This window comes from Pseudophryne corroboree, chromosome 4 (genome assembly GCF_028390025.1).
Source record: "Pseudophryne corroboree isolate aPseCor3 chromosome 4, aPseCor3.hap2, whole genome shotgun sequence".
NCBI lineage: Eukaryota > Metazoa > Chordata > Amphibia > Anura > Myobatrachidae > Pseudophryne > Pseudophryne corroboree.
The window spans coordinates 175,711,328-175,999,685 of record NC_086447.1 but is presented as its reverse complement, the minus strand read 5'-3'; the positions used below and the strand labels follow the sequence as shown (position 1 = coordinate 175,999,685).

The 288,358-nt window shown below is 46.8% G+C and overlaps 2 protein-coding genes across 4 annotated transcripts; one reads left to right on the top strand and one right to left on the bottom strand.

Annotated features, from left to right (window-relative positions):
- Positions 1–84,556: 84,556 nt before the first annotated feature.
- Positions 84,557–193,259, bottom strand: PIGX (phosphatidylinositol glycan anchor biosynthesis class X). Its single transcript, XM_063919249.1, has 8 exons — positions 193,168–193,259; positions 192,543–192,615; positions 191,402–191,465; positions 175,953–176,094; positions 174,083–174,293; positions 86,153–86,212; positions 85,865–86,077; positions 84,557–85,245 (listed from the first exon to the last, which is right to left on the bottom strand). Exons 1-8 carry the CDS (start codon positions 193,183–193,185, stop codon positions 84,557–84,559), a joined length of 1,470 nt encoding a protein of 489 aa, XP_063775319.1. The 5' UTR covers positions 193,186–193,259.
- A 143-nt stretch (positions 193,260–193,402) lies between these two features.
- Positions 193,403–203,876, top strand: CEP19 (centrosomal protein 19). 3 transcript variants are annotated; one of them, XM_063915564.1, is made up of 3 exons: positions 193,403–193,664; positions 202,254–202,415; positions 202,720–203,876. In XM_063915564.1, exons 1-3 carry the CDS (start codon positions 193,559–193,561, stop codon positions 203,076–203,078), a joined length of 627 nt encoding a protein of 208 aa, XP_063771634.1. In that variant the 5' UTR covers positions 193,403–193,558; the 3' UTR covers positions 203,079–203,876. The 3 variants fall into 3 exon arrangements, with proteins under 3 accessions (XP_063771634.1, XP_063771635.1, XP_063771637.1); XM_063915565.1 differs by lacking the exon at positions 193,403–193,664 and adding an exon at positions 194,536–194,815; XM_063915567.1 differs by lacking the exon at positions 193,403–193,664 and adding an exon at positions 194,536–194,838.
- The last annotated feature ends 84,482 nt before the right edge of the window (positions 203,877–288,358 follow it).

Below are 288,358 nucleotides of genomic sequence, written 5' to 3'. Positions count from 1 at the left end.
CTCTGCCCTTCTCCCAGCTCCTATGGCACACTGTAACCCACCATCTCTCCTCACCCTCCAAGCTCCTATGGCACACTGTAACCCGCCGTCTCTCTCTTCACTCTCCCAGCTCCAATGGCACACTGTAACCCACCGTCTCTCTCTTCACCCTCCCAGCTCCAATGGCACACTGTAACCCACCGTCTCTCCTCACCCTCCAAGCTCCTATGGCACACTGTAACCCGCCGTCTCTCTCTTCACCCTCCCAGCTCCAATGGCACACTGTAACCCACCGTCTCTCTCTTCACCCTCCCAGCTCCAATGGCACACTGTAACCCACCGTCTCTCCTCACCCTCCAAGCTCCTATGGCACACTGTAACCCGCCGTCTCTCTCTTCACCCTCCCAGCTCCAATGGCACACTGTAACCCACCGTCTCTCTCTTCACCCTCCCAGCTCCAATGGCACACTGTAACCCACCGTCTCTCCTCACCCTCCAGCTCCTATGGCACACTGTAACCCGCCATCTCTCGCTCCTCTTCTGACCCAGCTTCTGTGGCACACTGTAACCCACTGTCTCTCGGTCCTCACCCTCCCAGCTCCTATGGCACACTGTAACCCGTCGTCTCTTGCTCCTCTTCTCCCCTAGCTCCAATGGCACACTGTAACTCACCTTCTCTTCTGACCCTTCCAACTCCCATGGCATACTGTAACCTGCCGTCTCTCCTCACCCTCCCAACTCCTATGGCACACTGTAATCCGCCGTCTCTCCTCACCCTCCCAACTCCTATGGCACACTGTAACCCAAAGTCTCTGCTCACCCTCCCAACTCCTATGGCACACTGTAACCCACTGTCTCTCCTCACCCTCCCAGCTCCTATGGGGCACACTGTAACCCGTCGTCTCTTGCTCCTCTTCTCCCCTAGCTCCTATGGCACACTGTAACCCACCGCTTCTCTTTTCACCGTCCCAGCTCCAATGGCACACTAACACGCCATCTTTCTCCTCAGCCTCCCCGCTCCTATGGCACACTGTAACCCACTGTCTCTGCCCTTCTCCCAGCTCCTATGGCACACTGTAACCCGCCGTCTTTTTCTCCTCACCCTCCCAGCTCTTATTTCACACTAACCCACCATCTCTCCTCACCCTCCAAGCTCCTATGGCACACTGTTACCCGCCGTCTCTCTCTTCACCCTCCCAGCTCCAATGGCACACTGTAACCCACCGTCTCTCTCTTCACCCTCCCAGCTCCAATGGCACACTGTAACCCACCGTCTCTCCTCACCCTCCAGCTCCCATGGCACACTGTAACCCGCCATCTTTCTCTCCTCACCCTCGCAGCTCCTATTGCACACTAACCCACCATCTCTCCTCACCCTCCAAGCTCCTATGGCACACTGTAACCCGCTGTCTCCTGACCCTCCCAGCTCTCATGGCACACTGTAACCCGCCGTCTTTCTCTCCTCACCCTCCCAGCTCCTATGGCATACTGTAACCCACCGTCTCTCCTCACCTTCCCAGCTCCTATGGCACACTGTAACCCACTGTCTCTCCTCACCTTCCCAGCTCCTATGGCACACTGTAACCCACAGTCTCTCCTCACCCTCCGAGCTCCTATGGCACACTGTAACCCACCGTCTCTCCTCACCCTCCCAGCTCCTATGGCACGCTGTAACACACCGTCTCTCCTCACCCTCCCAGCTCCTATGGCACACTGTAACCCGTCGTCTCTTGCTCCTCTTCTCCCCTAGCTCCTATGGCACACTGTAACCCGCTGTCTCTCTCTTCACCCTCCCAGCTCCAATGGCACACTAACCCACCATCTCTCCTCACCCTCCCAGCTCCTATGGCACACTGTAACCCGCCATCTTTCTCTCCTCACCCTCGCAGCTCCTATGGCACACTAACCCACCATCTCTCCTCACCCTCCCTGCTCCTATGGCACACTGTAACCCATGTCTTGCTCCTCTTCTCCCCTAGCTCCTATGGCACACTGTAACCCGCTGTCTCTCTCTTCACCCTCCCAGCTCCAATGACACCCTAACCCACCGTCTCTCCTCACCCTCCCAGCTCCTATGGCATACTGTAACCCGCCGTCTTTCTCTCCTCACCCTCCCAGCTCCTATGGCACACTGTAACCCACCGTCTCTCCTCACCCTCCCAGCTCCTATGGCACACTGTAACCCACCGTCTCTCCTCACCCTCCCAGCTTCTATGGCACACTGTAATCCACAGTCTCTCGCTCCTCTCCTCAACCAGCTCCTATAGCACACTGTAACCCGCCGCAATTACAAGTGTCATCAATGGTGTGGTACTGTTGGCCCAGTGTCTGAGAATTGTGCATGCAGAGCACTCAACCATCAACAGTTTTCTGCCAATGGTTTAAAGCCATTAACCATCGATGGTAGAGCCATTGATGGACATAACTAATCCAGCATCTCCTCCCTCCTATTGTACACTGCAATCTAGTAACTCCTCCATTCCTAGTGTTTCCTCCTTCCTCCCTTGAATGGCTGATATATCGGCCAGTGTGTACCCAGCTTTACTCCCCTCATCACCAATGGCACACTGGTTGCTTTTTTCCTCCCCTCCTCACCCAGCTCCAATGGCATAGTGTGATCCAACCTAGGGATGGCCAGTTGATAGTCTTGCTCGATAGGGAATCACTATATCTTAAGTGATACATTAAAAAAGACTCTTCAAATTAATATATTTAATATTGATATTTGTAATACCTATATTTCTGCAGCGGGGTACACTGGTATTCCACAGGGAATAACATCGGGGTGTAGAGTTGGATCTTGATCTGAGGCACCAACAGGCTAAAAGCTTTGTTCCCAGGATGCATAGCGCCGCCTCCTCTATCCCCGCCTCCAGGCACTTGAGCTCAGCTCAGTTTGTAAGTTGGTGCCTGCTGTGCAGGTAACAGTAGCTGCCCTGAATAGAGCTTTTTAGAAGACTTCAAGGGCCGCAGCACAGGCACTTAGAAGTGCTATATGTCAGTCTGACATATCGTGCTGCGGCACCCTCACCTCCCCCAGCGGCGCTGTATACTCCCACACCCTGGTTGCCGGGTACTTACAGCGGAGGGCTACGGTTACTTCAGTCACACACTTGCCGCTGCTCTCCTGGATCGTGTGGCCACAACTTCAGGAGGAGGTAAGAGGGTCCCCAAGACGGGACCCGCTGAAATCGCGATCTGGCGCAGTCTCCAGGAGACGTACCGCGCACTGGCATGGACACTGTGGCCGTACAGGGACCCCACTAGACCACCAGGGCAAGGGGCACAGGTCGGATTTCTTAAAATCCGTTTCAGTAGGCCCCGCAGTACCCGGTGGTGAAGTCCAGCAAAAAGGCTCTGACCTGTAGCCTCTCCCCCAGCCCCAGGCGCCATTTACTGCAAATGTTCCCGCCCTGGAGCTGCATCTATCTCCCTCACTCCCTGTCAGCGTTTGGGCGTCATTACACACAAGCTGAGCTGATTCTGGGACTGCTGGACAATGTCTCCTCTGTAAAGCCGCCTGCATCATCAGTGCTGTGCATTTACAGGACACTTAAGTATCCTACATGTCATTTAGACAGTGTTAGTTACGAACAAGTGCATAACTTCAGGGTTATTTAGTACAAGTACCCTGTGATTTACATCCAGTCTTTACTGTGCATTGTTATATCTGTATATTTACATAGCTTTACTTAGTAGTCCAGTTACTTAGTATTTCTAGTCCAGTGCAGTTTTATTGTTGTTTGTAATAATTTCTGCATTGTACATGTGACTGTGTGTGCCAATAGCTGGTGTGTGATCTATATTCTGTGTATCTCACACATATTGCTATCCCTATATTCTGTACCCTGAAGGGGGCTAAGTGCATCAGGGTTCTCATATGATATAGTGTCTCACAGGATATACTACTTTGGTATTTCTCATACGTCCTAGAGGATGCTGGGGTGACTTCAAGAACCATGGGGTATAGACGGGATCCGCAGGAGACATGGGCACTTTAAGACTTTCAAATGGTGTGACCTGGCTCCTCCCTCTATGCCCCTCCTCCAGACTCCAGTTTAGAATCTGTGCCCAGGCAGACTGGATGCACACTGAGGAGCTCTACTGAGTTTCTCGGAAAAGACTTTATGTTAGGTTTTTCTATTTTCAGGGAGGACTGCTGGCAACAGTCTCCCTGCTTCGTGGGACTTAGGGGAGAGAAGTCAGACCTACTTCTAGTAAGTTTAAAGGATCTGCTTCTTTGGCTACAGGACACCATTAGCTCCTGAGGGTTTGGAACACTAGGTACGCCTAGGGGTTCATTCCCAGAGCCTGCCGTCACCCCCCTTGCAGAGCCAGAAGACAGGTGAGTAGAAGAAGAAAAGAAGACTTCAGTGACTGCTTCTGAGGTACCGCACAGCGATCGCGCTGCGTGCCATGCTCCCACACACAGCGGCACTGTAGGGTGCAGGGCGCGGGGGGGGGGGGGCACCCTGGGCAGCATATAAATCCTCATATGTGACTGGAAAACAGTGGTATGAGTGCCTAGGCACTAAATCCTGACCCCCGCCAGTATAAATATAATAAAAAATAGCGGGGCTGAAGCGCGCCATTAAGGGGGCGGGGCTTAGCCCTCACAGCTCTCATCAGCACCATTTTCTCTCCACAGAGCTGTAGAGACGCTGGTCCTTCCCCACACTACTGTACACATAACAGAGTGAAAAACAGGGGGGGGGGGGGGGACACACAGTTGATGCAATATAAGTTAATTATAAGGTCTGAGGCATTATATAAGGGTTTCAGAACCGGGATTGAGCGCTGGGTTGTGAGCTGGCAAACTCCATCTGTGTCGTCCTGACAGACTTTACTGTGGGTCTGTCCCCTATATGCCCGGTGTGTCGGTGGGTGTTTGGTACACGTATGTCGGCATGTCTGAGGCTGAGTGCTATTCCCACAAACGGCTGTGGGAGTGACCCTGTCGGCACCGCCGACTCCTGATTGGTACATGTGTGTCAACATGTCGGTGGCTGAATGTTTTTTCCCAAGAGAAAGCTATAGTAGGGACACAGTCGTGTGTGGGTGGCCCTGTCAGCACCACCAATGTCTGACTGGGTAAAAATTTGCATGATAATGTCACAGACGTAGAAATATCATAGCTATATTTCCCTCAGACCCCTGGGGGTCGCAAAAAAAGGTTATTTTGCCCAGTTTTCTCTGACGTCCTAGTGGATGCTGGGACTCCGTAAGGACCATGGGGAATAGCGGCTCCGCAGGAGACAGGGCACAAAATAAAAGCTTAAGGATCAGGTGGTGTGCACTGGCTCCTCCCCCTATGACCCTCCTCCAAGCCTCAGTTAGATTTTTGTGCCCGGCCGAGAAGGGTGCAATCTAGGTGGCTCTCCTGAGCTGCTTAGAATAAAAGTTTAGTTTAGGATTTTTTATTTTCAGTGAGTCCTGCTGGCAACAGGCTCACTGCATCGTGGGACTAAGGGGAGAAGAAACGGACTCACCTGAGTGCAGAGTGGATCGGGTTTCTTAGGCTACTGGACATTAGCTCCAGAGGGACGATCACAGGTTCAGCCTGGATGGGTCACCGGAGCCGCGCCGCCGTCCCCCTTACAGAGCCAGAAGAGACGAAGAGGTCCGGTGAAATCGGCGGCAGAAGACGATCCTGTCTTCAGACTAAGGTAGCGCACAGCACCGCAGCTGTGCGCCATTGCTCTCAGCACACTTCACACTCCGGTCACTGAGGGTGCAGGGCGCTGGGGGGGGAGCGCCCTGAGACGCAATATTACAGTATATACCTTAGGTGGCTAAAAAGAATACATCACATATAGCTCCTGGGCTATATGGATGTATTTTACCCCTGCCATTTTACACAGAAAAAGCGGGAGATAAGGACGTCGTGAAGGGGCGGAGCCTATCTCCTCAGCACACAAGCGCCATTTTCCCTCACAGCTCCGCTGGAAGGACGGCTCCCTGACTCTCCCCTGCAGTCCTGCTTCAGAATCAGGGTAAAAAAGAGAAGGGGGGGCACGTTTGGCAGCAAATAAATATATTAACAGCAGCTATAAGGGAGTAACACTTATATAAGGTTATCCCTGTATATATATATAGCGCTGGGTGTGTGCTGGCAGACTCTCCCTCTGTCTCTCCAAAGGGCTAAGTGGGGTCCTGTCCTCTATCAGAGCATTCCCGGTGTGTGTGCTGTGTGTCGGTACGCGTGTGTCGACATGTATGAGGAGGAAAATGAGGTGGAAGCGGAGCAGTTGCCTGTGTTAGTGATGTCACCCCCTAGGGAGTCGACACCTGACTGGATGATTGTATTTAAACAATTAAGTGATAATGTCAGCAATTTGCAAAAAACTGTTGACGACATGAGACAGCCGGCAAATCAATTAGTGCCTGTCCAGGCGTCTCAGACACCGTCAGGGGCCCTAAAACGCCCGTTACCTCAGTGGGTCGACACAGACCCAGACACAGATACTGAGTCTAGTGTCGACGGTGACGAGACAAACGTGATGCCCAGCAGGGCCACACGTTACATGATCACAGCAATGAAAGAGGCATTGAACCTTTCTGACACTACAAGTACCACAAAGAAGGGTATTATGTGGGGGGTGAAAAAACTACCAATAGTTTTTCCTGAGTCAGATGAAATAAATGAGGTGTGTGATAAAGCGTGGGTTTTCCCCGATAAAAAACAGCTAATTTCTAATAAATTATTAGCACTATATCCTTTCCCGCCAGAGGTTAGGACGCGCTGGGAAACACCCCCTAGGGTAGATAAGGCGCTCACACGTTTATCTAAACAAGTAGCGTTACCGTCCCCTGATACGGCCACCCTCAAAGAACCGGCTGATAGAAGACTGGAAAATATCCTAAAGAGTATATACACACATACTGGTGTTATACTGCGACCAGCAATCGCCTCAGCCTGGATGTGTAGTGCTGGAGTCGCATGGTCGGATTCCCTGACTGAGAATATTGATACCCTGGATAGGGACAGTATTTTGTTAACTATAGAGCATTTAAAGGATGCATTGCTATATATGCGTGATGCACAGAGGGATATTTGCACCCTGGCATCAAGAGTCAGTGCTATGTCCATCTCTGCCAGAAGAGCGTTATGGACGCGACAGTGGTCAGGGGATGCAGATTCCAAACGGCACATGGAAGTATTGCCGTATAAAGGGGAGGAGTTATTTGGGGCTGGTCTATCGGACCTGGTGGCCACGGCAACGGCTGGAAAATCCACCTTTTTACCCCAGGTCACTTCACATCAACAGAAAAAGACACCGTCTTTTCAAACTCAGTCCTTTCGTTCCCATAAATACAAGCGAGCAAAAGGCCACTCTTTTCTGCCCCGGGGCAGAGGAAGGGGAAAAAGACTGCACCATGCAGCCGCTTCCCAGGAGCAGAAGCCCTCCTCTGCTTCTGCCAAGTCTTCAGCATGACGCTGGGGCTTTACAAGCAGAAATTTCAACGCGCAGTGGGCTCACTCGCAAGTGGATCCCTGGATTCTACAGGTAGTATCACAGGGGTACAAACTGGAATTCGAGGTGTTTCCCCCTCATCGGTTCCTGAAGTCTGCTTTACCAAAGTCTCCCTCCGACAGGGAGGCAGTTTTGGAAGCCATTCACAAGCTGTATTCCCAGCAGGTGATAATCAAGGTACCCCTCTTACAACAGGGAAAGGGGTATTATTCCACGCTGTTTGTGGTACCGAAGCCGGACGGCTCGGTGAGTCCAATCTTAAATCTGAAATCTTTGAACACTTACATAAAAAGGTTCAAATTCAAGATGGAGTCACTCAGAGCAGTGATAGCGAACCTGGAAGAAGGGGACTATATGGTGTCTCTGGACATCAAAGATGCTTATCTCCACGTCCCAATATACCCTTCTCACCAAGGGTACCTCAGGTTTGTAGTACAAAACTGTCATTATCAGTTTCAGACGCTGCCGTTTGGATTGTCCACGGCACCTCGGGTCTTTACCAAGGTAATGGCCGAAATGATGATTCTTCTACGAAGAAAAGGCATCTTAATTATCCCTTACTTGGACGATCTCCTGTTAAGGGCAAGAACCAGGGAACAGTTAGAAGTCGGAGTGGCACTATCTCAGGTAGTGTTACGTCAGCACGGGTGGATTCTAAATATTCCAAAATCGCAGCTGATTCCAACGACACGTCTACTGTTCCTAGGAATGATTCTGGACACAGTCCAGAAGAAGGTGTTTCTCCCGGAGGAGAAGGCCAGGGAGTTATCCGAGCTAGTCAGGAACCTCCTAAAACCAGGACAGGTCTCAGTACATCAGTGCACGAGGGTCCTGGGAAAAATGGTGGCTTCTTACGAAGCGATTCCATTCGGAAGATTCCATGCAAGAACGTTTCAGTGGGATCTACTGGACAAATGGTCCGGATCGCATCTTCAGATGCATCAGCGGATAACCCTGTCGCCAAGGACAAGGGTGTCTCTCCTGTGGTGGCTGCAGAGTGCTCATCTTCTAGAGGGCCGCAGATTTGGCATTCAGGATTGGATCCTGGTAACCACGGATGCCAGCCTGAGAGGCTGGGGAGCAGTCACACAGGGAAGGAATTTCCAGGGCTTGTGGTCAAGCATGGAAACATCTCTTCATATAAACATTCTGGAACTAAGGGCCATTTACAATGCCTTAAGTCAAGCAAAACCTCTGCTTCAGGGTCAGGCGGTGTTGATCCAATCGGACAACATCACGTCAGTCGCCCACGTAAACAGACAGGGCGGCACGAGAAGCAGGAGGGCAATGACAGAAGCTGCAAGGATTCTTCGCTGGGCGGAAAATCATGTGATAGCACTGTCAGCAGTGTTCATTCCGGGAGTGGACAACTGGGAAGCAGACTTCCTCAGCAGACACGACCTTCACCCGGGAGAGTGGGGACTTCACCCGGAAGTCTTCCACCTGATTGTAAACCGTTGGGAAAAACCAAAGGTGGACATGATGGCGTCACGTCTAAACAAAAAACTGGACAGATATTGCGCCAGGTCAAGGGACCCTCAGGCAATAGCAGTGGACGCTCTGGTAACGCCGTGGGTGTACCAGTCAGTGTATGTGTTCCCTCCTCTGCCTCTCATACCAAAAGTATTGAGAATCATAAGAAGGAGAGGAGTAAGAACTATACTCGTGGTTCCGGATTGGCCAAGAAGGACTTGGTACCCGGAACTTCAAGAGATGCTCACGGACGAACCGTGGCCTCTACCTCTAAGAAAGGACCTGCTACTGCAGGGGCCTTGTCTGTTCCAAGACTTACCGCGGCTGCGTTTGACGGCATGGCGGTTGAACGCCGGATCCTAAAGGAAAAGGGCATTCCAGAAGAAGTCATCCCTACTCTGGTCAAAGCCAGGAAGGAAGTAACCGCAAAACATTATCACCGCATTTGGCGTAAATATGTTGCGTGGTGTGAGGCCAAGAAGGCCCCTACAGAGGAATTTCAACTGGGTAGTTTCCTGCATTTCCTGCAAACAGGACTGTCTATGGGCCTAAAATTAGGGTCCATTAAGGTTCAAATTTCGGCCTTGTCGATTTTCTTCCAGAAAGAACTGGCTTCAGTACCTGAAGTTCAGACATTTGTGAAAGGGGTGCTGCACATACAGCCTCCTTTTGTGCCTCCAGTGGCACCTTGGGATCTCAATGTTGTATTGAGTTTTCTAAAATCACATTGGTTTGAACCACTTTCCACTGTGGACTTAAAATATCTCACGTGGAAGGTGTCGATGCTGTTAGCCTTGGCTTCAGCCAGGCGGGTGTCAGAATTGGCGGCTTTATCATATAAAAGCCCTTACTTAATTTTTCATTCTGACAGGGCGGAATTGAGGACTCGTCCTCAATTTCTACCTAAGGTGGTTTCTGCATTTCACATGAACCAACCTATTGTGGTGCCTGCGGCTACTAGGGACTTGGAGGACTCCAAGTTGCTAGACGTAGTCAGGGCCCTGAAAATATATGTTTCCAGGACGGCTGGAGTCAGGAAAACTGACTCGCTGTTTATCCTGTATGCACCCAACAAGCTGGGTGCTCCTGCTTCAAAGCAGACGATTGCTCGTTGGATTTGTAGTACAATTCAGCTTGCACATTCCGTGGCAGGATTGCCACAGCCAAAATCAGTAAAAGCCCATTCCACAAGGAAAGTGGGCTCATCTTGGGCGGCTGCCCGAGGGGTCTCGGCTTTACAACTTTGCCGAGCAGCTACTTGGTCAGGGGCAAACACGTTTGCTAAATTCTACAAATTTGATACCCTGGCTGAGGAGGACCTGGAGTTCTCTCATTCGGTGCTGCAGAGTCATCCGCACTCTCCCGCCCGTTTGGGAGCTTTGGTATAATCCCCATGGTCCTTACGGAGTCCCAGCATCCACTAGGACGTCAGAGAAAATAAGATTTTACTTACCGATAAATCTATTTCTCGTAGTCCGTAGTGGATGCTGGGCGCCCATCCCTAGTGCGGATTGTCTGCAATACTTGTATATAGTTATTGTTACAAAAATTCGGGTTATTATTGTTTGAGCCATCTTTTCAGAGGCTCCTTTGCATTTATCATACTGTTAACTGGGTTCAGATCACGAGTTGTACGGTGTGATTGGTGTGGCTGGTATGAGTCTTACCCGGGATTCAAGATCCTTCCTTATTATGTACGCTCGTCCGGGCACAGTATCCTAACTGAGGCTTGGAGGAGGGTCATAGGGGGAGGAGCCAGTGCACACCACCTGATCCTTAAGCTTTTATTTTGTGCCCTGTCTCCTGCGGAGCCGCTATTCCCCATGGTCCTTACGGAGTCCCAGCATCCACTACGGACTACGAGAAATAGATTTATCGGTAAGTAAAATCTTATTATTACTCCCTCATATCGACACGGATACGGGTTCCTATGTCGACCATAATGTTTCCTGATTAGATCCACACAAAAAAAAAAAGAGCATTCAGTACATGATTAGTGCACATTAAGGACGTATTAACGTCACTGAGGACCCAGCTGTTTTGACAAAAGGGTCTATATATGGGTGTGTATATAGATATATATATATATATATATATATATATATATATATATAAATTTATAATGAAAGCTGAGGTAACATTCCTCCATCTCATGTGCTGAGCGCTCTGTGTGAGAAAGTCTGGGTCAGCCCTGACAAGATGGTTTCAAATCCTTAAGTGGATTCCGATGGTTTATTCTTTTCCCGCCGCGGACAGAAAAAAGTGGGAGTCACCCCCTGTTCTGCACGGGGCCCTGTCACAAATCTAGTGGATAGTATGCAGGAAAATACGTTTTCTCTGACGTCCTAGTGGATGCTGGGAACTCCGAAAGGACCATGGGGAATAGCGGCTCCGCAGGAGACTGGGCACAACTAAAGAAAGCTTTCAGGTCACCTGGTGTGCACTGGCTCCTCCCACTATGACCCTCCTCCAAGCCTCAGTTAGATTTTGTGCCCGGCCGAGGTTGGATGCACACTAGGGGCTCTCCTGAGCTTCTAGAAAGAAAGTATATAATTAGGTTTTTTATTTTACAGTGAGACCTGCTGGCAACAGGCTCACTGCAGCGAGGGACTAAGGGGAGAAGAAGCGAACCTACCTGCTTGCAGCTAGCTTGGGCTTCTTAGGCTACTGGACACCATTAGCTCCAGAGGGATCGACCGCAGGACCCGTCCTTGGTGTTCGTTCCCGGAGCCGCGCCGCCGTCCCCCTTACAGAGCCAGAAGCATGAAGATGGTCCGGAAAATCGGCGGCAGAAGACTTCAGTCTTCACCAAGGTAGCGCACAGCACTGCAGCTGTGCGCCATTGCTCCTCATACACACTTCACACTCCGGTCACTGAGGGTGCAGGGCGCTGGGGGGGGGGCGCCCTGAGCAGCAATAAAAACACCTTGGCTGGCAAAATAATCACAATATATAGCCCCAGAGGCTATATATGTGATAATTACCCCTGCCAGAATCCATAAAAAAGCGGGAGAAAAGTCCGCGAAAAAGGGGCGGAGCTATCTCCCTCAGCACACTGGCGCCATTTCTCTTCACAGTGCAGCTGGAAGACAGCTCCCCAGGCTCTCCCCTGTAGTTTTCAGGCTCAGAGGGTTAAAAAGAGAGGGGGGGCACTAAATTTAGGGGCAATATTGTTTATACAAGCAGCTATTGGGGAAAATTCACTCAGTAATAGTGTTAATCCCTACATTATATAGCGCTCTGGTGTGTGCTGGCATACTCTCTCTCTGTCTCCCCAAAGGGCTATGTGGGGTCCTGTCCTCAGTCAGAGCATTCCCTGTGTGTGTGCGGTGTGTCGGTACGGCTGTGTCGACATGTTTGATGAGGAGACTTATGTGGAGGCGGAGCAGATGCTGATAAATGTGATGTCGCCCCCTGTGGGGCCGACACCAGAGTGGATGGATAGGTGGAAGGTATTAACCGACAGTGTCAACTCCTTACATAAAAGGCTGGATGACATAACAGCTGTGGGACAGCCGGCTTCTCAGCCCGCGCCTGCCCAGGCGTCTCAAAGGCCATCAGGGACTCAAAAAACGCCCGTTACCTCAGATGGCAGACACAAATGTCGACACGGAGTCTGACTCCAGTGTCGACGAGGTTGAGACATATACACAATCCACTATTAACATCCGTTACATGATCCCGGCAATAAAAAAATGTGTTACACATTTCTGACATTAACCCAAGTACCACTAAAAAAGGGTTTTATGTTTGGGGAGAAAAAGCAGGCAGTGTTTTGTTCCCCCATCAAATGAGTGAATGAAGTGTGAAAAAGCGTGGGTTCCCCCGATAAGAAACTGGTAATTTCTAAAAAGTTACTGATGGCGTACCCTTTCCCGCCAGAGGATAAGTTACGCTGGGAGATATCCCCTAGGGTGGATAAGGCGCTCACACGTTTGTCAAAAAAGGTGGCACTGCCGTCTTAGGATACGGCCACTTTGAAGGTACCTGCTGATAAAAAGCAGGAGGCTATCCTGAAGTCTGTATTTACACACTCAGGTACTAGACTGAGACCTGCAGATAGTGCTGCTGCAGCGTGGTCAGTAACCCTGTCAAACAGGGATACTATTTTGCGAACATAAGACGTCGTCTTATATATGAGGGATGCACAGAGGGATATTTTGCCGGCTGGCATCCAGAATTAATGCAATGTCCATTCGGTCAGGAGGTTATTAGAGACCCGACACTGGACAGGTGATGCTGACTTTAAAAGGCACATAGAGCCTTATAAGGGTGAGGAATTGTTTGGGGATGGTCTCTGGGACCTCGTATCCACAGCAGCAGCTGGGAAGAAAAATTTTTTACCTCAGGTTTCCTCACAGCCTCAGAAAGCACTGTATTATCAGGTACAGTCCTTTCGGCTTCAGAAATGCAAGCGTGTAAAACGAGGGAAGAGGGAAAAAGCTGCACCAGTCAGCCAGTTCCCAGAATCAAAATTCTTCCCCCGCTTCCTCTGAGTCCACCGCATGACGGGGGGGCTCCACAGGCGTAGCCAGGTACGGTGGGGAGCCGCCTCAAAAATTTCAGCGATCAGTGGGCTCGCTCACAGGTGGATCCCTAGATCCTTCAAGTAGTATCTTAGGGGTACAAGCTGGAATTCGAGGCGTCTCCCCCCCGCCGTTTCCTCAAATCTGCCTTACCGACAACTCCCTCAGGCAGGGAGACTGTGCTAGAGGCAATTCACAAGCTGTATTCCCAGCAGGTGATAGTCAAGGTGCCCCTACTTCAACAAGGACGGGGTTACTATTCCACACTGTTTGTGGTACCGAAACCGGACGGTTCGGTGAGACCCATTTTATATTTGAAATCCTTGAACACATACATAAAAAAATTCAAGTTCAAGATGGAATCGCTCAGGGCGATTATTGCAAGCCTGGAGGAGGGGGATTACATGGTATCCCTGGACATCAAGGAGGCTTACCTACATGTCCCCATTTACCATCCTCACCGGGAGTACCTCAGATTTGTGGTACAGGATTGCCATTACCAATTCCAAACACTGCCGTTTGGACTGTCCACGGCACCGAGGGTCTTTACCAAGGTAATGGCAGAAATGATTATACTCCTTCGAGAAAGGAAGTTTTAATTATCCCGTACTTGGACGATCTCCTTATAAAGGCGAGGTCCAAGGAGCAGTTGTTGGTCGGAGTAGCACTATCTCGGGAAGTGCTACAACAGCACGGATGGATTCTATACATTCCAAAGTCACAGCTGGTTCCTACCACACGCCTACTGTTCCTGGGGATGGTTCTGGACACAGAACAGAAAAAAGTGTTTCTCCCGCAGGAGAAAGCCAAGGGGCTGTCATCTCTAGTCAGAGACCTCCTGAAACCAAAACAGGTATCGGTGCATCACTGCACACGAGTCCTGGGTAAAATGGTAGCTTCTTACGAAGCAAAATTCCATTCGGCAGGTTCCATGCAAGAACCTTTCAGTGGGACCTCTTGGACAAGTGGTCGGGATCGCATCTTCAGATGCATCGGCTGATAACCCTGTCTCCAAGGACCAGGGTATCTCTACTGTGGTGGCTGCAGAGTGCTCATCTTCAAGAGGGCCGCAGATTCGGCATACAGGACTGGGTCCTGGTAACCACGGATGCCAGCTTTCGAGGCTGGGGGGCAGTCACACAGGGAAGAAATTTCCAAGGACTTTGGTCAAGTCAGGAGTCGTCCCTACACATAAATATTCTGGAACTGAGGGCCATTTACAATGCCCTAAGTCTGGCAAGGCCTCTGCTTAAAAACCAGCCGGTAATGATCCAATCAGATAACATCACGGCAGTCGCCCATGTAAACAGACAGGGCGGCACAAGAAGCAGGATGGCGATGGCAGAAGCCACAAGGATTCTTCGATGGGCGGAAAATCACGTCTTAGCACTGTCAGCAGTGTTCATTCCGGGAGTGGACAACTGGGAAGCAGACTTCCTCAGCGGACACGACCTACACCCGGGAGAGTGGGGACTTCATCCAGAAGTCTTCCAACTGTTGGTAAACCGTTGGGAAAGGCCACAGGTGGACATGATGGCGTCCCGCCTAGACAAAAAACTAGAGAGATATTGCGCCAGGTCAAGGGACCCTCAGGCGATAGCTGTGGACGCTCTAGTGACACCGTGGGTGTACCAGTCAGTTTATGTGTTCCCTCCTCTGCCTCTCATACCAAGGGTACTGAGAATAATAAGAAAACGAGGAGTAAGAACAATACTCGTGGTTCCGGATTGGCCAAGACGAGCGTGATACCCGGAACTTCAAGAGATGATCTCAGAGGACCCATGGCCTCTGCCGCTCAGACAGGACCTGCTGCAGCAGGGGCCCTGTCTATTCCAAGACTTACCGCGGCTGCGTTTGACGGCATGGCGGTTGAACGCCGGATCCTGAAGGAAAAGGGCATTCCGGAGGAAGTCAGTCCTACGCTGATTAAAGCCAGGAAAGATGTAACTGCAAAGCATTATCACCGCATATGGCGGATGTATGTTGCTTGGTGTGAGGCCAAAAAGGCCCCAACAGAGGAATTTCAACTGGGTCGATTTCTGCATTTCCTACAAGCAGGGGAGTGACTATGGGCCTGAAATTAGGCTCCATTAAGGTACAGATCTCGGCTCTGTCGATTTTCTTCCAGAAAGAACTAGCTTCACTACCTGAAGTTCAGACGTTTGTTAAGGGAGTGCTGCATATTCAGCCCCCCTTTTGTGCCTCCAGTGGCACCTTGGGATCTCAACGTGGTGTTGAGTTTCTTAAAATCACATTGGTTTGAGCCACTTAAATCCGTGGATCTAAAATATCTCACGTGGAAAGTGGTCATGTTATTGGCCTTGGCTTCAGCCAGGCGTGTGTCAGAATTGGCGGCTTTGTCATGTAAAAGCCCTTATCTGATTTTCCATATGGATAGGGCAGAATTGAGGACTCGTCCCCAGTTTCTCCCTAAGGTGGTATCAGCTTTTCACTTGAACCAACCTATTGTGGTGCCTGCGGCTACAAGGGACTTGGAGGATTCCAAGTTGCTGGACGTAGTCAGGGCCTTGAAAATTTATGTTTCCAGGACGGCTAGAGTCAGGAAAACTGACTCGCTATTTATCCTGTATGCACCCAACAAGCTGGGTGCTCCTGCTTCTAAGCAGACTATTGCTCGCTGGATTTGAAGCACAATTCAGCTGGCGCATTCTGCGGCTGGACTGCCGCATCCTAAATCAGTAAAAGCCCATTCCACAAGGAAAGTGGGCTCATCTTGGGCGGCTGCCCGAGGGGTCTCGGCTTTACAACTTTGCCGAGCTGCTACTTGGTCAGGGGCAAACACGTTTGCAAAATTCTACAAATTTGATACCCTGGCTGAGGAGGACCTTGAGTTCTCTCATTCGGTGCTGCAGAGTCATCCGCACTCTCCCGCCCGTTTGGGAGCTTTGGTATAATCCCCATGGTCCTTTCGGAGTTCCCAGCATCCACTAGGACGTCAGAGAAAATAAGATTTTACTCACCGGTAAATCTATTTCTCGTAGTCCGTAGTGGATGCTGGGCGCCCGTCCCAAGTGCGGATTGTCTGCAATACTTGTACATAGTTATTGTTAACTAAAGGGTTATTGTTGAGCCATCTGTTGAGAGGCTCAGTTGTTTTCATACTGTTAAACTGGGTATGGTATCACGAGTTATACGGTGTGATTGGTGTGGCTGGTAAGAGTCTTACCCGGGATTCAAAATCCTTCCTTATTATGTCAGCTCGTCCGGGCACAGTGTCCCAGAGGCTTGGAGGAGGGTCATAGTGGGAGGAGCCAGTGCACACCAGGTGACCTGAAAGCTTTCTTTAGTTGTGCCCAGTCTCCTGCGGAGCCGCTATTCCCCATGGTCCTTTCGGAGTTCCCAGCATCCACTACGGACTACGAGAAATAGATTTACCGGTGAGTAAAATCTTATTATTTTCTAGTTATGTGTCCACGCGTACGTTGGATAGACCTGCCATTACATGCGCAGGGGGGAGTAGTAGTATTCAAAAATGGTCGGGTGCCTTGTCATCCGATATAGATACCCTGGGGAGAGATGGGATACTCCTTACGTTGGGTCATATCAAAGGTACTGCAGCATACTTTCGTGCAACTGCAAGGGATATAGGACTATTGGGTTCTCAGGCCAATTCCAGGGCGGTCTCGGTTAGGGGGGCGTTGTGGATTCACCAATGCAATGCTGATGCTGACTCCAAGAAGAAATGGAGTCTCTGCCCTATGAAGGTGAAGCCTGGTTTGGTGACGGCCTAGTTAATTTGATCTTGACAGCTGCCGCTGGTAAGTCTACCTTCTTGCCCTATGTTCCCTCACAGCAGGTGATGACGCATCATTGTCGGATGCAGTCATTTCGGCCCAATGGATACTGATTCCCCTTTCTTTGCAGGTAGAGGAAGGAGAAAAGGGAAGAGGTCCGCAACCTCTTCATGATCACAGGAGCAGACATCATCCTCTGTTCTGCCACATCCACCGAATGACGCTGGGACTCTCTTGTGGGAGTCCACACCGGTGGGGCCACGTCTAAAAACTCTTCAGTCAGTCCTGGAACGGACCTGGACCCGTGGGTTTTACGAATAGTGTCCCAAGGGTACATACTGGAGTTTCCAGAAGTTTTTTCCCTCACCAGTTTTTCAAATTACCGATTCTCCTCCGGACGGGGAGGTAGTATGCGACACAAGACAAATGTATTAGGATCAGGTCATTGACCTGTTTTTCCCCTGTCACAACAGGGAGAAGGTTTTTATTCCAGCCTCTTTGTGGTCCTGAAACCAGACGGCTCGGTCAGACCAATCCTAAAGCTGAGATCCATAATTTTCTACTTAAAGAAATTCAAATCCAAGATGGAATCTCTCAGGGCAGTGATCTCCAATCTGGAAAAAGGAGTTTTTTCCATGGTCTCGGTAGACATAAAGAACCTCCGCATTAGGCTTGCCTGAGATTTGCAATTCAGGGGTGTCATTACCAATTTCAGACGTTGCCGTTGGTCTGTCCACGGCTCCAGGGATTTTCACCAGGGTGATGGTGGTAATGAGGGTTCTCCGTCGCTAGTAAGGAGTCACAGTTGTCCCGTACTGGGACGGTCCCCTCTTAACGGCGAGTTCAAGGAACCAGTTGGTGTAAAACATTGCACTCTCCCTGACAGTTCTTCAACAACAGGGTTAGCTCCTGAACTTGCCAGAATCACTGTTGGTCCCATCGACGCGGTTGTCTGTTTTGGGAATAATATTATGCACGGAACTACAAGGAGTTTTTTCTTCCAGTGGAAAAGGCTCTGGAGATCCAGAGTCTGGTCAAACAAATTCCGAGACCAGCAAGAGTGTCATTTCATCAACACATTCGGTTGCTGGAAAAGATGGTTGCGGCCTACGAGGCCACTCAATTTGGCAGGTTCCATGCCAGGGTGTTCCAGAGGGACCTGTTGGACAAGTGGTCCGGTTCCCACCTACACATACACCGGAGGATAATCCTGTCTTCTAAGACCAGAATCTCACTCCTGTGGTGGCTACGCAGTTCTCACCTCCTAGAGGGGTGCAGGTTCTGGATCCAGGACTGGATTCTAGTGACCACGGATGCAAGCCTTCGAGGCGGGGGGGCAGTCACTCAGGGGGAAAAACTTCCAAGGAAGATGGCCAAGTTAAGAAACTTGTCACCACATAAACGGTCTAGAGTTAAGGGCCGTTTACAACGATTTTCTACAACGAAAAGCAGAACAGCAATGGCAGAAGCCACAAGGATTTTCCGCTGGGCGGAAAAACATACAAGCGCTTTGTCAGCGATGTTCATTCCAGGAGTGGACGACTGGGAAGCAGACTTCCTCAGCAGACGATCTCCATCCAGGAGAGGGGAGACCACCTCCAAGTAGTCTTAGAAGGGGTGACATGTCGTTGGGATTTCCTCAAGTAGGAATGATGGCATCTCGTCTCAACAAGAAGCTTCGGAGTTCCAGGTCAAGGGACCCTAAAACAGGAACAGTGAAGGCACTGGGGACACCGTGGGTGTTTTCAGTCGGTATATGTATTCCCTCCGTTTTCTCTCGTTCCAAAGTTCTAGGTTCATAAAAAGGAAATTCGGACGAGCCTCATGGTCCCAGACTGGCCAAGGAGAGCTTGGTATCCAGATCTCAGGAATTACTCATAGGAGATCCCTGGCCTCTTCCTCTGAGGGAGGATCTGTTACAGCAGGCAGGGCCATCTTAACAGCAGTGTGGGCCCCTGGGCATAGCAATACACTGGGGCCCCTACCCATCCTCCATGAGTGGGGGTGCTATCAGCAGCAGCTTTGATGTCCCGCGGGCGGTAGGGGGTGTTCTATATTCAGCTCAGCATGTAGGACTTGGAGCAGTAATTTCTGCTAATTACTCCTTTACTGCACAGATAGGGTGGAAGGGAGAACACTAAACTGTACAAGGAGGCACTGGGCTGAATGAAGGGGCCCCAGTATATGACTTTCAGGGTGGTAGGGAGTGTTTAATACATAAGGAAGGGGTCGATAGTGGAGTGGGCTTAATTTTCATCATTTTCTGGTGAGAGAGTAGCTTGCTTGACTGCAGATATCTCAAGTTCCTGGAAAAAGATTTCTTAGCTGTGAATGGGATAAAAAATTAGAGTGTCTCACCTGTCAGGAGGAACTGGGGACTTGGGTATCAGAGTTCAGGAGCCAGAGCAATTAACCAACAAATATATAAAACTTGATATTAGACGTGTGGAGCTTGAGCAGGTACCAGCTGCTTGAAGGCTGATATCTTTGGTTCTGAGTATAGTAGAGACAAGCTGCTAGTGTCCACCGAAAATGGAGAGTCCCAGCTTTTGAAATATACCCTCAGAAAAACGCTAAGTCATACAGAGCCCGAGATATCTGGCTGGGAAGAGCAATTAACAGGCTTGGATGGGGAGCACTGCTTTGAAGTCGGATATCTCTGGTTCCCTAGGGCCGATTTTCAAAAATCTGGTAACCCTGGAAAGAGGGGACCCTCAGCTATCAGCCTGGGGCCCTTATTCTCCTGGGGCCCTTGGGCAAGAGCCCATTGAGCCCATACGAAAAGACGGCCCTGACAGCAGGGGCCTTGCGTGTTCCAAGACTTACCACGACTTCGTTTGACGGCTTGGAGGTTGAACGCCGGATCTTAGCCCGAAAAGGTATTCCCAAGGAAGTCATCCCCACTGTTATTCAGGCTAGGAAAGGAGTAACGTCTAAACATTACCACAGTATTTGGAGAAAATACGTGTCTTGGTGTGAATCCAAGAAGGCTCATACGGAAGAATTTCAGCTAGGACGTTTTCTCCATTTTCTACAAGCCGTTGTGGATGCGGGCCTAAAGTTGGGCTCCATTAAAGTACAGTTCCCACGGAAGTAGTTCCCACACTTATTCGGATTAGAACAGGGGTAACGTCTAAACATTACGACCGTTTTTGGAGAAAATACGTTTCTTGGAGTGAATCCAAGAAGACTCCTATGGCAGATTTTCAGCAATTAAAATCGGCCTTATCGGTTTTCTTTCAGAATCAATTGGACTCCCTTTCAGAAGTTCAGACTGTCGTGAAGGGAGTGTTGCACATCCAACCTCCTTTTGGGTCCCCTGTGGCACCAGGGGTTCTTAATGGGGTGTTGCAGTTCCTTCAGTCACATTGGTTTGAACCTTTACATAAGGCAGAGTGAAATTCTTCACTTGTAAGGTGGTCGTCAGGTTAGCCTTGGCATACGCAAGGCGAGTGTCTGAGTTGGCGGTCTGGTCTCACGAGAGGCCTTATTTGATCTTCCATAAAGATGGAGCAGAGTTGGAGACTCGTCAACATTTTCTTCCAAAGGTGTTTTCGTCTTTCCACATGTACCAACCTACTGTGGTGCCTGTGGCTACGGACGCCTTCGCTGAATCGAAGTCTCTGCATGTGGTCAGAGTTTTGAAAATTTATGTCGCCAGGACGGCTCCGTTTAGGAACATGGGCTCTGTTTGTCCTCTTTGCTCCCAGTAAGATTTGGTGTCCTTCTTCCAAGCAGACCGTTGCGTGCTGGATCTGTGGTACGATTCAGCATGTTCATCTCACGGCAGGGTTGTCGTTACCGAAATAGGTGAAGGCACATTCTACTAGAAAGGTGGGCTCGTCCGGGGCGGTTGACCGGGAAGTCTCGGCATTGCAACTTTGCCGAGCAGCTATTTAGCAAACAATTGGGCTAAGTTTTACACTTTTAATGCCTTGGCCGAGGTTGACCTCACGTTTGGTCATTCGGTACTGCAGTCGTCTGCACTCTCCCGCCCATTCTAGAGCTTTGGTATAACCCCATGGTTCTTGAAGTGACTCCAGCATCCTCTAGGACGCATGAGAAAATAGGATTTTAATACCTACCGGTAAATCCTTTTCTCTTAGTCCGTAGAGGATGCTGGGCGCCCGTCCCAGTGCGTACTGTATCTGCAGTTATTGGTTGTGGTTTCACACAGGTTGTGTTACGTTTTTTGTCGGCATATTGCTGCAAATTCTTCATGCTGTTGGCTTGTGTTCTGTTGAATGCCACGTTCTGCGGCATGCTTGAGGTGTGAGCTGGTAAGATGCTCACCGTGGTTTAACTATAAATCCTTTCCTCGAAATGTCCGTCTCCCTGGGCACAGTTCCTTAAACTGGAATCTGGAGGAGGGGCATAGAGGGAGGAGCCAGGTCACACCATTTTAAAGTCTTAAAGTGCCCATGTCTCCTGCAGATCCCGTCTATACCCCATGGTTCTTGAAGTGACCCCAGCATCCTCTATGGACTTAGAGAAAAGGATTTACCGGTAGGTATTAAAATCCTATTTTTTCTCTGTGTGTTTCAGTCACCATTTACCTCTTAAATTCTTTGTTGTGCTCTGTTTTGCAGTCACACTATAGAGGGGATTTCTGTCAGGTATTTCTCTTACATCCTAGAGGATGCTGGGGTTCACATTAGTACCATGGGGTATAGATGGGTCCACCAGGAGCCATTGGCACTTTAAGAGTTTGAGAGTGTGAGCTGGCTCCTCCCTCTATGCCCCTCCCACCAGACTCAGTTTAGAAAATGTGCCCGGAGGAGCCGGTCACAGCTAGGGGAGCTCTCCTGAGCTTTTCTAGTAAAGTTTTATTTTAGAGTTTATTTTTTTACATGAGGCTATTGGCAACAGCCTGCCTGCAGCGAGGGACTAAGGGGGGGAGCAGTGTCCGCCCTGCAGGGTCTGAGCCACTGACTCCACTGACTGGACACTGAGCTCCAGAGGGGTCTGATCGGTCTCAGCCACTGGTAAACTGCTCGCCCCAGCAGCTTGCCGCCAACCCCTTACAGAGCTGAAGAAGTGGTGAGTGAGTCACCGACCCCCCTAGGAAGCGGTGGGCCGGTGTGAAGATGGCAGTGGGGAGGGAGCGCAGTATTAACTGCGCTCCTGGAAGGTACCAGAGGCACATAGTGCGGCGCTGTGAGGAGCGCCCTGGGCCAGCGCTTACCCCCCACACTGGTCAGCAAGCCTGTCTGGGTCCGCGGATCTCAGCCAGCAAAAGTCCTCAGGCCAGTATAAGCATCTGAAGAGCGGGAAGACAGCACCATTAAGGGGGCGGAGCTTCTCAGAGCGGACCCAGCAGCGTACCAGCGCCATTTTCCTGCCTGCACAGCGCTGGATGGAAGAACAGGTCCCTCCACAGCAGCTCCAACTGTCAGTACACGGTACCAGGGGGTTGTAGAAGGGAGGGGAGGCTGTAAAATGACTGTGTCCCCTATTAAGGGACACAGTCTGCGCTGATAAGGGGTCTCCCTTTACTGAAGGCGCAGTGGTGTGGGTTGGCTCTGATCTCTGTGTCTCTCTTGCCATTCTTGGGGGGGAAACTCTGTCTGCCCCCACGTGTGTGTGTGTGTGTGTGTGTGTGTGTGTGTGTGTGTGTGTGTGTGTGTGTGTGTGTGTGGAGTATTTGGTGGTCCAGGGACACTGTGTCATATGCTGCAGAGAATTTATCCACCCAGGATGATCCCATTCCATGTAATCAGGATAGCACTGGTTTAGCACAGATACCAGCAAGGGAACCAGAGTGGTTTTCCTCTATCAAGACTTGGATTTCTCAGATTTCTGACAGGGTTGCTAGTAATGAATCTGCAACCCAGGTATTGCAGAGCTCTATGGCTGTATGGTCCATGTCTCCTACCTCAGGACACCCCACTATATACCCCCACAAACGTGCGCTTGTGCATGTCACACAAGATGACACGGATACCGTTTCTGATACTACAGATGGTGATGGGGATGTGTTGCAGGGGTCCGCATCTCTTGCAAGGGAGGTACAATTGTTGATAGAGGCTATCAGGGATGTGTTAAATGTTAATGATACCACACCTGAGCAGGTTGAGGAGGATTTTTTTCACTGAAAATAAGAAAGTCTTGCTAACCTTCCCTGCGTCAAAAGAGCTGAATGCTATATTTGAAAGAGCATGGGTTAACCCTAAAAAGAAGTTTCAGATCCCTAAGAGGGTTCTGGTGGCTTTTCCTTTCCCTGAAGAGGATAGGAAAAAGTGGGAAAACCCACCTATTGTTGACACATCTGTATCCAGACTCTCAAAAAGGGTGGTTTGACCTGTTCCGGGATCTACCGCCTTAAAGGAGCCGGCTGATAGAAAGTTTGATAACACACTTAAGTCAATGTATACTGCTTCAGGGGCCATATTACGTCCCACTATTGCTAATGCATAGATTGCAAAGGCAATAGTGAAGTGGTCGGCTACCTTGCTTGACGATTGGGATACGATGGATAGGGATGACGTTGCATTATTTTTACGCAACATACATGATTCTGCAGGTTTTATGGTAGAATCCATGAAAGACCAGGGTTCCATGGCTGCGGGAATTTCATCCATGTCTGTTTCAGCTCGTCGGGGACTGTGGCTGCGCCAGTGGTCAGCCGAAGCGGAATCCAGAGGAAGCGTGGAGTCGCTACCCTATACAGGTCAGGCTCTCTTTGGGGAAGCTCTTGACGCGTTGATATCCACCGCTACAGCGGGTAAGTCTCCGTTTCTTCCCTCAGCAGCACCGGCTCCGAAGAAATCCTTCTCAGCTGCGCAGCAGTTCTTTCGGCCTAACAAGCCTAGAAAGGCCAGATCATCCAATACCTTCTTTAGGTGAGGTAGGGTTAAGTCCAAGAAACCTGCCGCTGCAGGTTCCCAGGAACAAAAGCCTGCTTCAGGTACCCCAAAGTCCTCCACATGACGGTGGACCGCACAGCCCGGTGGTGGGGCCTGTGGGAGCGAGACTCAGACAGTTCAGTCATGTCTGGGTATCGTCCGGCCTGGATCCCTGGGTAGTAGATATTGTGTTGGAAATTGGTTATAAAGGGAACCGCACAGATTAAAAGAATTATAATAAGTCAATATTAGTAATGGTCTGAAAACAACTGATAATAATCAATGAAATTACTTCATAGTCAGGTAACCAAACACCTTAAGGCTTTCCTTCACTTATACGGTGTATATAGGTTAAACCTCAGTGGTGCTCCCCAGAGTCAAAAATGTATCAAAATAAATACCGAAGAAGCAGAAGAACAGTAGACTCTTGTTGGGGAGCACTCAGTTTCAAAAATTTGTCACACAAGATGACACGGATACCGTTTGTCACACAGTTTCAAAAATTTGTTATGAATAACTGTTAAGATCCTAATTTTTATTAGAGTAAGATTATTGTAGATATTGTGTCTCAGGGATATAGGCTGGAATTTCAAATTCTCCCTCATCGTTTTTTCAAGTTGGGCTTACCAACTCTGTTGGAGGACAGCGCAGTGCTTCAAGACGCTGTCCAAAAGCTGGTGGAGGCACAGGTCATTGTGCCAGTACCACCTCACATGCTGAACAGAGGTTACTATTCAAACCTTTTCGTGGTACCGAAACCAGATGGTTCGGTCAGGCCCATTCTGAACCTAAAATCATTGAACCTCTTTCTAAAGGATTTAAAGTTCAAGATGGAGTCTCTCAGGGCGGTGATATCAGGTCTGGAAGATGGGGAATTCCTGGTATCACTGGATATCAGGGATGCATACCTTCAGATTCCGATCTGGCTGCCGCATCAGGCTTATCTCCGCTTCGCATTGCTGGACTGTCATTTTCAGTTCCAGGCCCTGCCATTCGGCCTCTCCACAGCACAAAGTGTGTTTATCAAGGTGGTCGCGGAAATGATGATACTACTCCGCAAGCAGGGTGTAAACATCATTCCTTATCTGGACGATAAGGAGAAGCTGCCGCAGTCCATTGTTCTAACGACGCGACTGCTCCAGAGTCACGGTTGGATTCTGAATTTTCCAAAGTCACATTTGAAACCAACCCAGAGATTGTCATTTCTGGGAATGATCCTGGAAACGGAAGTGCAGAGGGTGTTTCTTCCGCGGGACAAGGCGTTGGTGAACCAATCCATGGTCCGGATGTCTTGAAGCCACCCCGGGTGTCTGTTCATCAATGCATTCGCCTTTTGGAAAAGATGGTGGCCTGTTACGAGGCTCTCCAGTACAGGAGGTTCCATGCTCGGACCTTCCAACTGGATCTCCTGGACAAGTGGTCGGGTTCTCACCTCCACATGCATTCTTTGAATTCGTCTGTCGCCAAGGGCAAGGATCTCACTCCTCTGGTGGCTCCAATTGCCTCACCTCCGGGAAGGCCGCAGGTTCGGAATTCAGGACTGGGTCCTGCTAACAACGGATGTGAGCCTCCGGGGCTGGGGAGCAGTCACTGAAGGGGTGACCTTTCAAGGACGGTGGTCAAGCCTGGAAGCTGGCCTGTCCATCAACATTCTGGAACTAAGAGCAGTCTACAACGGTCTTGTTCAGGCGGCCCCTCTTTTAAGAAACCGGGCCATTCAGGTTCAGTCGGACAACGTAACAACAGTGGCTTACATAAACCGACAGGGCGGAATGAAGAGCGGAGCGGTAATGTCAGAGGTGACAAGAAAACTCCTCTGGACAGAAAGGTACGCGTTGGCGCTGTCATCCATCTTCATCCCCGGAGTAGACAACTGGGAAGCAGACTTCCTCAGCAGACATGATCTCCATCCAGGAGAGTGGAGACACCATCCGGAGGTGTTCAAGGAAGTAACAGATCTTTGGGGTCAACCTTGTTCCAGGTTGAGGGACCCACAGGCAGTGGCAGTGGACGCCCTGGTGTCTCCGTGGATGTTCCAGTCAGTGTACGTGTTTCCACCACTCCCACTCATCCCAAGAATCCTAAAGCTCATAAGGAGAACAAGGGTTCAAGCGATTCTGAATCTACTGCAAGAAGAGCCGAGGCCTCTTCCGCTTCGGGAGGACCTGCTGCAGCAGAGGCCGTTCGCCTATCAAGACTTACCGCAGCTACGTTTGACGGCATGGAAGTTGAGCGCCTGATTCTTGCTCGGAAGGGCATTCCGAAGAAGGTTATTCCTACCCTCATACAGGCTAGGAAAGGGGTAACTTCTAAACATTACCATCGGATTTGGAAGAAATATGTCTCTTGTTGTGAGTCCAAGAAGTTTCCTACGGGGGAGTTTCAACTGGGACGTTTCCTCCTCTTCCTGCAAGCAGGAATGGATATGGGTCTGAGGTTGGGATCTGTGAAGGTCCAGATTTCAGCCCAATCCATTTTCTTTCAGAAACAATTGGCTGCCCTCCCTGATGTTCAGACCTTTTTGAAGGGAGTTCTGCATATCCAACCTCCCTTTGTACCGCCTACGGCGCCTTGGGACCTTAACGTGATGTTGCAGTTCCTCCAGTCGAATTGGTTTGAGCCTCTACAGGAGGTGGAGGTCAAACTTCTTACATGGAAGGCGGTCACTCTGTTGGCCATAGCTTCTGCTAGACACGTGTCCGAGCTGGGGGCTTTATCATGTAAAAGCCCTTACTTAATCTTCCATGAAGATAGAGCTGAGCTACGGACTTGTCAGCAGTTTCTTCCGAAGGTTGTGTCGGCATTCTGTTATGAACCACAGGTAGTGGTTCATTCCTATTTTATGTTTATAAGTTATCTTGCAGGCCAGGATTTCCCATTGCTCTGTTTAAGAATACTCTTGTTTGCTGCCGTTGGTGAGTCTGTGTAATTGCAGCTTGTTCCCATGTGTTCAGCCTCACCTGGCTGCTAATTGCATCTTGTCTGTTTGGAGTCATGCAACAGGGCAGCTGCATGACATAATTAATTAGGCCTCTCTGTTATATGCTGGCTGAGTGCAATTCACAGATGCTGGTGATATTTCTAGGTTTCCAGTCTTCCAGAGTGCTTGAGTTCTGAGCTTGTTCCTGCCAGTTCCTGAGCTCCTGTCTAGCAGTGTCTGTCTAGCTGCTTCCTGTGGCGATTCCTGTGTCAGTCCCTGTGTCGATTCCTGTGTCTGATCCCGTGTCCTGCCGTGAAGCGTTCCTGTCCAGTAGTCCTGTGGCTTTGCCTATGCCTGGTCGAGTTTCTGGCTTCTTGGTGTCCACCGGTCTGTCGTTTGGGATTCTGCCTGTCCTCCAGTTCTGAGAGTCTGTGTCGGCAGCGTTGGGGGTTCCTGTCCGTTTGCCAGTATTTGTACCGGTTCCGTGAGTAGCGGCTCTGCCGCTTCCGTCGGCCTAGGCAGCTGTATTCCTTGTTTATATCTGTCACTGGTGTTTTGCAGAGGGTTCTGCTTATGCTGTCACCGCCGATACACAAAAGTATTGTGTCGGCGTGTGGACAGCATTTCCTTTGTTGTTCTTTTCCTTTGGCGGCAAGCCGCACATACATTTAGTTTTAGGCTAGTCAGTAGCCCCTGGCTTTGGTTGTTTCAGTTAGAGGGCCCCTTGTTATTACCCTGTCTCAGTTCACTCTTTGTCTCTCCTTAAGACCTGAGGGGGCATCGGAGTTGGGCAGACTTAATCCACCCTTCAAACGCGGCTGCCATGGGCCCAAGAAACCATAGTCTCGCAAGAGTGAATTGACAGCACGGGTAAAACAACGGAGGTAGGGTGCCAGGGGCTATTCCCATTCCGTTTCCCTTTCCCAGCATTACGTCCTGGTGCTCTGGACTCTCTTTATAACATCTCCCTTGTTCTGAGCACCAGGAACCTAACACATTCCATATCAACCAACCTATTGTGGTGCCACTGGCTACTGACTCCTCAATTACTTCAAAGTCCTTAGATGTTGTAAGGGCTCTGAAAATATATGTGAAAAGAACTTCTCGTCACAGAAAGTCGGACTCTCTGTTTGTCCTATATGATCCCAAGAAAATTGGGTGTCCTGCTTCTAAGCAGACAATCTTTCACTGGATCAGGTTCACTATCCAGCACGCTTATTCTACGGCAGGACTGCCGTGTCCAAAATCTGTTAAGGCCCACTCTACTCGTAAGGTGGGGTCTTCCTGGGCGGCTGCCCGGGGTGTCTCAGCAGTGAAACTTTGCCGAGCTGCAACTTGGTCTGGGTCAAACACGTTTGCAAAGTTTTACAAGTTTGATACTTTGACTGAACTTCAGATCATCAGAGGCCAATCAGTTCTGCAGGAGCCTCCGCACTCTTCCTCCCGTTCTGGGAGCTTTGGTACATCCCCATGGTACTAATGTGGACCCCAGCATCCTCTAGGACGTAAGAGAAAATAGGATTTTGGTTACCTACCGGTAAATCCTTTTCTCGTAGTCCGTAGAGGATGCTGGGCGCCCGCCCAGCGCTTCGTTTTCCTGCAATTGTTATTTGGTTCAGTACAACTTTGTTTTAGTTGAGTACTGCATTGTTACTTGGTAAGTAATGTTTCAGCAGTTGCTGAGTAGTTCAAGCTAGTTGACTTGACGTGCTTTGTATGTGTGAGCTGGTATGAATCTCACCACTGTCTGTGAAATATCCTTCTCTCAAAGTATTTAGTCTCCTCGGGCACAGTTTCTAGACTGAGTCTGGTGGGAGGGGCATAGAGGGAGGAGCCAGACCACACTCTCAAACGCTTAAAGTGCCAATGGCTCCTGGTGGACCCATCTATACTCCATGGTACTAATGTGGACCCCAGCATCCTCTACAGACTACGAGAAAAGGATTTACCGGTAAGTACCGAAATCCTATTTTTGTCTGCTTTTATTGTACTATTTTGCGCTTACATATAATGTCTGCTAAACAGGGTGGTAGATCCATGGGTGATCCTGCACCATGCAGTGCTGACGCCACGGATTGCTCGGAGGAAAACATTGCAGCTGAGGGTTCAGGTACCGGGGTTCTATACCCCTCAGTCAGTCTGCTGCACCGGGGCACACCAAGACCCACCTTGGGCTGCTTTCCTTAATTTACTGAATACACTAGTAACTAGACTTGCGCCCCCTGTGGGACCTCCTGTGCCATTACAGCCACATATTGTCCCTGCAGTTAATCCGCCATGGGCAGATAATCTGTCCACTCAGTTACAGCAATTAAATCAGTCTTTGGCTAAACAAAAACCTAACCCTCGCCCTCCTAGGACCAAGGGGTCCTCTAAGTGGGCCATTACCTCCTCACAATCCACACGTTTTGGATACTTCATCCGATGAAGATGGCGCATATACTGACACCTCAGACACTGATACAAATGCTTCTGATGGGGAATCTATTACACAGGTGGATGTTCCTGACCCCTTGGATTGATTCTTCAAATTGATGATGAAGCAGAACCTCCAGAAACCTCAAAGAAACCTGATAAGTTCAAGCGTCCGAAGGTTACTAAATTTGTTTTACCCCATTCTGACCATTTGGTTGACATACGTCAGGAATCCTGGGAATATCCAGGAAATAAATTTTCCCTGTTTAAGAAGATGCTAGCTCGTTATCCCCTCGGTGCGGAGTTAAGTAAAATTTGTGAAATACCGCCGCCGGTGGACTCAGGCCGCACGTCTGGTGGTGTCATCTGCTCTGCCTGTCACTACCGTCACCTCTCTGAAGGAACCAATGGATAAGCGTGTGGAGGGTTGCTTGAAGTCTCTTTACACTCTTGCAGGAGCTGTGCATAAGCCCACTATTGCGGCTTCTTGGGCTGCAAAAGCTATTGAAGCCTGGGTTCAGGAAGTTGAAGTAGAACTACCGTCTAATTTTCCTGATAATGCTAGACAGCGTCTTTCATATATTGTTACAGCCTCTCATATTCAGGAGGCGGCATCTGATGCGGGTGTCCTGGCGGCCAAAGCGTCTACTACATCCATTCTGGCCCGCCGCATCCTCTGGTTGCGGTCCTGGTCTGTAGATCTGGACTCTAAAAAGACCTTGGAGGTGATCCTCTTTAAGGGAAACATCCTTTTTGGGGAAGATCTCAACAAGATTGTTGCTGACTTAGCATCCGCTAAGACTGCCTGTCTGCCTAGTACTAATCCTTCGGCTCCGAAGGCTAAAAGTACTTCCTTTCGCTCCTTTTGACCTCCAAGTAAAGCAAAGGGTCAGGCGTATTCGAAACAGGCTCGCACTTCCAAATCCACTAAGTGCAAACCTAAACGTTCCTGGGCTGCTGTCACGATCCGGGTATCTGGACGCCATTTCTTACCCATCAGATGCCTCCTAAGGCTGGCTCAGCGCTCCAGGACCGGATCCCATCTGTTATCCTGATGTGTACATTCCTGTATCCTCTCCTGTCACTCTGGGACGCTGTCACAGTAAACGCCATATTACACCTGGCATGGCGTCTCCCGCGGCCTCCGCCGCCGTCCCTGAACTTCTGCATGCAGAGTGTCTGAGTGGCGATTACGTCAGCCGCGGCCTCCGCTGTGTCCGCGTGGTTGGATGTGCATCTGTCAGCCTGGCGCCTCCTGTCTCCGGTGGCCGGCGCCGCCATTACTGTTTTCATTACCACATGGATTACAAACCAAACTTCCCTCCAAGTGTCTGCATGGGCGCAGCCATCTTGGATTCTGTCAGCTGATCATTTCCACCAATCTGTTCTCAGTATTGATAATCTGCATAATTGCCTAGCCAATCCCTTCCTTGCTGCAGGTATAAATACACTGTGCCTGAGCAAGGAAGGCGTCAGTGCTTTGGTTGTCAAACCTAGTTCCTGTTTGTCTCTCTCCTGTGATTGTCTTCCAGGTTCCAGCTCCTGTCTCAAGACTTCCACCATAGAGACCCGCACCAGCATTCCACCTGCGGTGTAGCCTGACTCTCCAATCCATTGTGGATTCATCTGTTTCCAGCTACAACATTACCTGCTTCCAGCTCAGCTTCCAGCAGAGTACAGCTTCCCTTAAAGGGCCGGTGTCCTTTCTACACTTTACCACTCTCCACCGGTATTATTATTTCTCCGCTCTCAAGTTCTACATTTCAGTTCATATTTCATCGCTCCCAAGTTCATTTATTATTTAACTGGTTCCAGCCAGTATCCACTCCGTGCTAACAACAGTCTGGTTCCAGCCAGTATCCACAGCAGCTGTTTTATCTTCAGCAACCCAGCTTTTCCTGGAACACCAGCTGGCACAATCCTGGGTTATCTCCATTGCTACAGTCGGGCCTGGTAAGGACTTTCCATCTAGAAGATCATAAGAACTATCTCACACTACCAGTGCCCTGTGGCTCCTGCCATCCTGTAGTACCCAGGAACTGTATTTATTCTTTGCTGACTTTTACGTTTTCTTTTACTGCTGCTGTGTTGCGGAGTTGTCATAATAAACATCATTGACTTTTATCCAAGTTGTCGTGGTCACGCCTTCGGGCAGTTATTATTCATGTTACTTACATGTCCAGGGGTCTGATACAACCTCCCAGGTTCCGGTACATCTCAGCCCCTACAACTGAGGCTGCCTCCCGTCAGCTCAGGCCCTCAGTTGTGACAGCTGCCCGTCAGCCTGCTTCCAAAACAGACAAGCCTGCTGCATGACAGGGCGGACCTCCTCCTGGGAGACCCCAGGGTGGGAGGCCGACTTCTGCAGTTTGCTCAGGTATGGTTTACAGACCACTTTAGACACCTGGGTAAAGGAAGTCGTTACTCACGGATACACCATCTCTTTCAAGAAACGTCCCCCTCACCAGTTTTGCTCAACAAACATCCCTTCGGATACGGTAAAACCAAAAACTCTGGACACAGGAGTGATAGTGACGGTGCCTCTGGCTCAGAAAGGCAGGGGGTACTATTCAACGTTGTTCCTAGTTCCAAAACCGAATGGGTCTTCACGGCCCATTCTCAACCTCTCAACTCTTTGCTGTATTGTTCATGCCTCGGAGCCCATGAACTATATGGTTTTCCTGGACATAAAGGATGCTTACCTGCATATACCTAATGCCATGTCGCATCAGCAATACCTGCGGTTTGCTATTGGCAACCTACATTTTCAATTCCAGGCCTTACCTTTTGGTCTGACCACAGCTCTGAGAATCTTCACCAAGGTTATGGGGGTCATGACGGCTATGCTCCGCCGTCAGGGTATCAGGATCCTGCCATATCTGGACAACTTGTTGATCCTGGCGAACTCTCCAGAGGTTCTCCTCCATCATCTGGAACTGACGGTCCAAATCCTGCAAGTCCACGGGTGGCTAATCAACTTGAAGAAATCCTCACTGGTCCCTGCTCAGAGCATGGTGCACCTGGGAACATTATTGGACACCCACAACCAATGGTTAATCTTGTCTCCGGAGAAAGTCCTGAAACTTCAGGACAAGTTAAGATGCTTCCTATCTTGCCCACGTGTGTCGATACACTCGGCGATGCAAGTACTAGGCCTCATGGTGTCGGCTTTCAACATGGTGGAGTACGCTCAATTTCATTCCCGCCCTCTGCAGAGGTTAATCCTTTCTAAATGGAACGGCCTGCCTCACCGGATCAGGACTCACGGGATCTCCTTGACTCCGGAGGTATGCCTGTCACTGACCTGGTGGCTACAGGACCAGCAATTGAGCAGGGGTCGTCCCTTCTGGATCTCCAACTGGGACCTTCTAACGACGGATATCAGTCTGCGAGTTGGGGCGTGGTGTTCGAGCAACACTCTCTTCAGGGTCGATGGACCAGGGAGGAATCTCTCCTCCCGATAAACATTCTGGAGTTGCGGGCAGTGTTCAATGCTTTGAAACTGGCCCTGCCTCTGGTACAGAACAGGCCTGTTCAAGTAGTCGGACAACTCCACCACGGTGGGGTACATAAATCATCAAGGTGGCACTCGAAGCTGCATGGCAATGATGGAAGTGTCAAAGATTCTTTTATGGGTGGAACGCCCCAGCCATATCGGCAGTGTTCATTCCGGGGGTCCTCAACTGGGAAGCGGACTTCCTCAGTTGTCAGGACGCACACGCCGGAGAGTGGACCGTGGACAAGTGGGGGCCTACCAGATGTAGACCTGATGGCGTCTAGACACAATCACAAGGTTCCAGTCTTCGGAGCAAGGACAAGGGATCCTCAAGCAGTGTTTGTGGACGCACTGGCAATTCCATGGAACTTTAGGCTGCCATACGTGTTCCCTCCAGTGTCTCTTCTGCCCAGGGTAATAAGGAAGTTCAAGCAAGAAGGAGGATTACTACTTCTAATCGCTCCAGCGTGGCCCAGACAGCATTGGTTCTTAGACCTGCAGGGTCTCTCGATAGTGTCCTCTTCTGCTTCCGCAACGCCCAGACCTCCTCGTTCAGGTCCCTTGTGTCTACCAGGATCTGGCCCGACTGGCTTTGATGGCGTGGCTCTTTAAGCTTCAGTTCTGAGGGCCAAGGGATTTTCTGAGGCGGTCATTCAAACTATGTTAAAAGTCCGTAAACCGGCTTCAGCTCTGATTTATTATAGGGTCTGGAACTCTTACTTCACCTGGTGTGCGGCTAAGAATTATGATGCGTACAAGTTCAGTACTGCCAAACTTTTGGCTTTTCTGCAACAGCTCCTGGACGTAGGCCTTCGTCTGACCTCCCTGAAGGTTCATATTTTGGCCTTGTCGGTGTGGTTTCAGAGAAAAATTGCGACATTCATACTTTCACTCAGGGTGTTTTACAGATTTAACCTCCCTATGTTCCTCCTGTGGCTCCTTGGGATTTGTCTTTTGTTCTGCCCAGCCAGAGAGTCTACAGAGTGCTGCCCAGCCAGAGAGTCTACAGAGTGCTGCCCAGCCAGAGAGTCTACAGAGTGCTGCCCAGCCCCGTGAAGTGGGGGCTCTTGCCTCAGCCCAGCCCCGTGAAGTGGGGGCTCTTGCCTCAGCCCAGCCCCGTGAGTGGGGGCTCTTGCTTCAGCCCAGCCCCGTGAAGTGGGGGCTCTTGCCTCAGCCCAGCCCCGTGAAGTGGGGGCTCTTGCCTCAGCCCAGCCCCGTGAAGTGGGGGCTCTTGCCTCAGCCCAGCCCCGTGAAGTGGGGGCTCTTGCCTCAGCCCAGCCCCGTGAAGTGGGGGCTCTTGCCTCAGCCCAGCCCCGTGAAGTGGTGGCTCCTGCCTCAGTTCAGCCCCGTGAAGAGGGGGCTCCTGCCTCAGCCCAGCCCCGTGAAGTGGGGGCTCTTGCCTCAGCCCAGCCCCGTGAAGTGGGGGCTCTTGCCTCAGCCCAGCCCCGTGAAGTGGGGGCTCTTGCCTCAGCCCAGCCCCGTGAAGAGGGGGCTCTTGCCTCAGTTCAGCACCGTGAAGAAAGGGCTCCTGCCGGTCCAGCAATATTCCAGGCTCCGCCTGGTCAGTCCGTTCCGGTTCCAGCTGGTCCAGCAATACTCCAGGACCAGCCTGGTCAGTCTCCTTTGGCTCCAGCCAATTCAAGTATCCTCGGATCCAATCCAGTCCTACTCGTCCAGCCAAAGATTTCTCCAGTTTCAGTCTGTTCAAACTCATCTGGACTCAAACCGATTCCAAGCATTGGTCCAAGTAAAGAACTTTTGTCAGTTGGTCCCAGTAAAGGACTTCCACCATCTAGTTCTAAAATTAGACTTCAGTCTGTTTCTGATTCTGTTTCCTTATCTTACAGCACTGAGTCCACAGCTTCTGTGGGGAATTCTAATACCTCTTCTCCTCGATGTCGGGATAATTCTGCTGTAGCATCTAAAGTCAAGAAAAATACCAAGGCTATTGACCTAATGTCTGAATGGGTACCTCAGTCTAATGTTTTTTCAGTGGCATCTGTTTCCTTGAGTCCAATTTCATCCTCCACTCAGTCTTCAGAACATTCAGCCAATGCTCCGTTTTCTGACCCATCGCTTTCTGAGCAAGATAATGCCTTGATGAACCAATACATTAGGAATTTCAGGAATGCCAAGAATTGGAAAACAGTACAAAGACAACAGCCTGTTGATTTAAGTGTTGGTTATGTTTCCATTGATTCCACTCCAAGTTCCTTGTGTTGTTCTGAACTTGTTAATGCAGCTTACAAAATGGATGTAGTTACTCCCAAAGAAGACTGGTATCTTCCAATAGACTCGGACTCTGAATTTGATCCAGTTCATGATGCTACTTCTTTCAGGGGAGGTCCCATGTTTTCTAAGGAAGTTTTTTCTTTACAGGAGATTCCGCTCTCCCTGGTCAAAACCAAATGTTCCCGTAAGAAGAAGAGGCATCAACGAAGGTCCTAAGTTCTTCTATATGAATTTCTCAAGTTCCTCAAAGATTCAAGATGGGTGTCCGGAGTCCACCCTTGAAGAGGGGGGTACTGTCACAATCCTGACTGTAGGTTTCATATTTGGTGACTTACCCCTGCCATCTGTGTCGGATCCTGTGTCTTTTTACTCACTGAGTTAAACAGCTTGTCAGCACTATGAGTTTTCCTGAGTTCTCTGCCTGAAAGGTAATAGTTCATTAGCTCCACCTGTGGTGATCTCCTGTGTGAGGCTGAATTCAGTAATCTGAAGTTTAGGCCTAAAAGCCAGCATTTTATGTTTTGCAGAAGTTCAGGCTTCAGTGTTCTGTCGGCCTGCTAGGCCTCATTCTACATCACAGCCTAGTCTAGAGTACTCACATGACAGTGACTGTTCACCTGACCCAGAGTTGTCCAATCCTCTGCCAGCCTGAGACTCTCTGCATCACCTAATCCTGCTCACCAATCACCAAGGACCAGGAAGTATAAGTTGGGAGACTGAGTTGGAAACTGGGCCAGTTCCTCGTGTCACACACAGCTGTATGTGAGCCTTAAAGCTGAGCTCCCTAAAGGTAACCTTTGTACTTTAGTTCCTGTGGAAACTCTGTTCCCTTGTTACCCCGTTTGGTTTACTTTTGTGTTGCCACTGATATTCACTATTTCCACGAGTCTCAATGTAAAGGCACAGCTGCAGTGGTTCATCTTAAAGGCACAGTACTGTATTCCATAGTCTCAACTGAAAACCACAGCTGCCGTGTTTCATCTTTACTGCTGTTGTAGTTGTGATCTCCAGAGCTCCCGTATCCCTGTCACTTCCGTGCCTCCAAGAACCTCCGTGTCTCAGCATCTCCGTGTCTCAGCATCTCCGTGCCTCAGCACCTCCGTGACTCAGCACCACCGTGCCTCAGCACCACCGTGCCTCAGCACCTCCATGCCTCAGCACCTCCGTGCCTCAGCATCTCTGTGCCTCCAAGCACCTCAGTGTCTCCAGGCACTTCTGCACCTACAAGCACCTCAGTGCCTCCAAGCACCCCAGTGCCTCCAAGCACCTCAGTGCCTCCAAACAGCTCAGTGCCTCCAGGCACTTCTGCACCTACAAGCACCTCAGTGCCTCCAAACACCTCAGTGCCTCCAAACACCCAGTGCTCACAAGCGTAGTTGGTGTCTCCAGCATCCGGTACTCTTTAATTCTTTCCTCAGCACCTTTTCAAGTTCTGTCTTTCAGGAGACCTCCAGTATCCATACGTGCTTCCTGTCTGCTGACCAAATCCTGCATGAGGAAAACCTAGATTCGGTCATCTCTGCTGCGGTTCCTCTTCCCGGTCACCGGAAGAAACTCCGAGCCCACAACACTCCCAAACCAGGTCAGTGAAAGTATTCACATAGTCCTCCAGTCGCCCGCACAGACTTCACTAACACCGGGTTCACAAAACCACAGTCATGACAAATTATGATTAAGGCGGAGGAATCTGCTCGCTGAGAGCAGGGCGAGAGGAGAGCGCTCTGCCTCCCTGCAGTATGCACACAACAGTGAAGCACAGAGGCATTATCAAAAGGGATGGTCACCATCAGTACATCCCCATCGATGGTTGGCATCCCACTATCAAATAGCTGAGCATGTGCAGAAGAAGCTTTACTGGAGAACGTCTCAGCGGGAAATATTTTCCTCTGCACATGTGCGGTGTAGCTCCCTCGGCGGCTGACTGCATTCACACAGGTCGTTATGAAGCGTTGTTATGGGAGGGGAAGTGGTATCGTGCACTGATATTTCTTCCAATATGTATTAAGGCGGTGATTAGTGCCCAGTGACGGGGGAGCTATGTGCCCAAGACGTTATCGGCGCTGCTATCTGAAAAAAAAATAGCACGCCAATATACAGGGCAATGTATGAGGAGTAGTGAGATCTCAAACATGCTCACTGGAGCCGTCCGGGGGATAGACACAGCACATCAGGCTGAGGCGTTGTGTGCTCTAGCAGCGATCACCAGAGGAGGATAGTTATCACTCCCCCACTTTGGCATCTGCTTCGCCTCAGTAAAGAGGCAAAGCAGGAATCGTTATTGTGTGGGTATAATACATTCCCGGAATACCGATTTACCGGTGGGCGGGACGCCGGCTGTCCATATCCTGACAGCAGCATCCCGTCCGCCAGAATGGCGGCAGTGGAGCAAATGCAGAGAGTCCTTTTGTGGTTGATTGCCATCCATGATAACAAGCCTATTTACTTTTTTGTTTTTGTTTACTTTTTCGTTAGTTACTGTTCCCACACCCCCAGTCAGGGGAACGGGGACACCAATGTCCGCTTTGTGTCCGTACTTCACGCAGCACAGCAAAAGACAGGACTTCTGGAGGAGTAGTTCCGACTGAGGCTGAACTCCCAGCTATGAAGTTGGAGGGAGCGAGGTGCGGCAGCTGACTGACTGCTGAGCTCAACCAGTTCTAAGTCCGCAAAGTGGACCAGGACGAAGCCCTGTCCCACACATCTCAGCACACTCTGACTGCTGCCAGCCAGGCCCTACAAGCACTAAAACAGAAAATCATCGAGTTGTGGCTATCATCGATGGTGTGAAACCATGTGGTTCTCTTCCATCATTGGTAAATCTATATGCCATGGGCTGCAGACCATCTATTATTTGTAATAATCGATGGTCGATGTCCAACCCTAATGTTACCATCTCTGTTGAAGAAGAAACTGATGGGAGCATCTCACTGATATGTAATGACCCCCGGTATCCCTGTGACTGTGACATTCACACTTTGAGGTAGAGAGACAGGATGGCCATGCGCGGTAGCTTCTGTGCGAGGGTGTGTCTGTATAGAGGTGGGCCATCCCATTCCCAGCAGAGTACGCTGTGTGTATGTATGAGCCAATGGTGGCCAGCTCTGTGCAGCACCGTGTAACTGTATAAAAAAAAAAAAAACAGTCCATGGCTACCATCGATGGTGAGAAACCATCTGGATCTCTAACATTGATGGTAAAATAATTTAACATCTGAAGTAGACCCAGTGCCATCAGACAGGCCAGCGGGACCTTAGCGCCATCATGCAGGCTAGAATGCCCCTAGCGCCATCACACAGTCTAGAGGGTCCCCAGCGCCAGCAGACAGTCCACCGGGTCCCTAGTGCCATCAGACAGGTGAGAGGGTCTAAAGCACCATCAGATAGCCGTCAGAAATCCCCAGCGCCATCAGAGAGGCCAGAGGGCCCGCAGCACCATCAGACAGGCCATAAGGCCCATAGCACCATCAGACAGGCCAGCGGGTCCCCGACGCCATCAGATGGGCCGAAGGCCCCCACCGCCATTGGAAAAGCCAGCTGGTGCCCAGCACCAACGGGCCCCTAATGCCATTGGACAGGCCAGAGGGCCATCAAACAGGCCAGTGGGCCCCCAGATCAGACTGTCCAGAGGGCCCCCAGCTCCATCAGACAGGCCAGAGGGCCCCCATCGCCATCAGACAGGCCAGAGGGCCCCCATCACCATCAGACAGGCTTGAGGGTCCCCAGTGCCATTAGACAGGCCAGAAGACCGCCAGTGCCATAAGACAGGCCTGAGGGCCCCCAGTGCCATCAAACAGGCCAGAGGGCCCCCAGTGCCATCAAACAGGCCAGAGGGCTCCCAGTGCCATCAAACAGGCCAGAGGGCCCCCTGTGCCATCAAACAGGCCATAGGGCCCCAGTGCCATCAGATAGGCCAGAGGGCCCCCAGCGCCATCAGATAGGCTAGAGGGCCCCCAGCACCATCAGACAGGCTAATGGGTCCCCAGCGCCATCTGACAGACCAGGTGGCCCCCAGCACCATCAGACAGGCCAGAAGGCTACCAGTGCCATCAGACAAGCCAGGAGGCCCCGAGCTCAGTCGGACAGGTCAGAAGAACCCCAGCACCATCAGACAGGCCAGTGGGGTCCCAAAGCTATTGGACAGGTCAGAGGGCCCCCAGCTCCATTGGACAGGCCAGAAGGCCCCCAGCACCATCAGACATGCCACCGTGCTCACAGCACCATCAAAGAGGCCAGCGGGCCCCCAGCTCGATCGGACAGGCCATTGAGCCCACAGCTCGATCGGACAGGCCATTGAGCCCACAGCTCGATCAGACAGGCCATTGAGCCCACAGCTCGATCGGACAGGCCATCGAGCCCACAGCTCGATCGGACAGGCCATCGGGCCCCTGTGCCATCTGACAGGCCATCCAGCCCCCAGTGCCATCTGACAAGTCAGCGGGCCCCCGGCGCCATCTGACAGGCCATCGGGCCCCCAGCGCCATCTGACTGGCCATCGGGCCCTCAGCGCCATCTGACAGGCCATCGGGCCCCCAGCACCATCTGACAGGCCAGCGGGCCCCCAGCACCATCTGACAGGCCAGCGGGCTCCCAGCACCATCAGACAGGCAAGCGGGCTCCCAATGTCATCAGGTAGGCTAGAAGGCCCCCATCTCCATCGGACAGGTTTGAAGGACCCCAGCATCATCAGACAAGCCAGAGGGCCCCAAGATCCATTGGACAAGCTAGAGGGCCCCAAGCTTCATTAGACAGGCCAGAAGGCCCCCAACGCCATCAGGCATACCACCGGACCCCCAGCAATATCAGACAGGCCAGAAGCACCATCAGACAGGTCATCGGCCCCCAGTGCCATCAGACAGGCCATCGGGCCCCCAGTGCCATCAGACAGGCCATCGGGCTTCCAATGCCATCAGGCAGGCCATCGGGCTTCCAATGCCATCAGGCAGACCAGAGGTCCCCCAGCTCCATCGGACAGGCCTGCGAGCCCCCAGTACCAGCAGGCAGGCCAGCAGGCTCCGCATGCCATCAGACGGGCCAGAGGGCCCCCAGCTCCATCGGACAGGCCCAGAAGGCCACCAGCACCATCAGACAGGCCACCAGGCCCCCAGCAATATCAGACTGGCCAGAAGGCTGACAGAAGGCCCCCTGCACCATCAGACAAGCTAGTATCCAATGTTATCTGACAGACCATCGGGCCTCCAGTGCCATTAGGCCACAGGACAACCAGTGCCATTAGACAGAGCAGCGGACTCCCAACACCATCAGGCAGGCCAGAAGGCCCCCAGCTCCATTGGACAGGCCAGAAGGACACCAGCACCATCAGAGAGGTCAGATGGCTTCTAATTGCATATGCGATAATGACCATTGGTTATTAATCACGATATCCAGCTGCTTTGATCGCCCTAAATCGCATCGGGGCTAATAGGATATTAAGGATAAGCCTCTGTGTTAATATTTTCAATTATACTATAGGTTGCATTATGTTAAGTGCCATTATCAAGAAGGGGTGGCCAAACTCAGGGGGTCATTCAGATCTGATCGCTGCTGTGTGTTTTCGCACATTGGGGGTCATTCCAAATTGTTCGCTCGTTATTTTTTTCTCGCAACGGAGCGATTAGTTGCTAATGCGCATGCGCAATGTCCGCAGTGCGACTGCGCCAAGTAAATTTGCTATGCAGTTAGGTATTTTACTCACGGCATTACAAGGTTTTTTCTTCGTTCTGGTGATCGTAATGTGATTGACAGGAAGTGGGTGTTTCTGGGCGGAAACTGGCCGTTTTATGGGAGTGTGTGAAAAAACGCTACAGTTTCTGGGAAAAACGCGGGAGTGGCCGGAGAAACGGAGGAGTGTCTGGGCGAACGCTGGGTGTGTTTGTGACGTCAAACCAGGAACGACAAGCACTGAACTGATCGCACTGGCAGAGTAAGTCTCGAGCTACTCAGAAACTGCACAGAGAAGTCTTTTCGCAATATTGCGAATCTTTCGTTCGCAATTTTGATAAGCTAAGATTCACTCCCAGTAGGCGGCGGTTTAGCGTGTGCAAAGCTGCTAAAAGCAGCTTGCGAGTGAACAACTCGGAATGACCCCCATTGGGCGATCAGGTCCTAACTGTGCGTGCGTATGCACCGCAATGCACACGCACGTCGAACAACAACAACGGCATCGTCAATCAGCGACAGGATGATGAGAAAAATCCGATCGCATGGGCGTTCGCAAGACGATTGACAGGAAGAGGCCGTTTGTGGGTGGAAACTGTCTGAATGCAGGACAGCAAAATTAGCAGCCCAGCAATCAGATCTGAATGACCCTCTCAGTCCTCAAGGACCCCTAACATTTCATGTTTTCTAAATCTCCTAACTGTTGCACAAGTGCATTAATTACTAAAGCTGGGCATACACTATACAATTATCTGTCAGATAATCTGTGGTTGGAGCAGTGGCGGAACTAGCGAGCGGTGGGCCCATGTGCGACAAAATGCTTTGGGCCCCCCCCCCCATCTAAGTCAACCGCCTCACCCCTGGAGAGGATCTGGTGAGGGGGACCTGCTCAGGGCCAGGGAAATGGATACCTAGCAACAGTGCCGTAATTAGTCATTTTAGTTCTGTGTGCAAGAAATGGCATCGGAGCCCCGCTCCTCTATGTAAAACAGGGGCAGTGCGCGCCTGCGGCATGCAAAAATATAGGGGTGTGGTTTCGTGGGGAAGGGGTGTGGCCACAAAATAATACCAATTCATATAACAGTGCACAGTAGTCTCCATTATTCAAATTACGCCGCACGGTACTACCACTACACCATGTAGAGACCCTTTTACACATTATGGCAGACAGCTTCCCCTTTTTACACATAACGGCAGACAGTGTCCCCCTTTTTACACATTACGGCAGACAGTGTCCCCTTTTTACACATTACGGCAGACAGCGTGCCCTTTTTACACATTACGACAGACAGCGTCCCATTTATTACACATTACGGCAGACAGCGTCCCATTTTTTGCACATTACGGCAGACAACGTCCCATTTATTACACATTACGGCAGACAGCGTCCAATTTTTTGCACATTACGGCAGACAGCGTCCCATTTTTTGCACATTACGGCAGACAGCGTCCCATTTTTTACACATTACGGCAGACAGCATCCCCTTTTTACACATTACGGCAGACAGCGTTCCTTTTTTACACATTACAGCAGACAGCGTCCCATTTTTACACATTACGGCAGACAGCGTTCCATTTTTTGCACATTACGGCAGACAGCGTCCCATTTTTTGCACATTACGGCAGACAGCGTCCCATTTTTTGCACATTACGGCAGACAGCGTACCATTTTTTGCACATTACGGCAGACAGCGTCCCATTTTTTGCACATTACGGCAGACAGCGTCCCATTTTTTGCACATTACGGCAGACAGCGTCCCATTTTTTGCACATTACGGCAGACAGCATCCCATTTTTTGCATATTACGGCAGACAGCATCCCATTTTTTGCATATTACGGCAGACAGCGCCCCATTTATTACACATTACGGCAGACAGCGTACCATTTTTTGCACATTACGGCAGACAACGTCCCATTTATTACACACTACGGCAGACAGCGTCCAATTTTTTGCACATTACGGCAGACAGCGTCCCATTTTTTGCACATTACGGCAGACAGCGTCCCCTTTTTACACATTACGGCAGACAGCGTTCCTTTTTTACACATTACGGCAGACAGCGTCCCATTTTTACACATTACGGCAGACAGCGTTCCATTTTTTGCACATTACGGCAGACAGCGTCCCATTTTTTGCACATTACGGCAGACAGCGTCCCATTTTTTGCACATTACGGCAGACAGCGTCCCATTTTTTGCACATTACGGCAGACAGCGTCCCATTTTTTGCACATTACTGCAGACAGCGTCCCATTTTTTGCATATTACGGCAGACAGCGTCCCTTTTTTTGCATATTACGGCAGACAGCGTCCCATTTATTACACATTACGGCAAACAGGATAGATAGATAGATAGATAGATAGATAGATAGATAGAATAGGTATACTTACCGTTTCCGCTGGCTCAGGCTCGTCTTGCAGCTTCTGGCAGGGGAGAAGAAGGAGGAGGGGGGGTGGAGGAGGGAGCCGCAGCAGCGCTATGTCATTGGTAGAAGCGCTGCTGCTGCTGGCCCTCTCCTTTACCATAGGCTGCCCTCCGCCGCTGTGAATGCTGGGATGCGCACTGCCTGCACTGGCGCTAGTTCCGCCTCTGGGTTGGAGTGAAAACCTTGTAATGGATGAGAGCAACTAACAATGGACCATTTGCTATCAAACACTGGAAAATGGACAAAACCTGTCATTTATAGAAATTAGTTAAATCCATACTTGCCTACCTGACCTTCTCCATGAGGGAGAAAATGCTCTGTTCCTGGACTTTCCTGGTAATGTATGATTGCCATCACCTGTGGTGAGCTAGGTAATTGATAAGAAAGGTGTTTCACCACAGGTGATGGCAATCATACATTACCAGGAAAGTCCAGGAACAGAGCATTTTCTCCCTCATGGAGAGGGTCAGGTAGGCAAGTGTGGTTAAATCACTTACAGGTATTGTCCATTATCCAGTGTTTGATAGCAAATGGTCCATTGTCAGTTGCTCTCATCCATTACCAGGTTTTCACTCCAACCACAGATTCTGACAGATAATTGTATAGTGTATGCCCAGCTTAACCGACACATTTTAAAAGATCCACAGTTGTTCTGGAAAATATACAGTGCATCCGGAGAGTATTCACAGCGCTTCACTTTTTCGACATTTTGTTATGTTAAAGCCTTATTCTAAATGGCAATAAATTAATTTTTTCCCCTTAAAATTCTACAAACGAAACACCATAATGACAATGTAAAAAAAAGTTTTTTGAGATTTTTGCAAATTTATTAAAAATTAAAAACTAAGAATTCACATGTACATAAGTATTCACAGCCTTTGCCATGAAGCTCAAAATTGAGCTCAGGTGCATCCTATTTCCACTGATCAACCTTGAAATGTTTCTACAGCTTAATTGGAGTCCACCTGTGGTAAATTCAGTTGATTGGACATGATTTGGAAAGGCACATACCTGTCTATGATAAGGTCTCACACTTGAAGGTGCATGTCTGCGCACAAACCAAGCATGCTACCCATATAGGCCCTACACACTGGCCGATCCGCCGCCGAGCTGCCCGATGGCGGATACGGGCGACCCGGTGGAGGGGGGGCAGTGACGGGGGGAGTGAAGGTACTTCACTCCCCGTCCCACGGCTCCATAGAACTGCAGGCAAATATGGATGAGATCGTCCATATTGGCCTGCATGCACAGCCGACGGGACACCAGCGATTAATGAGCGCGGGGCCGCGCATCGTTCATCGCTGGAGCCTCCACACTGCACGATATGAACGTTATCTCGTTCATTAATGAACAAGATCGTTCATATCGTGCAGTCATGTTGGCCAGTGTGTAGGGCCCAATAGAGTGGGAATAGAACCCCACAAGGGCCTTATTGCACTCGTCCCCCACCCTCCGCAGGCATTCTGCTGCCGGGATACCGGCATCGGTATGCTGACCGGTGGTCTCCTGACCACTAGGCACGCCCCGTTTTCATCATTTTGGGGGTGTGCCTAGTGCTCCCTGAGCAGCTGGACAGCCCCCAGTTAACCCTCACGCACCGTAAGATGCCATGCGCACGGCATCTATTCAGTGTTCACCAGCTGCTTTGCAGAAAAGAGCAGTGGTGATAACTGGCTCTCTCACCCTGCCCGCGGTACACTGCGACCCGCGGGAGGGACAGCGGGACAGTGTCCAATTAGCGGGACTGTCCCGCTGTATTCGGGATAGTTGGGAGGTATGCCTTGTGCACACCACTTCTTCCACACCTTATAAGGATGTGAGAATATTTCAAAACGACTATCTTATATATAATTTCTTCTTGTAGCTAAGTACGCCAAATTGATTTCTCACAAATATTTAAAATGCCTGCTCTTATATATATTGTAAATGCCTGCATCTCTTATTACCATATCCCATGAATGTGCACTATACATCGCAAAACACTGCATCCCATAAGAGAAAACAATACACCCACACATTATCTGAGTTCCAAAGTTAATTGATGTATATATCTGTTATTAAAAGGATATGGATTCAATATATATTACAAAGTACAGTATACCTATAGTCACATGATTACAACTCACACAGTAAGCAGTTAATACATAAAGTTACATACAGTTACATGCCAGCATACAATACCATTATCCTTAAGTTATATAAATTCGTCTTTCCATATCACTCTCTCTCTCTGTAAAGTAATGCTGGGACTCCATCTTCCTCTGAGACCAAAACTGGAAGTGATCTGCCAGCAAGTCCATCATCGTCTCAGACCTTACAGCAACTCAGCTCCTGTGTAATCAATGTGTTATCTAGTTTCTGGGGGAGGGGACTCTCATTCCTGATGAGTCACTAGTTTCTTTGTATATGCTGAACAGGCTCAGCCTTGAGGACGTCCAAAGGGCTGGCCTGAGTTTCCTGTCCACTACCTGTTTGGTCTATGTATTGTTCTAATAAAAGTGATTTTAGCTTTTATACATGTAATCATAACTATCCGCTGCAATGTCCCACAACTTCACAACAAGTATCAAATGAATCTACACATCAAACTGGTTGCCTCAATAGTAAACATGACAGGTCTATCTTGTTTCGTTCAAATAATACACATTCATGACATTAATTCATTAGATAATTTTAAATCATCATGTGTCTGGCGCTTGATATTATTATAATTATGTACTGTATGAGATAAGTGTCGAATCCATCTCTGTGGCATGTCCATGTAAATGCGTGTGTTACCATATATGGCTGTGCTCGCTGCGCGTATTTGCAAGTATAGCGACTCATAATGTATGTAGTTTGTATGTTCTCTTTATGTAATATTTTTGACTTCGACAGTCCACCCTTTGGCAGTAAACAATAATTGCCATCAATTATTAACATAAGAAAAAAATATTTCATACCATAATCGGTGACCTAGACACAAGTATGTATGCATTTCGCAAATCAGACGCTTGACTATATTTGGGGAAGACAGGGAGGAGGACGTGACATCCTCTATATGCACTCGGCGGTCACGGGACCACTATAGAGTATGCTGGGACAGTGCTTTGGCCTATAATGTCTGATTTGCAACGAACATTTCACACATACATGTACCTACGTCTTTGTACACTGATGTTTGGATTCAATTGAGGTTCTGCTGGGTAGGTGAAGAAGACACAAACAAATCGTGACAGTGACATATAAAATTTTCATGATCTACATATTCCTATCATTATCTGAACATTGTTTCCATTTCTGGAACGTATGCTAGGTCTGTTTAATCATAGAACAAGGGTTATAAGTAGTGTCCTTCCTAAATAACATATACCTTCGGAGTTCGGGGAGAGCCACTCATAAACCTTTCTTCCACATATATTAATGAGCTCTTTATCTGCAATGTGTGAATAGCCATTGTCTGATTTTTTCCTGATTACCTCTGAACTCCATATCTACTAGACCTTTGATTTTTCTCTGATTTTAACAAACTTATCGGCTAATCCTGGGATCCTATAAGGAAATCACTCCTTCCTAGAGAACCAGTTCCAGTCCCACACTCGACTCCTCATAAAAAATCCTCGCAAAAATAGAATATCCTGAAAGAAAATGTTTGTCAGCGGGAAAGAGAGAAAAGAGAAATAGAACAAAACAACTTTTGTTCATAACAAATCAATTACAATGACTGGTCTTTCTGCAGTCCTTTACTACGCTCAGGTAGTGTTCAACAGTGCCGCCTCTCAGTCTTCACGGAACAGAGTTTCTGGTGATACTTTTGCGATCTCTTTGCCTTGCTCTTTGAATACACAGTTCACTTGGAATACACAGTTCACTTTGCTCTCCGCCTTGCTCTTTGAACACACAGTTCACTTGGAACACACAGTTCACTACGAACACACAGTTCACTACGAACACACAGTTCGCAAACTCGATGAATGTCAGCAATAAACTACTTTGTGTCGAGTTCTCTCCGGGTCAGCGACCTTCTTGCAGTGGGACCAGTGGACCCAAATCTCTCTTTCGGCGACCTTTAGTGCTGTCAACAAATCTTGGTATGGTCCTTCCCACCTGTCTATTAGGCAACCTGAGCGTAAGGGCAATCACACAGTCTCTTGTTTCATAATCAAGACAGTTAGCATTTGGCATACCAGCAATCAGCAGTTTCAAGTTCTTTGTCAAGTTCTCAAATGCTGGCTCATCTCAACAAGATACTATACTGTCACCTCATTGGTGTATTTCTGATCATTGTGCGGATCAATCATGACATGAGGTTGTCTTCCAAAAACAACCCAAAAAGACACAAATACCAAAACAAAAACAAATTTCGAAGAGGGTGATTCGTTGAGTGAAGATCTGGGAGTGGTTCCGAAGCTACATAATACTAGTGGCAGTATCTATGATCACAATAGTACAATTTCAAGCTTTGCTCCTACTTCTAGGGGTACCATTATCTACACACAAATTTCTGCGCAATTTTTCTTTGCGGTAAACACAGCAGCATTCGTGGTGGCAGGAAATGCCTCTACCCAGTTTGAGAAAACATCAGTGCACACCAATACATAACAATAATTCCTAAAGGGTGTTAACTGTACGAAGTCGATTTGTATTTCCTGAAAAGATCCGTCTGCAGGAGGGATATAGGATGGCTCTGTTGGTATTGCTTTACCAATATTCTTCCTCAAGCAAGTAAGACAGGTCATTGCTCTCTTACCTGCATGAGAATAGAATCCTGGCGCACACCAGTAGACTCTCATCAGCCTGCACCTACCCTCTTTGCCTAGATGAGTCAGACCGTGTGCCACCTCAGCTAGACTTGGAAGGTATGCTCTGGGGGCTACTGGCTTACCGTGTCCACCTGCCCACAGTCCTGAGGACTCCTGGCCATACCCCTTTGTCCTCCAGACTGCCTCTTCCTGCAGGGAACACAAATTTTTGTATCTTAATTTAACTATCGTGTGTTTGCAATGTAGAGTACTATGAGTATAACTCGAAAATAAAAAAGAAACATCTCTAGAGGAGAGAAAGAAGAAAATGAAAAAAAAAAAAAAAATGTCAGGTTTGCCATTCACCAACAGGCATATCAGTGTCTATACAAAATTTCCCTTCACCAGTATTCCCATTCTCCACCCTTTGTGCATGACAAGGCACACTGCAGTAATACTGGTGTCATCGTGCTGTTGAGATATACTGGGTTTGGGCAGAACTCTGAAGGACCTAGGCATGTGGAGTTTGAACTGTACTTGGGTCCATGTTTTGTACCACCCTGTGTGAACGCAAAAGATGAAGAGGAAACTGTAGAGAAACAAAATAGAGGTTGGTGACAGATGAGTTTATAGAGGTGAAGAAGATTTTATAAAAATTTGACAACTGGATTGGGCACTACAGGGAAGTGATTCTCTACTTGGTCTACTCCCCTTAAAAAAAAATTCTGTGTGTGTTATCTCTACTGGGACTATCCCAGCCATCAATCCAGTGTTCTGTCCATCCTAAGTTCATAGGGAACCCGGTATCTGTGAGATAATTTTCTCTACCTGTGATGGACATGCATCTAGAACAGCAGAATGCGACATTAGTCTTCAAGTTTTGTCAAAGGGTAATGTTGCATTTATTTTGTTCTTCCCATTAGCCGAATCTGTGTTTTCTATATGGCTTATGATTCCTTACTATATGTCCCTTGGTCCCGTCTATGTGTGTAATAATGTGGCTTGTGTTTTCTGTCTAGGGGATCTATATTGACTGTGTCCTACTACTCCTACAATCTCTGGCAAAATGCCCTTCCTTCCTACAAGTGTAACATATTATTGACCATTAGGGATCTGAGGTTTGGACTGATGGGTCTTTCCCGTATGTGCCAGTATACTTACCGTCCTCAACCTCTCCACCTGTTGGTCTCTGTGCCTAACACTATTTTTGTGATGTTCAATAGCACACTATCTAAGATTAGCTACTGTGACCTTTCCAATTTTGCAAAGAAGTCTGCACCCTGACACTCAATGCCTTATTGAGCCCGTCCATTTGCACAGAGACAGCCACCTCCCATTTGCTGAATTAGTGTTTACCAGTGGTCTTATCCAGATGGAGAGTTTTCTATTACTGCAAGAGACAAAAACAAAAAAAAAGTTTAACAAGCTTCTAGGTCATGCAAAGTATTTAATTCAATCCTTCTCATCCCGTATTAAGGGTCTGTACATGGTCCAACAAACATTTCCAAGCTCATCTTTACTAGGGGCATTACTAGGAATGAATACTTCTTATATGGTAACTGAAAGAAATACCCTGGGGTTACCTTGTCTCTGTCCGCTTTCCTACTGGCAAATACTAATGTGTGGACAGGTTTTTCTCCATTTCTGACGTTACTTTCTTGATTTTTTTTTTTACTATATATGTACACGAATGATACCATACTTACCTGTTCCACTGGTCTCAGCAACTTCCCCCACAGGCTACTGCTCTTCTTTTACCGGTTGGATACTCCTCTGGGTGCATGAGAAATGGCTGACAACAATCAGGCCACCTTCCCCTCCTAAATAAAACTTCAACATTTATTAGTACATATATAGGTTACAGTCATATTTTTATTATTTTTATTATTTTCTATAGTTTGTATGCTGGCCGTAACTGCTTCCACATCTACATAAGGCGGTGTACTTGCATTCTCTTTTTCTCTGACGTCCTAGTGGATGCTGGGAACTCCGTAAGGACCATGGTGAATAGACGGGCTCCGCAGGAGACTGGCCACTCTAAAAGAAAGATTAGGTACTATCTGGTGTGCACTGGCTCCTCCCACTATGACCCTCCTCCAGACCTCAGTTAGATTTCTGTGCCCGGCCGAGCTGGATGCACACTAGGGGCTCTCCTGAGCTCCTAGAAAGAAAGTTTATTTTAGGTTTTTTATTTTACAGTGAGACCTGCTGGCAACAGGCTCACTGCATCGAGGGACTAAGGGGAGAAGAAGCGAACCTACCTGCTTGCAGCTAGCTTGGGCTTCTTAGGCTACTGGACACCATTAGCTCCAGAGGGATCGACCGCATGGAACTGGCCTTGGTGTTCGTTCCCGGAGCCGCGCCGCCGTCCCCCTTACAGAGCCAGAAGCAAGAAGAGGTCCGGAAAATCGGCGGCAGAAGACTTCGGTCTTCACCAAGGTAGCGCACAGCACTGCAGCTGTGCGCCATTGCTCCTCATGCACACTTCACACTCCGGTCACTGAGGGTGCAGGGCGCTGGGGGGGGCGCCCTGAGGGCAATATATGACACCTTGGCTGGCAAATCTACATCATATATAGTCCTAGAGGCTATATAGATGTAAAATTACCCCTGCCAGTATTCCAGAAAAAGCGGGAGAAAGTCAGTTGAAAAAGGGGCGGGGCTTCTCCCTCAGCACACTGGCGCCATTTTCTCTTCACAGTGCAGCTGGAAGACAGCTCCCCAGGCTCTCCCCTGTAGTTTTCAGGCTCAAAGGGTTAAAAAGAGAGGGGGGGCACAAAATTTAGGCGCAATATTGTATATACAAGCAGCTATTGGGAAAAATTCACTCAATATAGTGTTAATCCCAAAATTATATAGCGCTCTGGTGTGTGCTGGCATACTCTCTCTCTGTCTCCCCAAAGGGCTGTGTGAGGTCCTGTCCTCAGTCAGAGCATTCCCTGTGTGTGTGTGCGGTGTGTCGGTACGGCTGTGTCGACACGTTTGATGAGGAGGCTTATGTGATGGCAGAGCAGATGCCGATAAATGTGATGTCGCCCCCTGTGGGGCCGACACCAGAGTGGATGGATAGGTGGAAGGTATAAACCGACAGTGTCAACTCCTTACATAAAAGGCTGGATGACGTAACAGCTATGGGACAGCCGGCTTCTCAGCCCGCGCCTGCCCAGGCGTCTCAAAGGCCATCAGGGGCTCAAAAACGCCCGCTCCCTCAGATGGCAGACACAGATGTCGACACGGAGTCTGACTCCAGTGTCGACGAGGTTGAGACATATACACAATCCACTAGGAACATCCGTTACATGATCCCGGCAATAAAAAATGTGTTACACATTTCTGACATTAACCCAAGTACCACTAAAAAAGGGTTTTATGTTTGGGGAGAAAAAGCAGGCAGTGTTTTGTTCCCCAATCAAATGAGTGAATGAAGTGTGAAAAAGCGTGGGTTCCCCCGATAAGAAACTGGTAATTTCTAAAAAGTTACTGATGGCGTACCCTTTCCCGCCAGAGGATAAGTTACGCTGGGAGATATCCCCTAGGGTGGATAAAGCGCTCACACGTTTGTCAAAAAAGGTGGCACTGCCGTCTTAGGATACGGCCACTTTGAAGGTACCTGCTGATAAAAAGCAGAAGGCTATCCTGAAGTCTGTATTTACACACTCAGGTACTAGACTGAGACCTGCAGATAGTGCTGCTGCAGCGTGGTCTGTAACCCTGTCAAACAGGGATACTATTTTGCGAACATAAGACGTCGTCTTATATATGAGGGATGCACAGAGGGATATTTTGCCGGCTGGCATCCAGAATTAATGCAATGTCCATTCTGTCAGGAGGGTATTAGAGACCCGACACTGGACAGGTGATGCTGACTTTAAAAGGCACATAGAGCCTTATAAGGGTGAGGAATTGTTTGGGGATGGTCTCTGGGACCTCGTATCCACAGCAACAGCTGGGAAGAAATTTTTTTACCTTAGGTTTCCTCACAGCCTAAGAAAGCACTGTATTATCAGGTACAGTCCTTTCGGCTTCAGAAAAGCAAGCGGGTCAAAGGCGCTTCCTTTCTGCACAGAGACGAGGGAAGAGGGAAAAAGCTGCACTAGTCAGCCAGTTCCCAGAATCAAAATTCTTCCCCCGCTTCCTCTGAGTCCACCGCATGACGCGGGGGCTCCACAGGCGTAGCCAGGTACGGTGGGGGGCCGCCTCAAAAATTTCAGCGATCAGTGGGCTCGCTCACAGGTGGATCCCTGGATCCTTCAAGTAGTATCTCAGGGGTACAAGCTGGAATTCGAAGCGTCTCCCCCCCGCCGTTTCCTCAAATCTGCCTTGCCGACAACTCCCTCAGGCAGCTGTATTCCCAGCAGGTGATAGTCAAGGTGCCCCTACTTCAACAAGGACGGGGTTACTATTCCACACTGTTTGTGGTACCGAAACCGGACGGTTCGGTGAGACCCATTTTAAATTTGAAATCCTTGAACACATACATAAAAAAATTCAAGTTCAAGATGGAATCGCTCAGGGCGGTTATTGCAAGCCTGGAGGAGGGGGATTACATGGTATCCCTGGACATCAAGGATACTTACCTACATGTCCCCATTTACCATCCTCACCAGGAGTACCTCAGATTTGTGGTACAGGATTGCCATTACCAATTCCAAACACTGCCGTTTGGACTGTCCATGGCACCGAGGGTCTTTACCAAGGTAATGGCAGAAATGATGATACTCCTTCGAAAAAAGGGAGTTTTAATTATCCCGTACTTGGACGACCTCCTTATAAAGGCGAGGTCCAAGGAGCAGTTGTTGGTCGGAGTAGCACTATCTCGGGAAGTGCTACAACAGCACGGATGGATTCTATACATTCCAAAGTCACAGCTGGTTCCTACCACACGCCTACTGTTCCTGGGGATGGTTCTGTACACAGAACAGAAAAAAGTGTTTCTCCCGCAGGAGAAAGCCAAGGAGCTGTCATCTCTAGTCAGAGACCTCCTGAAACCAAAACAGGTATCGGTGCATCACTGCACACGAGTCCTGGAAAATGGTAGCTTCTTACGAAGCAAAATTCCATTCGGCAGGTTCCATGCAAGAACCTTTCAGTGGGACCTCTTGGACAAGTGGTCGGGATCGCATCTTCAGATGCATCGGCTGATAACCCTGTCTCCAAGGACCAGCGTATCTCTACTGTGGTGGCTGCAAGTGCTCATCTTCAAGAGGGCCGCAGATTCGGCATACAGGACTGGGTCCTGGTAACCACGGATGCCAGCCTCCGAGGCTGGGGGGCAGTCACACAGGGAAGAAATTTCCAAGGACTTTGGTCAAGTCAGGAGTCGTCCCTACATATAAATATTCTGGAACTGAGGGCCATTTACAATGCCCTAAGTCTGGCAAGGCCTCTGCTTCAAAACCAGCCGGTACTGATCCAATCAGACAACATCACGGCAGTCGCCCATGTAAACCGACAGGGCGGCACAGGAAGCAGGATGGCGATGGCAGAAGCCACAAGGATTCTCAGATGGGCGGAAAATCACGTCTTAGCACTGTCAGCAGTATTCATTCCGGGAGTGGACAACTGGGAAGCAGACTTCCTCAGCAGACACGACCTACACCCGGGAGAGTGGGGACTTCATCCAGAAGTCTTCCAACTGTTGGTAAACCGTTGGGAAAGGCCACAGGTGGACATGATGGCGTCCCGCCTAAACAAAAAACTAGATATTGCGCCAGGTCAAGGGACCCTCAGGCAATAGCTGTGGACGCTCTAGTGACACCGTGGGTGTACCAGTCGGTTTATGTATTCCCTCCTCTGCCTCTCATACCAAAGGTACTGAGAATAATAAGAAAACGAGGAGTAAGAACGATACTCGTGGTTCCGGATGGGCCAAGAAGAGCTTGGTACCCAGAACTTCAAGAAATGATATCAGAGGACCCATGGCCTCTACCGCTCAGACAGGATCTGCTACAGCAGGGGCCCTGTCTGTTCCAAGACTTACCGTGGCTGCGTTTGACGGCATGGCGGTTGAATTCCGGACCCTAAAGGAAAAGGGCATTCCGGAAGAAGTCATTCCTACGCTGATAAAAGCCGGGAAAGAAGTAACCGCAAACCATTATCACCGTATTTGGCGAAAATATGTTGCGTGGTGTGAGGCCAGGAAGGCCCCAACAGAGGAATTTCAGCTGGGTCGTTTTCTGCACTTCCTACAGTCAGGGGTGACTATGGGCCTAAAATTGGGTTCCATTAAGGTCCAGATTTCGGCTCTGTCGATTTTCTTCCAGAAAGAACTGGCTTCACTGCCTGGAGTTCAGACATTTGTAAAGGGAGTGCTACATATTCAGCCCCCTTTTGTGCCTCCTGTGGAACCTTGGGATCTCAACGTGGTGTTGAGTTTCTTAAAATCACATTGGTTTGAGCAACTTAAAACTGTGGATTTGAAATATCTCACGTGGAAAGTGGTCATGTTATTGGCCTTGGCTTCGGCCAGGCGTGTGTCAGAATTGGCGGCTTTGTCATGTAAAAGCCCTTATCTGATTTTCCATATGGATAGGGCAGAATTGAGGACTCGTCCCCAGTTTCTCCCTAAGGTGGTATCAGCTTTTCACTTGAACCAACCTATTGTAGTGCCTGCGGCTACTAGGGACTTGGAAGATTCCAAGTTACTGGACGTAGTCAGGGCCTTAAAATTTATATTTCCAGGACGGCTGGAGTCAGGAAAACTGACTCGCTTTTTATCCTGTAGGCACCCAACAAAATAGGTGCTCCTGCTTCTAAGCAGACTATTGCTCGCTGAATTTGTAGCACAATTCAGCTGGAGCATTCTGCGGCTGGATTGCCGCATCCTAAATCAGTAAAAGCCCATTCCACGAGGAAAGTGGGCTCATCTTGGGCGGCTGCCCTAGGGGTCTCGGCTTTACAATTTTGCAGAGCTGCAACTTGGTCAGGGGCAAACACGTTTGCTAAATTCTACAAAATTGATACCCTGGCTGAGGAGGACCTTGAGTTCTCTCATTCGGTGCTGCAGAGTCATCCGCACTCTCCCGCCCGTTTGGGAGCTTTGGTATAATCCCCATGGTCCTTACGGAGTTCCCAGCATCCACTAGGACGTCAGAGAAAATAAGATTTTACTCACCGGTAAATCTATTTCTCGTAGTCCGTAGAGGATGCTGGGCGCCCATCCCAAGTGCGGATTGTCTGCAATACTTGTATGTAGTTATTGCCTAACTAAGGGTTATCGTTGAGCCATCTGTTGAGAGGCTCAGTTATATTTCATACTGTTAACTGGGTGTAGTATCACGAGTTATACGGTGTGATTGGTGTGACTGGTATGAGTCTTACCCGGGATTCAAAATCCTTCCTTATTGTGTCAGCTCTTCCGGGCACAGTATCCTAACTGAGGTCTGGAGGAGGGTCATAGTGGGAGGAGCCAGTGCACACCAGATAGTACCTAATCTTTCTTTTAGAGTGCCCAGTCTCCTGCGGAGCCCGTCTATTCCCCATGGTCCTTACGGAGTTCCCAGCATCCACTACGGACTACGAGAAATAGATTTACCGGTGAGTAAAATCTTATTTATTTTTTTTCCTACTTATTTATTGTTGCTACAAGTTCAAACAGTTCTTATATTTCCATTCTTGTCTTATATGACTTTGGTTAGACATACCACCTGCAATACCTTAGGATCAAACTCACCTACCCCTCTTGCTGTCACAGGTTTAAACAATTTGTATGTCTGACCCTTTGTTTTTGGGATTTTATCAGACGTATTCTTATCCTTAAGTTCTGCAATACCTCTGGTTCAAAGCTGCCCACTTTAGGGAATGGTACCCTATCTTTGTCAGTCATACATACCCATTCATTGCAAAAAGTCTCCGTGTGTGACCCATATTTTTCACACTTCAACCTGAACCCTAGTTTCTAAACGCCCACTGCTTGTGCAATTGGATCCCATCGCGGACTTTTTGCCAATAAACGCAATCCCCAATGCACACCGCAGATAGACGGTGAAAGACACCTAACGCTTTCACTCGCTCCTTCTCCACTGAGTACCACGACTCACTCCAATAGTGACCACCGCGTACCCAGCGAGGCCCTAACTGGTTTCTATTCACGGGAAGTGTTTAGGAGTGACTTACCTATTCCAGTGAATATCTGCCGCTGGAGAATTTCCTGAGAGAGACCAGCGAAAACACCCTATACACTAATCACACTTGCGTATGCTCTATACAGCGCTAATGATACCGCGATTTTACGCAAAAGCTCGTAAAGGGGTATCCAGTTGCGCTATATATATCGCACCCACAAATGCGCGGTCCAATCTCACAGCATATAGGTATTTGTTACCTATCTGCCGTACAACCACGGGTCGATGTACAAACTGCGACCCTCAGTTCGGAGCGTAATACAAAATTTTTTTAACTTCAATCGCAATACTATGCACTATCATGCTCCTCTGCAAATCACCTCACGATTTGCGTATTTCAATCTATATTAACGTGAGTCAGCCACTTCACGCCACCAAGCCTCCTCTTACTTGATGTACCACGGGATCCGACTTCCGGGGTTCAGTTCCACTCACTCCTACGTTCGCTCGCTCAAGTACACTTTGTCTTTTCTGTACAGAAAATTTGGATTCATTCAGATAGGCAGCTTTACCCCAGAGGCAATACAGTTTTTAAACTAAATTTAGAGTAACCTGCTTTTGAAATCTGATAGTTATGTGCTATTGTATTAAATGTTTACTATCCCACCTTTGAACTAAACAACACTATTGTATAATTTGTACTTAGCGCCCGCATTCTTACGCACTTTGCGCAAACACGCTGTTATTAACCACAGGTAGTGGTTCATTCCTATTCTATGTTTATAGTTGTCTTGCAGGCCAGGATTTCCCGTTGCTCTGGTTTGAGAAGACTCTTGTTTGCTGCCGGTGGTGAGTCTGTGTGATTGCAGCTTGTTCCCATGTGTTCAGCCTCACCTGTCTGTTGATTGCACCTCTCAGTTGTGCAGCAGGGCAGCTGCACAACATAATTAATTAAGACTCTCTGTTATATTCTGGCTCAGGGCAATTCACAGACGCTGGTGATATTTCCAGAGTTCTTGAGTTCTGAGCTAGTCCCTGCCAGTTCCTGAGCTCCTGTCTAGCAGTGTCTGTCTAGCTGCTTCGAGTGTCGGTTCCAGTGTCAGTTCCAGTGTCGGTTCCAGTGTCTGATCCCGTGTCCTGCCGTGAAGCGTTCCTGTCCAGAAGTCCTGTGGCTTTGTCTGTGCCTGGTCGAGTATCTGACTTCTTGGTGTCCACAGGTCTGTCGTTTGGGATTCTGCCTGTCCTCCGGTTCTGAGAGTCTGTGTCGGCTACATTGGGGGTTCCTGTCCGTTTGCCAGTATTGGTACCGGTTCCGTGAGTAGCGGCTTTGCCGCGTCCGTCGACCTAGGCCGCAGTATTCTTTGGTTATATTTTGTTACTGGTGTTTTGCAGAGGGTTCTGCTTATGCTGTCACCGCCGGTACACAACAGTATTGTGTCGGCGAGTGGACAGCATTTCCTTTGTTGTTCTTTTCCTTTGGCAGCGTGCCGCACATATATTTAGTTTTAGGGTTGTTAGTAGCCCCTAGCCTTCTGTTTGCTTTAGTTAGAGGTCCCCTTGTTATTATCCTGTCTCGGTTCACGCCTTGTCTCACTCTAAGACCTGGGGGCATCGGAGTTGGGCAGACCTAATCCGCCCTTCAAACGCGGCTGCCGTGGGCCCAAGAAACCATAGTCACTCAGGCGTGAACTGACCACACGGGTGAAACAATGGAGGTAGGGTGCTAGGGGCTATTTCCACACCACACCTTATTTCAGCGTCATGTTCTGGTGCTCTGGACTCACTACGCAACATCTCCCTTGTTCTGAGCACCAGGAACCTAACATTATCACCAGCCATACAACAAAAAAGAAACAAAGCTAAATAGTAGTATTTTCTTTTTTGGTCCAGTGTCTTGTCTAGAATTCAGTGTTTAGAATCCAGTCCGGTGTTTAGAATCCAGTCCTGTCTAGAATTCAGTGTGCAGAATCCAGTCCAGTGTTTAGAATCCAGTCCTGTCTAGAATTCAGTGTGCAGAATCCAGTCCGGTGTTTAAAAATCCAGTCCAGTCTTGTCTTGTCTAGTTTAAAAATCCAGTCCAGTCTTGTCTTGTCTAGAATCTTGTCTAAGAATCTTGTCTAGAATCTTGTCTTAGAATCGTGTCTAGAATCGTGTCTAGAATCTTGTCTAAGAATTTTGTCTAGAATCTTGTCTTAGAATCGTGTCTAGAATCGTGTCTAGTCTTGTCTTGTCTAGTTTGAAATCCTCCTATGCCTACTATGCAAGCCCTGCAAGCATCTCTCTCAGCCCTGAACTCTGCTTTCAGTGCTTTGAAACCTGAGCGGCTGGAAGTTTTGCAGCAATCCTTAAAGCAACTGCAAAACCTTCTGACCAAAATTTTGCTTATTTTGCCAGAAGTAGTTGAGAGTTCATTCTCTAAAGAGACTCTTGTTCACAGTATGGAGACAAGTGAATCCTCAGGTTTAATTAGAGAGAAAAAGTTTGAAAGTTTTCTGCGGCCCAGGCTCTCAGAAGAGGAGCGTCTGCGTCGCAGAAACTTAGATTTATGCCTATATTGTGGGGGTTTAGGCCACTATCTGCAGACCTGTGAGTTGCGCAAGCCAAAGTGTGTCGACAAGTCCTGCCCTCTGGCCAAGTTGAGTCAGGATACAAGACCTACTCCTGTCCCTACTGTGGCAGAGGTACTTGTCACACAACCCACACTAAAAAGCACTCTGTCCTATAATTGGGGTCCTTGGGCTAGGGAGCCCCATTATAGATTCAGGAACCAAAGGAGAATGTTTCTCTCCTCTCTTGATTTTCCTGTTGAAGCAGAGTTGCAAACCCCTGGAGCGGTGCCCGATGCCCGGGGTCCTGGAGTGGTGCCCGATGCCCAGGGTCCTGGAGTGGTGCCCGATACCCGGGGTCCTGGAGTGGTGCCCAATGCCCAGGGTCCTGGAGTGGTGCCCGATGTCCAGGGTCCTGAAGTGGTGCCCGATGCCCAAGGTCCTGGAGCGGTGCCCAGGGTCCTGGAGCGGTGCCCGATGCCAAGAGTCCTGGAGCGGTACCCGATGCCCAGAGTTCTGGAGCGGTACCCGATGCCCAGAGTCCTGGAGCGGTACCCGATGCGCAGAGTCCTGGAGCGGTACCCGATGCCCAGAGTCCTGGAGCGGTACCCGATGCCCAGAGTCCTGGAGCGGTACCCGATGCTCTAGGTTATAGAGGGACATCGAATATTATAGCTCAGGTGTCAATACCAGAAGGGGTCTCAGAAGCTGTTACTCCAGGTAGAGACTTGAAAAGCGCAACTCCAGAGAAGGTGTCTAAAACCATAGTTCTAGAAGGGAACTCGAGAAGCAAAACCCCAGAAGGGATCTTTGAAGTAATATCCCCAAGTGGGGTCTCGAGAGACAAAGCCCCAAAGAAGGGTCTAGAAGTCGCTTCCCCAGGAAAGGACTCAAGAGGCATAGCGTTAGTGGAGGTTCTGAAGGTTATAGCTTCAGCAAAAGTCCCGGAAGTCATTGTCCCGGGAGAAGTTTTGATAATTATCGACTCGGAGAGGGAGGCTGACGGCCCGGTCCCAGAGAGGGAGGCTGACGGCCCGGTCCCAGTAAAAGAATTCGAGGTGCTGACCCCAGCGGGGTTCCCGAAGGCCACTGCCCCAGCAGGGTTCCCGAAGGCCACTGCCTCAGTGGGGTTCCCGAAGGCCACTGCCCCAGCGGGGTTCCCGAAGGCCACTGCCCCAGCGGGGTTCCCGAAAGTCACTGCCCCGGGTGGGGTTCAGAAAGTCACTTCCCCTGGTGGGGTTCAGAAAGTCACTGCCTCGGGTGGGGTTCAGAAAGTCACTGCCCCGGGTGGGGTTCAGAAAGTCACTACCCCGTGTGGGGTTCCGAGGGCCACTGCCCCAGGTGGGGTTCAGAAAGTCACTGCCCCAGGTGGGGTTTAGAAAGTCTCAGCCTCGACTAAGGTCAATAGTGACCAGGTCCTAGCAAAGCACTCTAGTCAGTCAGATGGGAAGGAAGCAGATCCTGACTCTGTTGATATCTCAACATCTATAATCTTTGATGGGGACTTAGTCCAATTTCTGGCGCTTTACAAACACTATTACACCATTTTGTTGTCTAGACCATTTCTGGGCATCACTTCAGAGAACCTAGTGCTCTATCTGATATTTTCCTTTAGAGGAGAGCCTTTTGAGTGGGCGACCAGCCTAATGAGAGCTGAAGATCCCATTCTTCAGGATCCCCCAGCATTCAGTGATGCAGTTATTAAAAGATATGGTTCCAAAGAAATTGGTTCAGGTTCCTCTAGGTCACCCGTCTTATCTGCTGAGAGTTCACCGTATACTGTAAACTCGGCACAAGAGTCTCAGCCCATTGTTTTGACTGCAGGATGTGCTTTTCTGTCTTCTTCTAATAGTAGTACTTTGCCTGAAAGTTCAGCTCCGAAGGTTAAGAAACCAATCTCTGATTTGAACCCAGCCTTGCTGGGAGGTACCATCAGTTCAGACAATGTTTGGGGAATTACCTTGGTCAGACCTCAAGAACTTTGTAAAAATAAGATGAAGAAGAAAAAGAAATAATTATTGACTCTTGCCTTGATATAAAAAAAAAAGATTTTTTTTCCTTGTCTTGTTTCTGTTAGACCAGTGTGTCAGGTTTTTTTTTGTATCCCTTGTTTTGAAAAGTCTGAATTTTGGGGTCCTTTGACCCCTCCTCAAGGGGGGGGGTTACTGTGGCTCATTCCTGTTTTGCATTTTGGTTATGTATTTTATGTTATACTTCTGTTTATGTTCCCCGTGGGTGTGATGGGGTGTTCGGAGCTCACCCTTAAGGAGAGGGTACTGTTATGAACCACAGGTAGTGGTTCATTCCTATTCTATGTTTATAGTTGTCTTGCAGGCCAGGATTTCCTGTTGCTCTGGTTTGAGAAGACTCTTGTTTGCTGCCGGTGGTGAGTCTGTGTGATTGCAGCTTGTTCCCATGTGTTCAGCCTCACCTGTCTGTTGATTGCACCTCTCAGTTGTGCAGCAGGGCAGCTGCACAACATAATTAATTAAGACTCTCTGTTATATTCTGGCTCAGGGCAATTCACAGACGCTGGTGATATTTCCAGAGTTCTTGAGTTCTGAGCTAGTCCCTGCCAGTTCCTGAGCTCCTGTCTAGCAGTGTCTGTCTAGCTGCTTCGAGTGTCGGTTCCAGTGTCGGTTCCAGTGTCGGTTCCAGTGTCTGATCCCGTGTCCTGCCGTGAAGCGTTCCTGTCCAGAAGTCCTGTGGCTTTGTCTGTGCCTGGTCGAGTATCTGGCTTCTTGGTGTCCACCGGTCTGTCGTTTGGGATTCTGCCTGTCCTCCGGTTCTGAGAGTCTGTGTCGGCTACATTGGGGGTTCCTGTCCATTTGCCAGTATTGGTACCGGTTCCTTGAGTAGCGGCTTTGCTGCGTCCGTCGACCTAGGCCGCAGTATTCTTTGGTTATATTTTGTTACTGGTGTTTTGCAGAGGGTTCTGCTTATGCTGTCACCGCCGGTACACAACAGTATTGTGTCGGCGAGTGAACAGCATTTCCTTTGTTGTTCTTTTCCTTTGGCAGCGTGCCGCACATATATTTAGTTTTAGGGTTGTTAGTAGCCCCTAGCCTTCTGTTTGCTTTAGTTAGAGGTCCCCTTGTTATTATCCTGTCTCGGTTCACGCCTTGTCTCACTCTAAGACCTGGGGGCATCGGAGTTGGGCAGACCTAATCCGCCCTTCAAACGCGGCTGCCGTGGGCCCAAGAAACCATAGTCACTCAGGCGTGAACTGACCACACGGGTGAAACAATGGAGGTAGGGTGCTAGGGGCTATTTCCACACCACACCTTATTTCAGCGTCACGTTCTGGTGCTCTGGACTCACTACGCAACATCTCCCTTGTTCTGAGCACCAGGAACCTAACACACGCGACCGTGCGTGTCCCTTACGCTGCGTGTGCAGTCCTTTACTTTGTCCGAGACACGTGTACAAAACCCTGCGTCCGCAATAAAACAAATCACACAGCTTCTATAAATGTGAGCAATACTAACTACTATTGCCCACTAGACACAACTTGTTCTGTATAAACTTTTATGCAGACCTGCGTTTGTGTCTTTATACTTACTTCCTTAAACATGACTTTTAGTTTTAACTATATAGCAACAAATGTATCCAGTTTCACACAGATCTATAATGACTCTAGCAATAATCAATAATTTAAATGATATGATTCAGATTGGATAGCTATCTTGCAGAACATACACTGATATAAACACACACATAATTATAATAATATTATATATATGTATACCATTCACTGGTCTCCTATGAGACACCTTACCCATTCAGTGCTTCTAATTTGCATATCAACAGAGGTTCATATGCCTGTTCAAGAGGGTAGTGGGACAGGTTAATTAAAATTTCAATGGCTATCTTATAGCAAGCAGATTCTGCAAGTCTTGGAAGGAAAAAGAGAAAAAAAAACTTTGTTTATATCTGTGTGTAATTCTTACATCAAGTATTCATCTATTAATTCTCACTAGGCCCAGCTGAAACTATTTGTAATTGACTATGGCATGGGTTAAATAAATGCATTGGTAACTCATAAATGGTGTTTGATGTGACCAAGGAAAGCTGATTATTCTGAGCAGTGAAAATCAGCCATTTAGAAGATGACCTTCCCAAAATGGCCGCTGCTCCTCCCCCTTCCACATCCATGAGGGTTACACAAAATGGTGGACAGGCCATGTGGTTAGTCCAAAATGGAGGACAGACCATGCGGCTTCCTTTGTCACAAAGAAATCACACACCTGACAAGCACCAGAAGTTATTTTAGGCCTGAGTTAAAAATAAAAACTATATCAAGGCTATGCAGCAACTTTTAAATATACTTTTAAACCTACTTAAACATAAACAATCCAATCTGAATCAAACACAATGGCCCTCATTCCGAGTTGTTCGCTCGGTATTTTTCATCGCATCGCAGTGAAAATCCGCTTAGTACGCATGCGCAATGTTCGCACTGCGACTGCGCCAAGTAACTTTACTATGAAGAAAGTATTTTTACTCACGGCTTTTTCTTCGCTCCGGCGATCGTAATATGATTGACAGGAAATGGGTGTTACTGGGCGGATACACGGCGTTTCAGGGGCGTGTGGCTGAAAACGCTACCGTTTCCGGAAAAAACGCAGGAGTGGCCGGGGAAACGGTGGGAGTGCCTGGGCGAACGCTGGGTGTGTTTGTGACGTCAACCAGGAACGACAAGCACTGAAATGATCGCACAGGCAGAGTAAGTCTGGAGCTACTCTGAAACTGCTAACTCGTTTGTAATCGCAATATTGCGCGTACGTCGGTCGCAATTTTAAGAAGCTAAGATTCACTCCCAGTAGGCGGCGGCTTAGCGTGTGTAACTCTGCTACATTCGCCTTGCGAGCGAACAACTCGGAATGAGGGCCAATATGACTTATTTGAACCTTGTTTTGCAACAATAAAAATACATTTTAGCATCTTAAATATTATGAGAAACGCATTGTCCCTTGAATTTCATATCAGCGGCTTACTGATAACACAACAATACATTAACGTGGATGTTATTTTCATCAGCTTCTCGATGCGTCCATCGGAGCCGGTCAGTTACAGCCGCGTTTGTAATGTACAGTGCATCATTAAGAACGTGATATCGCGGACCAGCCCCCATCTAAGAATGCCAAATTGATTTCTCACAAATATTTAAAATGCCCGCTCTAATATATATTGTAAATGCCTGCATCTCTTATTACCATATCCCATGAATGTGCGCTATACATCGCAAAACACTGCACCCCATAAGAGAAAACAATACACCCTGACAATGCTGAATTCCTTTGTCGTATAAAACACCTTAAGAAGTCTAAGAACACTGTACGCTGTTTACTTAAGAAGTACCGTAATGGTACGCTATTTGCGTAACGATCGCTCAGCCGTAGGCGAGACGCTCAAGCGTCACGTTCGCTCGCGGCCCAGTGATCACAGGACACGTTATTGGTTATGTCTAGGGAAATGATTCGCTATGGCGTAGCTTACGCTCGAGACCACGAGGAGGTCACCAGCGATGCCGACGCTCACAACACTATACCTTTATGTAAAACCTTATATCAATGAAATACACTGCATACCTTAATGTGAGTACAGGGTGTAAGTGCAACCTTGTGTAACCTGACTAACTACAAAGCTGCTTGTGCGTCACCGACGCTCAAGTGAACACTTAACACTATAGAAAATACACAGATACTGGTTTAGGGTTCCAAAGCCTATTAACTGTATTATATCTAATATACTTGTAAAAAAAGGATAACAGTACATATGATACACTACAATATAACAGAGACTTCCTAACCACAGAACTAAACAATAAATACAAATAGACAATACTACGCTGACCTAGATACAATACAATACAATACTATATTAGTCTAGGGGAGATATGAGAGAAAGGAGAAGGGAGAGAGAGAGAGAGAGAGAGAGAGAGAGAGAGAGAGAGAGAGAGAGAGAGATGAGAGAAATTGGCTCACAGAAAAAACAATGATTACGTTACATAAGAGACAACATGGTTGCAGATAAAACTACATATGTGAGAGACAATCGCTGCGCAGTTAGTCAATGCTGAATACAGCATGGGATGGAAGCTAGACTCCATTTTGAGAAACCTCCACTTGATTCCAAAGACCACACCACATGCCTGAAAGGGGGAGGGGAAGACATCCAGCAGCAGCCATTTTAGATTTGCAGGTCCAAACACATGGCACCACAATCACATAGCAGAAAACACAAGACTCCATTTTACTCCAAAATGTCCAAGCCTCAAAACAATGCATATGTTCTGATTTTACAATTCCAAACCATCTAAAACACCTTTCACAATGTAATCCAACTTCCTAGAACCATCTCATAATTTCACATTCCAAATCACCTTTCACAATGTAATCCAACTTCCTAGAACCATCTTATAATTTCACATTCCAAATCACCTTTCACAATGTAATCCAACTTCCTAGAACCATCTTATAATTTCACATTCCAAATCACCTTTCACAATGTAATCCAACTTCCTAGAACCATTTTATAATTTCACATTCCAAATCACCTTCAGTATCTCACTAACCAGAGCATATTCATCACAAGACCAGATCACAATGTACTCACAAGTATCAGCCTGCCATTGCTACCAGCACATATTCAAAACTACTGCATGGTGGTATTTATGATTAACAAGATCCCAGCTACCATCACAGATTCCACAGGGCACCAACACTAACACCCAACAATCACACAACCAAGCTACAACATCCTATTTAAACCAGAAAGCAATCTGTCTATATTCCCTTATCTAGCCATGTGGATTCAATACTTAGCCTTTGGTGCCTGGTCAGTCCTGGGGATGTAGCCTCCATGCTGCTGGGTGCCAGGTAGCTGTGTGTGTCTGTGTGTGAGTGTAGCTACATTACATCTGTTCTCTGAGGCCACACCTGACCACTACCTTCCTGTTTGACCAGTATCTGGGGGAGGGGTCTCTCTAGCTTTTGTATTGAATCACTGTTCTCTTTGTATATGCTAATCAGGTTCAGACCTGAAAACTTAGTTGATCATCCATTGTTCCCAACAAAGCTGATCTTAACTTTTATACATATAATCATATCTATCCGCTGCAATGTCCCACGACAACACAATAGGTCTCAAACTAAACCACACCTTATTCTGCTTGCTTCAATACCAAACATGATGTGTTTATCTGGTTCGGTTCAAATGATACACATCCATGACATTAATTCATCAGCCAATTCTAAATCTCCATGACGTCTGGTGTTTGCTGTGCTCGCTGCGCATATTTGCAAGTATAGCGGCTTATATGTGTGCAGTTTATATGGTCTCTCTATGTAATATTTTTCTGACTTTGACAGTCCACCCTTTGGCAGTCACCAATAACTGCCACTTCCTAAAACATTTCAAAAAGAGAAAAATATATGTCAGGGGTTAATACATTTCCATGGTTGGGTAGGGGAGGAGAGAGGAGTAGGTGTGAAAAGGGTATGACCTGGTGAGATAGCAGAAGCATGTGTGTATGCGTCCATGTTTGGGGGGGTCATGTATCATCGTGCCGAACGTGTTGTAAATCAAGCTTCGAGGTATTGCGAAGTATACATTTGAATTCCTTCTTATCCCATATTAAGGGTCTGTGGATGGGCTGTCAAACTCTACCGAGCTCATTTCGGCTTTCAGTTGCAACAAAATGGGGATGCACATTTTAGTTGATGATACATGAATGAGGGAAGTATGTGGTTGCTGATATCTGTGCCTGTATTCCCTATCGACTATGTGTGTCATTACCTGAGGGTTGTAGAGATGAAGATAAAGAACACTTATGGAAAATGCAATGATATTCTATGTCAGGGAAATGTACGTTCGTCGATTGAGGTCTTGATTGGTGTCGGTTGATTGGAGTCTTCTTCTTTGTGCTTTTGCTCATAAATCGTGAGTAAAGCAAACAACGTCCATGGATTTACAAAAAATGTTGGGCTAGCGTGATTTTAAAGTTCCTAGGGAAACTGGGGTACCCATGGCATTGTCCATCAAAATCTTGTATATCAGGTCGTCTGCTCTTCTTCTTTCCATCTTTCCGTTGTCGGCCCCTTGGCTCATCAAATCCTTCGTCTACGTGGGTCTTTGTACCTCGGAGGAAAACATAGAAATGGGTGAAAGACGGACCGTATACTCATTACATCATTACGTCATGGTTTCTAGCATTGGGTCATAAATCAAATCCAGGTTAATTACAGTTTCCTCACTCCTCAAGCTCATCACTCTTGTACTTTGTTTGCACCTCATTAAAGCCTGCCCGCATCTAAATATCAATCCAATCGATATAACGACACCCAAGATACATAGCAGAAACTTTCCAACATCCATTATGACTCCTTGAGCCCAGTCTCCCAAACCGGAGAACCAATTTCGCGGGTTCAACCATGACACCCAACCAGTCAGCTCATTACCTACAGCAACAAGGGTGAGATTGTGTTTTCGACGAAATTCCCATTTTAATTGCAGAATGTCGTCCATCTTTTGGTCTATGACCTCTACCGGATCCTCGGTGCTATTTGTGATATACGTGCAACACTTTATACCGTACTGTGTTGCCAAAGTAACACAATATCCGCCTGTTACTGCTGTAAGGTAATTAAGAACCATCCTATGCTGAACTAGTTCTGTTTTGTAAGCTTGAAGTTCTCTTCCAGTGTATCTAAACGTGTCATCATACATTTCAGTGATATTATCTAACAAATTGGCGAGTGCGGAAATGTATCTATAATTCATCACTCCTCGAGCGGTACGAGTGAAATCTAACGCTACCAGAACCTGAATCCCGGTGGATTCATGGATAAGATCAGAGGCCGGATGCTCTAACCTTTCTGACAGTTGTCTTTTAACTCGGTGTTCGTAGTGAGTGTGAGTATAAGGAGCTTGGGCACCACGGTGTATATCCTTCATTTTGTCATGTGTAACAGTCATTACTTCAGGCAATACTTTTCCAATATAACACAATCCTTCAGAGTTTGGGGCAAGCCACTTGTACGCCTTTCTCCCGCATATGAAATATGCATCATCGGGGAGAACATAAGGGACGGAGAAGGACATGACCATATTACAAACCTTCCAGGTGAAATCTCCTGACCCTAATTCTTCCATCTGCTTAATGCACGTATCGGTTTGTACGATATGTGCACAGTATCCTGGTGATACCTCTCCAACCTTTAGTAATCCTATTTCCTAAGGTATATCGATACCGGAAAGATTTTCCTCTACTGGCTATGTGGCGTACGAGCTCTGTATCTGTAGGCATTCTATCTGCTCTATGTGAAAAGGTCATGGTTTGGTTGCTCCATGACACTTCCCAATTTCCCGGTTTTCTAGGATTGGAGATGTTAAAACATAAGAGGGACCTATCCACATGGTATTGGTGGAGCTTCAAACTAGGAGGGCTGGAGATATTAAACCTCCTGTCCACCGGTCTCCCACCCTTTAGCTCAAGTACCTCCCCTACCGTTAAAGGAAATGGTACTAGCCCTGATTTGCTGTGACCCTGAGGTACTTGAGAGCATACCCAACAATCTGTTTGGTTCAACACGTTACCCACTAGAGAGTGATAGTCACTCAATGGATGCCGGTCCATATGGATATTAAGACTGGATTGGCATTTCTTTATGCATCCATCTTCAACCGTTGTCACAGAGCCTACAGATACAGTTTTTCTTTTTGAACTAACAATCCTTCAAAGAAAATGTTTACAGATAACATGGTTGTTAGATCGTGCCCGGTACTCGCCTTTGCTTGGTGATTGGGTTGCTATTGGAAATTTACACCTCCGTCTCAGTCATCAGGACCTTTCTGGATCCTTTCTCGACCTCACTGGTACTCTCACCGAAACAGACTGCTCTGGTCAACATCATGGTTAACGGAAAAATCCATATCACAGTCTCTTGGGGCAAGTCCATCTTACGGGAGGAGAAAAGAAGAAGTTTGTAAAGGGGGTATAAGAAAACCGTCTGAGGGGGAGAGAACTTGTTACGATAATAAGTTCTCTCGTCTTGTTGTTCTTCTTGTTCTGCTGTCCTCTCAAAAGGTGCTGTCTCTCAGTCTTCCAAACGAACATTCTGGTGATGCAATATTCCTTCCCATCCAGCGATCTTTCTGTTAAGGAGCAAAAATCTGGCATTACCATAGGTCCAACTGAGGGGTGACATACCATCTTTAAACCATGGAAACATGAGTGGGAAGAGAGAGACAACAAAAAAAACAAAAGAGATAGAGAACAATTCATGTGCATATATACATTACATAACTCGACAATAACCACCAATAAGAAAAGAGAAACAAAGCATTTTTAAACATTGTCAACATTAAGAAAACATTGTTAGCATTAGAAAAACATTGTCAGACTTATTAGGCTGTCATATCTATGTGTCTAATGGTCTCCTTGAGCAGTCCCTCCCCACCAGCTCCTGCATTACTCCATTGTCTGTATCTGGCCAGAAATACATTGTGGCGGAGGTTATGCTGGGGTTTGGTAGACTTCTGCAAGGACCAAGTTGATATGCAATGTGTGAATTCTTACCAATACTCGTCATAGATGGGGATAGAGAGAGAGAGAGAGAAAAAAACATTTTTCACAAATACATTTACAACGTTTCACCTGGTCATCCCTGTGTCTTTAGTGAATGACCTCCCACTTTATTAATCGTTACCTCAGGCTTACCATCAGTCCTAATGATCACCTTTCTTGACTATATTTTTATGGGTGTGGCCCAAAATTCTTCCTATATGATCCCTGATTATAATGGTGTGTCATATTCATGCTCATTTTCATGTCTAGGGGGTCTAACTTTATGTGGGTTATTACAGTTGTTGGCATAATGCCCTTCTCTTCTACAATGGTAACAAATCCTTGGCCTTCTCCATGTGCTAGGGGCCTGGGGTTCCGGTCGACTTGATGCATCCTCTAGTGCTTGGATGTTCAGTGTCATCAACCGCTCTCCCTGCGCTTCCCTGGTTCTTTGGATATTTCGGTCATGCTCGATAGCGGACTCTCTTAATGCCGCCACCGAGATACCTCTCCAATGAGGTATTGAAGTTTGTACCCTAATTTTTAGTGTGTCTTTCAAGTTGCTCGCTAATACGGACACAGCTACCTCTCTGTGGTGTACATTTGTTTGTGTGTGATGTATATTACCATACATACCTGTGAACACGACCTCACCTGACCCTCCATTAGGGGGTTTGATTACAGTTTTTACCGACTGGGTCGTGTCCACCTGGACGTCTTGTGTGATGACTTCTGAAAGAGGTGCCGACATCGTTCTTGGTTCACTTTCTGGTTGGTGTTCCTGAGGAAAGTTTAACATGGGGTGCGACTTGCATGGGTTAATAGTTGTACATTCAACAGTATTACAATTATCTTTGTTACATTTATTACACTTATTCTTATTATCTGTACTACTGTTGCTAAGAGCATTTTTATTGTTCACCCTTGTGCTTCTCTCCGCAACCACAATCCCCTCCATTGCCACTTCTCCTCTCTCAAGATGAAAGTTAGGTAAGTAAGTTATATTTCTTTGCATTTCACTCTCCTGTTGCCATATTTGTAAACAATCATAATGCTTGATTCGTCTCTTTGCTGATTTGATGAGACATATCCTTCGCCTTAAATTATGCAACACCTCTGAGTCAAAACTACCTATCCCGGGAAATGGTGCCTTATCCCCCGCAGTCATTCGTGTCCATTCATCACAAAAGGTCTCAGAGTGGGGACCATATTTCCCCCACATTACTAACCGAGCAGACCCTCGGGGTCTGCAAGCCTCTGGAGTCTGAATCCTGACCTCCGACCGTCTCTGTATTGTGCACTTGGCTGCCATTGTGGACCTTTTTAACACAGAAAAAAACTTCCTAAAATGCACCAAACACAGAACTTCGTTGGAAATCCTTAAAGCTCTTCCACTGAACTTCTTCTGCTCCGGGTATCTCCGTTCCGCCTTCTAGCAGATACGTGTAGCCGTTGCAGGCCCTATCTCTAGAGATTTTCCTGAGAAAATTCCCTTCCTTTTTCTTTACACAAATCACGCTTGCATGTGCTCCCTACAACACGTATGAGGGCAAGATTTACGCATGGATATACGACCTCATATCCCGTTGCGTTATTGGTCACACATACAACCGTGCGGTCCAATCGTACCACTTATAGACACTTGTTGCCCATAAATGGTAGGATCATTGGAGTCTCCCTACTGTGCTCCAAAACAGCCAGAGCGTAATACAACGAAAACTTTATCACACTCTGTTGCACGTTTTCACTCAGATCGTGCTTATCACATTCCACATAGATCACAAATTATCACATAGATCACAAAGTCCACAAAGCGGGATTATCACATAGATCACAAAGTCCACAAAGCGGGATTATCACATAGATCACAAAGTCCACAAAGCGGGATTCAATACACTCATACCGTTTTCAACCCACTATCATTCTTATAGTTTTCTGATCAGAAAAATCATTTCCCGTAGTCTGATAGCTCTCCCCAGAGGTACTACAGTAAAACAAGGTATTTAAACTAAGTTTTGGAAAGCTGAAATCAATTTGTGTTATTTATCGCCTTGCGTTACTTCACTTTTGCGCTACTTATCGCTTTTGCGCTAATTCAACTTTATCACAACTTGAGCTACGTGGGCGTAACCAGACGCTACGTTGCGTAATGTACGCTGCGTGCGTCTGCCTTTCGGATTGCGTACGCTAGTCTTTGTTAGTGACACGTGTACGCAATGCAAAGGATCCACCGTAACACAATATATATTTTATCAATGTAGATGATCCCTGATCATCTACCGCAATCCACACTGCACACTGGCTGCCTCGTCTCTCGGACAAGCCGTGTGTTGTTCTATACTTTAACTATTACCTCTACTTATTAAATAACAGCAAATCTCCTTTTAGCCCTTTCTATCAACTATAAAATTTGGCAGACAGGAATAGTGATATACGAAAATGAAACAGAAATGCAGATATATGCGTGCGTACGCAAGACAAAAGAAAAATAAACAGTTTTAAAAAAGACACAAGCGTTTTGTTCTTACTTCCGGTCCCGGATTCCTTCAGCACTCTTAATCTAAGCGAAAGCAGACGCTTATCCCGTCAGCAACTGCGAGACAACCTCCCACCCTTTGCTGGAGGGATAATGTCTGCTGATCTACCCAGTGCAGATATGAGAAGGATAGGACACGCCCCCAATTGACAATGCTGAATTCCTTTGTCGTATAAAACACCTTAAGAAGTCTAAGAACACTGTACGCTGTTTACTTAAGAAGTACCGTAATGGTACGCTATTTGCGTAACGATCGCTCAGCCGTAGGCGAGACGCTCAAGCGTCACGTTCGCTCGCGGCCCAGTGATCACAGGACACGTTATTGGTTATGTCTAGGGAAATGATTCGCTATGGCGTAGCTTACGCTCGAGACCACGAGGAGGTCACCAGCGATGCCGACGCTCACAACACTATACCTTTATGTAAAACCTTATATCAATGAAATACACTGCATACCTTAATGTGAGTACAGGGTGTAAGTGCAACCTTGTGTAACCTGACTAACTACAAAGCTGCTTGTGCGTCACCGACGCTCAAGTGAACACTTAACACTATAGAAAATACACAGATACTGGTTTAGGGTTCCAAAGCCTATTAACTGTATTATATCTAATATACTTGTAAAAAAAGGATAACAGTACATATGATACACTACAATATAACAGAGACTTCCTAACCACAGAACTAAACAATAAATACAAATAGACAATACTACGCTGACCTAGATACAATACAATACAATACTATATTAGTCTAGGGGAGATATGAGAGAAAGGAGAAGGGAGAGAGAGAGAGAGAGAGAGAGAGAGAGAGAGAGAGAGAGAGAGAGAGAGAGAGAGAGAGAGAGAGATGAGAGAAATTGGCTCACAGAAAAAACAATGATTACGTTACATAAGAGACAACATGGTTGCAGATAAAACTACATATGTGAGAGACAATCGCTGCGCAGTTAGTCAATGCTGAATACAGCATGGGATGGAAGCTAGACTCCATTTTGAGAAACCTCCACTTGATTCCAAAGACCACACCACATGCCTGAAAGGGGGAGGGGAAGACATCCAGCAGCAGCCATTTTAGATTTGCAGGTCCAAACACATGGCACCACAATCACATAGCAGAAAACACAAGACTCCATTTTACTCCAAAATGTCCAAGCCTCAAAACAATGCATATGTTCTGATTTTACAATTCCAAACCATCTAAAACACCTTTCACAATGTAATCCAACTTCCTAGAACCATCTCATAATTTCACATTCCAAATCACCTTTCACAATGTAATCCAACTTCCTAGAACCATTTTATAATTTCACATTCCAAATCACCTTTCACAATGTAATCCAACTTCCTAGAACCATCTTATAATTTCACATTCCAAATCACCTTTCACAATGTAATCCAACTTCCTAGAACCATTTTATAATTTCACATTCCAAATCACCTTCAGTATCTCACTAACCAGAGCATATTCATCACAAGACCAGATCACAATGTACTCACAAGTATCAGCCTGCCATTGCTACCAGCACATATTCAAAACTACTGCATGGTGGTATTTATGATTAACAAGATCCCAGCTACCATCACAGATTCCACAGGGCACCAACACTAACACCCAACAATCACACAACCAAGCTACAACATCCTATTTAAACCAGAAAGCAATCTGTCTATATTCCCTTATCTAGCCATGTGGATTCAATACTTAGCCTTTGGTGCCTGGTCAGTCCTGGGGATGTAGCCTCCATGCTGCTGGGTGCCAGGTAGCTGTGTGTGTCTGTGTGTGAGTGTAGCTACATTACATCTGTTCTCTGAGGCCACACCTGACCACTACCTTCCTGTTTGACCAGTATCTGGGGGAGGGGTCTCTCTAGCTTTTGTATTGAATCACTGTTCTCTTTGTATATGCTAATCAGGTTCAGACCTGAAAACTTAGTTGATCATCCATTGTTCCCAACAAAGCTGATCTTAACTTTTATACATATAATCATATCTATCCGCTGCAATGTCCCACGACAACACAATAGGTCTCAAACTAAACCACACCTTATTCTGCTTGCTTCAATACCAAACATGATGTGTTTATCTGGTTCGGTTCAAATGATACACATCCATGACATTAATTCATCAGCCAATTCTAAATCTCCATGACGTCTGGTGTTTGCTGTGCTCGCTGCGCATATTTGCAAGTATAGCGGCTTATATGTGTGCAGTTTATATGGTCTCTCTATGTAATATTTTTCTGACTTTGACAACCCACACATTATCTGAGTTTCAAAGTTCATTGATGTATATATTTGTTATTAAAAGGATATGGATTCAATATATATTACAAAGTACAGTATACCTATAGTCACATGATTACAACTCACACAGTAAGCAGTTAATACATAAAGCTACATACAGTTACATGCCAGCATACAATACCATTATCCTTAAGTTATATAAATTCGTCTTTCCATATCACTCTCTCTGTAAAGTATTGCTGGGAATCCATCTTCCTCTGAGACCAAAACAGGAACTGATCTGCCAGCAAGTCCATCATCGTCTCAGACTTTACAGCCACTCAGCTCCTGTGTAATCAATGTGTTATCTAGTTTCTGGGGGAGGGGACTCTCATTCATGATGAGTCACTAGTTTCTTTGTATATGCTGAACAGGTTCAGCCTTGAGGACGTCCAAAGGGCTGGCATGAGTTTCCTGTCCACTACCTGTTTGGTCTATGTATTGTTCTAATAAAAGTGATTTTAGTTTTTATACATGTAATCATAACTATCCGCTGCAATGTCCCACAACTTCACAACAAGTATCAAATGAATCTACACATCAATCTGGTTGCCTCAATAGTAAACATGACAGGTCTATCTTGTTTCGTTCAAATAATACACATTCATGACATTAATTCATTAGATAATTTTAAATCATCATGATGTCTGGCGCTTGATATTATTATAATTATGTACTGTATGAGATAAATGTTGAATCCATCTCTGTGGCATGTCCATGTAAATGCGTGTGTTACCATATATGGCTGTGCTCGCTGCGCGTATTTGCAAGTATAGCGACTCATAATGTGTGTAGTTTGTATGTTCTCTTTATGTAATATTTTTGACTTCGACATAGCCTTCATGTGGTGGAGGATGCTGTTATGTGGTAGAGATGGTCCTGGAGCAGGAAGACGTAATATGGCTGCATCTTACCCAGGTGCACTTCTATGCCTACTATCAGTGTATATTTCCACAGAATAATGTCAGATATTGGCAATGCTGTGGCTTCACCTGAAATGGGGGTTTGGGTGCAGTCTGAGTGAAGGTTCCAGTCATGGGGCCTGGTGCAGAGGTGCACGCAAATCATTCGCAGCTGCGATTTCTATAAAAATATGCAAATAACAGCTTGAGCTCTCCTCATGTACTTCCATGTGACGATGGACTGAGCAAACCCTGCGACACCCACTACTGAGCAATGCTGAACTGCACTGGTGTATCCAATCACTCCACCATCAATGCACCATCAGTTGCAACATCAACTCCACAAGCAGCCCCTGCCTGGTACAGAGTCTACCGTGTAATGTTCTCAAAGTATGGCCACTGTGACTGCGGTGCTGTGAAAGAGATTGCAGCTGCATGCTGAAACACATCCATGACACTCCCATGCAATCACTTCAGGTCACGTCGCAGTTTCTACCCTGAAATGCCCATAGAATGCAGATGCCGTGTCAGGTCACAGCGATGTTGTGCGCAAATGCGAGTGTTTTCCAAAAATTCAGATGTGTTGCCACCATTTTCGTGGGGCATGTTTTAGACTGACACTGACTTACCCTGGGAGCCGTTGTTTTCCTGATCTGCATCTGATGCTGCGTACACAGTTGCGAAAGCAGCCATAAAATGATAGCAAACCTGGCCAAACAATAGACTTACCTGTGGCATGCAAGTTTGGGTGAAGCACTGCACAGATCACCATGAAGTCTGCAGGCTTTGTTAGCACCACCATGCTGTGTGTCCTCCTACTATAGCAACAGCAAACTCCTCCCCCCCCCCCCCCCCCCCCTTCCCCAGGCTGTTTATGGATTTGGGTGGGACTCCACTCTCTTTTCACTAATTTTAACCATTTTTCTGCTGCGGGGTACACTGGGCTCCACAAGTCTGGACAATGGGGTGTAGAGTAGGATCTTGATCCGAGGCACCAACAGGCTCAAAGCTTTGACTGTTCCCAGAATGCACAGCGCCGCCTCCTATATCACCCCGCCTCCCAGCACAGGAGCTCAGTATGTCAGTTGGTGCTGCAGTAAGCAGGCACTTAACAGAGGGGCTGCTCCAAGGAGCCCTGAGAAAAGCTTTTTATGAGGTAAAAAGTGAAGACTTCAAGGGCAGCAGCGGTGGTAAATGTCTTCTGACATTCTCTGCTGCAGCTCCAGCTCTCCCCAGCGGCGCTGTACACTCCCGAGCCCTGGTTGCCGGGTACCTACAGCGGAGGCTCCAGTTTTCTTCATGTTAGACACACACGGCTGGGGCTCTCCAGGATCGCGTGGCCGCACTTCGGGAGGTGGTAAGTGGGTCCCGCTCGCGGGACCCGGTCTTTATCGCGATCCGGCGTGGTCAGTGGGAGGTGGGCCGCGCGCCCTGGCGGTGGACACTGGATACAGGCGATCCCACTAGATCACCAGGGCATGGGCACAGGTCAGGTTTTCTCTTAAAACCGATTTTAATATCGCCCACAGTACCCGGTGGTTTTGCCAGCAAGGGGGATAAGGCTTAGACCTGAAGCCCCTCCCCCAGCCCCAGGGTGCCATTTCCAGCAAGTGTTCCCGCCCTGGAGCTGCATCTCTGTCTTTTCCTCACTCCCTGTCAGTGTCTGGGCGCCATTACTCCTCAACTCACTGTTCCTGGGACTGCTTGGGCAAATCCTCCTATGTAAAGCCGCCTGGTTGTCAGCGCTGTGCCTTTACATGACACTTAAGTATTCTACCTGCCTTTTTAGTCAGTGTTAGTAAGAAAGAGTGCATTTAGTCAGGGGTTTATAGTACAATTACCCTGTGATATACATCCAGTTCTTACTGTGTACTGTTATATCTATTGTTATATAGCTGTGTTAGCTAGTCCAGTGCAGCATTATTGTCTGTAATAACCTCTGCATTGTACAAACTGTGACTATTTGTGTGTGCATTGATAGCTGAGTGGTGTCCATCTCGTGTCTTTCACTCAACTTGCTGTCCCTATATTCTATAACCTGAGGGGGCTTGGTGCGTCAGGTGTTATTTAATATAGGATTTTCACAAAGATATACTGTATTACGTATTTTTCTCTGTGATTTAGTCACCATATCTCTCCTTTATCTCTGCTGGTGCTGACTACACTGCGCAGGGGTTTGGGTTTAGGGCTATAGTGCTGCTAATAATTGTACTGTGTTACCTCATACTGCAAGTTATATCATGTCTGCTTCTGAGGGTAACGGTTCTGGGGCAGAACACACTGCTGGTGTTGCTGAAGCCACAGACACATATGGGGAGAATATAGCAGCTGTGGGCTCTGGTTCTGGGGGCTCCTTGCCCCCCAGTGGGACTGTGGCAACGGAGGCACATACTGACCCTCCGTGGGCCGCTTTTTCCACGCTTCTGCATACGCTAGTTCATAAATTAACACGCCCTATGGGACCCCCAATGCCGGTACAACCGTATGTGGTCCCTGCAGCTAACCCGCTGTGGGCGGACGATTTATCTGCTCAATTAAAGAAGTTGAACCAGTCCCTGACTACTAAAAAGTCTGACCATCGCTCGCCTAAGTCCAAGAGGTCCTCTAAGCGAGCGCTCGTCTCCTCACAATCCACTGCTGTCACTGACACCTCGTCTCATGAAGACAGCACATACACTGACCCCACAGGTTCAGACTCAGATACGGCTGATAGGGAGGGTAGTTCACATGTGGATGTTCCTGATCTTTTGGAGGCTATTAAGTTAATTCTGCAGATTACGGATGATCCCAAGCCATCTGTTCCTCCTAAGAAACCAGATAGGTTCAAGCGTCAGAAGGTGATTAAACAAGTTTTACCTCACTCTGACCACCTAGTGGATATACGTCAGGAACCCTGGCAAAGCCCCGGTACGAAGTTTGTGCCTCAAAAGAAGATGCTGGCTCGCTATCCCCTCACGCCAGAGCTGTCTAAGAATTGGGAAACGCCTCCTCCAGTAGACTCACATGTGGCTAGGATGGTGGTTTCCTCAGCTCTACCTGTCACTACCATCACGTCTCTAAAAGAGCCTACGGATAAATGTGTCGAGGGTTGTCTAAAAGCGATTTACACCCTCACGGGTGCTGCACAAAGGCCCACTATTGCAGCTACATGGGCGGCAGAGGCTATTGAAGCATGGGCCTTGGAGTTAGAAGCTGAAATCTCCTCTGACCATGCTAGACAATGCTTGTCATATATTGTCACAGCTTCTCGCTATATTAAAGAGGCAGCTTCTGATGCCGGTATCCTAGCAGCCAAGGCCTCTACTACGTCAGTACTGGCTCGCAGGATATTGTGGCTGAGATCCTGGTCTGTGGATCTGGACTCTAGAAAAACCCTGGAGGTACTCCCTTTCAAGGGGGATATTCTGTTTGGGGAGCACTTAAATAAGATAGTGGCTGACTTGGCTACTGCCAAAACTGCCTGTCTGCCTAATACAGCTCCTTCTGTGTCGAAGGCCAAAGGCACGTCCTTTCGCCCCTATCGTCCTTCAGATAAAGCAAAAGGTCAGGCATACCATAAGCAGGCCCACACTTTCAAACCTGGTAAGCCGAAGCCCAAAAGTGCCTGGGCTGCCCGTCAGCCAGCAGCCAAGACCGATAAGCCTGCCGCATGATGGAGCGGGCCTCCCCCTGGGGGATCCCAGGGTGGGGGGCCGGCTTCTAGGGTATACCCAGGAATGGTTGAAGACCACTTCAGATGCCTGGGTACGGGAAGTCATCACTCAAGGTTACGCCATAGCCTTAAAAAACCGACCCCCTCATCGATTTTGCCAGACAGACGTCCCGTCGGACCAGATAAAGGCAAACACTCTGCATTCGGTGGTACAGACCCTCCTGGATACAGGAGTCGTAGTACAGGTGCCTCTTGCTCAGAGGGGCCGGGGGTACTATTCTCCGCTGTTTCTAGTCCCGAAACCGAATGGGTCCTCCCGGCCCATTCTCAACCTCAAGGCACTGAACAAGTTTGTGAAGGTTTCCAAGTTCCGTATGGAAACCCTTCGCTCTATAGTTCTGGCCTTGGAACCTGGGGACTACATGGTCTCCCTGGATGCATACCTGCATATTCCTATAGCAGTGTCACATCAACAGTACCTGAGGTTCGCTATTGGCAACCTCCATTACCAGTTTCGGGCTTTACCTTTTGGTTTAACAACGGCTCTGCGAGTCTTCACCAAAGTTATGGCGGTGATGACTGTGGTACTCCGCCGTTAAGGGGTCAGGATACTGCCGTATCTGGACGACTTGTTAATCCTGGCAAATTCCCCAGATCTTCTCCTGCGTCATCTGGATATGACGGTCCGGTTTCTACAAGCCCACGGGTGGCTCATCAACTGGAAGAAATCCTCCCTGGTCCCTGCTCAGAGCATGGTGCATCTGGGAGCGCTGTTGGACACTCACAAGCAGAGGTTGTTCTTGTCTCAGGAGAAAGTCCTGAAACTTCAGGACAGGATTCGTTGCTTCCTTTCTCGTCCGCAAGTGTCGATACATTCGGCAATGCAGGTGCTGGTCCACATGGTATCAGCATTCGACATGGTGGATTATGCTCAATTACATTCTTGCCCCCTCCAGAAGCTGATTCTAGCCAAGTGGGACGGCCTGCCTCACCGGATCAGGTCTCAAATGATCTCTTTGACTCCGGAGGTCCATCTGTCGCTGCTCTGGTGGCTCCAGGACCGACAATTGTGCAGAGGCCGTCCCTTCTGGATATCCAACTGGGTCCTGTTGACGACAGATGCCAGTCTAAGAGGTTGGGGCGCGGTGCTGGAGCAGCACTCCTTGCAGGGTCGGTGGACCAAGGAGGACATTCTGGAATTGCACGCGGTCTTCAATGCGTTGAACCTAGCCCAGCATTTGATTCAGAACCGTCCTGTTCAAGTACAGTCGGACAACGCCACCACAGTGGCTTACATAAATCATCAAGGCGGCACTCGAAGCCGTTTGGCAATGAAGGAAGCCTCACGGATTCTACGTTGGGCAGAACGCCATCTACCGGCCATATCGGCAATATTCATTCCGGGAGTCCTGAATTGGGAAGCGGACTTTCTCAGTCGTCAGGACGTGCATGCCGGCGAGTGGGGCCTCCATCCAGAAGTGTTTCAACTCCTCGTGGAAAGGTGGGGTCTTCCAGATGTGGATCTGATGGCGTCTCGACACAATCCCAAGGTTCCGGTCTTCAGAGCAAGGACAAGGGATCCTCAAGCAGCATTCGTGGATGCGCTGGCAGTGCCGTGGAGGTTTCGGCTGCCGTACGTGTTCCCTCCGGTGTCACTCCTGCCCAGGGTAATTCGGAAGTTCAAGCAAGAAAAAGGAAATCTGCTTCTCATAGCTCCGGCGTGTCCCAGACGGCACTGGTTCTCAGACCTGCAAGGCCTATCGTCAGAGCGTCCACTTCTACTTCCACAACGCCCAGACCTCCTCGTTCAGGGCCCCTGTGTCTACCAGGACCTAGCCCGGCTGTCTTTGACGGCGTGGCTCTTGAAGCTTCCGTCTTAAGAGCTAAAGGTTTTTCTAAAGAGGTCATTAAAACTATGTTGCGGGCCCGGAAACCGGCCTCTGCTCGGATTTACCATCGGGTCTGGCATTCCTACTTTGGTGCGCATCTAACCATTATGACGCTTCCAAGTTTAGTACAGCCAAACTTTTGGCTTTTCTACAGCAGGGCCTAGATTTAGGCCTGCGTCTGGCCTCCCTCAAGGTTCATATTTCTGCCTTGTCGGTGTGGTTGCAGAGAAAAATTGCGACTTTAACTGATGTCCATACTTTCACTCAGGGTGTGTTGCGTATCCAACCTCCCTATGTCCTGCCTGTGGCTCCTTGGGACTTGTCGGTGGTTTTGGAGGCGTTGCAGGAGCCTACATTTGAACCTCTTGGTTCAGCTGACCTTAAATGGCTTTCCCTTAAGGTGGTGTTCTAGCTGGCTATTGCCTCTGCTAGAAGAGTGTTGGATTTGGGTGCCTTGTCTTGTAGTTCCCCATATCTGAGTTTTCACCGTGACCGGGCGGTTCTTAGGACTCGTCCTGGATATTTACCTAAGGTGGTTTCTTCGTTCCACCTTAATCAGGAGATTGTGGTTCCAGCTTTTGTCTCTCCTGATTTGTCTCCCAAAGAGCGGTCTTTGGATGTGGTACGGGCTCTCCGTATCTATGTGAAGAGAACTGCTTCTATTGGAAAGTCTGATTTTCTCTTTGTTTTGTTTGGATTTCACAAACGTGGCTGGCCTGCTCACAAGCAGACCCTGGCCAGGTGGACTAGAATGGTGATTGCGCATGCTTATGTGAAGGCTGGTCTGTCAGCTCCTGTTCACATTACGGCCCATTCTACTCTGTCTGTTGGACCTTCTTGGGCGGCCCAACGTGGTGAGACCCTTGATCAATTGTGCAATTGTGGTCTTCCGGGAACACGTTCATAAGGTTATATGCCTTCGATACTGCCGCTTCCCAGGATGCTTCCTTTGGACGCTGGGTTCTTGTGCCCGCTACAGTGTGTCCCCTCCCATAAGGAACTGCTTTAGGACATCCCCATTGTCCAGACTTGTGGAGCCCAGTGTACCCCGCAGCAGAAAACGAGTTTTATGGTAAGAATTTACCCTTGTTAAAACTCTTTCTGCGAGGTACACTGGGCTCCACAAGGCGCCCACCCTGACGCACTTAGCTTATTTGGGTTGATATGGCATTAGCCGCTGACACTTCTCTTGTCATGAGAGTGTGGTGTATGTGGCTACTAACTGTTGTCGTCTCTTTTCCTGCTACTGCATTGGGCTGGTTAACTAAACTGAGCTGCTGTGCTGGGAGGCGGGGTAATATAGGAGGCGGCGCTGTGCATTCTGGGAACACTCAAAGCTTTGAGCTTGTTGGTGCCTCGGATCAAGATCCTACTCTACACCCCATTGTCCAGACTTGTGGAGCCCAGTGTACCTCGCAGAAAGAGTTTTAACAAGGGTAAGTTCTTACCATAAAACTCGTGATTAACATATTCAGCTAATGAAGCCTGCACAGAACATAGTAATTTTAATATAGACTCAAAACTTTTTTAGGGGACGATCTCATTAGCCTAATAAACCACTAGAATGGCTTCGGGCAGCTTTGCGCCACATGTTAAGGAAGGCTGATTCTGCTTGTACCCTATGCATAATACAGACTGATGCAATGAGCCCCGGGTGCAGAATCTGAGAGGGAGCAGAGATGGGTACTCTGCCTCCCCTCCTTCCTCTCCGCCTTTCTGCCAGGTCCAAGAACCCTCGCTGCAGGTACCCACTCCCCAGCACCACCAATATGGACTCCTGGGAAACTCCCCCCGTCCCGCAACTAGAACGCTAATGAATGTGTCAGGGGCGGTGACCATGGACTCTCCAGCTGCCCCCTTCCGGGACTCGCAAAATAGGCAGCCCCCCCAAAAAAAAAAAAAATCTATATATATGTATCCACAATAGTAAAGGAACTCATTACCATTTTCATATTTCAGCAGCACACAGTTGTTTTTATTTATGTTTAATCTTCAGGCACAGCTGTATCAATTCGCTGTTTCAATATAGCATGTTCATTAGCTCAGGGTCACAGAGTTCAGCTTAACATATACATCACTTTTCAATGCAATTCACTGATCATCAGGAAAAATCTTCCATTTATTGTATAGTATTCCATTCTATGACTCCACATAATATGCCAACATGCTCTTCCATTTTTAGATACATCGGGGTATATTTATAAGCTCCCGATTTTGACCGAGATGCCGTTTTTTCTTCAAAGTGTAATCTCGGGAATTTACTAAACTCAAATCACGGCAGTGATGAGGGCATTCATATTTTTTTTTGAAGTTGTAAAAAAATACGAATGAATACACCATCGGTCAAAACGCAGCTGTTTAGGTATGAATCACGGTCATTTACTAACCATTCGTATTTGTAATGTCTACCGTGAAAATGCTTTTGCGGTCGTGAAAAAATACAAATCGTAAAAAAGTCCTAAAAAAAAGTAGACCTGCTTTTGCGAAGCGTGTTTACATGTGTATTCAATTATCCATTAGTCACACCTGAATGTTTGGCCCTATAAAAGGGTCCAAGGCACATTTTGAATATCTCTCACTCTGAAATGGCGGCTGTGGTGTGTGCTACCGATTTTTTGGTTGCTGGGGGATACCTGAGAGTGATCCATGATTCTTCCATAAATCAGGGCCAGGTAAGTGAACATGGTCAGCAGGTTGAGCAGGTGCCGAGGAGGCTGCGCCAGCCACGATTTTTTAGGGGACGTTTAAACTTAAACGCATTGTCTGATGATAGGGTCATACAGATGTTTTGCCTAAATAGAAACAACATTTTCCGTCTGTATGACCTTGTCAAACTGGGACTAGACCCTGAGACAGCACGCTCTCGCTCTGTCTCAGGCCTGCACAAACTCCTGGCTGTGTTACACTTTATGGCTACTGGGAGCTTCCAGTCTGTGACAGGCGACGTCATCGGTATCTCCCAGCCCACCTTTTCAAAATATTTGAACCAGGTGAGTTGAAATATATATACACGTCTATATCTAAGTGTTGCTTCTGTTAGGTCTTAGAACACAGTATTGTATTGAATACAGATCATGAGACTCACCTTATATTTATTAATGTCCACTCAGGTTTTGGATGTCTTGGAACCCCATATAAATGCCTCTATCTGCTTCCCTACCCAGGAGTCGCAGTGGCATGCTGTCAGGGTAGCTTTCTATGAGCTTGCTGGCATGCCCAATGTGCTGGGGGCCATAGATTGCACACACGTTGAGCTGAGACCACCTAGGGGCCGACAATATATTTATACTAATCGACATATGGACAAATCCACTAATGTCCAGGTGGTTTGTGATGCAAATCTCAACATTATGAGTGTGGTTGCAGGTTACCCTGGCGGCTGCCATGACTCCTTCATCCTCAGTCAGTCATCTCTGTTCGATAAATTTGAGGACGGACAAATGCCTGATTGCTGGCTGCTGGGTATGTTCCAAGTGTGTTGTGTGTATGTGTGGTAACTTCAAACTCCATTGTTTTTTAGGGTAATTACTCATCATACACATGTACTAATGTTGCCTATATCTGTTTTTCAGGTGATGGGGGTTATGGCTGCTACTCTTGGCTACTTACTCCATTGTCCCATCCTGATTCTCCTGCTGAACACAGTTACAATCATGCACATAAGTCTACGCAGAACGTGATAGAAAGATGTTTTGGTGTGCTGAAATCTCGGTTTCGGTGTCTGGATAAATCTGCTGGGCTTTTGTTGTATAGTCCCTCCAAGGTGACTAGGATTGTGTTCTACTGCTGTTTTCTCCATAATCTGTGTTTGAAACAACATCTGCCACATGATGATGGAGAAAACAGTCAGCAAGCAGAGGAGTTAGAAACATCTAGTGACAGTGTGAGTACAGATGTAGGGAGGCAGGTAAGGCAAGAAGTGATTCAGCTGTATTTTACCCGTAAGTATTTTTTTTAATACAAATCACCTTGACTAACCACTTTGATTAAATGTATTGTAGGTGTGAATGTGTGTTTTGTTCGTTAGTGTTTGTTCTTTATACTGGTCTGTACATTTTTGATAATCAAATGCAAAAAAACATTGTCACTCATTACCCCATTAAAACAAACACACATAGCGTGTTTTACAATGATTGACGCGGACACAGGAATTTTTGAGAATACAATAGTAACAATTTTATTGTGTAACACAAATTTCATGTATTCTTCATTTTTTTCTTTTGTGTGCTGGGTGCAGAGGTTTGAGCAGGGTCGCTGGGCCGTGTTCTGCTTGATCGTCGAACAGGGGAGGTAACTGGGGTCTGGCTAGGGGTAGTCGTTCCTGAGCTGGAGCTGGCTTGTTGTGCTGCCATCAGAGTTATGCTTTGGCTCAAGTTATGAATACTGGCATTCAGCTGATTATTTGTGGCAGTGTTGCTGGCCACAATCCGAGACAAAGTTTCATTCACTACCTGATTGTGCTGTATAACTTGTATTAGGGCTTGTTGCTGCCGCTGTTGCTCATCGATGATGCGCGTCAAATTTGAAAGCATTTGCGTGTTGTCCGCCCTGATTTGCTCCATTGATGTAGCAATTCTGCCTACCTGAACAATCAGTCTTCCCGAGTTCCGACTAATGCGCAGAAGATGATGGGGCAGACTGGCAAGGTGTTGTGTGTGTGTGTTCAGGTAGGCAGTGTTTTGGACCTGTTGTGTGGCCCAACTGGTCCAAAAGTCTGCGGACATTTGTTGCTGGGGTGGAGTAGGGATCAATTGTGGCCTTACTGAGGCTTGGGGCATATCCTGCTGCTGGGTTGGCTGGGTAGGATCAACGGGCGTAAGGTGCAGTGTAAAGGTTGGCTGTTGGTCAGGTTCCTGCTGGTCGTCCTCGGCCATGATGGTTGGGTCTGTATGGGGTGGCCAACAGGCACTGTTTAGTTAAAATTAAATATCTTTGCTTGTCCTAAACATGCCATACTTAATAATACTCATGCCAATTTTTTTTTAAAGGTGTGTTTAAAAAAACTAGGAATCTTTCCTTTACAAACACATATGTGCCTTCACAGGCGTGCGCAGAGACTGACTGGCGGGTTCCGCACCGAACTTCCCCTCCTCCACAGCATTATAGTGTTCTCTCACCTCCCCTGTCCTGGATATAGACTGCTCACCTGGACGGCCCAGAGGAGCAGATCAGGTAAGCAGTCTACATCCAGGACAGGGGAGGTGTGAGAACACTATAATGCTGTGGAGGGGGTGGGGGGTTAAGTCCGGTGTGAAACCCGCTATTCATTTTCTGTGCACGCCTGTGTGATCAATTTCCTAAGATGGGTGTTTAATTTAAAATGGGATGTTGGCCATAGCAACCAATAAGACTTTATTTCTCTTTTATTTTGCACCTTCAAGAAGAGAATACCTGGAATCTGAATGGTTGCTACGGGAAAACATGTCATCTCAAATAGAACTCACATCTTAGTAAATGTACTGTGTCTTACTTTTTGATTTTGATAATTTAATGTTTTTACTCACCAGACAGCTGAGGTGATCGTGGCTCATCACTTTGGGGACTAGCCAACGTTGCCTGTGGTGGCTGGGCCAGCACTGCGGAGATGCGCCGCCTGGGTGGTGAAGATGGAGCCGCAGAATCAGACTCCACACGACGCGTCTTACTGGGCCTCCTAGGTAAACTCACAGAGCCCTGTGATGGCCGCCTTAAAGGAGGGCGGCTTGCAGAAGACGAACCTATGTGAAAATATAAACATTAATATTTTGTGCTTCTATGTGTTTGCAGAATATGTGACTACAGTGAATTCTTACCTGCATTCCCACCATCTCCATCAGTTGGCTGTGGCCTGTCTGTGGCGCTTCGCTGGCGTACTGTTGAAAAATTTGAAACAACATTATTACCATACGTTGAATACTCATTGTTATATGTAACTCCTTATTGTGATGTAAACATCTTGAACCTAATGTTAAGTAAACTATTTTATGTTTAAGCAATTCTGGATTACTTAATTGGGTGTGTATTCGGAAATTAAGATGGTGTTGCAATAATTAAGCCATAAATATAGATTAATTCTGCACAAGATATTGCAGTGAATTTGAAAGCCATAATTGCCACAAACAAATTTTTTTAAAAATAAAAACACCACAAACATCATTAACAAAAAAACAAACAATATTTTAAAAATGCTATTCTCAAAAACAGTTAGGGACAAACAAGATCTTTGATTATGTATTAGAACTACACATACCAGCATGCACTGCAACTGATTTAACATTCACTAATAACAAAACTCAGCCAATGCATGATGGGACTTGTAGTTTTGAAACACATTTACAGCTACAGGTTGCACAGGCCTGCACGACATCACCAACACAATGTTTCCATATTTAAAAACACAGTAAAAATTAGCAACATTAACTTTTGGAAAAATGCAATATACAACACATAATTTATACAAACTCACCATCCAGTCTTGGGCGGTCCGAATCCCGGACATGAGTCGCAGACACCACTTCGGCAGGAATAAGGGTCCGCACAGGCTCCTCCCAATCACGATAAGTAGCCCTGAAGGGGTGTCCACCCCCGGTTTGGCGGACTGATTTGGCCTCCTTGGCCATCTTGGCCTTGACACGGCGCTTTATGTCATAAAATCTTTTACGACACGTGTCCTCAGTCCGCCTCACCACACCCTCACTATTAACTGCCGCTATAACTTTAGCCCACAGGACAGACTTCCTACGTGAGGACACCTTGGCAGCATCCTGCCCAAACAATTGGCGATGATGCCTCATCAGCTCCCGCACCAAAGCCATGTTTTCTGCATAGCTGAACTTAACATTGCGCCCAGTCTTGGTAGTGGTGCGTGGCTGCGGAGCCACAGCACCTTCACTATCACTGGAAAATGCAAGAACAGGCACCCCCTCCTCCTCACTAACCTCCTCCACCTCACTCACCTCCTCCCTCTCACTAACCTCCTCCACCTCACTCACCTCCTCACTCTCACTCACCTCCTCCACCTCACTCACCTCCTCCCTCTCACTAACCTCCTCCACCACACTGACCTCTGACTGAGACATAACTACAAAAAACACAGAGAAAAAAAAACAGATAACACACTCCTCAACTACCACTACACACCACACACCCAACACAGACACACTCACTCACTCACTCACTCACTCACTCACTCACTCACAACAATGACAATAGACTTGAAAAAAAAAACAAGGACAAAAAAGTAGACAAACTTTGAAAAAACTACACAACAAGTATGACAAGACTACTTACACACACAGTACAGCACTCGACAATCGCAAAACTCCGCTCCAAAACCACCAAAAACTCCACCAAACTCACCAACTCCTAATACACCTTCCTCTCTCCTCTCCACTAGTTAAACCCACGAGGTGCGGACGGTTTGGGGCGTTTTTATAGTAATGTGCACAGACACTCCTCCATCACGAATACAACCAATCACGGACGAGTGACAAAAACGAAACTTAGGAAAAAAACGCGGCCGTGCACGGACAAACACTGCCGTAACAGACATGTGACGCAGTCGTAAGAAAAAATTATTAACACGGCCGTAAAACCACAAAATCGGCCGCGTTATAAAAAAAAAAAACCACGAATGACATCGACATCGGACAACACTAAAAATACAAATACGACAGTTTAGTAAATTAGTCGTAATCCATTCAAAAAGTTGCAATTTTACACTTTCGATGTCATTCGTGTTGATTCTCACTACAATTCGGTACTATTACGAATCTTAGTAAATATACCCCATATTGTTTCTTTAATATGTCTGTCGACTTCGGCCGCTTACGAACCATTACAAACAAATTGTTCTAGGTGCATCCATCAGTAGTACTCACTCAAAAGTCCACATCAGCTACCTGTCATATTTTCTTCATTTGTTCCCTAATGTACTTTAATATCACACTTGTTACAATGACACTATTTACTAATATCATAGAAAACATTTGAAATTCACATTTTCATTCATCCCCTTTGGGGCAATGGTATCTAAATCATAAATCCATCTTGCCTCCTTTCTTACTAATATCTGTTCCCTATTATCCCCTCTTTCCAGAGGTGGGACATGGTCTAGCAACATGCATCTCAATGATGCCACTGGATGTGATTTCTGTAGAAAATGTCTAGCCTCAGGTTTATCACTTCTACCTTCCCCTATGGCCTCTCTGATTGACCTCCTGTGGTTGGCCATTCTTTCTCTAAAATTTCTAGACATCTTACCCACGTAGACAAGGCTACATGGGCACGTCAGTATGTATATTACATATTTGGATGTACATGTCAACCAATGCTTGATCCGTATTTGCACTCCTGTGTGGGGATGTGAGAAAATTTTCCCTGCCATCATACCGTAGTATATTCTAGATAGACAATTCCACCTTTTATGGCAGAAAAAGGAATTATATATTGTGGTTTATATAAAACTTTTCCTCTAGCTAATTGACATCAGGACACCTTCCAACCTCCAATAAATCCCTAAAACGGGGTTCGTGTAATATTGCCCAAAGTGATAAATAGATGGTAACAAATCCGTCACACCCGTGTTGGTCACCTTATGGTAATGTGATTACCTCTATATACCCCTCAAACAAATTAGGTCTATACGTGTGGATATTTCACCCAGCAAAAACAGAACATGGGAATTGTCCGAAATAATGGATAGATAGTAACAAATCCGCCACACCCGTGTGGATCACCTTATGGTAATGTAATTACCTCTAAATACCCCTCAAACCAATGAGGTCTATGCGTGTGGATATTTCACCCGGCAGAAACGGAACACGGGAATTCCTTAAAAGCAGATTCTTTTATTTCACTCCTCCAAATAAACTTGTAAAAAAAGAGGATACTCACATAGCATAATACTGTTTTTTTGGGAGTATCCACATACAAGACAGACAATTAAAATTACATTTAAAAGGGGGATCTCTAATGAGTCAAAACGCCTACCAGATGGCAAACACACAGTGCAGGGAAGCAAAAACTGAAAGTCCTCTTAGAGTCCCGGTTACTCCTTGTGGCAATCCAGTCCTGCTCACCGGATGGTAGGTCCGCCTGAGTCTCAAAAGATGATCCCCGCCATCAGCAACGCGTTTCGGTCTCCCTTCTTCAGGCTTCCGGTGTCTGTCCCATTTCAAGAGTGTCCTTTTATAGGGCTCAATGATTGAAAGAAATCCAGCTGATCCGATGCAGGCGGCCGTGGAACGCACACTGCACCCCACGGATTTCCGGAAAGATCTCGCTTACGTCATATCCGTAATGGTCCGTGGAACGCACCGCGCGCTCCACGCGCTCGCCAGTGCCGGCTATTCCCTGTACATCCTTCTTAGCTCGAAATACAGTGAATAATCTAAACCCGCAAAGAGAACAAGATATGTCAAATACATATATATATAAGGAAACTATATAGGGTACTTAACTTACAGATATAGAACATTATTATATCCGTAATTTCACTCCGAAACAAGAATTATGCTAATCTTCCAAAAAGCATTTTAATTCGAAGTCCGCATTCAATCCTTTTGGGAGTAGAGTTCCCAGATTGAATACCCACTTCATTTCTGTTTTTGATAGAACATTTTCTAAATCCCTGGACCTCCAATTAGGGGTGATTTGTTCTATTGCCCAGAATGATAGAATATTTTGTTCATCACATCCATGTTTCTCCTTGAAATGACTTGATAGAGAATGGGTTGCAAGACCTTTTCTTATATTGTAAATATGTTCTAATATACGTTTTTTCAAAGGTCTTGAGGTCTTTCCTACGTATAAGAGACCACAGATACATTTGATAACAAAGATGACGTTTTTTGAGTCACACGTCAGAAATTGTTTTATTTTATATTTCTTTTCATTGTGCTCAAAATCAGTCAATTTTCTATTGTTTTTATAGGTCACTCTACAGGGCAAACAGTTTCCACATCTATGGAAACCCATATTTCTGGAACTGCCCCTTTTGTCTTCATATATGGCACTTTTAACTACTTTGTCCCTCATTGAGGGTGCTTTTCTATAGATAAAGGATGGACGATCGGGGAGATGTTTCCCTAAGATTTTATCTTCTTTTAGAAGATGCCAATTTTTCTTAAATGCCTTTTCTATTTTACCATGGAAATGTCCATACCGAGTTATAAAGGCCCATTTCTTTCTTTTTGAGGAACAAAACGAACAGAAAGGAGCGCCATTTTCAAATTGACATATTGTGACTTTGGAAGTTTGTATTTGAAAGAACGGTGGTATTCTTTTTATTGTCATTTGAAGGCTGTCACCATATTTTTCTTTGTAAAGAGCGCTAGGAATTGTCACTCCATTTTCTTCTAAACTGCCATCATACCACTACAGGTCGTGCATCCTGTACATCTATAGCACCCAACATTTTTTGTACTTAACCATGTTTTAGTTGGTTTCTGATAAAATTTTTTCGTTGGTTTCATCAATAACTGTTTCAGATTGGGGCCTCTCTTAAAAGCCACTAATGGGTCTCCTACTACACTCTTAAGGGCTCTATCAGTCTTAATTATTGGCCAATGTTTTCTTACTGCCCTGGCAAATGATGTTGCCTTAGTATCAAATTGTTTCGATACTATAAATTCATTTCCTTTCTTGGGAGTCGCCTTTTGGTCCTTGTTTCCACAAATTTTCCGTGCTCTAATTAGACCTTTATTTAATGTATTTGTGGAATATCCCCTCTCTAGGAAACGTTCTTTCATTTTTCAGTAATTGGGACTCTGCATTTTCTATTTCAGTGTTATTCCTTACCACTCTCACAAATTGTGAAACTGGAAGGCCTTCCATAAGTGGTTTAGGGTGATGGCCTGTCTCAAATAATAACAAATTTTTATCCGTACTTTTTCTATACAGTGTGGTACCTAATCTTCCCTCAATTTTAAAAATGGTGACATCTAAGAACTCAATCCGAGTATCCTGTAAATTACTTGTGAATCGTATCGGGCTATTTAAAGAATTAAGTTCTGAAACCATTTCATAGAAAAGAGTCTCTGTACCACACCAAAACATCAAAATATCGTCAATAAAACAAACCACGATGGGTTCTAATTTGGCCCCGGCCTATGCCAATATATTTATGACCACTTATGAGGAAGCATATGTGTATCCCAAGTACAGTCCCAGCATTCTGCACATAATATGAGCTGCCATATTGAAAATGATTATTCTCAAGTACACACAGAATCAAATCGCAAATGTACTCAACCGGAGGACCAATAAAATTCTCTTGGGACAAGGTCTTACGTACTGCTTCAACACCCAATAAATGAGGGATTACTGTGTATAAAGATGAAACATGTAGGGTTGCAAAGTAGATCTGTTCAAATGGACCCTTAAGATCCCTCAACTTAGACAACAAGTGTGGAGTATCCCGAATATAGCTCTTACTTTTAACCACTATGGGTTGAAGGAGTAAATCAATATACTGTGCAATCGGTTGTAATATCGAATTCCTGGCTGACACTATTGGCCGACCAGGGGGGGTCACACTTGACTTATGTAATTTTGGTATACTATTAAAAATTGGACATACCGGATTCTCTACAGTCAACAATTGTACCAGTTCTTTCTCTATCCATCCATGTTGGACACCTATTTCCAATAGTCTATCAACTTTAGTTTTTATTTGTGACATCGGATTAGATGGTAATTTCACGTATGTCTCATTATCAGATAACTGTTGTTTTATCTCTGAATCATAATAGTCATAATCAAGTACCACTACGGCTCCCCCTTTGTCCGCCATCCTGATAACCAGCTCATTATTATTTTGTAATGATATGAAGGCCTTTCTTTGACCATTGGATAGATTACTTCTAAAATGATGGTTTTTATTTGTTTCAACATAATCACTCTCTACCATACGTAAAAATGTTTTTATGCTAGCGTTATTAGATTGTGGATCAAAGGTACTTGGACTCCCTCTGAACGCTCCAAACTTGCTTATTTTGTCATACTTTGTGTCCTTAAAAAATTCCTTCAATCTCAACTTTCTTCCTATTTTATATAAATCCACCTGTGTGTCAAAGGAGTTACTTCTCAGGGTTGGTACAAAAGTAAACCCAAGTGCTAATACTGTTAGGGTCTCCTGCCCTGTGCTGCCACGTCGTCATGGCAACCAGGAGACAAGTGCTAGCGGAGTACCTGAGCGCAGCTGATACTCCGGTTCGGGTCTTTTGCTGTGCAGTGGTTATAGGCTCTGTGCACGGCAGGGGATCCGGTGCTGGTTTTTGTGCTCACAGTCTGTGAGGTCTGAGTGGGGCGTGGACAGCACCTGCTTTATAAGGCCTCTTCTCAGGGTAAGCAGATGCTGCTGAATCTTTGTTGGTTAGTCAGTTCCTGAAAGTTAACCAGTACTGTGTAGCTTTGTATTTGTTTGTTGCTTACTGCAAATAGGCCTGGGGATTTGGTATTACACTCTGCCAATCCAGACCTAGCAGTAAGACTGGAGTCAGTCGTTTAGCTTGCTGGGGTTCTGTTACTACTCTGTGAACTTAGCAAGTTTGCGGCTGTATTCTAAGACTTGCCTGTCTAATCCTGTCTCACTGTGCTAGGTGTCAGGGGTCAGTTTAGTGGCAGTAAGCTGAACCTGTGCACTGCAAGTGAGAATTAGGATTGTGGAGACTCTCCTTGTGTCTATCATTCCATCTCTGACCAAGGAGTTTACTGCCACACCCGTTGGTAACCCTTTAGGGTTTTGCTGTTGCCCTTAGCAACAGCATTTCGGGTTCTCTACGTATTAAAACACAACATCTTGCTTTTCCCATCTGAGCAGTTCTAATACAAGGGAGATACCCAGTTCCTTAGCCTCTGGCTTCTCTGTTCACCTTGTGTGTATTTTGTTACCCTATCACCTTCTGTGTACGTTATGTCATATTCCCCAGTCTGTCTGTGAGTCCATTTGTTTTGCATAACAGTTCAAACACCAGTACATTCCTGCAGGCACTGGAGTGCATAACAGTTCTGACACCAGTACTTTCCTGCAGGCACTGGTGTGCATAACATATTCAGCAGCCTTATACTCCTGTTGAAATTTTGTGGGAATATGGAGCATACCCCTCAAAATACGTTGCAACAGGTGGTCGATCAGGTGCAGGTCCTGACTCGACAATTTAATGATTTGTCCATTAAAATGCACACCTCCCAGGCTGCTGGCGGAGCTCCCGCAGCAGCAGCACCTGCAGGGGTTAAGGAGCCGAAAGTAAATCTCCCGGATCGTTTTTCTGGAGATCGCTCGCAGTTCTTTTGTTTCAAGGAGAGCTGCAAGCTATACTTCCAGCTTAGGCCTCAGTCTTCTGGGTCGGAGATTCAGCGGGTGGGCATAGTGATTTCCTTGCTACAAGGAGACCCACAGGTCTGGGCATATGGGTTGCAGCCTGACTGTCCGTCGCTTAAAAGTGTTGATGCTTTTTTTACGGCACTGGGCATGTTGTATGATGACCCTGACAAGACGGCCTCAGCCGAGGCTCAGATTTCGATCCTTAAGCAAGGGCGAAGGCCAGTTGAGGTTTACTGTACGGAGTTTCGGAGGTTGGCCCATGATACCCAGTGGAATGACCCAGCCCTGAGACACCAGTACCGAAGAGGTCTTTCTAACCAGATAAAGGACCAACTGGTACAATATCCCTTGCCTGATAGCTTGGATCAGCTCATGCAGTTATCCATCCGGGTGGATAGACGGCTGAGAGAGCGTAGGCTTGAAAGGGAGACTGAGATTTCCTTCCTTCCCAAGGGAACCTCAGACTCTGAGGAATTTTCCGAGGAGCCTATGCAGATTGGGGCTACCCGCCTCTCCTCGCGTGAGAAGACGCGGAGGAGACAGCAGGGGTTGTGTTTGTACTGTGGGAATAAAGGTCATGTGGTAGTATCATGCCCAGAAAAGCCAGAAAACTTCAGGGCCTGAGGGTGATGGGAAATATCCTGTCAGGCCAGAAGTCAGAATTTCCCAAGAAGACTTTTATCATTCCGGTGACCTTGAAGATCCTCGGTCAAACTGTCAAGACTGAGGCCTTTGTGGACAGTGGGGCCGACGGGGTTTTTATGGACCGCCAATTCGCCCTGAAACACTCTGTTCCCTTAGTACCCTTGGCATCGGAAATTGAGATTTGTGGGTTAAACGGGGAACCATTATCCCAAGGTAAAATTACCTCTTGCACTAGCCAGATTTCTTTGTTTATTGGAGCCACACACTCTGAAAAATTGTCCTTTTATGTGACTGTCTGTACTTTTGCCCCATTGGTGTTGGGGTTACCCTGGTTAAGGGCCCACAATCCTCAATTTGACTGGGTCTCTGGGGAGATTCTTAGTTGGGGTACTGATTGTTTCAGGAGTTGCTTGAGCCTTCCAGTCAGGCTCTCGCAGCTAAGTTTGCCAGGATTGCCAGGGTGTTATGCAGATTTTGCGGACGTGTTCTCCAAAAAAGTTGCAGAGGTACTACCTCCCCATCGCCCCTATGACTGTGCCATTGATTTGTTGCCAAATGCTAAGCTTCCCAAGAGCAGGTTGTACTCCCTGTCACGTCCTGAGACTCAGGCTATGGCAGAGTACATTCAGGAGAACTTGGCTAAGGGATTTATCAGACCTTCACAGTCTCCAGTTGGGTCGGGGTTCTTCTTCGTGGGTAAAAAGGACGGTTCGTTGTGACCCTGCATCGACTTCAGGGAATTGAACCGTATCACGATTAAAAACTCATACCCACTGCCTCTCATTTCGGTCTTGTTTGACCAGCTTCGTACTGCCACCATTTTTTCTAAGATTGACCCACGCGGTGCGTACAATCTAATCCGAATAAGAGAGGGGGATGAATGGAAGACTGCCTTTAATACCCACTCAGGGCATTATGAATATTTGGTGATGCCTTTTGGGCTCTGTAATGCCCCGGCAGTCTTCCAGGATTTCATGAATGATGTGCTCAGGGAATATTTGGATAGATTCTTAGTTGTATACTTAGATGACATCCTAATCTTCTCCCATTCCCTGGAGGAACATCGGAAGCATGTACGCTTAGTCCTCCAGAAACTCAGAGACCACCGGCTTGGGGCGAAGCTGGAGAAGTGCGAATTTGAAGTTCAGCAAATCGCATTTCTAGGATATATTATCTCCCCAGAAGGTTTCCAAATGGAGGGTTCCAAGGTACAGGCAGTCCTGGATTGGGTGCAGCCCACTAGTTTGAAGGCGCTTCAGCGTTTCCTGGGCTTTGCGAATTTTTATAGACTATTTATCGCTGGATTTTCGTCTATAGTGGCGCCCTTGGTGGCACTCACTAAGAAAGGGGCGGATGTTGCTCACTGGTCTTGTGAGGCTAAAGCGGCTTTTGCCCGTCTCAAAAGGGCATTTTTTTTTCGGCCAAGGTGCTGCGACACCCAGATCCAGAGCGTCCTTTTGTGGTGGAGGTGGATGCCTCTGAGATGGGTATTGGGGCAGTGCTTTCTCAGATGGGAGTGTCTGATAATCGCCTTCATCCCTGTGCTTACTTTTCCCGTAAATTTTCGCCTGCCGAGATGAATTATGACGTGGGTAACCGGGAATTGTTGGCTATTAAGGATGCACTCGAGGAGTGGAGACACTGGCTTGAGGGGGCTAAGTTTGTGGTCTCAATTCTCACTGACCATAAGAATCTGGCATATTTAGAGTCAGCAAAGCGTCTCAATGCCAGGCAGGCACGATGGGCTTTGTTTTTTGCTCGCTTTAATTTTTTGATAACATATCGCCCTGGGTCAAAAAACATCAAGGCTGATGCGCTCTCGCTGAGTTTTGCTCCAATCCAGGAGACCACCGAGGAGCCGTTGCCCATTGTTTCCCCATCATGTATTAAAGTGGGCATTACCCAGGACCTCTTATCATTAGTCCTTAGAGCACAGGAGCAGGCTCCTCCAGACCTTCCGGTAGGTCTTTTGTTTGTGCCTCCTAGGTTAAGACAGCGAGTGTTCCTGGAATTCCATGCCAAGAAGTCGGCAGGTCACCCGGGTATTGCCAGAACTCGGGAGTTGCTATCTAGGGCGGTGTGGTGGCCCTCGGTGGCTAAGGATGTGGATCAGTGGGTTCGGGCATGTGACATCTGTGCCCGAAATAAGACTCCTAGAGGGGTTCCTGTTGGCCCATTACATCCACTCTCTATCCCATCTAAGCCATGGACCCACATTTCAATGGATTTTGTGGTGGACTTGCCCAAATCCTCGGGGATGACAGCCATCTGGGTTGTCGTTGACAGGTTTTCGAAGATGGCGCACTTCGTTCCACTGGTTGGGCTGCCATCGGCCAGACGCCTGTCTGAATTATTTATGCTGCATGTTGTGCGTCTCCACGGGTTGCCACTTGATGTGGTCTCTGACCGCGGATCCCAGTTTGTGGCCAAATTCTGGAGGGCATTTTGTTCCGATCTCCAGATTTCTGTCAGCTTGTCGTCAGGCTACCATCCGCAGTCTAATGGGCAGACTGAAAGGGTGAACCAGTCCTTGGAGCAGTTCCTCAGGTGTTATGTCTCCAAGTGTCAGACTGACTGGGTTGCTCATCTGTCCATGGCGGAGTTTGCCTATAACAACGCGGCTCACTCTGCTACAGGGATCTCTCCCTTCCTTTGTGTGTATGGGCATCATCCTAAGGCCAATTCTTTTGACCCCCTGGACTCCACGCCTGGTGGTTCCTCTGTGGTTTCGGTCCTTAGAGGTATTTGGCGGAAAGTGAAGAAAGCCCTTGTGTCTGTGTCATTAGTGACCAAAAGGGTTTTTGATAAGCGGAAAAGACCCTGCAGCTTCAAATTAGGAGACTTCGTCTGGTTGTCTACCAAGAATTTGAAGTTGAGACAGCCATCTCATAAGTTAGGCCCCCGGTTCATCGGCCCTTATAAGATCACCAGGGTTATCAATCCGGTGGCATTTCAGTTAGATCTGCCCCGTTCGGGTATCAATAAAACATTTCATTGTTCCCTTTTAAAACGGGCGATTAGTAATCCTTCTTCCAGTGGAAGACCTTCCCCTCTTCTGATACGTGGCCAGAGGGAGTTTGTTGTTGAAAGGATTCTTGACTCCAAGGTGGTTCGGGGTCGGCTGTCATTTTTGGTGCACTGGAAGGGGTATGGCCCGGAGGAGCGGTCGTGGGTGCGCAGTTGTGATCTTCATGCCCCCAGACTGATACGCTCTTTCTTCTCGCAGTTCCCCGATAAACCCGGTGGTAGGGGTTCTTTGACCCCTCGTCAGAGGGGGGGTACTGTTAGGGTCTCCTGCCCTGTGCTGCCACGTCATCATGGCAACCGGGAGACAAGTGCTAGCAGAGTACCTGAGCGCAGCTGATACTCCGGTTCGGGTCTTTTGCTGTGCAGTGGTTATAGGCTCTGTGCACGGCAGGGGATCCGGTGCTGGTTTTTGTGCTCACAGTCTGTGAGGTCTGAGTGGGGCGTGGACAGCACCTGCTTTATAAGGCCTCTTCTCAGGGTAAGCAGATGCTGCTGAATCTTTGTTGGTTAGTCAGTTCCTGAAAGTTAACCAGTACTGTGTAGCTTTGTATTTGTTTGTTGCTTACTGCAAATAGGCCTGGGGATTTGGTATTACACTCTGCCAATCCAGACCTAGCAGTAAGACTGGAGTCAGTCGTTTAGCTTGCTGGGGTTCTGTTACTACTCTGTGAACTTAGCAAGTTTGCGGCTGTATTCTAAGACTTGCCTGTCTAATCCTGTCTCACTGTGCTAGGTGTCAGGGGTCAGTTTAGTGGCAGTAAGCTGAACCTGTGCACTGCAAGTGAGAATTAGGATTGTGGAGACTCTCCTTGTGTCTATCATTCCATCTCTGACCAAGGAGTTTACTGCCACACCCGTTGGTAACCCTTTAGGGTTTTGCTGTTGCCCTTAGCAACAGCATTTCGGGTTCTCTACGTATTAAAACACAACATCTTGCTTTTCCCATCTGAGCAGTTCTAATACAAGGGAGATACCCAGTTCCTTAGCCTCTGGGCTTCTCTGTTCACCTTGTGTGTATTTTGTTACCCTATCACCTTCTGTGTACGTTATGTCATATTCCCCAGTCTGTCTGTGAGTCCATTTGTTTTGCATAACAGTTCAAACACCAGTACATTCCTGCAGGCACTGGAGTGCATAACAGTTCTGACACCAGTACTTTCCTGCAGGCACTGGTGTGCATAACAAATACTGAGAGTTCTGTCTCTGTCAAAGGATATTTAGAAAGGTTAAAAACATTGTTACTTAACGCTTCCTTCTTCCCCTCCTTCCTCCCCCTCCACGGGTGCGGAATCTTTTTTCTCTTATATCTGTTGTCTCTCCTGAATCTGTACTGACCCCTAAAAAATTCCCAGAACCACTGGGTGGGAGTCTATTCGACTGTTCAGCCTCAGAGGAGGAGTATGTAGAATCTATGGAATATGGGTGTTTATATCTCTGATTTCTCTGGCGGGGCTTTGTAAACTTTGTACTTTCCCCGCTCAACCACCTATATACATTGTGGTTCTTATAATCATTCAGTACTACATCTAACTTGTTTCTTTTAAAAGCAACAAGATCCTTTCTTTACCGTTCAATACTATTGGACAATTTCTCCAACCATTTTTCATTTGTATCCTCCACTAATTTCGGTTGAAATAAGTTTTTAAACTTCCCTAGTTCAACCCTAGTTTTTTTAAGATCATTTCCTAACTCTTCAATTACCAGAAGTAACAGGTCCATTGAACATTTATTTAAAACACTGCACCACCTACTGCAAAATGCAGGATTTGTGCGTCCAATAGTTGGCACATTCTGGATCCTGAAACCTCTGGGAATCTTTTTTTGTCTGTAGTAATCTGAAAGAAAGTGTCCATGGAGGACCAAATCAATTTCCTTTTTAGAAAGTCTCAATAATCTATGATAAAGGTCAAGTGTAGTTTCTGCCGGTAACTCCCCAAATTCCTCTTGTGCAAATAATACCTTCTCTGCATCATCGTCTGTCAGGCTTAGCTGAATATTTTCAGCTTGTGCCAATAAAACCTCGTCCAACAATTTATTCCCAATTTGTGTCATTATTGATCAAATAATTATATACAAATGTAATAATTGATATATCAAGTTTTTCCACAATGCTCAATTGATGTTCTTTAGAATCAATTCAATAGTAATCACATCACGTAATTAATAAACCTTCTAAAATTTAAATAGCACAGATGGTGTTTAACATTTATGTGCCTTAAGCAAAAACACCACAAATTCATAAAATGTTAAATGTTAATTCAAAGTCAATCTCCGTGGGGTGCAGCTATAAAGGTTCTTACGATCCATAAATTCCCCTAGTATTGCATAGATGCACTCTCCTCTCAATTTCTTCACCATGCAGGGTGCTCTTTAATTAATCCTCACCGGAAATGTCCATATCCACAAAAGTAAAGGCACTCACTACTATTTTCATATTTCAGCAACACACAGTTGTTTTTATTTATGTTCAATCTTCAGGCACAGCTGTATGAATTCGCTGTTTCAATATAGCATGTTCATTAGCTCAGGGTCACAGAGTTCAGCTTAACATATACATCACTTTTCAATGCAATTCAGTGATCATCAGGAAAAAATCTTCCATTTATTGTATAGTATTCCATTCTATGACTCCACATTGTCACGCCGCCGCCTCGGCCCCCTTACTTACCTCTCCGGGCGCGCTGGTCCTCTCTGCGGCCGTCCTCGCTGGCGGCTCCCGTCGCTCGGCCCGGCGTTTGGGCGGGTGACGTTATCAGGCACTTCCCACCAACCAGCCGGTGGTGGGAAGTATAAATTCAGGCACCAGGCACTGCATCAGTGCCTGAGTATCATCAGTTCATCAGGAGTGGTGATCGCCAGACCTCCGTGCCTCAAGCATCTCCGTGTCTTCCAGCACCTCCGTGCCTCCGAGCATCTCCGTGCCTCCCAGCACCTCCGTGCCTCCGAGCATCTCCGTGCCTCCCAGCACCTCTGTGCCTCCGAGCATCTCCGTGCCTCTCAGCACCTCTGTGCCTCCGAGCATCTCCGTGCCTCCGAATATTTCCGTGCCTCAAGCACCTCCGTGCCTCCAAGCACCTCCGTGCCTCAAGCACCTCAGTGTCTCCAAGCACCTCCGTGCCTCAAGCACCTCAGTGTCTCCAAGCGCCTCAGCGCCTCCAAGTACCTCAGTGCCTCAAAGCACCTCAGTGCCTCCAAGCACTTCAGCGCCTCCCTGCACCTCAGTGCCTTCAAGCACTTCAGCGCCTACAAACACTTCGGTGTCTCCAAGCCCCAGTGCACGTTAGCGCAGTTGTGCCTCCAGCACCTGGTATTCTTCTCCGATTCATCAGCACCTTTCAAGTTCTGTCTTTCAGGAGACCTTCAGCGTCCACGCGTGCCTCCTGTCTGCCGACCTGATCCTGCATGAGGAAAACTTACATTCAGCCACCTCTGCTGCGGCCCAGTTGCGGTTCCTCTTCCCGGTCACCGGAAGAAACCCAGAGTCCACAACACTCCCAAACCAGGTCAGTGATAGTATACTCTGGCCTCATGGACCCGGGGGATCGGAACACGGACTCAAGGGCCATCCAGAGTCTGGCTTCCCGAGTACAAAGTCAGGAAGCGGCCCAAGGTCAGGTGATGCAGTACCTCCAGGAGTTGTCCGGGCGTTTGGATCAGATTCAGGCGTCCCTAGCCTCGGTAATTCCAGCACCAGTTCCAGTAGCCGTACCAGTTGCCGCTTCCAGCAATGTTCAACCATCGGCCTGTGTCACTCCGCGCCTTCAGCTGCCTACTCCGTCCCGTTATAATGGGAATCCTAAAAATTGTCGTGGTTTTTTAAACCAATGCGAGGTACATTTCGAGCTACTTGCACATAACTTTCCTACAGACCGGTCCAAGGTGGCATATATTATTTCTCTGCTGGAAGGATCTGCCTTGGATTGGGTGCCTCCATTATGGGAACGTTCTGATTCACTGGTTTCCAATTACTCCGAATTCATCACGTCTTTTCGACGAATTTTTGACGAGCCCGGCAGGATGACCTCGGCCTCTTCTGACTTGCTCCGCATCCGTCAAGGCTCCCGATCCGTGGGTCAGTATGTGGTTCATTTTCAAACCATTGCCTCTGAACTTCGCTGGAATAATGAGGCTCTGAGAGCTGCTTTCTGGAACGGTCTCTCTGATCGCCTGAAGGATGAGTTGGTCACTCGGGAGCTTCCGGATACTTTAGAGGAATTGATCTCTCTCTGTGTCAAGGTAGATCTCCGGATACAGGAACGTGGAGGTGAATGTAGTCGATCGAATCGTTCTAGGTTCCGGCTTCCCCCTGCAAGGCAAGCGGTGGTCCCAAGTCCGGACGAACCCATGCAGATTAACCGATCCCGATCGTCCCCGGAGGAGCGACAGCGTCGTCATGAGGGTAAACTCTGTCTGTACTGCGGAGCTGCGGGTCACTTCATCAAGTCTTGCAAATCCCGTCCGGGAAACGGGCAGGCCTAGATTGTTCCGGAGGAGTCAAGTTGGGGGTTACAACCAAATCTTCTCCGACTTCGGACTGTTTGCTCCCTGTAACGTTAACCACCAAGGTTACTTCCAAGTCTTTTGAAGCCCTGTTGGACTCCGGGGCTGCGGGGAATTTCGTTTCTTCTCTCTGTGTCCAAAGCCTGAATTTGGAAGTACGGTCTATCGAACGGCCTATTTCCTTGACAGCTATCAATGGTACTAGGATATCCAAGGGTATCATAACAGAACGCACGGTTCCAGTTAAATTACAGGTCGGGGCTCTACATGAAGAATATTTGGAGTTCCTGGTGATTCCGGAAATGCATCACGATCTGGTTCTCGGAATGCCTTGGCTCAAAATTCACAATCCCCATATCGATTGGAAGACCGCACAGGTTCGGTCTTGGAGTTCTTTTTGTCACGCTAACTGTCTCACCCCTGTCTGTCCGCTTCGTGTTTCTACTAAGGCAAGGAAGAACTTATCCTGGAGGCGTACCAAGAATTCAAGGATGTGTTCTCGGAACAGGCGGCTGACCAGTTACCACCCCATAGGTCTTGGGACTGCCCCATTGACCTCATCCCAGGGAAAATGCCGCCCCGGGGTCGCATTTATCCTTTGTCCCTTCTGGAGACACAAGCTATGTCAGACTATATCAAGTCCAATCTTCACAAGGGATTCATTCGCCCCTCTATCTCCCCAGCTGGAGCGGGCTTCTTCTTCATGAAAAAGAAGGACGGAGGGTTAAGACCATGTATCGACTACCGCGGCCTAAATGATATTACCATCAAAAATAAATACCCCTTGCCTCTAATCACAGAGCTATTTGATAGAGTTCGTGGTGCCCACGTTTTTTCCAAGCTCGATTTGAGGGGGGCCTATAACCTTATACGTATCAGAGAGGGAGATGAATGGAAGACCGCCTTCAATACCCGGGATGGGCATTATGAGTATCTGGTGATGCCGTTCGATCTTAGCAATGCTCCTGCTGTCTTCCAGGGATTCGTCAACGAAATCTTCCGAGACATGTTATACCTAAGTGTCGTGGTGTATTTGGATGACATACTGATTTTTTCCAAAGACCTTGCTGAACACAGGATACAGGTCAAAGAGGTACTCCGCCGTCTACGTGAGAATCATCTCTATGCCAAGATATCCAAGTGTACCTTCGAAGTAACATCAATACCGTTCCTCGGTTATATCATCTCGGGGATGGAGCTTCGCATGGACCCGGAGAAACTTTCCGCCATTCGGGACTGGGCACAGCCACTCTCCTTGAAAGCAATACAAAGATTCCTGGGTTTTGCGAACTATTATAGAAAGTTCATTAGAAGTTTTTCCACCATTGTTGCACCCATTACCGCCTCGACGAGAAAGGGTTCCAACCCGGGTTTGTGGCCTCCCGAAGCCATAGAGGCCTTTTCCCACTTGAAATCGGCTTTTATGTCCGCTCCAGTACTTCAACAACCAAATTTCGAGGAACCTTTCTTCCTAGAAGTTGATGCATCCTCGGTCGGAGTTGGGGCCGTTCTCTCTCAGTACGCCTCAGATAAGAAATTACATCCGTGTGGCTTTCACTCTCGTAAATTCTCTCCAGCTGAACGAAATTACACTATTGGAGACCAGGAATTCTTGGCAATTAAATCTGCCTTGGAAGAGTGGAGATATCTCTTAGAAGGGGCCAAACATGTGATTACCATTTACACTGATCACAAAAATTTGTTGTATATCAAAACTGCACAGTGCTTGAATCCTCACCAAGCTAGATGGGCACTCTTCTTCACTCGATTTTCTTTTGTTATCAAGTACCGAGCCGGGACTTTCAATTCTAAAGCGGATGCACTGTCCCGTTCACAAACTCCCACAGATGAAGAGGATTCTTTCGAGCGGAGTTTAATTCTGAATCCAATTTCTGTCTCCGCTGCCTCAACTACTCCAGGTCCTCCCCCCTGGAAGAATGTCCGTACCAGCTAAATTCCGGTCGAAGATACTACAGTGGGCCCATATCTCCAAGTTTTCCGGTCATCCCGGCGCCCAGAAGATGTACAAGTTTCTGCAAAGATCTTACTGGTGGGACTCCATGAGGAAGGATGTACAGGATTACGTTAATTCTTGTCCACAGTGTACACAGCATAAATCTCTCCGCCTACCTCCTGCTGGCTTACTTCGTCCTCTGTCCATTCCTATGAAACCCTGGACTCGCATTTCCATGGACTTCGTCACCGACTTGCCCTGTTCCAAAGGTTTCAACACTGTCTGGGTGATCGTTGACCGTTTTTCGAAGATGGCGCACTTCATTCCTTTGACTGGTCTGCCGACAGCTCCTAAATTAGCTCTAATATTTGTCTGAGAACATTTTCGGTTGCATGGGTTGCCTCAAGAAATAGTCTCTGATCGAGGGGTACAGTTCACCGCAAGGTTTTGGAAAGCTCTCTGCTCGGCCTTACAAATTAAACTTAAGTTTTCGTCCGCTTATCACCCCCAAACTAATGGGCAAACGGAATGAGTCAATCAAGACTTGGAGACTTTCCTCCGCCTGTATCTATCCCCTTCACAGGACAACTGGGTAGAGTTATTGCCTTGGGCAGAGTTTGCACATAACCATTCATTTCATTCCTCCACTGGCGAATCTCCGTTCTTCATCAACTATGGCTTCCACCCACAAGTTCCGGAATTACAAATTCTTCCAACAGGAGAGGTTCCAGCTGTGACTTCCACTCTACTACACTTCAGACAAATTTGGAGTAAGGTTCATGCTAGTCTTAAAAAGGTTTCTGTCTGATACAAGTTCTTTGCGGACAAGAAACGGCGAGCCGCTCCTCAATACAAGGTTGGTGACAGGGTATGGCTCTCCACACGTAACCTCCGGCTAAAGGTACCCACCATGAAGTTCGCCCCAAGGTTCATCGGTCCATACCCTGTGCTACAAATCCTGAATCCTGTGGTCTGCAAGTTGGGATTACCTTCTCATCTACGCATACCGAATGCCTTTCATGTTTCTCTCCTTCGTCCTCTCATCCTTAATCATTTTCATTCTAAGCCCTCAAGCCCCACTTCGGTAGAAACTGAAACTGGGACAGACTTCGAGATCAAAACTATTCTGGACTCTCGTTATCTTCATAAGAACCTGCAATATCTGGTAGAATGGAAAGGTTATGGTCCTGAGGAGAGAAGTTGGATAGGAGCTTCTGAGGTCTCAGCTCTTCGTCTAATCCGGATCTTCCATGCCAAGCACCCTACGAAACCTGGGAAGTGTCCAGGGGCCACCCCTAGAGGAGGGGGTACTGTCACGCCGCCGCCCCGGCCCCCATACTTACCTCTCCGGGCATGCTGGTCCTCTCTGCGGCCGTCCTCGCTGGCGGCTCCCGTCGCTCGGCCCGGCATCTGGGCGGGTGATGTCATCAGGCACTTCCCACCAACCAGCCGGTGGTGGGAAGTATAAATTCAGGCACCAGGCACTGCATCAGTGCCTGAGTATCATCAGTTCATCAGGAGTGGTGATCGCCAGACCTCCATGCCTCAAGCATCTCCGTGTCTCCCAGCACCTCCGTGCCTCCGAGCATCTCCATGCCTCCCAGCACCTCCGTGCCTCCAAGCATCTCCGTGCCTCCCAGCACCTCCGTGCCTCCGAGCATCTCCGTGCATCCCAGCACCTCCGTGCCTCCCAGCACCTCCGTGCCTCCGAGCATCTCCGTGCCTCCCAGCACCTCCGTGCCTCCGAGCATCTCCGTGCCTCCCAGCACCTCCGTGCCTCCCAGCACCTCCTTGCCTCCCAGCACCTCCGTGCCTCCGACCATCTCCGTGCCTCCGAATATCTCCGTGCCTCAAGCACCTCCGTGCCTCAAGCACCTTCGTGCCTCCAAGCACCTCCGTGCCTCAAGCACCTCCGTGCCTCAGGCACCTCCGTGCCTCCAAGCACCTCCGTGCCTCAAGCACCTCAGTGTCTCCAAGCGCCTCAGCGCCTCCAAGCACCTCAGTGCCTCCAAGCACCTCAGCGCCTCCAAGCACCTCAGTGCTTCCAAGCACTTCAGCGCCTCCCTACACCTCAGTGCCTCCAAGCACTTCAGCGCCTACAAACACTTCGGTGTCTCCAAGCCCCAGTGCACGTTAGCGCAGTTGTGCCTACAGCACCTGGTATTCTTCTCTGATTCATCAGCACCTTTCAAGTTCTGTCTTTCAGGAGATCTTCAGCGTCCACGCGTGCCTCCTGTCTGCCGACCTGATCCTGCATGAGGAAAACTTACATTCGGCCACCTCTGCTGCGGCCCAGTTGCGGTTCCTCTTCCCGGTCACGGGAAGAAACCCCGAGTCCACAACACTCCCAAACCAGGTCAGTGATACACATAATATGCCAACATGCTCTTCCATTTTTAGATACATCTAGTTTCTTTAATATGTCTGTCGACTTCGGCCACTTACGTGCCTTATTAGACTCACATCTATAACAAACAACAAATGAACCATTACAAACAAATTATTCTAGGTGCATCCATCATTAGTACTCACTCAAATGTCCACATCAGCTACCTGTCAAAGCCGGAATCCCAGCGTGTGTTCCAACCAGCTGCGCATGTCTGCTCACTTCCCCAATGTCCAGGCTATAAACACCCCCACTCCGGTCACGTGACACACTGACATGCTAGACGTACAAGTCAAATCCAATGCATGTGTCACATCCGGCACCACTCTATGACTCACTATGGACACGTTACATCCTGCACCCTCTTATGACGCTTTTACAGTTCACATGCGTTTCAACTGTTTGTCATACTTTACTTCCGTATCTCCCGTGGAACTAATTTCCACATTTGTATTTATTATTATCACGGTATATTAAACTAATGGGAGTAACTAGAGATGCATGCACCTTCACAATCAGACTTAAACAACACCCCCTAAAGCTAAAAGCATAGATCATATACCTTAGTACAGGATCCTTTTAAAACACATATATTATAGCCCCTTAATTATCGGATGTGATCATATTTTCTTCATTTGTTCCCTAATGTACTTTAATATCACACTTGTTACAATGACACTATTTACTAATATCATAGAAAACATTTGAAATTCACATTTTCATTCATTCCCTTTGGGGCAATGTTATCTAAATCATAAATCCATCTTGCCTCCTTTCTTAACATCTGCATCTGATGCTGCGTACACAGTTGCGAAAGCAGCCATAAAATGATAGCAAACCTGGCCAAACAATGGACTTACCTGTGGCATGCAAGTTTGGGTGAAGCACTGTACAGATCACTATGAAGTCTGCAGGCTTCGTTAGTACCACCATGCTGTGTGTCCTCCTACTATAGCAACAGCAAACTCCTCCCAACCCCCAACCCCCCCTTCCCCAGGCTGCTTATGGATTTGGGTGGGACAACACTCTATTTTTTCTAATTTTAACCATTTATTAACATATTCAGCTAATGAAGCCTGCACAGAACATAGTAATTTTAATATAGACTCAAAACTTTTTAGGGGACGATCTCATTAGCCAAATAAACCACTAGAATAGCTTTGGGCAGCTTTGCGCCATATGTTAAGGAAGGCTGATTCTGCTTGTAGCCTATGCATAATACAGACTGATGCAATGAGACTGCATAAACATTACACCATCATGGCCGCATCCAGGGGGGGTCTAAGGGGGCATGCGCCCCGGGTGCAGAATCTGAGAGGGAGCAGAGATGGGTACTCTGCCTCCCCTCCTTCCTCTCCGCCCTTCTGCCAGGTCCAAGAACCCTCGCTGCAGGTACCCACTCCCCAGCACCACCAATATGGACTCCTGGGAAACTCCCCCTGTCCCGCAACTAGAAGGCTAATGAATGGGTCAGGGGCGGTGACCATGGACTCTCCAGCTGCCCCCTTCCTGGACTCGCAAAATAGGCAGGCCCCCCCAAAAAAATAATAATAATAAAAAATTATATATATATATATATATATATATATATTTACACAAATCCTGACGAGAGGTGCCAATAAAGTAGCACCTGAAACGTTGAAATTAAGCTTGTGTAGCTGCTGTATTTTTTGAATCCGTGGAGTGCCACCCGTCTCGCTCTCTCTCTCTCTCTCTCTCTATATATATATATATATATATATACTGCTCAAAAAAATAAAGGGAACACTAAAATAACACATCCTAGATCTGAATGAATGAAATATTCACCCCACACCATTACTGACGCACTGCCAAACCGGTCATGCTGGAGGATGTTGCAGGCAGCAGAGCATTCTCCTTGGCGTCTCCAGACTCTGTCACATGTGCTCAGTGAGAACCTGCTTTCATCTGTGAAGAGCACAGGGCGCCAGTGACGAATTTGCCAATCTTGGTGTTCTCTGGCAAATGCCAAGCATCCTGCATGGTGTTGGGCTGTAAGCACAACCCCCACCTGTGGACGTCGGGCCTTCATACCACCCTCATGGAGTCTGTTTCTGATCGTTTGAGTAGACACATGCACATTTGTGGCTTGCTGGAGGTCATTTTGCAGGGCTCTGGCAGTGCTCCTCCTGTTCCTCCTTGCACAAAGGCAGAGGTAGCTGTCCTGCTGCTGGGTTGTTAGCCTCCTCCACGTCTCCTGATGTACTGGCCTGTCTCCTGGTAGCGCCTCCATGCTCTGGCCACTACGCTGACAGACACAGCAAACCTTCTTGCCACAGCTCGCATTGATGTGCCATCCTGGATGAGCTGCACTACCTGAGCCATTTGTGTGGGTTGTAGACTCCGTCTCATGCTACCACTAAAGTGAAAGCACCTCCAGCTTTCAAAAGTGACCAAAACATCAGCCAGAAAGCATAGGAGCTGAGAAGTGGTCTGTGGTCAACACCTGCAGAACAACTCCTTTATTGGGGTGTCTTGCTAATTGCCTATAATTTCCACCTGTTATCTATTCCATTTGCACAACAGCATGTGAAATTGATTGTCAATCAGTGTTGCTTCCTAAGTGGATAGTTTGATTTCACAGAAGTGTGATTGACTTGGAGTTACATTGTGTTGTGTAAACGCTGCTTTACTTACAGGATTAAAAAGCATATACATTAAACACACTTGATACACTTTAATATTGAGCCGCTGCGGCCGCGGTAATTAACCTTTCATCTTTATGTTATTCACAAACCTTACGTACACAAAGCCGCACAGTGTACGCACTCTGCGTACATACGCCTAAAGGGCGTAGTGACTACACAGTTTGCGTACACAGGCCTGTACGCTGTTAGCACAATGCAGCAGTCCGAGTGGCTGTAAATACACTTTAATACCTTAGCAGGGAAAGGAAACACGACACCAGATTGTATTTAAAATGCCGGGTTCCGACACACCAACATATAATTACTGAAAGGGGGTTACAATAACAATACAATAGAATAATGGCTACAGTCAATGGTACATACGTGTTTGGTTTTCACCTGCGCTTCCCAGTCTGGTCCTCAGTCATCTGGGTAGATGACCTTTAGAGTCTGTGATAGTGACCTGGCATGCAGCTGGCTCTTTATACAGTGGATTAAAACATAATACAATAGACACTGTGTGCTCTTCTTCCATTGGTTCGGGGGTGGGACATATCCTGTGCACCGGGGATCATTGGTCAGCTCAAGAAGTGGGCGATGGCTAAGACTTGAGATGTGATTTCTGTTGTTGGCATCTGAGTTCCCGCCCCATGACCAGTTAAACCCATCACATTAATCATACATAAATCTGGTATTATTAATAACTTAATGTGGTAATATATGATAATATTCTTATTCCCACCAGATTAAGGTTTACGTGACTCTGAACAATATGATCCCACACATGATATGATTATCTATTTCCACCCTCAAGATATACATATATCCACATATATCCATATACTCATATATATATATATATATATATATATACATACATACATACACACACACACATACTCCTGCTATTACAATTTGTTAGGAATTATATATATATATATATATATATACATACATACACTGCTCAAAAAATAAAGGGAACACTAAAATAACACATCCTAGACCTGAATGAAATATTCTTATTAAATACTTTGTTCTTTACATAGTTGAATGTGCTGACAACAAAATCACACAAAAATTATCAATGGAAATCAAATTTATTAACCCTTGGAGGTCTGGATTTGGAGTCACCCTCAAAATTAAAGTGGAAAAACACACTACAGGCTGATCCAACTTTGATGTAATGTCCTTAAAACAAGTCAAAATGAGGCTCAGTAGTGTCTGTGGCCTCCTCGTGCCTGTATGACCTCCCTACAACATCTGGGCATGCTCCTGATGAGGTGGCGGATGGTCTCCTGAGGGATCTCCTCCCAGACCTGGACTAAAGCATCCGCCAACTCCTGGACAGTCTGTGGTGCAACGTGGCATTGGTGGATGGAGCGAGACATGATGTCCCAGATGTGCTTAATTGGATTCAGGTCTGGGGAATGGGCGGGCCAGTCCATAGCATCAATGCCTTCGTCTTGCAGGAACTGCTGACACATTCCAGCCACATGAGGTCTAGCATTGTCTTGCATTAGGAGGAACCCAGGGCCAACCGCACCAGCATATGGTCTCACAAGGGGTCTGAGGATCTCATCTCGGTACCTAATGGCAGTCAGGCTACCTCTGGCGGGCACATGGAGGGCTGTGTGGCCCTCCAAACAAATGCCACCCCACACCATTACTGACCCACTGCCAAACCGGTCATGCTGGAGGATGTTGCAGACAGCAGAACGTTCTCCTTGGCGTCTCCAGACTCTGTCACGTCTGTCACATGTGCTCAGTGAGAACCTGCTTTCATCTGTGAAGAGCATAGGGCGCCAGTGGCGAATTTGCCAATCTTGGTGTTCTCTGGCAAATGCCAAACATCCTGCACGGTGTTGGGCTGTAAGCACAACCCCCACCTGTGGGCGTCGAGCCCTCATACCACCCTCATGGAGTCTGTTTATGATCGTTTGAGTAGACACATGCACATTTGTGGCTTGCTGGAGGTCATTTTGCAGGGCTCTGGCAGTGCTCCTCCTGGTCGTCCATGCACAAAGGCGGAGGTAGCGGTCCTGCTACTGGGTTGTTGCCCTCCTACGGCCTCTTCCACATCTCCTGATGTACTGGCCTGTCTCCTGGTAGCGCCTCCATGCTCTGGACACTACGCTGACAGACACAGCAAACCTTCTTGCCACAGCTCGCATTGATGTGCCATCCTGGATGAGCTGCACTACCTGAGCCACTTGTGTAACCCAAGTTACACAAGTGTAGGGAGGTCATACAGGCACGTGGAGGCCACACACCCTACTGAGCCTCATTTTGACTTGTTTTAAGGACATTACATTAAAGTTGGATCAGCCTGTAGTGTGTTTTTATACGTTAATTTTGAGGGTGACTCCAAATCCAGACCTCCATGGGTTAATAAATTTGATTTCCATTGATAATTTTTGTGTGATTTTGTTGTCAGCACATTCAACTATGTATAGAACAAAGTATTTAATAAGAATATTTCATTCATTCAGATCTAGGATGTGTTATTTTAGTGTTCCCTTTATTTTTTTGAGCAATATATATATATATATATATATATATACAAATATATACATCTCCAAGAGTTTAGACTATGAATGTTATTACCTCAGATTTCTAAATGTCTGGTTTGTATTTTTGTTAGCTATTGCTAATTGAGTTTCTCCTCAGCCTAGGTTCCTGGGTATTGTCTTTTTGTTTGTCTTGTTTTCAGACAAGACAATCCAGTATTCATTGTTGTCAACAGAAACTGGGCTACCCTAGAATAATAGGAAAAACAAAGGTGTTTGCCTTCTTCATAGAATTTCAAAGCTTTGTGTAAATAAGGACATTGTATTTGAGTCTCTGGGAGTTTAATTTATGTGTGACCGATCTTCATGCTATTAGAAGAGGAAGCAGACAGTGGGGGATTATGCAATATATGGATTAGATATATGATATGTCTTTGTGGCTTTTCCATGCGAGTACAAATTCCACTGTAATTACTCATACCACGCTCTAATGCGCAGGACCGCAGAAGCGACCATACTCTAATTGCGAATATGTGTATGCACGGCCGAATACGTATGCACACGGAGGCCATCTATGTGGTGTTTGTACATAATGTGTGTACTGTAATATTTTCTGACTTCGACAGTCCACCCTTTGGCAGTCATCAATAACTGCCACTAACTAATCAATAAAGAGGAAATAAATATTACCTATACAATGTATACAAAAGCTTGGATGATCGGGGGAGAGTTGTAGGTGGGAAATGTATGACCTAGTGGGATAGTAAAAAGCATGTATGTATGAATCCATGTCTGAGGGGCATGTATCATTGTGCCGTATATGTTCTAAATAAGCTTCGAGGTATTGCGAAGTACACATTAAATCCTTCTCATCCCGTATTAAGGGTCTGTAAATGGGCCAACAAACACTACCGAGCTCTTTTCGGCTTCTTGTTCCAACAAATGGGGTGCACATTTAGTTGATGATACATGGAGGGGGAACATATGTGAGTGCTAGTATATGTGGATATCACCTGTCGACTATGTGTGCCATTAACTGGAGGTTGAAGAGATGAAGATAAAACACATATATAAAAATACATTCACATAAACATTTTGGGTAGGGCTGACGTCTTTTCCAGTTGGATGTATCTGGGCAGAGGGGGAGACAAAGAAAAATGGGTGAAAGAAACAGGCCATGAAATTAATTTGCAATCCTTATCATAACGCTGTCTTTATGGATGTATCGTAGATTAAATCTGCTGCTATAACAGCGCCCTCGCTCCTTAGACTCATCAAATCTGTGCCGTGCTTGCGCCGCGTTAGAATTTGAACACACCTAAATATCAAACCAATAATTATTATGACTCCCAGGATACAAAGGAGAAACTTCCCCACACTCATGACATTTTGAGCCCACTCTCCTAAACCTGAGAACCATTTGCGTGGGTTCAGCCATGAGACCCAGCCGGTCAGTTCATTACTCACAGTCGCTAAGGTAAGGTTGTGTTTCCTCCTGAACTCCCACTTCAACTGCAAGATCTCGTCCATCTTCTGATCGATGATCTCCGTTGGGTCGTCAGTGCTGTTCGGAATATATGTACAGCACTTCACACCATATTGAGTTGCCAGAGTAACAGTACCCACCTGTCACGGCTGTGACATAATTAAGGACCATCCTGTGCTGAATCAGTTCCTTCTTGTAGGCTTGTAACTTCCTTCCTGTGTACCTGAAGGTGTCATCATACATTTCAGTGATATTATCTATCAAGTTCGCTAGCGCATGGATATACTTATAATTTATAGTTCCTCTGGCAGTACGGGTAATGTCTAATGCGAGAATGAACTGAATCCGGGTGGATTCGTGGATCAAATCAGAGGCTACATGCTCTGCCCTATCTATGAGGTGTCTCTTGATGATGTGTTCATAGTGAGTATGAGTATAAGGAGCCTGAGCACTGTGGTGAACGTCTTTCATTTTATCATGGGTTATGGTCATGACCTCCGGTAGTACTCTCCCAATATAACACAATCTCTCTGAGCTCGGGGCAAGCCACCTGTACGCCTTCCTCCCACATATGAAATAGGCATCATCTGGGAGAACATAGGGGACAAAATGTAACATCACCATATTGCAAACTTTCCAAGTAAAGAAACCAATCCCTAGTTCTCCCATCTGTTCAGTACAAGTATCGGGCTGGATGATATGGGCAAAATACCCCGACGATACTTTTCCAACCCACATGATCTTGCTTCCATGGGTATACCTATACCAAAAATACCTCCCACTGTTGGCTATTTGGCATACAAGTTCAGCAGACAATATCCCTTCACAGTGCCTCCGAGCTCCATGACTACCAGAGCTCTTACTGATACCAGCCTTTACTCGAGTGATGTACTGCTCCTGAGATCCTACAAATTCGTACTCGCCATCAGAATCCATTCCAGATCCCCGCTCGACCTCTCTGGGACCCTCACCAAAACAAATTGTCCTGAACAAAAACAGAATTACTAGCAGAACCCGAAACGCAGTCTCCTTTGATCGATCCATTTCGTTAGGGGAAAGAAAGAAAATAAGAAGGAGAAAAGAAAGGAAAATGCAGGGGGGGTGGTGAAAAAAGAAAATGGTGTGACAACCGTTCTAGATCTTGTTGCTCTTTGTGCTCAGATGCCTTTCAACAGTCCTGCCTCTCAACTTTCCCGGAACAAACACTCTAGTGATACGAGGTTCTCTTTGCCTTGCCCTTTGAACACACAGTTACCAAACTACTTTGTCGCGAGTTCTCTCCGGGTCAGCGACCTTCTTGCAGTGGGACGAGTGGACCCAAGTCTCTCTTTTGGCAACCTTTAATGCTGTTGTGCTGGTTAACAAGACTTGATATGGTCCTTCCCACCTGTCTATGAGGCAACCTGTTAGGTTCCTGGTGCTCAGAACAAGGGAGATGTTGCGTAGTGAGTCCTGAGCATCAGAACGTGACGCTGAAACAAGGTGTGGTGTGGAAATAGCCCCTAGCACCCTACCTCCGTTGTTTTACCCGTGTGGTCAGTTCACGCCTGCATGACTATGGTTTCTTGGGCCCATGGCAGCCGCGTTTGAAGGGCGGATTAGGTCTGCCCAATTCCGATGCCCCCGCAGGTCTTAAAGGGAGACAAAGCGTGAACTGAGACAGGGTAATAACAAGGGGACCTCTAACTGAAACAACCAAAGCCAGGGGCTACTGACTAGCCTAAAACTAAATGTATGTGCGGCTTGCCGCCAAAGGAAAAGAACAACCAAAGGAAATGCTGTCCACACGCCGACACAATACTTTTGTGTACCGGCGGTGACAGCATAAGCAGAACCCTCTGCAAAACACCAGTAACTAAATATAACAAAGGAATACAGCGGCCTAGGCCGACGGACGCGGCAAAGCCGCTACTCACAGAACCGGTACAAATACTGGCAAACGGACAGGAACCCCCAATGCTGCCAACACAGACTCACAGAACTGGAGGACAGGCAGAATCCCAAACGACAGACCGGTGGACACCAAGAAGCCAGAAACTCGACCAGGCACAGGCAAAGCCACAGGACTTCTGGACAGGAATGCTTCACGGCAGGACACGGAATCAGACACAGGAACTGACACAGGAATCGACACAGGAACCGACACTGGAAGCAGCTAGACAGACACTGCTAGACAGGAGCTTAGGAACTGGCAGGGACTAGCTCAGAACTCAAGAACTCTGGAACCCAGGAAATATCACCAGCGCCTGTGAATTGCACTGAGCCAGCATATAACAGAGAGGCCTAATTAATTATGTTGTGCAGCTGCCCTGTTGTATGACTCCAAACTGACAAGATGCAATTAGCAGACAGGTGAGGCCAACCACATGGAAACAGGCTGCAATTACACAGACTCACCACTGACAGAAAACAATAATCTTCTAAACCAGAGCAAAGGGAAATCCTGGCCTGCAAGAGAACTAAAAACATAAAATAGGAATGAACCACTACCTGTGGTTCATAACAGTATCCTCTCCTTAAGGGTGAGCTCCGAGCACCCCATGACACCCACGGGGAACATAAACAGAAGTATAACATAAAATACATAACCAAAATGCAAAACAGGAATGAGCCACAGCCGTGGCTCATAACACAACCTGAGTGTAAGAAATTTCAAATCATCACATAATCCCCAGGCTCAATGTCATGACAATAACTGTCCGGTAGGTCAGGAATCACCAGCTTTAGATTTCTTTGTTGATTTCTCAGCTGCTGGCTCATCCCAACCAAATATTTCACAGTCACTTCATTATTACATTTCAACTCATCCTGGGGGTCTATCATTACATGAGGTTGTCGACCAAATTTTTTTTCAAAGGGTGATAAGTTAAATGGAGACTTGGGAGTGGTTCTGATGCTGTACAACATTAGTGGCAAAGCTTCTGGCCACAGCAATCCAGTTTCAGCCATTAATTTGCTCAGCTTCCCATCAGTTTGCACATGACCTGAAAGACTTCACCTGTAAAGAGGGTACCCCTATCACTTTCAATCACTCTAGGGATACCATATCTACACACAAATTCCTGCACAGTTTTCATTGCAGTGAACGTAGCAGTATTTGTGGCAGCAGGGAACGCTTTTACCCAGTTGGAAAATACATCAATACAAACTAACACATATTTCAAATTCCTAACTGTATGAAGTCGATTTGTATTACCTGAAAAGGTCCGTCTGTAGGAGGGATATGGAATGGCTCTGTTGGTATTGTCTTTCCAATATTCTTCCTCAAGCAAGTAAAACATGTCATTGCTCTCTTACCTGCATGAGAATAGAATCCTGGCGCACACCAGTAGGCGCTCATCAGCCTGCACATACCCTCTTTGCCTAGATGAGTCAGACCGTGTGCCTCCTCAGCTAGACTTGGAAGGTATGCTCTGGGGCAACTGGCTTACCATGTCCACCTGTCCACAGTCCTGAGGACTCCTGGCCATACCCCTTTGTCCTCCAGACTGCCTTTTCCTGTAGGGAACACAATTTTTTTCATTTTAATTTACTATCATGTGTTATCAGTTGTGTGAAGTAAACCGTCTCTGGATGAGAAGAGAGAGAGAAAAAAAATGGTTAAAAAAAAAATGTCAGGTTTGGCAATGTCAGGTTTGGCATTCACCAACAGGATGTCACACCATCATGCATATCGGTGTCTGTGCACAGTCTCCCTTCACCAGTATTCTCATTCTTCACCCTTTGTGCATGACCAGGCACACTGCATTAATACTGGTGTCCTTATGTCCTTATGCTGGTGAGATATACTGGATTTGGGCAGAGCTCTGAAGGACCGAGTAGGCATGTGGTGTTTGAACTGTGATCGGGTCCATGTATTGTACCCTCCTGTCGGTGAACGTAAGAAATGAGGAGGAAACTTTGAAGAAAAATCACATAGAGGTTAGTAACAGATAAGTTTGTAGAGGCAAAGAGGACTTTATAAAATTTGACAACTGGATTGGGCGCTATGGGTAAGTGATTCTCTACTGTCTACACCCCTAAAAAAAATTATATGTGTCATATCTCTACTGGGACTATCCCAGCCATCAATCCAGTGTTCTGTCCATCCTAAGTTCATAGGGAACCTGGTATCTGTAAGATAATTTTCTCTACCTGTGATGGACATGACTCTAGAACAGTGAAATGCAACATTAGTCTTTGTGGGTATCCAACATACTTTGTACTTCCTGGGCGGGAGCACGCTATATGTATACCATCTCTAACAAAACTCCTGTTAAGTTAATCAGGGGCCATTTCTGCTAGAAAAAGAAGCAAAAGTTTAGAGGCCTCATCTTAACCCCAGCAAGTTCTGTCAAAAAGGGTAAAGTTGCATTTATTCCGTTCTTCCCATTAACCGAATCTGTGTTTTCTATATAGCTCGTGATTCCTTACTATATGTCCCTTGATCCCGTCTATGTGTTTAATAATGTGGCTTGTTTTCTCTGTCTAGGGGTCTATATTGACTATGTGTTCTACTACTCCTACAATCTTTGGCAAAATGCCCTTTATTTTTACAAATGTAACATATTCTCGTCTTTTCCAACTACCAGGGTTTTGGGGTTTAGGCTGATGAGGCTTTGCTGTCAGAGCCTGTAAACTTGTCATCAGCTTCTCCTCCTGTTGTTTTCTGCGCCTAGCAATATTCTTATGATGTTCAATTGCGCACTCTCTAAGACAAGCTACTGTGACACCTCTCCAATTAGGCAAAGATGTTTGTACCCTGTCCCTTACTGTCTTATTGAGTCCGTCCATTAGCACAGAGACAGCCACCTCCCTGTAATTCGCATTGTTCCCTGTATCTGATATCCCAATGTATCTATCCATTATTTGCAGGGCGCGATGGAAATATTCAGATGCCATTTCATTTTCCCTCTGTTTTATGGAGAAAATTCTTCTTCACTTAACAGTAGTGGGGAAATACAACTCTAGTTGCCTGTTAATTCGTTCCACATTCTCCTGCTTGTTTCCGTCAGTCATAGGACTATCCGACTCTACAATCAGTGATACATTTTTGGGTGTCAATATTAGGGGGCAGGCACGCTTTCAAAAATATCTGCCAATCTTTGTTAGCTGGTTCATGAGCATTACCAAGATCTCTGATAAACTTCTGACATCTGGCTAAATGCTTCCGGGGATCAGGGAATTCTGAAATGATTGACCGCACCTCAGCTCTGGACCACGGGCAATACATTGCATTATTCCTGGTGAGGATTACTCCCTGACTATCGGTTCCCCCATTGGGAGTTACTATTTCCAAGACAGGATGTAATCCTACCATTCCGTTCCTAATCTGTTTGCTGTAAGGTGTTGTTGTCTCTGTGTAATGACCCGTCTCACACTTACCGGTAGCTGTGACCTCACTAGTTCTTTCTGTGGGGAATACTGTTACTGCTCTAACTGGATGGACAGGCCCCACCTGAGTTTCCTGCAAGGCGACTGGCTGAATGAGAGCTGCAATTTGGCTGGGTCCGTCATCTTCCTGTGACCTATAACCTTGAAAAGACTTCAAAACAGGATACATCTTGCAAAAATTAGGGTTAATACATTTCTCTTGCATTATACTATCATTCATAGATATACCATGGACTGTAGCCATCTCTTCCCTCTCGACCTGTGTTAATAATGGTGTGTGTGTGTGTGTCCTCATTCCTGCTAGGTTTGGAACCTGCTTTGTGGGTTTGTTCCCTTTGCATTTCCCCCTCTTGTTGCCATAGTTTTAAACAATCGTTATGTCTGATCCTTTGTTTTCTGGGTTTAATTAGACATATTTTACTGCCTACATTCTGTAGTACCTCTGGTTCAAAGCTGCCCACCCTAGGGAATGATACCCTATCGTTGTCAGTCATACGTACCCATTCATCACAATAAACTTCAGCGTGTGGACCATATTTTTCACACATAATAAACCTTGCTGACCCTTTTGGTCTTTCTTCTTCAGCCTGAACCCTGCACAAATGTCTCTCACTTGAGCAACTGGCTCCCAATATTTGTGAGTCTTTAATAACTAAAAAAAATTCCCACAAACACCAAAATACTCAATGTAAGTAGACGGTGAGAGTTCTTAGAGCGCTTTCACCCACTCCCGCCCACGTTGGCCGGTACTACCATACACTGTTGATAGCGAAGGCGATGTACCCAACTTAGGGCTCCTATCAGAGCCCTAAGTTGGGTACAGCACCGTCATTTCTTTCGGTGGAGGTTCTGTTGGAATATTTTCCTGAGAGAGGCAGCGAAAAATTCCTTTTTGGTATCTTTTGTCAAAGTTGAAAAATATTGCAGTACACACATCACGTACAAACAGATGGCCTCCGCGCGTGTACTTGTTCTGCCGTGCGTGCACATATTCGCAATTTGCGCGATCGTGCGCATCAGCGCGTGGTATGGGTATTTACGGTAGAGTTTGTGAACGCATGGAGAGCTATCAAAACACATTACATATTTAATCCAAATAGTGCACAATGTACACATAGTCCCCCTGCACCACACCAGAAAATAACAACAGTTTAAATGATTCCAGAACAAAGGGATTCACCTTTACAGGATAAGAGGGGACAGACTAAGGTTATAAGGTGGTGTTTGGTATCCAGCTGTAGGGTATTTTAAGGGTAACATTCCAGTGTTGGTCTGCGGAAGATCGCATGTTCCTACGGATAGTTATGTGCAGAAGCAGAATATAGATATAAACTGTATTTACTGTATATTATGTATGCGGCGGGAATCCAGAGGAGACCACCCACAAGAGCAGTTGGGAAAGACATCGCCCACCTATTCAAACAGACCTATGACCTCTCCTGTACTGTAAAAGTGCATTCCTGTGTCCAATGGACAAAGGGATTACAGTATCTATTGTATTGCTTTTGGAAGAAGTGTATAAAGAGAGCCTGCTTCTGGCCTGGAGACACACAAGGCTCACAACGTTATCTATCAGATGGCGGAGTACCGGACCGGGTAGCGCAAGTGAATCCACTCACGTATGTAACATTGTCTGTAGCCATTATTCTGTTATATTGTCTTGTATTGTAGTGTATGATTTGTATTGTAAACCCCCTTTCAGCAAATATTACGCTGTGGTGTCGGAACCCAGTGGTTTAACTACAAATCGGTGTTGTGTCTTCCTTTTCCTGCTAAGGTTTAAGAGTGTATTAATAACGCATTGCATTGCTGCATAAGGTTTAAAGTGTAATAGCATCACACTGCATTGCTGCATAAGGTTTAAAGTGTAATAGCATCACACTGCATTGCTGCATAAGGTTTAAAGTGTAATAGCATTGCATTGCATTACTGTAAAGGTTTAAAGTGTATCTCTGGGTGTGTGCGCGCTGTGTGTACTTTGTACCCCCAGCGCGGCGTTTGTACGTTAAGTCCGTACAGTGATACGGGACTCCGTACGCAAACAGTGTATAAAGTACGTAGCGTGTGTACTAAGTTTAGCGGCCGCAGCGGCTCCATGGTAAAGTGTATTCTAAGTGTGTATAAGGTATAGCTTTCTTTCCTGTAAGATAATCGACCTTATCACTTTCTACTGGAATTTTTTTGTAGGGTGAAAAACAGAGAAATTAGATAACTATCCTTCACCCTTTCCAGTGAAAGCCCACCAGGGAGATTTCCTGACGTTATCAAAGAAAAACCCTTTTGTCTATACAATCACGTCTGCGTATGCTTTTCCACAGCGCATATGGTATCACGTCGTGCTGTGTAGAACAAACGGACATGCGATGCAATAGCACAGCCTATAGATACTAGTTATTTATATGCCCTACGATTGCTGTAGACCACCTAGCCTAGACCACTCCAGATCACCTAGTTGTATGGGACACCTAGACCACTTCAGATCACTTAGACCACTTAGTTCTAATCACGCAAGGTAGCGAACCCTACGCCACCGGGCCTCTACTAACCCAGTTTTACCACTCCAGCCACTTAGACCACTTCGGTTCCTGGGTTCAGCTCCACTCACTCCGCTTTCACTCACTCAAATACGCTTTGTTTTTCTGTACAGAAAATTTTCACTCGTTCTGATTGGCAGCTTTACCCCCAGAGGCAATACAGTTTAAACAAAAGTTTTATACTAATCTGCTTTAGAAACCGGGTAGTTATGTGCTATTGTAGCATGGCTACTGTCCCACCTTTTAACTGAACAAACTATCGTGTGGTTTTATTATGCACACACAACCCTACGCAAGCTTGCATAATTATGCAACCGTGCGTACCTCTATGCCACGTGTGCGGCCTTGCGCCACATAAACAATTTTGTACGCTGTCCTCACGTTCCGTACCACGTGTACCAATGTGCGTACGCAATAAAACAAATCACACAACTCTATAAATGTGAGCAATACTAACTATGCTCGCCCACAAGCGCTTGTTCTGTGTAACCTTTAACGACCAGGCCAGACCTGCGTGTTGTGCTTTATATTTACTTCCTTAAACACTTTTATTTCAAATTTAACTATATAGCAACAAATGTATCCGATTTCATACAGATCTAAATTAATCTAGCAATCGGAGTCTTGCGGCAACAATGTGAGAGGGTATGCAAAGTATCGGTGCCCTTTGTGTACGCTTTTGGTGCCAAAAAAAAATTCACAGATTTTTTAAATAGCTTTTTTTCCTGTTTTACGGGTTCTATCAGCACCTCTGCAGACCATATAGAGCAGACACAATCTAACAGCACACAAATAGGGTTTTCAGCATATCCATCGACCAGGAAAAGGTTACGTAGGATAACTTTCCGCCCTTTGCTGATAGAGTAAGTCTGCTATGACCTGTTAGGCTGTGAGCATGTGAAAACCAGACGATGCCCCCAATTGTAAACGCTGGTTTACTTACAGGACTAAAAAGCATATACATTAAACACACTTGATACACTTTAATATTGAGCTGCTGCGGCCGCGGTAATTAACCTTTCAGCTTTGTTATTCACAAACCTTACATACACAACGTTGCACAGTGTACGCACTCTAAAGGGCGTAGTGACTACACAGTTTGCGTACACAGGCCTATACGCTGTTAGCACAATGCAGCAGCCTGAGTGGCTGTAAATACACTTTAATACCTTAGCAGGGAAAGGAAACACGACACCAGATAGTATTTAAAATGCCGGGTTCCGACACACCAACATATAATTACTGAAAGGGGGTTACAGTAACAAAACAATATAATAGAATAATGGCTACAGTCAATGGTACATATGTGTTTGGTTTTCGCCTGCACTTCCCAGTCTGGTCCTCAGTTATCTGGGTAGATGACCTTTAGAGTCTGTAATAGTGACCTGGCATGCAGCTGGCTCTTTATACAGTGGATTAAAACATAATACAATAGACACTGTGTGCTCTTCTTCCATTGGTTCGGGGGTGGGACATATCCTGTGCACCGGGGATCATTGGTCAGCTCAAGAAGTGGGCGATGGCTAAGACTTGAGATGTGATTTCTGTTGTTTGCATCCGAGTTCCCGCCCCATGACCAGTTAAACCCATCACATTAATCATACATAAATCTGGTATTATTAATAACTTAATGTGGTAATATATGATAATATTCTTATTCCCACCAGATTAATGTTTACGTGACTCTGAACAATATGATCCCACACATGATATGATTATCTATTTCCATCCTTAAGATATATACACACACACACACACACACACACACACACACACACACACACACACACACACACACACACACACTCCTGCTATTACAATTTGTTAGGAATTATATATATATATACACACACACACACACACACACACACACACACACACATATATACATCTCCAAGAGTTTAGACTATGAATGTTATTACCTCAGATTTCTAAATGTCTGGTTTGTATTTTTGTTAGCTATTGCCATTTGAGTTTCTCCTCAGCCTAGGTTCTGTTACGATTCCTGTACTCCAGACTGGAGAAGATCTTATGGCAGAGATCTGAGTACAGGAATGAAATACAGGTTGTGGGAGCTGGAAAGCCTAGTAACCCCTGGCACCCTAACTCCGTTGTCTCGCCCGTGTTATCAGAAATCCCCTGCGAGACTATGGTTGCTTGAGCCCATGGCAGCCGCGTTCGAAGGGCGGATTATGTCTGCCCAACCCCGATGCCCCCGCAGGTCTTAATGGGAGACAAGGGGAAGTCCGAGACAGGGTGATAACAAGGGGCCCTCTGACTAAGCAACCAAGCCAGGGGTTACAAGCTAACTTAACTAAATCAAAAGGTATGTGCGGACTAGCCGCCAGGGAAAAGGACAACCAAAGATCCACTGATCCGACACTCCTATCCGGCACCGCTGGACACCAGAGTGGATCTTGTGGAAGCGGAATCCTCCGCAAAGCTCCAGAACACAATATAAACAAAATAATAAATAATAGCGGACAAGCCGCAACACACGGCTGCGCCGCGACTCACGAACACCACCAGATGTTAAAGGTGCTCGATCAGACTCCAGGAACAGATGGTAACTTCCGAGTACAGGATCACTGAGAACAGGAACAAACGAACAGACCGGGACTGGGAACTCTCTCAGCAGCAGAATCAGACAAACAGGAAGCTATCACCGGCGTCTGTGAGGAGTCCTGGGAGTGCTTTTAACAGAGAGTCCTAATTAAACAATCCAGAGCAGCTGGCCCACTGCATGATTCCAACTGACAAAATGCAATCAGCAGCCAGGTGAGGCTGAACACATGGAACAAGCTGCAATTACACAGACTAACCAGCGGCAGCAGACAAGAGCATACTAAAACAGAGCAACAGGAAATCCTGGCATGCAAGACAACTAATAAACATGAAATACCTAACAAAAATGCAAAACAGGAATGAGCCACAGCCGTGGCTCATAACATTACCCCCCCCTTGAGGAGGGGTCAAAAGACCCCAAAATTCAGACTATCCAGAACAAGGGATACAAAAAAAAAAACCTGACACATTGGTCTAACAGACCAGAAAACAAAAAACAAGCTGTAGCAACAACTTGTAACAGTGCCCTCCCCTTGATGGTGGCCACTGGACACAAGACAAGGAGAAAAAAAATCTCTCTTTTTTTTTTTTATCAAGGCAAGAGTCAAAAATTATTTCTTTTTCTTCTTCTTCTTTTTACAAAGCTCTTTAGGTCTGACCAAGGTAATTCCCCAAACATTGTCTGAACTGATGGTACCACCCAGCAAGGCTGCGTTCAAATCAGAGACAGGTCTCTTACCCTTGGGAGCTGAACTTTCTGGTAAAGTACTATTATTAGAAGAAGAAGTCAGAAAAGCACATCCTGCAGTCAAAGCAACGGGCTGGGACTCTTGTGCCGAGTTTACAGTATTTGGTGGACTCTCAGCAGACAAGACGGGTGACTTAGAGGAACCTGAACCAATTTCTTTGAAACCGTATCTTTTAACAATTGCATCACAGAATGCTTGGGGATCCTGAAGAATGGGATCTTCAGCTTTCATTAGGCTGGTTGCCCACTCAGAAGGCTCTCCTCTAAAAGAATAAATCAGATAGAGCCCAAGGTTTTCTGAAGTGATGCCCAGAAATGGTCTAGACAACATAATAGTGTAATAGTGTTTGAAAAGCGCCATAAATTGGGCGAAGTCCCCATCAAAGGTTATGGATGTTGAAATATCAGAGTCAGGATCTGTTTCCTTTTCATCTGACTGACTGGAGTGCTTTGCTAGGACCTGGTCACTATTGACCTTACTCGAGGCTGAGACTCTCTGAACCCCACCCGGGGCTGAGACTTTCTGAACCCCACCCGGGGCAGTGACTTTCTGAACCCCACACGGGGCAGTGACTTTCTGAACCCCACCCGGGGCAGTGACTTTCTGAACCCCACCCGGGGCAGTGACTTTCTGAACCCCACCCGGGGCAGTGACTTCCTGAACCCCACCCGGGGCAGTGACTTCCTGAACCCCACCCGGGGCAGTGACTTTCTGAACCCCACCCGGGGCAGTGACTTCCTGAACCCCACCCGGGGCAGTGGCCTCCTGAACCCCACCCGGGGCAGTGGCCTCCGGGAACCCCGCTAGGGCAGTGGCCTCCGGGAACCCCGCTAGGGCAGTGGCCTCCGGGAACCCCGCTGGGGCAGTGGCCTCCGGGAACCCCGCTGGGGCAGTGGCCTCCGGGAACCCCGCTGGGGTCAGCACCTCGGATTCTTTTACTGGGACCGGGCACCACTCCAGGACCCTGGGCTACGGGCACCACTCCAGGAACTTGCAACTCCGCTTCCACAGGAACCTCAAGAGAGGAGAGAAACATTCTCTTTTGATTCCTGAATCTATAATGGGGCTCCCTTGCCCAAGGACCCCAATTATAGGACAGAGAGCTTTTTTGTGTGGGTTGTGTGACAAGTACCTCTGCCACAGTAGAGACAGGAGTAGGTCTTGTATCATGACTCAACTTGGACAGAGGGCAAGACTCGTCACCACACTTTGGCTTGCGCAACTCACAGGTCTGCAGATAATGGCCTAAACCCCCACAATATAGGCATAAGTTTAAGTTTCTGCGACGCAGACGCTCCTCTTCTGAGAGCCTGGGCCGCAGAAAACTTTTAAACTTTTTCTCTTCAATTAAACCAGAGGATTCTCTTGTCACCATACTGTGAACAAGAGTCTCTTTAGAGATAGATGTACTCTCAACGACTTCTGGCAAAATAAGCAAGATTTTAGTCAGAAGGTTTTGCAGTTGCTTTAGGGATTGCTGAAAAGCTTCTAGTCGCTCTGGTCTCAAAGCACTGAATACAGAGTTCAGGGCTGCGAGAGATGCCTGCAGGGCTTGCATAGTAGACATAGGAGGATACAAGACAAGACAAGGCAAGACAAGGCTAGGCAAGGCTAGGCAAGGCAAGGCAAGGCAAGGCAAGGCAAGGCAAGGCAAGGCAAGGCAAGGCAAGGCAAGACTAAATTTTGCTAAACAAATCAAGACTTTTTTTTTGTATTTTTTTTTTTTTTTTTTTAAAACACCGGACTGGATTCTAAACTCCGGACTGGATTCTAAACTCCGGACTGGATTCTAAACTCCGGACTGGATTCTAAACTCCGGACTGGATTCTAAACACCGGACTGGATTCTAAACACCGGACTGGATTCTAAACACCGGACTGGAGTCTGCACACTGAATTCTATACAGGACTGGATTCTAAACACCGGATTGGATTCTGCACACTGAATTCTAGACAGGACTGGATTCTAGACTAGACACTGGACTGGGCCAAAAAAGAAAAAAAAGTTTTATTTCTTTTTTGTGGTAGGGCCGGTGATAATGTTACGATTCCTGTACTCCAGACTGGAGAAGATCTTATGGCAGAGATCTGAGTACAGGAATGAAATACAGGTTGTGGGAGCTGGAAAGCCTAGTAACCCCTGGCACCCTAACTCCGTTGTCTCGCCCGTGTTATCAGAAATCCCCTGCGAGACTATGGTTGCTTGAGCCCATGGCAGCCGCGTTCGAAGGGCGGATTATGTCTGCCCAACCCCGATGCCCCCGCAGGTCTTAATGGGAGACAAGGGGAAGTCCGAGACAGGGTGATAACAAGGGGCCCTCTGACTAAGCAACCAAGCCAGGGGTTACAAGCTAACTTAACTAAATCAAAAGGTATGTGCGGACTAGCCGCCAGGGAAAAGGACAACCAAAGATCCACTGATCCGACACTCCTATCCGGCACCGCTGGACACCAGAGTGGATCTTGTGGAAGCGGAATCCTCCGCAAAGCTCCAGAACACAATATAAACAAAATAATAAATAATAGCGGACAAGCCGCAACACACGGCTGCGCCGCGACTCACGAACACCACCAGATGTTAAAGGTGCTCGATCAGACTCCAGGAACAGATGGTAACTTCCGAGTACAGGATCACTGAGAACAGGAACAAACGAACAGACCGGGACTGGGAACTCTCTCAGCAGCAGAATCAGACAAACAGGAAGCTATCACCGGCGTCTGTGAGGAGTCCTGGGAGTGCTTTTAACAGAGAGTCCTAATTAAACAATCCAGAGCAGCTGGCCCACTGCATGATTCCAACTGACAAAATGCAATCAGCAGCCAGGTGAGGCTGAACACATGGAACAAGCTGCAATTACACAGACTAACCAGCGGCAGCAGACAAGAGCATACTAAAACAGAGCAACAGGAAATCCTGGCATGCAAGACAACTAATAAACATGAAATACCTAACAAAAATGCAAAACAGGAATGAGCCACAGCCGTGGCTCATAACAGGTTCCTGGGTATTGTCTTTTTGTTTGTTTTGTTTTCAGACAAGACAATGACAATCCAGTATTTATTGTTGTCGACAGAAACTGGGCTACCCTAGAATAATAGGAAAAACAAAGGTGTTTGCCTTCTTCATAGAATTTCAAAGCTTCGTGTAAATAAGGCCATTGTATTTGACTCTCTGGGAGTTTAATTTATGTGTGACTGATCTTCAGAGCCGGCCCTAGGCATAGGCAAACTAGGCAATTGCCTAGGGCATCTGGTATGCCTAGGGGCACAAGCAGCTTCTGCTGATTAAAATGATATGCGGCATACCGATATTCTGTGTATAGCATTTTGTATGCAGATACAGCCACAGTCGCACACAGTATATAGGCATGCCACATATCATTTTAATCAGCAGAAGCTGCTTGTGCATCCTATCCACATAGCAATGCAAATAAGATGCATTTTCATAAAAAATAGGCACCCGACGTTAGCAGAGCTGCCATTTGACTCACGCCAGGAACTATATGTGTCATTCATTATGTGTATAAGGGCATTAATAATGTGTAACATATGTGTATGGGGCACTATGTGTGTCATTATGTGTATAAGTGCACTAATAATGTGCGGCATATGTATAAGGGACATTATGTGTGTCATTATGTGTATAAGGGCATTAACAATGTGCGGCATATGTGTAAGGGAAATTATGTGTATAAGGGCATTAATAAGGATTGGCATAATGTGTAAGGCGCATTATGTTTATAAGGACATTAATAATGTTTGTCATATGTGTAAGGGCATTACTGTGTGGTATTATGTGTATAAATGCATTACCAATGTGTGGCATTATGTGTATAAGGTGCTCTACTGTGTGGCGTAACGTATAGAAAGGGCACTACTGTGTGGTCTAATGTGAATAAAGAGCAATATGGTGTGGTGTAATGTGAATAAGGAGCAATATGGTGTGGTGTAATGTGAATAAGGAGCAATTCAGTATGATGTCATGTGAATGAGGGGCACTACTGTGAGGAGTAACGTATATAAGGTAAAGTGGTACTACTGTGTGATGTAATGTAAATAAGGGACACTAATCGCATGATAACTTGTGAATAAAGTTGCACTACTGTGAGGCATAACTTGAATTGGGGGTACTATTGTGTGCCCATGCTCCTTGCCAGCAAAAACACATACCTTTTTGGGCTGTGCGCCGAATGTGCACACTGTTCTTATTTAAATTACAGGGGGTAGGAAAACAAAAAAAGGACTGCTATGGGTGGGGGTGATGGTGCTGGGAAAGGGGTGCAGGGTCAGAGGCGGAACTAGCAGTGATGCTAGGGGGCAACAGCCAAAATCTTGCCTAGGGCATCATATTGGTTAGGGCCGGCTCTGCTGATCTTCATGCTTTTAGAAGAGGAAGCAGTGGGGGATTTATGCAACATATGGATTAGATATATGATATGTCTTTGTGGCTTTTCCATGCGAGTACAAATTCCACTGTAATTACTCATACTACGCTCTTATGCGCAGGACCGCGGAAGCGACCATACGCAAATTGTGAATATGTGCATGCACGGCCGAATACGTACGCACATGGAGGCCATTTATGTGGTATTTGTACTGTAATATTTTCTGACTTCGACAGTTGTTTAAGTGTTCCCTTTATTTTTTTGAGCAGTATATATATATATATACATACATATATACATATACATACACACACTTTCTCCCACTCACTCTCCCTCAACTTACCTATCACAGGCTGGCCGGAGCTGTAGCAGCCTGGTCCCGTGTAGCTCCGCCCCCTTTTAATGACCGAGATCAGACACTGTCACAGGAGAGGAGAGAGTACGCTGTAAGCTTCTATTGAAAAGTCTCTGACAAAATGGCCACCGCCTCAGAGGAGACAGTTATTAAAGATACTAAAGGAGCCTCCTCTAGTATCTTTAATAACTGTCTACTCCGCGGCCGCGGCCATTTTTGTAGGGACGTTTACAATAGAAGCTTGCAGCGTCCTCTCCTCCTTCTTTGACAGTACCAGAACTCGGTAATAAAAAGTGGGCGGAGCATTGCAGCGGCAGACGGCAGCATGAGCGGCCCAGGCCCTCTCCTCTTTGTCAGAGAGGCCGGGCCCGGGACATCTATGCCCGCAGCACTTCCCCGATGCTGATTTATATACAGGAATGAAAAGCTATACCTTATACACACTTTAAATACACTTTACCATGGTGCCGCTGCGGCCGCTAAACTTAATACACACTCTACGTACTCTTTACGCTGTTAGCGTACAGAGTCCCGTACAGTGTATGGACTTTGCGTACAAACGCCGCGCTGACGGTACAAAGTACACACAGCGCGTACACACCCAATGAATACACTTTAAACCGTATGCAGCAATGCAGTGCGATGCTATTACACTTTAAACCTTAGCAGGGAAAGAAAGACACGACACCAGTCTGTAGTTAAACCACTGGGTTCCGACACCACAGCGTATTATTGCTGAAAAGGGGTTACAATATAAACAATACAACAGAATAATGGCTACATTCAATGGTACATACGCGAGTGGATTCGCCGCGCTACCCGGTCCGCTCCTCAGTCATATAATAGATAACTTTGTGAGTCTTGTGTCTGACCAGGCCTGCTGCAGCCTCTCTTTATACAATTCATCCAAAACATAACACAATGGATACTGTAATCTCTTTGTCCATTGGACACAGGGATGGTCATTTACAGTACAGGAGAGGTCATAGGTCGGTTTGAATAGGTGGGCGATGTCTGTTCCAACTGCTCTTGTGGGTGGTCTCCTCTGGATTCCCGCCGCATACATAATGTACAGTAAATACAGTTTATATCTATATTCTGCTCCTGCACATAACTATCCGCAGGAACATGCGATCTTTCTCAAACCAACACCGGAATGTTACCCTTAAAATACCCTTCAGCTGGATACCAAACACCACCTTATAACCTTGTTCTGTCCCCTCCTATCCTGTAAAGGTGAATCCCTTTGTTCTGTTACCATTTAAACTGCTGTTACTTTCTGATGTGGTGCAGGGAGACTATGCGTACATTGTGCACTATTTGGATTAAATATGTAATGTGTTTTGATAGCCTTCCATGCGTTCACAAACTCTACCGTAAATACTCATACCACGCGCTAATACGCAGGACCGCGGGAGCGACCATACGCAAATGGCGAATATGCGCACGCACAGCAGAGCAAGTACGCGCACGGAGGCCATCTGTGTGTAGTTTGTACATGATGTGTGTACTGCAATATTTTTCGGCTTTGACAGTCCACCCTTTGGCAGTCACCAATAACTGCCACTATCTAATCACTAAACAGAAAAATATCTATACAATATCTACAGAAGTTTTGGATGGTCGGGGGAGAGTTGTAGGTGGGAAATGTATGACCTAGTGGGATAGTAGAAAGCATGTATGTATGAATCCATGTCTGAGGGGCATGTATCATCGTGCCGTATATGTTCTAAATAAGCTTCGAGGTATTGCGAAGTATACATAAAATCCTTCTCATCCCGTATTAAGGGTCTGTAAATGGGCCAACAAACACTACTGAGCTCTTTTCAGCTTCTTGTTCCAACAAATGGAGTGCACATTTAGTTGATGATACATGGAGGGGGAACATATGTGAGTGCTAGTATATGTGGATATCAGCTGTCGACTATATGTGCTGTTAACTGGAGGTTGCAGAGATGAGGATAAGACATATCTAAAAATACATTCACATAAACATTTTGGGTTGGGCTGCTGTCTTTTCCGGATGGATGTATCTGGGCAGAGGGGGAAACAAAAGAAAAACGGGTGAAAGAAACAGGCCATGAAATTCATTTGCAATCCTTATCATAACACTGTCTCTATGGATGGGTCATGAATTAAATCTGCTGCTATAACAGCGCCCTCGCTCCTTAGACTCATCAACTTTGTGCCGTGCTTGCGCCGCATCAGAATTCGAACACACCTAAATATCGAACCAATAATTATGACGACTCCCAGGATACAAAGGAGAAACTTCCCTATACTCATAATAACATTTTGAGCCTATTCTCCTAAACCTGAGAACCAATTTCGTGGGTTCAACCATGAGACCCAGCCGGTCAGTTCATTACTCACAGTCGCTAAAGTAAGGTTGTGCTTCCTCCTGAACTCCCACTTCAACTGCAAGATATCGTCCATCTTTTGTAATATACGTACAGCACTTCACACCATATTGAGTTGCCAGAGTAACACAGTACCCACCTGTCACGGCTGTGATATAATTAAGGACCATCCTGTGCTGAATCAGTTCCTGCTTGTAAGCTTGTAACTCCCTTCCCGTATACCTGAAGGTGTCGTCATACATCTCTGATATTATCTATCAAGTTCGCTAGCGCATGGATATACCTATAATTTATAATTCCTCTGGCAGTACGGGTGATGTTTAATGCGAGAAGGAATTGAATCCCGGTGGATTCGTGCATCAAATCAGAGGCTGCGTGCTCTGTCCTATCTATGAGGTGTCTCTTGATGATGTGTTCATAGTGAGTATGAGTGTAAGGAGCCTGAGCACTGTGGTGAACGTCTTTCATCTTATCATGGGTTATGGTCATGACCTCTGGCAGTACTCTCCCAATATAACACAATCCCTCTGAGCTCGGGGCAAGCCACTTGTACGCCTTCCTCCCACATATGAAATAGGCATCATCTGGGAGAACATAGGGGACAAAGTATAACATCACCATATTACAAACTTTCCAAGTGAAGAAACCAATCCCTAGTTCTCCCATCTGCTCAGTACAAGTATCGGGCTGGATGATATGAGCACAATACCCTGGCGATACTTTTCCAACCCACATGGTCTTGCTTCCACGAGTATACCTATACCGAAAATACCTCCCACTGTTGGCTATTTGGCGTACAAGTTCAGAGTCTATGGGTATCCTATCAGCTCTGTGTGAAAAGGTCATTGTCTGGTTATTCCACGTCACTTCCCAATTTCCCGATTTTCGGTAATTGTAAATATTGAAACATAATAAGGATCTATCTACATGATACTGGTGGAGCTTCAAGCTAGGGGGCCTAGAGATATTGAATATCTTGTCCACCGGTCTCCCACCCCGTAATTCGAGTACCTCATCTATTGCTAAAGGGTACGGTACTAATCCTGACTTGCTCTGACCTTGAGGTACCTGTGAGCACACCCAGCATTCTGTCTGGTTTAAGATCTTACCCACTAGTGAGTAGTAATCACTCAACCGATGACGGTCCATGTCGATATTAAGGTTGGACTGACATCTCTGGATGCAACCATCCTCAACTATATTCTCACAATTCCTACAAATACAATATTCATCAGACAATAACCCCTCACAGTGCCTCCGAGCTCCGACTACCAGAGCGCTTACTGATGCCAGCCTTTACTAAAGTGATGCGCTGATCCTGAGATCCTACAAATTCATACTTGCCATCAGAACCCATTCCAGATCCCTGCTCGACCTCTCTGGGACCCTCACCAAAACACACTGTCCTTATCAAAACCAGAATTACTAACAAAACCCGAAACGCAGTCTCTTGTGATCGATCCATTTCGTTAGGGGAAAGGAGGAAAATAAGAAGGAGAAAAGAAAGGAAAAATGCAGGGGGAGGTGAAAAAAGAAAGTGGTACGACAACCGTTCTAGCTCTTGTTACTCTCTGTGCTCAGATGCCTTTCAACATTCCTGCCTCTCAACTTTCCCGAAACAGACACTCCAGTGATACGAGATTCTCTACACTCTGCTCTTTGTCACGAGTTCTCTCCGGGTCAGCGACATTCTTGCAGTGGGACGAGTGGATCCAAGTCTCTCTTTCGGCGACCTTCAATGCTGTTGTGCTGGTTAACAAGACTTGATACGGTCCTTCCCACCTGTCTATGAGGCAACCTGAGCATAAAAAATTTCGAATCATCACATAATCCCCAGGTTCAATGTCATGACAATTACTGTTCGGTAGGTCAGGAATCACCAGCTTTAAATTTTTTTGTTGATTTCTCAGCTGCTGGCTCATCCCAACCAAATATTTCACAGTCACTTAATTATTACATTTCAAATCATCCTGGGGGCCTATCATTACATGAGGTTGTCGACCAAAAAGAATTTCAAAGGGTGATAGGTTAAGGGGAGACCTAGGAGTGGTTCTGATGCTGTACAACACTAGTGGCAAAGCTTCTGGCCACGACAATCCAGTATCAGCCATTAATTTGCTCAGCTTGTTCTTAATTGTGCTATTCACTCTCTCCACCTTTGCACTCGCCTGTGGACGGTACGGAGTATGCAGCTTGCTATTAATTCCCATCAGTTTGCACATGACCTGAAAGACTTGACCTGTAAAATGCGTACCTTTATCAATTTCAATTATTCTAGGGATACCATATCTACACACAAATTCCTGCACAATTTTCTTTGCAGTGAACGTAGCAGTATTTGTGGCAGCAGTGAACGCTTCTACCCAGTTGGAAAATACATCAATACGAACTAACACATATTTTAAATTCCTACAGGGTGGTAACTGTATGAAATCGATTTGTATTACCTGAAAAGGTCCGTCTGTCAGAGGGATATGGGATGGCTCTGTTGGTATTGACTTTCCAATATTCTTCCTCAAGCAAGTAAAACATGTCATTGCTCTCTTACCTGCATGAGAATAGAATCCTGGCGCACACCAGTAGGCTCTCACCAGCTTACACATACCCTCTTTACCCAGATGAGTCAGACCGTGTGCCGCCTCAGCTAAGCTTGGAAGATATGCTCTGGGGGCTACTGGCTTACCGTGTCCACCTGTCCACAGTCCTGAGGATTCCTGGCCATATCCCTTTGCCTCCAGACTGCCTTTTCCTGTAAAGAACCCAAATCTTGCATTTCAAATAATTGTTATGTATTGATCGTGTTAAATGTCATCAGTGGTGTGATGTTCGTTTGTATGGGGGTGCTGTCTGCTGATTTAGCAGCTTCGTCTGCCCGGCTGTTACCAAGTGAAATTGGGTCTTGGTTGTAAGTATGTGCTTTGCACCTGATAATAGCCACTCTGTCTGGTTCCTGTATCGCTGTTAAAAGTGCGCATGCGCTACAGGTGTGCCAGCTGCCGTCATGAAATTTCTGAGGCGCCATAGGGCCCCGAAATCATGCACCACTCCAAAGGCATACCTAGAATCTGTGTATATATTAGCTGACTTACCCTTGGCCAATTCACACGCTCTGGTTAGGGCGACCAACTCAGCAACTTGTGCTGAGTGCAGTGGACCAGGGGTTCAGCTTCTATGATACCTCTGTCATCTACAACTGCATATCCAGTTCACAGGTCTCCTGAGTCCGTCTCTCTGTGGCAACTACCGTCAGTGTAAAAGGTAAAATCTATTCCTTCCAGTGGGTTGTCACTGATGTCAGGCCTCGCAGTGAAAGTCTGATTCAGGTATTACATACAATCATGCTTATTAGTGTCTGCACTAAATCCTCCTTCACCATCATTCTCATCCTCCAGCCTTTGTGCCACACTTGGCAAGTAAGTTGCAGGATTTAGGTAGCTGCATCTCTTAATGGTGATGTTTACAGGGGCCATCAGTGATAATTCCCACTTTGTAAACCGAGCAGATGAGACATGTCTGGTTTGGGCGGAGTTTAGTAAGGCTGATACTGCATGAGGTGTATGGATGGTCAGGTTGTGTCCTAACACTACGTCCTCGCTTTTACTTACTAGCAAAGTTATCGCTGCAACACTTCACAAGCATGTGGGGAGAGACCGCGCTACGGTGTCCAACTGTGCACTGTAGTAAGCTACCGGCCTGCTGGCATCACCATGTCTCTGGGTTAAAACTCCTGCCGCGCACCCTGCACTTTCTGTACCATACAATTCAAAGGGCTTCTCATAATCTGGCATACCTAATGCAGGTGCCTGTGATAGGCACTGTTTGAGTCTCTCAAATGCCAGTTTGGACTCATCTGTGTGCGAGACCCGTTCTGGTTTGTTTGAAGAGACCATTTCTTGCAAAGGTAAAGCCAGTATAGAGAACCCTGGGATCCAGTTTCGACAGTACCCACACATTCCAAGGAAAGTGCAGATCTGTTGCTGCATTTGTGGCAGAGTCATGTCGCGAATCGCCTGTATTCTATCAGCGGTGAGGTGTCTAAGTCCTTGAGTCAAGCAATGTCCCAAATATTTTACCCTGGTCTGGCACAACTGCAACTTATCCTTTGAAACCTTGTGTCCCGTTTGGGAAAGATGAAACAGAAGCTGTTTCGTGTCTTTCAAGGACGATTCGAGTGAGTCAGAACACAACAATAAGTCATCGACATATTGTATTAGCACTGATCCACTCTCAGGTTGAAAGGATTGTAAACAGTCATGCAAAGCCTGGGAGAAAATACTCGGGCTGTCAATGAAACCTTGGGGAAGACGAGTCCAGGTGTACTGTACTCCCCTGTATGTAAAAGCAAAAAGATATTGGTTGTCAGGGTGCAGAGGGACAGAAAAGAAGGCAGAACAGAGGTCGATGACAGTGAAGAATTTTGCAGTAGAGTGAATTTGCATGAGGATGACAGCTGGATTGGGCACTACGGGGAATTGGCTCTCAACTATCTTGTTTATCCCCCTTAGATCCTGCACTAGCCTGTAACCCCTCCCCCCACTCTTTTTCACAGGGAAGATGGGACTATTGGTAGTGCTGGACGTCCTGACTAGGATGCCTTGTTATAGCAACCGCTCTATGACGGGGTACACTCCTAATTCTACCTCTGGCTTCAGAGGATACTGAGGGATTTTTGGAGCTATCCAACCATCTTTTATTTGCACTACTACTGGAGCTACATTCACCATCAATCCAGTGTCTTGTCCATCTTTGGTCCAAAGGGAACCCGGTATTTGTGAGATCATTTCCTCTACCTTTGATGGACACTTGTCTATAACAGTAGAATGCGACATTAGCCTTTGAGGGGTGTCTAATATATCTTGTACTTCTTGAGCGTGGTTCCCAGGTATATCGAAGAAGACAGTTAGGTATAAGGGAGGGGAGATGGGGAATCTACTGCACTAGTGTTAAATCATAAATTAATTGTAAACAAAAAAACCCATTTTATGTTATGCCACCTTAAATCTGGTCACAAATTGTGGGGGTGCTGCCACACCATATATTGTTGCCAACATATAAGATCAGTTTTGAAGGGAAGGGAAAGAATTGGACTGTGGGTGGCGCACTAGAGCTAAATAAACACTCGATTAAAATGTAACTTTTAATTCAATTGGATTTAAAAAAGCCAATAACTGTGAAATATTAAAATAAATCTAGACAAGTGCAAGACACAGTGTAACATATATGTTAAAAAAATCACACTCTTACTCCAATGTGCTGTGCAATGTCTAATATGTTATATAAAGTTATAATAGGTTCTATGACCTTTTGCATGATTAATTAAGTGCTGTCAGAAAGTTGTCCCTGTAAATAACTGGGTGTGTTGAATGCGAACAACAGTGTGATAGTCACACGTGTAGTTTCCAATCCTAATAGACCTCAGATGAAAGTACTTGTAATCAATAAGTTCATATTCATGAAGAAGGGAAAATCAGCTGATAATTAGTGTCTCCACTCGTAAGCTGTTAATGCAAAATTCTCTATAGTTCCTGAGATAATTAATCATGAATTATGAAATTTGGGGAAGTTTCCATGCATCAATGAAAAGTACCTCTCTGTACCCAGTGTGCTGGCGTTCTCAGTCTCTGCTGTCAGCGCCACTATATTATTTAGTACATTTATGGGCGTTCTCAGTTTCTGCTGTCAGCGCCCCTATATTACTGGGTACATGTAATATGTATTCAGGAGGTTCACCACTTAATGCCAATATTCAAAATAAATTATTCATTAAGGCATATTTATTGTGGTGTGTACGTTATGTATATGGGCGTTCTCAGTCTATGCTGTCAACGCATGGGATTCCACCCCTCTAAATACCAACCTCCTATAGGTATGGAGCTGGCTTACTGGCGTACTCAGTTTCTGCTGTCAGCGCCTGTGTAAGATTACCAGCACGTAACATAGTAACATAGTAACATAGTATCTGAGGTTGAAAAAAGACAATTGTCCATCGAGTTCAACCTATTTGTGGTCTCCTATGCATGATGATTTGACTAAAATTTCTGACTGATGCTGCCGTCAGCCGTTGCATTTTATCCCTATTTATAATAACTATAATGCATGACTATGCACCATACCCCTGGATATCCTTATCCATTAGGAATTTATCTAACCCATTCTTAAAGGTGTTGACAGATTCCGCCATTACAACTCCCTCAGGCAGGGAATTCCAAACACGTATTGTCCTTACCATGAAAAAGCCTTTACGCCGTATTGTGCGGAATCTCCTCTCCTCTAACCTGAGCGAGTGTCCACGAGTCCTCTGTGTTGATCTAACCAAAAACAGGTCCCGCGCAAGCTCTGTGTATTGTCCCCTTATATATTTGTAGATGTTGATCATATCCCCTCTTAGTCTCCGCTTTTCCAATGTAAACATGCCTAGTCTTTCAAGCCTTTCCTTGTATTCCATCGTCTCCATGCCCTTAATTAGTTTGGTCGCCCTCCTCTGTACCTTTTCTAGCTCCAGGATATCCTTTTTGTAGTACGGTGCCCAGAATTGTACACAGTATTCAAGGTGTGGCCTCACTAGTGATTTATATAACGGGAGTATAATACTCTCGTCCCTAGCATCAATACCCCGTTTTATGCATGCTAATATCTTGTTAGCCTTCTTTGCTGCAGTCCTACTTGGGTACTACTGCTTAGCTTGCTATCTATGAGGACACCTAAGTCCTTTTCCAGTACAGAATCCCCTAATTTTACCCCATTTAGTAGGTAGGTGTAATTTTTGTTCTTGTTACCACAGTGCATTACCCATGCTTCTAATTTAACTAAGTCGTTCTGAAGAGACTCTGCATCCTCCTCTGTATTTATAGCCTTACACAATTTGGTATCATCTGCAAAAATTGACACCATGCTCTCTAGACCTTCTGTTAGGTCGTTAATGAAAATATTGAACGATAGCGGTCCTAATACTGAGCCTTGCGGCACACCTCTTAGCACTTCAGTCCAAGTTGAAAAAAATCCATAATGTCGATGTTAAGCTGTTTGCAAAATTAATGGCAAATAGACTAAATGCATTCCTGCCTTCCCTAATCCACAACGATCAGGTGGGTTTTGTCTCGAACCGCGAGGCCAAAGACAATACCACCAAGGTTCTGAGCCTAATCCATATAGCATCCCAGGGGGGTCCCCCTACCGTGTTATTATCAACCGACGCCCAGAAGGCTTTCGATAGAGTCAGTTGGGGTTTTATGAGGTCTGTGTTGGGGCACATCGGACTGGGTCCCCTAGCGCTTGGCAGAATTATGGGACTCTACAGATCACCCACAGCCCAAGTCCGAGTCAACGGATCCTTATCCGATCCCTTTTGTATAAGTAATGGGACACGACAGGGTTGCCCACTATCCCCTTTACTTTTTGTCCTCTGTATTGAAGCCTTCGCGAGAGCTATTAGGGCCAATTACTGCATCACTGGCCTGAGGGTTGGAGATACAGATCACAAACTCTCCCTGTTTGCTGATGACCTATTAGCCACAATAACACATCCGATCTCCTCCCTTCCTCACTTCATGCAAGAGCTGTCCCATTTTGGACTACTCTCCAACTTTAAGATTAACATGTCCAAATCTTGCGCCCTGAACATATCCACGCCCCTCGACACAGTGGCTAAACTTAAACGATCCTTCCCCTTCACTTGGAACACCTCTCACCTATCCTATCTGGGAATACAGCTGGCGAGAGATTTGACCTGTTTGTTCAATTTGAACTTCGCACCCCTTCTCCGAACACTCAGAGCTGACTATAGCAGATGGTATCTTAAACCACTCTCATGGCTGGGGAAGGTAAATGTCGTGAAAATGAATACTCTCCCTAAGCTACTCTACAAATTACAAGCCCTCCCCATACGGATCCCAGACTCCTGGTTCAAGTCCATACAACTCTTGATACAACAATTCATATGGTCTCGGAGACGACCCAGAATTAGTCGATCCACTATGATTCGTTCCACCCGAAGTGGTGGTTTCCAATTACCAGATATCAGAGGCTATTATTGGGCAATTTTGCTTAATAGGGTTCTGGATTGGACGAGGAGTCGAGATACCAAACAGTGGGTGGCTCTAGAGGGGCTCTATATGCAGCAATTCCCAGAGATCTTCCCTTGGCTTCCCTCCCTGCCCAGGCCTCCACCCTCCCACCCAACTATCAGCGCAACCCTCTCTTTCTGGAAAAAAGCGCGCAGTTGGCCCTCCCTTTCTTCCGCTTTTGGCCCGTTGACCTCTTTTCTAGCCAACCCCGACTTCTTACCCGGCTTAACGCCCTCCCACTTTAGCGACTGGGCCCTTGTGGGTCTCTTTAGGGTAGGCCAGTTGGCGACTTCCTTAGGAGTTAGGCAGTTTTCAGAGGTACGATCAAAATGGGAAATCCCACAACATGGTTTCTGGAAATATCTACAGCTTAGACATTTTTTGCATTCCAAGCACAGATATCTCCAGGCTTCAAGGGAACTAACACAGTTTGAGAGGTTGTGTGTTTCCAAGTGTTCCCCCCAGCATACTGTCTCTACACTTTACAAACTGTTACAAAGCACTGATACTCAAACACCTACATCCTTCCAGGTGGCCTGGGAGAGGGACCTGAGGATTCAATTAACAGACAGGGACTGGCGGTTGATATTCCTCAAATCCCATAAAAGTTCAGTGTGCATACAAGTTAGGGAAACCCAATATAAACTACTAATGAGATGGTACAGACACCCCTCTCTCCTCCACTTCATGTATCCTGGAGTGACGGACAGATGTTGGAGATGCCTTAGCGCCACCGGCTCCCTGATGCACATTTGGTGGAACTGCCCCCTACTTCGCCCTTTCTGGGCTGATGTAATTTCCATTTCTCAAGATATACTCCATGCCCCTGTCCCTATTGACCCGGCCTTCTGGTTGCTTTCCCACTCCTCTCTCTCGCTGGCCCAGCATAGAATATCATTGCTCCGCCACCTATCTAACGCAGCACGGGCAGTTATCCCCACTCTCTGGAGGGCCCCAACTCCGCCCACAAGAAAACTATGGTTCACTAGAATTAACTACTACATGAACATGGAGAACATTCTCCTGGTTTCCAGAGACAAACTCTCAGAGTTCATTACCACGTGGCTACCATGGGTAGAATACACGTCCTCCAAAGACTACAAAGATTACATTTATGCAACCAAGTGACTTAGCATCGCAATTGATCGATTACAGAGACTGTATTACACCTATCTCTTAGTTTGAAGGTCCCCCAGTACTGGTCACTCTTTGTTCTTTCCCTCTCCTTTTCTTTACTTCATTCTTCACTCTCCCTATAACTATCCTACTATGTTCACCCAGACACCACGATTGTATTCATTGTATAGACAGAAAGCAAGTGGATACCGTATTGATGCTATAGGATGATGTACCGATGCCTTTACCTATACTGACCCCCAGAGTCTGGGGTAACCCACTACTCTGCTACCACAGGCTAAAATGTACTTAATCCTAATTTTACACATTGTTGCTTTTATGTCTGAACGTGATGTAATCCTTATATTTTCCTGAATAAAAACAGATTATACAAAAAGAAAAAGATCCATTAACCACAACGCGCTGCTCCCTATTATCTAACCAGTTTTTGACCCAAGTGCATATTGTGCTTCCTAGCCCTGATTCTTGTAGCTTGTAGATAAGTCTCATGTGTGGTACAGTATCGAACGCTTTGGCAAAGTCTAAAAAGATGACATCCACGTCTTTAACCCTGATCTAGGTTTGCGCTTACTGTTTCATAAAAGCCAAGTAAGTTGGTTTGACAGGATCTGTCCTTCATAAACCCATGTTGATTCCTTTTAATGACCTTATTGACTTCAAGGAACTTCTGAATACTATCTCTTAGAATACCTTACAATACTTTCCCCACTATAGATGTAAGACTAACTGGTCTATAATTACCTGGTTCAGCTTTACTTCCCTTTTTGAATATAGGCACTACTTCCGCTATACGCCAGTCTTTGCGAACCATACCTGATATAACTGAATCCTTAAAGATCAAAGATAGCGGTTTTGCCAGTTCAGAGTGAAGCTCCATTAGAACCCTTGGGTGAATACCATCGGGCCCTGGTGATTTATTAATCTTTAAATGTTTTAATCGGTCACAGACTACTTCCTCGCTTAAATAAGTACCTATAAGTGGGATATTCTCATTATTGAGATTGTGTGTCAGTCCCTGAATTGGGTCCTCTCTAGTAAATACTGTTGAAAAAAACTCATTTAGTGTGTCCGCTATGTCATTATGATTTTTGCTTAAGACTCCCAACTTGTCTTTTAAAGGGCCTATACTCTCCTTCTGTAATCTCTTGCTATTAATGTATTTAAAGAATTTTTTGGGATTCGCTTTGCTTTCCTTTGCTACTAGTTTTTCAGTTTCTACTTTAGCCGCTCTTATTTCCTTTTTGCAAATTTTGTTACAACATATATTCATGTGATATAGGGCCCTGACGAAAATTAACTGTGAAACGCGCGTCAGCGTTTTCACACTTTACCCATGTGTTTGATAATATGTGCATGTCAATATACATAGTGCTAGTCAGTTGTTAAGAGTGCGAACCAAATTTATGAGGGATACCATTTGAATTTACCAGTGCAATACAAGCGATTCTAATTGTCATAGTAGTGCAGCACAATATATTACAGGATACAGCTCAGTAGCTGGTGATTCAGTGCTTTTCATACCTTACACTGAAGAAACTCACCAGCTGGCTGTGTGTTATGAGAACGTAGCTGCAGCTAGAACATAGGGGGTCATTCCGAGTTGTTCGCTCGCAAGCTGCTTTAAGCAGCTTTGCACATGCTAAGCCGCCGCCTACTGGGAGTGAATCTTAGCTTATCAAAATTGCGAACGAAAGATTAGCAGAATTGCGAATAGACACTTCTTAGCAGTTTCTGAGTAGCTCCAGACTTACTCGGCATCTGCGATCAGTTCAGTGCTTGTCGTTCCTGGTTTGACGTCACAAACACACCTAGCGTTCGCCCAGACACTCCTCCGTTTCTCCAGCCACTCCCGCGTTTTTCCCAGAAACGGTAGCGTTTTTTCGCACACACCCATAAAATGGCCAGTTTCCGCCCAGAAACACCCACTTCCTGTCAATCACATTACGATCACCAGAATGAAGAAAAAACCTCGTAATGACGTGAGTAAAATACCTAACTGCATAGCAAATTTACTTGGCGCAGTCGCACTGCGGACATTGCGCATGCGCATTAGCGACTAATCGCTCCGTTGCGAGAAAAAAAATAACGAGCGAACAACTCGGAATGACCCCCATAGTGACAGAATTTCACCTTATGGCTGTGTGAGATAGCAACATTGTTACTACAGCTTAGTGCTCAATGCATGTATCCATTTGTAAGCCACACACAAGACTTTTATGTCTAACAAGGCTCAGACAGTGGGACAGCAAGAGCTACTACTACAAAAGCATCTGCAGCTCAATTAAAGGCTAATCAATAAACAAATATGCTGGAGATGTATAATGAGAGCGCAGCTGTAGCTGAAATATAAAGATTGACAATCACAGTGAGAGATACATTGCTAATACAGCTTGATGCTCAGTGCTTGTATTGATATGCAGATGATACAGAGGATACTTATGCTTGATATGAATGTCCTAGTAAAAAGCAAATAGTTACCCTCACACAAATGCTCGCAGTACAATATATTCATATGACATAGTATATGAACTTACATCCAGAGACTGCCTGACTTGTATTACATTGGCAATAATGATTTTCTAATAGTGAATCACACGTGAAATATATTATCTGTGAATTCATGGTAATCAATTCCAGATATAGTGGACGTTTACTGATGAAAGATATGTTATAAAGATCAGTCTATAAGATAGTAGGACTGAGGGTGCTGATTAATAATACATATACATTAGTTTACTGCATCACATGAATATATGTTACGTGCTGGTAATCTTACACAGGCGCTGACAGCAGAAACTGAGTACGCCAGTAAGCCAGCTCCATACCTATAGGAGGTTGGTATTTAGAGGGGTGGAATCCCATGCGTTGACAGCATAGACTGAGAACGCCCATATACATAACGTACACACCACAATGAATATGCCTTAATGAATAATTTATTTTGAATATTGGCATTAAGTGGTGAACCTCCTGAATACATATTACATGTACCCAGTAATATAGGGGCGCTGACAGCAGAGACTGAGAACGCCCATAAATGTACTAAATAATATAGTGGCGCTGACAGCAGAGACTGAGAACGCCAACACACTGGGTACAGAGAGGTACTTTTCATGCGATGCATGGAAACTTCCCCAAATTTCATAATTCATGATTAATTATCTCAGGAACTATAGAGAATTTTGCATTAACAGCTTACGAGTGGAGACACTAATTATCAGCTGATTTTCCCTTCTTCATGAATATGATTTTATTTATTACAAGTACATTCATCTGAGGTCTATTAGGATTGGAAACTACACGTGTGACTATCACACTGTTGTTCGCATTCAACACACCCAGTTATTTACAGGGACAACTTTCTGACAGCACTTAATTAATCATGCAAAAGGTCATAGAACCTATTATAACTTTATATAACATATTAGACATTGCACAGCACATTTGAGTAAAAGAGTGTGTTTTTATAACATATATGTTACACTGTGTCTTGCACTTGTCTAGATTTATTTTAATATTTCACAGTTATTGGCTTTTTTTAAATCCAATTGAATTAAAAGTTACATTTTAATCAAGTGTTTATTTAGCTCTAGTGCGCCACCCACAGTCCAATTCTTTCCCTTCCCTTCAAAACATATCCAAGAAGACACCCTCAGGAGTACAGTATATGACACTCCGCATTTTACACAATAAATCTCTCCCGAGTAGATTAGTCGGAGCCGATGCAGCCAACAGGAAAGAATGTTTGGTCTGCAAGGGCCCTATTGTAATCTCTGCAGGTCTACTCAAAGGGTATTGTTGCACAGTTCCTGTTACTCCCATTGCCGAAATGGTTTTACCCGTGGTTTTTATGCCTACTGTCGAATTTAGCACTGACCTGGCCGCCCCTGTATCTACAAGAAATGATAATGGTACATCAGCTACATCAACCGTGACCTCAGGTTCACTACCAAGGCTAGCAATCAACTTCACTGGCTGCAGACTACAGGTGTGGCCCAACCCCTATTGTGTGGTGAGACCCTCCCGCAGCGCATTGGCAGCTACAATATGTGAGGGGGGTAGCTGAGAATTTTCGGAGGCCTGCCAGTCTCTCCTTGGTGGGTACCTCCTTGTTTCCCCTGTATGTGGCTCATAATTTCACCTAGGTGGTCTCTGATCCCAATTATGTGCATTGTAGTGTGGTTCATATCCTGGTCTAGGGGGTCGGTATACATTATGTGTACCTTTATTCCTACAGTCCCTTGCAAAATGTCCTTCCTTGTGACAAGTATAGCATGTTACTACACGTGACTTACCATCAGGGGTCTGGGGTTTCGGCTGATATGGCCTTTTTGTAAGTGCGTCTATACTTACTGTCATCAGCCTATCCCCCTGTAACTCCCTGTGCTTAATGATGTTCCTATCATGCTCGACAGCGGACTCTCTCAATGCAGCCACCGAGATACCTCTCCAGTTTGGTAGAGAGGTCTGTACCCTTGTTCTTAATGCCTCCTTTAACCCGTCCATTAATACAGTAACAGCTACCTCCCTGTGATGCACATTATCTTTTATGTCCTCGATCCCAGTGTATCTAGACATTTCCTGCAGTGCTCGATGGAAATATTCGGATGCCGTTTCACCTTCCTTTTGTCTTATGGAAAAGATTTTATTCCATTGGACAACAGTAGGGAAATATACTCCTAATTGCAGATTGATTTGCCGTACATTCTCCTGATTGTATTCATCAGTGAGAGGTACCTCTGCGTCTAACTTACAATCAGTTATGAATTTTGCGGGGTCAATATTTGAGGGTAAACATACCCGTAGCACTATTCGCCAATCTTTGTTTGTGGGTTCGTTGGCATTACCTAACTCTTTAATGAACCTCTGGCATGCGACTAGATCTTTTCTGGGATCGGGAAATTCTGACATAATTGACCTTAACTCTGCCCGGGACCAAGGACAATGCATGGCAATGTTCCTGATGGGAGTGACTCCCTGAGCGTCAGTCTTTCCATAGGGGACTGCAATCACCCTGACAGGATTTAATTCAATTACATCATTCTGGTTTGATTCTACAATGTGAGGTGCTATTGTTTCTGCATAATGTACGGTACCGTACTTACCTGTGGACACGACCTCACTTATCCCTCCGCTAGGGGGCCTGACTACTGCTCTTGTTGGTTGGGCCGTGCCCACCTGAGTGTCTTGTATGGTGGCTGCTAGAGAGAGTGCCGATATCGTGCTGGGCTCATCTTCCTGCCCGCAGTCCTGGGGAAAATTTAAAATGGGATACAACTGGCAAGGGTTAGCGTTAGTACATTTATCAAATACTCTCCTATCCTGTACCAATGTACCATTGTCTGTAGCCACTTTCTCCCCCACAATATACGGTGGTGGTGGTGCGGTCGCCATTGTTTTCCCGCTAGGTTTGGAACCTGTTGCGCGAGCTAATTCCCTTTGCATATCCCCCTCCTGTTGCCATAAATTTAAACAATCTGTATGTCTAATCCTTTGTTTCTTGGATTTTATCAGACATATCCTTATCCTTAAGTTCTGTAATACCTCCGGTTCAAAGCTGCCCACCCTAGGGAATGGTACCCTATCTTTGTTAGTCATACATACCCATTCATTGCAAAAAGCCTCCATGTGTGAACCATACTTTTCACACATAATAAACCTTGCTGACCCTCTCGGTCGCAAATCTGACCTTTTCGGTCCCACTTCTTCAGCCTGAACCCTGGCTGCTGAACGCCCACTGCTTGTGCAATTGGATCCCATCGCGGATTTTTTGCCAATAAACGCAATCCCCAATGCACACCGCAGATAGACACCTAGCGCTTTCACTCGCTCCTTCTCCGCTGAGTACCACGACTCACTCCAATAGTGACCACCGCGTACCCAGTGAGGCCCTATCGGTTTCTATTTACTGGAAGTGTTTAGGAGTGACTTACCTGTTCCAGTAAATATACACCGCTGGAGATTTTCCTGAGAGAGACCAGCGAAAACTCCCTATAACCTTATACACAAATCACACTTGCGTATGCTCTATACAGCACTAATGGTACCGCGATTTTACGCAAAAGCTCGTAAAGGGGTATCCAGTTGCGCTATATATATCGCACCCACAAATGCGCAGTCCAATCGCACAGCATATAGGTACTTGTTACCTATCTGCCGTACAATCACGGGTCGTTGTACAAACTGCGACACTCAGCCCGGAGCGTAATACAAAAACCTTTTTACTTCAATACTTCACAATACAATGCACTATCACGCTCCTCTGCAAATCACCTCACGATTTGCGTATTTCAATCTATATTAACGTGAGTCAGCCACTTCACGCCACCAAGCCTCCTCTTACTCGGTGTACCACGGGACCCGACTTCCGGAGTTCAATACGTTCACTCTAACGTTTGCTCACTCAAATATACTTTGTTTTTCTGTACAGAAAATTTGTACTCATTCTGGTTGGCAGCTTTACCCCCAGAGGCAATTTAAATAAAAATTATTTATACAAAATTTTGTTTTTATACTAAATTTTTTTTAGAAACCGGGTAGTTTTGTGCTATTGTAGCGTGGCTACTGTCCCACCTTTAAACTAAACGAACTATGGTATAATTTGTACTTAGCTCCCGTACTCTTACGCAATTTGCATAAACACGCGACAGTGCGTGTCTCTTACGCCGCGTGTGCAGTTCCGTACTTAGGCCCTCATTCCGAGTTGTTCGCTCTGTAATTTTCTTCGCATCGCAGCAATTTTCTGCTAATTGCGCATGCGCAATGTTCGCACTGCGACTGCGCCAAGTAAATTTGCTAAGAAGTTTGGTATTTTACTCACGGCATTACGAGGTTTTTTCTTCGTTCTGGTGTTCGGAGTGTGATTGACAGGAAGTGGGTGTTTCTGGGCGGAAACTGGCCGTTTTATGGGAGTGTGTGTGAAAAAAACGCTACTGTTTCTGGGAAAAACGCGGGAGTGGCTGAAGAAACGGGGGAGTGTCTGGGCGAATGCTGGGTGTGTTTGTGACGTCAAACCAGGAACGACAAGCACTGAACTGATCGCACTGGAAGAGTAAGTCTCGAGCTACTCAGAAACTGCACAGAAAAATCTTTTCGCAATATTGCAAATACTTCGTTCGCAATTCTGCTAAGTTAAGATACACTCCCAGAGGGCGGCGGCTTAGCGTGTGTACTGCTGCGAAAAGCGGCTAGCGAGCGAACAACTCGGAATGAGGGCCTTTGTCTGAGACACGTGTACAAAACCGTACGTCCGCAATAGCACAAATCATACAACTCTATAAACGTGAGCAATAAAACTACTATTGCCCACTAAACACAACATATTTTCTTTCTGTATAAACCTTTACAACTAGGCCAGACTCTGTTTGTGCTTTACGCTTACTTCCTTAAATATTTATTTTAGTTTTAACTATATAGCAACAAACATCTCCGGTTTCACACAGGTCTAAATTAATCTAGCAATCTGAATGTTATGGCAACAATGTGAGGGTATACAAAGAGTATGGGTGCTGTGTACACTTTTGGCGCCAAAAAAAATTCACAGATTTTTAAATAGCTTTTTTCCTGTTTACCTTACGGGTTCTACCAACATCTCTACAAACCATACAGAGCAGACGCCATCTAATCAGCAAATAAGTAGGGTTTTCAGTGTATCCATCGACCAGGAAAAGGATACGTAGGATACTTTCTGTCCACCCTTTTGCTGATAGATTAAGTCTGCTGTGACCTGTTAGGCTGTGAGTATGTGGAAAACCGGACGGAGCCTCCAATTGCGAATGCTGATTTATATACAGGAATGAAAAGCTATACCTTATACACACTTTAAATACACTTTACCATGGAGCCGCTGCGGCCGCTAAACTTAATACACACTCTACGTACTTTTTACGCTGTTAGCGTACAGAGTCCCGTACCGTGTACGGACTTTGCGTAAAAACGCCGCACTGACGGTACAAAGTACACACAGCGCGTACACACCCAATGAATACACTTTAAACCTTATACAGCAATGCAGTGCGATGCTATTACACTGTAAACCTTAGCAGGGAAAGAAATACACGACACCAGTCTGTACTTAAACCACTGGGTTCCGACACAGCGTTTTATTGCTGAAAGGGGGTTACAATATAAACAATACAACAGAATAATGGCTACATTCAATGGTACATACGTGAGTGGATTCGCCGCGCTACCCGGTCCGGTCCTCTAATAGATAACTTTGTGAGTCTTGTGTCTGACCAGGCCTGCTGCAGCCTCTCTTTATACAATTCATCCAAAACATAACACAATGGATACTGTAATCTCTTTGTCCATTGGACACAGGGATGGTCATTTACAGTACAGGAGAGGTCATAGGTCGGTTTGAATAGGTGGGCGATGTCTGTTCCAACTGCTCTTGTGAATGGTCTCCTCTGGATTCCCGCCGCATACATAATGTACAGTAAATACAGTTTATATCTATATTCTGTTCCTGCACATAACTATCCGCAGAAACATACGATCTTTCTCAAACCAACACCGGAATGTTACCCTTAAAATACCCTACAGCTGGATACCAAAGACCACCTTATAACCTTGTTCTGTCCCATCCTATCCTGTAAAGGTGAATCCCTTTGTTCTGTTACCATTTAAACTGCTGTTACTTTCTGATGTGGTGCAGGGAGACTATGTGTACATTGTGCACTATTTGGATTAAATATGTAATGCGTTTTGATAGCCTTCCATGCGTTCACAAACTCTACCGTAAATACTCATACCACGCGCTAATACGCAGGACCGCGGGAGCGACCATACGCAAATGGCGAATATGCGCACGCACAGCAGAGCAAGTACGCGCACGGAGGCCATCTGTGTGTAGTTTGTACATGATGTGTGTACTGCAATATTTTTCGACTTTGACATCACATTGACAAATAAATAATTCATTAATTATTACATGACTAGTTACCAGTCCCTCAAAATTACAGAACATCATAACAGTAACGTCAGCTGTGCATGCCCAAACAAAGCAACACTTGAACATATCCGTCGCGTGACATCGGCGTGCAAAACACTTGAATTTTTCCCATAGAGGTGAGGAGCAGAATTAGCCTTTATTATATAGGATTTATTAGAGAGGACAGAAGGCCATTCCAATTTTGTTATATAGCACATTTCTGTTTGAAAGTGGTGAAGTTCTAAGCGTGACTTACCTGAGGGCTACTTTGTGCACGACTTTTGAGTTCTCTTCTTTATTTTATTGTTATATCATACTGATATTTACTGTTGGTCCGTTGCATCTTCAGTTATGGTGCCAACACACTGTACAATTATCGCATCTAGTTCGAATAGCACCATGTGTATTGTCCCTTGCAATGCAGTGCGCGCTCCCGTCTAGTCCAAATCTCAAGGCAAAATAGTATGTGCAGGCAGGTATTTTTGTACTACAGCACACATAGTACATTGTAGTGTATTCAAAATCAGATGTAGTTCAAATAGAATGTAGTTCAAATAGCATACCCACTTAGTTCAAATCGCATAGCACAGATTGTATAGGCTCATATCTCACCTAGCAAAAATAGCACCGTGTGTGGGCCCCATAACATTCTGTTGTTTTGTTACATGTGCAGTTGTGCTTCTGTCTGTGAGTAATTTATGTTTTTGTTTGTGCTTCTGGTTATTAATCATAATCTTACTAATACAGGAGACCAGTGATTAGAGTCATACAATTTCTATATAAGGGCTACGTGTTAGATATTCTGCACGCAGAGATGGACTGAACCTCTGAGTCTTTCGGCAGGTTGATAAAAACGGTTGATGATATGATGGATTAATTATTGTATAATGTATAAAAATAGATAGCTTATATATACAGAACACACACACACACAAAAAGAAGAAAAATAAAAAGATTTTATTTTAACAAATAGCACATTTCCATATCTTAGTAGATTATTTCGGTATAAGGGGGAAACACGCGGTGCGATTCTGCCTATAGGCAGATTTACAAAATACAATTTCCCTTGATCACCCCAGAGCCAAAATCCACCGATATTGACTATACAGGTGAAATTCAGAAAATTGGAATATCGTGCAAGACTCATTACATGCAAAGTGAGATATTTCAAGCCTTTTTTTGTTATAATTTTGATGATTGTGGTTTACAGCTTAAGAAAACCCCAAATAAAAAATCTCAGAAAATTAGAATATTGTGAAAAGGTTCAAAATTGTAGGCTCAGTTCCTGAGCTTTTAAATGGTCTCTCAGTCTGGTTCAGTACAATTCAGTGTCATGGGGAAGACTGCTGACCTGACAGTTGTGAAGAAAACCATCATTGACACCCTCCACAAGGAGGGAAAGCCTCAAAAGGAAATTGCAAAAGAAGTTGGATGTTCTCAAAGTGCTGTATCAAAGCACATTAATAGAATGTTAAGTGGAAGGGAAAAGTGTGGAAGAAAAAGGTGCACAAGCAGCAGGGATGACCGCAGCCTGACTGAGGCTGGAGTTAGCGCATCAAGAGCCACCACACACAGACGGATCCTGGACATGGGCTTCAACTGTCGTATTCCTCTTGTCAAGCCGCTCCTGAACAACAAAAAAAACGTCAGAAGCGTCTTACCTGGGTTAACCAAGGTATCTCATGTGGAAACCAAGAGCAAGGAGGAAGAATGGAGAGGCACACAATCCAAGATACTTAAAAGCCCAGTGTGAAGTTTCCAGTCTGTTGATTTGGGGAGCCATGTCCTCTGCTGGTGTTGGCAGTGACGTGCGGTGAGTTGAATTGCTGGGGAGGCACTGGCTGATAAACAACTTGCCCCCCCCCCCCTTCCCATATATGTTAATATAAAAAAAAAAAGGATAGGGCTCCCCCTATTTAATGATAACCAGCACCAGGCACAACCAGTCAGGGGTATAATACCATAGCAGGGGAGACACTCAGTGTGAGGTCCCCCCTGCCATCACATTAACAACCCCCAAACTGGTCAGCCCAGGGCTAGAATTCCTCGGCAAGTTGGGACACCCCAAAAATTAAATTGGTTCCCCCTATCTCGAGCAACAACCAGCACGGGGCTGATAGCCTAGTGCTATGCCCCGCACCCCTGGTGGCGGTGGGTGCGGGGTTCATGGTAGGATAATATTGTTCTTTACAGGCGACCTACAGGTCCCAGCAAGCCTGCCCAAGCATGCTGGCACTTGGAGAACCACAAGTGCCAGAATGGCCGGACATTAAGGGCTCGCTGTAGTCCGCCTGTAAAGAAAATATTAACATAAAAAAAGCCACTTGTGAGAAATTGATGGTGGATGGGTCCAGAGGTATATGCTGTATATATCGGCAATGCAGTCCCTGCGTCCGGTATTAGTTATACAGCATCTACCTCTGGACCCATCCACCATCAATTTCTCACAGGTGGTTTGCCTATACCTTCAGCTCCTACGTGGATAGAGACCCAGGGCCCTAACAGCTGGACAGTAATAATACGGGCCACCCAGGCTGAGCAAAGGTATAAGGTGACTGAGAACACTACAGGCAAAAGAGCGGTGGTTGGTAAGAGCTACAACAGATACGGATCGCTGTATCTTTATATGAATGAACTTAATAAGCACATTGGAGTAATATACTAATTATTTATGAGCTGTGGTGTTGTTTTAGCCTTCAGTACTAATATATATATACATACACACACACACACACACACACACACACACACACACACACACACACACACACACACGTGAATGATCAATTTGTAAAAGTTATATTTTTTTATAGAAAACTTTTGTGTGTGTAATAAATGTGTTTTTAACGTTATGCGCTCTCTTATCTAATATATATATATATATATATATATATATATCTTTTACAGCCCATAGCTTGGGCCCGACCCCTGCTTCCTGATGTTTACAATTGCAAGTGGGAGGCATCTCTCCCGATGCCTCCCACCCCGCTATGCAAGCATCATCATGGGGGAAATTATTACAATAAAACAAAGAAGATATCTATGACACGGAATCTGTGTTATAAATAATAAGAATTTACTCACCGGTAATTCTATTTCTCGTAGTCCGTAGTGGATGCTGGGTACTCCGTAAGGACCATGGGGAATAGACGGGCTCCGCAGGAGACTGGGCACTCTAAAAGAAAGATTAGGTACTATCTGGTGTGCACTGGCTCCTCCCTCTATGCCCCTCCTCCAGACCTCAGTTAGGGAAACTGTGCCCGGAAGAGCTGACACTACAAGGAAAGGATTTGGAATCCAGGGTAAGACTCATACCAGCCACACCAATCACACCATACAATTCGTGATAACTATACCCAGTCAAAAGTATGAATAACAACTGAGCCTCACTGAACAGATGGCTCATAACAATAACCCTTTAGTTAAGCAATAACTATATACAAGTATTGCAGAAAATCCGCACTTGGGACGGGCTCCCAGCATCCACTACGGACTACGAGAAATAGAATTAGCGGTGAGTAAACTCTTATTTTCTCTGACGTCCTAGTGGATGCTGGGTACTCCGTAAGGACCATGGGGATTATACCAAAGCTCCCAAACGGGCGGGAGAGTGCGGGTGACTCTGCAGCACCGCATGAGCAAACTCAAGGTCCTCCTCAGCCAAGGTATCAAACTTGTAGAATTTTGCAAACGTGTTTGACCCCGACCAGGTAGCAGCTCAAGAAGAGCCTCCTTTCTCGTGGAATGGGCTTTTACCGATTTAGGATGCGGCAGTCCAGCTGCAGAATGTGCAAGTTGAATCGTGCTACAGATCCAGCGAGCAATAGTCTGCTTAGAAGCAGGAACACCCAGCTTGTTGGGTGCATGCAGGATAAACAGCGAGTCAGTTTTTCTGACTCTAGCCGTCCTGGAAACATATAATTTCAGGGCCCGGACTACGTCCAGCAACTTGGAATCCTCCAAGTCCTGAGTAGCCGCAGGCACCACAATAGGTTGGTTCAAAAAAAAAACGCTGATACCACCTTAGGGAGAAATTGGGTACGAGTCCTCAATTCTGCCCTGTCCATATGGAAGGGCTTTTACATGACAAAGCCGCCCATTCTGACACATGCCTAGCCGAAGCCATGACCACTTTTCACGTGAGATACTTCAACTCCACAGTCTGAAGTGGCTCAAAACAATGTGATTTTAGGAAATCCAACACTACGTTGATATCCCAAGGTGCCACTGGAGGCACAAAAAAGGGGCTGAATATGCAGCACTCCCTTAAGAACGTCTGAACTTCAGGCAGCATCTTTCCTAGCCTTTAACAGCGTAGGAATCACTTCATCTGGAACGCCCTTTTCCGTTGGGATCCGACGTTCAACCGCCAAGCCTTCAAACGCAGCCGCGGTAAGTCTTGGAACAGACAGGGCCCCTGCAGTAACAGGTCCTGTCTGAGAGACAGAGGCCATGGGTCCTCCAAGATAATTTCTTGTAGTTCTGGGTACCAAGTTCTTCTTGGCCCATCCGGAACTACGAATATAGTTCTTACTCCTTTCTTACTTACTATCCTCCGTACCTTGGGTATGAGAGGAAGAGGAGGGAACACATAAAACCGACTGGTACACCCACGGTGACACTAGTGCGTCCACAGCTATCGCCTGAGGGTCTCTTGACCTGGCGCAATACTTTTTTAGCTTTTTGTTGAGGCGGGACGCCATCATGTCCACCTGTGGCCGTTCCCAACGGTCTACAATCTGCGTGAAGACTTCTGAATGAAGTCCCCACTCTCCCGGGTGGAGGTTGTGCCTGCTGAGGAAGTCTGCTTCCTAGTTTTCCACACCCAGAATGAACACTGCTGACAGTGTTAGCACGTGATTCTCCGCCCATCGGAGAATCCTTGTGGCTTCTGCCAACGCCATCCTGCTTCTTGTGCCGCCTTGTCGGTTTACATGGGCGACAGCCGTGATGTTGTCTGACTGAATCAGTACCAGCTGGTTTTGAAGCAGGGGTTCTGCTTGACTTAGGGCATTGTAAATGGCCCCAAGGTCCAGCATATTTGTGTGTAGGGAAGTCTCCTGACTCGACCATTGTCCTTGGAATTTTCTTCCCTGAGTGACTGCTCCCCAACCTCGGAGGCTTGCATCCGTGGTCACCAGGACCCAGTCCTGAATGCCGAATCTGCGGCCCTCGAGAAGATGAGCACTCTGCAGCCACCACAGCAGAGACACCCTGGCCCTCGGGGACAGGGTGATCAGCCGATGCATCTGAAGATGCGATCCTCACTTGACTAACAGGTCCCACTGAAAGTTCCTTGCATGGAACCTGCCGAAGGGAATTGCTTCGTAAGCAGCTACCATCTTTCCCAGGACTTGCGTGCAATGATGCACCGACACCTGTTTTGGTTTCAGGAGGTCTCTGACCAGAGATGACGACAACTCCTTGGCCTTCTCCTCCGGGAGAAACACCTTCATCTGTTCTGTGTCCAGAAACATGCCCAATATCAGCAGACGCGTTGTAGGAATCAGCTGCGACTTTGGGATATTCAGAATCCAGCCGTGCTGTTGTAACACTTCCTGAGATAGTGCTACACCGATCAACAACTGCTCCTTGGACCTCGCCTTTATAAGGAGATCGTCCGAGTACGGGATAATTATAACTCCCGTCTTTCGAAGGAGTATCATCATTTCGGCCATTACCTTGGTACACACCCTCGGTGCCGTGGACAGACCAAACGGCAACGTCTGAAATTGGTAATGGCAGTTCTGTACCACAACCTTGAGGTACTCCTGGTAAGGTGGGTAAATGGGGACATGTAGGTAAGCATCCTTGATGTCCAGTGACACCATAAAATCCCCCTCTTCCAGGCTTGCAATAACCGCCCTGAGCGATTCCATTTTGAACTTGAACTTCCTTATATAAGTGTTCAAGGATTTCAAATTTAGAATGGGTCTCACCGAACAGTCTGGTTTCGGTATCACAAACATTGTGGAATAGTAACCTCGTCACTGTGGAAGGAGAGGAACTTTGATTATCACCTGCTGGAGGTACAGCTTGTGAATTGCCGCCAGTACTACCTCCCTTTCCTTGGGAGTCACAGGCAAGGCTGATTTGAGGTAACGGCGAGGGGGAGACGTCTCAAACTCCATCTTGTATCCCTGAGATACCTGTAGAACACAGAGATCCACCCGTGAGCGAACCCACTGGTCGCTGAAGTTCCGGAGACGGGCCCCCACCGCACCTGGCTCCACCTGTGGAGCCCCAGCGTCATGCGGTGGACTTAGTGGAAGCAGGGGAGGATATTTGTTCCTGGGAACTGGCTGTCTGGTGCAGCTTTTTCCCTCTACCCCTGCCTCTGGGCAGAAAGGACGCGCCACTTACCCGCTTGCCTTTCTGAGGCCGAAAGGACTGTACTTGATAATACGGTGCTTTCTTAGGCTGTGAGGGAACCTGAGGTAAAAAAGTTGACTTGCCAGCTGTTGCTGTGGACACGAGGTCCGAGAGACCGTCCCCAAACAGTTCCTCACCCTTATAAGGCAAAACTTCCATGTGCCTTTTAGAATCAGCATCACCTGTCCACTGCCGAGTCCATAATACTCTCCTGGCAGAAATGGACATTGCCTTAATTCTAGATGCCAGCCGGCAAATGTCCCTCTGTGCATCTCTCATATATAAGACTACGTCTTTAATATGCTCTATAGTTAGCAAAATAGTATCTCTGTCAAGGGAATCAATGTTATCTGACAGGGAATCAGACCATGCTGCTGCAGCACTACACATCCATGCTGAAGCAATAGCAGGTCTCAGTATAGTACCTGAGTTTGTATACACAGACTTCAGGATAGCCTCCTGCTTTCTATCTGCAGGCTCCTTTAAGGCGGCCGTATCCTGAGACGGCAGTGCCACCTTTTTTGATAAGCGTGTGAGCGCCTTGTCCACCCTAGGGGACGTCTCCCAGCGTAACCTATCCGTTGGCGGGAAAGGGTACGCCGTCAGTAACCTCTTAGAAATTACTAGTTTCTTATCAGGGGAACACCACGCTTCTTCACACAGTTCATTCAACTCATCAGATGGGGGAAAAGTCACTGGCTGCTTTTTCTCCCCAAATATAATACCCTTTTTTGTGGTAACCGGGTTTATGTCAGCAATGTGTAAAACATCTTTCATAGCCGTAATCATACATCAGATGGCCCTTGTGGACTGTACATTTATCTCATCCTCGTCGACACTGGAGTCAGACTCCATGTCGACATCTGTGTCTGCCATCTGAGTCAGCGGGCGTTTTTGAGCCCCTGATGGCCTCTGAGACGCCTGGGCAGGTGCGGGCTGAGATGCCGACTGTCCCATGGCTGTCACGTCGTCAAACCTTTTATGTAAGGAGTTGACACTGTCGGTTAAAACCTTCCACATATCCATCCACTCCGGTGTCGGCCCCGCAGGGGGCGACATCACACTTATCGGCTCCTGCTCCGCCTCCATGTAAGCGTCCTCATCAAACATGTCGACACAGCCGTACCGACACACCGCACACACACAGGGAATGCTCTGAATGAGGACAGGACCCCACAAAGTTCTTTGGGGAGAAAGAGAGAGAGTATGCCAGCACACACCACAGCGCTATATAATCAGGGATTTACACTAACAAAAGCGATTTTCCCTATAGCTGCTTTTATATATAGTTTGCGCCTAAATTTAGTGCCCTCTCTTTTTTACCCTTGATGCCTGGAAACTGCAGGGGAGAGTCTGGGGAGCTGTCTTCCAACGGAGCTGTGAAGAGAAAATGGCGCCGGTGTGCTGAGGAAGATAGCCCCGCCCCCTTCTCGGCGGACTTCTCCCGCATTTTTATCTGTATAATGGCGGGGGATTATGCACATATACAGCTTAAAAGCTGTATTATGTGTCAATTAGCCATGTAAGGTACTCTAATTGCTGCCCAGGGCGCCCCCCCAGCGCCCTGCACCCATCAGTGACCGGAGTGTGTGGTGTGCATAGGGAGCAATGGCGCACAGCTGCAGTGCTGTGCGCTACCTTAATGAAGACCGAAGTCTTCAGCCGCCGATTTTCAGGATTCTCTTCTGTCTTCTGGCTCTGCAAGGGGGACGGCGGCGCAGCTCCGGGACCGGACGATCGAGGTCGGGCCCTGTGTTCGATCCCTCTGGAGCTAATGGTGTCCAGTAGCCTTAGAAGCCCAAGCTAGCTGCAAGCAGGTAGGTTCGCTTCTCTCCCCTCAGTCCCTCGTAGCAGTGAGTCTGTTGCCAGCAGATCTCACTGAAAATAAAAAACCTAACAAATACTTTCTTTTTCTAGAAGCTCAGGAGAGCCCCTAGTGTGCAACCAGCTCGGGCCGGGCACAGATTCTAACTGAAGTCTGGAGGAGGGGCATAGAGGGAGGAGCCAGTGCACACCAGATAGTACCTAATCTTTCTTTTAGAGTGCCCAGTCTCCTGCGGAGCCCGTCTATTCCCCATGGTCCTTAAGGAGTACCCAGCATCCACTAGGACGTCAGAGAAATCTTCTTTGTATTATTTCAATCATTATGACAGGGAAGGCACTGCCTCCCCTGACTGCATGTCCCTGGGTATTGGTCCACTGTGCTTTATTAAGTCCAGAGTCAACGTAGCCATCTACTAGGACATTTTAGGGCACTTCATGCTTCCTTTAGCAGACAAGCTTTTATGGAGATGATGACTTCATTTTCCAGCAGGACTTGGCACCTGCCCACACTGCCAAAAGTACCAAAACCTGGTTCACTGACCGTGGGATTACTGTGCTGGATTGACCAGCAAACTTGCCTGACCTGAACGCCATAGAGAATCTATGGGGCATTGCCAAGAGAAAGATGAGACACATGAGACCGAACAACGCAGAAGAGCTGAAGGTCGCTATTGAGGCATCCTGGTCTTCCATAACACCTCAGAAGTGCCACAGGCTGATAGAATCCATGCCACACCGCATTGAGGCAGTAATTCATGCAAAAGGGGCCCAAACCAAGTGCTGAGTACATATGCATGATTATACTTTTCAGAGGGCCGACATTTCTGTATTTAAAATCCTTTTTTTTATTGATTTTATGTAATATTCAAATTTTCTGAGACTTGGTGTTTTCTTAAGATGTAAGCCGCAATCATCAAAATTATAACAAATAAAGGCTTGAAATATCTCACTTTGCATGTAATGAGTTTCACCTGTACACACTGTGCGATTTTGGCTATGGTCAATTTTGACTATACAATGTACTAGATTGTACACTTTATAGTCAAAACTGACCTGCCTGCACAGTCTCTATTTTTACTTGTGATGCCGACCCTGCGGGAGTGGGCATCGACAACGCAAGCTATATGCACTATGTTTACTATCAATATGGACTAGACAGTCCATATCAGTAGTTAAGTTGCACCGTGTGTATGCCCCTTTACCCTCTAGATCCCCCTTTTTTTTTTTGTTTATGTAACCAAATGTGTCTTGTTGCTATTATCTGGAATTATATGCTCCCATACTATGCCAGGCTTGGGACTGCTGGATGGAAAAAACACTAGCGAGACTGACTATCTAGTTATGAGTACACTGCATTAAGTTTGGGAATTGTGTTACATAGTAAGTGCTATGTGCAGAACTGTGTGTGCTTGTATACCGACGCGAATATCATTCCAGTGCAAAGCAGGGAGACTGCAATGGTGCCGACACACACTGCCGGTCCATGCTGTATTATCCCCACCGGTACGTGCAGTACTATGTTCTCCGTCACCTGTGTAAGATAAACACGTTTGCTGCTGTTAGTCTCAGTTACATAGTTTATCTTCGCAGAGAGGTATGCAGTCAGTTTGGCAATGTCGACACCATAATGTCAACAGTTACATCGACATGGTTAAAATGTTGACATCATAAATGTCTATATCTGGAAAATATTGACATGGACAGAATAGACATATGAAATGTTGACATTAGCATTACGGTAAAGCTGGGTACACATTAGACGATGGTCGTCCCGATTTCCCTTGAACTCCCGGACAAACAATATAGTGCACACACACTGTGCAATCTAACAAATTACCAAACGATATATTGTGTCGTTCAGTAGTTTGGTCGTTAACAATATATCAGGTATATATGTAGTTAGTGCGTACACACTACACGATTTGCCGAAAGTCGCTGACGATATCTTCATATTTACCTGCATGTATGGCCGATCTGAAGATGCAACAAATGACTCACCAGAGCACGCAATAGTGCGTACACACTGGACAATATGGACGATTTGTCATTTTAATTCGGCTTAATACGACAAAACCGTCCAATTTGTCGTCCAATGTGTTCGCAGCTTTAGCTTACCTTAAAAACACATAGGACGGTATTCAATTATTTTGCGCGCTGTCTAAAGTAATGCGAGATCGCAATTCAATATTTTTTTTTGCACTAATCGTACCCATAAAGGTCGGATTTAGCCATGTAAAGCAGCTAAACCCAATCAAAGGGTTGGGTGCGATAGCGAAAACTGCAGTTTGGGTCACTTTTTGTGCATTTCAGCTCGCCACCTCCAGGAAAGCTGAAATGCAAACGCCAGCAGCCATCGCACCCAAAAGAAGCTACAATTGAATAGCTCCACTGGGCACCATCTGGTGGCTGCCGGTGAACAACACATTTGTATTCCGCCCATAGGGGGAATTCAATTAAGAACAGAAATTTAAAAAAAAAACATGGTGCAGGGAATTTCCCACAGCCGCAGGATTTTCCTATTCAATAAGAGAGAAAATGAGACGTGGTAATTTCTACAGAATCACTGCACTTTTTTTCATGCATCTCCAGAGCAAGTCTGATTTTTTCAAAAATCATTATTTTTAGGAAAAATCATTGGGACTTGCTCTGGCACCCTTGCAGCAACCCCCTAAGGACGAATTAAGCAATTGGAAGTTTCCAATTAGCTTAGTCAGTAATTACTCACCTTTCAAAGCGCTATCTTCTCCAGCATCGGAATCTGGACTCCTGCAGTAGCAGTGAGTGCAATGAGTGTGTGTAAGTATGCGTGTGACCCTCCTTCCCCCCGGTGGCAGCAGCTGGGAGAACTACATCTCCTAGCATCAACCTCCCCTCCCAGCAGCCCCTTACCCAGTGAAAAGAATGAAGAGAGACCACCGGACAAGTGAGTATCTGTTTATCTTTCACGCTTCATGGGTTTTCAGAGCTGAAAACACAGCGGGTATTCGAAGCACACATACCCGTGGTATTCCAAAATTGGGCGCAAGGTCTGCAAGTTTTTTTTTTTGCGAGCTAAACCTTGCCCCCAAGTGGAATTCGATCCATAGTTGACCTTCTGACCATGAGGACATGTTCACTGTCGACATCTTGACCATGTCAACATGATGAATGTTGACCAAATATACCGAAGTCAGCAAAGACTAGGGGGGATATTCAATTAGTGACGAGTTTTCCGACAGTAGGAAAACCAGTACTAATTTGACCGTTGGGTATTGAATAGCAGGCATTTGACAGGTTTTTGCCATGCCTTTTTGATTGTCGAATCAACATGTGCGAAAACGGACCAAAAAAACCTGTAGAAGACGCCTGCGAATTCGACAAAACACGTGGATCGGCGGCAAACTCGCCAATCCACGTGGTTTTTGCCCGGGAATGAATAGTCATAAAAGCAGAACGGGCTTTGAATAGGTCGAATATGAATTCGACCTACAAAAGGGCAGAAAGTGCTGTTTTTTCGACTTGTCGAAAAAAAATGGCACTAATTGAATACCCCCATAGGTGTGAAGTCTTGGAGAGTGAAAAAGTGAAGACAGATGAAGTACCAGCCAATCAGCTCCTAACTGCCATGTTACAGGCTGTGTTTGAAAAAAAGACAGGAACCGATTGGTTGGTAGTTTCTCTCTCTCTACTTTATCACTCTCTAAGGCTTAGTACATCTGCCCCATGGCTACATGTCAGGATTAATATAAAAATAAAAACTACAGTTTTTTCACTATTAAACTAAAACAGACTAAGGGGGTCTATTCATGAAGCAGTGAACAGAGTGGAGAAGGGAGCCTGTGGAGAAGTTGCCCATGTCAACCAATCAGCTGCTCCGTACAGTTGAATAGTATGCAAATTATAACTTACTTCAATGCTGATTGGTTGCCATGGGCAACTTCTCCACCCTTTTCACTGCTTCATGAACAGACCCCTAAATTGTTCTCTCAGCTTAATATTAATTGAAAGCACATATACGTTTGTAGCTCAGCGTACTTTACGGTAATTTATCATTTTCAATTATGGGCTTTGAGAGACGCCCTGCTGTGTTATTCAATAAAGTTACTGACAAAAACGCTGGTTTGCATGTTAAAAATGTGTTCCACATAAATCACAGGTTACAGCACCTAGAGGCAGATGTATTAACCCGGAGAAGGGATAAAGAAGTGATAAGTGCAAGGTGATAACCCACCAGCCAATCAGCTCCAATATGTAAATTGAGAGTTCGGAGCTCATTGGCTGGGTGGTTATCACCTTCCACTTATCACTGGTTTATCACTTCTCCATGCTTAATACATCTGCCCACTAATTTCTTATTTTTCCTCTCAGACTTAAGTGTTTGCTCTGTCAGTTATGCTGAATATCAGTGAAGAGAAGACACAGAGCATCAGTACGCACCGATGTGTATGGTACATCCAGCCACCGGCATTTAATGTCATCTGCGGGGTCACAAGGAGCGTCAGCTGAAGAGTAATCTGAGCAGCCTTTGGGAGGAAATTCTGTGTAAAAATTAAAATAAATAGATTATACTCACACACTGTGAAAAAGGAGACCATAGGAGTCCAGTTTGGGTTTTGTGGATAGACCATGGCATTTTTTGCTTGCACACGCTCCATAGTTGAGTGTTAACTTCAAGATTCAGGGGCACATGTACTAAGCCTTAGAAAGTGATAAAGTGGAGAGAGATAAACAGCTTCAAATACAGACCGTAACATGGCAGGAGCCGATTGTCTGGTACTTTATCTCTCTCCAGGGCTTAGTACAACTCCCTGTCAGGCTTGTTAGCATCTCAGCTTAGAGTGCATGTAACTGGGTAGCAACTGGGTGTTTGCAAGTAGGAGAGGTGTTTGAGGGCGTGTGGTGGGCATGGAGACAGGAATACCAGCTACTCATAGATAAACGCACAGAGGTCCATCTGTGGTGGGCATGGAGACAGGAATACCAGCTACTCATAGATAAATGTACAGAGGTCCATCTGTGGTGGGCATGGAGACAGGAATACCAGCTACTTATAGATGAACGTACAGAGGTCCATCTGTGGTCGGCATGGAGACAGGAATACCAGCTACTCATAGATGAACGTACAGAGGTCCATCTGTGGTGGGCATGGAGACAGGAATACCAGCTACTCATAGATAAACGTACAGAGGTCCATCTGTGGTGGGCATGGAGACAGGAATACCAGCTACTCATAGATGAATGTACAGAGGTCCATCTGTGGTCGGCATGGAGACAGGAATACCAGCTACTTATAGATGAACGTACAGAGGTCCATCTGTGGTCGGCATGGAGACAGGAATACCAGCTACTTATAGATGAACGTACAGAGGTCCATCTGTGGTCGGCATGGAGACAGGAATACCAGCTACTCATAGATGAACGTACAGAGGTCCATCTGTGGTCGGCATGGAGACAGGAATACCAGCTACTCATAGATGAACGTACAGAGGTCCATCTGTGGTCGGCATGGAGACAGGAATACCAGCTACTCATAGATGAACGTACAGAGGTCCATCTGTGGTCGGCATGGAGACAGGAATACCAGCTACTCATAGATGAACGTACAGAGGTCCATCTGTGGTCGGCATGGAGACAGGAATACCAGCTACTTATAGATGAACGTACAGAGGTCCATCTGTGGTCGGCATGGAGACAGGAATACCAGCTACTCATAGATGAACGTACAGAGGTCCATCTGTGGTCGGCATGGAGACAGGAATACCAGCTACTCATAGATGAACGTACAGAGGTCCATCTGTGGTGGGCATGGAGACAGGAATACCAGCTACTCATAGATGAACGTACAGAGGTCCATCTGTGGTGGGCATGGAGACAGGAATACCAGCTACTCATAGATAAACGTACAGAGGTCCATCTGTGGTGGGCATGGAGACCGGAATACCAGCTACTCATAGATAAACGTACAGAGGTCCATCTGTGGTGGGCATGGAGACCGGAATACCAGCTACTCATAGATAAACGTACAGAGGTCCATCTGTGGTGGGCATGGAGACCGGAATACCAGCTACTCATAGATAAACGTACAGAGGTCCATCTGTGGTGGGCATGGAGACCGGAATACCAGCTACTCATAGATAAACGTACAGAGGTCCATCTGTGGTGGGCATGGAGACAGGAATACCAGCTACTCATAGATAAACATACAGAGGTCCATCTGTGGTGGGCATGGAGACAGGAATACCAGCTACTCATAGATAAACGTACAGAGGTCCATCTGTGGTGGGCATGGAGACCGGAATACCAGCTACTCATAGATAAACGTACAGAGGTCCATCTGTGGTGGGCATGGAGACCGGAATACCAGCTACTCATAGATAAACGTACAGAGGTCCATCTGTGGTGGGCATGGAGACCGGAATTCCAGCTACTCATAGATAAACGTACAGAGGTCCATCTGAGGTGGGCATGGAGACAGGAATACCAGCTACTCATAGATGAACGTACAGAGGTCCATCTGAGGTGGGCATGGAGACAGGAATACCAGCTACTCATAGATGAACGTACAGAGGTCCATCTGTGGTGGGCATGGAGACAGGAATACCAGCTACTCATAGATAAACGTACAGAGGTCCATCTGTGGTGGGCATGGAGACAGGAATACCAGCTACTCATAGATAAACGTACAGAGGTCCATCTGTGGTGGGCATGGAGACAGGAATACCAGCTACTCATAGATAAACGTACAGAGGTCCATCTGTGGTGGGCATGGAGACAGGAATACCAGCTACTCATAGATAAACGTACAGAGGTCCATCTGTGGTCGGCATGGAGACAGGAATACCAGCTACTCATAGATAAACGTACAGAGGTCCATCTGTGGTGGGCATGGAGACAGGAATACCAGCTACTCATAGATGAACGTACAGAGGTCCATCTGTGGTCGGCATGGAGACAGGAATACCAGCTACTCATAGATAAACGTACAGAGGTCCATCTGTGGTGGGCATGGAGACAGGAATACCAGCTACTCATAGATAAACGTACAGAGGTCCATCTGTGGTGGGCATGGAGACAGGAATACCAGCTACTTATAGTTGAACGTAAAGAGGTCCATCTGATTTCAGACAGATATCTTGGCTGGTGCAAATTCGCTGACAGTGATGGTGACTGCTTTCACAACTCAGATGGATAGGGGCGCTGCAGTCGCATAGATACAACCAACTCTGAATATGGGTGGAGATCCTCATATATTTCCGAGTGTGCACTGCATCTGCATGCAACTCTGAATCAGGTCCTAGAAAGGATCTTAATATTTTACACTATTCCTCCTGGTTCTAACTGATGTCAGCCACAGGTAAGGAACAGTGTGACAATACCTACATAGTCATATTCATCTATCATGGAGAAAAGCTCTATTTACCATCATTATGAATGGATACTCTCCTGTCTATTGACATATCATTACATATGATGACACACTGGGGCCCTGATAAAGTGCAGTGTATACAGCCACGTGAAAACTTTATAGGGTTTATGCAAAGCGTATTTCCATCTAACAAGTGAAATTTCATGCAGCAATGTAATTATCAGCGTAACCCCACATACACCAAAATGGGCAGAAATACCTATTTTGTCTCTGGAGAGTCATATGTTAATAAGCCTGATTCCAGGGTGGACGCAGAGCCGATGATTCCCCAGCTGACAAATTTACTACGTGAGCATTCGTGGAAAAAGTCCAGCAAACCCCTACGGCACCTGTGCTATCCTGACAGTCAGGAATCAGACACGACTGTTGCATAAGGAATCACTTGCAATACAGCTGGTGGCAGACAACCATGAGCGTTCCCGGTGTCCAGAAGTGTACATGTTATAGGGGTGCTGTAGACTTGTCAGTGAACATGGCTGCATTGCCAAACACAGATCCACAGCGGCCATGTTTAGACAAATTCTAGATGAAACCACTGAACAGCCAATAAGGTGTCACAAGTGATGGTTCAATGGTGGCATGTTGAGATCCACCGGAAAAGTGACACTGTCCACGGAAAGAAAAAATGGGATCTCAGCGCTTGTACTCTCCGCCACAACGCTGGTGCACAGGGGAAGGGCTGACATTAGTCTACCTCTGAATCAGGCACAATGTCTTTTTTTCTCATTGTCATATGTTTAACTCATGCTCCTGATGGGTGATCCTGCATAGGTGTCCCGCCCCAATGTGAAATTAAAAGCACCTAAAAAATAGGATTTTGGTACTTACCAGGTAAATCCTTTTCTTTGAATCCATAGGGGGCACTGGAGTACTCTTGGGATATGGACGGTTTCCGTAGGAACAGGGCACTGAATATTTAAATTTAGAATACTCCACCCCTCCATATCCCCGAGTACCTCAGTGGTTTTTTTCTGAGCCGAACAGGAACTATAGAGAGGTTGACAATGGAGTATTACATATAACATAACGGATAACAACGAAGTTGACACATAACGTTACGGACAACTAAACAGTTGACACCATAACCGATAGAACTTGATAATTTGAACCAGTCGGTGAAAAGGTGTTACCATAAGATCCCCTGAGCTTACTACAAACCAGGTAAAACTGCTCTGGGTGGGCGTCCAGTGCCCCCTATGGATTCAAAGAAAAGGATTTACCTGGTAAGTACCAAAATCCTATTTTCCTTTTCATCCACTAGGGGTCACTAGAGTACTCTTGGGACGTACCAAAGCTTCCCCCGTGGGCGGGAGAGCTGTTTGACACCTGTAACACTAGGCGGCCAAAGCTAGATGCTGATGCCGCAAAACGTATCAAACTTGTAAAAGCGCACAAACGTGTGCACTGAAGACCATGTAGCCACACGGCAAAGCTGCGTCGTAGAAGCTCTACGACCAACTGCCCATGAAGTTCCCACAGAATGTGTGGGATGAGCTGTTACTGATGTAGGCGGCTGTAACCTAGCATTAAGGTAAGCCTGACGTATAGTCCGTTTTATCCATCTGGATAAGGTCTGCTTAGAAGCTGGCCAACCCATTGTGGCAGCATCATAGAAAACAAACAACGTATCCGTCTTACGAACTGTAGACGTTCGGGATACATAAACGCGTAATGCGCGTACCACATCCAGAGTTCCAGAATGTGCTGTTAACACAGGAACTACTATTGGTTGATTGATGTGAAAAGATGACGCTACCTTTGGTAAGAAAACGGGATTCGTCCGAAGTTCCGCTCTGTCATCTTGAAACACCAAATACGGTGGCTTGCATGACAAGGCACCCAAATCTGAAACACGCCTTGCCGAAGCTAAGGCTAGAAGAAAAATTGTTTTCCAAGTGAGAAACTTTATATCCACTTGTTGTAAGGATTCAAAATATGAAGACTCTAAAAAATCTAAAACCAGATTCAAGTCCCATGGCGCTGTAGGTGGAAAGAATGGAGGCTGTACTCTGAGGACACCTTGCAGAAAAGTATGTACCGACGGCAATAGAGCCAATCATTTTTGAAAGTAAATTGACAAAGCAGATACCTGCACCTTTAGTGTAGATAAACGCAGTCCTCCATCTAACCCCGTCTGTAGAAATAACAAAAGACGGGATAACTTGAAAGATGATGTCGGAAACCTCCGAACTTCACACCAACCTATATAGGCATGCCAAATTCTGTAATAATGAGCTGCCGTAACCGGCTTCCTAGCTCGTAACATGGTTGGTATAACCGATACTGGAATGCCCTCTCTTCTTAAGAGTGCGGTCTCAACAGCCACCCCGTCAAACGCAGCCGCGCTAAATCGGGGTAAAAGAACGGACCCTGTTGTAACAGGTCTGGACGTAGTAGGAGCGGGCAAGGATCTTATGCGAGTAGTCCGCGGAGATCCGAGAACCAAGCTCTCCGAGACTAATGAGGCACCACTAGTGTGACGGACTCTCTTTTGATCCGTTTTAGCAACCGAGAGAGCAGCGGAAACGGTGGAAACAGATACACGATCCACCTGAGGGTAACCCCACCTGTGGACCAACATGTGAAACACCTCTGGATTCAATGCCCATTCTCCTGGATGAAAATCCCGACGACTGAGATAATCCGCCTCCCAGTTGTCCACTCCCGGAATGAACCCTGCCGACAATATCACCTGGTGGTATTCTGGCCAATTGAGGATTCGAGCTACTTCCCGCATTGCCATGCGGCTTCTCGTTCCTCCTTGGTTGTTGATGAATGCGACTGCCGTCGCGTTGTCTGACTGCACTTGGACAGTCTGAGAGCGAAGCATGTGTACTGCTTGTCGTAGTGCATTGTAAATTGCGCGGAGTTCCAGGACATTTATAGACAGCAATCTGTCGTGATCCTCTGCAGATGCGAGGCCGACCACTGTGCGCGCACATGCTGTTGAAAAGGACGCGAGTGAAATCTTCCGAACTGAAGCGCTTCGAAAGCCACCACCATTGTTCCTATTAGGCGAATACACAAATGTACCGAGAGTGTGCGTGGCTTGAGCACTAATTGTACCAGATGGCGAATAATCTGTACTTTCTGTTGTAGTAGGTAAATTCTTTGATTTACCGTATCGAGAATCATACCTAGGAATTGAAGTCGTTGAGACGGAAATAGATGCGATTTCTTGAAGTTGACACTCCAACCGTGGTGTACGTTAGCAGCGCAAGTTGGAGGAGCATCTTCTAAGTACGAAACGATTGTCACTGCCAGGGATCTGAGATGAGCTCTCATCACAGACATCACCTTGGTGAATACCCGAGGCGCTGACGAGATGCCAAACGGTAGAGCCTGAAACTGTTAATGGTTGTGGCGTATTGCAAACCGCAAGAACCTCTGATGAGGCTGCCAAAACGGAATGTGTAAGTACGCATTCTTGAGATCTTGCGCAATCATGAACTCCCTTGGCTCTAAATTTGCAATCACTGAGCGCAGAGATTCCATCTTGAATCTATAGTAAGTTACGTACCGATTGAGACCCTTTAAAGTTCAATATTGGTCTGACTGAGCCATCCGGCTTCGGTACCACAAACAGACTGGAATAATAACCCTGACCCTGTTGGTGTACAGGGACCGGAATCAAAACTGCTGAATCCAGTAGGGACTGAATGGCAATTTGCAGAACCGCCCTCTTGTCGTCCGACAGAGGCAATCCTGTCTTGAAAACCGCAGTGGCGGAAGACTATCGAACTCTATTTTGTAACCTTTTAACACTAAATTGCGGATCCACCCATCCGCGGATGTCTGGAACCACGCCAACTGGAACGTCTGAAGGCGTGCTCCCACAATCGGAGAACCGAGATGGGCTGGTAGCCCGTCATGCCACTGGCTTGTCGGTAACCTTAGCGTCCAGACGACTTGTGTTGGTTTGTTGGAAACCACGTCCACGTCTACCAGGCGTGGCTGTTGCTCTGCCACGTCCTCGAAAGGACTGAGGTCTAAAGGATTTGAACGAAGGTCCAGAGTACCTCCTTCTTGGTACCGGTGGAGGCAATGGTAAGAAAACCGACTTTCCTCCCGTAGCCTCAGAAATCCATGTGTCCAATTCAGGACCAAACAACTTCTTGCCATCGTAAGGTGACGCCTCTATACCTCGTTTGACCTCTGCCTCCGCTTGCCAAGAACACAGCCAGAGTGCTCGTCGTGCCGTAACTAGCGACGATGAAATACGAGAAGTGAGCTGACAGACGTCAGTAGAAGCTGTACAGAGATACTCCGCAGCCTCACACATTTGATCAGCAAGAAGTATAAGGTGTTCGTCATGTAGGGCAGTGTTATCCATACTATGAGCGCCTTAGTGACCCAGATACCAACCAAGCCAGGTCTCAGCAGCCCTCCTGCTGCTACATACATGGACTTTAGCATAGTTTCTATTTTGCGATCTGAAGGGTCTTTAAGCGTAGTAGCCGCTGGCACTGGTATGGTTAATTTCTTTGTAAGCTTGGTGGATTCTCCCATGTACATGTCACAGAGTCTGGAAACGGGTAACTAGACTTAAATCTGCGAGGTATAGAAAACCGTTTATCTGGAGTCTGTCATGTTTCTACTAACATCTTGTTAAGAGACTCCGACACAGGAAAACTTATTGGAGTTCTTTGTCGTTTAGTAAATACGACCTGATCATTTGTGAGAGGCTCCTCAGTTTCTGTAAACTTCAGAGACTGACGCACCGCTCTGATGAGATTATCAATACCTGAGCTGTTAAAATCCTCACTATCTGACTCCACTTCGCCCTCCTCACCCTCATCTTGTGCCGTGAGGTCTGGCATGGAATCGTCAGAATGCAACATAGCAGAAACTGGTAAATCATAAGACATATGAAATTTATCCCGTCTACCCAAAATGGATTTGGATCTTTCGCAAGGCTGAGACACCTCCGGTAGTTCTGGCGGTCTCACCCTAGACTCAGATCTTGCCGTTTCCCGCTCCTGTCGAGCGGCGGTCAATTCTGATTGCAACCCAGCCAGTACATTGGCTAGCATTTCCCAAGGAGGGTCCGGGGAGGAAATTGGCTTTAAAACCGGAGCAGAATTTTTATTCGGAACCGAATCCACAAAACATACCGTACATGTGGTAGATCCATCCAGTAACACACTGCCACAGACTTTGCAATTATGCTTTTTAGTTTTTGCTGGTGCCTTACTCATTATGGCGACAGACAATACAATACACCAAAACAGACACTTGCACGACTCAGTAAAATAGTACTAAGGTGTCTCTATATATATATCTGGCCAAGTGTACACGTGGCCAGTACTATGAAATGCGATCCCAAATTCCCACTAACACCCCTGCGCCTCCGGTGGAGTAGAGATGTAGTACTGGAACGTTCTGGAATCACAGCAGGAAGACACAGGAAGCATGGTTAACAATGGCTGCCATGCTCACACATATAATCACAGTGCAGGTTAAAGTGCCATTTATATGAAATCCTGTGTAAATCACCCTGCAGCCTAGCATACTGCTGTTGCTGCAGGTTTACCCTCTCATGCCGCTGTATTGCCCCCTCTGTGTAAATAACCCTGTTGTTTCATAATCACCGTGCTGTAATGCCCCCCCTCCCCCCTGCATGCTCCGTTTCGGAAGCAGAGCGGGCGGGCAGCGCAGCGTGTGGGGCCGCCAGCGGGAGCCGGGTAGCGGGACGAGCAGTGACTGAGAGCGGGGAGCGCGTCTTGAAGCGCTGTGAGCGGCCGTGCAGCGGTGGGGGCCGGAGCAGCGGCGTCGGCCGGAGCCGGCGGCGGGCGTCTGCAGAGGGATCCCGGCGTCAGTAACAATATCCCCACACAGCGGGGCGGCAGCGGGAGCTGACCGCCCCGTTCAACATACCGTGACTCCTATACAATTATGGTTATATCCTGCGCTCACCTTCCTTGGGTATTGGTTATGGCAGCAAGATTGCAGATGAGGCTGAACCCCTAACCTCACAATACAATGACAAAAAGGAGTTTTGAACTGCGCCTGGAAAGTATATGAGTTTGCAATGTTTGGTAATATACTTGTTTTATTAACTAATCAAGATAAGCTACAAAATGTACATGCAAAACAAATTTGCTGACTCTTAATGATATGAAAAATAAGTACGAGAGAAAAAAGAGGAAGAAAAAAATGCTAGAAGAAAATTACTGATCGATGCAGGGAAGATACACAACGATGTTGAAAAAACTTATAAAATAAAATTAAAATAAAAACAAGCAAAGACAAAAACAAAAAAAGGGGGGGGGCTCTTTGTAGATACTTTGTATATGCGTGCATACACAAAATATCATGGGGTCAAATGTAATGTCCAAGTGTTATGCTTGAAAGGAACGTGGCGTCCCACTTCCTTATTAACGCACTTGATGTTGGATAAATTGTCTATTACTGTATTCCTTCACACAGTCCTGATTGGATGTATGTTCCAAGGTGAATTAACGTTCCTCTGTATTAAAATTAAGTCTATTGCAAGCAGTGATAGTGGGCAAATGTCCTTTGTAGGATTCTTTAGTCCAGCGGCGTTAGGGTGAATACCCCCGGTGGGTGAACGGGGGGAATCTCAGAGGGATTGGTAATAATTGGCTCCGGACTGGCCGCTGTCTGACCTCCGTCGGGAAATGGTGGAAAAACGCCTGTTTATACAGGCGCCGTCCACCAGCCCGATCGGAGGGACGCGATCCTGTCTCTGAGGGGGAAAGTAACACCGGCTTAGAGACCCGAAACGGGACTGTCCGCCGTATACTCCCCCCTTTTTACAGAGCTTTTACCTGAGTCTCCTTTGATCGTATCCAGACGCCCGTCTCCACTCGGCTTCACCTTGCGTCCTCCGTCTCCTGGTGCTGAATCTCCTTCCTGGTTGTCAGGACTTGCGGTCACGTGACTCCGAGCTCCGTTCTGGTCTCTGTGCGCCTCCGGCGTCACCTGCACGCCAGAGGTGCTGGGCTGTGTGAAGTGGATAATACAGCTAACAAGTTGAAGAGTACTGTGTTGTTCACTGGATCTGTATTGCTCCTACGCGTATTGACCCATGTGGGTCTTCGTCAGGGTGTCCTTGGTAGCCATGTTTGGTGAGGGCTATTTAACCCCCTAAACTCGTTACCTCATCAGAGGGGGGGGGGGGTGTCCAAAGTGTCTATCAAACCTCATCATAGGGGTGGGGGTGTGTGTGGCCAAAGTTGTCTCTTCAAACTGACAGGATTTAATGATGTGATTATATAGGGAACGGACCAAAATAATGACAATAGGTATCAAATAAACGGAATACATTAAAATGTAACAAACCAAAAACAAAAATGAATATACCACGATTACAGATTAGTTAAAGAACATGAAATGTAGTTCTAAATTGATGTTAAAAAGAATAACGATAAATAAATAAATAAATCAATTAATTAAAAATAAATGAAAATGATAGTGAGATGCGGTGGAGATGAGTATAGGTATGTATTATTTATGACATAAAATAAACGATATTGTGTGAATAAATAGAAACCATTAAGGTAGGAAATATTGTAATAGTCTGGAAAATAAGATTACTGTTGCAGAAGATCGTGTTTGGTACATGTGATATGGATGGGCTATCTATAAGCATTTAGATAGTATATGGGTAAATGGGCATAACACAATGCTGTGGTGCATAAAATTGGACATAGGTATGGATGACAATATGGGGTTAGGTGTGAACAGAAATTGAATTGAGATGAATATGGGATGAATAATAAATACATTTAGACATATATACAAATGGGATTATGATTGTCTGAAGCTAGTGATTTAAAGTGTAAATAACAGCATTTCATTTCTGATTTAGGTGCCAGATAATTATCTCATAATAATTGCCCTCACTTCATTGTCTGCATTTAGGCCGTGCGGTTTTAGAGTCTTTAATGTATATATCCATTTTAACTCCTCTTTATTAATTAATTTCGTGAAGTCCCCTCCTCTCCAATTGGGTGATACTTGTTTGATGCCTAGGATTTTCATACCTGCAGGGTTACTTTCATGTTTCTCTTTGAAATGATTTGATAGGTTGTGTGTCTCCAAACCTTTCCTCACGTTCCGCATGTGTTCAGAAATTCTAGTTTTTAAAGGTCTAATAGTCCTTCCCACATACTGTAGGTGACAAGGACATTCTATGAGGTATATTACCCCTTTACTTTGACAGGAAATATATACCGTGACTCCTGCTGCTTCTGGTGAGGCTCTGACGGGGCTTCTCTGCAAGCGCCGGCCAGCCTGTGCAGGAGATCTGTGTGGCTGTGAGGGTGCTCATTCAGTGAGGACCGACACGCCACAGCTGCTATTAGCAGCTTGCACTATCCCTGACCCTGCCTTTTGGAAGGGGGAAAGGGATGTGTATGAAAAAAGAAAAGCTTAAAACAAAAATTATTCAAAAGAATCGTGGACCCAGCCACAATGACCTGTTGCTACTTCGAGCACAGAAAAAACACTGAGGTACTCGGGGATATGGAGGGGTGGAGTGTTCTAAATTTAAATATTCAGTGCCCTGTTCCTACGGAAACCGTCCATATCCCAAGAGTACTCCAGTGACCCCTAGTGGATGAAAAAGAAACAAAATTGGCCATCGTGCATTGTAGAAATCACCTCAAAGTGCAGGGCTGTAATATGTCTGCACTTTATAAATAAAACAATACCATCCCCTATGTTCAGAAGCCACCAAGTGGAGTAGCGAAAGCATGGTTTCCTAGGTAGACTAAGGGCTAGGTTTATACAGCAGCAGCTTTTACAAGCTACCGCTCCTCGCTGAGCTTTGCACTTAATATCAGAGAGTTCATTTCACCAAACTAGTGCAAATTCGGTTTCATCCGGATTTATCGTAATGGCTATTCAAAACATGTGAGCGCTGACAACCAATAAGATGCCATGTTTTAAATTCGAACATAACAGAGTAAATTCAAACCGCTCATCTCTACTTAATATTAATGCCACTTTAATCTTCAAACCTGCAGAAAAATATTAGCTTGTTAGGGGTGCAAGTTTCCTGATACAGAATTCCAGGGTATACAAACGTTTTCCATAGTAACCTTCATAACTGATAGAGGAGATCACTCGTTGGTGTTAAGGGAGATTTTATGCTTTGTACAGTACTATAAACAAATGTACTGGTGCCTCACTCATTCATAATGGCTCACAGAATAGTATAGGCAAAATACTTTCAGTTACCTTCACTGCAGTAAATGAGCAACTGAGGGTTCTGGAGAACAAGTGATATGTCATGGGCTTGTGCTGATGGGCGGTGGTATCGGGCATGTACCGGAACTGTAGAGATGAAGCAGTGGTCACATGACTGGTCTGGCTTTGCATACACCAGGGCAGTATTTCCTGTGGAGAGGTATTCAGGAGCCTCTACATCCACTGATGACAGCAACACAACCTGTATAAAGGAAAAAAAGTGCAGATATACTAAGTCTCAGAGAGCGATAAAAGTGGAGAGAGCTAGACCACCAACCAATCAGCTCCTGTCATTTTTCAAACACAGCCTGTCCCATAGCAGTTAGGAGCTGATTGGCTGGTACTTTATCTCTGTCCGCTTTATCACTCTCTAAGGCTCAGTACATCACCCCCATAGACTTCAATATATGGAAAAGCTGGGACGTTTTATTGTGTAGTTACAAATTAGCCATGTAACATGTCCTCACTTGTTCTATGGAGCAATAGGTTACATGATTCAGTCTGGTACTTCTTGCTGGTAGTCTCTACCAAGTGTTTGTGACCCAGAAATAGATAAATGCATTCTGGCAGTATCTGCTCTTTTATAAAGAAATATATAGGTAACCACATAGGCAATCTTTCTGTATTTAACACACAGTCACCTAAGTAAACCCTGATCTGCTATTTTATGTAAGCCTTCTAGGACCACACTTCAGTGTTCACTTTAGTGTTCACGCTAGGCTGTTTGAGCAGGGCGCCGCGCCCTGCCCGATTTTTTAAGAGCAAAATCCGCCCTGCTAAAATAGCGCCCGCTTTGTGCCCTCCCAGCGTGTAAAGATGCCATGCGCATGCGCACGGCATCCATTCACGCTGTGGGAGAGAGCTTGGGGGAAGCCCAGCACCTCCGTAGGTGCTGGACACGCCCCCAACAGTGACTGCGCCGGCCGCCCACGCCCCCTGTAACAACATCTGTGTGCCGCACTGCCCACTTCAGTGATGTTAAATGACCACGCCCCCTATTTTGTGTGGTTACGCCCCCTTTTTTGGTCGCACGCACATACGCCCCCCCGCAGTCCGGCGCCCTGGATCCGGCGATTCCTAGAGTGAACACTAGTACTAGTATAGAACACTAATCAGTCAGTCATATACCCGAAGAATGGTCCTTTTTCCCTGTTGTATCAATAGGTTCTATAACATAAGTTGCAAACCCTTTGCTACCAGCGCCTTCACTCTGCTTTGACATAAATCCACTTCTTTTCTATTATTTTAGCCCCTTGAGGTTCCTATAGAGAGACAGATCAATGTAGTCCACAACAGAGCTCCAATGATGAAAGAATACGTGATTTAAACCCACTGCTTTGGCACATGCGAGTTAGGAGTAATTGTAAATCCAGCTAGGTGTAATCATGGGGTGGTCTTCAGTATGCAGACTGTTGGGATCCCGGCGCCGGAATCCCGACAGCCGGCATACCGACAGCCGGCATACCGACATATTTTCTCCCTTGAGGGAGAATAAAATAGCGTGGCGAGCGCAGCGAGCCCGCAAGGGGCTCATTTGCGCTCTCCACGCTGTCGGTACGCCGGCGGTCGGGCTCCCGGCGCCGGTATGCTGGTCGCCGGGAGCCCGGCCGCCGGCATACCATACTACCTTGGTAAAACTACGTTGTGCTGCAGAGGAGGTGAATGTAAAATGGGCAGAAAGATTTAGAGATGGATGTGCATCATAACTGAACTGTAAATCTCAGCGTATAAATACGTCTGCCCAGTATTTGCGGGTTACATATAAAAGCAGCCAGTCATTTCCATCTATGATTTTTTTTTTATTTGCATTTGTTGAACTTGCATCACAACTATATGAGGCCCATGAAGCCTACATTCATACCTCTGTTAGATTGTGCTGCTGCAGTGAGGAAAGCTGATATGGATCCAGAAATAGACCAGATGGGATAGTCTCCCGGATCAGTACTCTGCAGCTCTTCACCTGCTCTGCAAAGCCCTGAACGTTCACCCTGGTTACTAAATCCCTAACACCAATAACAGAAAGACGTATTAGAAAGCACATATGTTTTGTGTGTATAGATCACAGAGATACAAATGTGAGATCATACAAGTGTACAAATAGACAGCATGTGTATTCATATGTATATACCACTCTTTACGTGTTGCAGATTCCACGGTATAATATGGTCTGCATGAAGGTCATCTGTATCTCATTGCTGCAATCTTCTTTCCGCACAGAACCACACGAGACACACTGGTGTGCCTCTCATTACTCCCTCCTCTCCCTCACTGCTTGGGCTAACCTTCTGCTACACCACAAAGGTGGACATTTTTCTTTGCACAGTAGGTACAATGCTGTACTTGAGCAGTGGAACAGCCATTTTATCCTTCTGAAACTATGTCAAGTGTATTCACAATGGGCAATTCATTCAATGTTCGGTCACACATTACGGATAATTACAGGACAGCAACAATGCTCACTTTACAGAGTACTCCTATTGCAAAATACCTCATCCTTGTTTTCACCATTGTGCACATACAGTACAGACTCCTGTCGTCAGTGAATGTGTATTACAGTTTTGTTATACTGCGCTATGAAAAATAAATAAATAACTTAAAAAAAAAATGCCAGTAAAGTATCTACCCACATCCAACATGGCAATTTAAAATTGACATCATGCTAATCGTACACATCACTACAAGATCAGAGATGAGTACTTCATAAAAAATATTATATTTACACACATATTAAATATATAACATATTCCATAGAGTAACTTCCCATTGGGTCAAGGGAGTCCGTTTTTAGAAGTTTATTTGGATACCAAATATTTTCCTATTTCCCAACCCTAGAATCAAAGCATATAATTCATGAGGTTAATCAGATATGAGAGGTGTGGCTATTAAATAATGAGACTGATGCTATCATTTACGTTTAAATACATTAAGTACATTTTAACGTCACTCCCCTTCCACATTTTCATTTGTATTTGATGAGCAAGGCCTTCCAGGATTGTTCATCATCTTCGACATCCTCACGACAGTTACTAAATCTTTTGTGCCTTTCAAACACATGTGCACGTGACATAATTTATGGCCCATAAGCCTCAGTTAGCATACAGAATGGGTCGGTGGGCGTTTTGTTCAATATAACAAAAAAAAATAATAAGATTTTACTTACCGATAAATCTATTTCTCATAGTCCGTAGTGGATGCTGGGGACTCCGTCAGGACCATGGGGAATAGCGGCTCCGCAGGAGACAGGGCACAAAAGCAAGCTTTTAGGATCACATGGTGTGTACTGGCTCCTCCCCCTATGACCCTCCTCCAAGCCTCAGTTAGGATACTGTGCCCGGACGAGCGTACACAATAAGGAAGGATATTGAATCCCGGGTAAGACTCATACCAGCCACACCAATCACACCGTACAACTTGTGATTTGAACCCAGTTAACAGTATGATAACAATGAAGTAGCCTCTAAAAAAGATGGCTCACAACAATAATAACCCGATTTTTTTGTAACAATAACTATGTACAAGTAATGCAGACAATCCGCACTTGGGATGGGCGCCCAGCATCCACTACGGACTATGAGAAATAGATTTATCGGTAAGTAAAATCTTATTTTCTCTAACGTCCTAGTGGATGCTGGGGACTCCGTCAGGACCATGGGGATTATACCAAAGCTCCCAAACGGGCGGGAGAGTGCGGATGACTCTGCAGCACCGAATGAGAGAACTCCAGGTCCTCCTCAGTCAGGGTATCAAATTTGTAGAATTTAGCAAACGTGTTTGCCCCTGACCAAGTAGCTGCTCTGCAAAGTTGTAAAGCCGAGACCCCTCGGGCAGCCGCCCAAGATGAGCCCACCTTCCTTGTGGAATGGGCATTTACAGATTTTGGCTGTGGCAGGCCTGCCACAGAATGTGCAAGCTGAATTGTACTACAAATCCAACGAGCAATAGTCTGCTTAGAAGCAGGAGCACCCAGCTTTTTGGGTGCCTACAATATAAACAGCAAGTCAGACTTTCTGACTCCAGCCGTCCTGGAATTATATATATATATATATATATATATATATATATATATATATATATATATATATATATATTTTCAGGGCCCTGACAACGTCTAGCAACTTGGAGTCCTCCAAGTCCCTAGTAGCCGCAGGCACCACAATAGGTTGTTTCAGGTGAAACGCTGACACCACCTTAGGAAGAAACTGGGGACGAGTCCGCAGTTCTGCCCTGTCCGAATGGAAAATCAAATATGGGCTTTTGTAAGACAAAGCCGCCAATTTTGACAATCGCCTGGCCGAGGCCAGGGCCAACAGCATGGTCACTTTCCATGTGAGATATTTCAAATCCACAGATTTGAGTGGTTCAAACCAATATGATTTGAGGAATCCCAACACTACGTTGAGATCCCACGGTGCCACTGGAGGCACACAAGGGCTGTATATGCAATACTCCCTTGACAAACGTCTGGACTTCAGGAACTGAAGCCAATTCTTTCTGGAAGAAAAACTATAGGGCCGAAACTTGAACCTTAATGGACCCCAATTTGAGGCTCATAGACACTCCTGTTTGCAGGAAGTGCAGAAATCGACCTAGTTGAAATTTTTTTCGTGGGGCCTTCCTGGCCTCACCCACGCAACATATTTTTACCACATGTGGTGATAACGTTGTGCGGTCACCTCCTTCCTGGCTTTGACCAGGGTAGGTATGACCTCTTCCGGAATGCCTTTTCCCTTAGGATCCGGCGTTCAAACCGCCATGCCGTCAAACGCAGTCGCGGTAAGTCTTGGAACAGACAAGGTCCCTGCTGGAGCAGGTCCTTTCTTAAAGGCCGATGCCACGGTTCCTCTTGGAACAGACATGGTACTTGCTGAAAGCAAATCCCTTCTTAGCTCCCGAGGCCATTAGTCCTCTGTGAGCATCTCTTGAAGTTCCGGTTACCAAGTCCCTCTTGGCCAATCCGGAGCCACGAGTATAGTTCTTACTCCTCTATGTCTTATAATTCTCAATACCTTGGTTATGAGAAGCAGAGAAGGGAACACATACACCGACTGTTACACCCACGGTGTTACCAGGACGTCCACAGCTATCGCCTGAAGGTCTCGTGACCTGGCGCAATACCTGTCCCATTTTTTTGTTCGGGCGGGACGCCATCATGTCCACCTTTGGTCTTTCCCAACGGTTCACAATCATGCGGAAAACTTCCCGATGAAGTTCCCACTCTCCCGGGTGGAGGTCGTGCCTGCTGAGGAAGTCTGCTTCCCAGTCGTCCACTCCCGGAATGAACACTGCTGACAGTGCTATCACATGATTTTCCGCCTAGCGAAAAATCCTTGCAGTTTTGCCACTGCCCTCCTGCTTCTTGTGCCGCCCTTTCTGTTTACGTGGGCGACTGCCGTGATGTTATCCCACTGGATCAATACCGGCTGACCTTGAAGCAGAGGTCTTGCTAAGCTTAGAGCATTATAAATTTGCTCTTAGCTCCAGTATATTTATGTGGAGAGAATTCTCCAGACTTGATCACACTCCTTGTGTGACTGCTCCCCAGCCTCTCAGGCTGGCCTCCGTGGTCACGAGCATCCAATCCTGAATGCCGAATCTGCGGCCCTCTAGAAGATGAGCACTCTGTAATCACCACAGGAGAGACACCCTTGTCCTTGGATATAGGGTTATCCGCTGATGCATCTGAAGATGCGATCCGGACCATTTGTCCAGCAGATCCCACTGAAGAGTTCTTGCGTGAAATCTGCCGAATGGAAGCGCTTCGTAATAAGCCACCATTTTTACCAGGACTCTTGTGCAATGATGCACTGACACTTTTCCTGGTTTTAGGAGGATCCCGATTAGCTCGGATAACTCCCTGGCTTTCTCCTCTGGGAGAAACACCTTTTTCTGGACTGTGTCCAGAATCATCCCTAGGACCAGCAGACGTGTCGTCGGAACAACTGCGGTTTTGGAATATTTAGAATCCACCCGTGCTGTCGTAGAACTACTTGAGATAGTGCTACTCCGACCTCCAACTGTTCTCTGGACCTTGTTCTTATCAGGAGGTCGTCCATTTTCTTTGAAGACGAATCCTCCTTTCGGTCATTACCTTGGTAAGGACCCGGGGTGCCTTGGACAATCCAACGGCATCGTCTTGAAACTGATAGTGACAGTTCTGTACCACGAACCTGAGGTACCCTTGGTGAGAAAAGGCAAATTTTGGGACATGGAGGTAAGCATCCCTGATGTCCCGGGACACCATATAGTCCCCTTGTTCTTTGCTATCACTGCTCTGAGTGACTCCATCTGGATTTGAACCCTTGTAAGTGTTCAAATTTTTCAGATTTAGAATAGGTCTCACCTAGCCTTCAGTACCACCATATAGTGTGGAGTAATACCCCTTTCCTTGTTGTCGGAGGGGTAAATTTATTATCACCTGCTGGGAATACAGCTTGTGAATTGTTTTCAATACTGCCTCCCTGTCGGAGGGAGACATTGGTACAGCAGACTACAGGAACCTGCGAGGGGGGAAACCTCTCGACATTCCAATCTGTACCCCTTGGATACTACTTGTAGGATCCAGGGGTCCTGTACGGTCCCAGCGTCATGCTGAGAACTTGGTAGAAGCGGTGGAGGGCTTCTGTTCCTGGGAATGGGCTGCCTGCTGCAGTCTTCTTCCCTTTCCTCTATCCCTGGGCAGATATGACTCCTATAGGGACGAAAGGACTGAGGCTGAAAAGACGGTGTCTTTTTCTGCAGAGATGTGACTTAGGGTAAAAAACGGTGGATTTTCCAGCAGTTGCCCTGGCCACCAGGTCCCATGGACCGACCCCAAATAACTCCTCCCCTTTATACGGCAATACATCTTTGTGCCGTTTGGAATCTGCATCACCTGACCACTGTCGTGTCCATAAACATCTTCTTGCAGATATGGACATCGCATTTACTCTTGATGCCAGAGTGCAAATATCCCTCTGCGCATCTCGCATATATAGAAATGCATCCTTTAAATGCTCTATAGTCAATAAAATACTGTCCCTGTCAAAGGTATCAATATTTTTAGTCAGGGAATCCGACCAAGCCACCTCAGCTCTGCACCTCCAGGCTGAGGCGATCGCTGGTCGCAGTATAACACCAGCATGTGTGTGTATACTTTTTAGGATATTTTTCAGCCTCCTATCAGCTGGCTCCTTAAGTACGGCCCTATCCGTAGATGGTACCGCCACTTGTTCTGATAAGCGTGTGAGCGCCTTATCCACCCTGAGGGGTGTTTCCCACCGCGCCTTAACTTCTGGCGGGAAAGGGTATACCGCCAATAATTTTCTATCGGGGGAAACCCACGCATCATCACACACTTCATTTAATTTATCTGATTCAGGAAAAACTACAGGTAGTTTTTTCACCTCACACATAATACCCTTTTTTGAGGTACTTGGAGTATCAGAAATATGTAACACCTCCTTCATTGCCCTTAACGTGTGGCCCTAAAAGAAAATACGTTTGTTTCTTCACCGTCGACACTGAAATCAGTGTCCGTGTCTGGGTCTGTGTCGACCGACTGAGGTAAATGGGCATTTTACAGCCCCTGACGGTGTTTGAGACGCCTGGACAGATACTAATTTGTTCGCCGGCCCTCTCATGTCGTCAACCGGCTTGCAGAGTGTTGACATTGTCACGTAATTTCCATAAATAAGCCATCCATTCCGGTGTCGACTCCCTAGAGAGTGACATCACCATTACAGGCAATTTGCTCCGCCTCCTCACCAATATTTTCCTCATACATGTCGACACACACGTACCGACATACAGCACACACATAGGGAATGCTCTGATAGAGGACAGGACCCACTAGCCCTTTGGGGAGACAGAGGGAGAGTTTGCCAGCACACACCAAAACGCTATAATTATCCAGGGACAACCTTTATATAAGTGTTCCTCCCTTATAGCATTTTAATATATATACATATCGCCAAATCAGTGCCCCCCCTCTCTGTTTTAACCCTGTTTCTGTAGTGCAGTGCAGGGGAGAGCATGGGAGCCTTCCCACCAGCCTTTCTGTGAGGGAAAATGGCGCTGTGTGCTGAGGAGAATAGGCCCCGCCCCCTTTTCGGCTGGCTTCTTCTCCGGAGTTTTAGATATCTGGCAGGGGTTAAATACATCCATATAGCCTCAAGGGCTATATGTGATGTATTTTTCGCCATACAGGTATTATACATTGCTGCCCAGGGCGCCCCCCCCCAGCGCCCTGCACCCTCCGTGACCGCTGTGTGAAGTGTGCTGACAACAATGGCGCACAGCTGCAGTGCTGTGCGCTACCTGATGAAGACTGAGAGTCTTCTGCCGCCTGGTTCCGGACCTCTTCATCTTCAGCGTCTGCAAGGGGGGTCGGCGGCGCGGCTCCGGGACGAACCCCAGGGCGAGCCCTGTGTTCCGACTCCCTCTGGAGCTATGTCCAGTAGCCTAAGAATCCAATCCATCCTGCACGCAGGCGAGTTGAAAATCTCTCCCCTAAGTCCCTCGATGCAGTGAGCCTGTTGCCAGCAGGACTCACTGAAAATAAAGAACCTAAAAACTTTTTCTAAGTAACTCTTTAAGAGAGCCACCTAGATTGCACCCTTCTCGGCCGGGCACAAAAACCTAACTGAGGCTTGGAGGAGGGTCATAGGGGGAGGAGCCAGTACACACCATGTGATCCTAAAAGCTTGCTTTTGTGCCCTGTCTCCTGCGGAGCCGCTATTCCCCATGGTCCTGACGGAGTCCCCAGCATCCACTAGGACGTTAGAGAAAATCTAATTAACACGTTCTACTTTTGAACTAAGCATTTTTACAACGCACAGGAAATGCAGAACTTTTCAACACTGTGTGACAGCAAACTATCTGTGTGAGAGGGGTGAAACTTGCAAAAAACTTTTTGGGATAGTCCAATGTAAACGTTCCCTCCCTCCCTTTTAACTCCCTCAGTATGGTTTATTTTTCACAAGAACAGTCTTGTTATTTAATAGCCACACCTGGTAAAAGGTATACGAGATATAAAAGTCATCAAATTGGAGATATTACTACCTATGCGCACCAGTCTTGCTGTCAACAGGTGCACAGAAGAACACTGCCTGCAGCACTTGAGCAACCAATAGGTTGATCAGGCTCCAGCCTAGGGCACTGAGATTTGGAGGCAGTCAGGGAATACAGTGAAAAGAAAATAAGTTGTACCACGGTAGCGGCCATTGAGCTTAATTAAACGTCACCAACCACCACAAAAATAAGAATTTACTTACCGATAATTCTATTTCTCGGAGTCCGTAGTGGATGCTGGGGTTCCTGAAAGGACCATGGGGAATAGCGGCTCCGCAGGAGACAGGGCACAAAAAGTAAAGCTTTCCGATCAGGTGGTGTGCACTGGCTCCTCCCCCTATGACCCTCCTCCAAGCCTCAGTTAGGTACTGTGCCCGGACGAGCGTACACAATAAGGGAGGAATTTTGAATCCCGGGTAAGACTCATACCAGCCACACCAATCACACCGTACAACTTGTGATCAAACCCAGTTAACAGTATGATAACAGAGGAGCCTCTGAAAGATGGCTTCCTAAACAATAACCCGAATTAGTTAACAATAACTATGTACAATTATTGCAGATAATCCGCACTTGGGATGGGCGCCCAGCATCCACTACGGACTCCGAGAAATAGAATTATCGGTAAGTAAATTCTTATTTTCTCTATCGTCCTAGTGGATGCTGGGGTTCCTGAAAGGACCATGGGGATTATACCAAAGCTCCCAAACGGGCGGGAGAGTGCGGATGACTCTGCAGCACCGAATGAGAGAACTCCAGGTCCTCCTTAGCCAGAATATCAAATTTGTAAAATTTTACAAACGTGTTCTCCCCTGACCACGTAGCTGCTCGGCAAAGTTGTAATGCCGAGACCCCTCGGGCAGCCGCCCAAGATGAGCCCACCTTCCTTGTGGAGTGGGCCTTTACAGATTTAGGCTGTGGCAGGCCTGCCACAGAATGTGCAAGTTGGATTGTGCTACAGATCCAACGAGCAATCGTCTGCTTAGACGCAGGAGCACCCATCTTGTTGGGTGCATACAATATAAACAACGAGTCAGATTTTCTGACTCCAGCTGTCCTTGCAATATATATTTTTAATGCTCTGACAACGTCCAGTAACTTGGAGTCCTCCAAGTCACTTGTAGCCGCAGGCACTACAATAGGCTGGTTCAGATGAAATGCTGACACCACCTTAGGGAGAAAATGCGGACGAGTCCGCAGTTCTGCCCTGTCCGAATGGAAAATCAGATATGGGCTTTTGTAAGATAAAGCTGCCAGTTCTGACACTCTCCTGGCCGAAGCCAGGGCTAGTAACATGGTCACTTTCCATGTGAGATATTTTAAATCCACCTTTTTTAGTGGTTCAAACCAATGAGATTTTAGAAATTCCAAAACCACATTGAGATCCCACGGTGCCACTGGAGGCACCACAGGAGGCTGTATATGCAGCACTCCCTTAACAAAAGTCTGGACTTCAGGAACTGAAGCCAATTCTTTTTGAAAGAAAATCGACAGGGCCGAAATTTGAACCTTAATAGATCCCAATTTGAGACCCATAGACAATCCTGATTGCAGGAAATGTAGGAATCGACCCAGTTGAAATTCCTCCGTCGGAGCACTCCGATCCTCGCACCACGCAACATATCTTCGCCAAATGCGGTGATAGTGTTGCACGGTTACTTCCTTCCTTGCTTTAATCAAAGTAGGAATGACTTCTTCCGGCATGCCTTTTTCCTTTAGGATCCGGCGTTCAACCGCCATGCCGTCAAACGCAGCCGCGGTAAGTCTTGAAACAGACAGGGCCCTGCTGAAGCAAGTCCCTCCTTAGAGGTAGAGGCCACGGATCTTCCGTGATCATCTCTTGAAGTTCCGGGTACCAAGTCCTTCTTGGCCAATCCGGAACCACTAGTATCGTTCTTACGCCTCTTTGCCGTATAATTCTCAATACTTTTGGTATGAGAGGCAGAGGAGGAAACACATACACCGACTGGTACACCCAAGGCGTTACCAGCGCGTCCACAGCTATTGCCTGCGGATCTCTTGACCTGGCGCAATACCTGTCCAGTTTTTTGTTGAGGCGAGACGCCATCATGTCCACCATTGGTCTTTCCCAACGGGTTACCAGCATGTGGAAGACTTCCGGATGAAGTCCCCACTCTCCCGGGTGAAGGTCGTGTCTGCTGAGGAAGTCTGCTTCCCAGTTGTCCACTCCCGGGATGAACACTGCTGACAGTGCTATCACATGATTCTCTGCCCAGCGAAGAATCCTTGCAGCTTCTGCCATTGCACTCCTGCTTCTTGTGCCGCCCTGTCTGTTTACATGGGCGACTGCCGTGATGTTGTCCGACTGGATCAACACCGGTTTTCCTTGAAGCAGAGGTTCTGCCTGGCTTAGAGCATTGTAGATTGCTCTTAGTTCCAGAATGTTTATGTGAAGAGACGTTTCCAGGCTCGTCCACACTCCCTGGAAGTTTCTTCCTTGTGTGACTGCTCCCCAGCCTCTCAGGCTGGCGTCCGTGGTCACCAGGATCCAATCCTGTATGCCGAATCTGCGGCCCTCCAATAGATGAGCACTCTGCAACCACCACAGAAGAGATACCCTTGTCCTTGGAGACAGGGTTATCCGCTGGTGCATCTTAAGATGCGACCCTGACCATTTGTCCAACAGATCCCTCTGGAAAATTCGTGCATGGAATCTGCCGAATGGAATTGCTTCGTAAGAAGCCACCATTTTTCCCAGGACTCTTGTGCATTGATGTACAGACACCTTTCCTGGTTTTAGGAGGTTCCTGACAAGCTCGGATAACTCCTTGGCTTTTTCCTCCGGGAGAAAAACCTTTTTCTGAACCGTGTCCAGAATCATCCCTAGGAACAGCAGACGAGTTGTCGGCATTAACTGGGATTTTGGAATATTCAGAATCCAGCCGTGCTGTTTTAGCACTTCTTGAGACAGTGCTAATCCCATCTCTAGCTGTTCTCTGGACCTTGCCCTTATTAGGAGATCGTCCAAGTATGGGATAATTAATACGCCTTTTCTTCGAAGAAGAATCATCATCTCGGCCATTACCTTTGTAAAGACCCGAGGTGCCGTGGACAATCCGAACGGCAGCGTCTGAAACTGATAGTGACAGTTTTGTACAACGAACCTGAGGTACCCCTGGTGTGAGGGGTAAATTGGAACGTGGAAGTACGCATCCTTGATGTCCAAGGACACCATAAAGTCCCCTTCTTCCAGGTTCGCTATCACTGCTCTGAGTGACTCCATTTTGAACTTGAACTTCTTTATGTACAGGTTCAAGGACTTCAGATTTAGAATAGGTCTTACCGAGCCGTCCGGCTTCGGTACCACAAATAGAGTGGAATAATACCCCTTTCCCTGTTGTAGAAGAGGTACCTTGACTATCACCTGCTGAGAGTACAGCTTGTGAATGGCTTCCAAAACCGTCTCCCTTTCGGAGGGGGACGTTGGTAAAGCAGACTTCAGGAAACGGCGAGGCGGATCTGTCTCTAGTTCCAACCTGTACCCCTGAGATATTATCTGCAGGATCCAGGGATCTACCTGCGAGTGAGCCCACTGCGCGCTGAAATTCTTGAGACGACCGCCCACCGCCCCCGAGTCCGCTTGAGAAGCCCCAGCGTCATGCTGAGGCTTTTGTAGAAGCGGGGGAGGGCTTCTGTTCCTGGGAAGGAGCTGCCTGTTGGTGTCTCTTCCCCCTTCCTCTGCCTCGTGGCAGATATGAATATCCCTTTGCTCTCTTGTTTTTAAAGGAAAGAAAGGGCTGCGGTTGAAAAGTCGGTGTCTTTTTCTGTTGGGGAGTAGCTTGAGGTAAAAAGGTGGATTTCCCGGCTGTAGCCGTGGCCACCAAATCTGATAGACCGACTCCAAATAACTCCTCCCCTTTATACGGCAAAACTTCCATATGCCGTTTTGAGTCCGCATCGCCTGACCACTGTCGCGTCCATAAACTTCTTCTGGCCGAAATGGACATAGCACTTACCCGTGATGCCAGTGTGCAGATATCCCTCTGTGCATCACGCATATAAAGAAATGCATCCTTTATTTGCTCTAAAGACAGTAAAACATTGTCCCTATCCAGGGTATCAATATTTTCAATCAGGGACTCTGACCAAGCTACTCCAGCACTGCACATCCAGGCTGTCGCTATAGCTGGTCGTAGTATAACACCTGTATGTGTGTATATACTTTTTTGGATATTTTCCATCCTCCTATCTGCTGGATCTTTAAGTGCGGCCGTCTCAGGAGAGGGTAACGCCACTTGTTTAGATAAGCGTGTGAGCGCCTTGTCCACCCTAGGAGGTGTTTCCCAGCGCGCCCTAACCTCTGGCGGGAAAGGGTATAAAGCCAATAACTTCTTTGAAATTAGCATCTTTTTATCGGGGGCAACCCACGCTTCATCACATACATCATTTAGTTCTTCTGATTCAGGAAAAACTATAGGTAGTTTTTTCACACCCCACATAATACCCTGTTTAGTGGTACCTGTAGTATCAGCTAAATGTAACGCCTCCTTCATTGCCAAAATCATATAACGTGTGGCCCTACTGGAAAATACGGTTGATTCGTCACCGTCGCCACTGGAATCAGTGCCTGTGTCTGGGTCTGTGTCGACCGACTGAGGCAAAGGGCGTTTTACAGCCCCTGACGGTGTTTGAGGCGCCTGGACAGGCACTAACTGATTGTCCGGCCGTCTCATGTCGTCAAACGACTGCTTTAGCGTGTTGACACTATCCCGTAATTCCATAAATAAAGGCATCCATTCTGGTGTCGACCCCCTAGGACGTGACATCCCCATATTTGGCAATTGCTCCGCCTCCACACCAATATCGTCCTCATACATGTCGACACACACGTACCGACACACAGCAGACACACAGGGAATGCTCTTAACGAAGACAGGACCCCACTAGCCCTTTGGGGAGACAGAGGGAGAGTTTGCCAGCACACACCAAAAGCGCTATATATGACAGGGATAGCCTTATAATAAGTGCTCCCTGTATAGCTGCTTTTATAATATAATTTTTGCCACTATTTTGCCCCCCCTCTCTTGTTTTACCCTGTTTCTGTAGTGCAGTGCAGGGGAGAGACCTGGGAGCCGTCCTGACCAGCGGAGCTGTGTAAGGAAAATGGCGCTGTGTGCTGAGGAGATAGGCCCCGCCCCTTTTTCGGCGGGCTCGTCTCCCGCTCTTTAGTGTATTCTGGCAGGGGTTAAATATCTCCATATAGCCCCCGGAGGCTATATGTGAGGTATTTTTTAGCCAAATAGGTTTTCATTTGCCTCCCAGGGCGCTCCCCTCCCAGCGCCCTGCACCCTCAGTGACTGCCGTGTGAAGTGTGCTGAGAGGAAAATGGCGCACAGCTGCAGTGCTGTGCGCTACCTTTAGAAGACTGAGGAGTCTTCTGCCGCCGATTCTGGACCTCTTCATGTTTCAGCATCTGCAAGGGGGCCGGCGGCGAGGCTCCGGTGACCATCCAGGCTGTACCTGTGATCGTCCCTCTGGAGCTGATGTCCAGTAGCCAAGAAGCCAATCCATCCTGCACGCAGGTGAGTTCACTTCTTCTCCCCTAAGTCCCTCGTTGCAGTGATCCTGTTGCCAGCAGGACTCACTGTAAAATAAAAAACCTAAGCTAAACTTTCTCTAAGCAGCTCTTTAAGGAGAGCCACCTAGATTGCACCCTTCTCGGCCGGGCACAAAAATCTAACTGAGGCTTGGAGGAGGGTCATAGGGAGAGGAGCCAGTGCACACCACCTGATCGGAAAGCTTTACTTTTTGTGCCCTGTCTCCTGCGGAGCCGCTATTCCCCATGGTCCTTTCAGGAACCCCAGCATCCACTAGGACGATAGAGAAAGTTTGTTAATTATATGGCTTTCCTGCGTTTCTTTCATCTAATGGTAAGATACCCACCGAGCCCTCCCACAACACGAGCTACACACCAAAAGAAGAAACACTTTGATGGCTAGTGTGCTCTTCCAGCATCATCTACCCACAAACGTGTCGCCCCACTCCCATATAATCTGCTCTATCCCCTGAACTGTATGTGTGCCAAGTGGTGAGGTGGGAGAAAGCAGTGGAGCTGGCTGCTACATACTTATTTATTTATTACCAGTTATTTATATAGCGCACACATATTACACAGCGCTTTACAGAGAATATTTGGCCATTCACATCAGTCCCTGCGCCAGTGGAGCTTACAATCTATATTCCCTATCACATGTACACACACACACACATATATATATATTTACTCTAGGGTTAATTTTGTTGGGACCCAATTAACCTACCAGTATATTTTTGGATTGTGGGAGGAAACCAGAGTACCCGGAGAAAACCCACGTAAGTACGGGGAGAATATACAAACTCCACACAGTTAAGGACATGCTGGGAATCGAACCCATGACTTCAGTGCTGTGAGGCAGTAATGCTAACCATTACACCATCCGTGCTGCCCAAGATACGGCTACCTGAACATACAGAAGGTGGGCAAAATGCACCCTGCCCTTACGGAGACTCTTCTCTGAAACGGCTTGCTCTGCGGTACTCACCAGCGGGCTGCAGTGTCCAGCGGGTGGGAAAAGTAGCCCTTTAGGTCTCACTGCCAGTGAATAGATGCTGTGCGCAGTGCAGGGACAGCTTAAGAGCAGCCCAGCATCTCCGTAAGTGCTGGGCACGTCCCCAAGAGTGGTGAACAAGGGGATGGGGGGGGGTCACAATGCCACACCCTTTTTTCGGACACCCGTGAGCTTTCGGTGCAAGTGGAAGTTCCCCGTTTCTCAGACAGCACCCTGCCCACTGTTTACCCTAGAGTGAACACCAATAAAGATAATATGTCCAGAAAAAAAAGAAAAAAACAGTCACCCCAGTATAGTATAGCGTAGGAATTAAAAAAATATAACAAAGGATTAGATTAAATAAACCAATATGTTTGTTGTGCAAAAAGCAACGTTTCAAAACGTATTCAAAACTTTGCTGTTTGCACAAAACTCATTGGTTTCTTAAGTGACGCTATTTCATTCCTTACTAAAGAAGACAAGGGCTATCAAAGAAATAAGGGTCAAATTAGGTTTGAGATAAAAATATGGTACAAAAAAAATAAAAAGGGGCAAACTAGATGGGCCAAGTGGTTCTTATCTGCCGTCAAATTATATGTAACTTTCTCTCTCTCCAGTGCTTAGAACATAGACCTCTGTGTTCATACCCAACTTATTTGTAGCATTAAAAGAAGAATATGCAATAAAAACCAGACAGATGGGCACTGTTCTCAAACTTGCAATATATAAGGGAAAAAAGGTGTTTTAACACGAGGATCAACTACACATATTGCATATTGATATAGCAAGATTGCAAGGGTGTAGTATTGTATGCCGGCGACCAGCATACCGGCGCCGGAATCCCGACCGCCGGCATACTGACAGCTGGCCAAGCGCAAATGAGCCCCTTGCGGGCTCGCCGCGCTGTGGGCTATGCGTGCCACACTATCTATTCTCCCTCCAGGAGGGTCGTGGACCTCCAAGAGGGAGAAAAGATGTCGGTATGCAGACGGTCGGGATTCCGGCGCCGGCAACCAGAAGACCACCCAGATTGCAATGGGACAATTTACTTAGTGGTATAACACTGTATGTCAAACAGCAAATAGGTTATTGGGTACAGAAGGATAATAAGGGTCAGATTCCATTAACAGCAGGTTGAGTTATGCAGTCTGTTCCAGTGGGTAAAGTGCCCAGAGCTATTCGATCACAGACCCACAAGCAAGCAACGAGCAGTCCCGAGTTAGAAATTAACACATCTCCCCAGTGGTGAAATACGCGCTAACTGCTGCCTCAGGGCAGATTGTGGGACTAGAACAAAATAGCTCTGGGCACTTTACTGCAGGAAATGTCTGCACAACTCAACCCGCAACTAATTCAATCTGTCCTTAAATGTACCTTTCAGTGAACGGTGTACAGAAGTGTTTATCATGCACAACAGCATATTGTGGTCAATAGACTGGTTCAGGAATTTGGCAAGTTTCTATAAAGAGATGTGGGAATTTGCAGTCATAAATAATATCCTATTACCAAGGAATATCGGATATCTTAAATCTTGTCCATTCACATAGACATTCTCCTGACCAACATCTCATTTTCCTTTGCCAGATGTAGTGCACAGTTCTGTAGTCTCCTATGCTCAGCAGGAAAACACACTCAGAGTACAACTCTTCATAAATGAAACCTTTAAAACAACAGTTCTTTTTTGTCTTCAATTCGATCAGATTAATGTATGTACCTGTGAAATCCCTTTTTCAAAATCTCTCTTCTTACAATCGGCTTGGGGCAGGAAGACTGTGCAGCTGAAAATACACAAAGGATTTGTAAATGTTGGTAAAAAAAATTAAAGGAACTGCCACATCAATTCTGCAACCAGTACACCATCCACTGTGGTTCAGTTCCCATAGGAGAAGCAACAGACTGTAATATCATAAAACAGCAAGATTTCCCCAATAACTAGAAATAATAAATGCAAACAATGCAGTACAATATGGGTAGAAAATGTATTGTATTTTCATAACAGTATAAGTAAATCGGAGAAGTGTAGAAAACATTAAGTAAAAGCTAATGAATGCTAAAATAAAGAAAATCTTAATAAATTATAGTAGGTATGATCTGTACTGTCCACTGTTCATTTGGATTTTAGAAAAGCAGTGGCACAAATCAATTGTTTTGTGCGCCCCCTGCTGGCTGTCTATATGACTAGGCATCCAACAGAGCAATTCAAATATTTCTCCGTTCCGGCACCTAAAAGCACTGGGTTTATCTGCGCAAGGTGGCACTTCTCCCTCCCACTCTCCACCCTTTCCTATCCTGTTATACTTACCCTCCTCTGTTCCCAGTCCTAGAGCACGTGCACAAATTACTCTTAATGTGCACAGTGGGAGCTGGGACACGCACCGTATGCGAAAGGTGTGATGTGCCATCATGCAAATGTGCGTGATGACCTCATGTAATTCAGGGTCCAGTTTTATAATAAGTTAGTATCAGTAATTTATATAGCACACACACACTATGCAACATTTTACATATAATATTTCAGTCACTAACATCAGGCCATGCCCCAACGGAGTTTACAAGCTATATTCCCAATCACAGGCACAAGGGTGAATTTTGTCTCAGAAGCCAATTAACATACCAGTTTTTTGAAGTGTGGGTGGAAACTCACATAAACATAGGGAGAACATACAAGTGTACCGCAGATAGTGCCCTGGTTGGGAACTGAACTCATGGCCTCAGTGTTGGGAGGCAGTAATGCTAATCACCGCGCCAACATGCACCCCCAAATTATGTGCATGCACAACATACTGCGTATGTGCTTGTCTAGGCCTTTGGCAACATAGTTGGAAGAAATAAAAGACTTGCTTTAACCGGCTTACCTGCATTGGCCACTGAGTAGATGAAGATCACGAATACGGACGACACAGCGACCTGCGTACTCAGCATGTCAATCTGTTTAAAACAGAAGTATGGTCGAAAAAAAGCGAGTGGAATACGTGTATGTGTGTTATACGCACATTTATAGTCAATTGATTTATTTAACTCTTAAGAATGGGGTATATTATATAACCTGAGGCATGATAAGTTGCTAGCATAGTTACTGTAACTAAGAGCAACCAAATGCCGTCAGTGGCATGGGTTACATCAGGGCCGGTACAAGGTTTCTCAGCACTCTAGGCAAAACTTCAGCCTACTGCCCCCAATACCCACTTCCCAGCCCTTCCGATGAAAGGGTGACTTATAAGTTCCACAGCCATCACTTGCATTAAGTAAAACAAGGATATTTCTTCCTGAGAAATCCTTCATTTTGCGATAGGGAGACTCATGTCCCAAGTTTTCCAAACAGGTCACGTAATGAGGATTTCTGTCCGTGGGAGCAGGTGGGATAATTACTGACCCAGAAACACAGAGTAACTCATCTGTGCATACTAAAGAAATCCACAAAACATGACCTGTTGATACCTGAGGACTGGAGGGGAGAAGCCCTGGGTTATAAGATGTTACCTGTGTATGAGTTCCCATAAAAACTCAGTCCACCCGCACGTCTAATAGAAAATAGGATAAATTACACTATTATTTCTCATTTTTGATATATTCCATCAGAGAGCGACAGCCTGTAGTTGTCCCGCTAGTCGGCGGGCATGCTGATACTTGTAGTTTCACAATAGCTACAAGTATCAGCCACACTATATACCCCCAGATGTTCTATTCCAGTGTGCATGGCCACTTCCGCGTTCCACTGGGGTCCTCCCTCAGGGTCACACGGAGACGACGGTGCCAGCTGCTCAAACTAAACGTAACATATTGCTCCACATTCACTTTCACTATGATACAGATGTCAGATGGTATAATGTAATCACTGCGGGAAAGTCACGGTCCTGATTTGCCAGCAGTGATGATTACACATTACAGTGACCGTTACAGGCAGTGTGACGGGCAGCCCAGACGCTGGGGCTTATCAGGCGGTTGCCTGGGTGACGCTGCTTGTGCTCCGAATCCAGGTGAGTGATGTCCTGCGTTTCATGTTCATGCAGTAACATTTACAGGTGTCCTGGTATAAGGCCTGCCACATACAGCGTGACGTTCCCTGCGGCGTTTCTGTATATTTAGGGAAATTACATGGCACCTGTACCCGGTCTCCTCTCCTATAGTCACGGTTGATACTAGATTCAAGTGGCCTAAGGGACCTTTTACGTCAGGGGGAGGAGCCACGACACAAGGGGGAGGAGCTAGGCCAGCGGGATAGTTAGCAACTTCCCTTTTTATTCCTGATCAAATGTAGATTTCTCTTACGCATATTTGCCTACCTGACCCTCTCCATGAGGGAGAAAATGCTCTGTTCCTGGACTTTCCTGGTAATGTATGATTGCCATCACCTGTGGTGAAACGCCTTTCTTATCAATTGACTAGCTCACCACAGGTGATGGCAATCATACATTACCAGGAAAGTCCAGGAACAGAGCATTTTCTCCCTCATGGAGAGGGTCAGGTAGGCAAGTATGCTCTTACGTCCTAGAGCACAGGTTCTCAAACTCGGTCCTCAGGACCCCACACAGTGCATGTTTTGCAGGTCTCCTCACAGAATCGCAAGTGAAATAATTAGCTCCACCTGTGGACCTTTTGAAATGTGTCAGTGAGTAATTAATACACCTGTGCACTTGCTGGGTTACCTGCAAAACATGCACTGTGTGGGGTCCTGAGGACCGAGTTTGAGAACCCCTGTCCTAGAGGATACTGGGGTTCCATTTAGTACCATGGGTATAGACGGGTCCACTAGGAGCTATGGGCACTTTAAGAGTTTAATAGTGTTGGCTGGCACCTCCCTCTATGCCCCTCCTACCAGACTCAGTTTAGAAAATGTGCCCAGAGGAGCCGGTCACAGCTAGGGGAGCTCCTAGGAGTTTTCATTTTTTTTTTTTTATATATTAAAGTTTAGAGTTTGCTGATTTACAGGGAGGTTGCTGGCAACAGCCTCCCTGCTTCGTGGGACTTAGGGGGGGAGTAGGATGCAACTTAATGGAGAGTTAATGGTTCTCTACTCCGCTGACAGGACACTGAGCTCCTGAGGGTGATGATCGCAAGTCCACGAGGCGACCGCTCACTCCCGCAGCACGGCCGCCACCCCCTAACAGAGCCAGAAGATAGAAGAGTGGTGAGCACAGCACCGGCGTGCCGGTTAGTGGGTCTCCGGCGGGTATGGCGGCACAAGGGTTGGAGCGCAGCTCTGACAGGCTGCGCTCCTAGAAGGCTCAGCAACATGCTACATGTAGGCGCTTGAGGGTCGTCCTGTTAACATTTCAGAATTAGTGAGGGAAGCTGCGTGCCATTACAGGGGGTGGGGCTTCCTCTCAGAGCGGATCCAGCACTCACCAGCGCCATTTTTCTCCCTGCAGATCATTAAGACATGACTCTGACAGGGAGCCTTATTGGGGAACGGTCTCCTTATAACCATATCCCTGTGTGTGTGGGGGTGTCGGTACGAGTGTGTCGGCATGTCTGATGCAGAAGGCTCATCTAAGGAGGAGGTGGAGCAGATGATTGTGGTGTCTCCGTCGGCAACGCCGACTCATGATTGGATGGACATGTGGAATGTTTTAAATGCGAATGTGACCTTATTACATAAGAGAATGGACAAAGCAGAGTCCAGGGAAAAAGCAGGGAGCCAATCCACGGCTTCGACTGTGTCACAGGGCCCTTCTGGGTCTCAAAAACGTCCCCTATCCCAAATAGCAGACACTGATACCGACACGGATTCTGACTCCAGTGTCGACTACGATGATGCGAGGTTACACCCAAGGGTGGCCAAAAGTATTCATTATATGATTATTGCAATAAAAGATGTTTGCATATCACAGATGACCCCTCTGTCCCTGACACGAGGGTGCGCATGTATAAGGAAAAGAAACCTGAGGTAACCTTTCCCCCATCTCATGAGCTGAACGAGTTATTTGAAAAAGCTTGGGAAACTCCAGAGACAAAGCTGCAGATTCCCAAGAGAATTCTTATGGCGTATCCTTTCCCTGCGCAGGACAGGGTACGTTGGGAATCCTCACCCAGGGTGGACAAGGCTTTAACGCGCCTGTCCAAGAAGGTGGCGCTACCGTCTCCAGACACGGCTGCCCTCAAGGATCCTGCTGACCGCAGACAGGAAACTACTTTAAAATCTATTTATACGCATACGGGTGCTTTACTCAGACCGGCAATAGCATCGGCATGGGTATGTAGCGCAGTTGCAGCTTGGACAGATACCTTGTCAGCTGACCTTGATACCCTAGACAGGGATACCATTTTATTGACCTTAGGTCACATTAAAGACGCAGTCTTATGTATGAGGGACGCTCAAAGAGACGTTGGGCTGCTAGATTCGAGAGCCAACGCCATGGCGATTTCTGCTAAGCGAGCCCTGTGGACCCGCCAATGGACTGGTGATGCCGACTCAAAGAAGCATATGGAGGTTTTACCATACAAAGGTGAAGTTTTATTTGTGGAAGGTCTCGCGGACCTGGTTGCCACAGCTACCGCGGGTAAATCTACTTTTTTGCCTTTTGTTCCCCCACAGCAAAAGAAAACTCCACAATATCAGATGCAGTCCTTTCGGTCGCATAAGTCCAGAAGAGGTCGGGGCTCATCCTTCCTCGCCAGAGGTAAGGGTAGAGGGAAGAGAACACCTGCTCAGGCTAGTTCCCAGGAGCAGAAGTCCTCCCCGGCTTCTACTAAATCCACCGCATGACGCTGGGGCTCCACTGAGGGAGTCCGCACCGGTGGGGGCACGTCTTCGACTCTTCAGCCAGGTCTGGGTTCTGTCAGACGTGGGTCCTTGGGCGATGGATATTGTATCCCAAGGCTACAAACTGGAATTCGAAGAGGTGCCCCCTCGCTGATTTTTCAAGTCGGCCTTGCCAGCTTCTCCCCCAGAGAGGGAAGTAGTGTTAGCTGCAATTCAAAAGCTGTGGAATCGCTCCGGGCGGTGATCTACAGTCTGGAAGGGGGGGATTTTATGGTGTCACTCGACATAAAGGATGCATACCTTCATGTCCCCATATATCCTCCTCATCAGGCGTACCTGAGATTCGCTGTACAGGACTGTCATTACCAGTTTCAGATGTTGCCGTTTGGGCTTTCAATGGCCCCGAGGATTTTCACCAAGGGGATGGCGATGATGGTGCTCCTGCGCAGGCAGGGAGTCACAATTATCCCATACTTGGACGATCTCCTGATAAAAGCGAGATCGAGAGATCAACTGCAGAGGAGCGTGTCGCTCTCCCTGAGAGTGCTACAACAACACGGTTGGATTCTCAATCTGCCAAAGTCACAATTGATTCCAACGACTCGACTATCATTCCTAGGCATGATTCTGGACACGGATCAGAAGAGGGTTTTTCTCCCGATGGAAAAAGCCCGGGACCTCCAGAACATGGTCAGAGACCTGCTAAAACCAAAAAGAGTGTCTGTTCATCAATGCACTCGTGTTCTGGGGAAAATGGTGGCAGCCTACGAGGCCATCCCCTTCGGCAGGTTTCATGCAAGGACGTTTCAGTGGGACCTCCTGGACAAGTTGTCCGGGTCCCATCTACAAATACATCAGAAGATAAGCCTGTCCCCCAGGGCCAGGGTGTCTCTCCTGTGGTGGCTGCAAAGTGCTCACCTTCTAGAGGGTAGTAGGTTCGGCATTCAAGACTGGGTTCTGGTGACCACGAACGCGAGCCTCCGAGGATGGGGAGCAGTCACACAAGGAAGACATTTTCAGGGGCTATGGTCAAGCCAGGAGGCTTGTCTACACATCAACGTACTGGAATTGAGGGCCATATACAACGGCCTACGACAAGCAAAGAATCTTCTTCGCGACCTACTGGTTCTGATTCAATCGGACAACGTCACAGCCGTGGCTCATGTAAACCGCCAAGGCGGGACAAGGAGCAGAGTGACAATGGCGGAAGCCACCAGGATTCTTCGCTGGGCAGAAAATCACGTAAGCGCTCTGTCAGCGGTCTTCATTCCGGGAGTGGACAACTGGGAAGCAGACTTTCTCAGCAGACACAATCTCCATCCAGGAGAGTGGGGACTTCATCAAGAAGTTTTTACAGAGATAACAAGTCTTTGGGGAATTCCTCACATAGACATGATGGCGTCCCGCCTCAACAAGAAGCTTCGGAGGTATTGTGCCAGGTCAAGGGACCCTCAGGCAGTAGCGGTGGACGCCCTGGTGACACCATGGGTGTTACAGTCGGTCTATGTATTCCCCCCTCTTCCTCTCATCTCAAATATATTGAGAATCATAAGACAAAAAAAGAGTGAAAACAATACTCATTGTTCCAGATTGGCCTCGAAGGGCCTGGTATTCAGATCTTCAGGAGATGCTCACAGAAGATCCGTGGCCTCTTCCTCTCAGGGAGGACCTGTTGCAACAGGGGCCCTGCGTGTTCCAAGACTTACCACGGTTACGTTTGACGGCATGGCGGTTGAACACCGAATCCTAGCCGGGAAAGGTATTCCGGAGGAAGTCATCCCTACTCTGATAAAGGCTAGGAAGGAGGTGACGGCGAAACATTATCACCGTATCTGGAGGAAGTATGTATCTTGGTGTAAAGCCATGAATGCTCCTACGGAAGATTTCCATCTGGGCCGTTTTCTCCACTTTCTACAGACAGGAGTGGATATGGGCCTAAAATTGGGCTCCATTAAGGTACAGATTTCGGCCCTGTCTGTTTTCTTTCAGAAGGAATTGGCTTCTCTCCCAGAAGTCCAGACTTTTGTAAAGGGAGTGCTGCATATCCAGCCTCCTTTTGTGCCCCCAGTGGCACCATGGGACCTTAACGTGGTGTTACGGTTCCTGAAGTCTCACTGGTTTGAACCTCTTCAAACGGTTGAATTAAAATTTCTCACTTGGAAGGTGGTCATGTTGTTGGCCTTGGCATCTGCAAGGCGGGTGTCCGAAATGGCGGCCTTGTCTCACAAGAGCCCCTATTTGATTTTCCATGTGGATAGAGCAGAGTTGAGGACTCGTCCTCAATTTTTGCCCAAGGTGGTTTCTTCATTTCATATGAAAGTCCCTGGATGTAGTCAGGGCCTTAAAAATCTATGTAGCCAGGACGGCTCGGGTTGGGAAAACAGAAGCACTGTTTGTCCTGTATGCAGCCAACAAAGTTGGCGCTCCTGCTTCGAAGCAGACTATTGCTAGCTGGATCTGTAACACGATTCAGCAGGCTCATTCTACGGCAGGATTGCCGTTACCAAATTCGGTAAAGGCCCATTCCACTAGGAAGGTGGGCTCTTCTTGGGCAGCTGCCCGAGGCGTCTCGGCTTTACAGCTTTGCCGAGCAGCTACCTGGTCGGGTTCAAACACTTTTGCAAGGTTCTATAAGTTTGATAACCTGGCTGATGAGGACCTTACGTTTGCTCAGTCGGTGCTGCAGAGTCGTCCGCACTCTCCCGCCCGGTCTGGAGCTTTGGTATAAACCCCATGGTCCTTACGGAGTCCCCAGCATCCTCTAGGACGTAAGAGAAAATAAGATTTTAAACCTACCGGTAAATCTTTTTCTCCTAGTCCATAGAGGATGCTGGGCGCCCGTCCCAGTGCGGACAAAATCTGCAAGGCTTGTATATAGTTGTTGCTTACATAAGGGTTATGTTACAGTTGACATCAGTCTTTCGCTGATACTGTTTTGTTCATACTGTTAACTGGTTGCGTATATTCCAGGTTATACAGTGTGGATGGTGTGGGCTGGTATGAATCTTGCCCTTAGATTAACAAAATCCTCTCCTCGTATTGTCCATCTCCTCTGGGCAAAGTTTCTCTAACTGAGGTCTGGAGGAGGGGCATAGAGGGAGGAGCCAGTGCACACCCATTCTAAAGTTCTTTATAGTGCCCATGTCTCCTGCGGAGCCCGTCTATACCCCATGGTCCTTACGGAGTCCCCAGCATCCTCTACGGACTAGGAGAAAAAGATTTACCGGTAGGTTTAAAATCTTATTTTTAATTACCTACCGGTAAATCCTTTTCTCGTAGTCCGTAGAGGATGCTGGGCGCCTGCCCAGTGCTCATTTTTCCTGCAGAATTACGTTTTATCTTTTTACACAGGTTCTCATGTGTTAAGATGTTCACAGCTGTTGCTGTTGCGTTATGCATGCACGTTAGCATGGGTTAGGTTAAAGGCCATGTTAGGCGGCATGTTTTGTATGGTGTGAGCTGGTGTGAATCTCACCACTAGTTTAATGTAAATTCTTCTCTCAAAGTTGTCTGTCTCCTCGGGCACAGTTCCTATACTGAGGTCTGAAGGAGGGGCATAGAGGGAGGAACCAGTTCACACTGTTAAAAAGTCTTAAAGTGCCGAAGTCTCCTGCGGAACCGTCTATACCCCATGGTACTAAAATGGACCCCAGCATCCTCTACGGACTACGAGAAAAGGATTTACTGGTAGGTAATTAAAATCCTATTATAACTGCCCGTGGGAGGTGGCATAGAGGGGAGGAGCCAGCACACCCAGTTGAAGAAATTTAAAGTGCACCGGCTCCTTTGGACCCCTTCTATACCCCATCGTATTAAGTAAACCCCAATATCCCTTATGGACTACGAGAAAGGGATTTACCGGTAGGTATTAAAATCCCGTTATCACTTCCTTATGCCGTCTCCAGGCTTAATACATCTGCCCCAATGTGTGGTGCAATGTTACACAATAGGAAATACTTTCACTAGAGAAGGTCTGTGGATGAACTGAACACACACACTTGAGTCCAGCATTTTAAATGAAACAACAATGAAATACTAAGTAGGAATACACCTGTACGTTACTCGGTTTAGCTCTGTATGTGGTTTGTACTTCCATGTGTTCTTGCTTTGTACATTCCCATGAAATAGTGTACAGTGGGGGTCATTCCGAGCTGTTCGTTCGCAAGCTGCTTTTCGCAGCTTTGCACACGCTAAGCCGCCGCCTACTGGGAGTGAATCTTAGCTTATCAAAATTGCGAACGAAAGATTAGCAGAATTGCGAATAGACACTTCTTAGCAGTTTCTGAGTAGCTCCAGACTTACTCGGCATCTGCGATCAGTTCAGTGCTTGTCGTTCCTGGTTTGACGTCACAAACACACCCAGCGTTCGGCCAGACACTCCTCCGTTTCTCCAGCCACTCCCGCGTTTTTCCCAGAAACTGTAGCGTTTTTTCGCACACACCCATAAAACGGCCAGTTTCCGCCCAGAAACACCCACTTCCTGTCAATCACATTACGATCACCAGAACGAAGAAAAAACCTTGTAATGCCGTGAGTAAAATACCTAACTGCATAGCAAATTTACTTGGCGCAGTCGCACTGCGGACATTGCGCATGCGCATTAGCGACTAATCGCTCCGTTGCAAGAAAAAAATACAGAGCGAACAACTCGGAATGACCCCCAGTATGTTGAAGTAGCTGGTCAGGGCACTGGCTAGTATCAGAGCCTGATTTACACGGGTATGGGTCATAGGGTCGACATGCATTAGGTTGACCACTATTGGTCAACAGTGACTAGGTCGTCACCTGAAATAGGTAGACACAGTCATTAGGTCGACATGGAAAAAGATCGACATTTTAAAAAAAAAAACTTTTTGGGGGTCGTTTTCATCGTAAAGTGACAGGGAACCCCAATTAGTGCACCGTGTCCCCTCACCATGCTTCGGGCAAGGTGCCTCACTCTGCTACTGCGCTCTGCACAGGCTACTATTCCCAATTGTAGTCCACGTGGATCGTAAAGTATGAAAAAGTTCAAAAAATGAAAAACGCATGTAGACCTTTTTCCATGCTGACCTAGTGACCATGTCGACCAGTAGTGGTCGACATAACGACTGTCGACCTAATGACCGTATCCCGATTTACACACATCTATGATTTGGTGGGAAGTTTTAACTTAAAAAATGACTAGAATAACACAAAGATGATATGAATAATAGTCTGTATTTATTAGTTATAAATATCTTTGTTGTATTATTCTAATAATTTTTATAGTGAAAACTCTGGAGTATGACAGGAGAGGCTCTGCCTTTCCTCCCTACCTTGTCCGCACATTACTGTGTTGAAACTATGGAGTCCGATTCAGGCCTGATCGATGCTGTTTGATTATCGAACTACTGCGCATGCGTATGTACCGCAATGCGCAGGCGCGTCGCCAAGCAGTGACAGGATGGTGCGAAAATTTCAATCGCACAGCCGTTTGAAAGGTGATTGACAGGAAGAGGACGTTTGTGGGTGGTAACTGACCGATTACTGGGATTGTCGGGAAAAACGCAGGCATTCCCAAGCGTTTTCAGGGAGGGTGTGTGACGTCCACTCCGGCCCCAATCAGCCTGATTTCTTCCCACTGTAGCAGTAAGTATTGAGCTACGCACACACTGCACAGAATGGGAAAAACATTCGATGGTGAGTGTGATGCGAACGTTTTTGCAGCTGTCCGCTGAGGGAAATTTTCGCTTATCTTTGAGTACAAACACTCACAGGTGGTTGAACCTTGGTCTCTGATGATTACCATACATTGCTGCATTCACAAAACACCAGAAATCTGTGATCAATCATTTTATACAGTGCACATTATAGTGACAGTATCTATGTTTTCAATTTCCAGGTGGTAAGCCAAATACAGTGTTCTACCTGGGTGCCATGAGTTACAAGGCTAGAAAATGTGGTGTACGTTTCGAACCCCCAGCTATAACTTTGTTGTATGAGACGACAGATGGAAAAAAACGGACACGCATTATGCCCATCAGGAACTTCTCCAAATTCTCAGGTATCGCCCATATGCTCAGCATGATCTATAAACATAAAACTATTATTGTAGTTTCAAGCAGTCATGATGGATAAATCTACCGTGTTTCCATACTGGGTGTATTTTATCTATGTCTTTAAAGATATTCTCTGGCTAGTTGTGCTAATAGGACTATCTTCTTGTCAACCATCAGTGTGGGTGCCTGGCTTGCTGATTGCACCTCATGGGCAAGTCCTCCACTGGCTCACTTCTCCACTCTTTCCACTGCTTAGTATATCTCCCGCCCTGTCTTTAACCATACACCGTTGATTTCTTGTGTCCGTAGATTACACCCGGGCAGCAGAGCAGCTTAAGAATAACCCCCGTCATAAGCAATACCTGGAGCATGTATCCCTGAAGCAGCTGGAAAGACTCTATAATCTACTTAGGGGACATCTAAAGGGCGAGAGCCTAAAGGCTAGCCTGGATCGCATTCAGAGGGAAAACACTGTGAATCCTGATGAAGACCTGAATAAACTGGATGACAAGGAACTGGCTAAGAGGAAGAGCATAATGGATGAACTTTTTGAGAAGAACAGGAAGAAGAAAGATGACCCAGACTTTGAGTACAACGTGGAGGTGGATTTTGCACAAGAAGGGGCGGCCAGCTGTGGCTGGGATGAGGACTCTGAGGATGGTTTCTGACTACAGACCATCAATGCTCATGGAAAGACATACAGAGACGAATAAGACATTTTGTATTCTTGGAATAACAGTCATAATGTGGGCATTGGGAATTATTTATATGGTTTATTTAAGTAGCACAAACTGTGCCACTGTTGTGCAATGCTACAAGCACAAAGAGTGGTTTGATACTGAGTATATAGACAATTAAGCAGGGACATCTCTGTCACAGTATCTCCCGGCTCTGGGGAAAGGCAGTGAGCAGCCTACATTCTGTCTGCATAGTCATTATCTTGTCAGGTTTCACGGTATTCATCTGTATTTTTTTAGAACAATTATATTAAAAAAAAGATGTGTAAGTTATTGATATTCTTCGTAGTGCCACCATGGGGTAAATTTACTAAGATGGGAGTTCTATTTAAAATGGGATGTTGCCCCTAGCAATCAATCACATTCCAGGTATTATCTTCTAGAAGGTGCTAGATTAATTAAGTAGAATCTGATTGGTTGCTATGGGCAACAACCCATCTTAAATAGAACTCCCATCTTAGTAAATTTACCCCCATGTTACTCAATGCTGTACGGATAAGAATCGTCATTCATTGATTTTTAACACTTAGAACACATACTGAAAAGCAAACCAGGAACTTGTGTCACAATGAAGTAATGTGTGGCTTTTACTTCTTCTTTAGGAGACCCGTAGCATAAAAGAGTAAGTACCAACTAAGCAGAAATGTTGCACAGGAATATGTATGCTGTCAGGTCTTTATACTGTACTAAGCTCAGCACCAATAGAAGTTAATAAACAAGATGACCTTACATTATTCACAGGTCATTGTGTGAGCTTGGGTAGAGGGATAACGTCATCAATCTTTTTACTGGACCCTTCTGCATCTAGGAATTGTGGGTAGGGGAATGCAAAGGGGCAAATATGGCTTTAGAAATATATAGTAAATTTGAACCTCATGTTATCTGTGGGTGATATGGGTCATGTGAAAGGAAGGATAGGGATGATGACCAGTGGCAGATCCAATAATATGACAGGGAGCACTCTAATGGGGTGTGGTCAAGTCTGTGAGGGGTACAGTGGCCACGATCCCGCTGTGATAACAGAAACTGGGCACGAATGTCATGCCGCCATGTACTGGAGGTTTACCTGTTTGGACAAAGGAAGGTGTGTTGTTTCTACTGTATGATGCCTAACAGCAGATTTACTGGTATGGTATTTTTTTTATGTTTATTAGATAAACGTTTATATTGGATATTCTATACACACTGTATATAAGCATCTTAAGTCCTATTGGAGAAAATCGCTCCTTTTTACTTATAGCGAAGTGACCAAAACTATACCCCACAGTGACATATGTTAGTATTGGGTGCGTTTTTTCACTTTATGTGTATCTAGAGATTCTATTTCCATTCTCTGCTACTGCCTGATACTATGTGCTGTCACACAACTTTCCTTCTGCTTGTGTTCCTAAAACCTCTGCCGTCCCACTTTTCCCTAACTGTATTCCGTTCAGTATGTAAGTAGCACATTTATTGGAATAGGTGCCTAACCCTGCATTTATATAGTTTCTCTAACGTCCTAGTGGATGCTGGGGACTCCGTAAGGACCATGGGGAATAGACAGGCTCCGCAGGAGACTGGGCACTCTAAAGAAAGATTTAGTACTACCTGGTGTGCACTGGCTCCTCCCCCTATGCCCCTCCTCCAGACCTCAGTTAAAATCTGTGCCCGGCCAGAGCTGGGTGCTTTTAGTGAGCTCTCCTGAGCTTGCTAATAAGAAAGTATTTTAGTTAGGTTTTTTATTTTCAGAGAGCTTCTGCTGGCAACAGACTCTGCTACGAGGGACTGAGGGGAGAGAAGCAAACCTACTAACTGCGGCTAGGTTGCGATTCTTAGGCTACTGGACACCATTAGCTCCAGAGGGTTCGAACACAGGATCTTAACCTTGGACGTCCGTTCCCGGAGCCGCGCCGCCGTCCCCCTCGCAGAGCCAGAAGTCAGAAGCCGGCAGAAGCAAGAAGACATCGAAATCGTCGGCAGAAGACTCCTGTCTTCACATGAGGTAGCGCACAGCACTGCAGCTGTGCGCCATTGCACCCACACACTCCGGTCACTGTAGGGTGCAGGGCGCAGGGGGGGGCGCCCTGGGCAGCAATTAGGATACCTCTTGGCAAAAAGACACGAGCCCCCGCCATTTTATTTACACAGACCCGGGACAGAAGCCCGCCGCTGAGGGGGCGGGGCCTTCTTCCTCAGCACTAACCAGCGCCATTTTCTCTCTACAGCTCCGCTGAGAGGAAGCTCCCCAGGCTCTCCCCTGCAGTATCAAGGTAGAAAAAGGGTAAAAAGAGAGGGGGGGCACATAAATTTAGGCGCAAATTATCATAAACAGCAGCTACTGGGTAAACACTAAGTTACTGTGTAATCCCTGGGTTATATAGCGCTGGGGTGTGTGCTGGCATACTCTCTGTCTCCCCAAAAGGCCTTGTGGGGTTCTGTCCTCAATTAGAGCATTCCCTGTGTGTGTGCGGTGTGTCGGTACGTTGTGTCGACATGTTTGACGAGGACAGTTACGTGGAGGCAGAACAAGTGCAAGTGAATGTGGTGTCGCCGCCGACAGCGCCGACACCTGATTGGATGGATATGTGGAAGGTGTTAAATGATAACGTAAGCTCCTTGCATAAAAGGTTGGATAATCAGTCAGGGTCTCAACCCATGTCTGATTCTACAGCTCAGAGGCCGTCAGGGTCTCAAAAGCGCCCACTATCCCAGTTGGTTGACACAGATGTCGACACGGATTCTGACTCCAGTGTCGATGACGATGATGCAAAGTTGCAGCCTAAAATGACTAAAGCCATCCGATACATGATTATAGCAATGAAGGATGTGTTGCACATATCGGAGGAAAACCCTGTCCCTGACAAGAGGGTTTATATGTTTGGGGAGAAAAAGCAAGAAGTTACTTTTCCCCCTTCACATGAATTAAATGAGTTATGTGAAAAAGCGTGGGATTCCCCTGATAGGAAAGTACTGATTTCCAAAAGATTACTTATGGCGTATCCTTTCCCGCCAACGGATAGGTTACGCTGGGAATCCTCCCCTAGGGTAGACAAAGCGTTGACACGCTTATCTAAGCAGGTGGCCCTGCCGTCACAGGATACGGCCGCCCTAAAGGATCCTGCGGATAGGAAGCAGGAAGGTTTCCTGAAGTCTGTTTATACACATTCTGGTACTCTTCTGAGGCCACCTATTGCTTCGGCCTGGATGTGTAGTGCTGTAGCAGCATGGACAGATACTCTGTCTGAGGAGATAGATACACTGGACAGGGAGACTGTTTTACTGACCCTAGGGCATATCAAAGACGCTGTCCTATATATGCGGGATGCCCAGAGGGACATTTGCCTGCTGGGCTCTAGAATAAACGCAATGTCGATTTCTGCCAGAAGGGTCCTATGGACTCGGCAATGGACAGGTGATGCCGACTCTAAAAGACACATGGAGGTGTTACCTTATAAGGGTGAGGAATTGTTTGGGGACGGTCTCTCGGACCTAGTTTCCACAGCTACGGCTGGGAAGTCAAATTTCTTGCCATATATTCCCTCACAGCCAAAGAAAGCACCGTATTACCAAATGCAGTCCTTTCGTTCACAAAAAAGCAAGAAAGTCAGAGGTGCATCCTTTCTTGCCAGAGGCAGGGGTAGAGGAAAAAAGCTGCACAATGCAGCTAGTTCCCAGGAACAAAAGTCCTCCCCGGCTTCCACTAAATCCACCGCATGACGCTGGGGCTCCACAGGCGGAGCCAGGAGCGGTGGGGGCGCGTCTCCGAAATTTCAGCCACCAGTGGGTTCGCTCACGGGTGGATCCTTGGGCTATACAAATTGTGTCTCAGGGATACAAGCTGGAATTCGGGGTGACGCCCTCTCACCGTTACCTAAAATCGGCCTTGCCAGCTTCCCCCATGAAAAGGGAGGTAGTGTTGGCAGCAATTCACAAGCTATATCTCCAGCAGGTGGTAGTGAAGGTTCCCCTCCTTCAACAGGGAAGGGGTTACTATTCCACCATGTTTGTGGTACCGAAACCGGACGTTTGGGTCAGACCCATTTTGAATTTAAAATCCCTGAATATTTATCTGAAGAAATTCAAGTTCAAGATGGAATCGCTCAGAGCGGTCATTGCAAGCCTGGAGGAAGGGGATTTTATTGTGTCTCTGGACATCAAGGATGCGTACTTGCATGTCCCCATTTATCCACCTCATCAGCAGTACCTCAGGTTTGTGGTACAGGACTGTCATTACCAATTCCAGACGTTGCCGTTTGGCCTGTCCACGGCACCGAGAATATTTACCAAGGTGATGGCGGAAATGATGGTGCTCCTTCGGAAGCAAGGGGTTACAATTATCCCATACTTGGACGATCTCCTCATAAAGGCGAGGTCCACGGAGCGGTTGCTTATCAGCGTAGCACACTCTCAGGAAGTGTTGCGACAGCACGGCTGGATTCTGAATATTCCAAAGTCGCAGCTGATTCCTACGACGCGTCTGCCCTTCCTGGGCATGATTCTGGACACAAACCAGAAAAAGGTGTTTCTCCTGGAGGAGAAGGCTCAGGAGCTCGTGACTCTGGTCAGAGACCTCCTAAAACCAAAACAGGTATCGGTGCATCACTGCACGCGAGTCCTGGGAAAGATGGTGGCGTCATACGAAGCCATTCCCTTCGGCAGGTTCCATGCGAGGATCTTTCAGTGGGATCTGTTGGACAAGTGGTCCGGATCGCATCTTCAGATGCATCGGCTGATCACCCTGTCCCCCAGGGCCAGGGTGTCTCTTCTGTGGTGGCTGCACAGTGCTCACCTCCTCGAGGGCCGAAGGTTCGGCATACAGGACTGGGTCCTGGTGACCACGGATGCAAGCCTTCGAGGATGGGGAGCAGTCACTCAGGGAAGAAACTTCCAGGGGCTGTGGTCAAGTCAGGAGACTTGTCTGCACATCAATATCCTGGAACTAAGGGCCATATACAACGCCCTGAGTCAAGCGGAGCCTCTGCTTCGAAACCAACCAGTGCTGATTCAGTCAGACAACATCACTGCAGTGGCCCATGTAAACCGCCAGGGCGGCACAAGAAGCAGGGTGGCAATGGCAGAAGCCACCAGGATTCTTTGTTGGGCGGAGAATCACGTACTAGCACTGTCAGCAGTGTTCATTCCGGGAGTGGACAACTGGGAAGCAGACTTCCTCAGCAGGCACGACCTCCACGCGGGAGAGTGGGGACTTCATCAAGAAGTCTTCACGCAGATTGCAAATCGATGGGAACTGCCACAGGTGGACATGATGGCGTCCCGTCTCAACAAAAAGCTAAAAAGGTATTACGCCAGGTCAAGGGACCCTCAGGCGATAGCTGTGGACGCACTAGTCACACCGTGGGTGTTCCAGTCGGTCTATGTGTTTCCCCCTCTTCCTCTCATACCAAAGGTGCCGAGAATTGTAAGAAAAAGAGGAGTGAGAACAATACTCATTGTCCCGGATTGGCCAAGAAGGACTTGGTACCCGGAATTGCAAGAAATGCTCACAGAGGACCCATGGCCTCTGCCTCTCAGACAGGACCTGTTGCAACAAGGGCCCTGTCTGTTCCAAGACTTACCGCAGCTGCGTTTAACGGCATGGCGGTTGAACGCCGGATCCTAGCGGAAAAAGGCATTCCGGATGAAGTTATTCCTACGCTGGTAAAGGCTAGGAAGGACGTGACAGCAAAGCATTATCACCGTATATGGCGAAAATATGTTGCTTGGTGTGAGGCCAAGAAGGCCCCTACAGAGGAATTCCAGCTGGGTCGATTCCTGCACTTCCTACAGTCAGGAGTGACTATGGGCCTAAAATTAGGGTCCATAAAGGTCCAGATTTCGGCCCTATCCATTTTCTTTCAAAAAGAACTGGCTTCACTGCCTGAGGTTCAGACGTTTGTTAAGGGAGTGCTGCATATTCAGCCCCCTTTTGTGCCACCAGTGGCACCTTGGGATCTTAACGTGGTGTTGAGTTTCCTGAAATCCCACTGGTTTGAGCCACTTAAGACCGTGGAGCTAAAGTATCTCACGTGGAAAGTGGTCATGCTGTTGGCCTTAGCTTCGGCTAGGCGTGTGTCAGAATTGGCGGCTTTGTCATGTAAAAGCCCCTATCTGATTTTCCATATGGATAGGGCAGAATTGCGGACTCGTCCGCAATTTCTGCCAAAGGTGGTGTCATCCTTTCATTTGAACCAACCTATTGTGGTGCCTGCGGCTACTTGTGACTTGGAGGAGTCCAAGTTGCTTGACGTAGTCCGGGCTTTGAAGGTTTATGTAGCCAGAACGGCTGGAGTCAGGAAGACTGACTCGCTGTTTGTCCTGTATGCATCCAACAAGCTGGGTGCTCCCGCTTCAAAGCAAATTATTGCTCGCTGGATCTGTGGCACGATTCAGCAGGCTCATTCTGCGGCTGGATTGCCGCATCCAAAATCAGTGAAAGCCCATTCCACAAGAAAGGTGGGCTCGTCTTGGGCGGCTGCCCGAGGGGTCTCGGCATTACAGCTTTGCCGAGCTGCTACTTGGTCGGGTTCAAACACATTTGCAAAATTCTACAAGTTTGATACCCTGGCTGAGGAGGACCTTGAGTTTGCCCATTCGGTGCTGCAGAGTCATCCGCACTCTCCCGCCCGTTTGGGAGCTTTGGTATAATCCCCATGGTCCTTACGGAGTCCCCAGCATCCACTAGGACGTTAGAGAAAATAAGATTTTACTCAATGGTAAATCTATTTCTCGTAGTCCGTAGTGGATGCTGGGCGCCCGTCCCAAGTGCGGACTTCTTCTGCAATACTTGTATATGGTTATTGCTTAATAAAGGTTTATGTTATGTTGGCATCAGGTTGGCTGATGCTCTGTTGTTGTTCATACTGTTAACTGGGTATGTTATCACAAGTTATACGGTGTGATTGGTGTGGCTGGTATGAGTCTTACCATAGATTCCAAAATCCTTTCCTTGTAATGTCAGCTCTTCCGGGCACAGTTTCCTTAACTGAGGTCTGGAGGAGGGGCATAGAGGGAGGAGCCAGTGCACACCAGATAGTACTAAATCTTTCTTTAGAGTGCCCAGTCTCCTGCGGAGCCCGTTTATTCCCCATGGTCCTTACGGAGTCCCCAGCATCCACTACGGACTACGAGAAATAGATTTACCGGTGAGTAAAATTTTATTTTTAGCATCATTTCCAAATGCCATATTGGTAACTCTGTCGAGCACGTTCTTATCCTTCTCTGTGTTCATAACCCTTAATATGCAGGCAATCAACAACCTCATTAAAACATTTTTTAGAGGACAGGGCCAAATACTGGTCTCTGGTATGCTGATAATAATTTTAGCCTGGTCTGATAATGTCTTTATAGTTACTTTCGTATTCTAGTCTTTAGTTATTTCTCAATCCATTGTGTTTTTATCTACCTTACGCCACATGAAAATAGGAAGAAATAACTTATTGCAGAATTGTTCTATTATCAGTGCATCTGTAAATTCAGGTAACTCTACTAAGGTTTTGATATTTATTCGGAAAGATGTATGTTTGTGTAACACTGTGACAAAGGATATTGCATAATGAGGAATCTCTTCTGAGTCTGCAGTAGGAAAGTGTGAAGCATCACCTTGACAGCCAAATTCCTCGGGATGCGGTTACATTGCCTGCAGTCAGGGCACCGCCACCAGAATCCTGACCACTGACAATTCTGACAGCCGGAATACCGACTAACAGGGGCTATTCCTACTCGTGGGTGTCCATGACACCCAGAGAGTGGGAATAAAACCTGTAGCGAGCCTGCAGCATGGCGAGCGCAGCAAGCCCACAAGGGGTTTCGTTGCTCTCGCCCCCCTGCCTGCCAGGATCCCAGCGTCTGTAGGCTGACTGTCGGGGTCCCGGTCGCGGGCATACCATACCCAACGCAATTCCTCTTATGGGGAGAATTCAGCTATTTTCCCAACGGCCACCACTAGATGGCGCACAATGGAGACATTCAATTGTTGCTCCGTTCAGGGCGCAGATGTATTAACCTGGAGAAGGCATAAGGAAGTGATAAACCAGTGATAAGTGCAAGGTGATAAACGCACCAGCCAATCAGCTCCTAACTGTTAATTTACGTATTGGAGCTGATTGGTTGGTGCGTATATCACCTTGCACTTATCACTGGTTTATCACTTCCTTATGCCTTCTCCAGGTTAATACATCTGCCCCCAGGTGTGATTAGCCCTAGGGAGACATTTCAGCTCGCAGCCCCCCTTGCTGGTGAGCAGAAATGAGTGAAAAGTGACCGGTTTGGGCACCCGAACAATACGTTTTGTGTTGTGTCCTGCACTTTGATCAGGTTTAGCCATTTTACACTGCTAAACTCAACACTTATGGGTGCAACCAGCACCAAAAAAATAACATTTGAATTTCGCACCGCCATCTCCCATCACTTTAGATGGAGGATCGGACACGATAAACAATTGAATCACCCCCTATAAGTTCCCAACATGTAGTGAGTGTGTGAATTTGCCTACTAGCTTTGACTTCAGTCCACGCAGCAAGTGTACGCCATACACACAGCCAGATTCACCAGTATCTCTTTAGACATAACTGGTCCGATGCAATATGTCTGTAAATGACATAATTCACAGACATATCAGGTGTACACTCCTACCAACCGCCTCTCAATATATATTGTCTGTTCTCCAGAACGGTCGATGTATCGCCTAGTGTGTACCCAGCATTAGTCGCATCCAGGGTCGTTTTAACAGCAGTGTAGGCCCCATGGCAAGGCAGTGCACTGGGGCCCCTACCCATCCTCCAGCGGTAAGGGTGGGGGGTGCTATCAGCGGCAGCTTTGATGTCCCCATCAGCATGTAGGACCTGGAGCAGTAATTTCTGCTAATTACTCTTTTACTGCACAGATGGTTGGAGATGGGGCAGAAGGGGAAATACTAATTGGGCTGAATGAAAGGGGCCCCGGTACATGACTTACAGGGTGGTAGGGGGTGTTTAATACACAGGGGAGGGTTGAATATTGGAGTGGGCTTAATATTCATTGTTTACTGGTGGGAGGGCAGCTTGCTTGACTGTAGATATCTCCATTTCCTGGAAATAAGATTTCTTAGCTTTCAATGGGATAAAACTAGAGTCCCACCTTTCAGGAGGTACTGGGGACTAGGGATCAGAGTTCAGGAGCCAGAGCAATCTACCAACGAAAATATAAAACTGCATACCAGGCGTGTGGAGCTGAAGCAGGGATGGCTGGAAGGCTGATATCTCTGGTTCTGGGCATAGAAGAGACAAGCTCCCAGTGTCCACCGAAAGGGGAGAGTCCCATCTTTTAGAGTATCCCCTCAGGAAAGTCTCTTAAGTCAGACAGAAGCCAAGACATCTGGCTGGGAAGAGCAATTAACAGGTTTGTATGGGGACCACTGCTTTGAAGTCGGATATCTCCAGTTCCCCAGGGCCTAATTTCAGAAATCTGGTACCCCTGGAAAAAGGTAACCCTCAGCTATGAGCCAAGGGCCTTTATACTCCTGGGGCCCTTAGGCAACGGCCCATTGAGTGCATACGAAAAGACAGCCCTGGTTGCATCTGTCTTTAACAGACATGCTGGAGCCACACAACGCTAGTTAACTGCAAGTAAGCTGAGTGTTTGCAGAGTTCCATGGGCAGCCCTTGTTAAGGAAGAAAGTGAGAAGGATTTAAAAAGATGCAGGGCTGAAGGTGTCTCTTTCCTATAGAGTGCTGATGTGTAATTTAGGCTCCATGTGGTTTGAGCTCTGTCGCTACCACCTTAGTGTTATGAGCCACGGCTGTGGCTCATTCCTGTTTTGCATGTCGGTTAGGTATTTTATGTTATTCTTCTGTTCATGTTCCCCGTGGGTGTCATGGGGTGCTCGGAGCTCACCCTTAAGGAGGGGATACTGTTATGAACCACAGGTAGTGGTTCATTCCTATTTTATGTTTATAAGTTGTCTTGCAGGCCAGGATTTCCCGTTGCTCTGTTTAAGAATACTCTTGGTTGCTGCCGCTGGTGAGTCTGTGTAATTGCAGCTTGTTCCCATGTGTTCAGCCTCACCTGGCTGCTAATTGCATCTTGTCAGTTTGGAGTCATGCAACAGGGCAGCTGCATTATATTATTAATTAGGCCTCTCTGTTATATGCTGGCTCAGTGCAATTCACAGACGCTGGTGATATTTCTAGGTTTCCAGTCTGCTTGAGTTCTGAGCTTGGTTCCTGCTAGTTCCTGAGCTCCTGTGTAGCAGTGTCAGTCGAGCTGCTTCCTGTGTCGATTCCTGTGTCAGTCCCTGTGTCGATTCCTGTGTCTGATCCCGTGTCCTGCCGTGAGGCGTTCCTGTCCTGAGGTCCAGTGCCTTTGCCTGTGCCTGGTCAAGTTTCTGGCTTCTTGGTGTCCACCGGTCTGTCGTTTGGGATTCTGCCTGTCCTCCAGTTCTGAGAGTCTGTGTCAGCAGCATTGGGAGTTCCTGTGCGTTTGCCAGTATTCGTACCGGTTCCGTGAGTAGCGGCTCTGCCGCGTCCGTCGGCCTAGGCCGCTGTATTCCGTTATTATTTCTGTCACTGGTGTTTTGCAGAGGGTTCTGCTTATGCTGTCACCGCCGGGACACAAAAGTATTGTGTCGGCGTGTGGTCAGCATTTCCTTTGTTGTTCTTTTCCTTTGGCGGCAAGCCGCACATACATTTAGTTTTAGGCTAGTTAGTAGCCCCTGGCTTTGGTTGTTTCAGTTAGAGGGCCCCTTGTTATCACCCTGTCTCGGTACATTCTTTGTCTCTCATTAAGACCTGAGGGGGCATCGAAGTTGGGCAGACGTAATCCGCCCTTCAAACGCGGCTGCCATGGGCTCAAGCAACCATAGTCTCGCAAGAGTGTACTGACAGCACGGGCGAGACAACGGAGATAGGGCGCCAGGGGCTATTCCCTTTCCATTCCCCTTTCCCAGCATTACGTCCTGGTGCTCTGGACTCACTTCATAACATCTCCCTTGTTCTGAGCACCAGGAACCTTACACTTAGCGTGTCAAAGTATGTGGTACCAATAAACTGGTGAAGTATAGGAGTGTGTTATTAGCAGGTAATGTCACATTTTAGCTATTATTGTGTGCTATGTGTATTTATAAATAAAAAGGGTGCAGATTTCCCCCACAATTTCCATAGGTGATTTATTTATGTTTGTTGAGATGTTCTGAATACCAGACGTGATGCACAAATTGATCAGCTTGTTTGGTAAACAGAGCTTACATTTTCCCAGTATCCGCATAATGGGCCTAATTCAGACCTGACCGCTGTGCTGCAAATTTGCAGAGGTCTGCGATCAGATAGTTGCCGCCCAGGGAGTGTGAAAACGCGCCCCGTGCAAGTGTACGAATGCATGTGTACACCATGCGAAAACTTCACCAGACAGTGGACATCTGCAAATCCGTTTGCAATTCACTCACCGTCTAATGATTTTTCCATACTGTGCAGTCTGTGCGTAGCCCAGGACTTACTCCTACAGTGCGATAGAAACAGGCTGATCGGAGCTGGAGCTGACATCACACACCCTCCCAGAAAATACTTGGGAATGCCTGCGTTTTCTTAACACTCCCAGAAAACGGACAGTTACCACCCCCAAATGTCTGTTTCTGTCAATCACCTTGCGTACGCCTAGCAATTGAAATTTTAACACCATTCTGTCATAGTTTGGCATCACACATGCACATTGCGGTGCAAATGCATGCGCAGTCATTCGATAATCAGCCACTGTACAAATTCACATAACAATGATCAGGTCTGAATTGGGCCCAGTATTTTAAAGTTTGTTCCTGCAAACTGTTGCAATGATGATCCATACAGTTACTTGAATGCTCTCCTTTTAGCTAGAGGAAAGTCTGTCCTCCTCACCAGGAGAGAAATTAACTAAACATGAGCAGTTAAGTTCTTGTCCATTGTTTGTTGCGATGTGAGGTTTCCATGGCTTGGACTTGTTCTTCTAGCACTTTTCATAGATGCTTGATGGAATTGAGACCTGGGAAAATTGGAAGCCAAGTCAACACCTTGAACTCTTTGCCATATTCATCAAACCATTCCTGGACATTTTTTTCAGTGTGGCAGGACATCTTATCCTGCTGAAAGAGGCCACTGCCAACAGGGACTACCTTTGCCATGAAGGTGTGTACTTGGTCTGCAACTATGTTTATGTAGGTAGTACGTGTCAAAGTACCATCTAAGTGAATGCCAGGACGCAAGGTTTCCCAGCATAACATTGCCTAGCGCATCACACTGCTGCTGCCTGCTTCCCATAGTGCATCCTGGTGCCATCTCTTCCCCTGATAAACCACGCACACGGCCTTCTAAAGCCGCAGGTGCTGTACGAACTGCGGACATCTCCGAATCAGGCCCAGAATACATAGAGAACCTTAATAAATAATATATAAAGCCCATGCTAGTAATCTATATACATTACAGGAAACATTCTAGCGATCTCTATACAATACAGCAGTGTCTACTAACTCTAGTCGTCAGAGACCCCTTATACACTGCATGTTTACCAGATCTCCTAGCTGGTATATAGGTGTACTCTTACTCACTGACACATTTTAAAAGATTCTCAGGTGGTGCTAATTCACTTGTGATACTGAGAAGATTTGTAAGACCTGCACTGTTATAGGCCCTACACATTGGCCGAGCTGCCCGATGGCGGATACGGCCAACGGGCGACCCGGCGACGGGGGGGGGAGTGAAGTTTCTTCACTCCCCCCGTCACGCGGCTCCATTGAAGTGCAGGCAAATATGGACGAGATCGTCCATATTGGCCTGCATGCACAGCCGACGGGGGACCAGCGATGAACGAGCGCGGGGCCGCGCATCGTTCATCACTGGAGCCTCCACATTGAAAGATATGAACGAGTTCTCGTTCATTTATGAACGAGATCGTTCATATCTTTAACACAAATCGGCCAGTGGCCCTCATTCCGAGTCGTTCGCTCGGTATTTTTCATCGCATCGCAATGAAAATCCGCTTAGTACGCATGCGCAATATTCGCACTGCGACTGCGCCAAGTAATTTAACAATGAAGATAGTATTTTTACTCACGGCTTTTTCATCGCTCCGGCGATCGTAATGTGATTGACAGGAAATGGGTGTTACTGGGCGGAAACACGGCGTTTTATGGGCGTGTGGATGAAAACGCTACCGTTTCCGGAAAAAACGCAGGAGTGGCTGGAGAAACGGGGGAGTGTCTGGGCGAACGCTGGGTGTGTTTGTGACGTCAAACCAGGTACGACAAGCACTGAACTGATCGCACAGGCAGAGTAAGGTTGAAGTTACTCAGAAACTGCAAAGTAGTTTGTAATCGCAATATTGCGAATACATCGGTCGCAATTTTAAGAAGCTAAGATACACTCCCAGTAGGCTTAGCGTGTGTAACTCTGCTAAATTCGCCTTGCGACCGATCAACTCGGAATGAGGGCCAGTGTGTAGGGCCCTTTAGGGGGCCCTGATGACTGGAGATGGGAAACACTGCAATACAGAGAGAAATCCAGTGACCTCTATACAGGGCTTGCAGTCATGGAAGTATTTGTTATAGAAGTCATTGCTTCTGATTGTTACGCCAATGGAGCTGATTGTCACACACATGTTGCTTGGCCGTAGTGGAGGTAACTGGCACCAAGGGGTAGATGTATTATTAGTCGTTATGGTGGCAAGTGGTATCAGCACATGTAGTACTGTGGTGGTGTGTGCTACATGTCCCTGTAATTATCGGCGCTGCTGTCTTTAAGATAGCACACCAATGTGTTGGCCAATGTTTGAACAGTCCGTAACATTGGCCCTCATTCCAAGTTGATCGCTCGCTAGCTACTTTTGCAGCCATGCAAACGTATAGTCGCCGCCCACGGGAGAGTGTATTTTCGCTTTGCAAGTGTGCAATCGCATGTGCAGCCGAGCGGGACAAAAACGTTTTTTGCAGTTTCTGAGTAGGTCTGAACTTACTCAGCCCTTGTGATCACTTCAGCCTGTCCGGTCCTGGAATTGACGTCAGATGCCCGCCCTGCAAATGCCTGGACACGCCTGCGTTTTCCCTACCACTCCCAGAAAACGGTCAGTTGACACCCATAAACGCCCTCTTTCTGTCAATCTCCTTGCGATCGGTTGTGCAAATGGATTCGTCGCTAGAAGCATTGCACAGCAATGGTGCTGTTTGTACCAATACGACGCGCATGCGCATTGCGGTGCATGCACAGTAGTAACCTGATCGCTGCGCTGCGAAAAAAACGGCAGCAAGCGAACAACTTGGAATGAGGGCCTTTGACCGTTCCGACACCTGCAGCTATTCCCCATTCACAGCTACTGCCTGTGGCTGCTGCATCTGCCGGGCTCCAGGCTGCATAGGGGATCTCGTGGTGCTTGCGTGCCCAGTGGAGCCGGCCGGGAGGAGAAACACTGCACTAGCCTGATGCCTTGTGGGCTGTGACAGGGAAAACTGCTGGGGGGAGTTTTCACTCCCCCACTCTGGCAGCCGAGATGTTCTTACATCCCGTCGCTACTGCTTCCTGCTTTGCCTTGGTATAAAGGAGAATCAGGAAGAGCTATAGTAGCACGATACGTGCCGCTATAGTACATTTACCCCCTGGTTACTTCCATAAAAGTAAGGATATTTCATGCAAGGGTTTTTATTTTATCAGTGACACTTGGTGCCCTGCTGCCAACACTGGCAATCTCTTCTGCTTGTGTCTCTAGTTCTTCTTCCTCAGCTAAACTTGGTTTCCATCTTTGTGGCTTTCTCCTTCAGGGGCTGTCATCCACTCATCCGAGCTATTGGCAGAAATTGTTATGATAGCAAATTAAATAAAAAATGAAAGCATTTGTATTCAGGTTAGTGTGTACCTCCCACTCTAGGGGGCTAATTCAGACCTGATCGGTGCTGTGCGTGTTCGCACAGCAGTGATCAGGCCTGAACTGCACCGGCGCCGCAGTACACCGGCGCATGCCAGACAGCCGACAGCTGTCTTTAGCCAGCGATCGCCTCTGCCTGATTGACAGGTAAAGGCGGTTGCTTGGCAGGAGGGGGCAGGACGGCGGCGTTAAGCCGCCGTTTAAGAGGTGCGGTCCGGCCAATGCAGGTGTGGCCAGACCGTGCGCTGCGGCGGCTGCGTGACATCACACGCAGCCGCTGTGACCCGGGCAGCGACGAGTAGCTCCCAGCCAGCGCACAAGAGCTGCGCTGGCCGGGAGCTACTCCTGAAGTACAAAAGCATCGGCGCTGTGTGATGCTTTTGTACTTCTGCGACAGGGCAGGTACTGACATGTGGGGCGGGCTAGCCCTGTGCTGGGCGTCCCCCCGCATGTCAGTGTGCCTAATCGTAGCTGTGCTAAATGCAGCATAGCCACGATCAACTCTGAATCACCCCATAGGACAATTGTAGCCTGCTCAGTCTGCTGTTGCACAGGTCATGGCTGTGCCTAACAGGCAGACATTGGCGTGCGCAGCACATTTTATTAGGGGGTGCACCGTCGGAATGGTGTGTCTAGCACCGCCTTTTGGGCGTGTCTAACACCATCTATTGACGGTCAATGCAATATAAAATATCAATACATGTACCAATCCTAATAAAGTAGGTACATTGTCAGATGTTGTGGTGTGCACCAAACAAACACCCCTGATGGCACTCACTGTAATTACACTGCTCCTCCTCAGCCTGGTCTGGCTCCCCCTCTCTTTCCCCTGCAAGCTGCAGCAGCTTACTTACAAGTCAGCCACTCACTGTCACTGACAGTCGCAGACTAGTACTGCTGCTGCTGGAAAAACGTGTTACGTGTCAATGCTACTGCCGACCGCCTGCCAGTATTGAATTTGTCTTCCTAAGAGGAACGCTGGCTGCATGCTGATCCTCATCAGTGGCTGGCGTTGACATAGCATAGAAGGAGAGAGGTGGACATGTGGCGGGTGTGGCAGGTGGGCGTGCGAGCAGCATGACGTAATCACATCACATCACGCTGTTTTTGTACATGGAGGTGGAGCCGGGAGTTTGAAAGCCGGTCGCAGTGGCACCCTTGATTAACCCAGGCGTCTGGTCAGTAATGCAGTCCTAACAGGCTGCAGCGCAGAGGGGACAGTAATCAGCCTGCTCGGCGATCGCTGCATCAGGCATGTGAGATCAGGGTGCCAGACATTAGGGGGTGCCTGTGCGCACCAGGCACCCCCCCTGCGCACACCTATGCTGAGGCAGAGGTAGCCCAATAGGCATTCTGATTCGGGTGGAGAGTACCCTCTATGAGCCTGTCAGTTGTCAGCCGTAGCCATGCATTGTGCGGCCACACGTTACTAGGTATGCTGTCCTACCCAGTTGCAGGCTCCCAGCCTGCTGATTGGTGAATGCATTGGCTAAATAATTAATTTGGTACCAGAGTGTTGGGGTCTGATTGGACAGAGATTAGTGGGCTGTATTACAAAACCACCACAGGTCTGGACAGGGGCAGATTGGGAACAAAACGCGGCCCTGGAAAAATTTGTACTAGTGGCCCCACTTGGGCAGCACCAGAGGTGTAAGGTCTAGCCATGGGCCATGGCAGCAGCACCCTCCTCCCAAGACTTTCCAGATAGTGGGGATGTCCAGCATCAAGGGGAAGTTAAAAGGAAATACAATTAAATATTATGAGCACATTATATGATACACCTTTAGAATTTAGGAAACTATATAATTCTTTAGAAAGACAGATTTTCTAGCTTATTACACCAACCGTATCCCAATCACTATTCACTCAATCTTATATGTCAGCCAAGCAGGCAGACAGAGCATACACTAGATCAGGGCTGGCCAAACCGGTCCTCGAGATCTACCAACAGTTCATGTTTTCCAGGTCTCCTGGAGATCTGTAGAATTGTCAGGTAGGAATAAATGCAGCACATCTTAATTAGTAATGATTACACCTGTGCACTAGCTAGGTGGTCTGGAAAATGTGAACTGTTGGTAGATCTCGAGGACTGGTTTGGCCAGCTCTGCACTAGATCATCTGCAATCACAGGCTAAGTTGCAAAGTCATTTTCATATATGCAATTGTTTGGCACCTTATTCATTATGTCCAGGGCCGGCTCCAGGCCTACTAGTAGAACATGTAAAAGCGCCCCACAACCCCAATGCGCTCGCTCCAGGAAAAATGGGTGTGGATTCTGGAAAGTGGGCGTGGCCTCATAACTGCATATTATTAGACTATAAATAAATATATTTTCACACACCCTCTACGCACGCAATTAGCAGCTTTACACATAACAGCCACAGTAGTGTTCCTTACACACAATGTCTCCAGTATAGTGTCAGATACACATAATGTCTCCAGTATAGTGCCAGATACACATAACGTGCAGTGCCAGATAGACATGATATGCCCCCCATCAGTGCCAGCTACACATGACATGCCCCGCAGCCGTGCCAGCTACACATGACATGCCCCCCAGCAGTGCCAGCTACACACAATATGCCCCCCAGCAGTGCCAGCTACACATGATAGTGTTCACTTTTTAAGGCAGGGTACTGATCACAGGGAGGGCACATTTTTAAGTTGGGAGGGCAAAATGATGTACATACTGTAATGCTTGGTGCTCATCTACCTGTATGGGAAAGCATGGACAGTGCGCGCAGCAAAAATTTAAGGGCGTTGCTTCGTGGGGAAGGTGCGTGGCCACATAATAGTGGCAATTCGCATTACACCACACAGTAGTGCAGTTAATACACATTGCACCAGGTAGAACCTCCTAGACACTTTGCGCCAGGCAGAGCACGTTAGACAACTTTGCGCCAGGCAGAGCACGTAAGACACTTTGCGCCAGGCAGAGCACGTTAGACACTTTGCGCCAGGCAGAGCACTGAGACACATTGCCTAGCCACAGACGCCTAGCGGGAACACTACATGATATGCTCCCCAGCCGTGCCAGCTACACATGACATGCCCCCCAGCAGTGCCAGCAACACATGACATGCCCCCCAGCAGTGCCAGATACATAAATGGCCACACAATGCCAGATATTTCCCCACAGTTCCAGATACATAAATGCCCCTACAGTGCCAGATACAGAAATGCCCCCACAGTGCCAGATATGCCCCCACAGTGCCAGATAAATGCCCCCACAGTGCCAGATATGTCCCCACAGTGCCAGATACATAAATGCCCTACAGTGCCAGATACAGAAATGCCCCCACAGTGCCAGATATGCCCCCACAGTGCCAGATACGCCCCACAGTGCTAGATACATAAATGCCCCCACAGTGCCAGATATGTCCCCACAGTTCCAGATACATAAATGCCCCTACAGTGCCAGATACAGAAATGCCCCCACAGTGCCAAATATGCCCCCACAGTGCCAGATATGCCCCCACAGTGCCAGATAAATGCCCCCACAGTGCCAGATACATAAATGCCCCCACAGTGCCAGATATGTTCCCACAGTTCCAGATACATAAATGCCCCTACAGTGCCAGATACAGAAATGCCCCCACAGTGCCAGATATGCCCCCACAGTGCCAGATACATAAATGCCCCCACAGTGCCAGAAATGCCCCCACAGTGCCAGATACATAAATGCTCCCACAGTGCCAGATACATAAATGCCCCCACAGTGCCAGATATGCCCCTACAGTGCCAGATACATAAATGCCCCCACAGTGCCAAATAAATAAATGCCCCCACAGTGCCAGATACATAAATGCCCCCATAGTGCCAGATAAATGCCCCCACAGTCCCAGAGAACCGAACCGTACCGAACCTCACCATTCGTGTCCAGTTGCGAGCCCGGCTCGGGTTTTCCCACCTGACTCGGAAACCCGAACGAAGCAAAACGTCATCCCGCTGTCGAATCCTCGCAGGATTTGGATTCCATATAAGGAGACGCACGTCGCGGCCATTATCACTCCAGTCTCGGAGAGTGTACTGAGAGGACGCGTCCTCAGTGTCTGTGTGGGGGCGGGAAAGTGGGGTGGCGAGTCTTGTGCTGTGTTGTGCTGTCCAGTCCAGTGTAGTCAGTGTATTGTGCTGCATCAGTCCAGCCAGTCCCAGTGTTGGTGTCCTCTGCTGCCATATATCCAGTGTTGCTGTATAAAGTGGTGCTGTGTTGTGCTGTGCTGTCCAGTCCAGTGTAGTCAGTGTATTGTGCTGCATCAGTCCAGCCAGTCACAATGTTGGTGTCCTCTGCTGCCATATATCCAGTGTAGCTGTATAAAGTGGTGCTGTGTTGTCCTGCATCAGACCAGTGGTAGTGTCCTGTCCATCAGTCATTCCAGTGACGAGGCAGTCACAGTGGTATACGCTGCTGCTATATGTCCACTGCTACAGTATTATTATTATTATAATAACAACAACCACAAGTCCCTTACAGTGTTGTTGTGTTGTGCTGCATCAGACCAGTGGTAGTGTCATGTCCATTAATCATTCCAGTGACGAGGCAGTCACAGTGCATATGTTTCTATGAAAGAATGGTGGAGTATTATATGAGTGACAGCATCCAAGTAGGTATGTCAGACAGTCCGTATGTATACTGGCAGGAAAAAGAGGCAATTTGGATGCCCTTGCGCAAACTGGCTTTATTTTACCTATGTTGCTTCCCCTCCAGTGTGTACTCCGAAAGACTGTTTAGCGCAGCCGGTAACCTTGTCAGTGATCGGCGTAGGAGGTTACTTCCACAAAATGTGGAGAAGATGATGTTCATCAAAATGAATTATAAATTCCTCCGAGAAGACCTTTACCAGCAATTGCCTCCAGAAAGTAGACAGGGACCTGTGATGGTGGATTCCAGTGGGGACAATTTAATACTCTGTGAGGAGGAGGGTGTACACAGTGAAAGGGGTAAGGAATCGGAGGATGAGGATGAAGTCGACATCTTGCCTCTGTAGAGCCGTTTTGTGCAAGGAGAGATTGATTGCTTCTTTTTTTGGTGGGGGCCCAAACAAACCAGTCATTTCAGCCACAGTCGTGTGGCAGACCCTGTTGCTGAAATGATTGGTTTGTTAAAGTGTGCATGTCCTGTTTATACAACATAAGGGTGGGTGGGAGTGCCCAAGGACAGTTCCATCTTGCACCTCCTTTTCTTCTTTGCATAATGTGCTATTGTCACAACTGAGGGCCTGAGCTGACGGGAGGCAGCCTCAGTTGTAGGGGCTGAGATGTAACGGAACCTGGGAGGTTGTATCAGACCCCTAGACATGTAAGTAACATGTAGAATAACTGCCCGAAGGCGTGACCACGACAACCAGGATAAAAGTCAATGATGTTTATTATGACATACTCCGTAACACAGCAGCAAATAAGAAAACATAAAACTCAGCAGGGAAATAATACAGTTCCTGGGTACTACAGGGTGGCAAGGGCCACAGGGCTCTGGTAGTATGAGATAGTTCTTATAATCTTCTAGTTGGAAAGTCCTTACCAGGCCCGACTGTAGCAATGGAGATAGCCCAGGATCGTACCAGCTGGTGTTCCAGGAAGAGCTGGGCTGCTGTGGATAAAACGGCTGCTGTGGATACTGGCTGGAACCAGACTGATGTTGGCACGGAGTGGATACTGGCTGGAACCAGTTAAATAATAAATGTAGCTTGAGAGCGATGAAATATGAAATGATATATGGAGCTTGAGAGCGGTGAAATAATAATACCGGTGATAAATGGTAATCTGTAGAAAAGGGTACCGGCACTTTAAGAAGAGCTGATCTCTGCTGGAAGCTGATTGCCGTAAGCAGGTGGATTTATGGCTGGAAGCAGATGAATCCAAGAGGATAGGAGAGTCAGGCTACACCGCAGGTGGAATGCTGGTGCGGGTCTCTTTAGTGGAGGTTTGGAGATAGGAACTGGAACCTGGAAAACAACCACAGGAGAGAGACAAACTGGAACTAGGTTTGACAACCAAAGCACTGACGCCTTCCTTGCTCAGGCACAGATTACTTATACCTGCAGCAAGGAAGGGATTGGCTAGGCAATTATGCAGATTAACATTGCAAACAGCAGATTGGTGGAAATGAACAGATGACAGAATCCAAGATGGCTGCGCCCATGCAGACACTTGGAGGGAAGTTTGGTTTGTAATCCATGTGGGAATTAAAACAGTAATGGCGGCGCCGGCCACAGGAGACAGGAGACGCCAGACTGATAAGTGCACATTTAACCACGCGGGCACAGCGGAGGCCGCGGCTGACGTAATCACCACTCTGACATTCTGCATGTAGAAACTCAGGAACAGCGGCGGAGGCCGTGGGAGACGCCATTCCGGATGTAACAGGCGTTGCGGTGACCGCGTCTCAGAGTGACAGGAGAGGTGGCAGGAATGTGGACATCAGTATAACAGATGGGATCCGGTCCTGGAACGCTGAGCCAGCCTTAGGAGGCATCTGAAGGGTAAGTAATGGCGTCCAGATACCCGGATCGTGACAGCACCCCCCCCTTTAGGAGTGGCCCCAGGACACTTCTTTGGCTTTTGAGGAAACTTGGAATGGAATCTCCGGACCAAGGCAGGAGCATGGACATCAGAAGCATTGGTCCATGAGCGTTCCTCAGGGCCGTAACCCTTCCAGTCAATAAGATACTGTAGTTGACCGTAACGGTGACGTGAGTCCAGGATCTTGGCCACTTCATACTCAATGCCTCGTTGAGTTTGGACTTTCGGAGTTGGAGGAAGTGAGGAATGAAACCGATTCAGGATCAGCGGTTTCAACAGGGAAACATGGAATGTCCTGGGTATTTTTAAGAAGGGAGGTAACTGAAGTCTGTAAGCAACAGGATTGATGACTTGTTCAATTTTGAAAGGACCAATGTAGCGAGGTGCAAACTTCATACTGGGAACTCTTAACCTCAAATTCTTCGTGGATAACCATACCCGATCACCCACCTTGAGAGCAGGAACCGCTCTACGCTTCTTATCCGCAAACTTCTTATACCTGAACGATGCCTTGAGCAGAGCTGCTCGTACACTCTTCCAGTTGTTTGCAAACTGATGCAAGGTGATATCCACTGCTGGAACAGAAGTTGCTGGGAGCGGTTGGAATTCAGGGACTTTAGGGTGGAATCCAAAGTTGGTGAAGAATGGTGTTGAAGAAGATGAGGAATGATACTGATTGTTATGACAGAACTCGGCCCAGGGAAGTAATTGAACCCAGTCATCTTGAGAGGAAGACACATAGATGCGGAGGAAGGCCTCCAAGTCCTGATTCACCCTCTCAGTTTGACCATTGGTCTGAGGATGGTAAGCCGTGGAAAACTTTAGTTTGACTTGGAGGACTTGACATAAACTTCGCCAGAATTTGGCTGTGAATTGAACTCCTCGATCTGAGATAATTTCTTCAGGCAGACCGTGGAGTCGGAAGATCTCTTGTATGAACACTTGAGCCAACTTGGAAGCTGACGGAAGACCGGTGAGAGGAATGAAGTGTGCCATCTTGGTGAACCGGTCAACTACCACCCAGATGGTATTGAACTTGTTGCACATGGGTAAGTCTGAAATGAAATCCATCGACAGATGGGTCCATGGTCGATGGGGAACGGATAGTGGAACCAGTTGCCCCGCAGGCGACTGGCGGGATACTTTATGTTGGGCACACTTTGGGCAAGATGCAATAAACTCCATGACGTCCTTTCTCAGAGTTGGCCACCAATAGGACCTAGAGATAAACTCCAGGGTTTTTTGGATTCCTGTATGTCCGGCAAAACGGGAAGCATGGGCCCAATGCATGAGCTTCTTCCTCAGTACCGGCTTCACAAAACTTTTCCCTAGTGGGGGCGTAGAGTCCATCCCTACCGTGGAGAATGCAAACGGATTGATAATAGGATGCTTGTCTGAAGACTCTGACTCATTTTCTTGCTCCCATGAGCGGGAAAGGGCATCGGCCTTGCGATTCTGAGAGCCCGGACAGAACTGGAGTTTAAAGTCGAACCTGGAAAAGAAAAGTGCCCATCTGGCCTGACGAGGGTTGAGACATTGTGCGCCTTTCAGATATAAAAGGTTCTTGTGGTCTGTAAGTATGGTGATTGAATGAGAAGCTCCCTCCAACAGATATCTCCACTCCTCTAGAGCGAGCTTGATGGCTAGCAACTCCTGGTCGCCAATGGCATAGTTGCGCTCCGCTGGGGAGAACTTCCGGGAGAAGAAACTGCAAGGATGTAAATGGCCATCTTTAGCCCTCTGAGATAACACCGCTCCTACTCCAACGGAGGAGGCATCCACCTCTAAAATGAAAGGAGAGTCGATGTCGGGCTGTTTCAGAACTGGTGCAGAGATGAACCGTTGTTTTAAGAGATGAAAAGCTTGCGTAGCTTCTTCAGACCACTTGGACGGGTTAGCACCCTTCTTAGTTAAAGCAGTAATAGGCGCCACAATGGTGGAAAAGTCTCGTATAAACTTTCTGTAATAATTGGCGAACCCTAAGAACCTCTGGACCCCTTTGCGGGTTAAGGGTATCGGCCAATTCTGGATTGCTTGTAGTTTCTCAGGATCCATCTCTAGTCCGGTACCGGACACAATGTAACCTAGAAACGGAATGGACTTGACTTCAAAGACGCATTTCTCTAATTTGCAATAGAGATGATTGACACGGAGACGGGACAGAACCTCTTTTACCCAAAAACGATGTTCCTCTAAATTGTTGGCAAAAATGAGGATATCATCTAGATAGACCACGACATGACGGTATAAAATGTCTCTGAAGATCTCATTGACAAAATGCTGGAAGACAGCTGGAGCATTGCTCAATCCGAAGGGCATGACGAGGTACTCATAATGTCCATCACGGGTGTTAAAGGCGGTCTTCCACTCGTCACCCTCACGGATCCGGATGAGATTGTATGCATCTCTCAAGTCCAGCTTTGTGAAGATGGTAGCTCCGCTAACTCTATCAAAGAGCTCAGTAATCAGGGGTAGTGGATAGCGGTTCTTGATGGTAATGTCGTTCAGACCTCTGTAGTCGATGCACGGACGCAGACCACCATCTTTTTTCTTTACGAAAAAGAAGCCTGCGCCGGCTGGAGAAGAGGAAGGTCGAATGAACCCTTTTGCTAGGTTCTCTTTAATGTATTCCTCCATAGAATGCGTCTCAGGCAGAGACAACGGGTAAGTTCGGCCTCGAGGTGGAACCTTCCCTGGAACGAGATCAATCGGGCAGTCCCATTCTCTATGAGGAGGAAGGATATCAGCAGAATCCTTACTGAACACATCCGTGAAATCTTGATATGGAGGAGGTGGAACATCAGACGACCTGGGGGAGGAAGAACAGACAGGCAATACTTTAAACAAACATGTCTCAGCACAGGAGGGACCCCATGCCAGAATCTGCGTAGTCGTCCAATCAATAGATGGATTGTGAAGACGGAGCCATGGAAGGCCCAGGACCACAGGATGTGTGGCTCTTGGAATCACTAAAAAAGAAATAAATTCGGAATGAAGAACTCCCACTCTCAGACGAACTGGTAGAGTCCTTAGAGAAATAACTGCATCAAAAATCTTGCTGCCATCCACGGCAGTTAAGGAGATGGACGAAGGAAGTCTCTCGGTGGGTAGGGACCACCGTTTAACATAGGCTTCGGTAATAAAGTTCCCAGCTGCTCCGGAATCAAGGAGGGCGATGACGTTCCGATAACGTTGAGCAACTTGAAGCGAGACTGGGAGATTACAATCGTGAGGAGATGGAGAGGAGATCATTACTCCTAGCCGGCCCTCTCCTTGGCGAGCTAGGATTTGGAATTTTCCCGGACGGTTGGGACAGGCATTGATGGTGTGAGACGGAGCTGCACAATAAAGACAAAGAGACTCAGAGAGACGTCTTCGGCGCTCAGCAGGAGTTAGACGAGAACGGCCAAGTTGCATGGGCTCATCTTTAGATGGTGACAGTTGGCGAGGAGGAGGAGCAGAAGATTTTGAAGCAGATGATCTTCCACGCTCAGTTGCTCTTTCTCTGAAACGTAAATCAACTTTCGTGCAGAGTGAGATTAGCTCATCTAACTTGGAAGGTAAGTCTCTGGTAGCTAACTCATCTTTAATACGCTCAGATAAGCCATGCCAGAATGCAGCATACAGGGCCTCGTCGTTCCATGCCAGTTCGGATGCCAGGATCTGGAACTGTATAAGATATTGTCCTACAGTACGTGATCCCTGGCGTAAACGGAGAATCTCAGATGAGGCTGAAATTACCCGGCCGGGCTCGTCGAAGATACGCCTGAATGTTGACACAAATGCAGTGTAGGAGGATAGCAGGGTGTCGGACCTCTCCCATAACGGTGATGCCCAATCAAGGGCTGAGCCACTGAGAAGAGAGATAATGTAGGCAATTTTTGTACGGTCACTGGGAAAATTGCCAGGTTGTAGCTCAAACTGAATCTCACACTGGTTGAGAAATCCCCTGCAGAATCTTGGAGATCCGTCAAATTTTGCTGGCGTTGGAAGATGAAGACGTGGAGCAGAAATGGGTAAGGTGGGTAGGGTCATAGCTGGAGTCACTGTGGTTGACGCACCGGACGCGTCTGATCCACGGAGGGTTGTCTGAATCCCATCCAGCCGAGTAGAGAGATCCTGGAGACAGCGGATGATGTGGCCCTGTGCAGCCTCCTGATGTTCAAGTCGGGCTGCCAGTTCTTGCATCGGCCTGGCCGCTTGATCCTGGTCTCCGGCTGGATTCATATGGTCAGTGCTTACTGTCACAACTGAGGGCCTGAGCTGACGGGAGGCAGCCTCAGTTGTAGGGGCTGAGATGTAACGGAACCAGGGAGGTTGTATCAGACCCCTAGACATGTAAGTAACATGTAGAATAACTGCCCGAAGGCGTGACCACGACAACCAGGATAAAAGTCAATGATGTTTATTATGACATACTCCGTAACACAGCAGCAAATAAGAAAACATAAAACTCAGCAGGGAAATAATACAGTTCCTGGGTACTACAGGGTGGCAAGGGCCACAGGGCTCTGGTAGTATGAGATAGTTCTTATAATCTTCTAGTTGGAAAGTCCTTACCAGGCCCGACTGTAGCAATGGAGATAGCCCAGGATCGTACCAGCTGGTGTTCCAGGAAGAGCTGGGCTGCTGTGGATAAAACGGCTGCTGTGGATACTGGCTGGAACCAGACTGATGTTGGCACGGAGTGGATACTGGCTGGAACCAGTTAAATAATAAATCTAGCTTGAGAGCGATGAAATATGAAATGATATATGGAGCTTGAGAGCGGTGAAATAATAATACCGGTGATAAATGGTAATCTGTAGAAAAGGGTACCGGCACTTTAAGAAGAGCTGATCTCTGCTGGAAGCTGATTGCTGTAAGCAGGTGGATTTATGGCTGGAAGCAGATGAATCCAAGAGGATAGGAGAGTCAGGCTACACCGCAAGTGGAATGCTGGTGCGGGTCTCTTTAGTGGAGGTTTGGAGATAGGAACTGGAACCTGGAAAACAACCACAGGAGAGAGACAAACTGGAACTAGGTTTGACAACCAAAGCACTGACGCCTTCCTTGCTCAGGCACAGATTACTTATACCTGCAGCAAGGAAGGGATTGGCTAGGCAATTATGCAGATTAACATTGCAAACAGCAGATTGGTGGAAATGAACAGATGACAGAATCCAAGATGGCTGCGCCCATGCAGACACTTGGAGGGAAGTTTGGTTTGTAATCCATGTGGGAATTAAAACAGTAATGGCGGCGCCGGCCACAGGAGACAGGAGACGCCAGACTGATAAGTGCACATTTAACCACGCGGGCACAGCGGAGGCCGCGGCTGACGTAATCACCACTCTGACATTCTGCATGTAGAAACTCAGGAACAGCGGCGGAGGCCGTGGGAGACGCCATTCCGGATGTAACAGGCGTTGCGGTGACCGCGTCTCAGAGTGACAGGAGAGGAGGCATGAATGTGGACATCAGTATAACAGATGGGATCCGGTCCTGGAACGCTGAGCCAGCCTTAGGAGGCATCTGAAGGGTAAGTAATGGCGTCCAGATACCCGGATCGTGACAGCTATTTGGGGACTAGTTTTTTTAAGTGCCATCCTGTCTATAACTGCAGTGCTACTCCTAGATGGGCCAGGTGTTTGTGCCGCACACTTGTGTCGCTTAGCTTGGCCATCCAGCTACCTCATTGCACCTCTTTTTCTTCTTTACATCATGTGCTGTTTGGGGCCTATTATTTAAATCTGCCATCCTGTCTGCCACTGCAGTGCCACTCCTAGATGGGCCAGGTGTTTGTGCTGCACACTTGTGTCGCTTAGCTTAGTCATACAGCCACCTCGGTGCAACTTTTAGGCCTAAAAACAATATTGTGAGGTGTGAGGTGTTCAGAATAGACTGGAAATGAGTGGAAATGATTGTTATTGAGCTTAATAATACCGTAGGAGCAAAATTACCCCCAAATTCTGTGATTTTAGCTGTTTTTATGTTTTAAAAAAAAATCATCCAGATCCAAAACCAAAACACGAAAGGGTGGTTTTGGCAAAACCAAGCCAAAACCAAAACACGAAAGTGGAATTAGAACCAAAACCAAAACACAAAACACGAAAAGTGCCAGCCGCACATCTCTAGATAGGACCACTAGCTCTCTGGGGAACTCCTGATGAGGTCTATGGACAATCCACCACTGCCATTATTAACTAATCCACATATGCATGGATTTTATCATGTTAATTTTTACATTGTGTGATGCTGGTAAAAGAGCCTGGGCCATTTGCTTGTTTGCCACCCCAGGCCAAAATTTGCCAGCTCCTCCATGGGTCTGAGCACCTGTTTCTCTCTGCAGATCTCAAATGCAACAGAAAAACCTGGAAGACTACGTAGTGTAGTTAGGGGTGACTTTACCCTCAATTTCCAATGCTACTTTTAGGTGAAAGTGCGTGAAGTTTTGCAAAGTAAAGGTGCATACACACTGGGGTATATTTACTAAAATTCGTATTTTTCCGAATGAGGTTAAAGTTCAATCACGAATGACATCGAAAGTGTAAAATTGCAACTTTTTGAATTTATTACGACTAATTTACTAAGCTGTCGTATTCTGCATTTTCGTATTTACCGATGTCGATGTCATGACTTTAACACAATGAATCTCGGCCGGATCTGTGAGATCCGTGCTGGCCTTCATTGTGCACCTTTCGTAAAAAATAAAACATTGTTAAAATTGCCAAAAAAAAATGCGTGGGGTCCCCCCTCCTAAGCAAAACCAGCCTCGGGCTCTTTGAGCCGGTCCTGGTTGAAAAAATATGGCGAAAAAATTGACCGGGGATCCCCCATATTTAATCAACCAGCACCGAGCTCTGCGCCTGGTCCTGGTTCCAAAAATACGGGGGACAAAAAGCGTAGGGGTCCCCCGTATTTCTGAAACCAGCACCGGGCTGCACTAGCCAGATACATAATGCCACAGCCGGGGGACACTTTTATATTGGTCCCTGCGGCCCTGGCATTACATACCCAACTAGTCACCCCTGGCCGGGGTACCCTGGAGGAGTGGGGGCCCCTTCAATCAAGGGGTCCCCCCCTCCAGCCACCCAAGGGCCAGGGGTGAAGCCAGAGGCTGTACCCCCCATCCAAGGGCGGCGGATGGAGGGCTGATAGCCTTTTTGACAAAATTTGAATATTGTTTTTAGTAGCAGTACTACAAGTCCCAGCAAGCCTCCCCGCAAGCTGGTACTTGGAGAACCACAAGTACCAGCATGCGGTGGAAAACCGGGCCCGCTGGTACCTGTAGTACTACTACTAAAAAAATACCCCAATAAAAACAGAAGACACACACCTTGAAAATAAAAGTTTAATTCATACATCCATACCTCCAAACATACATACTTACCTATGTTCACATAAGGGTCGGTCCTCTTCTCCATGTAGAATCCATGGGGTACCCGTTGGAAAAATTATACTCACATAATCCAGTGTAGATCGGTCCTCTTCTGTTCTATTTGTAATCCACGTACTTTGCAAAATAAAAAAACGGACACCCGACCACGCACTGAAAGGGGCCCCATGTTTTCACATGGGACCCCTTTCCCCGACTGCCAGGAACCCCCCCTGACTTCTGTCTAAGAGGGTTCCTTCAGCCAATCAGGGAGCGCCACGTCGTGGCACCCTCCTGATTGGCTGTGTGCTCCTGTAGTGTATGTTGGGCAGCACACGGCAGTGATACAATGTAGCATCTATGCGCTCCATTGTAACCAATGGTGGGAACTTTGTGGTCAGCGGTTGACCGAAAGTAACCTCACCGCTGACCACAAAGTTCCCACCATTGGTTACAATGGAGCGCATAGGCGCTACATTGTATCACTGCCGTGTGCTGCCTGACATACACTACAGGAGCACAATATACAGGAGACCAATATAAAAGTGTCCCCCGGCTGTGGCATTATGTATCTGGCTAGTGGAGCCCGGTGCTGGTTTCAGAAATACGGGGGACCCCTACGCTTTTTGTCCCCCGTATTTTTGGAACCAGGACCAGGCGCAGATCCCGGTGCTGATTGATTAAATATGGGGGAACCCCGGTCAATTTTTCCCCCATATTTTTTCAACCAGGACCGGCTCAATGAGCCCGGGGCTGGTTTTGCTTAGGAGGGGGGACCCTACGCATTTTTTTTTGGCAAATTTAACACTTTCCCACCCCTTCCCACATCCATGAGATCCGTGCATGTTTATCAGAACACAGTAAAAAAAAAAGCAGGTCTGTTTTATTTTAGCACTTTTTCACGATTGGTATTTTTTCACGGCAGTGTTTGGCTATTGTCGGCAGTGTTTGTGAATTACACTTTTTAGTAAATGACCGAGTTCTACCAAATTACAGGCGTATTTGACCGATGGTGTATTCATTCGTATTTTTTTTCTTGGACTTCCAAAAAAATATGAATGCCCTCATCACTGCCGTGATTTGAGTTTAGTAAATTCCAGAGATTACACTTTGAAGAAAAAACACCATCTCGGTCAAAATCGGGACCTTAGTAAATATACCCCACTGTGTGATATTTTAGTCAATCTATTGACTGAAGTTTTGCACAGTGTGTATGCCGCAAACGACGGCCGATGTTCGTTCACGACCCCCTATGTCGCCCGTACATGCATGTCAATTTTGGCTATGTCAGCATGTATGGACCGGGCTGCAGCGTGACGTCACTGAGCGATATCGTTTGCAGTATCGCTCAGTGTGTACGCAGCAGTAATTCAGACCTGATCGCAGCAGCAAAATTGTTCTCTAGATTTGGGTGGGGTATGTTCAAACTGAAATCGAAATTGCAGTGTAAAAATAAAGCAGCCAGTATTTCTGCAGTGGGTTACACTGGTATTCCACTGGTATTAACATCGGGGTGTAGAGTAGGATCTTGATCCGAGGCACCAACAGGCTAAAAGCTTTGACTGTTCCCAAGATGCTCAGCGCCGCCTCCTCTATAACTCCGCCTCTGTGCACAGGAGCTCAGTTTGTAAGTTGGTGCCTGCAGTGCAGGCAGCTAACAGGCTAAGAAGAGCTGTTTTAAAGAAGATATAAGACTTCAAGGGCTGCAGCAGAGGCACTCTGAAGCTAGATATCATTCCGATGTCTCCTGCTACAGCTCCATCACCTCCCCCAGCGGCGCTGTATACTCCCGTGTCCTTGGTTGCCGGGTACTTACAGCGGAGGCTCCGGTTCTTCACCCAGAGCGCACACACTAACCGAAGTTCTCCGGGATCGCGTGGCCGCTCTCAGGGAGGAGGTAAGGGGGTCCCCCAGGCGGGACACGCTGGAAATTGCGATTTGGCGCGGCTATTAGGAGGCGGGCCGCGCACGCTGGCATGGACACTGTGACCGTACAGGGACCCCACTAGACCACCAGGGCAAGGGCACAGGTCGGATTAGGCTATAATCCATTTTATTAAGGCCCGCAGCACCAGGTGGTGAAGTCCAGCAAGGGGATAAGGCTCTGGCCTGTAGCCCCTCCCCCAGCCCCTGGGCACCATTTAGAGTAAATGTCCCCGCCCTGGAGCTGCATCTCTCTGTCTCCCTCACTCCCTGTCAGCGTTTGGGTGCCATTACACACAGCTGCGCTCAGAGCCGGCCCTAACCAATATGATGCCCTAGGCAAGATTTTGGCTGGTGCCCCCTAGCACCACCGCTGGTTCCGCCTCTGACCTTGCACCTCTTTCCCAGCACCATCACCCCTCACCCATAGCAGTCCTTATTTTGGTGTTTGTACCCCCTATATTTTAAATAGGAACAGTTTGCACATTTGGCGCACAGCCCAAAAAGGGGGGTGTTTTTGCTGGCAAGGGTCATGGCCACACAATAGTAACCCCAATTCCAATTACACCACATAGTACTGCAACTTTATTCACATTTGATCATGCGATAGTGTCCATAATTAATTTTCATCCCAAAGTAGTATTACTTTACCTTATAAACATTACTCCTAACAGTAGAGCCCCTTATTCACATTACATCACACTGAATTGCTCCTTATTCACATTACACCACACCCTATTGCTCTTTATTCACATTAGACGACACAGTAGTGCTCTTTCTATATGCAACGCCACATAGTAGAGCACCTTATACACATAATTCCACACAGTAATTCCCCTTACACATATGAGACACATTATTAATGTCCTTATAAACATAATGTGCCTTACACATTATGACAACCTTTATTAATGCCCTTTTGCACATAATGTCCCTTACACATATGCCGCACATTATTAATGCCCTTATACACATAATGACATACATAGTGCCCCCTACACATTTGCTGCACATTATTAATGCCCCTATACACATAATGACACACATACAGTAGTACCCTGTTACACATATGCCGCACATTATTAATGCCCTTATACACATAGTGACACACATAGTGTCCGTTACACATATATTGCACTTTATTAATGCATTTTTACATGACACACATAATGCTCCTTACACATATTCCGAACACTACTGCACAACCAACCCACTCACATGCACACAGCACTCACACTTCCACTAACACTGTGACCTCTGCCTCTGCTTGGATACAGATGTATCCTCATAAATCTTGCCTCAATGCTAATGTCGGGCACCTTTTTTTATGAAAATGCATCTTATTTGCATTGCTATGTGGCTAGGATGCACAAGCAGCTTCTGCTGATTAAAATGATATGCAACATGCCTATATACTGTGTGAGACTGTGGCTGTATCTGCATATGAAATGCTACACACAGAATATAGACATGCCACATATCATTTTAATCAGCAGAAGCTGCTGATGCCCATAGGCATATCAAATGCCCTAGGCAATTGCCTAGTTTGCCTATGCCTATGGCCGGCTCTGGCTACGCTGATTCTGGGACTACTGGGTGATGCCTCCTCTGTAAAGCCGCCTGCATCATCAGTGCTGTGCATTTACAGGACACAAGTATTCTACATGTCATTTAGTCAGTGTTAGTTAAGAACAAGTGCATACTTCAGGGTTATTTAGTACAAGTACCCTGTGATATTCATCCAGTTTTTACTGTGCATTGATAATATCTGTTTATATACATAGCCTTACCCAGTAATAGTATTGCTAGTCCAGTGCAGTTTCATTGTTTGTCATTATTCCTGCATTGTACATGTGACTGTGTGTGTGTGTGCATATAGCTGCTGGGTGATCTCTACTCCATGTATCTCACTCCTACTGCTATCCCTATATTCTGTAACCTGAGGGGGCTCCGTGTGTCAGCGTTATTAGATAATATATAGGTATTTCACAGGATATACGTATTTTGTATTCTTCGCTGTGATTTTCAGTCACATTTTACCTCAGAAATCCTCTGCCACACTGCACGGGGGGGGGGGGGGGGTGTTGTGTTTGGTATTATATCTGCTGATATTGTACTGTGTTGCCCGTGGTTTACGCTTTCATATCATGTCAGCTACAGGGGGTGATGGGTCTGGGGCTGATTCCGCCGTGTGCGGTTATGATGTCCCAGATGCATTTGAGGATAACACGGCTGTGGAGGGTTCAGGTTTTGAGGGATCTGTAACCCCCAGTCAGTTTGTAGTAACGGGGGCACATCAGGGCCCGGCTTGGTCTGCCTTTTCTAATTTACTGACTACGCTGGTAACTAGACTTGCGCCCCCTATGGGACCTCCTGTGCCTTATCAGCCTTATATGGTCCCTGCGGTTAATCCGCCATGGACAGATGCTTTGTCCACTCAGTTACAGCACTTGAATAACTCTTTGGATAAACGTATTCCTGACCCTCGCCCGCCTAAGACTAAACCTAAGAAGTTCTCTAAGCGGGCCAATACTTCCTCTCAATCCACGCATGTTCCAGATACCTCTTCGGATGAAGATGGTATGTATACTGACCCCACAGACTCTGATCATGACGTTTATGATGGGGAATTTGTTTCACAGGTGGATGTTCCTGATCTCTTAGAGGCTATCAGGCTCATTCTTCAGATTGATGATGATCCTGAGCCTGCTACTACATTTAAGAAACCGGACAGGTTCAAACGTCAGAAGGTTACTAAATTGGTTTTACCTCGTTCTGACCACTTGGTTGACATACGTCAGGAATCTTGGGAGAACCCAGGAAAGAAATTCACCCCGCACAAGAAGATACTATCCCGCTATCCCCTTGCGGCAGAATTGAGTAAAAATTGGGAAACGCCATAGTCGGTGGACTCGCAAATCACTCGGCTGGTGGTGTCATCTGCTCTGCCTGTCACTACCGTCACTTCTCTCAAGGAGCCGACGGATAAGCGTGTAGAGGGATGCTTAAAAGCTATCTATACCCTTGCAGGGGCTGCGCATTGTTCCACCATTGCGGCTACTTAGGCCTGGGAGCGTTGTTGGACACACACAACCGGAGGTTGTTTTTGTCACAGGAGAAAGTCCTGAAGCTTCAGGACAAGATAAGATACTTCTTCTCTCATCCGCGTGTGTCGATACACTCGGCGATGCAAGTAATAGGCCTCATGGTGTCGGCTTTCGACATGGTGGAGTGTGCTCAATTTCATTCCTGCCCTCTGCAGAAACTGATTCTTGCCAAGTGGGATGACCTGCCTCACCGGATCAGATCTCAAATGATCTCCTTGTCTCCGGAGGTCCGTCTGTCACGGACCTGGTGGCTGCAGGACCAACGATTGAACAGGGGTTGTCCCTTCTGGATCTCCAACTGGGTCCTTCTGAAGACGGATGCCAGTCTGAGGGTTGGGGCGCGGTGCTGGAGCAACACTCTCTTCAAGGTCGGTGGACCAGGGAGGAATCTCTCCTCCCGATAAACATTCTGGAATTGCGGGCAGTGTTCAATGCTCTGAAACTGGCCCAGCATCTGGTGCTGAACAGGCCTGTTCAAGTACAGTCAGACAACGCTACCACGGTGGCGTACATAAATCATCAAGGCGGCACTCGAAGCCGCATGGCAATGATGGCAGTGTCAAAGATTCTTCAATGGGCGGAATGTCATCTGCCAGCCATATCGGCAGTGTTCATTCCGGGGGTCCTCAACTGGGAAGTGGACTTCCTCAGTCGTCAGGAAGTACACGCCGGAGAGTGGAGCCTTCATCCAGAAGTATTTCAACTCCTAGTGGACAAGTGGGGCCTACCAGATGTAGACCTGATGTCGTCTCGACACAATCACAAGGTCAATCAAGCGGCGTTCGTGGACGCACTGGCAATTCCATGGAGCTTTCGGCTGCCATACGTGTTCCCTCCAGTGTCACTCCTGCCCAGAGTAGTGAGGAAGTTCAAGCAACAAGGAGGAATCTTTCTTCTAATAGCTCCAGCGTGCCCCAGACGGCATTGGTTCTCAGACCTACAGGGTCTCTTGCTAGAGCGTCCTCTTCAGACCTCCTCGTACAGAGCCCTTGTGTTTACCAGGATTTGGCCCGACTGGCTTTAACGGCGTGGCTCTTGAAGCTTCCGTACTGGGGGCCAAGGGATTTTCTGAGGCGGTCATTTAAACTATGTTGAAGTCCCGTAAGCCGTCTTCTGCACGGATTTACCATAGGATCTGGAATTTTTACTTTGCTTGGTGCGCATCTAACAATCACGACGTTTACAAGTTTAGTACAGACAAACTTTTGGCCTTCCTACAACAGGGCCTGGACTTGGCCCTTTGGCTGGCCTCCCTCAAGGTTCATATTTCTGCCTTGTCAGTATGGTTTCAGAGAAAAATTGCGACTCTGTCTGATGTTCATACATTCACTCAGGGTGTCTGACGGATTCAGCCTCCCTTTGTCCCACCTGTGGCTCCTTGGGATTTGTCGGTGGTTCTGGAGGCATTGCAAGAGTCTCCGTTTGAACCTCTTGAATCTGCAGACCTTAAGTGGCTTTCCCTCAAGGTCTTGTTTCTGCTGACTATTGCCTTTGCTAGACGGGTATCAGATTTGGGTGCCTTGTCTTGTAGGTCCCCCTATCTGATTTTTCACAATGACCGGGCGGTTCTTCAAACGCGCCCTGGCTATCTGCCTAAGGTGGTGTCTTCTTTCCACCTTAACAAGGAGAATGTGGTTCCGGCCTTTGTCTCTCCGGATTTATCCTCCAAAGAGCGGTCTTTGGATGTGGTACAGGCTCTCCGTATCTATGTGAAGAGGACAGCCTCTGTTAGGAAGTCTGATTCTCTCTTTGTACTGTTCGGTTTTCACAAACGTGTCTGGCCTGCTAACAAGCAGACCTTGGCCAGATGGATTAGAATGGTGATTGCACATGCTTATCTACAGGCTGGCCTTCCAGCTCCTGCTACCATCAAAGCCCATTCTACTCGGTTTGTTGGACCTTCTTGGGCGGCCTGCTGTGGTGCGACCCTTGAACAATTGTGCAAGACAGCTACGTGGTCCTCAGTGAACACGTTCATAAGGTTCTATGCCTTCGATACTTCCTCCTCCCAGGATGCTTCCTTTGGACGCCGGGTTCTTGTGCCCACTACAGTGCGTCCCCTCCCATAAGGAACTGCTTTAGGACATCCCCAATGTTATTCCCTGTGGAATACCAGTGTACCCCGCTGCAGAAAAGGAGATTTATGGTCAGAACTTACCCTTGTTAAATCTCTTTCTGCGAGGTACACTGGATTCCACAGGGCGCCCACTCTGACGCACTTAGCTTCTTTGGGTTGGTATGGCATTTGCCGCTGATACCTTCTCCTGTCGTGAGAATGTGGTGTCTGTGGCTACTAACTGTTGTCATTTCTTTTACCTGCTACTGCAGAGGACTGCAGAGGACTGGTTGACAAAACTGAGCTCCTGTGCACGGAGGCAGGGTTATAGAGGAGGCGGTGCTGAGCATCTTGGGAACAGTCAAAGCTTTTAGCCTGTTGGTGCCTCGGATCAAGATCCTACTCTAGTCTACACCCCGATGTTATTCCCTGTGGAATCCAGTGTACCTCGCAGAAAGAGATTTAACAAGGGTAAGTTCTTACCATAAGTCTCCTTTTACCCTGCACAGAAACAAAATAACCCACCCAAATCTAACTCTGCACATGTTATATCTGCCACAACTGCAGTGCACATGGTTTTGCCCATTAGAGAACAATTTTGCTGCTGCAATCAGGTCTGAATTAGGCCCTAAGTTGGGTAGCCCGGGAGGGAAGGGAACACACTGTGCGATATCACTAATGGAGCGTATCGCACAGTGGGGGTCATTCCGAGTTGATAGCTAGCTGCCGTTGTTCGCAGTGCAGCGATCAGGCTAAAAATCGGCATTTATGCGCATGCGTATGCACCGCACTGCGCACGTGCGACGTACGGGTGCAAAGGCCTTTGTGGTTTTGCACAAGTTCTACCGACGGTTTCATTCGCACTGGCGGCGCAAGAAGATTGACAGGAAAGGGGCGTTTCTGGGTGTCAACAGTCACCGTTTTCAGGGAGTTCTTCGAAAAACGCAGGCATGCCAGGGAAAACGCAGGCGTGGCTGGGCGAACACTGGGCGAGTGTGTGACGTCAAAAGCCAACCCTCCAACGTTAGAATCAACGCACACGAAGAGTAAGTCCAGGGCTGGTCTTGTTTTGCACAAAATGTTTTTGCAGGCGCTCTGCTGCACAGGCGTTCGCACTTCTGCAAAGCGAAAATACACTCCCCAGTGGGTGGCGACAATGCGTTTGCACGGCTGCTAAAAACTGCTAGCGAGCGATCAACTCGGAATGACCACCAGTGTGTACCTACCTTAAGTTTCTCATTCAATTGCATGATTAGTCATCTGCTTTAAGTGTAGCATTGGGTGTGAAATGGCACGCCACTCTTCTAGCATTCATTTGGTGCCTTAGTATTTAGTGTTATTGGTAGAATAGGTTTCGACACTCACTCTGTATGAGCTGCCTCTTGTTTCTAGCTCTAAAGCTATCTCAACACAAATGTTTTTCACTGGCATTTTGGAGTGTGTAGGAGGAACAGTTATGTTTGCATTTCTTTTCTTTTCACACTCTTCAATGCTTCAATGAAGCCAACAAGCAAGAGTAAAACCGGGTTCGGTAGGTGTTACCACCGCACGGGATGCCGAATGTCAGTATACCGACATTGGCATCCTGAGCAGCAGAATTCCGTCAGGGGGGCGAGCGCCACTAAGCCCCATGTGGGCTCGATGCGCTCGCCACGCTGCGGGCTTGGTGGCGACGCTCGCCACAGGTTATATTCTCCCTCTATGGGTGTCGTGGAGGGGGAATCACCTACCGCGCCGGTATACCGGCGGCGGTATGGTGCCCTCGTTGGGATCTTGGCGGCGGTATTGTGACAGCCGGGATCCTGACGAGCGGTATACTAACCACATACCATCCTTCACATCTATCCCTGCAATCCTTGGCTTATAAAAGCTGAATATTCCTCACTTGTTTCTTCTTTTCATCTATCCTGTCCTGTCCTGCGTCTCTACCTGCCTCTCTCTTTGGACCTCGGCATTGTTGACATCTGTTACCACAACAACAGAAAAACATTCATGCAACTTCATCAGTCCGATAATTACTAAAGATGCCGCTTCTCCAGCTGCCTTGTGTTTTTCATATGTCTTACTGATCACTTCTTGAAGTATTGGCTATGCTGCGTTAACCAAGCGGTGGGTCCAGCTCAGAAAGACCATATTACTGTCTCATTAATTGCATGCATGTACACAAGCCGTTACCACCAATAACATATCTACATACATGTTAGTGAATCGGAAAAAAAAAATTACCTTTCATTCATCTCAGCCATGGTTAATATCAAATGCTGTAATATATATAATAAACAGCTGCTGTAATATATATAATAAACAGCAGGGGTCATACTATGCTTCATGTATAGTAAACACTCCATGAACCACCTGTTAAACTAGTCGTGTGATTTCCATGCTGCATGTAAAGTGTTACACGTTAGAGATTTGGTGCGTTGTATAATTACCCAGGTCCACCTAGTGTACACCTGGGTTTGCTACCTTTGTTCTTGCAAAATACAGGACAGGGTGTGCGTGTGACCATGGCCCTTCCCCACATCCTGTAGGTGCGTGTGACCATGGCCCTTCCCCCAAAAAACTTTTGTCCACCTCGGCTGCACTGCAAAGCGAACAATGTCTCTCTCCATAACTGAGTCGGCCCCCACCGGGGCCCCTCCAACAAGCCTGGGTCCGGGTAAAGAGTCTATACTGTTTTTTTGTGTGTACCAAATAAAAATCCACCTTACCTATATGGTGGTTCCTCTGCTATGGGGAACCTCTGAAGAAACCGATCCTCCCTGGGCTGACAGTGTCTTCAGTCAGTATTCATTATTCATATAGGAGTTCGTATGGTCCAGAAGATGCCTGCTTGTGTAGGAATCTAACCAATGTCATAATCATACAACAGATGTTCAACCAGACTTTTGCCGCCACCTCCTGGTCTTTGTGTCCCCTCAGCTGCCTGTGTCTCTCCAACCTCCTACCCCATATAACTTTCCAGCCTCCTGATCAGTATCCCGTGTCCCCTCCCCTGTCGTTTCTACCATTTTATTTTCAATGGATACTGCCGTCTCCATCATATTTAAGCTGGCAGGCACTAGGAGCCACCGTGACTCCCACAGGCGAATCGCATATTTGGGGGTTAGTGCGGCTCTTTCACTGTTTTCCTGCACTGACCTCCTCCACGGCCTTTCCCCGGCTCTTGTCTGTAGCTGTGGTGGCAGAACATCCTCCAGACACAACCGTGAGTGCTGCATAATGCATATAGGATGATAGAGAGGCAGAGGAGGGCAGTGGAGGAGCACTAATACTACTCTGTAGCATATGTGTAAGGGACACTACTACTACTCTGTGGCATATGTGTAAGGGACACTACTACTTCTCTGTAGCATATGTGTAAGGGACACTACCACTACTCTGTGGCATATGTGTAAGGGACACTACTTCTCTGTGACATATGTGTAAGGGGTATTACTACTTCTCTGTGGCATATGTGTAAGGAAAACTAATTATTCTGTGTGGCATATGTGTAAGGGACACTACTACTACTCTGTGGCATATGTGTAAGGGACACTACTTCTCTGTGACATATGTGTAAGGGGCATTACTACTTCTCTGTGGCATATGTGTAAGGGAAACTAATTATTCTGTGTGGCATATGTGTAAGGGACACTACTACTACTCTGTGGCATATGTGTAAGGGACACTACTACTACTCTGTGGCATATGTGTAAGGGACACTACCACTACTCTGTGGCATATGTGTAAGGGACACTACTTCTCTGTGACATATGTGTAAGGGGCACTACTACTTCTCTGTGGCATATGTGTAAGGGGCATTACTACTTCTCTGTGGCATATGTGTAAGGGGCATTACTACTTTTCTGTGGCATATGTGTAAGGGGCATTACTACTTCTCTGTGGCATATGTGTAAGGGAAACTAATTATTCTGTGTGGCATATGTGTAAGGGGCACTACTACTCTGTGGCTTATGTGTAAGGGGCACTACTACTACTCTGTTGCATATGTGTAAGGGGCATTACTACTTCTCTGTGGCATATGTGTAAGGGGCATTACTTCTCTGTGGCATATGTGTAAGGGGCATTACTACTTCTCTGTGACATATGTGTAAGGGGCATTACTACTTCTCTGTGGCATATGTGTAAGGGACACTACTTCTTCTCTGTGGCTTATGTGTAAGGGGCATTACTACTACTCTGTGGCATATGTGTAAGGGGCACTACTACTTCTCTGTGGCATATGTGTAAGCGGTACTACTACTTCTCTGTGGCATATGTGTAAGGGGCACTACTACTTCTCTGTGGCATATGTGTAAGGGACACTACTTCTCTGTGGCATATGTGTAAGGGACACTACTTCTCTGTGGCATATGTGTAAGGGGCACTACTTCTTCTCTGCGGTATATGTGTAAGGGGCACTACTACTTCTCTGTTGCATATGTGTAACGGGCACTACTGCTACTCTGTGGCATATGTGGTGAGATACTACTACTCTGTGGCATATGTGTGAAAGGTTCTACTACTACTACTACTACTACTACTACTACTCTCTGGCATATATGTAAGAGGTACTACTACTACTACTATTACTACGCTGTAGCCAGGGGCGGAACTCTGGGAGGCAGTGGAGTCGGCTGCCGCCGGGCTCCTGACCTCAAGGGGGCACATCTCCTCCACTGTCTCCCGCTGCCTGACCGCTCACCGCGCTGCTGCTACTGTCTGTGAGGGGAGGAGAGTGCAATGTGCGCCTCTCCTGCCCCTCACTCTCCGACGGCTGTGTCTCTCTTTAATTCAGCGCCGGTCCGTGAGCCAATCAGAGCTCGCGGACCGGCAGCCTTAGCTTTGATTGGCTCACGAACCGGCGCCTAATTGAAGAGAGACACAGCTGCAGGAGAGTGAGGGGCAGGAGAGGCGCACGCTGCGCTCTCCTCCCCTCACAGACAGCAGCGCGGTGAGCAGCACGGGGGAAGGGGGTTCTCATGTATATCTGGCACTGGGGGCATTTCTGGCACTGCGGGGACATGTATACCTGGCACTGGGGGGCATATCTGGATCTGTGTGGACACTGGCATTGGAGGCATAGCTGGCACTGTGGGGACATATATATCTGGCACTGTGGAGACACTGGAATTGGGGGCATAGCTGGCACTGTGGGGACATATATATCTGGCACTGTGGGGACATATATATCTGGCACTTGGGGGACATGTATATCTGGCACTGGGGGCATTGCTGGCACTGGGGACATGTATACCTGGCACTGGGGTCACAGCTGGCACTGGGGAGACATGTATATCTGGCACTGGGGGGCATATCTGGCACTGTGGGGACACTGGCATTGGGGGAATAGCTGGCACTGTGGGGACATATATATCTGGCACTGTGGGGACATATATATCTGGCACTTGGGGGACATGTATATCTGGCACTGGGGGCATTGCTGGCACTGTGGGGACATGTATACCTGGCACTGGGGTCACAGCTGGCACTGGGGAGACATGTATATCTAGCACTGGGGGGCATATCTGGCACTGTGGGGACACTGGCATTGGGGGAATAGCTGGCACTGTGGGGACATATATATCTGGCACTGTGGGGACATATATATCTGGCACTTGGGAGACATGTATATCTGGCACTGGGGGGCATATCTGGCACTGGGGACACTGGCATTGGGGGCATAGCTGGCACTGTGGGGACATATCTGCCATTAGCGGCATAGCTGGCACTGTGAGGACATATATATCCTGCACTGGGGGCATAGCTGGCACTTTGGGGACATATATATCTGGCACTAGGGGCATAGCTGGCACTGTGGGGGCATATATATCTGGCACTGGGGGGCATATCTGGCATGGGGCATAGCTGACACTGGGGGGACATGTATATCTGGCAGTGGGGGCAGAGCTGGCACTGTGTGGGGACATGTAAATCTGGCACTGGGGGCATATCTGGCACTGTGGGGACACTGCATTGGGGGCATAGCTGGCACTTTGGGGACATATATATCTGGCACTAGGGGCATAGCTGGCACTGCGGGGACATATATATATGGCACTGGGGGCATATCTGGCACTGGTGGGAAATGTATATCTGGCACTGGGGGGACATGTATATCTGGCACTGGGGGGTCATGTGTATCTGGCACTGTGAGGCATATATGAATATGGCACTGTGGGACATATATGTATCTGGCACTGTGGGGCATATATGTATCTGGCACTTTGGAGCATATATGTATCTGGCACTGTGGGGACATATGTGTACAGTTGTGCTCATAAGTTTACATACCCTAGCAAATTTGTGATTTTCTGGCCATTTGTCAGAGAATATGAATGATAACTCACAAACTTTTCTTTCACTCATGGTTAGTGGTTGGGTGAAGCCATTTATTGTCAAACAACTGTGTTTACTGTTTTTAAATCATAATGACAACAGAAACTACCCAAATGACCCTGATCAAAAGTTTACATACCCCAGTTCTTAATACCGTGTATTGTCCCCTTTAACATCAATGACAGCTTGAAGTCTTTTGTGGCAGTTGTGGATGAGGCTCTTTATTTTCTCAGATGGTAAAGCTGCCCATTCTTCTTGGCAAAAAGCCTCCAGTTCCTGTAAATTCTTGGGCTGTCTTGCATGAACTGCACGTTTGAGATGATCTCCCCAGAGTGGCTCAATGATATTGAGGTCAGGAGACTGAGATGGCCACTCCAGAACCTTCACTTTATTCTGCTGTAGCCAATGACAGGTCGACTTGGCCTTGCGTTTTGGATCATTGTCATGTTGGAACATCCAAGTACGTCCTATGCGCAGCTTCTGGGCTGATGAGTGCAAATTTTCCTCCAGTATTTTCTGATAACATGCTGCATTCATCTTGCAGTGGCAAACGCAGGATTTCTAGACGGGGGTTTCCAAATGTAATCCACAGTCTACCACTGTGCAGAACATGGAATACAATATTAATATGTAACACTACAGACAGTCTATAGTATAGACTGTATCAAATATTTAAATAATATACAGTAAATAAGATAAGTGGTCATGAAAAAGGTTAAACATACTATAATAAATAAATATGCAAACACAACGAAATCAATACTACACTTTCTAAGCACACATTCTTCCACCTCATGATAAAGCTCCTGTCTCTTCTTCCTGGTAGCTACTCTCTGGTCCAGTGCACTGATTGGATGCTCAGATCCACACACAGCAAACTTGATAGAAGAAGCTGTGGCATGTGTAGCAGCTCTGCTGTGTCTCTTAACTTGCATGATGTAGCAGCAGCTCTAGTAATCGTATTATATACCATTGCTATTGTCAATATGTGAGCCAATTGCCAAGAGAAGGGAGGTTTCTGGGCAACCAGAAACCCCCCCCTGTGTTTGCCTATGATCTTGCCATCAATTTTGACCAAGGTTCCAGTGCCTTTGTAGCTCACACATCCCGAAAACATCAGCGATCCACCTCCGTGTTTCACAGTAGGAATGGTGTACCTTTCATCATAGGCCTTGTTGACTCCTCTCCAAATGTAACGTTTATGGTTGTGGCCAAAAAGTTATATTTTGGTCTCATCACTCCAAATGACGTGATGTTTTGAGGCTTGTCTCTGTGCTGTTTGGAGTATTGTAAGCGGGATGCTTTGTGGCATTTGCGTAGTAATGGCTTTCTTCTGGCGACTCGACCTTGCAGCCCATTTTTCTTCAAATACCTCCTTATTGTGCATCTTGAAACAACCACACCACTTTTTTTCAGAGAGTCCTGTATTTCAGCTGACGTTATTTGTGGATTTTTCTTTACATCCTGAACAATTTTCCTGGCAGTTGTGGCTGAAATTTTTGTTGGTCTACCTGACCGTGATTTGGTTTCCACAGAATCCCTCATTTTCCACTTCTTACTTAGAGTTTGAACACTGCTGATTGGCATTCTCAATTGCTTGGATATCTTTTTATATCCCTTTCATGTTTTATACAGTTCAATTACCTTTTCCTGCAGATCCCTTGACGATTCTTTTGCTTTCCCCATGACTCAGAATCCAGACACGTCAGTGCAGCACTGGATGAAAGATGCAAGGGTCTTTCAGGAGTCCAGAAAATCACTGACCTTTTATACACACACACTGATTACAAGCAAACAGATCCCAGGTGAGGATGGTTACCTTTAGTAGCCATTCAAACCCATTTGTGTCAACTTGTGTGCATGTTATCAGGCCAAAATCTCCAGGGTATGTAAACTTTTGATCAGGGTCATTTGGGTAGTTTCTGTTGTCATTCTGATTTAATAAGAGTAAACACAGTTGTTTGACAATAAATGGCTTCACCCAACCACTAACCATGAGTGAAAGAAAAGTTTGTGAGTTATCATTCATATTCTCTGACAAATGGCCAGAAAATCACAAATTCTGCTAGGGTATGTAAACTTATGAGCACAACTGTATGTGGCACTGTGGGGGACATATGTTTCTGGCAGTGTGGAGGCACCAATTTTTTGACATTTTTATATGTATGTGGCACTGTACTGGGGCATTATATGTATTTGGCACTGTACAACATAACTAAAAACGGAGTTATGACACAAGGTCATACTCCTACAAACGGCATAACGAAAGGTGTGCGCACAAAATGGGCTGTGGCTTTGTGAAAACTAGGCCACGCCCCCATTTTTGCGCGCTCGCCGAAGGCACGCACATGATACTGGCTCTTGCCCTTGACTACAGATCTTTTCTGGCTCTTTGCCTCTGACTGGTTGGCCACCCCTGTCCTAGTATATACAGAGTGCTGGCTGTGGCTACAGCTAGGGGGAGCTCCAGAACGCAGCTCCTGCCAGGCCCTTCCAGATGAGCTGGCCAAGTGATGCTCTCTGTTCTTCCATTGGGCTGATAGCAGCAGGTAGGCACTGGCAGCACTTGCCTCACGCTGCACTGTGGGGGGGGGGGTGTCGTTGGAAAGGGGAGGGGTGCTAGAGGGTCTTTAATAAATGTTGGCAGCACTGTGTTTTATGTGTGCATGTTTAAGTGAGGTGTGTGTGTGTGTGTGTGTGTGTGTGTGTGTGTGTGTGTGTGTGTGTGTAAGTGAAGGAAGCATGTGTTTGTTTTTGTTTGTGTGAGTGTGTGTGTTTTTAAGTGAAAGAGGCGTGTGTGCGTGTATGTGTATGTGTGAGAGAGACACTTGTGTGTGTATGTGTGTGTATAAGTGAAAGAGGCATGCTTGTGTGTTTAAGTGAAGGAAGCGTGTGTGTGTGTGTGTGTGTGTGTGTGTGTGTGTGTGTGTGTTTGTGTGTGTGAGTTTAAATGAAGGAGCCATGTGTGTGTGAGTTTAAGTGAAGGAAGCATGTGTAAGTGAGAGGTGTTTGTGTAAGTGAGAGGCGTGTGTGTGAGAGGTGTGTGTGTAAGTGAGAGGCGTGTGGGTAAGTGAGGATTGTGTGTGTTTAAGCGAAGGAGGTGTGTGTGTTTAAGCGAAGGAGGCATGTGTGTGTTTAAGCTAAGGAGGCGTGTGTAAGTAAGAGGTGTGAGTGTAAGTGAGAGGCGTGTGTGTGTTTAAGTAAAAGAGGCGTTTGTGTGTTTTTTATATATATACTGTATATCGGCACACCACTGTGCCAAAGCATCTACATTGTGACACGCTGTTGGGTGAGGGAGTACTGTAGGTGTGCTATAAAGGTATGCTGGTGTCTATTTTATTGTGATGACTGACTTGGAGTGCCGTCCACTTTGTATGTGTATCTATGTTACTATTTGCAAAGGCACCTGAGCACGCTACTACTGTTCAACATGAGTGCCGGATAGCTACATATGAAGGGTGTGTGTGTATATAGTATGTAGGGGGGGCACCAACATTTATCATGCCTCCGGGCGACTGGGGCGAACTTACGCCACTGGCTGTAGCATATGTGTAGGTGGTACTACTACTACTACTACTACTCTGTGGCATATATGTAAGAGGTACTATTACTACTACTACTACTCTGTGGCATATGTGTAAGAGATACTACTATTACTCTGTGGCATATGTGTAAGGGGCACTGCTAATACTCTGTGGCATATGTGTAAGGTCACTACTGCTACTGTGTGGCATATGTGTAAGGGGCACTACTACTATTTGGCAGTATGTGTAAGGGGCATTACTACTACTCTGTGGCATTATGGCCTTGTTTATTGTGTGTACCCCATGCCTCCAGTGTGTCAAAAATGAGGGGTTTGGCTCAGAAGGACAGCATATCCTGCGAGGCCGCGCCCCTTGTAATGAGGCCCTCCTCCTTTTCCGGGAGCGCAAGCACCTAAGGCATATGCAAATGTACCTATCACCACTAACTGCCCCCATTACCCTATCATGATGCCCTAACTGTCAATTTTTTATGGATGCGCCCCTGCTCCATCACTCAAGCCTTCTGTCTCCCCAGCCTCCTGCCCCCCTCTGCCTCTCCAGGTTCCTGCCTACGGTGTCTCTCTACTGTCTCCAGCCTTCTGCCTCCTGTCAGTCCAGCCTCCTGTGTCTCTCCAGCCACCTGCTCCCTGTGTCTCTACATCCATCTGCCCCCAGTGTCTCTTCACTATCTTTTGGTTAGCAATACTGCCTCACAGCACTGAGGTCATGGGCTCAATTCCCATCACGGCCCTGTGTGGAGTTTGTATATTGTCCCCATGCTTGAGTGGGTTTCCTCCGGGTACTACGTTTTCCACCCACATTCCACATATACTGGTAGGTTAACAGGCTCCCAACACAAAATCACCCTAGTGAGTGCGTGTACATGTGTTTAGGGCAGACTAAATGGGCCAAGTGGTTCTTTTCTTCTGTAAAATTCTATGTTTCTGCCTCCTGCCCTGTGTCACTCCAGCCTACTGCTCCCTGTCTTTCCAGACTCCTGTTTCTAGTCTCCTGCACCCTGTGTTTCTTCAGCTTCCTGCCCCTGTATTTCCAGCTTCCTGCCATCTGTCTTACCAGCCTGTGTGTGCAATACAAATCCTACCTTTATGGCAACCAGGGGTCCATTGTATGGGAAAGACCACTAGCGTATTTATAATGGGTGCAGTGTGTGCAGTGCACAGGGAGGCACACACTGCACATGCTGCACTTATTTCTTGAATACTTACCCCTTCAGAGCCATCGGCAGCGCTGCAGCAAATCACCCAGAAAATGGCAAGTCGGCCACTTTCCTGGCATTTTGCACATGCGCTGTAGAGAAAACACTGAAAATGGGCACTGTGCCATCTTCCCAGAGATCATGCGCATTAGAGTCTTGGCCCTCTAGTGCTTAGACTGTGCAGTGCTGCCGACAGAGAGTAGGGGCCCCCTACAGAGAAGGCTGCACACGGGCCTTCTCTCCTAAAACGCCCCTGAGAAAGACTGTCTCGCTGCTGCTTAGGCGCTCTGTCCTCTGCCGACAACACCTGTCACTCCTCCTCACACACAGTCACCGTCGGATGCCAGCCGCAGTGTGTGGCACAGCACCAGACCTGAAAATGGGACACACTGCATCCCATATTAAATCAAACAGGATGCAGCACGTCCTTTTCAAATATAGGACTATCCTGTATAATACTGGATGGGTGGAAAGAAACCCCATGTACTGTCTGTATGCATACATGTCTTGTGCATTTGGTTCAACAGAAGGATGGACTAACTTTTTATCAGTGGAAGGCCGCATCGATTCCTGTTGAGCAATAACCAGGGGCCATGATCACATCGCCTGCCCCTGAGAAAGAAGAAGTGCTGAGCAGGAAGCTGTTACTCAGCGGGCCTCTTCCCTTCCTATCCATGAGCATATGATTTTCTTCATAAGGACATACGTACAAAAAGAGGAACTATGTGGGCATGAAAAGCCCCCCTCACCCGCAAAACAAGCACAAGTGTCCGCTATAGGTTTTTCCTATCTCCATCAGTAATGACAGTGCCATCCACCACAGACCGTCTGCAGTCACTACATATCTGAACAACTGCACCTAGTATTAGCGGAGACATGCTTAATAAAAACTTATCTTATTGCAAAGAGTATCTGATAAAGCCACTGCAAATCTTACGTAAAGAGGAAGAATAAACATACAGTACATTTCACTAGAAATATATATATATATATAATATATATAAAGACACATTAAGGCAGCACACAATGTAGTGAACACAGTGTTGCCGGTGCCTTCCATAGGTACTCCCCGGCAAGGAGTCCAAATATAAATGCAGGTATCGGCGGCACGCAGTGTACAAAGTGGCAAAGGACACAGGCTAATGCCAGCGTTTAATAAAAGCAGCGAAACGTTGGCATTAGCCTGTGTCCTTTGTACACTGAGTGCAGCCGGCACTTCGGGACTTTCATCAGTAAAAAAGTGTATTCAAAAACAGGTCACAAAATACACCGACGTTTCGGGGCATGTAGACCCTTTCTTTTTTTTCTTTTTTTACACACTATGAAAAGGGGCTACGTGCCCTGAAACGTCGTGCTCCACTGACTCACTTCTCCGCTCTCACGCCTGCATTTTTCCGGACACGCCCTGAAAACGTTGACACCCACAAACACCCTCTTCCTGTCAGTCTCCTTGCGAACACCCGTGCGAATGGATCCTATGCACAATCCCGTCGCTTACCGGCTATCCCCGTTGTTGCGGTCTGTTGCGCATGCGCATTGTGGTGCATATGCATGCGCAGTTTAGATCTGATCGACCTCTGTGCGAAAACACACAGCAGCGATCAGGTCTGAATTATCCCCTAAATCTCCATCAGAATTGTTCCGGTTTCGCAACTCATGCTACTCCATATAGGCCTACTGTATGTCTCAGAAGAATACATATATTTTACCGGCAGCCGGGATCCCGAACACCGGTATGCCAGCAGTGGGCCGGGCGCTAGAAAATTCCTAGTGGGCTCGCTGCTGTCAAAGTCAAAAAATATTGCAGTACACACATCAAGTACAAACTACACACAGATGGCCTCCGTGCGCGTACTTATTCTGCCGTGCATGCGCATATCCGCAATTTGCGTATGGTCGCTCCCGCGGTCCTGCTCATTAGCGCGTGGTATGGGTATTTACGGTAGAGTTTGTGAACGCATGGAAAGCTATCAAAACACATTACATATTTAATCCAAATAGTGCACAATGTACACATAGTCTCCCTGCACCACATCAGTAAGTAACAACAGTTTAAATGGTAAGAGAACAAAGGGATTCACCTTTACAGGATAGGAGGGGACAGAACAAGGTTATAAGGTGGTGTTTGGTATTTTAAGGGTAACATTCCGGTGTTGGTCTGCAGCAGATCGCATGTTCCTGCGGATAGTTATGTGCAGGAGCAGAATATAGATATAAACTGTATTTACTGTACATTATGTATGCGGCGGGAATCCAGAGGAGACCACCCACAAGAGCAGTTGGAACAGACATCACCCACCTATTCAAACCGACCTATGACCTCTCCTGTACTGTAAATGACCATCCCTGTGTCCAATGGACAAAGAGATTACAGTATCCATTGTGTTAGGTTTTGGAAGAATTGTATAAAGAGAGCCTGCTGCAGGCCTGGTCAGACACAAGACTCACAAAGTTATCTATCTAGATGACGGAGGACCAGACTGGGTAGCGCTGCGAAATCCAAACAAGTATATAACATTGACTGTAGCCATTATTCTGTTGTATTGTATTATATTGTATTGTATATATTGTAACCCCCTTTCAGTAATAATATGCTGTGGTGTCGGAACCCAGCAGTTTAATTACAATCTGGTGTTGTGTCTTCCTTTCCCTGCTAAGGTTTAAAGTGTATTATTATCACATTTGTCAAAGTCAGAAAAATATCACGATGCACACTGCCATATTTGCACCTCATATGTGTCCCTGCTGCGCATGCGTGCGCTCTCCCGTGCGTGCGCATACTCGCTGTTGCGGGCACCCGCAGGCGCACGGTATGCGCATTTACGGTAGAGATTGTATGCGTCTAGCAGGCGACTCGTTCGTTACATATTTTCACCATATAATGTATTTTGTAGATTATGGTCCCTTTGATAGAATCTGAAAGTTTGGTTAATGTAGAATGATCATGGACAGAGAAATCCCTCTTTGTTTGATACGAAGGGTCAGACAGGAGTAATACAGTGGTGTTTAGTATCCATCGGAAGAATATTTAATTAGCAATATTCCGGTGTTGGTTTGAAACAGATTAATCGCTCGTGCGAATAGTTATGGACATAAGAAGTTTATGTCCATTTACTATTATTTGCACTTACTTATCCATGCGGCGGGAAACCTAGTTTCCCACCCACCTGAGCAGTTGGAAATTGTCACAGCCCACCTGTATGAATCAACCTATGACCTTTTGTTATAATGCGAGGAGGAATTCCTGTGTCCAATGAACAATGAGATTGTAGGGACCATTGAATTGTATTGTGTGTGGGGCATAAATAGACAAGCCGATCACATCCAGCTCTCACTCTTCAACGGTTCTCATTGCTGATAATCGGGAGCTGGATGTCCAGAGGCGCATGCGATCGTTCCCCTTTGTGCGTAAGTTTTCTCCGCAATCATATTGTATTTCTTGTTATTATGGGCCATATCTCTCTCTCTCTCTTCTCTTTCTCTCTCGTTTCTCTTATATAGTTATTGTACTGATATTGTATTTCACGTGTAGTTTTCTGGTTAGGTAGTCTATGTTATATTGTAGTGTATAACTTGTACTGTATTATTCTTTTTGCAAGTATAACATATTCATAAGGCGTTAGACCCTAAGCCCGGTAGTTGTGTGTTCATTATAGTGTTAAGTATTCTCAGAGCGTCGGTGACGCTCGAACAGCTTTTAAGTTAATAAGGTTACACTGTGTTGCATCTACACCCTATCTCTACACTAAGGTTTTACAGCATATTACATTGTTTATGGTTTAGATATAAAGGTTTAACTTTGTGAGCGTCTGCGCCGCTGGTGATCTCCTCGTGGTCCCGAGCGTCCGCTACGCTATAGCGAACCATTACGTTAGTCAGCAGCCAATAGCGTGCCTGCCTGTGATCTCTTGGCCGTGAGCGAACGTGACGCTTGAGCGTCTCGACCACGGCTAAGCGATTGTTACGCAACGTGAGTACCCTTACGGTACTCCATACGTCAATAGCGTACAGTGTTCTTAGGCCTCTTAAAGGGTTTTAAATAAGATAAATATTTAGCTTTATCAATTGGCGGCTCGTCCTGTCCTTCACATATCTCTGCTAGGTAATTTCAGCAGACATTATCCATCAGCAAAGGGCGGGAGATCATATTCTTCGCAGTGCTGACGGGATAAGCGTCTGCTTCACTTAGTAAAGGGTGCTGAGGGAATCCGGAACCGGAGGTAAGAACAACACGCTAGTGTCTTTTAAAACTGTTTATTTCTGTCTTGCGTACGCACGCACATATCTGCATTTCTTTTTCATTCGTGTATTTTCATATATCACTCTCCTGTTTGCCATTTTATAATTGATAAAACGTGCTAAGAGAGATTTGTCGCTATTTCATAGTTAAAAGTGTAAAAGTAATACATTAAGGGATAAAGTGAAAAGCGCACACGCAACTCTACCTAAAGGTACAATGAGAGATTGGTGTGGTGCTCGGTAGATGATCGAGGATCATCTACATTGATAAACGTGTTAGTTGTGTTACGGTGGACATTGGCTTTGTGTACACGTGTCTCTAACAAAGGGCTGAGACTCGCATACGCAAAGGCCGACGCACGCAGCGTAAATTACGCAACGGAGCGTCTGGGTACGCCCACGTAACTCAAGTCACACGATAGTGTTGATTTTCAACAGGCGATAAATAGCGCAACAGGCGATAAATAGCGCAACAGGCGATAAATAGCGCAAATCTATTTTAATATCCGAAATTTAAATTAACAGATCCTTCTCCAAATTTACAACACATCTGGTTTAAAGAAAATTTCTGCGCAGAAATAGAAATAGAAACAAAAGTGTACATGTGGTGAGTGAGTGTTTGCAATTATATAAGTTTTTACAATTTTGGGGATTGAACCACAGAAATCATCGAGTTCTCGTGAAGTACATACGTGTAAGTGACATACATGGTGGCTAGGGAGGCATCCCTTGTTAAACATATAAAGAGCATTAGAGTGTAGCAGACCAGGAGGTCATACTGTAACAGACCAGGAGGTCGCATAACAGATCAGGAGGTCCAGGTACAGCAGACGAGGAAGTCCGCTATAGAGTCAAGTAGCCCAACACCAAGAAGGGTTGGAGCGGAACCCATATAGGCCATAAAGCTCAGGCTGAAGGAATTCGCAGCTGCTGAATGTCGATTCCACTGGTCGCTCCGTACATAAGATTAGTTGCTTATGTACTGAACGATTGTACCGCACGTAATTGTGTGCATTAGTTAGTCTGACCAGTACCATTTGTGTACAAACCCGATCATAAACACTATTTGTACATTCTGACGTGATTTGTGTAATTTTTTATTTTTAAAAGGGAAGTTCGCTGGTCACTCAGGAATTATCCAACAACCCCACAGTTACTGGAAAGGGTTAATGCTCTGCGGATCACACCCACATGTTCCAGTAAACAAAGGTTCATAGGGGCCCTAGGTCGAGTACGCCAGCGCTAAAGCAGTGTGTGGGCGTATTGGTCGGCGTGGGCGAGTAAGTGGGGTACTCGGTAAACCACCACCGTCAACCTATCTTTGAATATTTTGTTTTTTTGTAAGGGTTCGCTGAAGACCCTGATATAAAGGTCAGAGGTAGAGCAAGCAACACCTGCAAATTATGGGGGCCAGTTGTTCAGGAAGGGGGCGATCAACCTCGGTTCGGGTTGATTTAGTGAACCGACCAATCGGGTCGGCAAGGTACGTAATGTGTGAAAAATACGGCTCACACACAGAAGTTTTATGTGATGAATGGGAGAGAATGACGGTACATGACGGGGAGAAATTCCCAAGAGTAGGCAGCTTTAGCCCAGAAGTGTTACAAAATCTAAGGAGAAGGATATGTCTCATTAAATCAACAAAGAGACGAATCCAACATTATGATTATTTGCAGCTATGGCAACAGGAGGGTGAAATACAGAGAGGATTGGCTCTGGCGGCGGGATCTAATCCTATCAGGAAACTGGTAGCCACGGCCCCGCCGCCACCATACATATCAGGAGAGAAATTGGTTGCGGAGAATGACGCATCAGGGGGTAACAAACAGGCACTTAGCAACTGTATAAATGTTAAGGATAATGTTAATAAGTTAACCAATGCAAGTATTAACCCGTGCAAGTTGTACCCTGTTTTGAACTTTCCCCAGGAGTGTGATCAAGAGGACGACTCGGCAACAATATCGGCGCTCTCTCTAGCAGCCACCATATCAGAAACAACAGTAGGCACGGCCCAACCCATAAGATTAGTAACAAAGCCCCCTAGCGGAGGGACAGGTGAGGTCGTATCAACGGGTAAGTACGGCACCATACACTATGCTGAAACCATTTCACCACAGACTGTAGAATCTACACAGAATGATGTTGTTAAACTTGCTCCCGTGAGGGTAATAGCAGTTCCAAATGGGAAAACGGACACTACAGGAGTCACTCCTATCAGGAACATTGCCATGTACAGCCCGTTTTCCCGAATGGAATTAAGAACCATAGTGTCTGAATTCCCTGATCCTAGAAAAGACTTAGTTGCTAGCCAGAAATACATCAGAGACCTAGGGAACACTTTAGAGCCCAATAACAAAGACTGGCAGGTATTGCTGAGGGCTTGTTTACCCTCCAATGTCGACGCAGCTCAATTTTTAGCTGACTGTGGATTGGATCAGGATGTACCTCTTACAGATGTGTACAACAAAGACAATGTAAAAAGAATAAATTTACAGTTAAAGGAGTATTTCCCAGCTGTAGCCAAATGGAATAGAATTTTTTCCATTAAACAAAAAGAGTCAGAAACAGCTGCTGATTATTTTCACCGGGCATTATTAGAAATGGCAAAATACACTGGCATAGAGGACATTAGGACCAATGCAAATCATCAAGAAGTAGCAGTATCTGTGCTAATGGATGGTTTAAAAGAAGCATTAAAGACAAGGGTACAGACCACGCAACCATGTTGGCGAGGTCTGTCGGTGGCTACTTTGAGAGAGGCTGCTATTGATCACGACCGGAATATCACCAGACACAGGGAGTCACAAGGTGATAAGTTAATGGCCGTAAGTATACAGGCCCTGACCACAAAGCAGCCTTTGTATAGATCACCAAACCCTGTGGGTAAGTCAAATGTGGTAACATGTTATTTTTGTCATAAACAGGGACACATAGCACGAGACTGTAGAGCGAAAAATTCACAAAGATCATACCAACCCCCTAGACAACGACATGACACACGAGATTGGGATCAGGGTCCACAGAGACGGAGTTATGAGCCACATACAGGGGAAACAAAAAGATATCCCCCAAAAGGAGACTGGCAAACTCCTGGCAGTTCCCATTTAACCCCTTCACAAGTAGTTGCTGCCAGCGGGATTCAGGGAGGTCACCATACCCAATAGGGGTGTGGCCATACCTGTAATCTGCAGCCAGTAAAATTGATTGCAAATCTTGGAAGTGAACCCGAAATTGCAATAAATGTAGCTGGTAAATCATTAAACTTTCTTGTAGATACGGGGGCGGCCAAATCAGTGATAAATTCGACAGTGGGCATGAGAACCACTGGTAAGACAATTCCAGCCATAGGAGTAACAGGAGTAGTCCAGCACTACCCTGTTAGCAAACCAGCCGAGATTACAATAGGGCCTTTACATACCAAGCATTCCTTTTTGCTGGCTGCATCGGCACCGACTAATCTCCTGGGAAGAGACTTATTGTGTAAAATGGGGTGCGTCATTTATTGTACTCCTGAAGGTGTATTCTTGGACATACCTGAGAATCACGCTCAGGAAGTGCGAGACATGTTAGACTCCCCATCAAAATTAATGTCACATACCATTATGACAAATAGGACTCCATCCCAAGTAGAAGAAATGACATCCCAGATACCAGAGTCACTTTGGACTAAAGACGGACAAGACACTGGATTGAGGGCAAACGTAGCTCCGGTAGTTGTACAAGTAAAAGATGGTAGGATAGCTCCAAAAATCCCACAATACCCTCTGAAGCCAGAGGTGGAGTTAGGAGTGTATCCCGTAATAGAGCGCTTGCTACAACAGGGCATTCTGGTAAGAACGTCCAGCACTGCCAACAGTCCCATCTTCCCTGTGAAAAAGAGTGGGGGGAGGGGTTACCGGCTAGTGCAGGATCTAAGGGGGATTAACAAAATAGTTGAGAGTCAGTTCCCCGTAGTGCCAAATCCAGCTGTCATCCTTATGCAAATCCCTCCCACTGCGAAATTTTTCACTTTTATTGACCTCTGCTCCGCTTTCTTTTCGGTACCTCTGCACCCTGACAGCCAATATTTGTTTGCATTTACATACAGAGGAGTCCAATACACATGGACTCGATTACCACAAGGTTTCATAGACAGTCCAAGTATATTTTCCCAGGCTTTGCATGATTGTTTACAGTCTTTCCAACCAGAGAGTGGATCAGTATTAATACAGTACGTGGATGATCTACTACTGTGTTCTGATTCAGTGGAAGCATCCCTGAAGGATACGAAACAGCTCCTGTTTCATCTTTCAGACACAGGACACAAGGTTTCCAAAGACAAGTTGCAATTATGCCAAACTAAGGTAAAATATTTGGGACACTGTCTAACACAAGGACTGAGACACCTGACCGCTGATAGAATTCAAGCAATTAGAGACATGACTCTGCCACAAACCCAGCAACAGATCAGAACATTTTTAGGAATGTGTGGGTATTGCCGTAACTGGATCCCAGGGTTTTCCATTCTAGCGTTACCTTTGCAGGAGATGGTCTCCTCAAACAAACCTGATCGGATTTCGCATACAGACGAGTCCGAGATGGCATTTGAGAGACTTAAACAGTGCCTAACGCAGGCACCAGCATTAGGTATGCCAGACTATGGGAAACCCTTTGAGCTGTACGGAACAGAAAGTGCTGGTTGCGCGGCAGGCGTCTTAACCCAAAAGCACGGTGATGCCAGCAGGCCAGTAGCATACTATAGCGCTCAGCTAGATACGGTAGCGCGATCCCTCCCCACATGCTTGCGAAGCGTTGCTGCGATAGCATTGCTAGTAACGAAAAGCGAAGATGTAGTGCTAGGTCACAACCTCACAATTCATACACCACATGCAGTGTCAGCCTTGCTAAATTCTGCCCAAACCAGGCACGTCTCATCAGCGCGGTTTACAAGATGGGAATTGGCACTAATGGCCCCCGTAAACATCACCATAAGGAGATGCAGTGCATTAAATCCTGCAACATATCTCCGAGGTGTGCCTGGACAGGCACAAAGGGTGGCGGATGAGAGTGGTGGGGAAGGAGGATTTAATACAAAGGAGGACACACATGATTGTATAGAATATTTGACCCAAAATTTTACCGCAAGGCCTGACATCAGTGACAACCCACTGGAAGATGTAGATCTAACTTTCTACACGGACGGTAGTTGTCACAGACAGTCAGACTCGGGAGACTTGTGTACTGGATACGCAGTCGTAGATGACCAAGGCACCATAGAAGCGGAACCGCTAGGCCCACCTCACTCAGCCCAGGTTGCTGAACTGGTCGCCCTAACCAGAGCATGTGAATTGGCTAAGGGCAAATCAGCCAATATCTACACCGACTCTAGATACGCATTCGGGGTAGTCCATGATTTCGGAGCCCTATGGCGCCTCAGAAATTTCATGACGGCAGCTGGTACACCGGTAGCGCATGCAGCTCACATCAAAAGGCTTCTAACAGCGATACAGGAACCCGACAGAGTGGCTGTTATCAAGTGTAAAGCACACACATATAGCCAAGACCCAGTATCACTTGGTAACAGCCGAGCAGATGAAGCTGCTAAGTTAGCAGCTGGTACCCCCAGACAGACAGACACCACACAACTGATGGTATTTAATACCATCAACACACAGAAGCTGTGTGAGATGCAAAATTTGTGTTCCACACAGGAAAAGGCAGTCTGGAAGGCAAAGGGATATGTCCAGGAGTCCTCAGGACTCTGGACGGATGGACAAGGTAAACCAGTGGCCCCCAGAGCATATCTTCCATGTTTAGCTGAGGCAGCTCACGGGCTGACTCATCTGGGCAAGGAAGGAATGTGCAAGTTGGTAAGAGCATATTGGTGCGCCCCAGGATTTTCATCTCATGCAAGTAAGAGAGCAATGTCATGCCTTACATGCTTGAGAAAGAATATCGGAAAGGCAATACCAACAGAACCATCTCATATCCCACCTACAGGCGGTCCTTTTCAGGTAATACAGATTGACTTTATTCAATTACCCCCTTGTCGAAATTTGAAATATGTACTTGTTTGTATAGATGTTTTTTCAAATTGGGTCGAAGCATTTCCTGCGGCCACAAATACCGCTATGTTTACTGCTAAGAAAATTGTGCAGGAATTTGTATGTAGATATGGTATCCCTAGAATAATTGAAAGTGATAGGGGTACCCATTTTACAGGTGATGTCTTTCAAGGAATGTGTAAGTTGATGGGAATTGATAGCAAGCTGCACACTCCATACCGTCCACAGGCGAGTGCGAAGGTGGAAAGAGTGAACAGCACTATTAAAAATAAACTGAGCAAAGTTATGGCAGAGACAGGATTGACATGGCCAGAAGCTTTACCCATTTTACTGTACAGCATCAGAACCACTCCCAGGTCCCCTCTTAACCTGTCTCCCTTTGAAATCTTGTTTGGTCGACAACCGCATGTTATGATTAACCCTCAGGATGATTTGAAGTGTAACAATGAAGTGACTGTAAAATACTTGATTAACATGAGTAAACAGCTAAGGAATCAAAATGATAATTTGAAGTTGGTGATTCCTGATTTACCAGATAGTAATTGTCATGACATTGAACCTGGGGATTATGTAATGATACGGAATTTTCTACGCTCAGGTTGCCTTATTGACAGATGGGAAGGACCATACCAAGTCTTATTGACTAGCACTACAGCATTGAAGGTTGCCGAGAGAGAGACTTGGGTTCATTCGTCCCACTGTAAGAAGGTTGCTGATCCAGAGAGGTCCCGTGATAAGGAACAGACGGTAGAGGAAGTTGTATCACTGGAGTGTCTGTTCCAGGAGGACTGAGGCGGCACCTGAGCATTGAAAATCACAAGATCAAAAGCAGTTGTCGATTCCCTGTTCCCTTTTATTGTTTTTCTCCACTTCCCATCCCCTCTCCCTCAAATCATTTTCTCCCCCTTCTCATTCTTCTTCGTTTCCTCCTAAGATGGACTTGCCGCAAGAGACTGTGATCCGGATTTTCCTGTTGACCATGATGTTGACCAGAGCAGTCTGTTCCGGCGAGAGTACCATGGAGGTCGAGAGAGGTTCTGGAATGGGTTCTGATGACAGAGATGGAGGCGTAGTTTCCCAAGAACAACATAATCAACAAGCAAAGGCGAGTATCAGAAAACGATCCGATAGCATTGACCATAGAAGGAATTGTGAAGGATTGTTAGCTGAAGAAAACTGTATCTGTAGGCTCTGTGACAATGTGGTTGAGGATGGGTGCATCAAGAAATGCCAATCCAGTTTTAATATCCACATGGACCGGCATCCCTTGAGTGACTATCACTCCTTAGTGGGTAGTGTGTTAAATCAAACAGATTGTTGGGTATGCTCTCAAGTACCTCAAGGTCATAGCAAATCAGGACTAGTACCATTTCCTTTAACGATAGGTGAGGTACTTGAGCTAAGTGGTGGGAGGCCGGTGGACAGGAGGTTTAATATCTCCAGTCCTCCTAGTTTGAAGCTCCACCAATATCATGTGGATAGATCCCTAATATGTTTTAACATTTCCAATCCCCGAAAGCCGGGAAATTGGGAAGTGTCATGGAGTAACCAAACCATGACCTTTTCATATAGAGCAGATAGAATGCCTACAGATACAGAGCTTATACGCCACATAGCCAGTAGAGGAAAATCTTTCCGATATAGGTATACCCTAGGAAGTAGGATTACGAGAGTTGGAGAGGTATCACCAGGATACTGTGCACATATCGTACAAGCTGATACGTGTACTAGACAGATGGGAGAATTAGGGTTAGGAGATTTCACATGGAAGATGTGTAATATGGTTATGTCCTACTCCGTCCCATATGTTCTCCCCGATGATGCATATTTCATATGCGGGAGGAAGGCGTATAAGTGGCTTGCCCCAAACTCTGAAGGATTGTGTTATATTGGAAAAGTACTGCCTGAAGTAATGACTGTATCACATGCCAAAATGAAAGATATTCACCGTATTGCCCAAGCTCCTTATACTCATACTCATTACGAGCACGTAGTTAAACGGCACCTGATAGAAAGAACAGAGCATCCGGCCTCTGACATGATCCATGAATCCACCGGGATTCAGTTTCTAATCGCGTTAGACATCACTCGCACCGCCAGAGGAGTGTTGAATTATAAATACATATCTGCGCTCGCAAATTTGTTAGACAATATCACAGAAATGTATGATGACACGTTTAGGTATACTGGAAGAGAACTTCAAGCTTATAAAACAGAACTGGTTCAGCATAGAATGGTTCTCAATTATCTCACGGCAGTAACAGGTGGATATTGTGTCACACTGGCAACGCAGTACGGCGTGAAATGCTGCACATATATAACGAATAGTACCGAGGACCCGGTCGAGGTCATAGACCAAAAGATGGACGATATTCTCCAATTGAAGTGGGAATTTCGCAGGAGACACAATCTCACCCTTGCTGCTGTGAGTAATGAGCTGACTAGTTGGGTGTCATGGTTGAACCCGCGAAATTGGTTCTCTGGTTTAGGAGAATGGGCTCAGGGAGTCATAATGGATGTAGGGAAGTTTCTCCTATGTATCTTAGGTGTTATCATAACGATTGGCTTGATATTTAGATGCGGTCAGGCTTTAATGAAGTGCAAACGAAGTACCAGGGTGATGAGTTTAAGGAGTGAGGAAATTGTAATTCCAATGGATTTGATTTATGACCCAACGGTAGAAACAATGATGTGATGAAAATGCGATTATACGGTCCGTTTCTTTCACCTGTTTTTCCGTTTTCTCCAAGGTAAAAAGACCCACTTGGACGAGGAATTTGATGACCCTGTATACAGACAACTGATGGATTAAAGAAGAAGTTTTGACAACCTTATACACAGATATTTGATGAACTATGCCATGGACCCCCAGTTTCCCTAGAAATTTTAAAATTACGCTAGCCCAACACTTTTGTAAGTCTATGGACATTGACAAAGCTTTTTGCCCACACGCCTTTTGGCAAAAGCACAAAGAAGACTGCATTCAACAGACACCGAACAAGACTTCAACCGACAAATGTTCATTAACCTGACATAGAATACCACTGCATTTACCATAAGTGTTCTTTTTCTTCATCTCTACAACCTTCAGGTAATGACACACATAGTCGATAGGGAATACAGGCACAGATATCAGCAATCACATATCCCCCCATTCATGTATCATCAACTAAAATGTGCTCCCCCATTTTGTTGCAACCAAAATCTGAAAAGAGCTCGGTAAAGTTTGACAGCCCATCCACAGACCCGTACCGTGGGATAAGAAGGAATTCAAATGTATACTTCGCAATACCTCGAAGCTTGATGTACAACACGTACGGCACGATGATACATGACCCCCCAAACATGGATTCATACACACATGCTTCTGCTATCTCACTAGGTCATACCCTTTTCCTACCTTCTCCTCTCCTCCCCTACCCAACCATGGAAATGTATTTACACTTGACATATATTTTTCTCTTTTTAAAATGTTTTAGGAAGTGGCAGTTATTGTTGACTGCCAAAGGGTGGACTGTCAAAGTCAGAAAAATATCACGATGCACACTGCCATATTTGCACCTCATATGTGTCCCTGCTGCGCATGCGTGCGCTCTCCCGTGCGTGCGCATACTCGCTGTTGCGGGCACCCGCAGGCGCACGGTATGCGCATTTACGGTAGAGATTGTATGCGTCTAGCAGGCGACTCGTTCGTTACATATTTTCACCATATAATGTATTTTGTAGATTATGGTCCCTTTGATAGAATCTGAAAGTTTGGTTAATGTAGAATGATCATGGACAGAGAAATCCCTCTTTGTTTGATACGAAGGGTCAGACAGGAGTAATACAGTGGTGTTTAGTATCCATCGGAAGAATATTTAATTAGCAATATTCCGGTGTTGGTTTGAAACAGATTAATCGCTCGTGCGAATAGTTATGGACATAAGAAGTTTATGTCCATTTACTATTATTTGCACTTACTTATCCATGCGGCGGGAAACCTAGTTTCCCACCCACCTGAGCAGTTGGAAATTGTCACAGCCCACCTGTATGAATCAACCTATGACCTTTTGTTATAATGCGAGGAGGAATTCCTGTGTCCAATGAACAATGAGATTGTAGGGACCATTGAATTGTATTGTGTGTGGGGCATAAATAGACAAGCCGATCACATCCAGCTCTCACTCTTCAACGGTTCTCATTGCTGATAATCGGGAGCTGGATGTCCAGAGGCGCATGCGATCGTTCCCCTTTGTGCGTAAGTTTTCTCCGCAATCATATTGTATTTCTTGTTATTATGGGCCATATCTCTCTCTCTCTCTTCTCTTTCTCTCTCGTTTCTCTTATATAGTTATTGTACTGATATTGTATTTCACGTGTAGTTTTCTGGTTAGGTAGTCTGTGTTATATTGTAGTGTATAACTTGTACTGTATTATTCTTTTTGCAAGTATAACATATTCATAAGGCGTTAGACCCTAAGCCCGGTAGTTGTGTGTTCATTATAGTGTTAAGTATTCTCAGAGCGTCGGTGACGCTCGAACAGCTTTTAAGTTAATAAGGTTACACTGTGTTGCATCTACACCCTATCTCTACGCTAAGGTTTTACAGCATATTACATTGTTTATGGTTTAGATATAAAGGTTTAACATTGTGAGCGTCTGCGCCGCTGGTGATCTCCTCGTGGTCCCGAGCGTCCGCTACGCTATAGCGAACCATTACGTTAGTCAGCAGCCAATAGCGTGCCTGCCTGTGATCTCTTGGCCGTGAGCGAACGTGACGCTTGAGCGTCTCGACCACGGCTAAGCGATTGTTACGCAACGTGAGTACCCTTACGGTACTCCATACGTCAATAGCGTACAGTGTTCTTAGGCCTCTTAAAGGGTTTTAAATAAGATAAATATTTAGCTTTATCACATTGCATAGCTGTTAAGGGTTTGCGGTGTATCTCTGGGTGTGTACGCGCTGTGTGTACTTTGTACCGTCAGCGCGACGTTTGTGCGCAAAGTCCGTACACAGTAATAGCTAATAGCGTAAAGATTACGTAGAGTGTGTATTAAGTATAGCGGCCGCAGCGGCTCCATGGTAAAGTGTATTTAAGGTGTGTTTAAGGTATAGCTTTCATCCCTGTATATAAATCAACATTCTCTATTGGGGGCTCCGTCAGGGATTCCACATACTCACAGCCTAACAGGTCGCAGCAGACTTAATCTATCAGCAAAAGGGTGGACAGAAAGTATCCTACGTAACCTTTTCTTGGTCGGTGGATACACTAAAAACCCTACTTGTGTGCTGATTAGATGATGTCTGCTCAGTATGGTTTGTAGAGATGCTGGTAGAACCCATAAAGTAAACAGGAATAAAGCTATTTAAAAATCTGTGAAATTTTTTTGGCGCCAAAAGCGTACACAACAAGTGGCACCCATACCCTTTGTATACCCTCTCACATTGTTGCCATAAGACTCAAATTGTTAGATTCATTTAGATCTGTGTGAAACCGGTTACATTTTGTTGCTATATAGTTAAAACTAAATTAAATGTTCAAGGAAGTAAGTGTAAAGCACAAACGCAGTCTGGCCTGGTTGTAAAGGTTTATACAGAAAGAAACTGTGTGTTGTGTTAAGTGAGTGAGTATAGTTAGTATTGCTCACATTTATAGAAGTTGTGTGATTTGTTTTATTGAGTACGCACATTGGTACACGTGGTATAGAACGTGAGGACAGCATACAAAAAAACGTGCACGTGGCGCAAGGCCGCACACATGGCATAGAGGTACGCACGGTTGCGTAATTACGCAGGCTTGCGTAGGGTTGTGTGCACATAATAAAACCACACGATAGTACGTTTAGTTTAAAGGTGGGACAGTAGCCACGCTACAATAGCACAAAACTGCCCGGTTTCTAAAGCAGATTAGTATAAAAACATTTTTTTTAAATTGCCTCTGGGGTAAAACTGCCAACCTGAATGAATGCAAATTTTCTGTACAGAAAAACAAAGTGTATTTGAGTGAGCGAACGTAGGAGTGAGTGGATATTTGAACCCAGGGAATTCGGGATCCCGTCATGTGGTACATCAAGTAAGAGGAGGCTTGATGGCGTGAAGTGGCTGACTCACGTTAGTATAAGGTTTAATATGCAAATCGTGAGGTGATTTGCAAAGGAGCATGATAGTGCATAAATATTGCGAAGTATTGAAGTAAAAAGGTTTCTGTATTACACTCCGGGCTGAGGGTCACAGTTTGTACATTGACCCATGGTTGTACGGCAGATAGGTAACAAGTACCTATATGCTGTGCAATTAGACTGCGCGTTTGTGGGTGCGATATATACAGCGCAACTTGATACCCCTTTACGAACTTTTGCGTAAAATCGCGGTATCATTAGCGCTGTGTATAGCATATGCAAGCGTGATTTGTGTATAAGTGTATAGGGAGTTTTCGCTGGTCTCTCTCAGGAAAATCTCCAGCGGTGTATATTCACTGGAATAGGTAAGTCACTCCTAAACATTTCCAGTGAATAGAAACCAGATAGGGGCCTCACTGGGTTCGCGGTGGTCACTATTGGAGTGAGTCGTGGTACTCGGCGGAGAAGGAGTGGGTGAAAGCGCTCTAAGAACTTTCACCGTCTATTCGTATTGTGCATTGGGGATTGCGTAAAAAGGAAAAAGTCCACGATGGGATCCAATTGCACAAGCGGTGGACGTTTTGTAGCCAGGGTTCAGGTTGAAGAGCCGCGGCCCAAGGGGTCAGCGATGTTTGTTATGTGTGGTAAATATGGATCACACATGGAAGACTTTTTGTCTGAATGGGTACGTATGACTGACAAAGATAGGGTACCATTCCCTAGGGTGGGCAGCTTTGAACCAGAGGTATTACAGAACTTAAGGATAAGGATATGTCTGATAAAATCCAAGAAACAAAGGATTAGACATACAGATTGTTTAAATTTATGGCAACAGGAGGGGGATGTGCAAAGGGAATTAGCTTGCGCAGCAGGTTCCAAACCTAGCGGGAAAACAATGGCGACCGCACCACCACCACCATATATTGTGGGGGGGAGAAAGTGGCCACAGACAATGGTACATTGGTACAGGATAGGAGAGTAATTGATAAATATACTAACGCTAACCCTTGCCAGTTGTATCCCATTTTAAATTTTCCCCAGGACTGCGAGCAGGAAGATGAGCCCAGCACGATATCGGCACTCTCTCTAGCAACCACCATACAGGACACTCAGGTGGGCACGGCCCAACCAACAAGAGCAGTAGTCAGCCCCCCTAGCGGAGGGATAAGTGAGGTTGTGTTCACAGGTAAGTATGGTACCATACATTATGCAGAGACAATAGCTCCCCACATTGTAGAATCAAACCAGAATGATGTAATTGAATTAAATCCTGTCAGTGTGATTGCAGTCCCCAATGGGAAGACTGACGCTCAGGGAGTCACTCCTATCAGGAACATTGCCATGCACTGTCCCTGGTCCCGAGCAGGGTTAAGGTCAATTATGTCAGAATTTCCCGATCCCAGGAAAGATCTAGTCGCATGCCAGAGGTTCATTAAAGAGTTAGGTAACGCCAACGAACCCACGAACAAAGATAGGCGAACAGTGCTACGGGTATGTTTACCCTCAAATATTGACCCCGCAAAATTCATAACTGATTGTAAGTTAGACGCAGAGGTACCTCTCACTGATGAATACAATCAGGAAAATGTACGGCAAAACTGTTGTCAAGTGGAATAAAATCTTTTCCATAAGACAAAAGGAAGGTGAAATGGCATCCGAATATTTCCATCGAGCACTGCAGAAAATGTCTAGATACACTGGGATCGAGGACATAAAAGATAATGCGCATCACAGGGAGGTAGCTGTTACTGTATTAATGGACAGGTTAAAAGAGGCATTAAGAGCAAGGGTACAGACCTCTCTACCAAACTGGAGAGGTATCTCGGTGGCTGCATTGAGAGAGTCCGCTATCGAGCACGGCAGGAACATCAGTAAGCACAGGGAGTCTCAGGGGGAAAAGCTGATGACAGTGAGTATAGATGCACTTACCAAAAAGCCATATCAGCTGAAACCCCAGACCCCTGATGGTAAGTCACGTATAGTCACATGCTATGCTTGTCACCAGGTAGGACATTACTCGGGAGAATAAAGGTACACATAATGTATACCGACCCCCTAGACCAGGATATGAATCACACTACAATGCACATAATTGGGATCAGGGACCACTTAGGAGAAATTACGAGCCACATGCAGGGGAAACAAGGAGGTACCCACCAAGGAGAGACTGGCAGGCCTCCGAAAATTCTCAGCTACCACCCTCACATATTGTAGCTGCCAATGCGCTGCGGGAGGGTCTCACCACACAATAGGGGTTGGGCCACACCTGTAGTCTGCAGCCAGTGAAGTTGATTGCTAGCCTTGGTAGTGAACCTGAGGTAACGGTTGATGTAGCTGGTGTACCATTACCTTTTCTCGTAGATACAGGGGCGGCCAGGTCAGTGTTAAATTCAACGATAGGTATAAAAACCACGGGTAAAACAATTTCGGCAATGGGAGTAACAGGAACTGTGCAACAATACCCTTTGAGTAGACCGGCAGAGATTACGATAGGGCCTTTGCAAACCAAACATTCTTTTCTGCTGGCTGCATCGGCTCCGACTGATATACTCGGCAGAGATTTATTGTGTAAAATGCGGTGTGTCATATACTGTACTCCTGAGGGTGTCTTTTTGGATATACCTGGGAACCACGCTCAAGAAGTACAAGATATATTAGACACCCCTCAAAGGCTAATGTCGCATTCTACTGTTATAGACAAGTGTCCATCAAAGGTAGAGGAAATGATCTCACAAATACCGGGTTCCCTTTGGACCAAAGATGGACAAGACACTGGATTGATGGCAAATGTAGCTCCAGTAGTAGTACAAGTAAAAGATGGTAGGATAGCTCCAAAAATCCCTCAGTATCCTCTGAAGCCAGAGGTAGAATTAGGAGTGTACCCTGTCATAGAGCGGCTGCTACAGCAGGGCATCCTAGTCAGGACGTCCAGCACCGCCAATAGTCCCATCTTCCCTGTGAAAAAGAGTGGGGGGAGGGGTTATAGGCTAGTGCAGGATCTAAGGGGGATAAACAAAATAGTTGAGAGCCAATTGTTAGGGTCTCCTGCCCTGTGCTGCCACGTCGTCATGGCAACCGGGAGACAAGTGCTAGCGGAGTAACCTGAGCGCAGCTGATACTCCGGTTCGGGTCTTTTGCTGTGCAGTGGTTACAGGCTCTGTGCACGGCAGGGGATCCGGTGCTGGTTTTTGTGCTCACAGTCTGTGAGGTCTGAGTGGGGCGTGGACAGCACCTGCTATATAAGGCCTCTTCTCAGGTTAAGCAGATGCTGCTGAATCTTTGTTGGTTAGTCAGTTCCTGAAAGTTAGCCAGTACTGTGTAGCTTTGTATTTGTTGTTGCTTACTGCAAATAGGCCTGGGGATTTGGTACTACACTCTGCCAATCCAGACCTAGCAGTAAGACTGGAGTCAGTCGTTTAACTTGCTGGGGTTCTTTTGCTACTCTGTGAACTTAGCAAGTTTGCGGCTGTATTCTCAGATTTGCCTGCCTAAATCCTGTCTCACTGTGCAAGGAGTTCAGGTGTCAGTTTAGTGGCAGTAAGCTGAACCTGTGCACTGCAAGTGAGGATTAGGATTGTGGAGACTCTCCTTGTGTCTATCATTCCATCTCTGACCAAGGAGTTTACTGCCACACCCGTTGGTAACCCTTTAGGGTTTTGCTGTTGCCCTTAGCAACAGCATTTCGGGTTCTCTACGTATTAAAACACAACATCTTGCTTTTTCCATCTGAGCATTACTAATACTAGGGAGACACCCAGTTTCTTAGCCTCTGGGCTTCTCTGTTCACTTTGTGTTTATTTTGTTACCCTATCACCTTCTGTGTACGTAATGTCATATTCCCCAGTCTGTCTGTAAGTTCATTTGTTTTGCATCCCTATCCGTTCAGACACCAGTACATTCCTGCAGGCACTGGTGTGCATAACAGTTCAGACACCAGTACATTCCTGCAGGCACTGGTGTGCATAACATATTCAGCAGCCTAATACTCCTGTTGAAATTTTGTGGGAATATGGAGCATACCCCTCAAAATACGTTGCAACAGGTGGTCGATCAGGTGCAGGTCCTGACTCGACAATTTAATGATTTGTCCATTAAAATGCACAACTCCCAGGCCGCTGGCAGAGCTCCCGCAGCAGCAGCACCTTCAGGGGTTAAGGAGCCGAAAGTAAATCTCCCGGATCGTTTTTCTGGAGATCGCTCGCAGTTCTTTTGTTTCAAGGAGAGCTGCAAGCTATACTTCCGGCTTAGGCCTCAGTCTTCTGGGTCGGAGATTCAGCGGGTGGGCATAGTGATTTCCTTGCTACAAGGAGACCCACAGGTCTGGGCATATGGGTTGCAGCCTGACTGTCCGTCGCTTAAAAGTGTTGATGCTTTTTTTTACAGCACTGGGCATGTTGTATGATGACCCTGACAAGACGGCCTCAGCCGAGGCTCAGATTTCGATCCTTAAGCAAGGGCGAAGGCCAGTTGAGGTTTACTGTACGGAGTTTCGGAGGTTGGCCCATGATACCCAGTGGAATGACCCAGCCCTGAGACACCAGTACCGAAGAGGTCTTTCTAACCAGATAAAAGACCAACTGGTACAATATCCCTTGCCTGATAGCTTGGATCAGCTCATGCAGTTATCCATCCGGGTGGATAGACGACTGAGAGAGCGTAGGCTTGAAAGGGAGACCGAGGTTTCCTTCTTTCCCAAGGGAACCTCAGACTCTGAGGAATTTTCCGAGGAGCCTATGCAGATTGGGGCTACCCGCCTCTCCTCGCGTGAGAAGACGCGGAGGAGACAGCAGGGGTTGTGTTTGTACTGTGGGAATAAAGGTCATGTGGTAGTATCATGCCCAGAAAAGCCGGAAAACTTCAGGGCCTGAGGGTGATGGGAAATATCCTGTCAGGCCAGAAGTCAGAATTTCCCAAGAAGACTTTTATCATTCCGGTGACCTTGAAGATCCTCGGTCAAACTGTCAAGACTGAGGCCTTTGTGGACAGTGGGGCCGACGGGGTTTTTATGGACCGCCAATTCGCCCTGAAACACTCTGTTCCCTTAGTACCCTTGGCATCGGAAATTGAGATTTGTGGGTTAAACGGGGAACCATTATCCCAAGGTAAAATTACCTCTTGCACTAGCCAGATTTCTTTGTTTATTGGAGCCACACACTCTGAAAAATTGTCCTTTTATGTGACTGTCTGTACTTTTGCCCCATTGGTGTTGGGGTTACCCTGGTTAAGGGCCCACAATCCTCAATTTGACTGGGTCTCTGGGGAGATTCTTAGTTGGGGTACTGATTGTTTCAGGAGTTGCTTGAGTCTTCCAGTCAGGCTCTCGCAGCTAAGTTTGCCAGGATTGCCAGGGTGTTATGCAGATTTTGCGGACGTGTTCTCCAAAAAAGTTGCAGAGGTACTACCTCCCCATCGCCCCTATGACTGTGCCATTGATTTGTTGCCAAATGCTAAGCTTCCCAAGAGCAGGTTGTACTCCCTGTCACGTCCTGAGACTCAGGCTATGGCAGAGTACATTCAGGAGAACTTGGCTAAGGGATTTATCAGACCTTCACAGTCTCCAGTTGGGTCGGGGATCTTCTTCGTGGGTAAAAAGGACGGTTCGTTGCGACCCTGCATCGACTTCAGGGAATTGAACCGTATCACGATTAAAAACTCATACCCACTGCCTCTCATTTCGGTCTTGTTTGACCAGCTTCGTACTGCCACCATTTTTTCTAAGATTGACCTACGCGGTGCGTACAATCTAATCCGAATAAGAGAGGGGGATGAATGGAAGACTGCCTTTAATACCCACTCAGGGCATTATGAATATTTGGTGATGCCTTTTGGGCTCTGTAATGCCCCGGCAGTCTTCCAGGATTTCATGAATGATGTACTCAGGGAATATTTGGATAGATTCTTAGTTGTATACTTAGATGACATCCTAATCTTCTCCCATTCCCTGGAGGAACATCGGAAACATGTACGCTTAGTCCTCCAGAAACTCAGAGACCACCGGCTTGGGGCGAAGCTGGAGAAGTGCGAATTTGAAGTTCAGCAAATCGCATTTCTAGGATATATTATCTCCCCAGAAGGTTTCCAAATGGAGGGTTCCAAGGTACAGGCAGTCCTGGATTGGGTGCAGCCCACTAGTTTGAAGGCGCTTCAGCGTTTCCTGGGCTTTGCAAATTTTTATAGCCGATTTATCGCTGGATTTTCGTCTATAGTGGCGCCCTTGGTGGCACTCACTAAGAAAGGGGCGGATGTTGCTCACTGGTCTTGTGAGGCCAAAGCGGCTTTTGCCCGTCTCAAAAGGGCATTTGTCTCGGCCAAGGTGCTGCGACACCCAGATCCAGAGCGTCCTTTTGTGGTGGAGGTGGATGCCTCTGAGATGGGTATTGGGGCAGTGCTCTCTCAGATGGGAGTGTCTGATAATCGCCTTCATCCCTGTGCTTACTTTACCCGTAAATTTTCGCCTGCCGAGATGAATTATGACGTGGGTAACCGGGAATTGTTAGCTATTAAGGATGCACTCGAGGAGTGGAGACACTGGTTTGAGGGGGCTAAGTTTGTGGTCTCAATTCTCACCGACCATAAGAATCTGGCATATTTAGAGTCAGCGAAGCGTCTCAATGCCAGGCAGGCACGATGGGCTTTGTTTTTTGCTCGCTTTAATTTTTTGATAACATATCGCCCTGGGTCAAAAAAACATCAAGGCTGATGCGCTCTCGCGGAGTTTTGCTCCAATCCAGGAGACCACGAGGAGCCGTTGCCCATTGTGTCCCCATCATGTATTAAAGTGGGCATTACCCAGGACCTCTTATCATTAGTCCTTAGAGCACAGGAGCAGGCTCCTCCAGACCTTCCGGTAGGTCTTTTGTTTGTGCCTCCTAGGTTAAGACAGCAAGTGTTCCTGGAATTCCATGCCAAGAAGTCGGCAGGTCATCCGGGTATTGCCAGAACTCGGGAGTTGCTATCTAGGGTGGTGTGGTGGCCCTCGGTGGCTAAGGATGTGGATCAGTGGGTTCGGGCATGTGACATCTGTGCCCGAAATAAGACTCCTAGAGGGGTTCCTGTTGGCCCATTACATCCACTCTCTATCCCATCTAAGCCATGGACCCACATTTCAATGGATTTTGTGGTGGACTTGCCCAAATCCTCGGGGATGACAGCCATCTGGGTTGTCGTTGACAGGTTTTCGAAGATGGCGCACTTCGTTCCACTGGTTGGGCTGCCATCGGCCAGACGCCTGTCTGAATTATTTATGCTGCATGTTGTGCGTCTCCACGGGTTGCCACTTGATGTGGTCTCTGACCGCGGATCCCAGTTTGTGGCCAAATTCTGGAGGGCATTTTGTTCCGATCTCCAGATTTCTGTCAGCTTGTCGTCAGGCTACCATCCGCAGTCTAATGGGCAGACTGAAAGGGTGAACCAGTCCTTGGAGCAGTTCCTCAGGTGTTATGTCTCCAAGTGTCAGACTGACTGGGTTGCTCATCTATCCATGGCGGAGTTTGCCTATAACAACGCGGCTGACTCTGCTACAGGGATCTCTCCCTTCCTTTGTGTGTATGGGCATCATCCTAAGGCCAATTCTTTTGACCCCCTGGACCTCACGCCTGGTGGTTCCTCTGTGGTTTCGGTCCTTAGAGGTATTTGGAGGAAAGTGAAGAAAGCCCTTGTGTCTGTGTCATTAGTGACCAAAAGGGTTTTTGATAAGCGGAAAAGACCCTGCAGCTTCAAATTAGGAGACTTCGTCTGGTTGTCTACCAAGAATTTGAAGTTGAGACAGCCATCTCATAAGTTAGGCCCCCGGTTCATCGGCCCTTATAAGATCACCAGGGTTATCAATCCGGTGGCATTTCAGTTAGATCTGCCCCGTTCTTTGGGTATCAATAAAACATTTCATTGTTCCCTTTTAAAACGGGCGATTAGTAATCCTTCTTCCAGTGGAAGACCTTCCCCTCTTCTGATACGTGGCCAGAGGGAGTTTGTTGTTGAAAGGATTCTTGACTCCAAGATGGTTCGGGGTCGGCTGTCATTTTTGGTGCACCGGAAGGGGTATGGCCCGGAGGAGCGGTCATGGGTGCGCAGTTGTGATCTTCATGCCCCCAGACTGATACGCTCTTTCTTCTCGCAGTTCCCCGATAAACCCAGTGGTAGGGGTTCTTTGACCCCTCGTCAGAGGGGGGGTACTGTTAGGGTCTCCTGCCCTGTGCTGCCACGTCGTCATGGCAACCGGGAGACAAGTGCTAGCGGAGTAACCTGAGCGCAGCTGATACTCCGGTTCGGGTCTTTTGCTGTGCAGTGGTTACAGGCTCTGTGCACGGCAGGGGATCCGGTGCTGGTTTTTGTGCTCACAGTCTGTGAGGTCTGAGTGGGGCGTGGACAGCACCTGCTATATAAGGCCTCTTCTCAGGTTAAGCAGATGCTGCTGAATCTTTGTTGGTTAGTCAGTTCCTGAAAGTTAGCCAGTACTGTGTAGCTTTGTATTTGTTGTTGCTTACTGCAAATAGGCCTGGGGATTTGATACTACACTCTGCCAATCCAGACCTAGCAGTAAGACTGGAGTCAGTCGTTTAACTTGCTGGGGTTCTTTTGCTACTCTGTGAACTTAGCAAGTTTGGGGCTGTATTCTCAGATTTGCCTGCCTAAATCCTGTCTCACTGTGCAAGGAGTTCAGGTGTCAGTTTAGTGGCAGTAAGCTGAACCTGTGCACTGCAAGTGAGGATTATGATTGTGGAGACTCTCCTTGTGTCTATCATTCCATCTCTGACCAAGGAGTTTACTGCCACACCCGTTGGTAACCCTTTAGGGTTTTGCTGTTGCCCTTAGCAACAGCATTTCGGGTTCTCTACGTATTAAAACACAACATCTTGCTTTTTCCATCTGAGCATTACTAATACTAGGGAGACACCCAGTTTCTTAGCCTCTGGGCTTCTCTGTTCACTTTGTGTTTATTTTGTTACCCTATCACCTTCTGTGTACGTAATGTCATATTCCCCAGTCTGTCTGTAAGTTCATTTGTTTTGCATCCCTATCCGTTCAGACACCAGTACATTCCTGCAGGCACTGGTGTGCATAACAGTTCAGACACCAGTACATTCCTGCAGGCACTGGTGTGCATAACACCAATTCCCCGTAGTGCCCAATCCAGCAGTCATCCTCATGCAAATTCCCTCTACGGCAAAATTTTTCACTGTCATTGACCTCTGTTCTGCTTTCTTTTCTGTCCCTCTTCACCCTGACAGCCAATACCTTTTTGCTTTTACATACAGGGGAGTACAGTACACCTGGACTAGACCTCCCCAAGGTTTCATTGACAGCCCAAGTATTTTCTCTCAGGCCTTGCATGACTGTTTACAATCCTTTCAACCTGAGAGTGGATCAGTGCTAATACAGTATGTCGATGACTTATTGTTGTCTTCTGACTCACTCGAATCATCCTTGAAAGACACGAAACAGCTTCTGTTTCATCTTTCCCAAACGGGACAAAAGGTTTCAAAGGATAAGCTGCAGTTGTGCCAGACCAGGGTAAAATATTTGGGACATTGCTTGACCCAAGGACTTAGACACCTCACCGCTGATAGAATACAGGCGATTCGCGACATGACTCTGCCACCAACGCAAAAACAGATCCGCACTTTCCTTGGAATGTGTGGGTACTGTCGAAACTGGATTCCAGGGTTCTCCATACTGGCTTTACCTTTGCAAGAAATGGTCTCTTCAAACAAACCAGAACGGGTCTCGCACACAGATGAGTCCGAACTAGCATTTGAGAGACTCAAACAGTGCCTATCACAGGCACCTGCATTAGGTATGCCAGATTATGAGAAGCCCTTTGAATTGTACGTTACAGAAAGTGCAGGGTGCGTGGCAGGGGTTTTAACACAGAGACATGGTGATGCCAGGAGACCGGTAGCATACTACAGTGCACAGTCGGACACGGTAGCGCGGTCTCTCCCTACTTGCTTGCGAAGTGTTGCAGCGATAGCTTTGCTGGTAAGTAAAAGCGAGGACGTAGTGTTAGGACATGACCTGACCATTCATACACCTCATGCAGTATCAGCCTTACTGAACTCAGCCCAAACCAGACATGTCTCATCTGCTCGGTTTACAAAGTGGGAATTATCACTGATGGCCCCTGTAAACATCACCATTAAGAGATGCAGCTCACTAAATCCTGCAACTTACTTGCCAAGTGTGCCTGGACAGGCACAAAGGGTGGAGGATGAGAATAATGGTGAAGGAGGATTTAGTGCAGATACTGATACGCATGATTGTATGGAATACCTGTATCAGACTTTCACAGCGAGACCTGACATCAGTGACAACCCACTGGAAGGAGTAGACTTTACCTTCTACACTGACGGTAGTTGCCACAGACAGACAGAATCGTGTGACTTGTGTACTGGATATGCAGTTGTAGACGACAGAGGTATCATAGAAGCTGAACCCCTGGGCCCACCGCACTCAGCACAAGTTAACCAGAGCGTGTGAATTGGCCAAGGGTAAGTCAGCTAATATATACACAGATTCTAGGTACGCCTTTGGAGTAGTGCATGATTTCGGGGCCCTATGGCGCCTCAGAAATTTCATGACGGCAGCTGGCACACCTGTAGCGCATGCGTCCCACATAAAAAGACTTCTAACAGCGATACAGGTACCAGACAGAGTGGCTATTATCAAGTGCAAAGCACATACTTACAACCAAGACCCAATTTCACTTGGTAACAGCCGGGCAGACGAAGCTGCTAAATCAGCAGCCAGCACCCCCATACAAACGAACATCACATCATTGATGACATTTAACACGATCAACACACAAAAATTAATTGAAATGCAAGATTTGTGTTCTTTACAGGAAAAGGCAGTCTGGAGGTCAAAGGGGTATGGCCAGGAATGCTCAGGACTGTGGACAGGTGGACAAGGTAAGCCGGTGGCCCCCAGAGCATATCTTCCAAGCTTAGCTGAGGCGGCACGCGGTCTGACTCATCTGGGCAAAGAGGGTATGTGCAAGCTGGTAAGAGCCTACTGGTGTGCACCAGGATTCTCTTCTCATGCAGGTAAGAGAGCAATGACATGTTTTACTTGCTTGAGGAAGAATATTGGAAAGTCAATACCAACAGAGCCATCCCATATCCCTCCGACAGACGGACCTTTTCAGGTAATACAAATCGATTTCATACAGTTACCACCCTGTAGGAATTGAAAATATGTGTTAGTTTGTATTGATGTATTTTCCAACTGGGTAGAAGCGTTCCCTGCCTGCCACAAATACTGCTACGTTCACTGCAAAGAAAATTGTGCCGGAATTTGTGTGTAGATATGGTATCCCTAGAATAATTGAAAGTGACAGGGGTTCCCATTTTACAGGTGAAGTCTTTCAGGTCATGTGCAAACTGATGGGAATTAATAGCAAGCTGCATACTCCGTACCGTCCACAGGCGAGTGCAAAGGTAGAGAGAGTGAACAGCACTATTAAGAACAAGCTGAGCAAATTAATGGCTGAAACTGGATTGTCGTGGCCAGAAGCTTTGCCACTAGTGTTGTACAGCATCAGAATCACTCCCAGGTATCCCCTTAACCTATCACCCTTTGAAATTCTTTTTGGTCGACAACCTCATGTAATGATAGACCCCCAGGATGATTTGAAATGTAATAATGAAGTGACTGTGAAATATTTGGTTGGGATGAGCCAGCAGCTGAGAAATCAACAAAGAAATTTAAAGCTGGTGATTCCTGACCTACCGAACAGTAATTGTCATGACATTGAACCTGGGGATTATGTGATGATTCGAAATTTCTTACGCTCAGGTTGCCTCATAGACAGGTGGGAAGGACCATATCAAGTCTTGTTAACCAGCACGACAACATTGAAGGTCGCCGAAAGAGAGACTTGGGTCCACTTGTCCCACTGCAAAAAGGTCGCTGACCCGGAGAGAACTCGTGACAAAGAGCAGAGTGTAGAGAATCTCGTATCACTGGAGTGTCTGTTCCGGGAAAGTTGAGAGGCAGGACTGTTGAAGGGCATCTGAGCACAGACAGTAACAAGACCTAGAACGGTTGTCGTACCACTTTCTTTTTTTCACCTCCCCCTGCATTTTTCCTTTCTTTTCTCCTTCTTATTTTCCTCCTTTCCCCTAACGAAATGGATCGATCACAAGAGACTGCGTTTCGGGTTCTGTTAGTAATTCTGGTTTTGATAAGGACAGTTTGTTTTGGTGAGGGTCCCAGAGAGGTCGAGCAGAGATCTGGAATGGGTTCTGATGGCAAGTATGAATTTGTAGGATCTCAGGATCAGCACATCACTTTAGTAAAGGCTGGCATCAGTAAGCGCTCTGGTAGTCAAAGAGCTCGGAGGCACTGTGAGGGGTTATTGTCTGATGAATATTGTATTTGTAGGAATTGTGAGAATATAGTTGAGGATGGGTGCATCCAGAGATGTCAGTCCAACCTTAATATCGACATGGACCGTCATCCATTGAGTGATTACCACTCACTAGTGGGTAAGGTCTTAAACCAGACAGAATGCTGGGTGTGCTCACAGGTACCTCAAGGTCAGAGCAAGTCAGGATTAGTACCGTACCCTTTAGCAATAGATGAGGTACTCGAATTATGGGGTGGGATACCGGTGGACAAGAAATTCAATATCTCTAGGCCCCCTAGTTTGAAGCTCTACCAGTATCATGTAGACAGGTCCTTATTATGTTTTAATATTTCCAATTACCGAAAACCGGGAAATTGGGAAGTGGTGTGGAATAACCAGACAATGACCTTTTTACACAGAGCTGATAGGATACCCATAGACTCTGAACTTGTATGCCAAATAGCCAACAGTGGGAGGCATTTCCGGTATAGGTATACTCGTGGAAGCAAGACCATGTGGGTTGGAAAAGTATTGCCAGGGTATTGTGCTCATATCATCCAGCCCGATACTTGTACTGAACAGATGGGAAAACTAGGGATTGGTTTCTTTACTTGGAAAATTTGTAATATGGTGATGTTATATTTTGTCCCCTATGTTCTCCCAGATGAGGCCTATTTCATATGTGGGAGGAAGGCGTACAAGTGGCTTGCCCCGAGCTAAGAGGGATTGTGTTATATTGGGAGAGTACTGCCAGAGGTCATGACCACAACCCATGATAAGATGAAAGACGTTCACCGCAGTGCTCAGGCTCCTTATACTCATACTCACTATGAACACATCATCAAGAGACACCTCATAGATAGGGCAGAGCATGCAGCCTCTGATTTGATCCACGAATCCACCGGCATTCAATTCCTTCTCGCATTAGACATCACCCGTACTGCCAGAGGAATTATAAATTATAGGTATATCCATGCGCTAGCGAACTTGATAGATAATATCACTGAGATGTATGACGACACCTTCAGGTATATGGGAAGGGAGTTACAAGCTTACAAGAAGGAACTGATTCAGCACAGGATGGTCCTTAATTATGTTACAGCCGTGACAGGTGGGTACTGTGTTACTCTGGCAACTCAATATGGTGTGAAGTGCTGTACGTATATTACGAACAGCACTGACGACCCCACGGAGATCATCGATCAGAAGATGGACGATATCTTGCAGTTGAAGTGGGAGTTCAGGAGGAAGCACAACCTTACCTTAGCGACTGTGAGTAAGGAACTGACCGGCTGGGTCTCATGGTTGAACCCACGCATATGGTTCTCAGGTTCAGGAGAGTGGGCTCAGAATGTTATTATGAGTGTGGGGAAGTTTCTCCTTTGTATCCTGGGAGTCGTCATAATTATTGGTTCGATATTTAGGTGTGTTCGACTTATAATGCGGCGCAAGCACGGCACTACTCTGATGAGTCTAAGGAGCGAGGGCGCTGTTATAGCAGCAGATTTCATTTATGACCCATCCATAGAGGCAGTGTTATGATAAGGATTGCAAATGAATTCCATGGCCTGTTTCTTTCACCCGTTTTTCTTTTGTCTCCCCCTCTGCCCAGATACATCCATCCGGAAAAAGACGTCAGCCCTACCCAAAATGTTTATGTGAATGTATTTTCATATATGTGTCTTATCTTCATCTCTGCAACCTCCAGTTAACGGCACACATAGTCGACAGGTGATATCCACATATACTAGCACTCACATATGTTTCCCCCTCCATGTATCATCAACTAACTGCACCCCATTTGTTGGAACAAGAAACCGAAAAGAGCTCGGTAGTGTTTGTTGGCCCATTTACAGACCCTTAATACGGGATGAGAAGGATTTAATGTATACTTCGCAATACCTCGAAGCTTATTACATATACGGCACGATGATACATGCCCCTCAGACATGGATTCATACATACATGCTTTTTACTATCCCACTAGGTCATATATTTCCCACCTACAACTCTTCCCCGACCATCCAAACTTCTGTAGCTATTGTGTAGATATTTTTCTGTTTATTGATTAGATAGTGGCAGTTATTGGTGACTGCAAAAGGGTGGTCTGTCAAAGTCGAAAAATATTGCAGTACACACATCAAGTACAAACTACACACAGATGACCTCCATGCGCGTACTTATGCTGCCGTGCGGTCCTACGCATTAGCGCGTGGTATGGGTATTTACGGTAGAGTTTGTGAACGCATGGAAAGCTATCAAAACACATTACATATTTAATCCAATTAGTGCACAAATGTACACATAGTCTCCCTGCACCACATCAGTAAGTTACAACAGTTTAAATGGTAACAGAACAAAGGGATTCACCTTTACAGGATAGGAGGGGACAGAACAAGGTTATAAGGTGGTGTTTGGTATCCAGCTGTAGGGTATTTTAAGGGTAACATTCCGGTGTTGGTCTGCAGCAGATCGCATGTTCCTGTGGATAGTTATGTGCAGGAGCAGAATATAGATATAAACTGTATTTACTGTACATTATGTATGCGGCGGGAATCCAGAGGAGACCACTCACAAGAGCAGTTGGAACAGACATCGCCCACCTATTCAAACCGACCTATGACCTCTCCTGTACTGTAAATGACCATCCCTGTGTCCAATGGACAAAGAGATTACAGTATCCATTGTGTTAGGTTTTGGAAGAATTGTATAAAGAGAGCCTGCTGCAGGCCTGGTCAGACACAAGACTCACAAAGTTATCTATCTAGATGACGGAGGACCAGACTGGGTAGCGCTGCGAAATCCAAACAAGTATGTAACATTGACTGTCGCCATTATTCTGTTGTATTGTATTATATTGTATTGTATATATTGTAACCCCCTTTCAATAATAATATGCTGTGGTGTCGGAACCCAGCAGTTTAATTACAATCTGGTGTCGTGTCCTCCTTTCCCTGCTAAGGTTTAAAGTGTATTATTATCGCATTGCATAGCTGTTAAGGGTTTGCGGTGTATCTCTGGGTGTGTGCGCGCTGTGTGTACTGTGTACCGTCAGCGCGGCATTTGTGCGCAAAGTCCGTACACAGTACGGGACTCTTTACGCTAATAGCGTAAAGAGTACGTAGAGTGTGTATTAAGTATAGCGGCCGCAGCGGCTCCATGGTAAAGTGTATTTAAGGTGTGTTTAAGGTATAGCTTTCATCCCTGTATATAAATCAACATTCTCACTGCGCTCGTCCCGCTGCGGGCACGATGGCTCGCTGCGCTTGTCACAGGATCTATTCTCCCTCTATGGGTGTCATGGACACCCACATAGGGAGAAAAGCCTGTGGTGCTGGTATTCCGGTGGCAGGATTTCACCACCTGTCGGGATTCCAGCGGCGACATTGTGACAGCCGGGATCCCGACAGGCGGTCTCGTGATCGCCTCAGACATTACCCTGATGACAGCTATCAGATGAAGAAAAGTAGTAAATAGGCCATTCAACCATAGTCCATCTGAACCTCGTCACACCAGTGCACTTGAGGCAATGAAGCCTAAACCTGAGTATACCTACCCAGTTGCCTAGATCCATTATCACTGTATAATTTGGTCACATGTGTGGCAGCTAAACTGAATTACGCGCCAAGAGGCTGGATAATTTCTGAGACATGTTGGCTTGGGTGTGTATGTTCACACACCCAGGCCAATTGTAAACCACCATCTGAAGACCATAGCGGCACTGAGCAGTGAGACTTGACTAACAATAATCGTTCTGCTGTGAAAAATAGGATTTTAATTATCTACCGGTAAATCCTTTTCTCGTAGTCCGTAGAGGATACTGGGGTCCACATTAGTACCATGGGGCATAGATGGGTCCACTAGGAGCCATGGGCACTTAAAGAAATTGATAGTGTGGGCTGGCTCCTCCCTCTATGCCCCTCCTATCAGACTCAGTCTAGGAAACTGTGCCCGAGGAGACGAACATACTTTGAGAGAAGGATAGATAAGGATAGTGGTGAGATTCCGAACCAGCACACACAAACTAGAGGAAAGCCAAGCTAACCAAACTTTAAACCAGGAACAGCGGGGGTCATTCCGAGTTGATCACTAGTGAAAAATGTTCGCAGCGCAGCGATTAAGTGAAAAAGCAGCACTTCTGCACATGCGTATGCGGCGCAGTGCGCACGCGCGACGTACTTTCACAGCGGCCGATGTATTTTTACACAAGGTCTAGCGATGTTTTTCAGTCTCAATGGCAGCTGATTGATTGACATGAAGTGGGCGTTTCTGGGTGTCAACTGGCCGTTTTCAGGGAGTGTTTGAAAAAACGCAGGCGTGCCAGGAAAAACGCAGGCGTGGCTGGCCGAACGCAGGGCGTGTTTGTGACGTCAAATCCGGAACTGAACATTTTGAAGTCATCGCAAGCTAGGAGTAGGTCTGGAGCTACTCTGAAACTACACAATTTTTTTTTGTAGCCGCTCTGCGATCCTTTCGTTCGCACTTCTGCTAAGCTAAAATACACTCCCAGAGGGCAGCGGCTTAGCGTTTGCACGACTGCTAAAAACTGCTAGCGAGCGATCAACTAGGAATGACCCCCTGCAACCGCTGAACCAACAATACTTAACCAAGTAACAGTGCAGGAAGAAGCAAAGTACTGGGCGGGCGCCCAGTATCCTCTACAGACTACGAGAAAAGGATTTACAGGTAGGTAATTAAAATCCCTTTTTCTCTTACGTCCTAGAGGATACTGGATTCCACATTAGTACCATAGTGATGTACCAAAGTTCCCAAATCGGGTGGGAGAGTGCTGAGGTTCCTGCAGAACTGATTGACCAAACTGAAGGTCCTCAGAGGCCAAAGTATCGAACTTGTAGAACTTAGCAAAAGTGTTCGAACTTGACCAAGTAGTTGCTTGGCAGAGCTGTAAAGCCGAGACACCCCGGGCAGCCGTCCAGGAAGAACTCACTGACCTAGTAGAGTGGGCCTGTACAGATTTTGGACACGGCAAACCTGCCGTGGAATAAGCATGCTCGATAGTAAGCCTGATCCAGCGTGCAATTGTCTGCTTTGAAGCAGGACACCCAATTTTGGGTGTCATTCTGAGTTGATCGCTAGCTGCCGTTGTTCGCAGCGCAGCGATCAGGCTAAAAATCTGCATTTCTGCGCATGCGTATGCACCACAATGCGCACGTGCGACATACGGTTACAAAGTCCTTTGTAGTTTTGCACAGGTTCTAGCAAAGTTTTCAGTCGCACTGACGGCTGCAAGAAGATTGACAGAAAGGGGGCGTTTCTGGGTGTCAACTTACTGTTTCCAGGGAGTGATTGCAAAGACGCAGACGTGTCTGAAAAAACGCAGGCGTGGCTGGGCGTTTGCTGGGCGGGTGTATGACGTCAAATCCGGACACGAATAGGCTGAAGTGATCGCAAGCGCTGAGTAGGTTCAGAGCTACTCAGAAACAGCACAAACTGTTTTTGCAGAGCTCAGCTGCACATGCGTTCGCACCTCTGCTAAGCTAAAATGCACTCCCCAGTGGGCGGCGGCATAGCGTTTGCATGGCTGCTAAAACTAGCGAGCGAGCGATCAACTCGGAATGAGGGCCTTTATTGGGATCATAGAAAACAAACGGCGAGTCAGATTTTCTGTGGCGAGCTGTCCGCTTCACATCGATATTCAAAGCCCCCACAACATCCAAGGACTTTGAAGTAGCAGAGGTGTCGGTAACCACCGGAACCACAATAGGTTGATTGATATGAAACGCAGACACCACTTTAGGATGAAATTGCTGAGAGTTGTGAGTTCAGCCCTATCTTCATGAAAAATCAAATAGGGGCTTTTGTGAGACAACGCCCCCAGCTCCGACACACGCCTCGCAGAAGCTAAGGTCAAAAGCATGACGGCCTTCCACATAAAAAACTTGACGTTAACATCCTGTAAAGGATCAAGCCACTCCGATTGCAGGAACTGCAACACCACATTGAGATCCCAAGGTGCCGTAGGAAGCACAAAGGGCGGTTGGATGTGCAGAACCCCATTCGAAAAACGAACCTCAGGGAAAGAAGCCAATTGTTTCTGGAAGAAAATGGATAAGGCCGAAATCTGGACTTTTATGGAGCCCAAACGTAGGCCCACATCCACACTTGACTGCAGAAAAAGGAGAAAACGTCCCAGTTGAAATTCCACCGCAGAAAATTTCCTGTTCTCACAGCAAGAGATGTATTTTTTCCAAATACAGTGGTAATGTTTAGACGTTACCCCCTTTCTGGCTTGGATCAGGGTTGGAATAACCTTATCCGGGATCCCTTTCCGGGCTAGAATTTGACGCTCAACCTCCATGTCGTCAAACGTAGCTGTGGTAAGTCTTGATAGACGAACGGCTCCTGTTGGAGAAGGTCCTCACGAAGAGGTAGAGGCCACTGATCCTCTAGGAGCATTTTCAGTAGATCCGCATACCAGACCCTTCTTGGCCAGCCCGGAGCAAATGAGAATTGCTTGAACCTTTTCCCTTTTTATTCTTTTGAGAAACTTTGGGATCAATGGGAGTGGTGGAAACACGTACATCAGCTGGTAGACCCATGGAGGCACCAGAGCGTCCACCGCCACTGATTGTGGGTCCTTCAACCTGGAACAATACCGCTTGAGCTTCTTGTTGAGACGAGAGGCCATCATGTCCATTTGTGGAATACCCCACCGACGTGTCAAGCACCCGAACACTTCCGGGTGAAGGTCCCACTCTCCTGGGTGTAGGTTGTGTCTGCTGACGAAGTCTGCTTCCCAGTTGTCTACACACGGAATGAAGATTGCCACACCACAGCGTGTCTTTCTGCCCAGAGGAGAATCCTTGTTACTTCTGACATTGCTGCTCTGCTCTTTGTTCCGCCTTGTCGGTTTATGTATGTTACCGCTGTCACATTGTCCGACTGAACCTGAATGGCTCGATCTTGAAGAAGATGCAATGCCTGTAGAAGTGCGTTGTATATGGCCCTTAGTTCCAGAATGTTGATCCGAAGATTTGGCTTCCTGACTTGACCATTTTCCTTGGAACTGTTCCCCCTGGGTGACTGCTCCCCAACCTCTGAGGCTTGCGTCTGTGGTTAGCAGAATCCAATTTTGAATCCCGAACCTCCATCCTTCGGTCAGGTGAGAAGTCTGAAACCACCACAGAAGAGAAATACAGTTTTTTGGTGACAGACAGATCCTCTGGTGCATGTGAAGATGCGATCTGGACCATTTGTCCAACAGATCCAGCTGGAAGGGCCTTGTGTGAAACCTTCCGTACTGCAGCACCTTGTAAGCAACTACCATCTTTCCCAGAAGGCGAATGCATAGATGCACCGACATCTGGGCTTGTCCTAGAACATCCCGCACCGTCAACCGCATAACCAATGCCTTTTCCAATGGAAGGAACACTTTCTGGCCTTCCGTATCCAGTATCATCCCCAGGAACGGAAGTTGGCTCCAGATAAGTTTTTGGTAGGTTCAGAATCCATCCGTGATCCTGGAGTAGTCGAGTTGAGAGGGCAATGTTAACTAACAACCTCTCCCTGGATGGTGCTTTTATCAGCAGATCGTCCAGGTACGGTATTATGTTTACTCCCTGTTTGCGGAGGTGAAACATCATTTCTGCCATTACCTTGGTGAATACCCCCCGGTGCCGTAGAGAGGCCAAATGGCAGGGCCTGGAACTGGTAGTGACAGTTATGTAAGGCAAACCTTAGATAAGCCTGATGAGGCGGCCAAATCGGAATATGAAGGTACGCATCCTTGATATCCAGAGACACCAAGAATTCCTCCTCCTCCAGACCGGAGATCACCGCTCTCAGAGACTCCATCTTGAACTTGAACTCCCGTAAGTACGGGTTCAATGACTTGAGATTTAAAATGGGTCTTACCGAACCGTCCGGTTTCGAAACTACAAACAGGTTGGAATAATAACCCTGGTTTTGCAGCTGAAGTGGATCTGGAACATTGACCTGAGTTTGTACCAGTTTTTGAATTGCTTCCTGTAAAGTCATACTTGCTTATTGAGAAGCTGTAAACCTGATTTGAAGAATCTGTTAGGTGGGAGTTCCTGAAACTCCAGTCTGTAGCCCTGGGCTATAAGATCTTTGACCCAGGGATCCTGGCATGACGTTGCCCATATGTGACTGAAGAATCGCAAACGGGCTCCCACCTGCCTGTCTTCCAGGCAGTGCGGTCCACCGTCATGCTGAAGGCTTAGAGGAAGCAGAACCGGGGTTCTGTTCCTGTGAACCTGCAGTTGCTGTTTTTTTGGGTTTACCTCTATTTCCTTTGAAGGCTGTAGAAGAACCTTTGGTTTTGTTTTTAAACTTCGCTGTCTGAAAGGACTGCAGAGTTGGAGCACTGTAGGATTTTCTAGCCAGGGGAACTGCGGAAGGAAGGTATGTAGCCTTGGATATCCACGTATCCAGTTCATCTCCAAAAAGGGCTTCACCTGTGAAAGGTAGACTTTCCATACCTTTACTAGAATCCGCGTTCGCACTCCACTGGCGTAGCCACAAGCCCCTGCGTGCTGACGCTGCCATGGCAATGGTGCATGCATTGAGTAAACCAATTTCCTTTATGGCCGCCCACCATAAAGTTAGCAGAATCCTGTATATGCTGTAGGAGTAAAATTATCTCCCCCCTGGATAAGGGATCTAACCCGTCAATCAGATTACCTGACCATTTTGCAATGGCCCTAGAGATCCATGCACAAGCTATAGTGGGTCTCTGGGCCACCTCCGCAGCTGTGTACAGAGATTTGAGAGTGGTCTCAATCTTGCGGTCTGCAGCATCCTTCAAAGAAGCTGCCAGAGGAACAGGTAAAGCTATCTTACGAGACTGCCTGGAAACCGATGCGTCAACTATCGGTGGGTTTTCCCATTTTTTCCTATCATCATGAGGGAACGGGAAAAAAACCGTTTTGGGATCTGAAACTTCTTGTCAGGATTTACTCAGGTTGCTTCAAATAGGGAATTTAGTTCCTTAGATGCAGGGAAAGTAGCTTAAAATAAGATTCCTCCTCGTCCTCTGCAGGGCCGGTTCTAGACCTTGTGGCGCCCAAGGCGAAAGTTTCCTGCGGTGGAAGGAGCATGGCCACAGTTATCTCCTTGTACTTGTGCCCCCCCTGTAGCTGTACCCCCAATAGATTTGCCCCCCAGTAGTTGTGCCCCCAGCAGCTGTGCCCCCTGTAGCAGTGCCCCCAATAGTTGTGAGCTCAGTACCTGTGCCCCTAGTAGTTGTGACCCCTTTAGATGTGCCCCCAGTAGCATTGCTGCCTGTAGCAGTGCCCCTTGTAGCTTTGCCCCCAGTAGCTGTGCCCCCTGTAGCTGTGCCCCATGTAGTTGTGCCCCCAGTAGTTGTGTCCCCAACAGTTGTGATCCCTGCAGCTGTGCCAGTGCCCCCTGTAGGTGTATCATTGACCCCAGTAGCTGTGCCCCCTAGTTCTGCCCCTGTAGCTGTGCCAGTGCCCCCAGTAGCTGTGTCCCCTAGCTGTGCCCCTGTAGCTGTGCCAGTGCCCCCAGTAGTTGCGCCCCTTGTAGCTATGCCAGTGCCCCCAGCAGTTGTACCCCAATAGCGCCGCACACACACACATTAAAAAAAAGCAACACACACACAATACTTACCGCTCCGTCT

Coding starts and splice junctions, on each gene's coding strand:
- PIGX (XM_063919249.1), bottom strand. Junction 86,213..174,082: donor GCTCATTTACTGCAGTGAAG/GTAACTGAAAGT, acceptor ATTTTTCAACAG/TACGCCAGCGAAGCGCCACA. Junction 85,246..85,864: donor ACGATCACCTCAGCTGTCTG/GTGAGTAAAAAC, acceptor CACCCCATACAG/ACCCAACCATCATGGCCGAG.
- CEP19 (XM_063915564.1), top strand. CDS start 193,559: ATGATTACACATTACAGTGACCGTTACAGGCAGTGTGACGGGCAGCCC. Junction 193,665..202,253: donor TGCTTGTGCTCCGAATCCAG/GTGAGTGATGTC, acceptor TTCAATTTCCAG/GTGGTAAGCCAAATACAGTG. Junction 202,416..202,719: donor GAACTTCTCCAAATTCTCAG/GTATCGCCCATA, acceptor TTGTGTCCGTAG/ATTACACCCGGGCAGCAGAG.